The 287,736-nt window shown below is 46.6% G+C and overlaps 5 protein-coding genes, 4 long non-coding RNA genes, 1 other non-coding gene and 1 pseudogene across 19 annotated transcripts; 4 read left to right on the top strand and 7 right to left on the bottom strand.

Annotated features, from left to right (window-relative positions):
- Window positions 1–6,334: 6,334 nt before the first annotated feature.
- CCDC201 (coiled-coil domain containing 201) lies at window positions 6,335–13,957 on the bottom strand. Of its 2 annotated transcripts, XM_072970908.1 has the most exons (4): window positions 13,663–13,957; window positions 9,437–9,919; window positions 8,843–9,038; window positions 6,335–6,507 (listed from the first exon to the last, which is right to left on the bottom strand). In XM_072970908.1, the coding sequence occupies exons 1-4, from the start codon at window positions 13,678–13,680 to the stop codon at window positions 6,443–6,445; spliced, it is 762 nt and encodes a 253-aa protein (XP_072827009.1). In that variant the 5' UTR covers window positions 13,681–13,957; the 3' UTR covers window positions 6,335–6,442. The 2 variants fall into 2 exon arrangements, with proteins under 2 accessions (XP_072827009.1, XP_072827010.1); XM_072970909.1 differs by lacking the exon at window positions 8,843–9,038.
- TRNAI-AAU (transfer RNA isoleucine (anticodon AAU)) lies at window positions 8,415–8,486 on the top strand. Its single transcript has one exon. It is a non-coding gene; the product is annotated as a tRNA-Ile (tRNA).
- Window positions 13,958–21,980: 8,023 nt separating the features above from the next.
- LOC140686234 (rho GTPase-activating protein 20-like) lies at window positions 21,981–33,202 on the bottom strand (annotated as a pseudogene).
- A 380-nt stretch (window positions 33,203–33,582) lies between these two features.
- Window positions 33,583–51,120, top strand: LOC140699240 (uncharacterized). The gene is made up of 3 exons (XR_012077264.1): window positions 33,583–33,684; window positions 49,219–49,394; window positions 50,480–51,120. It is a non-coding gene; the product is annotated as an uncharacterized lncRNA (long non-coding RNA).
- Window positions 51,121–94,028: 42,908 nt separating this feature from the next.
- On the bottom strand, window positions 94,029–147,177 carry LOC140699229 (uncharacterized). Of its 3 annotated transcripts, none has more exons than XR_012077248.1 (6): window positions 146,902–147,177; window positions 145,448–145,627; window positions 143,416–143,543; window positions 125,073–125,238; window positions 112,279–112,354; window positions 94,029–100,038 (listed from the first exon to the last, which is right to left on the bottom strand). It is a non-coding gene; the product is annotated as an uncharacterized lncRNA (long non-coding RNA). The 3 variants fall into 3 exon arrangements; XR_012077247.1 differs by lacking the exon at window positions 145,448–145,627 and adding an exon at window positions 121,590–121,671; XR_012077246.1 differs by lacking the exon at window positions 145,448–145,627.
- Window positions 119,072–143,042, top strand: LOC116280209 (rho GTPase-activating protein 20-like). 3 transcript variants are annotated; one of them, XR_012077187.1, is made up of 10 exons: window positions 119,072–119,303; window positions 120,346–121,688; window positions 124,374–124,520; window positions 128,724–128,795; window positions 129,937–130,003; window positions 132,327–132,512; window positions 135,219–135,397; window positions 136,748–137,089; window positions 140,493–140,683; window positions 143,030–143,042. XR_012077187.1 is itself a non-coding variant. In XM_072970910.1 (8 exons), the coding sequence occupies exons 4-8, from the start codon at window positions 128,736–128,738 to the stop codon at window positions 136,994–136,996; spliced, it is 741 nt and encodes a 246-aa protein (XP_072827011.1). In that variant the 5' UTR covers window positions 119,072–119,303; window positions 120,346–121,688; window positions 124,374–124,520; window positions 128,724–128,735; the 3' UTR covers window positions 136,997–137,696. The 3 variants fall into 3 exon arrangements, 1 of the variants encoding a protein (XP_072827011.1); XM_072970910.1 differs by lacking the exons at window positions 140,493–140,683; window positions 143,030–143,042 and having other exon boundaries at window positions 136,748–137,696; XR_012077188.1 differs by lacking the exons at window positions 136,748–137,089; window positions 140,493–140,683; window positions 143,030–143,042 and having other exon boundaries at window positions 132,327–132,624; window positions 135,219–135,505.
- Window positions 147,178–147,451: 274 nt separating the features above from the next.
- On the top strand, window positions 147,452–149,748 carry LOC140688174 (uncharacterized). 2 transcript variants are annotated; one of them, XR_012065265.1, is made up of 3 exons: window positions 147,452–147,555; window positions 147,876–147,965; window positions 149,534–149,748. It is a non-coding gene; the product is annotated as an uncharacterized lncRNA (long non-coding RNA). The 2 variants fall into 2 exon arrangements; XR_012063924.1 differs by having other exon boundaries at window positions 147,452–147,594.
- Window positions 149,749–160,996: 11,248 nt separating this feature from the next.
- Window positions 160,997–212,201, bottom strand: LOC140699211 (GDP-fucose protein O-fucosyltransferase 2-like). 3 transcript variants are annotated; one of them, XR_012077238.1, is made up of 9 exons: window positions 212,056–212,195; window positions 210,547–210,710; window positions 178,882–178,977; window positions 174,173–174,264; window positions 173,443–173,689; window positions 173,036–173,162; window positions 172,357–172,474; window positions 170,239–170,353; window positions 160,997–163,422 (listed from the first exon to the last, which is right to left on the bottom strand). XR_012077238.1 is itself a non-coding variant. In XM_072970940.1 (3 exons), exons 1-3 carry the CDS (start codon window positions 212,159–212,161, stop codon window positions 208,220–208,222), a joined length of 381 nt encoding a protein of 126 aa, XP_072827041.1. In that variant the 5' UTR covers window positions 212,162–212,201; the 3' UTR covers window positions 205,410–208,219. The 3 variants fall into 3 exon arrangements, 2 of the variants coding, with proteins under 2 accessions (XP_072827041.1, XP_072827042.1); XM_072970940.1 differs by lacking the exons at window positions 160,997–163,422; window positions 170,239–170,353; window positions 172,357–172,474; ... (2 more) ...; window positions 174,173–174,264; window positions 178,882–178,977 and adding an exon at window positions 205,410–208,239 and having other exon boundaries at window positions 210,462–210,710; window positions 212,050–212,201; XM_072970941.1 differs by lacking the exons at window positions 160,997–163,422; window positions 170,239–170,353; window positions 172,357–172,474; ... (2 more) ...; window positions 174,173–174,264; window positions 178,882–178,977 and adding an exon at window positions 205,410–208,239 and having other exon boundaries at window positions 210,462–210,710.
- Window positions 212,202–242,040: 29,839 nt separating this feature from the next.
- LOC140699225 (uncharacterized) lies at window positions 242,041–245,234 on the bottom strand. The gene is made up of 2 exons (XR_012077243.1): window positions 244,495–245,234; window positions 242,041–244,180 (listed from the first exon to the last, which is right to left on the bottom strand). It is a non-coding gene; the product is annotated as an uncharacterized lncRNA (long non-coding RNA).
- Window positions 245,235–247,247: 2,013 nt separating this feature from the next.
- LOC140699196 (GDP-fucose protein O-fucosyltransferase 2-like) lies at window positions 247,248–249,449 on the bottom strand. 2 transcript variants are annotated; one of them, XM_072970932.1, is made up of 2 exons: window positions 249,298–249,449; window positions 247,248–247,958 (listed from the first exon to the last, which is right to left on the bottom strand). In XM_072970932.1, the coding sequence occupies exons 1-2, from the start codon at window positions 249,407–249,409 to the stop codon at window positions 247,507–247,509; spliced, it is 564 nt and encodes a 187-aa protein (XP_072827033.1). In that variant the 5' UTR covers window positions 249,410–249,449; the 3' UTR covers window positions 247,248–247,506. The 2 variants fall into 2 exon arrangements, with proteins under 2 accessions (XP_072827033.1, XP_072827040.1); XM_072970939.1 differs by having other exon boundaries at window positions 249,304–249,443.
- A 20,932-nt stretch (window positions 249,450–270,381) lies between these two features.
- Window positions 270,382–286,830, bottom strand: LOC116280206 (uncharacterized). Its single transcript, XM_072939883.1, has 8 exons — window positions 286,804–286,830; window positions 286,639–286,694; window positions 284,996–285,245; window positions 281,746–281,875; window positions 278,871–279,120; window positions 277,826–277,931; window positions 272,473–272,564; window positions 270,382–271,968 (listed from the first exon to the last, which is right to left on the bottom strand). Exons 1-5 carry the CDS (start codon window positions 286,828–286,830, stop codon window positions 278,891–278,893), a joined length of 693 nt encoding a protein of 230 aa, XP_072795984.1. The 3' UTR covers window positions 270,382–271,968; window positions 272,473–272,564; window positions 277,826–277,931; window positions 278,871–278,890.
- Window positions 286,831–287,736: the final 906 nt, after the last annotated feature.

Genomic DNA, 287,736 nt, shown 5'->3' with positions numbered 1-287,736 from the left:
GGACAGACTGGGCTGTTAATAGGTCAGTGCCAAGTCTGACGCTCTGGGGAGGTGTCCTGTCTCCTCCTGGGGCGTGGTCCTGGCTGCAGCATTCACGGACTGCAGGGAGACACCTGGACTCTGTGTCCAGTGTGTAAACCTCCCTGTACCCACCACGCACGTCAACAGTTAGAACATCCTAGCCCCTCAAAGCCCCTCACATGCGTCCCATGCATATCCCCACCCTCCTCAAGGGCCATCACCTATCTTAAAAATAGCACATAACTAAGTTAAAAAAAAAAGCTAATCAAGGAATTCAACACATTTATTTTGATTATGCTAAATTGAAACTTGAACTACCACTTTTAGATTATTATCTTTTTCTTTTATTTTCTTTTTATAAATTCAATTTATGCTGTTTTTATTGACTCACTTTATTGGAAATATTAAGACAGAGGGAAAAGAAATTTCATTACTCACAGTATTAATTACATGTGATCCCCCATTCATAACAAACATCACTTGCCCTGTCATCATTGCCCTGTCCCCACAACGTGCTACTCTTCCCCATCATCTTAGTCCTGCACTTTATAAAATCTCAGAAAAAGATGCTAGTGTGAGCACACCTTGGAGACATTGCAGGTTTGGTTCCAGGCCACCATAGTGAAACAAATACTGCAATAAAGCCTCGTGAATTTTTTGGTTTCCCAGTGCACATAAAAGTTATATTTACACTATAGTCTATTAAATGCACAGTAGCATTATGTCCAAAAAAATAATGTATATACCTTAATTAAAAATACTTTATTGCTAAAAAATGCTAACCATCATCTGAGCATTCAGTGAGTTGTAGCAGCAACAAAGATTACAGATTACAGATCACCACAACAAATACAATAATCACAAAGTTAGATATGTTGTGAGACTTAACAAAATGAAGTCAGCACATGCTGGGAAAATGGTGCTGATAAACTTGCCCAGTGCAGGATTGCCACAAATCTTCAATTTGTTAAAAATTCATTATCTGTGAAGCACAATAAAGTAACGTATAATAAAATGCAGTATGCCTGTTTTATTTCAGTAACTTCAACATTTTAATTTATCCTCCCCACCTTATTTTTCACCAGTCCTTCATGCTTCTTAGACTATCCTGCTGGAATATTTCTTGTTTCATCTTTTAGAATTTCCTTAACTCAGGCCTCAGCGATAAATACATTTTATGTTCATCTGTAAATCGCTTCATCTCCCTTCTTAAAAGATTTTAAAAAAAACTGTGTACATAACTATCAGTTGACAGTTATTTTCTCTAAAATATTCAAAACTAGTATCCCACCCAAGTTTAATTGATGGTGAGAGATGGTTTCAATCATTGTTGAGAAATATTCTGTCAATCAAATTGTTTTTCCTTTGTGTATTGTCTAAGGGTTCGCCTGAGAAATAGACCCAATGTGGGGGTGGGGGTGGTGAGAGAGAGAGAATGAGAGAGAGATTTTAAGAAATTGGCTCACATGAATGTGTCTGGCAAATCCAAATTCTGCAGGGTGGGTCAGCAGGCTGAAGAACCAGGGAAGAGTTAAGGCCGCATCTTGAATTTAAAGCCACCTGGAGGGAGAAGTTCTTATTCATGGGACTCCATGTCTTTTCTCTTAAGATCTTCAACTGATTGGATGAGGCCCACCCACATAGAGGGCCATCTGCATTACTCAAAATCTATTGATTTAAATGTAGTTTTCATCTATAAAAAACCTTCATAGTGACATCAAGATTGATATTGGACCAAATGGGCACTGTGGCCCATCAAATTTGACACATAAAATTAACTATCACATATGTGACATATAGTTCTCCTGATTGTCTTTAATTTGAAATGAAATCAGTTCCTAGAGAAGAGATTTTAAAAGCACACCATCCCAAGAGAAAACATTTACAGAATTCTCTGAGAAAGACAAACAACTGACTAGAAAACATAGGGATGTATGTTCAACAGAACTATCAATGAAAGAAATGCACATTTAAAACAATGATTTTTCATATCACCTTTCAATTTGGTAAATATTTTAAAAGATAATATAACACTAGCAAAGTCACAGTGAGATCCCACTTGGATACTCCTCTTGGGAATTTGTACCGAGCTTGCTAACACATACCATGGACCATAAAGTGCTAACATCCTTCCATCCAGTAAAATAACTTCTAGAGCTCTACCTAACAAAACTGGCAGACGTGGGCATGGAGCATTTTGTACCAAGCTTATGATCCCAGTGTCATTACAATGATGAAAAATTGGGAACACACTGGTGGACAGAATTCTAAAGCTGCTCCCTAAAGATTCCCTGTCCCCTAATCTCCAAACCTGCGAATGGGATGAGATATCACTCCCACCCCAAGTCGTGCAATTGGTTATGTTACCTGGGACACCAGACCAAACAAAACCCCTTAAAAGTGGGCAACTGTCTCTCTGGCTGGTGGCAGAAGAGGAAGACAGAGGGGTTTGAAGCATGAATAGGTCCTGTTGCACTGTTGAAGGCCGAAGACGGAGGAGGCCACATAAACACAGGTGGCCTTTGGGAGCTGAGAGCAGCCCTCAGCCAATAGCCAGTGACAAAATGGGGCCCCTACAACCATAAGGAACGGGGTTCTTCCATTCTTCCATTCTCCCCAGGTGCCCCAGATGAGACCTGCTTTGTTCTCACTCGGAGAGATCCCGGGCAGATGCCCAGCTGAGCCACCAGAGCTGAGATAATAAATGCATTGCTGTGAGCTGCTAAATTTGTGGTCATTTGTTATGCAGCAATAGAAAACTAAAACACAAGAGGAACTAAGATACACTAGAACACAAAACAAACATCCAGCAATGGGGAAATTTGAACATGTACGTCCACACATGTTCATGAAACCATCGCAGGCAGTCTCCTCAGATCAGGTTTCTAATCCACACTTCATGATGGGTGGGAATCCTTGGGCTCTGTGGATGTAAAATACACACACTGTGCATAAATACAATCTTTATGTTAGGCAAATGATGTCTTATTTAAATAAAGATTACAGATAACTTTTCACTTTAAGTTAAATTGAAGCTGCACCACTTAGGTGTAGATTGACACACTGTATGTGCTATTTAAAAAAAAAAAGACAAATGAACTTATTTACAAAACAGAAACAGTCACAGAAATAGAAAAAAACTTACGGTTCCTGGGGGAGGGAGGGGTGGGAAGGGGTCAACTGAGATTTTGAGATTTGCAGATACTAATTATTTTATATAAAAATAGATGACAAGTTTCTACTGTATAGCACAGGGAAATATAGGCAATATCGTAGAGTAACCTATAATGAAAAAATACGAAAATGAATATATGGGTGTGTATGTATGACTGCACTGCTATGCTATACACAGAAATTGACATAACATTGTAAACTGAGTATACTTCAATAAAAAAACAAATATATATAAAATTGCAATATGCTTGGTTGATTGGTTGAAAAAAATCTGTATAAAATGCTCTGGAAATAGTTGGAAAAATTTGGGGGGAGGGTATAGTTCAGTGGTAGAGTGTGTGCTTAACATGCACAAGGTCCCAGGTTTGATCCCCAGTACTTCCGTTCAATAAGTAAATAAACAAAAATAAACCTAATTGCCTCTCTCCCCCACCAAAAAAAAAGTTTCATACTTAAAAAAATAGTTGCAGAAATTTGAATGTGGAATATGAATATATATCATATGGATATACATATGATAAAATTATTATTTTTTAGGTCTAAAGCTAATAGTACAATTATACAAAGACTTCATTCTTGAGGGATGCCAAGTTGAAACTAAAAAAATTTAGAAGTGAACTGCCATGTTTGTATTTATTTTCCAATGATTTAGCCAAAAAAATTACATATTTTTATAGTGCTTTATATACACGCATACAAAGAGAGAAGAGGAAAAAACAAGTGTAGTAGAATATTAATGATTAATCTAGCTGAAAGGCATATGGAACACTTCTTTCAACTTCTCTGTAGATTTGGAAAACATAATAATAAAAGTTGGAGAAATGAAAAAAAAAAACAAACCTGCACCAGGAAAAAAATGTGTTTCCTTTCCTCAGATGTTTTAAAACTGTATTTTCTGCAAAACATACAGGTTTGCATACACAAGAGTCAAGGAAATACTTCTCACTCCAAATGGTGGTACAAGTCACCCTTGTGCTGGCCTCTAAATGAGACCATTGTAATTTCCCCAGGGTTTTGTTGCAGATTGATCATTTCCGCCAAAGACACCCATTCATTTGGAAATCTTGCAATTCATTTTCCAACCTGAGCTGGCAGCACCCGGTGTCCCTAGTGCCTCAGTCTGAGAAGGCCCCCTCTGGTTCATTCTCAGCTTCTCTGGGGCCAGCCCTTCTCTGAGGACACAGGCGGCTGCTGGCGGCCAGATGGACTCTGTTCCCTGTGTGTGTCCCCGCGTACGGGCAGCAGACTCATCAGCACAGGCTTGTTCCTTCCCAGTCTGCTTCCTGCCAGCAGCGTCCCGTGCGTGGAACACACAATCAGTGCTGTTTCATTTGTGAAATATTCTCAAGAATTACACTCCAAACTTCAATTAGACGGTGTATGGATACTTGCATATATTCCAGTTGTATGACTTTAAGAATCTCCTTCGTTAATACACAGGAGAGAAAACAACATAAATGTCTAGGAAATTATCTCTAGTATAAAACCTTCTCCTGAGCTCCTATAATTCCCAATCATTCAAGAACAAGCTTCCCCAATTCCACTACATCATTTTTCTTTCTCTCTGGACTCATTCTGAATCTGAATTTTTCCAAAGATGAAAACAAATAGAGATAAAAGTCACTGGATAACACCTCTGAGTCACTTTGCATCAGACACAGTCTGTGGAAACAGTTCTCATGAAAACAGTTTATTTTTAATAAAGATGAGAAAGAGTTACACTGAATTTGCGTCTCCATGTTATGCAATTATAGGCAGTTTTTCTGCTTCTTTACACTTTTATTTTTTATTTGAACAATTAAACTTATTTTACAATCTGATAATTGTTATAAAGGAAAGAGAACAAGTTGAATAGTCAGCTTATAAAGGAGGAACTAGCTCATAAAACTTAAATGTTTCAACACACTACACAGTAAGTTCTTTCCGCATACATAAGAACATCAGCAGATGAAATCGGAAGCAACTGTCCCAATAATGACAGCCCAGCCTGCACCTAACCCTTCTTGTGAGGAATCCCTTCATTCCTTCTTTATTCAGAACCTCCACACACATGCAGGCTCTTCCGGGGGCAGCCAGCTCTGACCTCGAATGCCTTCCACCCACCCCGCAGCTTCAGAGTAAGACCTTCCCCTCCCCTGGACTGTGCCTTGACCTTGCCTGCCTTGGGATCTGCCACGTCCTGTTGGTTCAGTCCAGCCTGAGACTCTGTTTAGGGGGCCCTGTCTGATTCTCCTCTAGCCATAGGCTTTATCTGCATCCCTGAGAAAAGCCAGGTCACCGGTGACGGGCCTGGAGGAGGGGCTGTGGAAGCACAGGATGGCACTGGGGACATAAGCATTCTTTGGTTTTTAGAAGAAAAAAATTAAACATCTTTTGATAAAGTGGGAGGTGAAAGCATTTACAAGAATAATATCTAGCTCCGTGTTTATAACCATAACATGTCCACAAACAGACGTGTCCCAGAGATGTCGGGACCCGGGAGGTTGATGCTGGGTTTTTTTCATTGCCTGAAGCACCCGGGCACCCGGTTCCTTTTCCCTTACAGTATAAGGGTCATAGCTACCTCCTCCTTTTTGGTGGGATACTTAAGCAGTGAGCTCAGCTCTGGAGACTGATGGGGCAGGAGAGAGTCCCATGACACCGCAGGGGGGTTCTCAACCTCCCCAACCCCCCACTAAACAAGCCAGCACCCACAAACTCTGAGAACAACGTCCAGTTGAGAGCCACTGTTTTGGCCTCTCCTGGAGTGGCATTCTAAGCCTGCCTGGTGTGAAGACCCAGTCCTCCCCAGCCAGGGGGCTGTCTAGCTCCCTGTGTTTACCTGCAGAACTCAGTCCTACTCCCTATGCTGTATCATCCTAGCATCTCGGGCTCCATTAGCCATGCTGGGGAAGAAGGCAAGGTGGGTGGAGTTACATCTCATCTCTGGGTACCCCCAGGGGTGACACTGGGGCATCCACCTCACCTGCCTACACCTGCTCCCTCCATCCCCTCCTCCCAGTTGGCCCCTCTGAGCCACATTTAGGATCTGAGTAACAAGATCATCAACCAGTTCTTTCCATCCAACCCAGGAGGCACAATGGAGGTCAAGGACAGACCCAGGGCAAGTCCTGAGGAAGAGGTAGGATGTACAGACAGATGGATGTATGGATGGACAAATGAGTAAGTCAGGCCATGGCAGAAGCTCCTGAGCACAGCGTTGTCCTGGTCCCGGGGCTGAGCATTCACTCAGTTGTCGATGGTGAGTTCATGCTGCGTGGCCTCCTCGATGTTCTGAAGCTGACGGATTTCCCACTCCCTCACTCGCTCCATCTGTTTAAAAGAAAGGCCTCTCTGAGGTCTGCTCTGCTGGAGCGCCTGCCTTTGCTAGAGACAAGCTGCATAGGAAGAGCAGACGCCCATCCAGGGCTGTAGACTCTCACACAGGTTGGCTCTTGGGCACCATCCAGGCCTCACAAGCGAGAGTCCGCCTGGTCAGTCTCCAAGGCTCTGCCTCCTCGTGCCCCACCATGATCCCATGATGGGCCTGGCAGCTGCTCAGAGGGCCGGATGCTGGTGTAAGGACAGGCAGCTTTGTGAGCGGATGTGGTTAGGACCCCAGGATCTGGGTCTGACAAGGGCACAGAGAGGTCACTGGGGTGGGGAGAGGAACAAGGAGGGGCCAGCCAGGTGGCGGCTGGGAATGTGAGGGGTGGGGTGGGCACCTGCGGATGGAGTGTCTGCCTGAGGCTGTCTAGAGAGGGATTTTCCCACCATGTCCTCCAGGAGCTCTTCCAGGGCTGCTCGTGGCAGCCGAGGGAGGGACGGATGCAGGACAGCGTGGGGAGGGTAGGGGTGGGATGACTCAAGCTGGTGAACAAGGCAGAGGCTCATAGCGACTGGTGGGGGGCAGGGTTCAGGTGGCTTAGCCAGATCGGGTCGGCTCGGGTGTGGAGGTGGAGGAAAGGCAGCTGGGGTCTGCCGGCCACTGATGGCAGGCCTGCTGTGGAGCAGGGTCCACCAAACACCCCAAAAGTGTAAAAACAGAAGCAAGCCCCGTCACCCATCCAGGGGCAAGATGAGGAGCAGGAGAGCCTGGCACCGTGGGGGAGTCACGTGTCTGTCCCAGTGACAGAGAAAAATGGTATGTGCCTGCACGGAAGGGCCCTGCTGCCTCAGGGAACCCAGGCTCAGCTGAGGGCATGTGGGGTTTGTTGCAATCTCGCCTCCCCCCTAAAAAGCCCTACAGTGAGACCTGCAGTCCCCTTCTCTTCTTCAGCTCCAGAATATTCCAGCCCGGCTCATGCCTCTCCTGGCAGCAGGTGGGAATGTTAGACCGTAGGGATACTGGCCAGAGAAAGGAAGCAACTTCCTGTAAGAGGAGGCAGCTGAGGCCTCGGGCAGCCCCTGGCGGACAGGTCCCACCCGGCAATGCACAGGGAACTTCTGATCTGCTGGCGAGTCCTTGCTCCTAACTCACCAGGCACAGCCTGCAGCCCAGTGAGATGTGGAGGGTGGCATCAGAAAACCCACCCCATGAGCAATGGCCCCAGAAAGGCAAGAGAAGCCAAGCGAAGGCGGTCTAAAGGCCAGCAAACTTATGGGAATGAGGGAGATCCCGGGCAGTCAGGTTGTCCGGCAGCAGGTAACCTTGCAGGTAGAACATGCTCTGAAGAAGTAGGGAGAAAAAGTAAGAGAGGAAAGAGAAAGCCACTAGGTGTTGGAGATGACACAAATAAATGGAAAGAAATTCTGTGCTCATGGATTGGAAGAATTAATGCTATTAAAATGTCCATGCTACCCAACGCCATCTACAGACTCAGTACAATTCCTATTGAAATTCCAATGGCAAAGTTTTTTAAAACAAAAACAGATCCTAAAATTACAAACAATCCTAAAATTCATATGGAACCCAAATAGCTGAAGCAATCTTGAGAAAGAACAAAGCTGGAGGCATGATGAGTCCTCATCTCAAAGAATATTACAAAGCTACAGTAATCAAAACAGTCTGATATTGACATAAAGAGACCCACAGAGCAAAGGAACAGAATAGAGAAGCCAGAAATAAACCCATGCGTATATGATCAATTAATTTATAACAAAGGGACCTAAAATATACAATGAGGAAAGGACAGTCTCTTCAATAAATGCTGTTGAGAAAACTGAATAGGCACATGCAAAATAATCAAACTGGACCACTTACACCAGACACAGAAATTCACTCAAAAATGGAGGGTGTCGGGGGTATAGCTCAGTGGTAGAGCATATGCTTAATGTGCATGAGGTCCTGGGTTCAATCCCCAGTCACTTCATAGGAAAAAAAAAGGATTAAAGACATAAGACCTAAAACCATAAAACTCCTAGAAGAAAATATGTGAGAAGAAAATATGTGAGTAAGCTCCTTGACAATGGTCTTTCTGATGATTTTTTTTTAATTTGACACCAAAGCAAAGGTAACAAAAGTAAAAATAAACTTAAAACTAAAAAGCTTCTGCTCAGCACAGGAACCCACCAACAAAATGAAAGGCAGCCTATGAAATGGGGGAGAGTATTTGCAAATCACATGTTGGATAAACAGTTAATATCCAAAATAGATAAGAATTCATATGACTCAATAGCCAAAAAGCACACAATACAATTTAGAAGTGGGCAGAGTGTCTAGACAGACCTGCATGAGAGGCAAGGCAGGAGTTTTCCCAGCAGTGCCTGTTCCTGAGAAGCTCCTGGAACATGAGGTCACCAGAAAGACCAGCGGAGGGGCCGGGAAGCAGAGCCCGCAGCAGGAAGGGGCCAGGATCCTCCACCCCCTGGGACTCCGGGCCAGCCAGAACAGGGGGGCAGGTGGAGGCCACAGGGGCTTGGACCTGAGAAGTGAGGACAAAGCAAGGGGCTTTCCAGGGACTCGCATCCGTGTCCTGCCCATCCCTAGAGCAGCGGGAAGGTTTACAGAGCATGCCAAGGGGTCTGGGGAGCTCATGGGAACTTGGGAGGCACATATTTTATGGCACAAGCAAAGGTCTCTCACATGGGGTCACAGGGACCCCTCAGAGATGGGGAAGGGCAGGGTAGAGACAGGGCCCCGAGCTGGACGATGTGCTCCAGTCCCAGTGACACCATGATGCCCAGGCCAATGGCCCACCTGTGAGGAAAGGGCTGCTCTTGGTCTCTCAGTTGTCACTAGGCTACTTCCTGACAGGGCCTTGGGCAGGGACCCAGAGCTCCAGAGGGGCAGGTCAGGGTCAGGGTCAGGGTCAGGTCCTACCGCAGCAGCCAGCTTCTTCAGGTCCCGTCGCCTCCTCCTGGCCGTGTTTGGGATCCCAGGCAATCCCAGGTTTGGTCCTTGTCTCCTTGTCCTGGGGGCCTTGCCCTGCTGCTGCTTCTGCTTTTGCCCTGCGGTCGAGGCTGGCATGGGCGGGTCTCCCTTAGGAGGCCAGGGGTCTGAGTGGGACCCTCGCTGTTCACTGGACACCTCAGAGTCCTGGATGGTGGAGAGCTGCCTCTTCCTTATGGGGCCCATGGGGCTGAGCCCTGCCAGGGAAGATGAGAGGTCCCAGGAGGAGTGTGCAGGCAGTGGGGACCCACCAGCAGGGCCCTCTTCCTGGTGGGAGGGGACATGGCCTGGTGTTTCCATGCGCCAGGGGAGGGTAGCCCCCTCTGGGGTGCTGTGCTTTGGGACATTTCTCAAGGATGGCCATCTGGTCACTGAAGAAATGCTCTCATCTTCAGAGGAGCTCAACCTAGGAACCTGTCAAAACAAAGCACAGAGGTTGGTGTCCTAGAAGGTCACAGCAAGCTGAGCCTCAAGATGGGCACCAAGCCCAACTGGGCACATTGTCCTGGAGGTACGATCACCACGAGGCAGACCCTCCAGTCTGCCTCCTCGAGGGGCGCCTGCAGCACCAGGATGAGACCCAGCACGGAACAAGACCACACTCATCTTGGGCCTGTCTTTTCCCTGGTTGTCTTCCCTTGGTCAAAATTTTAACTTTTTGTCATCAGTCAAAATGTTTAAGGATAGGACTGAAAAACAGATAACTTTCGGGTAACATTTTTTAAGAAAAAAAGTTTACAATGTTAATGAAATCATCTTAACATTGAAACTCAACATGAAATAGCAAAACCACGGATTAACACAAGTTTTTTGCACGGAAGTAAACTGTGTTGGGCAGGTGAGGGTTCTGAGGGTGGGGTGGGGTGTGATGTTTTTGAAAAGCTGGATAATGTCCCAGTCCCAAACTCGATGACAGATGGTAGCAATTCCATCATAGACAATTTTGTTTTCTTCTTTCAAAATAAATCCTTGATTAACCCATCAGAGGTGCTGAAAATACAGTCTAGGGAGGGTTCCCAGGGATACATTCATTCCATGGTGTGTGCTGGAATATTCAAAATCTGTTCACCTTAATTTCTCACAGCATTCTCATGAGGTGAGTGTGATCATCATCAATGATCTGAGGGGAAGTTGAAGCCCAGGCGGGGTGAGTGACAGGAAGCAGGTGAGCAGCAGGGACAAGCTACAGACCAGAGTGGGTGGAGCTGACATCTGTGTAGGTCTGGCTTCACACACCAGGACGCCTCATGCTCGGTCAGAAAGCCAGAAGGAAGTGTCGCCTCCTCCTGGGAGGAGAGCTGATCTTGACCGTCTACACAGCTTCTACTGTGTAGCCCTCTGGGTCTTTTTTGAACATTGTTTCCTTTGGCAAAAACCCTTTGAAATGAATTAATGTAACTATAAATAACCTGAAAAATAGGATTTACTTCAGAGAATGAGTTGGTATCAGAAACTGCCAAACCATTTTCCAAAGCGGCTGTGCCATTCCTCCATCCCACCAGCAGTGTAGGAGAGTTCCTCCACATTCTCATGCATTTAGTATTGTCAGATTTTAATTTTTTTAAATTTTAGTTTTCCAATAGGAGTGTAGTTGTATCACATTTGTATAATGGTTTTAATTTGAATTTTGGTAATGATTAATGCTATTCAATATCTTTTTGTTTATTTATCATCTATTTACCATTTATATATCCTGTTTGGTGAAGTAAAGCTCAAACAGCTGCCACGTCAAAGGTAAACAGAATAAACTCACCTATTAAAAGACTCTCAGATTGGATTAGAAGGAAATCCAGCCCTACACTGTATATAGTAGGATGCACTGAAGACTAAGTGCTCAGAAGTTTTCAAAGTAGATGATGGCAAAGACAACCAGGGAATTACAAGTGAAAAAATGTAGGGACTTTACTATTTATATGGGGAAAAGGTGAATTTATGGCTAAATACATTAAGACTAAAAAACAAAAGTGCAGTGTAATAAAAAAAAATAGAAGGCAAAATGCTTTTCTGTTGTAATTATCTTTGTACCAGATAGTACAACATCAACATTCAGAGAGCAAAATCCAAGGAGAAATAAGAAACAGAAACACATTAGTGAGGATAATTTACTTAAAAAAAAAAAATCCCCTAATAGATCAAGGAGAAAAATAAATGATCCAAATCCCATGGGAGATGATCAGCACTTGTTAAAGGAGACTAAGTTGTGCTACTTCAGATAGAGACCAAGATCTCAGACTAAAGAAGTAGGGGGAGGGGAAGACTGGGACTTTTACAGAGAAGAAACTTCAAGGTAAATATATTCTCTTAGGAACAGGAGCTATTTTAACTAATGTGTTTATGAAAGGGAAGAACAATTAATTCAGTGTTGGAAATTTGATTTGTTTTTAAATAAAATAAAATGATATTATAGCATATTGAAAGCTTACAGATAAAACAATTTAGTATTGTTTTGCAAATATGTATACAAAGCTTACAGATGAAAAGTGCAGTACTGTTTTACAGAGGTGAACACTAGACACAGACATGGGAATGTCCTGCGGGAAAAGATGGGGTTTCAAACGGGAAGGGAAGAGAGGTTTTTTCTTTCTTATTACGTGTTGTTCTGAGTGGTAGGTCATTTGGAAAAAACCAAAAACAATCCTAAAACCATCTCCCTACCTCATGCCTTATGTAAAATGAATTACAAGAGACTGAATTTTATATTCTTTAAAAACTTACAGGTTACTGCAACAAAACAGAGTAATTTTTTAAAATTTGAAACAAAGTTGGATTCTTATTCACACCATTCGCCAAGATAAATTTTGAATGGATATAAGATTTAAATGTAGGAAAACAAAGCTATAAATGTATTGGAAGGAAATAGTGATGAGTTCCTCTGTAAACTTGTCAGAAGGCAGGCTTTCTAATGCTAACTCACAACACAGAAGCCATAAAAGGAAAAAAATATGTTAAACTGAATGTAATTTTTTTGTAAAAAAAAATAAGGTGGTGTACTAAGTGAAAAAAGAGAAACCACAAGTTCTAGAAAAGATAAATAAGGGGCTAATCCTAACATCCAGGAAGAATCCGACTACCTTATGGATAAACGTGCATGGACCCTTAACAGTGTTTTATGTACAATTTTTAAAAATATACTGATAAGGGAGTATCTCTATATTTTAGGTAGAATTTTTTTGTGCAAACTGAGAAAAAAATAAGAATCTAAAGAACTTCTAGAAGTGAACAAACATGTTTATGTGGTGCGGGCTGGATAGAGGGCGGCGGGGGGCCCTGTGTACCTGCTCGTGCTTTTTTATATTTTCAGTATAAAATCTAATTTGTAGATTACCTGTCTACAAATGAAAAAGAGAAAAAGGAACCTGTACTTGTCTGGTGAAGAGACCCAGGCACACGGAGACTCAGAAATCACCCAGGACCCCCTGGTTGGGGGAAGTGTTTGGAGAGTCCTGAGCCAGCTCGTGCTACTGGAGACAAAACGCCAGATTATGAAGAGCAGGTTTTAAACTTCACCTGAGGCCTGTTACCTAATTAGTAGCCAGGATTTTCATTTCGCATCTGGAGCAGGGAGTCAGATGGCTTCTCCCTGCCTCCGGCTCTAGGCCACTGGTCCCCTGGCCTCCTGGCTTTCCCCAGAAGGGCTGAGACCCAGAACAGAGGCCTAAGATGATAAGGACGTGTGGAAGGCAGAGGACAGAGGGCAGGAATATCAGGTGTCCGGGCAGCAGAACAAGGGAACCCCCTGGTGTCCCTGGGGTGGCGCATTGGGTTTGATGCCAGGCCAGTGGAGCCTTTGAGCACAGGTTGCCGGAAGGGGAGAAAAGTGGGCACGGGGCTCCAGAGGAGGGGAGCTGTGTAGCAACCTGGGGCCAGGACCCAGATGCCAGAGCTGGGCCTGTCTGACAGGGAGCTCAGGAGGGACTCAGCTGCTGTTTTGGGCCCTGGCCGGAGGTGGGGGGTAGGGGGATACTCAGACCTGGGCTCCTGGAACACCCCTCCCCTCCTTTCCCTTCCTACTTGGGTCCCAGCGCCCCTTGTCCCATCCTGCCCTGGCCTTCCTGTGCCACACACACACCCCGATGCTTCCCTCTCCACTGCCCCACCTCGACCCTCCCTGCCTACCCAGAACCACCCCTGGGCACCCCCGTCCTGCCCTGGCCTACCTGCGCCTGGGGCTCCATCCTGCTTCCCTGCTGGGGACTGGACGCCTTGGATAGCTGCAGCTCTCAGCAAGCCCCGGAGCACTGAAGTACCTGTGGAGTCCGCACCGCAGGCCCAGGCAGGTGTGTAGGAGCTCACCTGTGTGTGGTCTTCATCTGATGACCTCGTGGTTGCGCAGGCGCAGGGTGGCTCAGTGTGGGGGTGGGGAGCTTGGCCTCCACCCTTGAGGGTCTCCACCTGGCCGGTTCCTCTGTGTGCATGTTCTAGAAGTCAGGGCCCCCCAAACAATGAACCAGTGGGGTGCTCTCACTGTGTGCCAGGTGGTTTACGGACATCACCACAACATCATAAAGGAGTGGAGATCATCACCCCAAATTAGTCCCTATGGCATCCGAGACCAGAGACATTTCATGTCTTGACTGGAGTGCAGAGTCAAAAGATAGGAGACCTAGGAGTGACCACAACAATCGGACTCTGGAGTCCCTTTTGATGTGAGAACTCCTTATCAGCCTTCATGCAGTGTTCCTTAAACTTGAGCTGATTGGAACCTCTGCGGGGCCTGTGGGGGCCCCGAGCTGGGCTCGGCCCAGATTCGGTCTGCATGGGGACCCATATTTGGTATTTCCAATGACTCCCAGGTGACACTGAGTTAAAATGGTGATACCACCACAGAGTACTGGTAACTTAACCCACTAATATTCCATCTTGCCTGAAGCATCTGCGGGGAGTGGGACCAAAAGGAGGAAGCAACAGCTGCCACCTGAGCCCCACTGTCTGAGAAGGTCTTTATGTGAAGGAAAAGCCTGGTTGGTCTAACTCGTAAATCTAAGTGTAACAAGTGTCGGATTACTGATCTGAGCTCTGCTGGGCTAACTCCTAAATCTAAGTTAATAAGCGTCGGTTTGCTGATTCCCTGCTCACATTTTCTTTGCTAGCCAGTTGGATTTTCAGAGACATATCTGACCTTAGAATGTCGGTTTGCTGCCTCCCTGCCTCTGCTTTTGTGATAATGATGCTGCTAAAGCTGTTCCATGCCTATTGACCGAATACCCCAGGCTTGTAATTAACCCTATAAAACCTGATGCGCACGTCTTGGAGGTGCTCAGAGCTTCAGAGCAGAAGCCCCTCTGAGCCCACTGGTGTAATAAATCTGAGTACTTCAACCCTCCGAGTGGTGCTTGTTTCTTGGCTGGCCTGTCGTTTCCATAACATTTTGACTTAAAGTGCTTAGTGGCTCACTTGGCTAGCATGGAAGGAAATTACAGAGAAATAGGAAAGACGTCACCTAATGTTTTCTGAAAAAAGATGGCTTTTTGTACAAATATATACAAATTCTTACATGTTGCTTTTATGGAATAAAAAATCGAATGTAAAGAGATAAATATATATATAGAGAGAATGGAACATATATATATTCCATTCAGTATATCACAGTAATTAATGACCGTGGAGAAAATTAGTATTCTTAAATAAAGATAGCCTATAAATAGCTTTCTTTCTGGAATAAAATGTTGAAAATGTTTAACCTTAATTACACCACTAATTGTGGACTGATTGATGATTACAGAAATCTTACCAGCAATGATATAGACCAATATCAAAAAGGCTAATTGCCTTGTATTCATTCTAGATCAGATAATTTGGTCCTTTCACAGTTTATCAGTTCCTAGGATCTTTCCTAAAAATTAGTAAATTAACTTTCTCAATGAGGTATTATGCTTGAGTGTCCTGAGGGTAAAACAAAACATTGATGAACTATTTTCCCATGGCAAGAATATGCTGTAGGAGTCACATTTGAAAAATTAGTTGAATTTCAGCCTTTCTTTATCTTTCTATCTCCTTTTCAGATTCAAAGGACTTTTGCAAATCCCAGTGGGATATTATAGGAAATAAAGATAGAGGAAGGGTCAAGTATGATTATAGACATTCGAATCTTCAGTGACTTTGAAAATTATAGGCAGGCATCTGGGGGGACCCATGCTAGATAGGACCTTGGCATCCTTCTGCAGTTGTGCCTTTTTGTAAATCACTACCAGTCTGACTGGCTTCCCACCAAGGTAGGTCAGGAGGCAGAGGGAGGGGGGAGATCATGAGCAAGAACCTTTACTGCCCATGGACAGCACAGCTGAGGCAGTGTCAGCAGGTTTAGGATGGGCTAGCTTGAACAATTTCAGCAGCATCGGGGGCACAGGGCTTCATTGCCTCGTACCCAGCCTTTGGGGTGATTGGGATAAGGGAATAAGGTGTGGAGTGTAAGAGCCCAAAAAAGGAGGTGATTGGAGGTATGGGCTCTGGATCACTTGGTTTACACTTGAAAGACACACATAAGGGGGAGTTCTTTATTATCTCTAAGAATTGGCTGACACTGGCAGGGGCAGTTCTTTCAAGCTAGCAAGTTCTCAGATGTCAGAGGGTCAGGATACAAAAAATAAGATGGTGAATACAATCATATGATGCTGCAGGTGTGCAGTAAGGAGCTGTGACTACCTAGTGTATAGCTCTGGTCTGCTAACTAAGGACAAGAAAATCTTAAGATGTTATAAATAAACATGAAAGGAGGCCCCAAACATCAAAAATCTGCCCAAGGAGGGAACTGTTTATAAGGCGGGGAGCAGACTTAGCCTTGAAGCCTTGGGACTGACTCTGAGATTCCCGATACCCACGCCGACCAAGTTCTGGGCGAGTGATATTGTTACGAAAATGACAGGCCAGCCAAGAAACAAGCACCACTCGGAGGGTTGGAGTACTCAGATTTATTACGCCGGCGGGCTCAGAGGGGCTTCTGCTCCGAAGCTCTGAGCACCTCCAAGACGTGTGCATGAGGTTTTGTAGGGTTAATTACAAGCTTGGGGTATTTGGCCAATAGGCATGAAACAGCTTTAGCAACATCATTATCACAAAAGTAGAGGCAGGGAGGCAGCAAACCAACATTTCAAGGCCAGATATGTCTCTTTGAAAATCCAGCTGGCTAGCAAAAAAACATGAACAGGGAATCAGCAAACCAACAATAATTAACTCAGATTTACAAGTTAGCCCAGCAGAACTCAGATCAGTAATCCGACACTTGTTACACTTAGATTTGTGAGTTAGCTTGTTAGCCCAGCTGGGCTTTTCCTTCACAATATAAACCTCTTTCTCTAAGTGAGTAGCTCCTGGGGACTAGATGGCGGAGGGGGAAAAGCATTAAATGAGAATGGCAAGGGCAGAGAAAGAACTTTGAAAAAATCTTTTCAAGATGAGCCATCAAACTAAAACAAAATATATGAGAGATATGAAGACAGTGAAAAAACGAGTTTTTTCATTTTTCAGTCGAGTGAAAAAATGACCAGTCAAGAGATGAGTTTGTTTCAGATAAAAATGAAAAAAAAAAAAAAAACAGCAGTCTTAAAATGACTTTGAGTCTGTTTAAAATCCTGTCTTTGTCAGCTTGAGCTGCCATAGTGAAATACCGTAGAGTGGGTGGCTTAACAACAGAAATTTGTTTTCTCGCAGTTCTGGAGGCTGGGGAGTCCAAGATCAAGGTGCTGGCAGTCTGCTTCTGGAGAGGGCTCTCTTCCTCCCTGGCAGAGGGCCACTTTCTCACTTAGTCCTCACTTGTCAGGGAGAGAGAGAGCTCTGATGTCTCTTCCTCTTTATAGGGACACCAGTTCTAACATATCAGATTACCACACTTCTGACTTCATTTAATCTTCATCATTTTCTTAAAGGATCTTTCTCCAATATAATCATGTAGTAGTAGATTAGGGACTCAACATTCAAACTTGGAGTGGGGGACACAATTCAGTCTAAAGCAATATGACTCTAGCTGCCCCAAATTCATGTCCTTATCATGTGCAAAATACACTCATTCTATCCCAAAAGCCCCCAAAGCCTTAACTCATTCTAGCCTCTACTCTAAGTCTACAGTTCAGAGTCTAAGTATCATCTAAATGAGATATGGCTGAGACTCAAGGTACAATTCATCCTGAAACAAAATTCCTCTCCAGCTGTGAGAACCTGTGGAATTAGAAAATTCATATGCTTCTGAAATTCAATGGTGGGACAGGCATAGACATTTCCATTCCAAAAGAAATAAATAGGAAGGAAAAGATGAGGTGACAGCTAAGAAGCAAGTCCAAAACCTAGTAAAGCAGATTATATTAGATTTTAAGGTTTGGGAATAATCCCCTTTGGCTCCATGCCCCACCTTCTGGACCCACGCAGGTGGCAGTCCTCTTGCTCTGCCAGGTTGAGGGTTTATCCCCAAGGCTTCAGCTGGAGGCTGTATTGAGACAGGATGGAAGGGGGCAGGGCACAGCCATTTAAGGAATGCCACAGCAATTAACATCAAAATGGTGGAAGATTCAACCCCCAGTAGAACTTGAGGCTCAAGATGATGAGAGATTTAACTTCTAGTAGACCTTGAGCTTCGTTATACGCTCATTGTAATATATTAACATGGTGAATAACATCCCCACAGGCACCGTGGCAGTCCCAAGGCTAGCCACGAAAGATCAAAGGGTAGGAAATAGCCAACTTCCTGGGAATCCCAGCCCCTTCCCTAGGCTACCTAGACTGGCCCTTCCACTTATTAGCATATGAAACCACCAAGCCCATAAAAACTGGCAACAAGGTGCCTCGAGGCCGCCGCTCTCTCTCCCTCTTCGGAAGCGGCCCACCTTCTGTCTATGGGATGTGTACCTACTTTTAATCTGAGCACCCAACCCCCACAGCTCCTGGCCTTTCTCTTGCCTTTCAATCTCTCTCTCTGAATAAATCTACCTTTACTCAACTGTGGCTCGCTCTTGAATTCTTTCCTATGTGAAGCCAAGGACCCACACTTGGCGGGGCACGGGCCCAGGGGCTCAACTGAACCGTGGGACACAGTTCTTTTCACACCCCACATCTATTTTCCTGCATCAGTATGGCCTGTTGAAACTGAGATCATGGTCCCACTCCCTTGAAGCTGAAGAGGCAGACCTGATGGTCTCTCAGTGGCCTTTGGAGTCATTCTTCCCTTTTCTTAAAATATGGTGTATATTAGAAGCCAAATAGCTCTGTGGTCTCATCCTGCAGAATGTAAGATATTTGACAGCTCTGATTTCATCCTGTCTCAGTCTCCTTAACTGGCAGTGTTTCTGACAGTATAATCCCATCTGTGTTCCTGGCTTTTGTGGAGGTGGCTGATTACATTTGTGGTTCTAATCCTTGCTAATGTTTTTTAATATTATTTTAAAATGTATTTATTAAAGCAGGGATAGAATGTCATATACACAAAGATTAAACCTAGCACTGTAGTGTACCTTAATTCACCACGATGAATACAGTTACATTAGATAGTATTAATGTTTATTTTCACATGCTCAGATTTATCATTTTATTTACTATGTAAAAAAATGAAATGATATGCTATGATTGGTTACTTGCTTAAGCCAGCTGGAAAAGTTTGAGGACCAGGCTCCAGATGAGAAACATAGGTAACTTAGCCTGTCATAGCACACTCAGGAGCCCACACTGTGAGTAGCTGAAACACACAGGTAAGAAATGACTTTGAAAACATGAACACTTTTGTGACCTCAGAATAACTCAGTAAAGAAGCAAGTTGTGAAACTGGATGCAAAATGTGATCCTGTATTTGTTAAAACAAAATCGTATGTCTACATATGCATTCAGTAACTTCTAGAATGATACATTCACACATTTGACAATGGAATTCTTTTTTTCTCTTTCCTTTTTTTAACTGAAGTATATTTGATTTACAATGCTAATTTCTGGTGTACAGTATAGTGATTCAGTTATACATATCTATTTCTTTTCATGTTCTTTTTCATTATAGGTAACTACAGGTATTGAACGGTTCCTTACGCTATGTAGTAGGACCTTGTTGTTTAGCTATTTTTTTAAAGCTATTTTATATGTAGAAGTTAGTGTGTACAAATCCCCAGCTCCAAATTTATCTCTCCCCACGCCCTTTCACCTGTGTGAGTCTGCCCCTGTTTTGTAAGAAAGAAATAGAGATATGCAGGTGTCGACTGAAATAAATGTGCAGCCTAAAAGTTGAGAGTTATGTTTCATTTGGCGGAAGGACTTGACCCGGGATGACAGCCTCTCAGATCGCTCTGAGGGGCTGCTCCGAAGAGGCAGGGGAGGAGCCAGGATATATAGGAGCTTTACAACAAAGACCAGGTAGTTGGAACAATAAAAGATTACTTGTTATCTAAAGAAAGCCAGGCACCTCAAGTTCAAGAATTTAGTGCTTTTCTATGTATGGGAGGGAGCAAACACTTGGGCTCACTGAATTCATTCCTTTGACAAGCACCTAGCTATCTAGGGCCAGTATCCTATCCCTTCTTATTCTGAGTCCCCTCAGAGGGTACCATTGTGAGTGGCTGCAGAGGCCAGGCTGCAGGCTTGTCTGCACTGTGAGGGGTGGCAGCAGCCGCTGATGACTTGATGGTTTCAACATTCTTCGTTTACTGATACGGTTTGCAGTATTTTTCGGGTTCACACAGGCATATATGGAGCAAAAAAGAGCTGGTGTCACAGTATCCCTCAAAATAGAATACGAAGCAGAAGCATCAACATGAATAAAGCATGTAAGCCACAGTCTATGAAAAGATAAAAACTATAAATCTATGTATACTTAACAATAGAAACTTAAACTGTAAAACATCAAAAAACAATTATCAAAATCTCAGAATTATAAAATAAAATCGAGAAACTCATAATCCTAATGGCAGAATTTAGCACCTCCCTTAGAAAGTACTTATTTGGAGAATATACAGAAAGGATTTGAGTAACACACATAACATGATTGTAAATATATATATTTCTGTACCCAAAAGAGAACCCAACATAGAATCCACATTCTTCTAAGGCATGCATGCTATATTTTAAATGTTTACATAACTTACTGTATACTTTCAGTCATAAAGAATCACCATAATTCAAAACATGCAATTAGAAATTAACTATTAAAAATGGTAATGAAAATCATACAGGTTGGAACACCTGAAAATACAAAAAGGCTAAGGAATGAATGGGTTAAAGTATAATTCACAAAGAATATTATAAAATATTAATCACTGAGTTATAATTTGAACTAAAATAATAAAAAAATAAAAATTTGTGAGATATAGCTAACGCAGTGCTTAGAAATAATGAATAGTCTTAAATATATTCATTACAAATTAGTGAGCTAGCATTTAATCCAAGAAACTAAACGAAGAAATCAAAAGAACAGTGGGAATGCTGAAGCAACAAAATCATAAAAACAACACACAAATTAATAATCTAGGAAAAATACTAATGGAGAAAATAAAACTCCTTTTAAAGCTAGTAACCTCGGCAAGCCTCTAGAAAGTTTGATCAAAATAGATATAGTGGAATATAATACAGAAATTAGAATCAGGCCTACATGTATCAATAGATGGAAATTTTAAAACATATGTTAAGGAAAAGAATAAAGTTGCTGAGTGATAACAAATTTATATAATTTTAATTCATTGAATAATGTCTTATATGCTTATATATAAAAACATGTATATCTGTGCATATGTATGAGTATATTGTGGGTATTTATGGAATAAAATTACCTATTAACGTTTTATCTTAAACAATTTGAAGCATTGTGGTAAAATGTTCGCATTTAAAAATCTAAGAAATAAAATAATACACAAACGCTTGAAATTTTTCACCTTTCCTTTATCCATCCCATTCCCTTCCAAAGAGGTAACCATTATCCCGAAATCAGTGTTTTATTTTATTTTCCCAACTTTTTTTTTTCCCCAGGCTCCGGCGAACGGGCCGGGGGCGGGTTCCCCTCCCCTCCCAGGTCTCGGAAAACCTCCAAACACCTCGGCGGCAACTCCACTAGCCGGGCGCGCAGGTGCCGCCGTGGCCATCCTCCCGCCTCAGGCGGCCCGGGAACCGGCCACCGCGCCCTCACCCGGCGCTCGGGACGGGCTGAGCGGGGCCAGCGCCCGCGGCGGGGACCCAGCCCACAGGCAGCGGCCGTTTTCCGCGCGTGCGCAGTCCCCACAGGAAGGCGGTTGCGCGCTTACCCGCCGCGGCCCCGGCGAGCGCTTCAGCTGGGAACGCTTTGGGAAGGCAGGCCCCTCCTGTCAGCGACGCAGTAGGCTCCGCGGCCAGCAGAAGGCGGTCCGGACCCGAGTCCGCTGCGGTGCTACTGGCATGTGGACAGTGCCAGCCGGGGGCAGCTTAGGAGCGCAGCTCCGGTGAAGGCCAGCCCCACCCCCGGCTCCTACCTCCCCTGCGACCACCCTGTAACCGCCCCCTCCCCCGACGTAGGGGATAATAGAATGGAGACGTCTGGGGGAAACTAGGCCGACAGCCGGCGGCGCCGGGTGGGCAGCTGAGGTGAGTGCAGGTGGCCACAGCGGAGGGGGCGGGGAAGGAGGGGGCATGCGGCCGCCGCCACCGCGCGGGGGCTGGAAGCGCCCATCTAAGGTGGAGGCGGGGAGAGAGCGAGGGAGCGCGTGCTGGGAGCGGGCGGGCGCGGGGCCCCGCGGGGGAGGGAGGCCGCGCGGACGCCGCGGCGAGGGCTGTGGGCGCGGTGAGCACTCTCCTCGCTCTCAGCCCCACCCGCAGCCTGGAAAGTTGTGCCGCCGCTGCTCCGGCGCTCCAGCGACGGCGCGGAAACCTGTGAGGCGCTCAGGCCGCCGCGAGCCCGCCCCGGTCCCCGCGCCCCCCACGCCGCCGCACGCCGCCCGGACGCTCGGACTCGCCCGCGCCCCGCAGGGCCCCGGAGCAGGCAGGTGCCAGTGCCCCCCCCCGCCCCTCAGCTGATCTTATTCCTTTGCAATGTGGAGAAATTCCCCAGTCTCACAAAGGAGTTTCTTTTTTCCATTTTAGGAAATTATAACGCTCCTCTGACAATTTTGTTTTCTAGTAGTTTCTTTCACGTGACAAAGGTATAATTTTATTCTTTGGAAGGACTAAGGCAACCAAATGAATACTGACTTTTAGGTCCAAGGCCAAAAAGAAATCTAGTGGCTTTATTCCTTCCCTGCCATTCTCAGATTGATGGAATCACTTCACTGATCTGTTCCAAGTTGAGGTGCAAGAAATTCTGTATGACTCTACAAGGCTCTGTCTTTCTTAGAGATGTCATGTAGCTGTTCTGTGAAGGTTTCCTGATTCCTCTTGTTTTTTTGTTTGTTTTGTTTTGTTTCCTTTTTTTTTAAATTGAGTTATAGTCAGTTTACAATGTTTTGTTGTTTTCTATTCAGGAAATGGTGCCCATGTCCCATACACCTGTTTCGGGCTTTTCCCCTGAGATTCCCACCTAAATCTTTACGCCATGAATTGTTTTTGTTTCCTAGGAAACTGAATTTTTAAAACTCATAAACAGCAAACAGCTCTCTTTTTCCTCATATTCTTCTGTAATTTCTGTTCCCTGAGGAAATGATCTGTCTCTTAGGACAGATTGAGACAGGGAGAAAGATTGAGGCAAGAAATACCTGTGGAAAACAATGATTATTTCAAAGATATTCCCCACCAGACTTCTTAATACCCTATGGAAAATGCTGGTCTAAAGAAACCCAAAAGAGAACCCAACATAGAATCCACATTCTTCTAAGGCATGCATGCTATATTTTAAATGAGGGATAGCAACTCAGGAATAAAAGTAGGTGTGTGGTAGGAATGCTGTCTCGTGTTTTGAGCATCACGTGTGCTCGGTGACAATCATAGCCATCAGTAAATCATGAAAACATTGTCTTTGTTGTCCTTTGTGCAGTCCTCTCCTACATGAACTCTTGAAAAGCCTCTTGCTGTTGGGAACTCTTCCTCCACCGTATGAAGAAGGCCGGGCTAGCTTGTTGAAGAGATGGGATCAACCTAGAGCCAGCACCGATCAGCAGACACGCAAGTCAGCCCCAGCTGAGCTGCCAGTTGACTGCAGGTGCAGAAGTGACCTTAGCTGAGACCCAGACTGCCCTGATGAGCCTCCACCAAGGTGTTAATATGGACCATAAGCAACTAAAGTGGTTATCTAGCCCATTTTTATTGAATCAATATAAAAATGCACAATACAATAGGAACGAATGTTTGACAATAGGAGAAAGCAGAAGAGAGGAAGGGTCACATGTGACTATGGCAATTTCTAATCTTCAGGGACTTTGAAAATTGTGGACAGGCATCTGTGTAGACCTGTGGTAGATGGGACCTCAGCCTCATTCTGTCCTTGTGCCTTTTTGAAAATTACTGTCACTATCATTGGCTTGGATTCCAGGGGTTGTTCTGTTGTCACTGATAAATTGAAAAGCATTTATTTTAGTAAAGCACATTCTTAGGTACTAGACTCATCTAAATTCCTGATTAAGTAGATTTTCCTAAAGATTTCCTCAAAGCAGTAAGATAAACGTCATAAAACCAAGAAATGTCAAAAATGCGAAGGGATGGGGGAGGGCGATAGCTCAGTGGGATGGCACGTGCTTAGTATTCATAAGGTCCTGGGTTCAATCCCCAGTACCGCCATTAAAAATAAATAAAATAAAAATAAATAAACCTAATTACTCTCCCTCCTAAATACAAAGAGTCTCATGATACATGTCCCCAGGTTCTTAATCTAAACTCTGCCTTATAAAATGGACTGCTGCAAGTTAGCTGTGATTCCTTATGCTCAAGAAATACTAGCTCTAGTCTCAGAAGAAATTCTAGTAGCCCTAATAATTACTTTTTTTTTTTACAAATTAGTTTACATGCATTATTAATCTTTACAATAATCCTAAAATTTAAATGTTGCTTTTATTCACATTTTAGAGAGGAAGAAACTGAAACTGAGCTAAAGTAATTGGCCAGAGTTAGCACAGATGCTGAATAGTGGCCCAGGAGTTTATAGTCTGGAAAGGTGATTTGATGTCAAGTTAAATCCTTTTTTCCTCAATGACACTGCTTCTTTTCAGCCTGTTTCAAAGGCACTGGAAATCTGTGGTGCCTCAGGGACCATAGAGCAGAAAAAAAAAGGGGGGGGTGGGGAGTAAACCAGGCAGTGCTCTGGGCCCCTCAGTCTAGTTTCAACCAGAGCACATCTGATATATATGAGTCCCATTTAAAGTTTTGTTTAAAAGAATTCCCAAACACTGTATTTTTTTAAAACATTTCCCAAACACTATATTATACCATAATATCTCCTAATGCTATACTAACTTCTTGAAGTCAGACCTGCCTTATCGTTTCTTTGGTCTCTCAGTACTGTGACCCCTCCCCTGACCTGGAGCATCATTATTCTTGGAATGTGATTTGGGCTCCAGAGCTGCACTGACTAAGGATCTCCCATGACCCCTGGCAGCCTTGCTGTCTTTGTCACCAAAGCCAATTAGATTATTCACATGGCCTGTAGCCTTCTCACTGTTATTAGTGACATCACCTTCATCAGAACTTACTGAGCTCTATCCCAGAAGGGAAGTGATATTTTCTCCCAATAGCTGGAGGCAGTTTTCCAGGAAAAATTGTACAAAAGCAATCTGCAACACAAAAGGGCAAAACAGGGTGCAGTTTTACAAATGGCATTGGTACAAATCACATTTCCTATCTAATTCTTTGATCTAAAAAATTGAAGAGAATTCTGAGAAAAATTCAGAGTTGATTTAGAAAATGTGTATACAAATCAGTTTTCTCTAAGAAATAAGTGATACTTTCAAGAGTACTTTGGGTACAGATTTTAAAATTCGTTTCATTAGTGAGCTATAGTTATACTTTGTGGCATAGTTCAGTAGCTAACATTTTTGTAATGTTGGTTACATCTTCAAAACTAGGATGCAAGTTACCCATGAAGGATACTTGGGGTGAAGATGTATATTCCTTTACTAAATTTCACTTATTTGTTTTTATTTTATTTTTTCCAGTTTTATTGAGATAAGTTGGCACATAACATCTTATGAAAATTAGTAAGGCATCCAATTGACAAAACTTGTGAAATTCACTTCTTAAATGAAGAAATGTGTGAACTTGAGAGGTAGAGATTTCTGTGTTTTTGTTGTTGTTGTTAAGGAAGGAAGCAGCTGGAGAGAGAATGTGTTTGTTTAAGTGCATGGCCTTGTCTCCCGTTTGCTGTCTGGGTGAGCTTGGGGCAGAGCTGTGAACTTATCAGGCCTGTTGTGGCTCTGTTAGGATGTTCTGGAACCTTTCACTAGCCCCCTCACCCTGCAGTGGGGGTGACACAGGAACTGAGTATCCTACTGAGAGACCACAGCTGGCAGAGGAAGGCCAGTGTGTGTGGAGCGTGGGTGCTCATACTGCCCAAGCCACTGAGATGAGCCAGCAGTGACCAGAGGAGCTGGGTGTTGTCATTGTGTGATGATGAAACCATGGGAACTTCACCCTAGTTCACACTCCCTCAGTGATTAGGCTAAGAGTTGAACCCTGGCTGTCAGACCCCAAAGCTCAGATTCTGTTTTATCACATCATCTTGCTCTTATCTCTCTGTGGTTCAGTCTCCTGGATGGGAAAGGAAAAATCACTCAACTGCTCTGTTTCCCACTTGATAACCCACCTTCCCACCCTCCAGATCAATGACTCTGCCACTCCAGGGGAGTGTATTTAAAATGTGCACTTTAAAAAACTGGTCCTTCACTGTTAATACAGACTTCAGGTTCAAAGTGGGGACTGGGCCCCACGAGGCATAAAAATGAGAGGTCTCACTACCTTTTTTGTGAAGTCCTTTTCTAATTCTGAGCTGTTGGCATTAGGTGGACAAAAAAGGCTTGGGGCTATACACAGTGGTAAATTGTAAGCTGTCATCTGGATGAGGAATGTTGCTCAGTGTTGTGTAGCACTCCAAAAAGGTACTTCAGGAGAACAATGTTGGCTCTTGGCAGCTGATCTAAGAGCCTACAGACAAAAAAATGCACTTCAAAATAAAGCAAGTCATTTCGCATAGGAAGAGGAAATACAGAGACAGAGAACAGAGTACTTTGTAAACCATGTACACAGTCTCCTCTCACAGAGTTCTAAGCATGAATGCATACAGAAATGTTTCATTGATTTTAATTCCTGAACCAGATAAGAACTCCTCTGGTTGATTAAGTGTTTGACAAAGTTAAGATCATATCACTGGCAGATTCATTCTCTGGCATCTCTTATTAGGCCAGTGGATTGCGTCTCCAGCAGTCCCATGTCTTCAGCAGGTGTGAAATGGTCATGGATTCCGTATTAATAAGATTAGGAGAAAAACAGAATTCAGTAACAGCAGTAATGCATGCTTCTCTTTTTCATCTGGCCTCTATGGGTAGCAAATGAAACCCTTTGACATTGGTCATTAGCGTAGTGGACAAAGCGGTAAACTATAAGCTGATCTTTTCCTAGGAGGATGTTGGTTGTATTTTTGAGGTGTGACCAGAGTAGAGGAATTAACTGCATCATTACCTCTGGGTTGTAGTTACTTTTTCCTCCTCATTCCCTTGATCAAGAACACCGAGCCATTTATCGTAGAGACTGGCTGGAAATATACTTCCTTGGATATTTCGAAGAAAATCCTTACATAGGTAAAAAAAGATACATATATATCTTTTTAAAAAGATAAAAAAAGATATACACACACATACATATATATAATTATGATAAATATATATTGGAAAAATAACAGAGAAAACATTTAGTTGAAAAATTGAGTTCAGGCCCCACTTCCTTCACAACTGCCAAACTGGTAGAGCCTGGCTCTGACTCTGCAGACTTGCACACGCAGAAGCAGGAGCTTGGGTTTTCTCTGTCTAAAATGAGAAGCATCAAAGTGGAGTCTGTACCGCAGTGAGAATGACGAGAAAGCCCCTACCAGCACCTGGACCTTACTCTTTGTGTCCATTTTAGCACACCAGTGCAGACTGACCAGGGCTGGTGACAACTCATCCTAAATCCTGTTAGTGTCTTGGAAAGCAATGCGCATACCCATGTTACTTGTTTACGTTAGACACAGTGCTTGCTCTTAATTCAAGTAAGAGAGGTTCTGAAGCAGAACACACACCCCTCCACTCTTGCACACATACTGAGAGAGAACTGGGCTTTCTGATTTGAGGTATGTGTGCTTCATGGGGAAAAAAACTACTCATAATAGCTTCAGTCTTCCTTTATAAAACTATAAAAATTCATTTTGCAGACTTTTAAGCTGCAGGTGTTAGAAACATATCAAAATCCCCAATGGGTACCTACCTGTTACCCCTTATAAATCCTTGAATGAATCATATCCTCTGAAATGGGAAACTTAAAATTTAGATGTATTGCAACTTCAGGCCTCTGAGTGTCAGGGCTAGAGGTACGCAAATGTAAGCTTCCTAAGTGGAGGCCTGGAAAATTCCTCACTTCAGAGGGCTGATGAACAAGTCGTTCTTTTGTTTTTTTTTAACTAAAGTATAGTCAGAGACAATATGTCAGTTTCTGAGGTACAAGTCTTTATATCACAGAATTGGAACTATTAAAATTTATGAAGTCGTAGTTTTCTTCCCTGGGGGAGAAGGTGGTAATTGGGTTTATTTATCTATTATTTATTGATGGAGGTTCTGGGGGATGAACCCAGGACCTCATGCATGCTAAACATGCCCTCTACCACTGAGCTATACCCTCCCCACCCCCAAAGTTGTCATGTTTTGTGCAAGACTGAGGGGAAATTTTTGCACCACGTTGCTAGTTTCAAAGGCACACCATGCTTCCACTGGTCTCACTCCATATTCCCAGGCTTCTCTTAATGGTAGCTTGTTCGGGAAATGCCTCTAGGCAACTGTCATGATTATAGTCCTGTAAGTGTTCACTTGTTCCAGTACTTACTGAGCTGCTGTGTGTGCCAGCCTCTCCTGAGCTCTGCAGATAGAGCAGTGACGGCAGTGGACAAGGTCTCCATCCTCTCGTACCTCTACTATGTTCTTGGTGTGCAGCACCCTCTCTTGTCATTGGGGTTTTTCACCGTGTTTCACATGGAGTGACCCCAGTGTATGTGGAGGGAGGAAGCGCTGCAGCTGTGGTGGTTCCGGCAGTCTGGGAGGGGACAGCAGGTCCTGTGCCTCATGTGTACAAACTCCACGCACTGGGAGCATGTGTCTCGTCTTTCCTGGACCCTGTGCTGTGGAGCCCATGGGTGAGGCTGAGTGTGGTTGAGCCAGAATGTGACTCAAGCAGAATATGCCAAGGGTATTGCTATTGGACCACTATCTACGGACACCTTAGTGGCAAACGCAGTGTGGTACTGATAAATATTCATTCCTGGTTTAGACCAACTCTGGTTATTTGACACATGGTTTTATCAAGGCCAAGTTTGCAAAGTCTGATTCCCATTAAGATCAGTCAACTTTCGGAAGCAAGAACTTTAGGAATGTCTCAGAAGTACACCCATGAGTAGCCAGCCTCTTGCTGTTCTGCGCTTCTAATGGGAAATAGGCAAGAGCCTCTTACTAGATGATCCAATTAATTCCATGTGCACTTACATAGGGCAGCGCTCACCTTGCTGTTTGCATGCCTTGTGTGTATTATTATGGTGTGAGTGTGGTAGGCGTCAGCTCTGAGTCATTTCTGAACTGTTGCTATTTATCCCACAATCGAATTATGATCAAACATTATTAGTGGACAAGGAAAGACCAAGTGTAATGGAGTTTCTAAGATAACTTTAAAACCTGTTTGTAGTCATTACCACATGAACAGATTTTTGTTCAGAGCTGCTAATAAGTACCAAGATGGATTGAGTAAATTTTTTTTCTGGTCTGTGATTCCCTTTGTAGAAATGTAACTGGATACCTGACTTAGCTGTATCATTTCAAAATCAATTGTTTCTTAAATAAATCCAATGAATTTTCAGAATTCCAAACTAATTTTGACTGCTGTGTCCACTTTAAAAGACAGATTTATAAGAAGAGGCCTGTGGTAGGAGCTGGTTACCATTGAACTCTAACCGTGGGTGGTGAGTTAAACATAACAGACATTAACAGGGGAAGCCAAGGTGGGAAAGGAGGTGAAAGGAAGCACACATGGTGCAGCCCTCCCTACGCTAGCTTTAAAGTAAAAGGCATTAAGAGACAGGGGAAGGGAGGATGATGAAATGATGACAGATTTCGATGGCCTTCCTGAGCAGGTTTTGATTCATTGTAAGGCAAATGTTTACTTACTTTGGTAAGCTTCCGTAACTATTTCCAAAAGCTTAATACGAATTTTCTTTTGGAAACTTTGCCTTCATTAGGAAGGCAGTAAGGAAGTCCTCAAAAGCAGAAAGCTTGTTTAGGTACGCTTTGTACAGGTGTGTGTGTGTTTTGAAATTTATTACTCATTTATTTATTTATTTGCATGGAATGTTCAGCAGTGAACTTGGGGAGAGGGTTGTGATGGAAAAGGAAACTGTACCTAACATATGGGGCTTTAACACCCGAAGGACTTCCTTAAAGTTGACCTTGTGAGGTATTTTCCAGTTTTTCAGCTCCTTCATCTATTACACCTGTTGTTCTTGGGCAGCCGTGACCAAGGAGCAGTCACAGAGCTGCAGAGTCACTCTGTGTGTGGATAAGGCTAGAACTTTCCCTACCTTTGAGACGGATGCCACCACAAGAACGCACTCATCCTCCTCCTCCAGGTTCACTTTGTCCCCAGAGTTCAGCTCCTCCTTTAGGGCTCTGCATGATTTTGTACCGGCTGATTTTCTGAAGATGCCTTCTGTCAGCGGCCCCTTTTTATGGATAAACTTAAGCATCTCCTCAAGGGAAGAAAAGAAAAGAGTATGGCATTTCACATCTCCCAGCCCGGAGCACAAGCTTGTCTTCTTTTTGAGAGACCTAGAGCTGGAGGGACTAAAGCCAATTTGGAATTTTTTTTTTTTAGTGTCTCTAAGTGTATTTTCTACCCAGCAATCCATTTTAAATTGATACACTGAAATATTTTAAACATTTTGTGTAATCCCACTTGAGGGAGAGAGGGACAAGTACTCTGACCTAGGGAACAAATCAGATGCAGAAAACAATCTCTCCCAGCAGAATCACTGCCTAGAAATACTGGAGATTTCACTTGAAACAAGTTTAACTTACAAGGACTGCTACATTATTTTAAAGAGTCCTCCAGGAGAAGATAAAGCAAAAAATGTTTGAAATAGTGTTGCTGCTGGCAGGTACTATGCTTGCACTTGACTCCTGGTTCCATGGAGGAGGCAGGGTCCCAGGTATGTAAACACACACACACACACACACACACACACACACACGGAGCTAAATCTGCTCAAAATTGTATTGCAGATAAGAAGAGAGAGTTAATAAAAATCTTTTAAGGTTTAAGATTGGAAACACTTTGTCAGTGTCCCTTAAATAGGCATACATATGTAGGCAAATAACCCCAGTTCTACATTAAAATAGAAGTTTTTCTTGTTTAGTGAGATTGATCACTTTAAGCAAAGGAACATTACAAAAATAAAATAAACTGAGCTCTGTAATTAATTAGTATCCCCACCTTTATCCTAAAACTACTCACTCTCTTTCAATATTTAATTTTGATTCAGGTCTTACATATATCATGTAGGTTAGAAATCACTGCAGAGGTGTGCTTTACTCAGTAATATAAATTCAATTTTATTTTAAGTGTATATTAAATTTGAATTGCTCAGTAGTCAAATGAATTTCTTATGCCATATTCTGGTTTCCCTGATTATTTAAGGGGCTTCATTATACCACTGAGTCAGACAAAACTTAAATACAAATATTGTAATTATGGCATGTCAAAATAGCAAGACGTTTTCCCATTTACAGAGAATTAATATAAGCAGCTGTGCTTTCTCCAGTTCTGTCATCTGAATGTCAGTCTCCCTCTCTTTTCCTTTGCACAACCTCATCTTCAAATATAGCCACCTGCTTCACCAAGAAATTTTCCAACTCACAGCAGCCCTGGCAAAACATAAAGGAGCAGACACTTGAAAGCAAAAAAATGTGAAAGTGATGTGTACACAGATGTCCCCAGATCCATGGTCTTATTCACAACTTTCCCCTGTACCAATTCACAGTAGGCATTAGCTATCTCATTCTCAGGACCTGCCTCAAGGGGATGTAGCTTCTAGCCAGCTGGTCTTTATGTCAAAATTTAGAGCAAAACACCTCATTTAGGATCTATCATACCAAGATTGAGTCCTCAGGTGACAGTCAGGATAAATGGGGATGGGATGGGAGTTATCAAGGAAGACGATACAGAAAGAACAGCCCAGTGGAGGAGGGAATATTTAGAATCTTATAAATATTTTGTCATCTCTTGTATAACGTCTACAGTAAAGAGGATGTTAATAGCACTCTAAAATTACAGCCTGAATTCATTATGCTATCACTTTCAACTCATACAGAAATTTATATGGGAATACAAGAATAACACTATTGTATAGGCTGATAACCTAGCTTGCTGCTTTCAGTTTCCAAATTCAGGGGACTAAATATGACTTACCTGTCTGTAATAGTCAGCTGTCTTATGATGGGAGGTACATCATACATATATGCACACATGCACACACACGAATCTCAAAAATTAAAGTTGACTTTTAACTAGAAAGAACTAGCAGGTAACTTACAGTTACTCCTAGCATTGAGAGTGACATGTTGATAACATCATTCACTGTGTCTGAATTTGTTACTGTGATAGTTACAGACTGTAAAAAAGAAATGAGAAAAATTGCTATAAATTAAATTAAAGAAGGTGAGTAAATACTGTCAAATTATTCATATTCTAAAGGCAAAGCTTGTGTTCAGGCAATGACAAAGTACAGCACATGTAGAGCACAGCCCCCTAATTACAATTTATTTTCATTTCTTTATATAACATGAAGCTAGTAAAAAGCACTTCGGTAAATCAGGTGTTTCTCCTAAAGGATTTGTGGTGCACAAAATATGACAGCTTAAGCTAGAGAGAAAGGCTGAGAATTCCCGGGCACGTGGCCTATTCCTGAGCACCTCAAGGCTGGTTCAGTTAATGACACAGTGGGGACATGAATGGTCAGTGTTAAATTTGCTGAAATTCATAGATGTCTGGTGGTTATATGAGAGAATATCCTTATTCTTCGGACATACCTAAGTATTTTAGGATAAAGGGCCATGGTGTATATGTGACCATCAAAAATAGACACACACAGAGTAATGGAGGGGACAGCAAGAAATAAGGCAAAATGTTAATAAACAGGTGAATGTAGGTAAAGGGTAAATGGGGTGATCTTTGTATTTTTTTTTTGACTTTTCTGCAAGTTTTCAGTTGTTCCAAATAAAACGTCACAGGAAGAAATGACTGTAAACAACCCAAACCACAATGTATGTAAGTAGTGGTGACAGAATAAACGTGTTTAATTCCAATAGGATGTGCCTGCTTGTGAAAATCACTTTATTACAAGCCAGTATAATTGCTATTAGAAGGATCCAGAGACATAGTACAGACACTTTACAGGCCCTTTCTTTCCATGCTTAAGTGCTGTCGCTGTGGTGGGTTCTTCTTGCTTCATCTTGCCTAGGATTCACTTTTTATAGATGCAGACACATTTTTCCAGGAAAATACATGCTCCCACGTAGTACTTTCTAAATACTCTCTCCTTCCCCTCCCTTCCTTTCTCCCTTCCACTCCCCCCATCTTCTCTCTCTATCAGTTTCATTTCGCTAAATCAGGATCCTGGAATTTAAGTTCACTCACACAGGCACAGCTTGTGCTGTCCTCAGTGCAGATTTTGAGGGGGATGCATTTTGGCTGGTCCTCCTCTTTGGCTAAGTTGATGTACTTAATCATATCCAATAATAACCCAAAGTGCAGTCAGTGAATTAGCTATTAGTGTATTTCAAATCAATGTATGTTGCTAATGTTTTAAATATACTTTGTTATCTTTAAAGCATATGAATAGACTCAGCAAAATCAAATCAGGGGCTGGGAGAAAATATGCAGAAATACTTCAGGAAAATAAGACATGACCCAGAAAATAACAGGTTGCTTTGCCACGTTTTTGCAGCAGGTCCAGTCCTCAAACCTTCTCCTGCCTAGATTGGAGGGCCCAGCACCTTCCTGGGTTCCCAGGGAGGAAGGAGCAGTTGCTCTGAGAATCACTCCATACAGTAAGTAGCCTGCACTTACGGATGTTTAATATGTATCTTGAGAGTAATGTTAGCTCTAAGCATTAGGATGGAGAGAAGGGGAAGAGGAGAGTGATATCCAGGAAAAGCAAAAGTAAGCAGAACATACATGTAAAAAAGAGCACATTTGCAGTAGCAGCCAGGGTAAATCTAAAGTTACTTGAGGGTAGTCTCTCAATTCCTACCAAGAAGAGGAGGAAAAGTTGGGGGGGGCACTGCTTTTGAAAGATTTGTACTCTTATATCATGGATTAAAGATTTAAAATATGTACACTGACAAAATAACTTTGAAGTAATGAGCACCATTTTCCCTTTAGTTCTGAAGAACTGCAATATTAAAAATGGAGAGAGAAAAATTAAACTATGTAACATACTTATACTAACATAGTAAACACTGTTCCAGATACAAATATCAGCACCCAGTTGTTACTGATGTGAATACCTGTGTAAGTTACACCCTCCTCATAACTGGGCTTGTGATGGACCCCACTCTTTCATAAGCAGTATTACAGCGATGGGAAGTAGGTCTTAAAGTGGAAGAGCAGTTAGTTTGCAATCTAAATCTTCTATTTGTTGTTTATATTTGTTATTATATATTATATATAATTTTTGTAACTATTACTATTAACTTATTATTCACTTATGTCTTGCTGCAAAAAAGTATTGGAAAAACTGAACAATGTTACATGATACATGATTTGTAAAAACAGTTAATGCAATTTTTTCTTAACAGAGAGAAAAAAAGATGCTTACATTTTTTTACCTTATTTTTTAAGAAGAGTTTCTAGTTTTAAAGCATAGGTTATTTTAAATTTCCTTTCTTAAGATTTTTTCCATACCATTTTCTCTTAGATTCTAACTAAAACTGAAAAATTGTTAGTGTACAGAGTAAACACAGTTTAAAAAACAATCAGTCGACCAACCCCAGGCTAGTGGCCAGGGTGTCTTACATGTAAGTGAAGGACATACTTTCCATTTACCTCTGAGGAGTCAGAGGGTGATTGTCACCAGTGGAATTGCTTTCTGACAGGCTCTGCCTGTTCTGACTTCTGACATGAAACCACCATATCTCGTGGTTAATTCACAGATCTAATGTCCTTGCAGGCCTAGGATTTAATCACAGCTACGCGCCCTGTGAAGGATGCCTAGGGAGCTTGGGCACAGCGCTCTGGAAAGCCCTGCTATTCAGAACCATGTGTAGAAACACTCAAGGTTAAATCAGATCAGAGAACCTGGTGCGGAAATCCCTCCACTGATTCATGGAACAGTTAAGCTACAGCTCTTCAGTGGGGTTTATGGAATGAAAACAATTTTTCAGGAAGCCCATCTGAAAGAAGGTCTAGATTCAAAGCTTAGGGCACCATGAGTATAAATATGATGGAAACTTGCTTCTGACACAAGATGGGCTTTTGTTGCATTCTGTGTCATCAGTTTTACCCTATGTCTGTGTATTTGAAGATTTTTATAAAACAATCAATTATCAGATAAAATTATTTTTCTAGATAGGAACTCTAAAGGCATTATCAAGCTAAAAATATATGGCTGGTGGGAATGACAGACACATATCTGCTACTTTTTACACTTTTTTTTTTTTTTTCCTGATGTAGGTGTCTATGTGTATAGACACTCAAGGTACCATGTAGAAACTTTCAGATAGACTGACCTGAAAAAAGTCACTTCAATAATTCTCTCTTAGTTCAATGAAGTGCCAAGATTATGCACTCCCTTGAAACTAAACCAAGAAATTATCCAAAATTCCAGAGCATGGTTTCCACTCTCCTATAACAATGAGCACTTACAATATGCCAAACACTGTTCTAAATATTTTATTAACAATATTTCATTTAATTGCCAAATAGCTACACCATGTATATATTAACCCATTTTATAGGTGAGGAAACTCACAGAGAGGCTAAGTAAATTGCCAAAAGCAACACAAAAAGTGGTTTGAACCCAGACAGCCCATCTCATGAGCCTGTGCTCACAACCACTTGGCGTCCATGGGTGTTGACCTTTAGTTCCCTGAAGTACCCACCTCCTGTTTCCCCAGAGACACCAGGCTTTCTGATCAAGGACTGTTCCTTGATTTAGGGAGTGAGAGGATAAATCTCATGGTATTACATCAACAAAGCCAGACATTATGTCAGAAATGTTTAAAATGTATCAAAATAAAGCTTTATCCTCCAGGGGATCCTCCTAGGGGTCACTGTATTTCTTTACACCCAGTCACCTACTCTGAGATTTTCTTAGTAGAAGTCAGTGAATGAATCTAATGTTAAGTGGCTCAAGGAGAAGGGAGAGGAGGACTGAAGTTTCCATTTCTATCATGTACCCTTAATAATGATCTATTAACAAGATGGATACCCATCCCTTTTCCTCCCCCTCAACATTTATACCAGAGGGAGAGCCCTGGTGAACTGTGGAATTTATAAGATCCTAGGAAGATTCCCCTCTTCTAAGACAGGGGTTTTCCCTCAGATGCTTGGGAGTTGGGGTTGTGATATATTTTAAAAGTATGTGTCATTTCACTGATAACAGTAATCTTCATCTTTCAACTTAAATAAAACCCATCTGTGTCTCTGTATTCTTTAATAATTAAATTTGAGGATAATGATGTCTAAAGATGGTGTGTGCTATGTGAGGTCCCCATTTGCAAATTCTTCTTGGGCCTCTGCTAGTATTAATATGTTAATATTTATAATGTAGATTGTGTTCTAAAAAATAAAATAATTTTGTTTGAAATATAACTTACTAAGCATTCCAATGGATATCAAAAGTGATATTGAAGGCTTTATCTGACTTTAATTCTTGAGAACAGAAGCTTCTAATGCATGTAGTATGAAAAAAGTGACAAAAATCTCAAAACAATTGTCACTGAATATTAGCATCTTACACAACTGGAGAATGTTTGTGAAGAAACAAACATTTAACATTTAATTATTACACACAAACTGAAATTTACTTATTCTGCCCAAATGCATAAGTAGCAGTTAGTCAACTATTTATTCCATTTGTGCTGGCTTCTGCAGTACAAATCTGAAGAGGAGTTTGCAGCTGAAGCCCAGGTGAGCTGAGGCAGAATGGAACCTCAGTCCCCCCACCCCCACCCTTCTTATGGCTAAGTGGAAAATCTTGGTACCAAACTCAAGATTGTTACTTTGAACAAGTTGAGCAGGACATAGCACAATACTGCATCTAAGTGAGGCATGGCAGGGAAGAAAGAAGTTTATGATCACAGGTGCTTGTTTCTGGAAAATAAATTTTTTTCATATTAACAATGATTATGAAAATGCTCAAATGTTAATATGGGAGTGATCTTGTAGCTGGTTTTCTAAATTTCATGGTGAGAACTTGTACAAGGTGGCAGCATTCGGTCCTGATAGTTATTACCACCTACAGAACTGCGTCTCCCTCATCCCCGCTAACACCCTGTTTTATGCATTGAAGCCCTCACTGACTGTATGGCTGTATTTGGGGACAGAACGTTTAGGATGTAATTAAGGTTAAATGAGGTCATCAGGGTAAGATTCTAATTCAGTAGGATTGGTGGGCTTCTAGAGGAGGGCGAGAGGTCTCCCCACATGCAGAAAATTTTGCTAGTGTGAACCAGATATGGTGACTGTGCTGGTAAAAAGCCCCTAAGCATAGTATTTCAGCCCCTTCCTATGGCCTGTGGAGACCCTGTGTGACTGGACCCCCTGAACACAGTATCATACCTAATATGCCCTATGCTGTAGGCCCCAGTCACATTGGCCTTCATTGATCTCCTCCCTCCCAGGGGCCAAGTTGCACCCACCTAGGCCTGCTGTTCCTTCAGCCTACAAGTTGCAGGCAGCTTGTCTAGGAGTGGTGGCTGCTGCTCGTCCCATAGGTGCAGTTTAAAGGGTGCCACTTTGAGCGGCCCTGCTAGACATCCCCTCTGTAATAGGGGCCTGTCATCTTCTTTACATGGCGTCCTGTCTACCTTGTATCACAAGCATTAATAATAATCTGTAGTTTCCCCCACCCCTTAGTTTTATCATCTGTCTGAAAGCCCCAGACAAGACAGACCCTGCCTGTCACATTTTCTTACAGTAAGAGTTAGTGGACATGCAACTTTATGATAATCGAGAGAGCGTAGGATATGCATACTTGACGTTAGATGTAAGCAATGTATCACTGTTTGGGACGAGTTGCCCCTTCTGCCTCCTCCAGCCTCTTACGAGCTCTATGGGGCCATGAATCAGCACGGTCTGATTGCGTCCTCAGATGTGGTGTCCACTGTGGGTGTCCACTGCAACAGAAGGGCTTTTCCTGCAAAACATCAAACACCACAGAACAGCCAGTCAGTGGTCAAGTATATGACGGAGTTTATGTTAAACGTCAAGGTTGACACTTAGCCTCAATCTCCCAAACAGGGCTTCACAGCTGAAATTCATGAGTTAGCAAGTTATAGAAAGCTATAGAAAAAAATGAGGCCACTTAGGGGGTTGATGTGGATAGACAATGGCTTCAGGGACAAAGCACCAGGGCATGCCACTCTTAGAGGTGGGGAAAAGGAGAAGACAGCAAAGTTGATCATGAACTATAAGAAAGAGGGGAACCAAGAGGCTTAAGGCAGAGTGTATTACAAGAAGGTAAAAACAAACAAACAAAAAACCCGTGTGATAATTTGTGGCCTAACAGATAAAATGATACGGAGATTTGCAGAGAAGTAATTACAATTTGGTTTCATGTTAACCTAAAAATGTAGATAACTGAGGATTCTGGTAAATTGACTTCAGTCTCATCTAAATCAATATTCAGATATTGGGGAAAAATTCTCAAAGATCAGCAAATAATACTGGAAACATTAAAAAGTTTCTAAGTATGAGGAAGTGCTTAGCTATTACTTAGCTGAGCTACAGCTAAGCTGTAACAGAACTCTCTCGTCATAATAGATAAAACAACTAAATTGAACTGAACATAAAAATTCTTGATAAATAGACCAGGTACTTTCATAGAGCTACAGAAAATTCTTTCCCCTGGAGTCAAGAAAGTGACCCACTGCCCCCCAGACAAGAGTGTAAAACTGCTCACCTGTGCTCAGCAGCACTGAATCTTACAAACATGAGTAGTGTTTCATGAAACCAGTGCTGAAGGTAAAAAGTTCACTTTTTTTTAGAGAAAACAAAACACGTCCTGTGACCACCAATCTGCTTTGATGATCAAAAATAGTGTATGTATGACTCAACTACTATGCTGTACACCAGAAATAAACACAGCATTGTAAACGGTCTATACTTCAATTTTAAAAGTTGCACATAATATGATGTAATTAAGAGATGACAGTGTTGACAGTGAAAAAATTAGTATATTAAGGGATTACCTTATGCAGTGAAGCTTTGAATAACCACCTAAAATCTCAAAATGCTTTGTGAGTGAGGCGAACATCCTTTTTTCTTTAATTCTTGGCTCTGAAAACTGAGTGTGTCTACAGCACTTGGCAGAGTGCTGTGAACTACTCCAGAAAGCCTGAGGCTTCTGCAGCAGTCAGGGTCACTGGCCGTTAGGATGTCAAGGTTCTGAGGCTCATGCCATAACTGACAAACTGACATACTTGTTTCCCGATTTTGCCTCCACCTTTTGACTTTTAAAAATTAATCTTTTTTATTTTGAGATAACTATAGATTGACATGCAGCTGTAAGAAATAACAGAGGGTCTATAACCTTTTACCCAGTTCCCCCCAAAGGTAATCTCGCTCTAAGTTATACTGCAATATCACAACTAGGGTATTAATATGGATACAATCAAAACACAGAGCATCCCCTCAAGGATCCTTTATGTTACCCTTTCACAGCCGCAGAGACTTCCCTCCCACTTTATCATCTCTTAATTCCTAGAAACCTATAATATGTTTTCCGTTTCTTTAATCTTGCCATTTCTAGAATGTTTTATCAGTGGGATCATACAGTATATACTGTTTGGGGTTTGCTGTTTTCCACTCAGAGTAACTAGAGATTCATCAGGATGGTGGCAGGTATACATAATTGGTTTCTTTGTAACTCTTAGCAGTGGTCCATGATAATGGTGTGCCACAGCTTGTTGAATCAACTGTTGTGGGACCTCTGCGTCTGTCTTCATTTTGGGGCTGTTACGAATAAAGCTGCAACAAACGTGTGTACAGGGTTTTGTGTTAACATATGTGTTCATTTCTCTGGGCAGATGCTGGGTGGTGTGGTAGCTGTGTCTCTTGTTTTTTTTTTTTTTTTTAAGAAACTGTCAAATTGTTTTTCAGAGTGGCTATGCCATTTCTCATTCTCACCAGCACTGGATGCCTGATTTGGTTTCCCCTCCTCCACACAAACATTTGGGGGTGTCTTTTTTTAATTTAGGCATCTGATTGCTGTGTAGTGTCATGTCATTGTGGATTTAATTTGCATTTCCCTCATGGTTAATGATGCTCAGTATCTTTTCATGTGCTTATTTGCCATCTGTGTATCTTCTTTAGTGTTGTGAAATCTATAGTAATCTGCTAAAAATGTATGTAAAGGCAGCATTCTCTCTCCACTAGAAAACTGGCCCATGTGCAGATGGGGAGGCTGCTCCACAGATGGTTTAGATACTGTCAAACCAGGCAGCTGTGATAGAACCAAAGGCTTCAAATCCAGCTGTCTCAGAAGGTCCCCTAACCTCTTCTCACAGGGACAGTCACTTTCCTTTGACAACTGTAGAGGGCTGAAATCCAATCACACTAACAAGAATGTGGTTTCCCTTATAGGCTTCTGTAATAGTTGCCTGAATGCATATCTTTTATTCCTCACTAATCTCTAAGAACCTGGAAGAGAGAGCCTATATCTGATTTATCATTTAATTCTCACAGGCGTTGGCACATGGGAGGAATTCAAGATATTTTATTGAATAAATGAATGAAATAGCTTTCTGCCATGGATGAAGAAAAAAGGGCTAACCTGAAATTGTCTGTCTGTCTTTAATTTCATTCATTCAGCAGAGAGTGTTTGAGCGTGTCTTAAAAGAAAGGCACTTGGTTAGGTCTGGACAGCAGGGAGCAAAAGGGACTCAGATCCAACTGTCTCACAAAACCTAGTTTTGAACAGCAGAGACAGAAGTTAGAGCCCCGCCAATAACTGTATTAACACCAGACTGGTAGGTACAGAGGAAGATTAAAGAGTGAGGTGAGCAATTAAGAGGACACCTGACTGTGCAGAGGACCGGCAAGGAAGGCTTCTTCGACGAGCTCATTTGAAATGAACTTTAAAACATAATTTGGAATTAATTGGAGAGGAGAGGGGGAAGACACGGGGAGAGGAAGAAGAAGAAGAAGGAGAAGAAGAGTGTATGTTGAGAAAGGATTTTCATACTAAGGAGATAAAATTTGAGCATATTAAATTTCAGAGAGATGAAAAAGTTTGTGAAATTAGAGATAATAAAAGAAGGTACAAGAGAGTTAAATACATCTGAAAAGATAGTTGGAGTCTGGAAACATAGGTCTTTTTAGTCCTTTGGACCTTGTTCAGGCCTCTCATTTTAAAACCCAACTAGCTTAAGTGGATCTAGATAGTGGCCTGCAGACATTCTCCCCAGTCTTAAAGGGACAGTGCTGGTCTGGGCATGCTTGACCGTCTTTACAGCCATGGGGGCTCACTGGGCAGCACTTTCTGGCCTCTCATCAAGCATCTGTTGGAATCTGTTTAAAAAGGCAAGAAATGTAGGCAGATGTATCTCTGCACCTTTCCCAATTCCCAGATCATCTCCCCTCTCTGCCTCTCCCTTTGGGAGAGGGAGGTTAGAGGCCAGGAGACGTCCCCCCATCTAGGATCCAGTCACTGGTCATCAAGTCTGCGATGTGCATCAGAATTGCTCTGCGGAGCCTTTCAGGCAGTCCTTCCCCAGAGGTTCTGGGTCAGCAGATCCAGAAAACCAGGACTGTGATTGTGTTCTAGGCATCCACTGAGAAAGAAGTGGGGTTCTTATGCCATCTTCCCCTTTAGTGTGAAGCAAAGGAGAGAAAACTTGTCCCAGAAAGACCAAAGGAGCTTTCCTGTAACTTTCATGTGATAGTTACTTTTACATGTAACCGCTAAAGCTTACTTCCTTCCAAAATACCATTGTTCCTTTCCTTTTATGAAAGTGCTGTGAGTGGAATAACAGTGACAGGGGCTGTTTTTAAGTATTTCACTGAACACTGAACTTTTGCCTTAAATTTCAAATAGAAGCGATTATCCTGTGTCACTAGTACCAACACTTAAGCATGTTTCAAAGTCAATTTTCTTAGTTCTACTTTCTCCCTTAAATGTTTAAATCTTTGATTAAATATCTGTATTGGAAAACAGATTGTGTAGTGTCAAGAGTATAAGTTCTGGAACCCAGTTACCTAGTTTTGAAACCCTCCTCATTATTTACTATCTACCTGAAAAGACTTGGAAAATCAGTTACACTTTTAAAGCCTCAGTGCCCTTATTTGTAAAACAGAGATTGTGATAAAAGTACCTTCCTCATTGGGTTGTTAGGAGAATTAAATGGGATAATACTTCAGAAAACTTACTGTGGTACCTAACACAGCAATCCCTCAGTTAATGTTAGTTACACTTTTAGGAGACAGTGAGACTTTATGTTAAAAAATAACACACGACATCACGGGTAGTGTTCCCTGACCAGAGAGGGAGACAGAACAGGGAATGTTGTTGACTGAGTAACTACAAGGTGCTAAGCTCTCTGCCAGGCAGTTTAAGTACCTTGTCTCATTTTTTGCAGCAGATTTGTGAGCAGATTATTTCTAGTTGTACTGATGGAGAGACTGAGGCTCAGTAAAGTTAAGTAACCGAGAGCCACATACCTAATAATTCCTAGAGTCACGTTTGTCTAATTTCAAAGTCATATAGTGTTTCCACAGCTAAGCAATGTTTCCCCTAGGAAGGGCAGAAGAAGTGTTTCCCTTCTGAAGGAGAGAAGAAAAATACGAAGCCACACTATGTTTAGGCTGCCTTGGAAGGTGTTGAGTTGGCAAGTATCTGAGTGTTCTCACTGACTGTCAGTGTTTGCCTTTGGTGCCCAGACCCCACTCTCTCCTTCTCAACATGGCTGGTTGTGGAACCCTGAGCCACTGCTGGTCGCATGGACCAACTCTCAGATTGGAAGTTTTATCAGCTCCCAAAGTGGACAGTAGACAGTTTTTTTCTTCTTCTTCTTCTATTTTTTTTATCCACTGGGTATGTTTACTCAGTTTAGTCTTTAATACCACTATGGCCATTATACCTAGTGTATTTGATGTGTATACGTGCTGGGGGGGCCACATCTCATCTAGGACACATTGAGTCAGTCAGGTTTCTATATTACATTGATTGGGTCTCCCTATTTCTTCCCAAGTGGCCCATCACTTAGGGCACAGCCACTGACAAAATCCTGCAGTGCTGGTCTCCCTTGTCGCCTCATGTCTTACCCTCTGCACTTTGCTCAGGCTGTGTGCCTAATCCCGTTTCAGTCAGGCAGTGGATCAGTTCAACCATCACCACCGCAAGTCTTCTCTCAAAGCAGTTGGGTCGCTGAATGAATTGTTCTTTTGACTGAGCTGGTCAGTCTTCAGTTGAAGTAGAAAATTCAGTTGCCCACTGTAAACCTATTGTATTAGCCAGGTAATACAAGCAGTGGTAGCCAGTAAATCCTCAATCACGGTGGTTTAAATACACTTGAAGTTTATTTTTTGCTAATGTAAAGCTCATTAGGTAGCCAGTCTGGGAATGGAGGGTTTTCTGCCCTACTCATGGGCCCAGGCTGATGGAATTAGCAGGTGGCGCACAGAATTGCCGCGGGCTCACCAGCTAGTTGGCAAAGGGGAAAAGTGAATGTGAAAGATTCATGGGGGGGTTTTATGGGCCAGGGCTAGAACTGGCTTAATCATTCCTCCCCACACTTTACTGGCTACAACTTGGGTACACGGCCATACCTAACTGTGCGGGAGCCGGGGAAATGTAGTCTCTGTGTTTGCCTTGGAGGAAAGGAAAACTTAAGGAGCCAGTGTCTGAGACACCGGTCACTTTAAGGAGCAAGACCTTGGGCTTCAGATAGGATGGGAGGAGCAGTCGGGATGTGACCATGCTCTCATGATGAGTCCCCTCCTGAGTCTAGTTGCTCACATCTCTACACAGATACCAGGCTGTGAACTGTGGCTAAACCTTTCCACTGTGGCCTCAGCCTAATTTTCATTCTGGGTCACTGTCCCTGTGAGTAATTTCTCTCCTGATTCTGGCACTCTGGACCTTCTACTACCTGCTAACTGATTTTTACCTCCACAAAGATGGACAAGAGAGGGATGCCCAGGCCTTCTCAGTGAGCTCGAGCTCCACTACCCTTTGCTGCCCTCTGCTGACCAGACCTGGAAATGATGAGTTGTATCTGAAACAGCTCCCTCTGAGAAGGACCTGAGAACTAGCTGAACAGCTACTCCACAACAAAGAATAAAAAAGCCACATTAACATAGGTGGGAGAGGAAAAGACACAGTTGCACCAAAAACCCTGCCCCTGGCATGGAGACTCACAACTGGGAGGGATCTCACAGTTACAGAAATTCTCCTGGGAGGGTGAGAGATGATTCTCCACCTGAGCCACCCAGCCCTTCACACCTGCACTGCAGAGACAAACCCTCAAAACATCTGGCTTTGAAAACCAATAGGGGTTATATCCTGAGGAACCACAGGGCTGTGGGGTATGGAGATTCAACTCCTAACGGGCCCGTGGGCAGATTCACTCACCCAGCACCTGGGACAAGAGCAGCAATTTAAAAACAGCATAAGCCATTTGTATGGATTTATCTGCCATTCTTAAAACATGTGCTAGAGGGACAGAAGCTTGTTGGGATTTTCCCTAGGGACGGAGGTGCCAGCTGGTGCCATTTTTGTACTCTCACGTTAACTTGCTAGCACTCACAGCCCATGCTGCTGCCACAGCCCACCAGAGGCCGTGGCACACATCCCACCCCACCTGCACTGTTGCCGCAACCCTGCCAGAGGCAAAGGGTCAGCACCCCTCCCGCATGCTGCTGCCACATCCTTAATGGGGGTGGTAGGCAGGGGTCCCACTCCTCCTTCCATGTTCCTGTTGCTTCACTGGAGGTGGCAAGTGAGTACCCTCCTTCCCCCACAAACCCCGAAGCCAGTGGGCAAATGCAGCCGACACAGGGGGTGTCCTTTGAGTGCCAGGCTCTGATGGATGGCGGGATTGCAGCTCTGATCCATGGGTCTGAAACAGAGAGTCACTTCAAGAAACAACCAGGAAGAAGGGCCAAGTTAAAAAATAAGGCTCAATGCCTACCTGGAGTCACCCCTTCAAGACTGGGAGAGATAGCTGTTTTACCTAACATCGAAACAGACACAAAGAGCCAAGAAAAAGGAAAAAATATAGAAGAAAATATTCCATATGAAAGAACCAGATAAGTCCAAGGTGGGAGGGGCGGGGGGAGACCTTAATGAAATGGGGAGATAAGTAATTTACCTGATAAAGAATTCAAAGTAATGATCATTAAATTGCTCACTGAACTTAGGTGGAGTTTGGATGTACTCAGAAATTCAACAGAGGTAGAAAATGTAAGTACCAAACAGAAGTCACAGAACCAAAGAATACAGTAACTGAACTGAAAAATATGCCTGAAGGGTTCAACAACGGGCTTAGATAAATCAGAAGAAAAAAGAAACTGTGATCTGGAAGACAGAGCAGTGGAACTTACCCAAACAGAGCAGCAAACAGGGAAAAAAAATTAAAAAAATAAAGACAGATTAAGGGACCTGTGAGCCAACATCGTGCTAAATAATATTCATATGGGGTTATAGAAGCAGAAGAGAGGGAGGGGGCAGAAAACTTATTTGAACAAGTAATGGCTGAAAACTTCCCTAACCTAGGTAAGGAAACAGATATCCAGATCTAAAAAGCCCAGAGAATTTCAAACAAGAGGAATCCAGAGAGACCCAAACCAAGAGAAATTAGAGTTAAAACACTAAAAGTTAAAGATAAAGAGAGAATCTCAAAAGCAGCAAGAGAAAAACAACTTGTTATGTATAAGGGAACCCCCAAAGAAAAGCAGCAGATTTATAGCTGAAACCTTGCAGGTCAGAAGGGAGTGGCAGGATATATGCAAAATGGTTAAAGGGAAAATCTTCCAACCAAGAGTACTTCACCCAGCAGGATTGCCATTCAGTTAATATTAAAGGAGAGAGCGTTTTCCAGACCAGCAAAAGCTAAGGGAGTTAATCACTGCTAAACTGGCCCTGCAAGAAATGTTGAAGGATCTTCTTTAAGCTGATAAGCAAGGACACTAACTAGTAACTAGAAAGCATATGAGAATAAAAGTCTCAGTGTTAAAGGTAAATTTATAGTACAGGAAGTTGATTAATCACTTATAAAGCCAGTATGAAGGTTAAAAGTCAAAAGTAGTGAAAACAACCACAACTATAATAATTAATTAATAAGTAAGTTAGATTACACCACATTTTTAAAAATGCAGACTTGTAGAATATGTTCAAATTTGCTATCAACTTAAAATAAATTGTTATGTATATATAATATATAGACTATTATTCGTGAGCTTCATGGTAACCATAAAGCCAAAACCTATGGCAGATACACAACAGATGATGAGAAAGGAGTGTAAGCATAACACTTACATAGAGAAAGTCATCAAACAACAGGGAAAGAAAGAGAAGAAGAAAGAAACAGAGAGGAACTACAAAACAACCAGAGAAGAGATAACAAAACAGCAATAAGTACATACCTATCAATAATTATTTTAAATATTTTAAATATAAATGGACTAAAGTCTCCAGTCAAAAGACATAGAGAGGCTGAATGGCTAAAAAACAAGACCCAATTATATGCTGCCTAATTTGGTAAGAAAAATAATGATCTGGGCAGATTATACAGAAGGTAACAAACAACTATGTCTTCTTAAGAGCAGACTGAACACTCCTACACCAATTTGTCATTTTAATAGAGAGAAAATGGCATTCTAGTGCTGTGTCAATGTAATATTTAACACTAAGAATTCATGAAGTTTTTCTTTTTGTCTTACAAATACAGTTATAAAAACTGAGTCTACTCTGCAAACATTTTAATGGCTTTCATTGCTTCTCTGCAGGTTCCTTATTTGCATTATTACAAATTAAGACAAAGTTAATTTTCTTCAAGCCTTCTAAACTGTCTCTGTCCATACAAGATGTTTTTCTGTCACTATCTTCTTTAACTTGTTGTGCAGAATCTTTGCTTTAAGAAGAAATTACTGTCATTTCCCACTGATAAATGAAAATACATTCCATTACTTTATCTACACATTTAGTCTTTTTCTGAAACCATTGTTCCTAGGATAGCTTCAATACTCATTTTAAACCAAGATATCTAATTTATTTTTCACATAAAATGTTCTCACTCATGTCCACAGCATGGGGCTCTTGAGGGTGAGGGACGGGCTGGCTTCCTCACCACTGCCTTCCCTGGACTGGCGCGTGGCCGGCACACTGAGCCCACTCTGCTGGTCCCTGTGTGACCTGCACAGCAGCCTCCGGGCATCGGGGCCCTCAGCCCGCCTGCTCTAACCCACTCCTTCCCTGCTACACCGCTAGCCCTGTGTGCGTCTGTTTTCCTCGCCTGTCTGTAAGTTTGGGGAGATAAGAACGTCTGTCTTCTTTATATATGTGCATTTCATGTGTTACCTGACGCTGACGGGTAAATGCCCAAGAAATAAAGAAGCGAAATGTCCTAGAGTTGATACATAAGCGTTGGTGGGGCAGCAGCTTTTGGCTTTATAATGACATACTGTGAAGTGGTCATTTAGGTTGATGAAGTTCCGCTGTGACCTTTTCTGCAAGAATGTAAAATAAATTTAAAAAATAATCCAAGTAACTGTGCTGTCTGGTCATCGGCTCTGCTGTGTGGCTCTGGACCTCTCTCTGGTCTTGTTGTCTGGGGGTTTACGCAGGTGTGTGCTTTGCAAGGGAGTCAGCCCCTAGGTGTCCGCTCTGGCCCTGGGGATGGAGGCTGGCGGCTGAGTCACCACCCCCGGGCTGTGCTGGGATCTCATGGTTAGAAGTCCTGACCTGGAGCACAGGAAAGCCAGGGTGAGGGAGCAGACCTGGGGAGAGGGCCAGGCCCCTGGGCCCAGGTGAGAGGTTGTGCACTTGAAGCTGCTCAGAACAGTGTCCCTCCCAAAGGCTGAGCGAGGCTGACTGATGTCAGCCCCTCTTCCAGCCCCTCCTCCGGCATAAATTTCATTCTCTCCCACCCCTGCTCGTCCATCAAGGCCACATTATAATTTGTCAACACGGGTTCCATGATGTGGCACTTAGAACCAGGCACATGTGGCCCGGATGTTCTGTGACGTCTTAGTGCGTGGCCACCTTCCTTCCCTCACCTGGACGTGTCTTCCCTCAGCTGCTCACATGCCCTGAGAGCTCTTAGCACTGTGAGCAGTGAAAACACCTTGGGCTTTGTCAAATGCATTTAGACCAAACTAAGTATCCTACGTATTTGAAAAGTGGATCCTTTGAACGGAATGGTTTTTAAAGTTCATCCTTATTAAGTGTTCTGTTATACACTGAACGAGGCGTCGTGTGGTGCTGATGGAGCTGTGGTTCCTTCCTCAGAGCCTCTCCTTCCCCCTCCTAGCCATTGTCACCTCTCACCGCGGCCTGGCCAAGGATCTGTAACTTATATCATCTCTCTGAAGACTCATTTTTCTGAGAACTTAATCTGCACTAGGGAATAAGAAAGCTCTGTGGTCCCAAAGATTCAGGACAATGTTAGATTAATTGCAGCCTGGATGGCTGACAGGTGCAGGGCTCTGAGATGCCCTAAAGGATGAGCCCGGCCCGGCAGGCGTGTTCTCTGAACTGAACTGATAACAGCATCTCTTGGATGAGAAGATTTTACGACATTTTTGTGCTGTCAGATTATTTTGGGACTTACTAGCTGGTTTATGTAGCAAGAAAGAATGGGCACACGTTCTGAAGCACCTGAGTAGCTCCTAGTGAGTGAGCACCACCTGCGCCTCCATGAGCCCGGAGCTTAGGAGGTGATCATCTCTCTGACGAGTAAGCACCCGCCGGGCCCGGGTCTAGAGTCCACTCTCACCACGCACAGAAGGGCGTCCCTGCTCTCCCAGCCCCACCCTGGTTTCCTCCCTAGGCCATCTCTGGGTTTTGTTTGTTTTTTTTTTCTTTTTCCTTTTACCTGGGTGATAGAATTTTATGCGTCCTCTTAGCAGTTTAGCCGGGACAAGAAACTTGCATAACAGTGCCAAGCTCTCCACCGGTATTTGGAGAACTTCCCAGGAGAGCCCGTGCCTTCGTGAATCAGCGAGGACGTTTATAAAGCAGTAAATCCCCCTTCAGAAGCATCAGCAGGTTTAGCTTCTGGTCAGCCGCTACGTATTCCTGGGTAGTTTCAGTTCTAACTTTTACAAAGAATACTGTTCACTACCTAGGGAAATAGACACTAACCCAACAGCAAATTTCTCTCTTTACAACTGAGGAAATCATTGTTTTCCTTTCCCTCCAGGGACAGACACTGCCTCACTACAGCTGTTCCAGTGCCATGGGGTAGGTTTCTCTTGTGAAATGCGGTTCTGTCATAGACAAAGGCTGCCAGCTGCAACATGAAAGGACTTCAGGTGGAGGTAAACCCAAACGAAGTGCCACTGGCAGAGCACTGGATTTAAACAGCAGGTTGAAATTGTGAGTAATGTTATACAGAGAAAACTTTCAGGCCCGGGAAACTCAACTCACGCACTTTGGAAACTCACCCCTGACCGGGGCCCGGGCAGAGCTGAATTCGTCCTGCGGCAGGCACTGTCAGATCTGGGGTTTTGTTTTTAGCTCACATTGTAGAAGACTGATTTTGAGGGTCACAGAAAGTTCCAATCATGCAGACTTGTGGTCAGGCAGATGTGAATGTAAGATTGCAAAGGCGAGAGGGGAAAAGCTCGTATACAAGAGAAGACCCAGAACAGGGGGCGCTGCTCTAAGGGATGAGGGATGGTACGGAACTTGAATAAGACAAGGTTGCAGCTTAGATGTTAGTCATTAATCCAACTTTAATTAGTCAGAACATGGGGGAAAACAAAGGAGTCAGCATCCAGGCACTGGGGCCTGAGGTGGGTGCTTCCCGGAGGTCCTGCAGGGGATTGAGGGGGAACAGATGGCAGAGCCCCACCTTCAGCCACTCAGACGAGGGGCAGAGAGACCACCTGCCTAACAAAAGCCAGGACTGAGAGCTGACTCCATGGAACCATAACCCCAGTTCTGTGTTGGGCAAAATTTGCCAAGGCTGTGTGTCCCATCACATAAAAAGCCACTTTTGTGGAGCTGCGAATTGACACAGATACTCAGTTAAGAAATGCTGAGTCTCTGGGCGCTCTCTGGTGAGCTGGGACTTAGTGGCCAGGCAGGAGGAGATGACCCCGGCTGTGCAGGGTTCTGGGCAGGGCGCAGCCAGGGCATGGCTCCCACAGAGCTCAGCTCCCAGTCTCCAGTAAACAAGTAAAGAAACCAGATTTTCCCAGGTAGCAATATGTGCTTTAAAAAAATAAAGCAAATTCAGCAAGGTAGTAGAGGCTGCCTGGGGTGGAGGGTGCTCCCTTGGTGACCCTTCTGCCTTAGATGATCAGGGAAGAGACTCAGGGAGAATTTCTGGGTTCAGAGGAGACCTCCGGGAATAATTCTACATTCAGGGAAAACTGCTCAGAGCTAAGCACCTCCTCCCCTACATCAGCCACTGAACTGGGCTGCAGTGTCCCCCTCAAATTTTCATGTCTCTCCAGAACCCCAGAATGTGACCTCATTCAGACATAGGATTTAGATCTACTTAGTTAAAGATCTCGAGATGAAATCTTCCTCGATGTAGGGGTGACTCGTGTCTTTCAAGAAGGTGACGTGGAGTCAGGCACGGAGAAGGAGGCCATGTGAGGATGGAGGTGGAGATGGGAGGGATGCGGCCGCAAGCCTGGGAGTGCCCAGACCACTGGAACTGGGGAGGGAGGCAGGAGTCTCCCCTAGAGCTTTCGCAGGGCGATGGCCCTTCTGACACCTTGACTTCAGACTTCTGACCTCCAGACTAACTCCTGTTGTGGGAACCAGCAGACTTGTGGCTATTTTTGGTGCAGCACCAGGAAACTAGTAAGACAGTCACACAGAGAAATACCAGCATCTTCAGGACACCGCAGAGTCTGGGGCACACGGGCTCCCCCAGGACCAGCATGTAGCAATGGCGTGTAACTGCTCAGTTCTCTGACCAGGCATATGGCGTGAGAGTGACAAGAACCAGGTGATGGGTGGGGGTCCCCACATCCTCACACTAAGGCAACCCAATAAAGAGACAATTGTGCAAAGGTAGCTGAACAACTAGATTTTCAGTGTTCGGTGGGACAGGCACTGATCTACTGTGAAAGACAATAAATTCAATTGATCCCAAATAAAGAAAAGTGTACGCTGTGTGCACACGTGTCCGTGCACGCGCGCGCGTGCACACACACACACACACACACACACACACACACACGGCAAACTCCTGGTTATCCCAGGATGGAGAACGTAACTGTTGATTTTCCAGCTGTCTTGATTTCCCGCTTGCAGCTTTTCTCTGGGTCTCTCACGAATGATCGCGTCGCCCCAGGAGATGAGGGCGGGAGCCGCAAGCTGAGGCAGCTGCTAGTCCTGCTCTGAGGTAATATCTGCCCTGCTCCCAGAGCTGGCCGCCTGCTCTGCACGCTCCTCTGACTCACCTTTGCGATCTGCACGCAGCAGGTGAGCAGGTGCTGGGGGCCGATGCCGTCCTTGGGCTCACGGATGTGGTCCAGGAGGCAGCCGAAGGGCATGGGCTGCGTGATGAGCTGCACCGGGGAGGCCAGGCGGATGCCCAGCAGGCGGCACACGTGAGGACTGCCCACACTGGCCATCACGTAGGCTTCCTGCTTGAGGAGAGGAGGCGGCGCATCAGAGAGGCTCCCCGGGGTGGCTGAAGGGATGGCAGACAAAGCCTTTCCAGGTATGAAAGACAAATGTGATTTTGAGTTTGGAAGATGTGCTTGTGGAGGACAAGGTAGCCCTTGAGACGCCTGGTGCAGGGGACAGGCACGCTGGGGCACTGCAGAGCCCTCAGGACGGCGCCTCAAGGCCAAAGAGGCTGGAGCTGAAAAAGTTGGCAGGCCAGCAGGGATCCGCACTTGGCCCCGCACCCTGACGACGACGTGCCCACCGGCTCTGGAACCCTCTCCGTGGGCACCACGGAGGGCAGCAGTGACAGCTCCTAGAGGGACTGCGGGGGCCTCTGCCACGCACACTGGAGAAGCCGTTTGGGTGACCCGGGTTCTAGCTCTGTAATGGACAGGATATTAAACCTACAGAGATGACAGACTCCCCGGGCTGCCAGCACCCATCTGCAGGGCTGGCCGGTGGGGCCCTGCCTCAGCCTTGGGATGGGAGCCCCGTGCAGCCCTGCAAGTCCGGGTGCTGTCGCGGCAGGAGCCTTTGTCCGACCCAGGCCCACGACTGCAGACTGCATTCCAACCAGCTAGTCTCGGGCGGAGGAGGCTGGTTTCATTTACAGCCATGCACACAACCAGGCCTCTCTTTTGTCTGACTGGGAATTAGGGAGTCCTCTATTTCACCCCATAAATTCCATTTCTTTCCCCTTAGAATTCAAAAGGTAGTGACCTTTTATCCAGATGTCAAAGGGACCACCGTGTCTCCAGGAGAAAGTTCGGAGGCGCCTTGGCACGTGTCGCTGCTGCTGTGGCCGGGGTGTGGGCTCTCTGTGCAGAGGTAGGTGCAGCCTGGGCCTGGGAAAGGCACCACAGGGCCCGGAGGTGACAGTGAGACAGACAGGTGGGGGGCCAGGGGCAAGGGACGCATGGACATACCTCTAAATACAAATGTGATGACACCATTTCTGGCCTTAACCCTTCCCCTGGCCTGGCTATTCCTGGGGGGCCCCCTAGGCCATGCAACGCCTCTCCTCCCGCAGGCCCCTCTGGTCCTCCTGCTCTCTGTGCCCCCATCCCTTGCTCAGGCCCTCGCCTGCCCACGAGAGGGCCTTTGTCTGGGACGGCCTTCCACCTCCTCTTTCCCTGACTGACTTCTCCTCAGAGGGCCCTCCCTGACCCCAAGTCTGGCATCTTGCAGTCCCTCGGGGGAGCAGGCTCAGCACTGCCTGTGAACTTGTCAGCTGACTTCCTGGGCCCCTCCGGGCGTGCTCTGTGAGACGCAGGGAGGTGGGGCCTACTTACTGCCTCAACTTCCCCACACCCGCTCCCGCTGCCTCAGCCAGTGCGGTGAGCACTCTGGTCGAAGGGCCTGGACCTTCCCCTCTTTAGTCATTCCGGGGGTGCGTAACACATCTTCCGGCACATAAATGCCTCAGAAATGTCACAGTTGAAATACACCAAAATCACACAAAGGCAGCAATTCAAAGCAGTTGGAGACCATGCCTCATCCTCTAACAGAAGAAACCCCACAGCTTTGATGTCTGTCATCTGTTTGGATGCTTCCCTGAGCGCGGGCAGGTGGTCGGCCTTTCTCCTCCTCTGCGTTGTAAATGCAGTCCCACAACGTTGAAGAGCGGGGTAGGTATTTGACAGCTCTCAGTCTTCTAGAAGGGCTGTTTATAAAAAGTTAGGACTGGAAAAGGCTTGCAGGTGATTTCCTCTGAAGCCATTATTCGTCTGAAGAGGAAACTGAGGCCCAGTGAACACCGACTGGATGGAGACCACACTTCTTACATCAGGCGGGGCCCACCCCAGGGCCGCCTCCCCTCTGCACCATCACCCTCCCAGCCCCCCTGCTCACCCTACTCACCCGTGAGGCCTTGCTGAGTGCTCTGCTTGATGGGCCACCAGGAAGCTCTAGACCTTATGACACACACAGAGAACATATATCACCTGTTCTGCACTTTCTCTTGTCTACCCTAAATTTAAACTGGAAAGTCTATGGGAAAAGAAACGGGCCGTGTGATTGCCAGAAAAGCACAGATCACGTCTCTGCCTGGAGTCTGGGAAACTGTACAACCACAACACCGGAGACATCCTCTGGCTTTTCCTGTTTTCTCAAGATCTGGTTGAGATTTGGGAACACCTTGTACTCATTTTAGAGGGGAGGAAGATCTACAGAGCAGAGCAGTCTGACCCCCCCATCTGTGGGGCCATGAGGGGCTGCCCTGGACCTGGGAATCAGGGAGCAGCACTCAGGGTGTGGCCACACAGGGCCCGCCGGAGCCCTGCCAGGTCCCCGATCCTATTAAAATCTCATGGAGCAACAGAACTAGGTCATCTCTTCTGCACCCCCAAACCCAGGCACAGTGGGTGCTGTTCAAATGCAGTTGGCACAACTTTCAGAAGAACTTACTCTCTCGTGGCCAAACGCTCTTCCGCTGGTGCCTCCCCACCTTAGGCCTATGCCTTCGGGTAAACATCACTTTCTCCTTTTGAAATAATAACACGACGGCCTATCTGATTACATGAGGGAATATGTCAACCCACCTTACCCCAAGGAAGTGTATTACCTTATTGTCAGGAACTTAAGGCACTTAAGGGAAAAAACAAGACTTTTTCTTCTAAACTCAGGAATAAGACAGTGATGCCCACTCTCACTGCACATCAACCTGCGGGACTCTGGGCACGATCACACCTGGGCCGAGAGGTGTGACCCACTGCGGCCATTTAGGTGCTGGGAGGGACGAGGCCAGTGACAGTGACACAGGCCTGGCGGGCCAGTATTGGATGTTCAAGGGTCTCCGAGGCACTGCACGGGTAACAGCTGCCACCAAAGCCTGGAGCCCTCGCTGGCCCCTGGCCGGCAGCGCTGTCTACCAAGAGTACCAACTTCCCCGAAAAGTCGCCGAAGTTTGGTCAGGACACAAGGGACTCTGGACGCGGACGCCTCGCACTATCTCCAGCCGGCCTGGAGGCGCGCCCAGATGGCGCGAATCGCCAAAGCCCAGGAATGAATGGCTGGCGCGGGACAGTCGGGACGCATGGCCCCAGCCCGACCCCGTCGCCCTTCCGACCGACCCCCGAGGGCCACCAGCGCGCGTGGGTGGAGCCAGGGCCGCCTCCCGGGGGCGAAGCCGAGACAGGCTGGGCTGAGGCTGCGGCGCCCGGCGCCCGGGACTGGCCGGAGACCAGCACAAAGTGCGGCGGGAGGCGGGAGGCGGGAGGCGGGAGGCGGGAGGCGGGAGGCGGGAGGCGGGAGGCGGGAGGCGGGAGGCGGGAGGCGGGAGGCGGGCGGGCCCGGGGCAAGCACTGTCGGGCCCCGTCGGCCTTACCTCGCTCCGCGGACGCTGCGTTGACTCCGAGAAGCAGGACCAGGGTGGCGAGCAAGTCCACGAGGCGCTGTCGCCGTGGCTGCAGCCAGCGCCACCTGCGGGAGCAAGCCTCAGGTTAGGGCGCCGCTCGCGCCCCCGTCCCCGCCCGCCTGCAGCCCGCACGGCCCGCACCTCGGCGCCACGCTTGGCGGGCCGGGGCTGCGGGGCGCCCGCTCGGCCAGTCGCGCTCTGGCTGCCGCGGGGACCGGGCTGCGGGCGGGGCTGGTCAGGGGGCGCGGCGGTGGGCCGGGGGCGAGAGGAGCGGGGCGGGAAGGGCGCGGGTCAGAGGGCAGGGTGGGACTCGAGACCCGCGGCCGGGGTTGAGCGGGGCGCGCGGTGCAGCTGCTTGTGGCGCCGAGGGAACGCCGAGCAGAGCGGGGTGCGAACCAGGTCGTAGCACCCCTGTGCTGCAGCTAGTGTTTCTCCCCCCACCCCCGGTCCCCAGGCAGCATGACCTGCCCCTACCTCGGGAGGAGCTGCCCCCTGCCACTGCAAGTGCTGTCCAGGGCTGCAAACCCGGGCAAGGTCCGGGAATACGCAGTGTGTCCAGCTCGCCCTTTATTCGGGAAAGTGACCCCTACGAGGAGATTCGTCCTCAGGTCCTGAGTTCCGTGGGGTCAGTGGGAAGGTGGACAATTTGAACAAAGACGTTGCTCAACAGAGGACAGCGGATGAAGGAGGAGAAGGAAGCTGGGCTCCTCCTGCTCAGCCTCGTGGGCGCCGCAGTGGCGTCGTGGCTGCTCATCCGGCCTCGCTGCCTCCACGGGCTGGGGCACCATGCTCGACTCCCCACGGAGCATCCTTGCCTGAAACGCTCCTGGCAGATGGGCCTGAACCCCACGAAGGTTCTGGTGGCAGCACCGGCGTTCTCCTGCCCCCAAAACCTGGTCCAGGAGGCCCCACTCCCTGCTGGAGGCCCATCTGCCCTCCCCAGGACTTTCCAGGCACCCTGAGCTCCAAGCTGTGTCTGGCCTTTTCCATTTCCTCAGGCCAGTGCTCCACGACCCCTGCCTGACCAAAGGTCTCCAGCTCCTTCCCCCAGGCAGCTGCCCAATGGGTCCTGTCCTCAGACCACCGAGCAGGCCTCTGCAGGCCAGCAGAGCCCCTCACATCCAACCTCTCAAAGGAAACTCACATTTCCCTGGACCTGGTGCCCTAGAGCTGACAGAAAATGAGCCTGGGTGCCATGGCCCGTGGCTAGGAACTCTGCTAAACCCTCTGGATTCGCTCTTCTCCTTCCCCATCGCCCCTTCATAATCCAGGTCCATCTCCTGCCTGGACCCCCTGCCAAGCAGCATCTGCAGTGTAGACTCCTGCCTACCCAGACTCTAGGCCTCTCCACACCTCCCTCCTGCCCACCCCGGAGGCGTCCTGCTGGGTCCTCCCTGCAGCTTCCCTGACTTCATGCCCAAGCCCTCCACACACATTGCATACCCACCTGTTCTCTACCACCGCCTCCCTGGGCCTCGGTGTGTCCTGGGTCCTGATGGCATCTCTTCCTGTGGCTCACAGCCCGTCTGTCCATCTATCCATCTCTCCAGGGGCTGCAGCCCTGCTCCAGGGGAGGAAGGTGAAGGGCAAGGTCTCTGACTTCTTCCATGTCACCTGCCCTCCAGGCCCATCCGACTGCAGGTCCGGGAAGGAGAGGCTGGAGTAGGGCAGGCAGTGCTGGGTCCCTGCCCACCCTGGGGCCCGGGGTTTACCACCTCTCCTCCCTCTCAGGTTGGAAGCTCCCCAAGCAGGGGTGAACCCACCTTTGTGGGCTTTGTGGGGAGGCCCAGCTTCAAGGGGCATCCTGTGTAATGAAAGCTGCTACACCACCACCAAATACAAAAATAAGACTTTTTACTGTGAAACACTTGTGATGGCTGAACTAGTAGCTGTGAAAATATGTATTTTGTGTTCATTTTTCTCCACCGATCTCTGTGTCTCCACAGTTCCTGTGGCTTTCACATCTTTTTCTTTAATAAGATTTTTATTTATTCCTTTATATACACAAGTAATATGCGATCACGCTAGAAAAATACAAACTGTAGACATGCATAAAGGAAAATAAGACCCCAGACATCACCAAGCAACACTGGGCAGTGTGTCTTCCTGCCCTGTCCTCCTCCACAGAGACCCCAGGTTGGGGAGGACTGTGTGGGGTTGAGGGTGCTGAGGCCCTTACAGGCTCCTCAGAGGGGGTGGGAGGGAGACAAGGTGGGGGCGCCCAGGAGTAAAGGGCCTGGTGGGGGGGCTGGAGTTGGGAAGCAGGCCTGGGGAGAGGGCCCACCTGAGCTCGAGGTGGTCTGGCACACTTGTGAGCGGAGCTTAGAGGGACGGTGTGGAGCCAGCCTGAGCTCCATCTGGCCTCTTTCTCCTCTGTTCCTTGTGCTCCTTGTCATCTCTCTCCACTGCTGAGGGTCTCACAGCTCCTTCCACAGGAAGAAATGACAAATGACAGAGAAGTGCTGTGCTCATCCCAGCTTGTCCTGATGAAATGCAGGGCTGGGGTCTCCTGGACACCCATCCAGCAGGGACCCGTGAGCCCAGGATGCTTGACAGACATCCACCCACAGCAGGAAACAGGCTCCACCCACACTGCATTATGTTTGTTTTGTTTTGTTTTAAACGAACACAAAGTTTTCCAAAACTACAGTGGACCTGCTGAAGCCTGGGGCCTGCCTGCTCCGTGGGTGTGTCCTGGGGAGGGCGGGTCTATGGGTTTGTGCAGGAAGTGGAGTGAGTGCACAAGGGGCCAGGCACACAGGGCAAGGCCAGGGGTGAGGAAAGGGCAGGATGTCTGACCTCTGTCCAGGCTGTCACTTCTCCCTGTGTCCAAAGAGACACCACCTGGCTTGCTGTGCTACAAAAGGGACTTTTCATCCGGGAAGGAGGAAGAGTTACGTGGTAGGCAGAGCAGGCTGTGAAAAGCCCAAAGTGTGTCCCAAAAGCGTATCTAGTTCCACACCAGGTCCCCACTTCAGTCCTCAGGCCCTAATTACAGGGCCCGCTGTGTCTGAGACACAATTGCGTGACCACCAAGGGATGGGCACATCCCTGGCCCCACGTGCTGGCCTCTGGTGGCCTCTGCTCCCCCCCACTTCCTCCATCACCCCAGTTTATTCTCTCTGCGCACTTGTCACGACACGAATGACAGGTCTTCATGCTCACTGCCCTCACAGCCACCCTCACCTGGTGCTCAGGCGGGACACTGGGGAGTGTTTTATCTTTTTTGTGTTTGCGGCTGCAGCTCGATGATCAGGAATTACCTGCCAGATGAAAGGCGAGACTTGCCACTGCCTTTTGCAGCCGGTGGAGCTCAGCCCTTTCCGCCAGCCTCACCTGGACCTCAGCCTCTGACCAGCCGGGCGCTGGGCACGGGGGCAGGGCCACTGATGAAGCCAGGTGTCATTAGGAGGGGATCTGTCTGTCAGCAGAACTAGGGAGCAGCAAGTGGGTCAGACCTACATGCAATGATCTTATGTCCCCGTGAAGAATCAACTCAGATGAAGAAATGTTTTTGTGGAAAAGACATGCCCCCATGCCACTCGGGCCATGTGGCGTGTGATAGGAAACTCAAACGCAAGGAGATGACAAGCCCGCTGTTAGAGGTGATTGTCTAAGGGTCACAAGTGGACATTTACATTGGTCTGGGGGGCTGCCATTTCCTCATCTCACTGCTGCACAGAAGTGCCTCCACTCGTGCTGAGTCGCGGCGTGGGGGGCCTGAATTCTCAGGTGCATCATCTAATGACTTGGACCCTTCCATTTCTTGAGGACCACCCTGTCCCCATGGAGGCTCATTGATAAAGGAAACGCGTGTTGCCAACACACACGGATGGGAGGAAGGGGTCAAGGCGATTCTCCCAATCCCGTTTCCTGCCTGCCTGGCAAACTTCCAGCACCAACAGCACACCCTCAGCCCCTTCCCTTCGGTGTGGCCACGGCGAAGCTGCCTTGTGTCACCCCGACTCCACTCCTGCATGCCCCCCACCCCCCAGGTGAACTGGGGCAATGGCTCCATGCAAACCAGCCCCCAACTGTGTATACGCCACCAACGCCACACAGGCACACACACGGCCTGGGTCTGTCCACATTCAGGATCGGCACTAGAACATTTCCAGCCCGAGTCAGGTCCTGACCCCACTCAGCAAGGCGTGTGGCCCTTGTCCCCGACTCCCCACCCCACCCGTCAGGGTCTGCAGACCTCAGTGTGACTGCCAGGTCCTCAGAGCCAGCCCCACTGCCCACCAGCCCTCGCCCCCACCTCAGGCTCCTTTACTTTTCTGCAGAGCACTTATCACTAAGATTCTTGTTCCTTTCTTTGCTCACTTGTTCATTTATTTGCCTGTGGCCTTCCCACTTCCCTCCAGTAGAATTCATGTCCCCGAGGGATAGCGTCTTTGCTTTGTGCATCACTGGACAGAATGAAGGAAGGAAGGAAAGAAAGAGGAAAGGTGGGTATATTTCAGCTGAGGCAGGCATTTCAAAGTGCTCCTTCTCACCAGTGACACCAGGGCCCCAGGATGGAAGCTGCAGGGTGAGACCAGCTTGTACTGGACACAACTTTCAACCTCCTTCCTGGCCACCTCTTGTCTGAGCATCCTTCCTCCTCCCACCGTCACCCCCAATCAGAGCCACAGCGGGCTGAAGACATACATGTAACGTGATTACAGCTCATTGTAAAAAAAACCAAATGTTACTAATAAGGCTAACATCCCCCAACCTGCCTCTGAATCTCCATCTCCTGCCAAGTTATTCCCTATCGCTATCCTTCCACTGTTATAAAAATGCATTTTATAGATATCTGTTACCCTAGCAATGTAGAAAGTTGTTTTGCAAAATTTCAAAACATACACGAGACCATGCTTGTGGTTCTAAAACTTGCTTTATTAATACAGTATGTGTTGTAGCTCCTTCCATGTCACGGAATATGTGCCTTTATGTGAATGATTACACACATATTCCATGAAAATAGCATCCTTAGTGATCCCACCATTAATGAGATTTAGGTTGTTTTTAATTGTTTGCTTAAAGTAATGTACTGTCTTGAAAGAGATGGAAACAGCAAGACAGAACAAAACGGGTGATGCGGAGAAGGGCAAGCACACTAAACAGCTGGAGAGTGGTTTTGACAGGCGTGTCAGTAAACTCAACTCAGCCAAGGAAGGAGTCAGTGAATCTGAATGTAGTGCTACAGAAATGATCTAAATTGTAACACAAAGAGAAAAAAGAATGAAAAGAGTAGGGCTGTTCATACAAGAGTTGTGGGACAATATCGAACAATCCGATGTCCATATAATTGAAGTCACAGAAAGTAAAGAGACAGAAAAGAAAAAGAAAGAAAGAAAGAAAATGACAGAGAGAGGATTAGAGGAAATACCTGAAGAAAAATGGCTGAATATTTCCCAAGATTGATGACAGTCATCAAACCACAGATCGAAGAAGGACAGAGCACATGCACCAGAGCCTTCCTAAAGTTAAACAAACAAAACAAAACACCTCTACACATGACACAGTCAAGCTGCTGAGAAAAAAGACATAGAAAAAAATCTCTAAGGCAACTAGAGAAGAAAATAGATACATCACCTGCAGAGAAATAAAGACGGGTTACAGCAGAATCTCTTCAGAAACCATGCAAGCCAGAAGGCAGGGAAGCGATATCTTTATAAGCCTCAAAGAAAAGAAATGTTAGTTCAGATTTCTGCACCAGTGAAAATATCTTTTAAAAATTAAGGATAAAAAAAGACCATCTCAGACAAACAAGAACTACAGAAATTTATTGCTGGCGTACCTACTCTACAAGAAATGATACATGATGTTCATCAATCAGAAAGAGTATGACGTCAGTCTGCCAACTGGATCTTCACCAAAAAATGAGGAGTTCCAAAAATGCACGAAATGAAGATAAGATAAACTTTCCCCCCCTTGTTTTTAATTGCTGTGAACTATAGCTGCTATCTGGAGGGAAAGCAGTAGCATTGTATCGTGTTGACAGTAAACATAAAAGTAGGATGTATGGTGATAACATCAGGAAGGACGGAGGGAGAAGTTGGAAAGGCATCATTGTAAGGCCCTTAAGCTGCATATAAAGTGGCCTAATGCTCTTTGAAGGTAAATTCTGGTTATTGTAAGATTTATTTTGTAAATCCTAAGGCAACCACTAACTTTTTTTTTAAAGCGGTAAAAGTAATAAATCAAGAACACATAAAACTGAATGATAAAAAGTAGTAAATTCACCAAAAGGAGGCAGAAAAAGTGTAAAAGAGTAAAAACAAAGAAACAAACAAAATCAGATGAAACAAATAGAAGGCATCTAGCAAAATTTTAATTTTAATACAATCATGAATGATCACGTTAAACATGAATGGTCTAAACACACCAGTTAAAAGGTAGAGATGGTTAGATTGGATTTTTTAAAAAAACATATGTCTACAAGAAATCCATGTTGAATATAGGTAGGTTTACAGTATAAGGGGAAAAAAATACACCATTCAATCACCAGCCCAAAGAAAGTCAGAGCAGCTATCTTGATATCAGCAGACTTTAGAAGAAGGAATATCTTCACAGATAAAGTGGGACATTAAGTAATGGTGAAGGAATCCGTTCTCTAAGAGGACAGCACAGTCACAGCAGGTGAGCATGTACCTAAACATCAGGCTTCCAAATACATGAAGCAAAACTGATAGGGCTGGTAGGAGGAATAGACAGGTTCCCAGCTTAAAGCTGTCAACTCTCTACTGCCAGTAACTGTTAGAACAAGCAGACAGGAGAATCCTTCAGGGCACAGAAGCCATGCACAAAGCTGTAAACTACCTATACTTCATTGATAGTTATAGAACACTCCAGCCAGCAATAATTCTCCAGAAGAAGAAGATATTCTTCTCATATGCACATGGACATTCATAAAGATAGGGCATATTCTGCCCATAAAATATACCTTCACAAATTCAAAAGAATATTAAGCATATACAGTATGCCGTCAGGGCATAACAGAACAGGAAGTCAAAAATGGCTATCTGTGAAGTTCCAAACTATTTGAAAATTTTAAAGAACTTATTTCTGAATAAACCACAAGTCAAAGAGGAATCTCACAGAAATAAAAAATTATTCTTAATTAACTGAAAATGAAAACACAGCATATCAAATTTTGTGGAAGAAGCTTAGCAGTGCTTAGTGGGAAATACGCTTATATTTCTAAATGTTCATATTAGAAAAGAAGAAAGATCTCAGAAAGATGACCTCAGATTTCATCTCACAAAACTAGGAGGGAAAAAGAGACAATTAATCATGAAGTAGAAGAAAGGAAATGCTACAGATCAGGACAGAAACAATGAGTAGGAAACGGACAAAGGACAGAGACAATGTCTGAAACAAAATAGCCAGTTTTTGTTTTTTAGAAATTCCAGCCAAACTGATCAAGAAAAAAGAGTGCTGACAGAATTGCCAATATCAAGAATAAAAGGATGAACATTACTACAGATCTTGCAGGATTTCAAAAGACAATAAAGGAATATTACGAAAAATTTCACTTTAGGTAATATATTCTATAGCTTAGACAGAGTGTGCAAATTCCTTGAAAGACACAGATTATTCACACTGATACAAAAGAAATTTTAGAGATCAAAACAGCTCTATATCTATAGAAGAAATTGAATTCATAACTAAAAATCTTAGAAAGAGAACCCCTAGCCCAGATAGCTTCACTAGTAAATGTTACATTTATTGAAGAAATAATTGCAAGTCTACACAAGCTTTTTCATAAAACAGAGGAGGGAACACTTCTCAGTTCATTTCATGAGGCCTGTATGACCCTGGTATCAGACAAAGACATTACAAGAAAAGAAAACTTGCAGGTCAATATCCTTCTTGAATGCGTATGCAAAAATCCTTAACAAGTTAGCAAATAAAACCCAGTAAGATATAAAAGGGATTGTACATCATGGCTGTATAGGATTTATTCCAGTAATGTGAGGTTGGCCTAACATTTAAAAACCAATGGGATTCACTGTAGAAATAGAATAATGGGAAAAAAGCATAGGATCTTTTCCCTAAATTCAGAAAATGAATGTGACAAAATTAAACACCAGTTCATTCTAAAAATTTCAGCAAACAGGGAATAGAAGGGAACTTCCTCATTCTGACAAGGGGCATTCACCAAAAGTTTAGGGATAACATGATACTTCATATTAAAAAACTGAATGCTTTGTCCCTAAGGCAAGGGACCAGAAGCTGCTACTCCCATCATTTCTGCTCAGTGTTGTCCTGGAGATCTGAGACAAGAGCCTTAGTCAAGAGAAAGAAAGAAAGGGTGTACAGATTGGAAAGGAAGAAATAAAAGTGCCTATTCAAACATGAGATAGATCTTATATAGAAAATCTTGGGAATCTACATATAAGCTATCAGGGGTAATAGGTGAGTTTAGCAAGGCTGCAGGATGTAAGGACAATACAAAATTTGATTGCATTTCTATATTCTAGCAGTGAAGTATTGCAAATTAAATTTGAGAACAATACAGGTACAATAGCATAAAATCATGAACTACCTAGGGATAAAGTTAATAAAGTACACACAAGATTTGTATGCTAAAGCTATAAAACATCATGGCGAGGTAGTAAAGGAGATCCAAATAAAAAGATAATTATATCACGTGTTTGGATCAGAAGACTTAATATTGTTAAGATATCAGTTCTCTCTAAGTGGACCTGTAGGTGGAACACAATCCCAGGCTAAATTCCAGCTGGTTTTGTGGGTAATAACAGCAAGGTGCTTGTAGAATTTATATTAAAACGCAAAGGATCAAGAATAGTCAACACAATGTCAAAAAGGTTGGAAAACATACTCTGCCTGATTTCAATAATTTGTTATAAAGCTCAGTAATCAAAACAGTGCAGGGTTGGCAAAAGGATAGACATTCAGATCAATAGAATAAAACAGAGAATCAAGAAATAGATTCATGTGTGTACGGTTAGTTGATTTTCAGCAAAGTTGCCTAATCTTCTAAGTCTCCCTCTCCCACCAAGTCCCAGCTCAGGTGAGAGGGAGCAAGACCCACGCGGTTGGGTGAAGCCACCTGTCTTAAAAGCCCCACATCCCAAATATAATTCAAGAGGATTGGCACAACTTCCGTCAAGAACATGCAGTGATGTGTCAGGCATCATGAGGAGCTGGAATCAGTGGCAAAGACAATGCACGTGTGCATGCACACACACGCTGAGGATTCATCTCCCTCATCAAAACAGAACCCTACCAAGTGGGGTCATCTGTGCACTCACTGAACACTAGCCTGCTTCAGGACTATAAGATGGGTCCACATCAGCACACCTATTACTATAGGTCTCCACTTCAACAGGCCAAAAGGCAAAAGCTGTGTGACTATGTGAATCAAACTCCAGATGTTTAATAACATTCCATAGCTGATGATAAAGCCTCTCGTGATGCGGGGCAGAACAGGCCTCCTTATTACACGCTACCTCTCAGACACCCCAAATTCATTGTAAAACCTTGCACATCCCTTTAAAAATCATTTTCAAATGGTAATCACTTGATAAGAAGAAACCCTTGATTATTCTTGAGATCCTAGACAATGTGATATTTACACACCGGAAAGAAATTAAGAATAAACATGGGAACTGAGTATTTGCAGATGACAGCATTGTTCATTTAGTAATTCCAAGAGAAATCAGTCTCAACAGAGACAGATGTTAGAATAAATAAAAATTGAGAATGGGAGGAGGGAGGGTATAGCTCAAGCAGTAGAGCGTATGCTTAGCATCCACAAGGTCCTGGGTTCAATCCCCAGTACCACCTCTAAAAAATAAATAAATAAGTAAACCTAATTACCTCTCCCACAAAATATAAAAAATAATTTAAGAAACTTTTTTAAAATTGAGAATGCGGATTTGAGATGAGGTCAACTTAAAAACACACCAATAGTTTTCTTATAAGTCAACAATAATTGATTTTAATACGATGGATAAAATGCCTTCACAATGGTGACAAAATCATAAACTGCCTAGCGGTGAGTGAATTTCCTAAGACATGCCTACAACTGGATCCAAATGATACAGATCTATGGAGGGACTGAAAGGGGGTCCCAGTGAATGTGAGGCCCCTCCCTGTCCTTGGAATAGTAAGGCCTGATGGTCAGGAGCGGACTCCGACTTAGAAAGAGGGTTGAGTGCCCAGCAGCCACATGAGCTGCTCAGCTTACATCCTGTCATCGCCCTCCATCCTTCCCTGCTCCCCTCCCGACCCTGGATCACAGTTCCCATGAAGTACCTGGACTCGGCCCTCATCTCAGGTTCTGTTTTTCACAGGAATCAGCTAGGACATCCAACAAATTCAGGGCTAAGGGATTCACACCGAGGGCCAGTAGAGTAGAGAGGGGGCAGCTCGCCACTAAACGCAGTCAGTATCAAAATATTGTGCTGCGTGAAAGAAGCCAGACAGGAGTTACGCGCTATGACCCCATGAATGCAAAATCCTAGGAGGTGCAGGGTAACCTGTGCAACAGTTTAGTGGGCCAGTCGTCGCCTGGGCTGGGGTGGGGGTGGGGTTCCAGGAAGGACGATGACAAAGGGGCCCAGGACCCTTCTGCGAGTCACGTGGTGATTTATTTGTTCACCATGTGGATGGTGGTGATGGATTCCCAGGTGCACACACATGTCACCCACATCAAGCTGTACACTTTATCCGCAGCTTACTGTATGTCAATTACATGTCAGTAAAGCTGGTAAATACTTCGCTAGAGACAGTTCAGGTGTCTGCTGTCCTAGTCTGCACGCCGGCTGGGAGCGCATGGCACTGCAGTTAGCTGGGAGCTAATCACACACGCCCTGTGTCACTGGGGCTGGGGGTGGGGTAGGAAGGCGACCACCACAGCATGGAGAGCTGGGCTGGGGGTGACACCTGGGACATTTGGTCCTGGCACACAGCTTCTGAAAGCCGTGGAATTCCCTGCTTGGTGGGGTGAGAGGAGCACCTTTTGTTCTTCACGACCAGCCCTTTCATCCACACCTGGGCTTATGCTAATGACTCAGGGAGGGAGGACAGGGCTGGTCACCAGAAGGAACAACCACAGGATTAGAGGTCAGACCTTCCTTTCAGCCCCAACCCTCACCTCAGGGAGGGGAGAGGGGCTGGAGGTTGTTTACGAATCAGCAGTGGCCAGTAATTTAATTAATTGTGCCTGTACCCCGGTGGGGTTTCTTCCTGGGCTCCAGGCACCACAGGCTGGGGCAGCACCCTGGTTCTGGGGTGTCGTGGCTGTTGGAGCTGAGGGTGTGCGGGTGGGTCCAGCAGCCCCTGAGCTGAGCACACTGGTGGCGTCTCCAGGTCACACCTGCAGGCCTCTTGCAGCCAGTGCAGTGGGAGCCGCCAGCCGGTACCGTCAGATGCCCCTCCATGGGGTGACTGTCCTCATGTGGCTGCTCCTGGGAACATCTCTGTGGTTTCCCCATAGGAATGTCTCACTGGGTCCAGGGTCCTGGAGGTGGCCTATGTGTCCAGTGACAACTGTCAAGTGGCCAAGACAGGACCTGGTGTCACACAAGAAAGCCAAGTGCTGGTCACTGACATGGGCACCGTCAGAGGGCTGGGGGCAGCTCCCACTCCAGGGCCCTCCCTGCGGCCCCTGGAGAAGCCGGAACCCTGGCCACAGCCTTTCTCCAAGACACCAACGACAGGGCCATGACAGGGGAGGGGAGGTGGCCTCGCAGGCTGCCCCAGGAGAGCCCAGGGTCCTGCCCCTCTGCTTCTTCCCCTGCTTTGTCTGGAGCAAATGCCCATGGTCCCTCCCACAACACGACCACTGAAGACCCAGGCCTGTCTCAGGCTCACCTGACCCCCGCCCTGGCCGTGAAGAGCAGGCAGCTCAGGTGAGGCACGTCCATCCAGGTGTGTCATCTGTGACTTCTGTGATATAATACTGCAGGCTGGGCAGCTTAAACCACAGAAATGTAGTGTCTCTCAGTGCTGGAGGCCAGATGTCCGAGGCCAGGGTGTCGGCAGGGCTGGCTCCTTCTGAGGCCATGAGGGGGAGTCCGTCCAGGTCTCCCTCTGGGCTCCTGACGGCTGCCGGTGATCCTTGGTGCCCGCTGGCTTGTAGGGGCATCACTCCCATCTCTGCCTCTGTCTTACGCGGTGTATCCTCCCTGCGTGTCTCTTTCTCTCTTCTTATAAGGGCCCCAGTCATGGATTTAGGTGCCCCTCCACCAGTGTGACGACCTCACCTTAACTACTGATACCTGCAAAGACCCTGTTTCCAAGTAAGGTCGCATCCTCAGGTTCTGGAAGGACATGGATTTTCTGGGGACATCATTCAGCTCAGCACGCCGAGCACTGGACTGGCACAGTGGCAGTGGGGCAAATAAGAATACTTTTCCCTGGAAGCTCACTTCAAAAATATGAGAAATGAAATCTTTGATTTGTGTCCACAAGTGAAAAAATTAAAAGCACACTGCAGAAAATAAGTGGACTTGGAACAAGCGGATTTTTTCTTGCGCTTGTGGGAGTGCCTTTTTAACATCCTACTCCTCGCATGTAGCCCTGTGCCCCCGAGACAGTGAACAGAGACCAGTAAAAGCCAATGCCAGCATCTGCATCTGTCGGCCAGGGGATTCCTCTGGACTTGCTGAGGAATTAATACACCCTCACACCCACTCCACAAGCAGCTTTTCAAGCTTTTGAATCCATTTATTTATTCAAGCTGTTAAATAAATACATCAGATCCTTTTCCCCTGGAAATTCATCAAAGAAGACATTCATAAATGGAGAGAAGTACCATGTTCAGAAATAGGAAGACCAAATCCTCATAAAGATGTCCAGTGTATCTAAACTGATGTCCAGACTCAATGCAATTCAAAACAAAGTCTTTTCGAACTTCACAAGTTGAATCAAGATTTGTATGATGAAACAATGTCCAAGAATTGTTAAGACATTCTAGAAGAGCCAGGTGGGGAATCTGCTTTGCTAGGTATCAAGACGTATTAAAAGACACAATAACTAAGACAACGTAGTATCAGCAGAGGTTTAGACAAAGAGATTAGCCAAACAGAGTAGAAAGCTCCCAAGTGCACCCTCACAGATAAGGAAGTAAAGACATTTGCACAATTACAGCGCAGCGGGAGAGGATGGGCCTCACAAATGGTGCAGGAATGTTACTTAAGAAGGAATTGAATCCTCTCAGATCATGATACAAAAATAATAATAAGTTAGAAATACATTAAAGGAATGTAAAATATAAAAGGAAAAATATTTTAAACTGACTATATAGAAGAATATTTTATGATCACAAGAGGAGGAAGGATTTCTTTAACCAAATGCAAAACATTCATCCATAAATGACAAGACTGAAACATGCAACTACACTCAAGTAAAGAATTGTTCATAAAAAGACACAAAAATGAAGGTGAAAGGACAAGCTTAAAACAGAAAAGACATTTGCCACAAAGGATTCATATACTCAATACATAAAGAATATCTACAAATTGAGAAAAGAAAAAAATCAAATGACACAAAAGAAAGATGGGCTTAACAAATGGCACAGGAAAAATGTAGGAACAGCTCATAAAGAAATGAAAAACTGCTCTTCCCTGTTAGTAAACAATGCTAATTAAAACCTACAATGAGATTCCACTGTGTACCCACCACCTGTTGGTAAGTATGGGGAGCTGTCTTCTGCGTTGCTGATGGTTACCTGGGGTGGTACTGCTTTGGAGAGCTATTTGACATTTCCCAGTCGAATTAAAGATACACAGGCCACATCATTGGTACAATGCCATTCTTAGATAAAAGCACCCTGGAGCAGAGGTTTTCAAACTGCCTACCCCATTAGTGAGAGATGAAATTGATTTTATGGGATGCAAGCAGTGATGGTGATGATGATGGTGGTGATGATGATGGTGATGATGATGATGATGATGATGGTGATGATAGTGGTGATGATGGTGGTGATGATGGTGATGATGTGATGATGTGATGATGATGGTGATGATGATGGTGATGATGGTGGTGGTGATGATGGTGATGGTGGTGATGGTGGTGATGATGATGGTGATGATGGTGATGATGGTGGTGATGATGGTGATGATGTGATGATGATGGTGATGATGATGTGATGCTGGTGGTGATGATGATGTGATGGTGATGGTGATGATGATGATGTGACGATGGTGATGATGGTGGTGATGATGGTGATGATGTGATGATGATGGTGATGATGATGTGATGCTGGTGATGATGATGTGATGGTGATGGTGATGATGATGATGTGATGATGGTGATGATGATGATGATGTGATGATGGTGATGATGATGATGATGGTGGTGGTGATGATGGTGATGGTGGTGATGGTGGTGATGATGATGGTGATGATGGTAATGATGGTGGTGATGATGGTGATGATGTGATGATGATGGTGATGATGATGTGATGCTGGTGGTGATGATGATGTGATGGTGATGGTGATGATGATGATGTGACGATGGTGATGATGATGATGATGGTGATGATGGTGATGATGATGGTGATGATGATGGTGATGATGTGATGCTGGTGGTGATGATGATGTGATGATGTGATGTTGATGTGATGATGGTGATGATGATGATAGTAAGAACAACAACAGTAACGGAAAAAAGAGTAGAAAACAGCAGCAAGCATCACACACCCTGAGGGCCGGTATTGCTTCATAAGCATTGGTTTCAGCTGTGTGTGCGCCTTGGGTCACCATGAAAACACTGTGGTCAGAAAGTTTGGGAAACCCTCTGGAGGGACACTTGCACCTGGTGCATGTGTGAATCAGTTGGCATACACAAGAAGACTTAGAGGAGAGAAAACTGGAACCCACCCAGCGTCCCTCAGGCAGGGGTACTATACAGACGTGCAAGTGAACTCAGACAATGACTGCTCATGCTCAGGCCTATCCCCCACCCTCCCCTCCACTCTGTGCCCTGAAACCGCATTTCCCAGCTCTCTTGTCCACTGGCGGTCCTCGAGTTTGGGCCAGTGGGAGGTGCTGGCTGAGGCTGGAGGATGGGAGGAGGGAGAAGCCAGGGTTTCTCCCATGTTTTGCTCAGGGGGCCTGTCAGTCAGTGGTAACAGCCACCACCTCCCCACCCCTCTGTGGTCCCGAGCCCCACCCAGCATGGCTCCCTCCTCCCTTGCTGATCTCCCACGGCCCCACTCCACCCACTTGATGTTTCAGCCCCCTCCAGCTCCCCGTTAAACTACCTCAATAACTGTGTGAGGACAGTTAGTAGGAGACATGCAGGACAAGTCTTTATAAAGCTCAAAAAGTGAAATCATGACTTCCATGCACATGGGGTGAGACTACAGACAATGTTGAGGAGAGGCTCGAGGTGGGTGAGACTGTCTCTCTTCTCAAGGTGGGCAGGCAGCAGACATCTTTGGGGCCCCTATCAAATTCTGGGTGCTGTCAATTCAGGGCACCTCACCCAGCTGAGGGCTTTCTCAAATGCTTCCAGCATCAGAGCGCCGGCTCCCTCCCCATTGTGGGGCTGGAGTCCCTGAGTCCTGTGGGCCACAGGCAGTCCCACAGCCCAGGGTGGCCACTGGCCCGGTCATCTGCCCTTTGATGGCAGATTGCCTCTCAGCGCATGTGTCTCCAGGGGTTGCCTTTGAATTCCACATCGGCATCATAAACACACTTCTGGGTATATGATGTCTTTTGCAGTGAGAGAAGTAAATTTGAAAAATGTAAGACCAGAGTTATAAACGGGGATAAATTTCATAATCAAATGTGAACTTCCTAGGGATGGTCTTAGTTGAAGAGGGACATCCAGATGAGTTTCCCCTCCTGTGGCCTTTGGAGCCATGATGGGGACACGTGAGCCTCTTGATCCTGGAATCATGGAGGGAGAATGGGGGCGGTGGGGAGCTGGCCAGGCCGCAGGGCAAGAAACCAGGGGCTGTGAGAGCCAGGACTGAGCCCAGGAGGGCAGTTGGCCCAGATGCCCCCTGAGGCCCTGCCTTCTTCCCCCTCCCAGGCCCCTTGTCCCCGTTCCTCTGAGCTCACGCCTGCTGCCCCACCTGCTTCCCCTTTTCCTGTTTTCCATCAGGCCCTCCTCTCCTCTCCTCACCTCTCTGCCTCCCTTGTGGGTGTCTGGGCTGAGGGAGGAGGAAAGGGTTGTGCAGGGCCAGGCAGGTGGAAGGGGCACCGATGGCTAATGTACCCCTCTTCTCAAGGATGCTGGGTGCGGCCCTTCCTTCGGGCCAACTTTGCTTTGGACTCCCTGGGGCTCTGCCTGCATCACGAAGGAGGTTCTGGGGAAGGCCTGTGCTGCCCCAGAGGCAGGGCCCTTGTCTGCACCGCTGACAAGTCAGTGCAGAGACCTCTTAGGGACACCTTCAGATCGTCTTGATTTTATTAATGGCAAAAGGAAAAGAAAATCAGCCTGGGAAGTCAGCCAGCCCTGAGTCACAGGCTGTGAGCTACAGAAATGCAGTGACAGGGAGCTGCCTGGGGCCCCATGTTTGGAAAGTGTGAGCTGGTCTGAGTCTTCCTTCCTCACTCTGGTGGCAGAGGTGGCACCCGAGGACAGCTGGCGTGGGAAGCACCAGGGAAAGTGAAGGTCCCCAGAGTGCCCAGTGGGGACAGCCTGGGGAAGATACCCTCTGACTACCCGGGTGGCCCTGGAGGCGGAGGGTAAGCTCCCCGGGGCACGGGCGGGTGCCCCGGGGTCCCCAAATACATGGTGGACCCCTTCCGCACAGGGTCCACTGGCCTCAACCCTCCCACTGCCCCAGCCCCTCCAGGGGCACCAACTACCAGTCCCCACCCCCAGCTCAGTGGACATCTGTGGCCACCCCCCCTGCAAGGGGCCCCGTGGGCACAGGGGACATGGCTGTGGTGCTGGCCTGAGCTCTGTGGAGGGTGGAGGGACCACGCCTGGCAGCGGAATTGGCATGCGTGTGCACACATGTGCACTTGTGTGGCTGTGTGTTTTCTGGTTTTCTCACATTATCTCTAAGTTCTAAGCACACTTTTCTCATATTATCTCTAAGTCCTTCTTCCCATACCCAGAAACCCAGCAGCCTTTTCTGGGGGTGGGTAATCTGGTTTCTCTTTCCTTCCTTCCTTCCTTCCTTGAGAGCACCTTGTCAATATACACTGACTCATACAAATGTGCAGATTCCCTGACCCCGTAATGCCATCCCTGGGGTGAATCATGCAGGAGTCATTCAGGTGACTCCTGAGACACATACAAAATAGGTTCAGAGAGAGATTAGAATGAAATTTAGGACTGGCCCCAGGGATGGTGCCCTCAGACTGGGAATTGGCTGGGGGTCCCTCCATGTGGTTTGGTTGAAGTTTTTCCAGCTCAGGTGACATGTTTATTAATGAAGATCGTTGTTTCCTCCTCCAGGTCTTAAGGGAGGAACAAGAGGGGCTGGGGCTGCTGGAGCCTCTTCCTTCTGTCCGAGGCGCGGGGCTGTGCTCACGGGGGCAGGGAGCAGGTGGGGGCGCCCTTTTACAGTCTTCTTGGTGGGTAAAGGCCTTTGTGTGTTTCCTGGGATGTGGCTTTTCTTTTGTAACAAAGAAAATGTTTTAATGTTTCTTTTCCTTTAACAAATAAACACTGGCGCCAGGAGATGTCAGAGAGAACACAGTAAGAAACCCAAGTGTTTGTGATTAATGGAAGGAGGAAAATGACCCCTCCCCCACCCCCACAATCGGTCCAGAGGCAGGACTTTCTGGGGAAGTCACACGTCCAGGACCTTCCGTGTCTCCACCATGAGCCCTTCAGAACCTGGGCGAGTTTCCATACTTCTGAGTGGGAGCTCTCTCTCTGGCCTGGGGGGCCCTGTCCTGAAGCCCCTGATCTGCTGTTCCCCACCCGGAGCCCCCTAAGCTCCAAGGAGGGGCCCCGCCCTCACGGTGGCCCCATGTGTGTTCTCTGGGCCTCATCTTGGGATGGAGGCCGGGGTCCTGTCCTGAGGAAGTGCCGCTCTCCTGGCCTCCTCACATCTCCCCAGATTTCCCACCCAGTTCCGCCCGCTTTCCCAGGGAAGGCTGATTGGACTTGGTGGCCAAGGAGCTGGGTACCTCCTGAGGGGGCAGGAGCCTGGAGCCATCAGGGATGGTGGACAGGGTGACCAGGCTGACAGATGACTTGTCCCGCGGAAGGCCAGCCTGGGCTCTGGAGCAGTGACCGTGTCCAGGGCTGGTTGAAACTAAAAAATGATCACAGATACAATACTATTAAATATTTTATTTTTTTTTATTGATTTACAGTCAGTTTACAATGTTGTGTCAAATTCCAGTGTAGAGCACAATTTTTCAGTTATACATGAACATACATATATTCATCGTCACATTTTTTCTCTGTGAGCTACCACCAGATCTTGTATATATTTCCCTGTGCTATACAGTATAATCTTGTTTGTCTGTTCTACATTTTGAACTCCCAATCTGTCCTTTCCCACCCCCCGCCCCCTTGGCAACCACAAGTTTGTATTCTATGACTATGAGTCTGTTTCTGTTTTGACAACACTATTAAATAAACAACAGACTCTACTAGGATTTCACCAGCTTTTCACTAACGTCCTCTTTCTGTTCTGGGATTTTATACCACACTTGTTATCAGACCTCCTTTGCCTCCTGCAACCTGGGACAGTTTCTCAGCCTTTCCTGCTTTCCACGGCCTTGGCGCTCTTGGAAAGTACGGTTAGGTGTCTCATAGCCTGACTCTCACTGAGGGTTTGTCTGATGTTTGCCCACAATCACAGTGGGGTTACAGGTTTTGGAAAGACCGCCACTCAGCACACGACACCAGAGGACCAGGGTAGCAGGGGGCCTTATTACTGGTGATGTCAAACTCAGACCTTGGGTGGGGGCGTCTGCCGGAGTCTGCAACACACAGTCTCTCGTTCTCCCTTTCGTGCTCTCTCGGAAGCGAGCCATCAAGTCCAGCTCACGCTAGGAGGAAGGTACCTGAGCTCTGTCTCCTGGAGAGACCCACACCGAACCTCCACGGTGCTTCATATTTTGAATTATGCAAATATCCTGCTTTCCTTTAAAGGTTTGACCACTGATTTTAGCTTCTTTTTTTAAATTTTATTTTATTGAGTTATAGTCAGTTTACAATATTGCATCAATTTCCAGCGTAGAGCACAATTTTTCAGTTATACAGAAACATACATATATTCATTGTCGCATTCTTTTTCACTGTGAGCCACCGCAAGATCTTGTATACATTTCCCAAGATTACAGTGTAATCTTGTTTATCTATTCTACCTATGCCTGTCAGTACCTACCCTTCCCATCCCCCTCCCCCCTGGCAGCCACAAGTTTGTATTCTATGTCTATGAGTCTGTTTCTGTTTTGTATTTATGTTCATTTGTCTTTTTCTTTTCTTTTCTTTTAGATTCCACACATGAGTGATCTCATATGGTATTTTTCTTTCTCTTTCTGGCTTACTTCACTTAGAATGACATTCTCTAGGGACAACCATGTTGTTGCAAATGGTGTTATGTTCTCATTTTTTATGGCTGAATAGTATTCCATTGTAGAAATATACCACAACTTTTTTATCCAGTCATCTGTCAGTGGACATTTAGGTTGTTTCCATGTCTTGGCTATTGAAAATAGTGCTGCTCTGAACACTGGGGTACAGCTTTTTTTTTTTAATATAGACTGCTCACTCAAATAATCCAAGTCTCACTGCTGATTTTGTTTCCCTCCACAAATCACTTGGCTTTCACTGAAGGCCACACCTTAATTAATTGGATTCTATTCAACCTCTCTTGCTTTTAATATAGTGAATTTCTTCCCTTTCATTTTTTTTCTTTCTTTTTCTTTCTGATTTTAGTTTGTATCATAAGTGCACCTTGGCCACAGCAATCATTGCTGGAGGGTCAAAATGCTGACTTTCTCTTTCCCTAATTTCCTCTACATTTATTAACTGGAATTTCACTGTGAGGAAGAGTTGACCCTCCTCCCTCATTTATTTATATATTTGATCTTTATTTAAATCTATATGGACTCATGGACATTTATTTATTCTTCGGGGTCTAAGTCAACAATATTCTTATTTTTGTTATTGTACAATAACCAAGTGTCTTATAGCCAGCAAAAATATCTGCAAAAATGTAAGCAAAATAAAGATATTTTCAAACACAGAAAAATAGGAGAGAATTTGTCTCCAGCGGACCTGAGCTGAGAGAGGTCCGGCGGGTGATTCTGTTGAGGACATGCAGAGTCACGTGTAGAAGCTCACGAAGGCAGGAGGGGGGTGAGCACTGCTTGGAGACACTGCCAGGAGCGTCGCGGGTCTAAGATACCTGTGTAATTCAGCATCACGGCTGGAGCTGCAGGACAGTCTCTGTTACTTCCTGCACAATAAGTAACAGATTGGGTCTGTGGCAAATACGACCCAGAGGCTTCAGGACTTCAGGACTTCAGGACTGTTTGTGATTTCCAGAGTCCAGAGAGGAAGACCGAGCAGGCCTCCTGCATTGCTGCTTCAGTCACAAGGGGGCCATGGGCCCCTCCTCATCACACCATCACAAGGACAGGAGTTTTGCCTCATAGAAGTAGAGCCAGACCATAGTGGCTGCAGCCCGAATGCTAATCTCCTAGTAGGGAGATGCACCAGGATCCAGCTGGAATCCTTCACCTTCTTGGGTGGTGCAGGGAGAGGGGGGCTGTGTTGATAACTGTCCCTACACCCACCATTTTCAGGAAGGCTTCGGGCAGGATCTGCACAGGACACTGAGACACAGCCCCTCTGAGGCAGGGGCATCTCAAGATACTGTTGTAGGGGGACAGGGAACCGCCAGAGAAACACCCAAGTAAAGTGAAGGGACAAAATATTGCTCGTCAATCATGGCTGGTTCTGGGGCACTCACAGATCTCGCCCTTCATACATAAATGGTAGGGAAACAGATGGTGGTGAGGTTTCTCCTTCGGAGCTCTGATTTGCTCGACACCTGCTGCTGAGCAGCGCCCGCCAACATTTCAAGACGTGGTACGGCGACGTGGGTGGTGCGGTGTGTGGGACCCCTTTGGCTTCCCTCTTCACGGGCTCATGGTCTGAGAGATGGTGAATGCACAGGGGATGTATTCAGAGCCTGTCTGCTCCCCTCACACCACGGGGCACATCTCCTGATGGGCAGAGGATCCACTTGGGTCCACAAAGTCTCTCTCCTACTTGGCTTCAATTTCTCTTGCTCAGGAAAATGTGGAATGAGGGCGAACAGAGGATTTCTAACACTTGTTGAGTGTCCATAATGTGCCTGGTACAAGCCTGGTATAAGCAACAAGGAGTATAATCCCCATTTTATAGTTGAGATCATGAGTCACTGAGACGCCTGGAGACACGGAGCTAACGAACAGCAGACCCAGGACTAGGGCCAGAGCTCAGGGTCTCTCCGTGGTGTCACAAGGGACAGTGATGTTTGCAGGGACTGCCCTCACATCTGCTTTGTGCTCTCCTCTTTGGCACTCAAAGGATATTAGAAGTTAAGAACTCAAACTATTAAGGATTATTTTAGCTGGGAGAAGCTGGGGCGATTGGGTCAAAAGGCTGGTGTAGTGCAAGTCAGGAGAAAGCCGGGCTCAGCCTCTGCTTCTGGTGTCGGAGAAAACTTGGAAGGGAGGGACGGCTGGTGCTGGGGGCTGGCTCGTGATGTCTCCCAGACCTTGAGTTTCCACCTGGCACAGGGTCTCCCTACAACCTTGGATCGAACTCCAGGGGCCATGGGGAAGCCATGGCAGCTCAGACTATGAATTTTCTTTTCATGTGTGTTATTTATTTAACATTTTTTGATTGAGTTATAGTCAGTTTACAATGTTGTGTCAAATTCCAGTGTAGAGCACAATTTTTGAGTTCTACAGGAACATACATATATTCACTGTCGCATTCTTTTTCACTGTGAGCTACCACAAGATCTTGTATACATTTCCCTGTGCTATCGGTATAAACTTGTTTATCTATTCTACATATGCCTGTCAGTACCTACAAATTTCAACCTCCCAGACACACTATGAATGTTTTAACTGACTGGTACACTAAAAAATGCCTGGCCCAGCTTTTAAATTAAATACTGATGCCAACAGCCCACCTCCCAGCACCTCACCACGCGGAGCACCCCTTTGTGAGAAAGTAGGCTCGGGGTCACGGACTCCCACCGCCCACCGCCCCACTGATATGGGGGCAGGACAGAGCCCGGACCCCACCCTGGCCCCACCATCATCCAGAACAGCTGTCAGCCCACCACCTTGGCACCTGCCCACGGCCACTCCTGCTCGCTCACCTGCTGGGCCCTGGGGTCTCCCCACCAGCTCCCACCTCCCCAGCCCCTTCTCCACACATTTTCAGCTGCCTCAGTCAATGCTACCTGCCATATTCTAGTTCAGAAATGACTCACACTTTCTGTTCTTGCCCTTTTTTTTGCCTTGAGAGCTATTACGGACTTCTTGGAGTTCAGTGAAATTTGGGTGGGGCAGATAAAATAAGCACCCACTTTGCCATCTCAGGTCCTGATCTCTGATTTGGTAAGTTACCTGCCCCCGTTTCACTGGGGGAGGCCGAGGACCAGGGGCCGTGTCCAGGGGAGGCGTGTGAATTGGCTTTGAGTTGCCCACCAGGGGCCACCTGACCTCCTCTGGCTTATTTCCTGTCCCATTTTAAGACAGTAAATGATAAAACGCTTCTTTATAAACATCTCAATTAGTGATTCATCTAAAACAGCCTAATTGGAGCAGCTATGGATCCTTGAGAGAAATCGTTTCTGACCAAATAGAGCTGGATTTTAAAATCAAGGCCCATCTACCTCTGGAAAGCACGTCCAGGCCCCAGCCCACTAATGTCAGTCTTAGCTGCGAGTTCACGGGATTCATGCCTCTGCTTCCTACTCACTCTGGGTAATTTTTTCCTTAGCTAGATTTGAAAGATGTGTTGATGAACCAAAAGTGCCTTCTATTCTTTGAAAGCATCTGATTTCCAGTTCTCCTTAGATTGGGTGCATCACGCACCGTGCTCCACCCCCACCCGGCTGAACTCAGGGTCCCGCTTCCTTATTTGAAACTTCCTCTCTACCCTCTTCCCATTTCCCAACAAAACAGTCAAAGCACGTGCTCAAATTTGTTTTTATTTTGCAAACACAGGAAACAGGACGCTATCAAAAGAATGAAAAAGAGAAATCAGCCACATTGCAGAGGAAAAACACTCATAGACCTGCTCCCCGTTTGCTCCCGGCCACCGACTGGACAGGACTTCATGCGCCAGAGCAGGACTGGCTCCCAGCGGTGGGCACAGCCCGCCCACAGCACGGAGGGGACAGGGGCAGGACGCGTCACCACGAGTGGGCTCTACACACTGGGTCGGTGCCCCCTGTTCTCTCTTATCAGGACAGCAAAGGGAGAAAGTGAAGTTGAAAATGCAAAACAAATGACCTGGAAGAAGAGGAACCTGGGGACCCATGTAGGTGTCCTTGGGTGTAAACAGCAAATGTGCTTTGTGGTCTCACTCCATCAAGGACTGGAGTGTGGGGCAGGAGGTCGGAGGTCACATGCAGATGGTCAGACCCTGGCGGCAGCATCCATGTCCACAGGCTCTCCGGGACCTGAATCTGGCTGCCGGGATTTCCCGTGGGAATCCTTGGGAGCTCCCGGCTTCTCCATCCTTAGGAAAGTCACGGTGGCCCATCCTGATTCCTCACTCGTACCCCACAGAGCAAGGACAGCAAGCCTGGGGCTGTGGGAATGAAAACAGTATCCACTCCAGCAAGATGTGCTGATGCTTAAGTTCAATGGCTGACAACTCCCCCTCCTTAAACTCGCCGTCTCCATCTGTGATGTGCCACAGCTCCTGCCTCACTGGTCCCTGCTTCCTCTAAGCGTTCTCCTCCACCTCCATGTTTTGCGTGTCTCCTGCCTTGAATGTGGATCTCGGCTGCACCCCTCCCCCAAGCCGTCCCCTGTCCCCACACACTCTTCTGGGGTGCCGGTTGCTGCCCCTTCCATTCTGAGGGCTCCCAGACCTGCCCAGGCTCTCGCAGGTCCTGCCCTTCCCCCCACCCCCTCTCTTGTTTGGTGGACCCCTTAGTAAGACCAGAAGCCCTGTCTTTCCCCTGTGGGCCTCTTCTGGCCCCTCACCCTCCACACTGAGCTGGCCCCCGTCCTTCAGTGACATCTGCAGAATCCCTCCCCCATTCTCCTCCCCATTTCTTCTCTCATATTCAAAGGCTTCTTACAGCCTCTCCCTGGGACAAGAGTGTCCTCCTGCAGCATCCAGGGCAGGCAGAGAGTCCATAGGCGCACCAGTCCACCCCGCTGGCATTAGGCCCCGGAGGTTGTCTACCTGTCTGGGAACTGGGCTCACCTGGATGACAGGTAATCCGCCCTGAGTAACTGCTAACCCATCGGGTGGTAGTGGAGATCATACTTCAGCAAACTGTGCTCAGAAAGCTTGTGGGGGGACCGGTGATGATTTTTGCTAAGTCGGGACCAAGGGTCCTCTTTCAGTTCTCTGAATGGACTTACCTTCCTGTGCTCCAGTTTTCTCGGCTCTAAGGTACACGCAGCCCTCTCTGTTGGCGGTTTTGTTGGTACGCCTCCCCAGGTCTTGGCAAAGCGGCTGCGGTGTATCACATGGCTGCTGGCTGGCCCCCACCACACCCGATCCGGCTGAAGGCCTTCCGTCGCCAGGCACCCTCGTGGGCTGTGGTGCTCTCTAGCCATCTGCTCCTGGTGGAGAAGCTCCACGTGGCTGGGAGCCCTGTGTCACCTTTGCTCATTACCTGAGCCCAGGTGCCTGCTGTGTCTGGGTGTGTTGGCCCTGCCACACGTCAGCTGAGTGCACGACGGGGGCGGTGGTCCCCACGGCTGCCAGCCTGGCCGTGCTCTGGCTGTGATGGGAGGGCATTCAACACACAGCCCCGTCCTCCAGGAAAGCCCTTCCCTGGCTCTACACCACCTTCTCCCCCAGCCTCTCATCCAGCTCATCCCCATTTATCTTTCCAGTCTCAGATCAGAATCACCAAATCCAGGAAATCCAGCTCATTGACTACCACCACCTCCTGGTCAAATGAGGTGCCCTGTCCTCTTGGCACCCAGGACAAAATACACATATTGGAGTCCCACCATGCAAGACGTCTTACTCTTCAAGCTTCCTGCACACGAGGATGGGATCTCAGTGAGCCTGGTACCCTCGGAGCCCAGAGCAGCCCCGGGCACTGTGGCAGAAGCTCCATCAATACGTGACATGCGGGATGAAGGTGGATTCTGGTCTAGACTTTGCTTCTCCCACACTATGCCGGACACACGTGACAGCCCCTTGAGACATGCTTGTTTCTGATGTGACAGAAGGCACGGGCTGCACCAGCCCAGCAAGCCTGCACCAACCTCACCCTCACCGCTGAGGACAGAGGCATTCGAAGGGATGACCCCAACTCCCTATCACAAGTGGTGGTGGGGTGGGGCTGTGGTCTGGGTACCAGAGACGTGCCGCAGGCGTGTCTGGAACATCTGTGCAGCATGGTCACTCCCACTGGAGAATAACAAAACCAATGCCAAGTGCGTCTGATTTAATTGGCATTTTTATGTTAACATCACAACTCGTGGATGTGCTGGGAAGTGGAAGGATGGGATTAAAATATCTGAACATGGAAATGGAGAGGTATTTGGAAAATTAAAGAAACAGAATAGACAGGAGGTGGATCAGTTATGTACTTGTCAGAAACGTAGACCCTTAGGTGAACAAACACAGGACTGGAGCGTGCTGGACAGACTGTGGCTGAGGGGATGGGCAGTAGGGACGGAGGCTGTACCCTTGTGCTGAGTGGAAAGGCTCCTGGCCTGGGGGCCCCAGCTGCACCGAGGTGAGCATGTCACACGCGTTCAATGGACTTGCCCATCTGGCTAAACTGGAATCCTGGACAAGACACTGACCGGGCTGACCATCCAGGCTCCCACGGAGAAGAGAAACTGTGTTTCTGTTCTGACTCATTTAGGGAGGTGGAGGGACAAAGACTTCATCGCACGTGTGAAAACCACAGAGAGAGAAGGCCAGGCAGGAACAGCCATGTGCCACAGCCTGGAGAGAGATCATTCCAAAAATGTCCCCCCACATGTACAGAGGGTTCTATGGCACATGACTCTGGAGTCCAAGGTATTTTAACTTCGTAATTTCAACTCCAGGCCATAATCAAAAACAAGCCTGCTGATAACAAAAACTCCAAAGGTTCCAAACCGAGCCAGGGTGGCGGATCCTTAACCCAGCTGAATGTGGGGATGTCCTCAGAAACACGCAGAGTGGAATCAAGTAAAATAAAGCCCAGTGGACCTGAAGCCTGGTGCAGACTCCGCACGATAACAAAAAGAACCGTATACGTGTATGCACGGTGGAGGGGGAGGGCACAGCTCAAGTGGCAGAGCACATGCCTAGCGTGCACGAGGTCCTGGGATCAATTCCCAGTGCCTCCTCTAAGGATAAATAAATCAATTAACCTAATTACCCCCCCAAAAGCCTAAGTAAATAAGTGACACTGTTCAAAACATAAAAAAGTTTTTAAAAAATGTACACGTGGGGAGTAAAGAAGATTCAGAAATATAATAAATGGCCAAGAGAAAGACCTCATTTCTTATCCTCTGCCAAAGAGAATGATTTACAAACTGAAATGGAGATTAAAAAATGAGTGACGGAAGACATCCAGATGGCCCACATGCACAGGAAAAGATGCTCAACATCGCTAATTACTAGAAAAAATGCAAATCGAAGCAACAATGAGGTATCACCTCACACTGTTCAGAATGATCATCAAAAGTCTACAAATAATAAATGCTGGAGAGGGTGTGGAGAAAAGGGAGCCTCCTACACTGTCAGTAGAAATGTAAATTAGTGCAGCCACTATGGAAACAGCACGGAGGTTCCTTAAGAAACCAGAAATATACTTACCATATGATCCAGCAATCCCACTCCTGGGCATATATTTGGAGAAAACTCTAATTTGAAAAGATACATGCACTTCAATGTTCATAGCAGCACAATTTACAACAGCTAAGATGTGGATGGAAACAACCTGACTGGCTTTCAACAGAGGACTGGATAAAGAAGTTGTGGTGTATTTATACAATGGAATACTACTCAGCCATAAAAAGAATAAAATGATGCCATTTGCAGCAACATGGATGGTCCTGGAGATTATCATTCTAAGTGAAGTAAGCCAGAAAGAGGAAGAAAAATACCATATGTGGAATCTAAAATATGATACAAATGAATTTATTTACAAAACAGAAACAGAGTCACAGACATAGAAAACAAACATGGCTACCAAAATGAAAAGGGGGTGATGAGGGACAAATAAGGAGTTTGGGATTAGCAGATACAAACTACTATATGTAAAATAAATAAACAAGGACCTACTGTATAGCACAGGGAAATATATTCAATATCCTGCAATAAACCATAATGAAAAAGAATATATATATACACATACATATACATATATATATATAAAAAACTGAATCACTTAGCTGGACACCAAAACTAACACAACATTGTAAATCTACTATACACCAATACAATTTTAAAAAAAAACGAATGAGAGAAAATGAAACTCCAAGGTAAGAACTGACTTGGTTTTGGGGAGAGCATTCAGATGGCCTAACTCTGAAGCAGGGCCACAGTGTACCACGTAAGGGAGAAAACCAGCAGTTAAGACCTACACTAACAGTATGAGACGTATATTATTTATTCTCAATTTTCAGTTTCAAAAGCTAAAGGCCAAAAATGTTATGTAATTTTCAAGGGGACTCTTCTTCCTCTGGACGCTGTTGGATCTGTAAGCCCTGGGGGGTCTGTCCTGCAGCCGAGGACACATGGAGGTGGCAGTGTGGACAGGTGGAGGGGATCTGAGCTCCTCCATGCTGCTCAGCAAAGAGGTAAAACCAGGCGCCTCCATCCTGTGACTTTTTGTCGCAAGAAATAACTCTTTAAAATAATTTCAGGCTGGCTCAATCGGGCTGTGTGTTACCTGCAGCCAAAACACCTGAACTAATTCTTGCAGAGAAGAACATTTTTGTGATCAATAGATGAGCTTCTCCCCTTCATCACTTGCCACCTTCTTTCCTCTAAGCCTTCTGGTCTGATTTTATGTTGTATCTACTCATTTTACTCAATTGTCTCAGTAACTAAAGCTATTTTTCAGTTCATCTTCCAGGATCTTTTGCAGAGATATAACAATATGTTTTTTACAAATAGAGATAGTTTTTTTTCTTTCCTAATGATTAAATATTTCCCTGTTAATACTTTAGCCAGAATTTCTAGGATGGTGTTAAACATTGATACTAAATATATTAATTTTAACTGCAGTACTTTTGCCATTGCACTAAATATGTTGTTGGCAGCAGGTCTAGGGTACAAAGTTAGTTCATTTGACAATTTCTGAGTATTTCTATTCAAAAGGCATAGCTGATAACGTTGGACGCAGCATATACGTTGAGTACTTGGTCCAAGGACCACAAACACATGCTCTAAGTTTTTACTGTATCAAGAAAAGCTTTACATTGCTAGATATAGTACAGTTTACAGCACATTACTTCTTTTGCATTTTGATAAGAGATGTATGTTGAATTTTATCAACAGCCTTTTCAGCATCTACTGATATACTGTGCTTTTTTTAAAAAATTAAAACAAACCCAGAGAATGTTTATTGGTTATAAACAAATGACTTAAACCTGAGATTAGCTGATGGACATTTTAGGTTCAAGCAACACAGCACTCTCACAGCTTGATACACACCCCAGAGTGCTCGCCCCAGGCCTAGCTTCCATCCATCACCACGTAGCTGACACCCTCACCTGTTTTGCCCACACCGTTTCCCCTCTGGTAACCATTAATCTGCTCTCTGCATCTATGAGTTTGTTTTTGTTTTATTCGTTTATTCGTTTTGTTAGATTTTACATGAGTGTGATCGTACAGTATTTGTCTTTCTCTGTCTGACTTATTTAAATTAGCAATAATACCTTCGAGGTCTTCCTATGTTGTCGCAAATGGCAGGGCTGCGTTCTTTTTTACAGCTGAGTAGTATCCCACCGTGTATATACACCACGTCTTTATCCATTCATCCACTGATGGGCACTTAGGTTGTTCCCATGCTATGGCTTTGGAAATAGTGTTGCAGTGAACATAAGGGTGCAGATACCTTTTGGATTTAGGGCTTTCATGTTCTTTAGATTAAAAACTGAGAAGTGGAGCAGCTCAGACATATGATAGTTCTATTATCAATTTTTGAGAAATCTCCACACTGTTTTCCATAGTGGCTGCAGCAATTTACATTCCCATCAACAGTGCAGGAGGGTTCCCTTTTCCGCACATCCTCACCAATATTTGTTATTTCTTGTATTTTCAATAATAGCCAGTGTTAATAACAGGTGTAAGGTGATATCTCACGTGGTTTTGATTTGCATTTCCCTAATAATTAGTGATGGTTAACATCTTTTCATGTGCCTGCTGGCCATCTGTATATCTTCTTTGGAAAAATGTCTACTGAGATCCTCTGCCTACTTTATTTTTTTTAAATTAATAGTCCAGGAAATCTTTTTTTTAAATTGAATTATAGTCAATTTACAATGTTGTGTTAGTTTCTGGTGTACATCAGAGCGATTCAGTTATACATATGTATATATCCCTTTTCATATTTTTTCAATATAGGCTATTACAAGATATTGAATATAGTTCCCTGTGCTCTACAGGAGGATCTTGTTGTGTATCTATTTTATATACAGTAGTTTGTGTCTGCAAAAACTGAACTCTCAGTTTATCCCTTCCCAGCCCCCTTTCCTTTCAGTAACCATAAGTTTGTTTTCTACATCTGTGAGTCTGTTTCTGTTTTGTAAATAAATTCCTTTGTGTCTTTTTTTTAGATTCCATGAGTGATCTCACATGGTATTTTTCTTCCTTTCCGACTAAATTCACTTACTATGATAATCTCTAGGTCCATTCATGTTGCTGAAAATGCCATTATTTCATTTTTTATGGCTGAGTAGTATTCCATCACATATATTTACCACAACTTCTTTATCCAGTCACCTGCCAATGGATATTCAGGTTGTTTCCATGTCTTAGCTATTGTAGAGTGCTGCTATGAACACTGGGGTGCATGTGTCTGTTCCGAATTAGAGTTTTCTACAAATATATGTGCAGGAGTGGGATTGCTAGATCATATGGTAGGTCTATTTTTGGTTAAGGAACCTCCATACTGTCCTCCACAGTGGCTGCACCAAACTACATTCCCACCAACACTGTAGGAGGGTTCCCTTTTCTTCACAATCTCTCTGGTATTTATTGTTTATGGAACTTCCACCCATTTTTTGATTGGGTTGTTTGCTCTGCCCACTTTTAATCAGGTTGCTTTTTGTTACTGAGTTATGAGTTTTTTGTGTATTTTAAATATTAACCCCTTATTGGATACAGAATTTACAAATACCTTTTGTTCAGTAGGCTGCCTCCTTGTTTTGATGATAGTTTCTTTCACTGTGCAGAAGCTTTTTAGTTTGATGTTGTCCCATTTGTTGATTTTTGCTTTTGTTTCTCTTGCATTTGAAGTCAGAGCCACAAAAACATTAGACAGATGTCAGTGAGGTTACCACACATTATTTCTTCCAGTTTTCAGGTTTCAGGCCTTACATTCAAGTCAATTTTGAGTTAAAATAGTGTGTATGGTGTATAACAGTGGTCTTTTGCATGTGGCTGGCCAGTTTCCCTAACTCCATTTATTCAAGAGAACATCCTCTCAACTGTACGTTCTCTGCCATAAATTAATTGTCCATATTTGTGTGGGTTTATTTCTGGGCTCTCTACTCTGCTCCATTGATCTATATGTCTGTTTCTGTGCCAGTGCTGTAATGTTTTGATTACTATAGGTATGTAGTATGGTTTGTAATCAGAGACCATGACACCTCCAGCGTGGTTCCTCTTTCTGAAGATTGTTTTGGCTATTTGGGATCTTTTAGAATTATTTGTTCTAGTTGTGTGAAAAATGCCATTGGAATTTTGATAGGGATTGCATTGAATTTGTAGATTGCTTTGGATAGTGTTTTAACAACATTAATTCTTCCCATACGTGAACATGGAATATCTTTCCCTTTATTTCTGTCTTTTTAGATTTCTTTCATCAGTGTCTTACAGTTTGTCATATATATGTCTTTCACTTCCTTAGTTAAATTTATTCCTAGGTTTATTCTTTTTGAGACAATCATAAATGAGGTTTTTTGTTTTTTTTTAAACTACTCTTTCTAATAGTTCACTATTGATATATCATCACTAAGGTATATCATTGAGGACTTGGTCCTTGCCTTCAAAGACATTCAAAGAACATACACTCTAAGTCTTATTATATTAAGAAAATGACCTACATTGCTAGTTACATTACTAGTTCACACTACCTGACTAGTTTTGAAAGAGTTGTGGTAAGGAATGTATATTAAATTTTATCAACAGCCTCTTCAGCATTTACTGATACTTGTTGCCTTTTTTTCTTTACATTTTTGTTATTGTAAAATACATATAACATAAAATTTAAAAATAAACATTTTAACCATTTTTAAGTATACAATTTAGTGGAATTAAGTGAATTTACCTTGTTGTGCAACTATCACCATGATACATCCCTGTAACTTTCTTCATCTTGTAAAACTGAAAATCTGTATCCACTAAAAAGTAACCCCTGCAGTCTCCTCCCCTAGACCCAGGAAATCACCACTGTATTTTCTGTCTTCATGATTCTGACTACTCTAAGTACCACGTATAAATGGAATCATACAGTATTCATGTCTTTGACTGGCTTACTTCAATTAGCACAATGTCTTTAAAGTTTATTCATGCTGTAGGATATCAGAATTCCTTTCTTTTTAAGGCTGAATAATATTCCTTTGTATATACCACATTTGCTTATTCATTCACCCACTGATGGATACCTGTTTACAGCCATGTTTTAGCAATTGGGAGTAATGCTGCTATGAACACGAGTGTACAAATACCTCTTTAAGACTCTGGTTTTGATTCTCCTGGGTAGGTACCCAGAAGCAGAATTGCTGGATTGTATGGTAATTCTATTTTTAATTTTTTGGGACACTTCCATAATGTTTCCACAGTGGCTCTACTGTTTTACATTCCTACCAACAGTGCAAAAAGATTCCAATTTCTCCATCCTTACCAATACTTGCTTTCCGCTTTTTGATAGTAGCTATCTTAATGTGTGTGAAGTGGGTATCTCATAGTTTTGATTTGCATTTCCCTAATGATTAGTGGTGTGAAGCATCTTTTCATGTACTTGGTAGCCATTTATATCTTCTTTGGAGAAATAAGCATTCAATTCTTTGCCCACTTTTGAATAGCGTTGCTTGATTTTCCATTGTTGAGTTTTAAGAGTTCTCTAGTCTGGATATTACTCTAGTCTGGATATGAATTGCTTAACAAATACATGATTTGCAAATATTTCCTCCTACTGTGGCAGTACCCTCTTCACTCTATTCATAGTGTCCTCTGATGCACAAAATTTTTAATTTTCATGAAGCCCAATTTGCCTATTTTAAAAATTTTGTTACTCATGCCTTTGGTATTCTGTCTAAGAAATCACTGCCAAATCTAATATTGTGACACTTTGTCCTTGATTTTTCCTAAGAGTTTTATTGTTTTAGGTCCTTGATCCATTTTAAGTAAACTTTTGTATATGGTGTTGGGTGAGGGTCCAACTTCATCCTTTTGCATGTGGACATTGTTTCCCCAGCATGCTTTATTGAAAAGGCTGTCCTTTCCCCATGGAGTGGTCTTGGTACCCCTGTTGAAATAACATTTAATCATATATGCAAGAGTTTATTATTGCATTCTCTGGTCTATTCTGTTGGTCTGTATATTTGCCTTTGTGCCCTCACCAGGCTGTTTTGACTAATGTAGCTATATAATAAGTTTTGAAATCATGAAGTTTGAGTCCTCCACTTTTTAAAGATGGTTTTGACTAGTAATTAAAAAAACTAATAATTATTTTAAATGTATTTGGGGTGCTTTGAGATTCCATATGAATTTTAGGATGGGTTTTTCTGTATGGAAGAAAGTCATTGGGATTTTTAATTGGATTTGCATTAAATGTGTAGATCACATTGGATGGTTCTGACATTTTGATGATACTGACTTTCAGTTCCTGAATACAGAATCTGTTTCCATTTATTTATGTCTTTTAAGATTTCTTGCAGCCATGTTTTGTGGTTTTCACTGTACAAGTCTTTCACCTCCTTGGTTAATTCATTCCTAATTATTTTATTCTTTTTGATGCTTTTATTAATAGTTTTGTAATTTCCTTCCCAGATTGTTCATTGTTCGTATAGAAACATAACTGATTCTTGTGTTAATTTTGTGTCCTGCTACTTTGCTGAATTCATTTATTTTTTTTGTTTGTTTTATAGAATCCTTATGCTTTTCTACATATAAGATCATATTATCTGCAAATGAGATAATTTGACTTCTTCCTTTCTAATTTTGATGTCTTTATTTTGCTTGTTTAATTTCTTTGGCTAGAATTTCCAGACTATGTTGAAGAGATGGTGAAAGGAGTTATCCTTGCCTTGTTCTTGATTTTTGAGAAAAAACACTCAGTCTTTCACTGTCAGATATGATGTAAGCTGTGAGTTTTTCATGTACACTTTTTATTATGATGAGGTCGTTTCTTTCTACTCCTAGCTTGTTGTGTGCTTTTGTCATGAAAGAGTGTTGCATTTTGTCAAATGATTTTTCTGCATCATTTGAGATAATCATGTGTTTTTTTCCCCCCTTTATTTTGTTGACAGGATGTATTGCTTTCACCAATTTTTATGTTGGATCATCCTTGCATTCCAAGAATAAAACCCACTTGGTCATTGTGTATAATCCTTTAAAATGCTGAGCCCTGTTTGCTAGTATTTTGTTGAGGATTTTTGCATCAGTGTTGATTAAGGACTATGGCCTACAATTTCTTTTTTCTTGTAGAACCTGTGGATACAGAGGGCTGACTGTAATTTGAATTTATACCAGCTTAACATCAATAACATACAAAAACAACTCCTTTACAGTTCTGCCCCCACTCCTTTCAGTGGTTGATGTCACTAAGTTACATCTTTATATGTTGTGTGCCCTAAAACATAAACTAGTAATTCTTCTAAATGTGTTAGTCTTTTAAATCATGTGGAAAACAAATAATAAAGTACAATACTATACTTTAATAAAATATATTGCTACAGTAATACTGGCTTTGTAAGGGCCCAGGAGTTTACCTTTATTGAGATCTCCATTTCTCTTCAAGTTACTAATGTCCTTTCATTTCACCTGCAGGACTCCCTTGAGCATTTCTTACAGGGAAGGTCTACTAGTCACAAACTCCCTTACTCTGGTTTATCTGGGAAGTTCTTCACTCCTCCTTCAGTTTTGAAGGACAGGTTTGCCAAATATAGGATTCTTGGTTGACAGTTTTTTTCTTTTACTTGAATATACTGTCTCACTAACTTCTGGCCTCCAGAATTTCTGATGAGAAATCTGCTCATAATCGTGTTGAGGATCCCTTGTACATGATGACCTGCTTCTCCTTGCTACTTTCAAGATTTTCTCTCTGTGCTTGGCTTTTGAGTATTTGGTTATAATGTGTCCTGGTGTGGGTCTCCAAGTTCCTTTTACTTGGAGTGGATATTTATATTTATGTCTTCCGTCAAAGTTTCAAAGTTTTCAGCAATTATTTCCTAAAATATTCTCTGCTCCTTGTTTTCTTTCCTCCTTCTTAGGCTGCCATGATGCCTACCTCTCTTGGTCTGCTTCATGAAGTCCCACAGGTATGAGGCTCTGTTTACTTTTCTTCAATCTTCTTTTGTTCTATTCCTGAGACTATGTAAGTTCCATTGTCTTATCTTCAGCCTTGCTGATCCTTTCTGCTGTCTGCTCAAATCTGCCTTCGAATCCGTGTAGTGAATTCTTCAGTTATTGTGCTTTTCACCTCCAGAATTTGTTCATAAATTTTTAAAGTTTCTCTTTATTGATATTTCTATTTTGTTCATAGATTGGGTTTTTTGTTTGTTTGTTTGTACTCTCTCCACATCTTTAGCTCTTTGAGCATCTTTAAGACAGTTGTTTTAAGGATCTGTCTAGCAGATGTGCTGTAGATCTTTTACAGGGACAGTGCTGATTTAATCTTTTCCTTTGGATGAGCCATCTTTTCCTGTTTCTTTCTATGTTTTATGATCTTTTTTTGATCACAGGACATTTGAATTGAATAATGTGATTAACTCTCTAAATCAGATTCTTCCCCTCCCCCAGTGTTTGCTGGGTTTTTTTTTTGTTTATTGTTTTGGGTGTTTGTGGCTGTTGTAGTCTATTTCTGTGCAGAGGATAAGCCTGAGGTATAACCTAAAGGTCTTCTCAGGTCTTTTCTGAGCCTTTCCCTTGGGGATGTGCAGTCACTTACTAATTTTTCCTGCATATGCAGTTGTTTTTGAATGTTCTAGTCTTTAATGTCTGGCTCCCAAAAGGGGAAAAAGTGAAAAATAAAGGGGTGTGGGGAATGGCACTGGGCATTTAAATCCCCTGGAGGTCACTTCAGCTGGATGGGGAGAGGCTTGCAACGATGTGGGGAGGCACAACAATGGTGGCTGTGCCTCTCTAATCAGAAGTGGCAAACAGTGATCAGAGCACATATCCCCAGTGTCTGGAGGACAGAGTTTTGGGGTTTTTTTTGTTTTTTTGCCACTTTTTGTCCCCCAGGCTGCTGCAAGGTGCTCTGCATCACGTGCACAGCCGCCTGCCACGTGGCCTGGGGTGAGGCATGAGTAGCTGTTACCGTGCCAAGAGCTGACACTGACCAAAGTTTACTGCAGTCTACCCTCCAGACCTTACCCTGGAACTTGCAAGTCTTCAACAGACTTCAAGTTCTGAAACAGTTACATCAGACAGACTCTGCCAGTGCCATTTCTGTCGAGGTGAGGGGAGAGAATCTTTGTGCTTCCTACACCACCTTCTTCCCAGACTTCTCTGCCGATCGCTGCTTGCTGAGACAACGCGCAACGTTCACAGCTTGCTCTGGCAGGAAGATCAACGCCTGGTCATGTGTTTACTTCTTTGACATAGTTTAATTCAGTTTCCCAGGATTTTTGTATTTATGCTCATTAAACGTGATTCAATGTACTTTTATTTTAGTGTTTCCAAGTTACAGTAGCTTTACAAAAAGTTAGGTAGACTTCCGTAACTTTCTATAGCTTGTAGTAATTCATGCAGCATTGAAATGATCTGTTTCTTAAAAGTTTCAAAGATACCATATGAATTTGGAGCCATTCTGAAAGCTAATTCTTCGAAAACTTCTTCAAACTCTTGCTTGCTTTTTGGACCATTGAAAATTTTAATACTCTAATTCATCTTTGATAATGTATACTTTCCTATCTTACCAAGATTTTCCATTTCAGGAATATGCAGTGTAATTCTTAAATCTTTACTAGATATGTAATGTTTTAACTTATGATTTTATTTTATCTTTATTCTGCTTTATTAACTAAATTTATCGGGGTGAAATAGCAATATTATGTACTTTTATTGCTTTTTACCAAGCACTAACTTTTAGCTTTGCAAATCAATTTTTCTGTTTTATGTAATTAGTTTATACTTTTACTATTTCTCATCACTTTCAGTGAGTTTATTTTATTGATTTTTTAACCTATTTTAAGAAGTCAGTTCATTTTCTTATTTTAAGTTTTTAACAAAGGAATTTGCCTAAATATCAGCTTACTTACATTGTATGGTTTTCTATTAATTTTTCACTGAGACTTCATTTACTTGTGTATTAAACAAACACTGAATTCTAACAATTTCCCAGCACTGTTATGGCATTCAGTACACAACAATGACAAAAATAGAAAATCTCAAGTCCTATGGTACTTGCAGCTAAGAGAGACAATCAGAAAGGTAAAACCAGAGTATGTAGTATATTGCTGAGAATAAATGACGGGGGCAGCCATGTGTACACGGGGGAGGGTGATGGAGGAGCAGCCATGTGTACACGGAGGGGGCAGGTGATGGAGGAGTAACCAGGTGTACACAGGGGAGCAGGTGATGGAGGAGCAGCCATGTGTACATGAGGAGGTGGGTACAGATGGAGAGTGGGCCTTTCAGGCGGAAGAAATCACAGTGCTGAAGGCACCAACTTGGCAGCCTGGAGGTTGTTTTTTTCTTTTTTAAACATTTTTTAATTGATTAATAGTCATTTTACAATGTTGTGTCAAATTCCAGTGTAGAGTACAATTTTTCAGTTATACATGAACATATATACATTCATTGTCACATTTTTTTTTTTGCTGTGAGCTACCACAAGATCTTGTATATATTTCCCTGTGCCATACAGTATAATCTTGTTTGTCTATTCTACATTTTGAAATCCCAGCCTGTCAGCCGGGAGGTTTTGAAGAAATCAAAAGGTCGGTATGCATCAGGCATGGGATGAGGGGGAAGAGGACAGTGGGGGCGGTGGGTGGGAACAGCAGAGCAGGAGAGAGAAATGCCAGAGCTGTAACAGGACTTTTGGTCCCTGTAAGGACTCCTGACAGTGAACTGTGTCTGACTTCTGTGTTTCCTCTGGTTACTTTTATGGAAATAGACTAAAGCAGGGGATGTGGGAAGCAAGTTAGGAGGCTTTGTGAATAAAATCTGAATAAAATGTGGCAGCAGTGGAGATGGAGGTGGGAGAAAATGGGAAGATGCCTGTGAGACTCTGGCCCCTGCCGGGGAGACCAGCACTGTTGTTCATCTAGGTGGGAAGATGGGTGAGCAGGTCTAGAGTGAGGGTGGGGAGCAGACGGGGACCACAGGGTCCTCCCTCACTCCTAGCCTTCATTTACTCAATGAATAATGTAGGGGAGAATCCTTTATTTCCAAGTGGGTGCAGATGATTCATTTTTTTGTTTACAGATTTCTTAAAATGACAAGTTTCATTAGTATTAGTAGCAGCAATTACTGCCACTCACTCAGGCTGTCTCAGGCCCTGTGCTGAGCACAGTATTGGATTATCCCATATGCAATCACCCTAATAAAGTGTCTCACAGTTCAGGTACTTAAGGCTTAGAGAAACAGAGTCATTTTCCCAAGATGTGCTAGAGAGATGTGAGGTTAGAAATGGAGCCCAGAGCACTGCAGTCCAGACCCCACAGTGTGTGACTTCTGCTCTTGCAAATTTTCAGATTCTCTTCAGTGTAAAATTTGATAAACTTTTCTAAATATTCCATGTTATGTTTTGATCAGATTAATAATAATGCATTGACACTCCTAGTCTCCACATACTTTCCCCTTATTTCTAAGTTTGTTTTGTATACTTTGAAGTTATTCAATATTTTTTCAAGTTATAGCCTCATTGTACAAAGTTATTTTTATCAGTATTAAAAAGATTCCCTTTCTATAGCCTCATTGTACAAAGTTATTTTTATCAGTATTAAAAAGACTCCCTTTCTTACACATATGTTAGAAAAATCATGGATCATTTCTTGAAAGATACACAGAAGACCGGTCACACTGGTCAGTCCCAGGAAGGGAGCCAGGAGTCCCGACCCCACATGTCTCTTGCAAGGATTGTCCATAAAGAAGGCGGCCCTTATTTTATGGCTTCTTTGGGAGGAGGGGGAGGATGGAGGTGAAAGCCATATCTGTGTTAGGTACCTGGCCTTTCAGGCTGACCTGTCATGGTTTGTACAGATTACACAGCTGAAATTCTGCCAAGACATACGTGAACTCTGGGGCCCTCCCATCCCACAAGAACAGGCAGACAGAAGCTTGTTCTCACAACTGAAGCAGCCCCGTTTGTGTTTCAGCTCTGATTTGGAAGGTAATTAAACTGTCAAAACACACTCCCTACGATTTTCATTTTCCTGCAGTTGGGATCACTTATTCAGGCCACTACCGTTACTGCAGGTTGACAGATTTAGTATAGGATTGGGACACCAGAACAGTCGGAAAATCATCAACAAACTCCCCATAAATGCGCCGACGGAAAGGAGTAACAATGTATCTCCCAATGAGACTACTACTTGTTTTATTTTTTTAATGAGCATTAGTCACATTAAAGTTAACCACTTTTAAAGACAATTTAAATCACATAAACATCACACATGTCATTCCCAACTACACCTGTGGGATCATACAGCTGGCATCACGACCACCCACCACCCTCTTCCCTAAATACAGCTTCACACTTGTCCTGCTATGGTTACGCGGCCTTGATCTTGACTGACAGACTAAAATGTCATCATTTCCTTCGTGTCCTGAAAGCCCCCTGACACCAGCCTCCAGGACACAAGGTCGGTGAGGCCCTGCTCAGATCTCCCTGAAACCCAGCTCCACAGCTGTGCTGTAGCCGAGGTTTTATATTCTTCCCACTCTTCTAAAAGTTATTTTTTATTTCCAGGTTTATTGAGCTATAATTGACATAGAACACTGGATAAATTTAAGGTGTATGGCATAATGATTTAATATACGTCTATACTGTGAAATAGTCACCACAATGAGTTATCATTAATCACCTCACAGTTACACATTCTTTCCTTGTGATGAGAACTTTTAAGATCTACTCTCTTAGCAGCTTTCATATATAAATAAAGTTACCGACAGTCACCATGCTCACATGACAGCCCCAGGACCTACACATCTTATAAGTGGAAGTCCGACCCCTTAGCACTCTTGTCACCTTCACTCAGCAACCCCTTCTGCAAGTTCTTAAAGGGCAGTGAGCACGTGTTCCTCAGACCCTCCTCATGTGAACACAGTGCCGCTGACTGCCTGGTGTTTTCTCAAAAAAGGGAGGAATGAACAGGGTTGGTCTTTCCTCTTTCCCCAGGAAGGTGTGTCCACAGGCCCTTCAGCTCACAGCAGGGCGGCCTGAGGATCTGCAGCACTCAGGGAGCTTGGCCCTTCTCTAGTTACACTGTGGACACCTCTGTATAGACTCACTACACTGAGAATCACTCTTCTTTACACAACTTCATTTTGCAGGTAAGGTGCAGAGGCTCTGGAGAGACAGTGGCTGCCCCAACCCCACAGACCTCAGGCCTCCTAGGTGCCTCTTCTTGGTCCCCAGACCATGCTCCTCCCCACTCCTCCCTCTCAGCCTTGCCTGTGAAGGCCCAGCGGAGCTGGGTCTCGGCCCTGACCTCTTGATCAGCAGCTTTAGCCTGTGTTTCCTTTGGTTCCTGGGTGGCCTCGGAGCCCCACCTCTGAACCTCTGCCTCCATCCCGCGTTTGCCAGTCTCTTCCCCCTAGTCCTGCTCTCAGCCACGCCAGTGCCCTAGAACCATGAAGCTGCCACACGTTCCCCTCCCGCCCACCCCAGTTATGAGCATCTTCGTATCTGCCCTTCTGCACTCAGCCTTGTTGGATGGCGGTGCTGGTCCCGGCTGGAACACCAGTGCGTGTCCCTCCGCGCACCATGTGAGCTGCTGCCCTCCCCTAGCCCTCCAGTGCATGAGTATTGGTTCTTTAAAACCTGCCTTTTCATCTTCATGAATAAGTAAAGCTCACCAGAATCCAGAATCCCTCCCCCAGAAGGGCAGAAGGAAGCAGAGCCGCCCAGCAGATAGGTGAGCATGGCCTGTGCGTGGCACAGATGCCACATTCCTCACACCGACCAGGCCTCTCCTGGGCCTGCAGACCTACTGTGCACAGTCAGCGTGCTCTGTTTCTCTTACCAGACCACCCCACCCCATGGCCTCCCTCCCATGCTGCGCACTTCCCCGGGGAACAGTGTCCCCATCCCACGATGGGAAGAGGCGCTATCAAGACCAGAATCATTGAGAAACACCCTATTTTTTTCACTATTACTAATTCTACAACATCAAATAAAAGTAATTAAATTCCTCCCAAGCATAGTCCTGTTAACTAACGACACAGCCGTTGATTTTGCAATGAAATTACGGGAACTCTGTGCTCCCCTGGAACAAAGCAAGCCTTCCTATGCTGCTCTTGTATAGCTGAGATTGCCCACTGTATCCTGTGAGCAGCCTGAAAGATGCATACAAATGGAAGGATGACGGTAAATTCAGCAGCGCTGTGACGCACCTTGGAGAGGTGAGGGCACCAAATCAACATCCCCAACAAAAGGTCAATATGCTTTCTCACCCGCCCAGTGGTAACAGCATCATGAGGGCTGGGAAGGAAATAAACGGCCCCATTTTTCTGAATGCCCCCAACTGCAGGGTAGAATTGGGTCAAACCACACTACCTTGAGGCATGGGAAAGGCTCTGCTGGGCACTTGGCCACGTACCTCCAGTCCTCATTGCTCACAGGGACAATACATTTATCCATCCTTCAAAACCAGCCTGCAGCTGGTGCTGTGGCTGCTGGGGCTACAGCAGCAGTTTGGACTCTGCAGCTAGGAGTCTCGGTGGCAGGTGTGTGAAATGATGGTGGCAATGGAAGATCAGTATAGCCTCGCTGGCTGCTTCTCCATCTCATGCTGGATCCACCCTCACTCCCACTTAACCATTCTTACATATTCTTCAGTCCCTTCCATCCATACACTAGATTGAGCTTCCTACTTGCAAGGCTTCTCAGCATACTGAACTTTTCCCCATAGCGCTGAACACAGTCGGTGACTGTAGAGTTACTTGTGCAGATTACACAGTGCTCCCACATATGGTTGTGTAAACCATGCAGTGCACAAGGGGATGAGTGAGTGCTGGGACCCAGGCTGCACTCCAGTGCCCCACACACCTGCAGCACCTTAGAAGGTGTGCAATAAATATGCATCAAGTGAGGCCCCAGTGTGGCCATGGCAAATCCCTACCCTAAGTTGAGTTCACCCAGCTCGTAGACATAAGTCTGCTTGGTGCCTGAGCTGTAAGTCCTGCTGATGCACTCAGCACAGTCGGTAGCCCAAAGTATACACAACGGGTTAAAACTCACAATGATACAGAGAAAACCCTAAGGATTCCACCAAAAAAACTACTAGAAATAATAAACAAATGCAGTAAAGTGGCAGAGTATAAAGTCAATATGCAAAAATCTGTTGTGTTTCTATACAGTAACAATGAGCTAGCAAAAAGAGAAACCAGGAAAACAATCCTTGCTGCCCCGACACTGCACACTCCTCGTAGAACCAGATGCAATTTTTTTTCAGTTGATTTTTTAGCGGAAACTCTACAGGCCAGAAGAGAGTGGCATGATATATTTAAAGTGATGAAAGAGAAAAACTTAGAACCAAGAATACTCCATCCAGCAAGGCTCTCATTCAGATTTGATGGAGAAATCAAAAGCTTCACACATAAACAATAGCTAAAAGAACTCAGCACCACCAAACCAGCTTTACAACAAATGTTAAAAGCAATTCTCTAGTCATCAAACCATAAGAACAAAAACAAGAAAGAGAAAAAGAAGACCTACAAAATACTGCTTTGGCAATTTGGAGTCTTTCATGGCTCCATATAGATTTTGGAATTGTTTGTTCTAGTTCTGTTTGAAAAAAAAGTTGTGGGTGTTTTGACGAAGGTTGCATTGGATCTGTGGGTTGCTTTGGATAGTATGGTCATTTTGATAGCGTTGATTCTTCCAATCCAAGAGCACAAGATATCTTTCCATCTCTTTGTATCATCTTCAATTTCCTTCATCATTTTATAGTTTTCAGAGTATAGGCAACCTCCTTGGTTAAGTTTATTTCTAGGTATTTTGTTGTTTTGGATACAATGGAAATGCTTATGCCAGTTAACAAATTCTGGGTTTTGAAGTTAAAAAAAAAGTGAATGAAGGGCAGCAAATGGCAAAATATCCTATTTTGTGGGTGAGTTGTGTTCCATTGCATACATATGCTACATCTTTGTTCATTCATCTGTTGATGTGCACTTGGGATGCTTCCATGTCTTGGCTATTGTAAATAGTGTTGCTGTTAATAGTGGGGTGTATGTGTCTTTTTGAATTAATGTTTTTGTTTTTCTTGGATATATGCCCAGGAATGGAATTGCTGGGCCATGTGGTGGTTCTATTTTTGGGTTTTTGAGAAACCTCCATGCTGTTTTCCATAGTGGCTCCACCAATTTACATTCCCACCAACAGCGTACAAGGGTTCCCTTTTCTCCACATTCTTGTCAAGATTTGTTACTTGTTTTTTTGTTTGTTTGCTTTTTTTGATGACGGCCATTCTAACAGGTGTGAGATGATGTCCTGTGGGCCATCTGTATTTCCTCTTTTGGAAAAATGTCTGTTCAGTTCTTCTCCTCATATTTTAAATGAGTTGTTGTTCATTTGCTTTTTAATTGAAATATAGTTGATTTAAAATGTCTTAGTTTCCGGCATACAGCATGGTTGGACTTAAGAGAGCATTATGCTAAGTGAAATAAGTCAGACAGGGAAAGACGATATTGTAAGATATTACTTACATATGGAATCTAAAAAAATACAACAAACTAGTGAATATAATAGAAAAGAATCAGACTCACAGATGTAGCAAAGAAACCACTGGTTACCAGTGGGGAGAAGGAAGGGGGAGGGGCAAGATAGAGGTGGAGGATTAAGAGGTACAAACTATCAGGTATAAAACAAGCTACATGGGGAATATAGCCAATATTTTATAATAACTATATATGAATTATGACCTTAAAAATTTGTGAATCACTATATTGTATGCCTGTAATATATAATATTGTACAACTATACTGCAATTCAAAAAACATGATATTGCAAAATAAATACATAATTTTTTTAAATGGTTAAAGTAAAAAAAAAAATAAGGGAACCTTCTGAATAGGAGAAAATAGTGGTGAGGTGGGAAGCCCCATGAAAAAGACCAGCAGGACACCCAGGCAGGGCCATTACTCTCCTGCCAGCACCATCCAGTTCCCTAGCCTAGCAGCATTATCTCGCTTTTTGCCTCTGAAACGGATTACTTCTAAGAAAGTGGAACTTACCCCTAAAATTCTATTGGTTCCCTGAGGTAACTTCTGATTGGTCCATTTGTAGCACTTCATTTGCACGGAACTTGCCCCTGATTGGTCCATTTCTACCACTCTTGATTGGTGCATTTCTCTCACTCCTGATTGGCCCATTTCTACAAAGCTTATTCCTATTTAGTCACCTGTGTTATACCTTATTTCCATATGATGTTGCAAAATGTTGCAACGTCTAGACTGGCAGCCTACAAAAGGCTGTGTAAACCTACAGACAGGGTCCAGAGCTTGGAGTGTTAACTCCTCTGGGCCAGCCAGCATAATAAATCTGAGTTCTCCAACTCTCCAAGTGCTGCTTGGTCTCTCACCTGGATCCAGGTTGCTGTCACAACCAAGCTGTAACACACTTTGCTGCAACATTTCTGGAGGCCCCAGCGAGATTCCAACCATGCCAGCCCCTTGAGCTGCCGGGGCGGCGGAGCAACCACCTGGAGATAAGGAATTCTGGAAGTGAATGAGGTGCACCACCCGATGGTATTCTGGGTCCTCCTTCGTGGAAGTGATTCAGTCGTCTGGGCAGCTGTGCCCCAACTGGACTAAATGGAGGGACGGAGTCAACTCACCAAGCAACATGACCAAACAAGGTTAAGAGCCCTGGGAAGTGTCCATATTTAGGTTAGGGTATTCAGGTTCTGTCCACTTGGACAGAAGAGGAGACTGATTGCCTCCTGCAGGCTCCCTGTCTGACAGTATTTCAGATGATGAGATCAGGTTAGGCTTCCCATCCGACGGTATTCCGGACGGGGAGATCAGGTTAGATTAGGTCAGGGATGCCCCGGTGATAGGGAAATGAACAAGTAATCTCTGTGTGTTTGTGTGAGTGTGTGTGCGGCTTGAAAACCAAACGATCAGGTTCAAGTCTGTAGCTCCATGGCATTCTGGTACGGAGTTCGAGTGAGTCCCAACCTGTGGTTCCATGGTGACCTCATACAGCTCACAGCGGTATCCGCCCCTTGGGGTATTGATTGGAGTCAGCGGTTTATACTGACCCGCCAAAGCCAAGAGTCACCTTTGTCCCCGCGCCAGGGGAGCGGCCAGGCGAACGCTGCGAAAATCCTTTGTCTCGTTTGCGACACCAGCACAGGGTGGCTACACAGGGAGGGAAAGGGGACATAGAACAGTCTATGAGTACATGACTCCTGTGCCCTTGGGAACTAAGACGAGACTACTTTGAAAAAGTTTCAGATGCGATCTTGTCACCAGTCCCCCAGAATATCCTGTCACAATTAATAAACCATCCTCCTGTATAAAATTAAGACCACAAGACCTGAGCCAGAGGGAGCCACCCCAGGACTGGCTGGAACCCTCTTCTGCGGTCCCCTTTTGGTCCATCTATTCTGCCACCAGCCAGCCATCCTGGCCTCATGTTTTATCAATTCAGGCTATAAAAAGACTCTATGCAAGGAACCCTAGAGCTTGTCTAGGCCTGGAAGAGCATCAGGCACAGCTGGCTAACGTAAAACTGTAACTCGCTGGCAGCACTTGCAGCCAAACAGATAGATATTAGGCCTAGTGAGGTGGCAGGCTTTTTGAGAACTCCAGTTTTTGAGGAGTAGAAAAACAGATATTGGGGTCATAGTCTGCAATGCCAGGAGCAGACTCAAGCCTATAAGCCATAAAATCTGTTAACTAGTAATAATGGGAGCCTCAAAATCAAAGCCGACAGTCTGAACTGCATGATTAAAAATTTCAAAAAGGATTTCTCAGGAGACTATAGGATTACATTGTCACCAGGAAAATTGTGCACGTTGTGCGAGTTAGAATGGCCCACTTTGGAGTGGGATGGCCCTCACAAGGCACACTCCACCTGCCAACTATCTGGGCCATGTACCGAGTAATTATCGGGACCCTGGGGCACCCCAACCAATTCTCATATATTGACTCTTGGATAACAATTGCCCAAACCTTGCCCCCATGGGTCCAGTTCTGCACAAATGATCAGGGACAGTGTAGGATCCTTGTGGCCCAGATAGTAAAAATAAAAAAGGAAGGTGCAACAAAGCCAGTCCTTCAAGGGAACCCTGAAGAACTGCCAATGCTACCCCTGCCATATGCTCCTCCTGCTTCTGTGGCTCCACCACAGCTGCCTCTACCAGATGGTCCACCGCTGCCTGTACTGCCACAGTGGCCCTGGGCTCCGGGTCAGGAGCCCACGGGGAGGAAACTCCATTCACCCCTGCAGGCCACCCAGCCAGTGGCCACCCTCTAGATGCCTCTCTGGGAGACCCAAGGGCCCCAACATGTTAACGATGATGGCTCCGTACAGCCCAGCCACTCCATCCTGTACTACCAGCCTTTCAGTACAACAGGCCTCCTGAACTGGTGACACCACACTCCGCCATATTCAGAAAAACCCCAGGCCATGACGGACCTCCTAGAGTCCATCTTTCAGACCCACCAGCTGACTTGGGATGACATTCAACAGCTGCTCCTGACACTCTTCAATACTGAAAAAAGAAAGCAGATCATAACAGAAACTAGAAAATGGCTACAAGAGCAGGCCCCAGAGGGAACCATGGATGTAGAGGAATGGGCCCAGGATGCAGCCCCAGACACAAGACCAGAATGGAACTCTAACTCCCAAGCTGAACAGGAGGTTCTGCAGACATATTAGAGAGCCCTCCTACATGAATTGCAAGCCGGGGCAAAGAAACCAACCAATATGTCTAAGACCGCCGTGATCCAAAAGCCAGATGAATCCCCCACGGACTTCTAAGAGACGCAATTTGGAAGCCCACAGAGATATCAATCATCCACTGTTAAAGAACACCAAAAAAGGAAATGACTCCATAAACAGAAGAAACCAACTAGCAGATCAGGCTATGCAAAAAGCGGCAAGTCAATCAGGCCATGCCAGAAAGCTTGGGGCCATCCCGAAGGTTTGACTAGCGCCCAAACTGCCAGCATCTACAGCATATAGCCAAGAGGAAAACTCATGGGCCAAAACTAAAGGAGGAACCAACGGAAAAGAAGGATGGTGGGTGATGCCTGACAAACGGATAAACATACCTGAACGATTAGCCCATCAGGTGGTCCTTCAACAACATGAGCTCACCCACCTGGGAAAGAATACCTTAGAGGCCCTGCTGGAACGGTACTGTCTGATCCCCTGACTTCCATCCCTGTGCCTCAGTCTCACAGTGCTGCCTTACATGTGCTCAGAACAATGCACAACAGGGGTCAAATGGACCAAGAGAAATCCAGGCCCCTTCTGAAGATATGGAAACGGGTTTCGCAAAAATGGGGCCCCGCAAAGGATACAACTACTTGCTGGTTTTTATCTGTACCTTTTCAGGATGGGTAGAAGCATACCCAACGTGGACTGAGGAAACAAGAGAAGTAACAAAGGCCTTACTCAGAGACACCATTCCCAGGTCTGGGATGCCATTAACCATAGGGTCAGACAATGGACCCGCATTCATGGCAGAAATAGCACAAAAAGTGGCAAAAACACTAAACATCTGCTGAAATCTACATGCGGCCTACAGGCCCCAGAGTTCAGCGAGGTAGAGGGCCGGACCCTAAAACGGGATATGATAAAGCTTGGTCGAGAAACTCAACTACCTTGGACTGACACTCTGCCCCTGGCTCTCCAGTGGGTACTCCATGCCCCCTGGTCCAAGATGGGATTCTCCCCTTTTGAAATCCTATATGGGAAACCCCCTCCCCTAATTATACTAGAAAAAAAATTAGAGAAGTAGGAAGCTTACAACTTCATAAGCAAATGCAGGGCCTTGAAAATACTATGCAGAAAGTCCATAGGTGCGTAACTGACAGGATCCCAGTCTCACTGGGAACAATTCACATCCATATGAGCCTGGAGATCAAGTCTGGGTAAAAGATTGGGAAAAGCAGTCCCTCGAACCCAGCTGGAGGTGCCCCCTACCCAGTTATATTAACCATCCCAACAGCTCTTAAAGTTGCAGGTACCACCCTGTGGATTCAACACACCAGAGTAAAGAGAGAAGTGCCACTGTGAGACAAGGATGTCTCAACCAAGACCTCGAGGAGCCATTTGAAATCAGGACCAGAGACACCCACCTTACCTGCCAGAGAGCAAGAAGCCTTGCTCTAGCCACACCCAGAAGCTGGCTAGTCAACTCATGACGGAAGCCTGAGGAACCACCGATCAGGACATAAAATAAACTCTCACTGCCACCCCTACTTTATTTTATTAATTAGTATTGTTGCTATATTGCTAGTTGTAGGACTGACGGCTGCTGCACCCCAGGATTGGAACATAGGCTAGAAACGAATACTAGCTGTACTCTCTCTCTCTACAATGGGAAGCCTAATGGTCAGTGTCTGCTGCGGTAACCATACCTCCCTGTTAAAAAAAAAAAAAAAAGAAGAAGAAACCCCAAGCCATTCTGATACTTGTAAAAATAGTTGCTAACATATCTCTTTCAATGACAGGGGTGTTCCAGTGGGACCCATTAACCAAACTGCATTTGGCAGGGACCTTCTCCCCAGAAAAAGTCACTGGCCCACAGGCTCAGGGCCCTTCTATAGACCTGGTAAGGGTTGGGAAAAGAAAATAGCCCTAGGCCCACGCCTTATAACCGGGACCACCAATTAAGTTCCTTATTAAGCAAGGTCCGTCACCTTCTTAATACTACTAATGCACAACTAGCAAGTGATTGCTGGCTCTGCCTGCGGCCCGGCCCCCTCCAAAATGTAGCCAGCCTGATAGGTCTCTCAGATCTAACCAAGTTTAATGGCCACCCTGGGTGGTCCCCAGACTCTGAAGATGTAAGCCCCAAGTCAGTTAAGGTACAGTTGGCCTATACAGCTCCTGACTGCATCTACAACCCAGGGACAAGACATTCTGTAGGAAATCTGGTCACTGTCCAGTGTGCCCAAACCCATAACTGCACAACTACTTATGGTTGTAAGCCTGCCAAACCCTGGTGCACACTGAGCCCAGGAACCTCTTTTGTATGCGGGACACACGCCTACCAGTGCCTGCCAGCCAGTTGGACAGGTATTTACACACTGGCCTTCCTTAACCCTCAGATGGATTTAATACCTAATAACCAGAGCCTTCCCGTACCCCTGATGGCCCATACTCACTCAAAAAGGGCCATCCAGCTAATACCACTACTCATTGGGCTGGGACTAGCAACTGGAGTGGGCACAGGAATAGGAGGAATAGCCTCATCATCCCACTATTACCAGCAGTTATCTGCTGAGGTTACTGAAGACTTAAAACAAGTGGCTGCGTCCTTAATGACTCTACAAAACCAGTTGGACTCCCTAGCAGCAGTCCTACAGAACAGGAGGGGTTTAGACTTGCTCACTGCCGAAAAGAGGGGACTCTGTCTCTTCCTAAAAGAGGAATGCTGTTTCGATGTAAATCAATCAAGAATTGACAGAAATATGGTCCAACAACTATAAGATCGAGCTGAATGCAGGAACCAGGAATTAGCAAATTCCTGAGCACAATGAAATAACCTCTGGAGTTGGGCCTCCTGGCTTCTTTCCCTAGCAGGCCCCCTCCTTATGATCCTTCTAGCACTGCTGTTTGGTCGCTGCATCCTTAATCCCATTACCCATTTTATCAACTCACGAATAGAGTCACTAGGGCTACAGCTACAAGTTACAGTACAGGTCCTGGGACCAGGAAGGGCCCAGTGGCGAGTAAGGGGCACCACTCTAAAACTTGATGCTCACTTCAGATGTTAAAGAGAGCATCAAAAGGGGGTAATGAAGTGGGAAACCCCATGAAAAAGACCAGCAGGAGCCCCAGGCAGGGCCATTACTTTCCTACCAGCACCATCCAGTTCCCTAGCCCAGCGGCATCATCTCACTTTTTGCCTCTGAAAAGGCTTCTAAGAAAAGTGGAATTTACCCCTAAGACACTATTGGTTCCCTGAGCTAACTCCTGATTGGTCCATTTGTAGCACTTCATTTGCATGGAGCTCACTCCTGATCGGTCCATTTCCACCACTCCTGATTGGTGCATTTCTCTCACTCCTGATTGGTCCATTTCTACAAAGCTTATTCCTAATTAGTCACCTTTGTTATACCTTATTTCCATATGATGTTGCAAAATGCTGCAAAGTCTAGACTGGCAGCGTATAAAAGGCTGTGTAAACCTACAGACGGGGTCCAGAGCTTGGAATGTTAACTCCTCTGGGCCCACTGACATAATAAATCTGAGTTCTCCAACTCTCTGAATGCTGCTTGGTCTCTCACCTGGATTCAGGCTGCTGTCACAACTGAGCTGTAATACTGAGTTGTAACACACTTTGCTGCAACACCGGTGAGGATGTGGAGAAAAACAGAACCCTTGTACACTGTAAGTAGAAATGTTAAGTGGTGCAGCCTCTGTGGAAAACAGTATGGAAGCTCCTCAAAAAATTTAGATACAACTACCATATGATCCAGTAATACCACTTCTGGGTATTTTTCCAAAGAATATGAAAACACTAATTCAAAAAGATACATGCACCCCAATGTTCGCAGCAGCATTATTCACAACCAAGATATGGAAGCAACCTAAGTGTCCATCAATGGAAAAATGGATAAAGAAGATGTGTGTGTGTGTGTGTGTGTGTGTGTGTGTGTGTGTGTGTGTGTGTGTGTGTTGGAATATTACTCAGCTATTAAAAAGAATGAAATCGTAGCATTTATGTTAACATGGAAGAGATTTAGAGGATATTATGCTAAGTGAAGTAAGTTAGAGAAAAACAAATTTGGCTACATGACTTCACTCATATTTGGAATATAAAAACAAATGTACAGATGTAAAGAATAGAGCAGTGGTTATGGGGATGGGGGTTGGGGTGAAGGGACAGGCAAAATGTGTAAAGGTGATCAGCTGTATAGTGATGGATGGAAAGTAAACTTCTGGTGGTAAAGACACTCTAGGGTATACAATAGCAGAAATATAAAGTTGTAAATGTCAAACTAATATAATGTTGCAAACTGACGTTAACAGCAATAAAAAAAAAGTCACCATAAAAAGTGCACTTAAAGTAACTGGCTGAGCACCCAGGAGAGTAGGAGGAAGGGAAATGGCTTGGGACAAAGGGAGGGTGGGGGCTGAGGCCCCAGTGAGTTGTGGGGCTTGGTGGGCAGGCTGCTCACCCAAGGCACTGGGAGGGTGAGGATGGGGGATGAGGTGGTGGAGACCTAGTTCCTTGGCTGAGAAGTCTGGACTTGCCGGGAGCAAAGTGAGCTGGTGGAGACCCTTAAGCAGGAGAACATGACCTCTGCCCTCTTTTTTCCCCACCAAGAACTTCCTGGTGGCAACATTGAAGACAGAGATGAGCTGGCAGAGGCTAGTGACTGGGAAAGCTTTCAGCAGGCATTACTCAGAGGTGAGATAACAGTCTGAAGTAAGACTAGGCAGGATCTGATGACCTATTTATTATAAGGGGGGCTGAGGATTCCAGTTAGACAAGACAGTGCACTGTGATGCAGAAAAGAGATGGGGACAAGGAGAGGGGGGTGACGGGGGTGCCTGGCATCCTTGCCTAGAAATACTGAGATGCTGAGGACATTCAACCAGAATGGTGAGGCCACAGCCCAGGAAAAGAACCACAGACATGCTACCATGGACCAAGGACACACGGCATCTTGCATCTGTGGCCACATGGGGCGCTAAAAATCCATGTAATGAAGACAGAAAGGAACAGGAAATTCATTAGTCTTTTATCCATTTCTCTGATCTGCCTGTTTCTTGAAAAAAAAAAATCAAAGGAGACTGAAAACTCAGACTAATCCAAATAAAATCTAGTTTTTAGCTCCCATTTTAAGTAAAAATTTTCACATTACCCTATTCTGGGGTACAATTTGAAGCCATTCAGGTATTTCCAAATACGTAAGAACAAAAATCCACTTATGCATGAAAAATGATACTAACCTTAAGTCAAACTTTAGGGTACAGCAACCTCTGAACTGTTGTGGAAAATACACATTCAAATTTTTGAGGAACATTGTAAAAAATAATAAAGATGATCTTTTTAAAAAGAAAACCCTAGGGAGAATTTGATGGAAGAAAACTGTAAGACACAGATCAGCAAACACCCATCTTGCACCTCTGGGTCTAAAGAGCAGAAGAGAGCGAGCTCTTCCCACACTCATTCCCGTTTCTTTCTTCTTTGAAAATAACTTTTCTGAGGTGTGATCAACATAAAAAAGGTGAACATATTTAATGTCTAAAACTTAATGAGTTTAGAGATAAATATACTCCATGAAGCCATCATCATAGATACCAAAAACATACCCATCCCCTCCAAACATTTCCTCTCACCCTCTTCATTGATGATAACATTGAGCATGAGAGCTGCACTCTTAACAAACTGTGAAGTATACCACCCAGTGTTATTAACGACAGTCCCTATACTGTGCAGCACATCTCTGGCACTTACTCAACTTGCAAACTGAAAGTCTGTAAAAACCAAGGCAGGAACTGCTCCTAGAATTCCAACTGTCTCCCTGCAGTGTGTGAATGGAGGGGGAAGTGGGAACTATTTCAGGGCAGAGGATCTGCAGTGGGGCACACCCCACCCAGCCCACCACACAAGGGCAGAGAGACAGGAGCTGGAAGGAGCAGGCACCCCCACCCAGCCCGCCAGAGCCCCTGACACCCCTCTGTCTCAAAGGGAAAAAACCTCTCACATATAATGTCAAGATAGGGAACTGGCCTGTGTCCCGAGGGAGACTCGAATTTACCTACCACAGTACCTTTGAGTTTTAGGTAGTTAAAGCAGTGTTTTATATGAATTAAGAAACCACAAATTCTTTTTGACCCTGGGGCACCACTTTAGGTAATGTTCCCTAAATAGGCCAGATGTAACTTGTACAAAAATGTCTATAGCAGCACTACTTATAGGTACTCAGAATACTAGTAAAAGCACAATAAACACGCAGTGAATGAATAAAAAGCAAAAGAAAACAAATGATCAGCCATGACAGAATATCTAAGCAAATTACCATTTAGTAGCATAATTAATATTTAGTCCAGAAGCATTAAGAATGCCAAGGACATTACCATTTCTACATAATATATATGTGAAATAATTTTTAAAGAAAATGCAAATAATGTGCATATCTGAGCTGCATAAACATGCATAAAAGATGCACCAATAATATCGGGTAAGAATATGAGGTGACAGACATACAACAGGTGTGGCATTTTTTTATCAGCACAAATGCACAGAGGGTTGATCACCAGAACTTTAGTGAATAAACATGGCCTGATTTTTTTCCTTTGAGCACATTCAGCGGCAATGCCCTTTCCAAATGCTTGCAGAGGACACATAAACTGCAAGGAGGAGAGACAAGGACAGGGAGCTTGACTGACCTGGAGGGTCCTCCCTAGCCCCTCTCCCCAGGGACATTTCTGGTGGAGGTCTCACATGGCCTGGCGCGCTCTGGGGTGCCCCTGGACAGAGGCCACCCCCACCAAGAAGCTCTCTAAGTGCGCTTTCGGTCTCAAGTATATCCAAATGGCTTCAAAGGGTTGGTGCAATTACTTTCCTGTCTGTGGCTCTGACCTCAATTCCATGTTAGTCAAAACAGGAGGTGCCTTCTCAATCCTGTTTGAACACTACTGCTGGTCCTCGCTATCTATTTCTCCCCATTTTCTTCACTGTCAAAGCAAGGAGAGTAAGCACATGATCCTTGCTAGCAGTTTTCTCCCCATTATCATATGGCCATCCAGAAAGACAATTTAAAAAGTGCCCTTCCCAGAGCACATCTTCATTATAGAAGAACTACAGGAATAGAAAAAACACATGATCAATGAAAAAGCTGATTTAAAGTCTCTAGGTTCTAAATAGAGCTGAATCTTCTCCTACCATGATCCTAAGGTCTAACAGACACAGGCCTGACTGCTTTAAGGACCGGACCTTTGCCCAGCTTGTGTAAGGATTCTCAGTGACTGTTGCATCACTGGCACTCAATGAATGAATGAATGAATGAATGACTTCTTCTGGAGAAGAAAAGGCCACAGGGACCAGCAAGGCCTCCCAAGCAGAGACACTGCTTATCGCTTTTGTGCTTCTGTAAAACAGCTTGCTTCTAGGAAATCAAAACTTGCCCCTCCCCACCCCACCAGCGCATGAAATCTTTCCACTGGTGCAAAAACCTAACACCACGTGACTTCTTATAAACCGAAACCTAAAACCCTATAAAAGTCTGTACACGAACCTGCAATCGGGACTGTTAACTCCTCTGGGCCTGCCAGTGCAATAAATCTGAGTTCTCTAGCCCTCCGAGTGTCGCTTGGGATTAAGAGAGGATGTCGGTGCCTTTTCTACCATCCGAAGTAATCTGGAGTCCTCAATTCATCTTTACAGTCCCTCCCTGCCTCCCCCCAGCACTTGGTAAGCAGCTCTCAACTCAACGCAGGTCCCAGCAGCAGCAGAGCCACTGCGGATCAGGGCCACCCCAACCCCGCTGGAGCTCCAGCAGCAGGGCAGCACTCACCTGCCAGTCTGCACTCTGTTGCAGTGCGCTTTCCAACTCTCCAACTTTTCTAATCCCGGGGGTGTCATTCAGACCATCCTGCTTCAAGATTCCTTAAGATTTTAGAGCTAGCACAGGCCTTCCTTACAAAAGCACTCTCCAAAACCTTTGTGTTCTCGTAAGGAGACCAGAGTCCTCCAATGGCAGGTGGAGCCAGGCTGGAGAGCAGCCCTCCTCCAGTCACTCCACACCCAGCTCTATGCTCCCAACTGTAATAGAAGAGAATGGGTCTGGCTCTGGCTCTATGTTGGAGCTGTTCCTTTAGTTTTAATCCTGTGCCCTGTTTTCTAGGCTTAGTCTTGCCAGCTCTGCACCTTTTGTGAAACAATGTTGCCTTTAGCCTGAAACACACAGGAGAGCCTATTCTGGGGGCTGACCTTTAAGGATGTTAGCACTTCGGCACTTATGTAGAGATGACAAGTTGCAAAGTAAGAGAATAACCTTTGTTTTGTTGGAGGTTTGCAGGGACACCATGACCTGGCCTACATGCACGGCTGCAAGAACAAAGAAGGCCTGCAGCAAGAAGTTTGCAACAACCAACTACACCCCCTCCCTTTCTTTTTCTTTCTTTCTTTTTTTTTTTATGAAAGGAGTCTGTATTCTGACTAGAGCAGGATGGTTCTCCAAGACATTAGTCTGCCATCCTCTCAGTCTGCTGTCTTTCTAAATAAAGTCGCTAATCCTTGCCCCAACACCTCACCTCCCGATTTACTGGCCTGTCATGAGGCAAGCAGAACAAGTTTGAACTCATCAACACAACCTCCATACCTCTCCCCCAGCACCAGCCCCTAACCAGTTCCCCATCACCCCTTCACCAGGTCCCCCTCACGAGGTCCATCCTCCTTCTGTCCCTGCAATGTCCTTTGGTAAATGTCCCTTGGTAAGGAATGTCCTCTCTGAGGCCCAGTCAGAAGCTGTGCAGCTTCCCCCAACTTTTCTGGCAACAGAGGTTCCATGCTTTGCTTCTGGAGCACTGGTTTCAAAGTCTCTGGGTGTAATTATCTGTTATCTGTCTCTTTCAGGAGCCTGACTGCCCTAAGGCCATGGGACCCTGACATGTACCAAGAATCTTCTGACCTCAGCTGGGTCACCACAGACTCAGAAATCAAGGTGTTCTCTGGCTGTATCCCAGGTTTAGACACTGATATAAGAATCTCAACTCAAAGGACTCGACCAAACCTCTGGCACCTCACACTCCAACCTCGTGAGACCTGCCCTCCTTGGACGGTTCTCACAAGATGCTCAGTGTGGGGATTCCCCCCGACTTGCCGGTGTGCCCTGACCTGACAAGTGATGCCGGCCAACAGTTCAGGAGCACCTGGCTGCAGGCTCAGGCAGCACTTCCTGGGAGGGCCGACGGAAGCTGCAGGAGCGGCCAGGCCCTCAGACTTCTCCCAGACTCTCAACTTATCCTTTTTCTAATCACATAATACCTAACTTGTGACAGGTTTCTTTGCTTTTTTCACTTTTACGAGCATTTCCACAACCTCATCACTGTTCAGATGGTGCTTCAGACCAACCTGGCTGAACCCTTCCACGACTCATGCCCCAGACAGTCCTGCCTCCTTCAACCACAAGGTCCAAGGAGCAAACTCTGAGAGACAGCATGTGTGAAACCAAGCAAAGCTCTGAAATGCCACCTCCCCCTGTCCTCCTCTCCCCTGCTTTGGTACCAGTCTCTTTCACCTCAACATGCACACTGATATTGGGCTAAGAAATTTCCCTTGTATTATAGAGCTTGATGCCCTGAGCACTAGGAGGTGAGAAGCCAGCACCAGTCTGTCACTGTTCAGGGCCCCATGTGGCAGGTGAGTCCAGCCCCCAAATGGCCCATGTCCATCAGGGAGGTGGTGATGATGAGCATGAACAGGTTCTCCTGTTAAAGACAACATGGCACATGGAGTCCCCACCTCCTGCTGGTTCCCCTAATCAAACACTAGAAACAGTTGTCAGAGGGGAAAAGCAAAACCTCACAAAAAGACTCAAGTGCCTGCTGCTACATGCTCAGGAAAGGACTGGAAGTCGTCTGAATTCAGGTGCGGCTGAATCTGAACGTCCCAAAGAAGCTTACACCTTGAAGCTGGGTCCTAACCCTTCATGGGGTCTGCCTCAATGACCAGGCCCCTGCAGTGAAGCAGCGAGAAGGTGGTGGGCACAGGAAAGGCTGTTTTGGCTTTAGGCAAACCCCTTCCCACACATGCCCTGCCATCTACCATCTGAAGCCTCTTAACTGCAGAGTCAGAAATCCCCAAACCTCCAAACAGGCATCCTCAGAGGATGGCAAGCCACAGGAGGTCCCCCCTCATTAATAAAAATCTTTCCCCTATCCTTCTAGGACTGTGTCAGCTTTGCTCCCTCGTTCCCTCCCAAAGTACAATTTTATAGACTCCAAACAGCTCTTCCAACCTCCCTCAGCAGAATCGGAGGATGGACAAGCAGGCAGGCTGTCTTGAAAGCTGGGACTCAGCTGACACAATGTGAATAAGGAAGATTTCCAGGCAGCAGAAATGTTATGACATTTGCTGATTCTGATTCTTTAGACAGTTGGCCTCAGCTCCATTTCCAGAATTGGTGTCAGAGCCACTGAAGGACAAGGCTGTTGTCCAGTTCATTTTCCAAAAGAATACTTCTTCCCAAGCACAGGCTGTGGGAGTGGGCACGAGCTTTCTGCAAACTCTGTGAGCAGAAGAGCTGTCATGAAGCCAGCCCAAATGTACCTGTGTTCTTGACTGAGGCTGCCCAGAGACCACGACCTCGGGTAAAGGTGATGTCACCGTGGCTGTGACAAACTGACTGGGCAGGGCCCCTGGGGGTCAGAAGCATCCAGGACCAGGAATAGTTGTAACCTACCAAAATTAAGAGCCTCTGTATGGAGGGGGCCCGCATGCAGCACCGGGAACCACAGCAGTCCTCGTGAAGGTGGCATCTGTGGGAGAGAGGGCACAGGCTGGTTAGCGTCCCACAGAAGCAAGGGCCAGACTAGTCAAGAGGTCCAGGCAGACTTCAGAGCAAAGGACAGAGCTGTCACTGCTGCATTCTGTTACACAAGCAGAGCTGTGGTGGCCCAAATGGAAGGCACTGAGAGGCACAGGGTCAGTGTCATGCCAACCACCATGACTGCTACACATCCCCTGGGCCAAATAATAATGGTTTCCCTCTGTGGATGCTCTGCTATCGGATGACCAAAGACCTGCATGAAACATGTGAGCCTCACATCCAGAGGGAGGTTCAGCCATAGACACAGCGCTGCAGAGCCTGCTTGGTCCTGGCCACGGTCAGCAGATAGGAATCCATGGCCACAGGACCAGAGGTCAGGGCAGAGCTTATGAAGTCTGACACATGAGGTGGTTTAGTCCTGGTCTTACTATTTACCAGCTGCAGGACTTCTGGCAAGTTAACCTCTGGGATCCTCAATTTCCCCATCAGCAGAAGGGGTGGGTGGGCAGGATCCCTTCAGAGTCTTACGGAGAGAGCTGACAAGTGCCACGGCTGCTCACACCTCCCTGACCCCACAATACTGGTTAGTGCTCAAGGTGTTCAGCATCCTTCCTCCCCCAGAAGTGCCCAAGAAAGGCCCTCATATGCACCCTGCACACAAGGACAGGCCCAGAGCTGGGACAAGGCTCCAAGGGGTTAGCTCTGCCTCTTTCTATATTCCAGCCCTTCCCCAGCCTTTGTTCTTTTTTGAAAAGCTGTGAAAGCTCAGTCTCTGTGAAAGGCTCTGTACTTTGGTTTTTATAAAGATACTGTCACTAAAACAATTTCAGTCCAACTGGCAGTGGAGTGGTGGGGGGCAGGCAGGGGTAGGCTGTTTCTTAGTAATGTTAAATTATCACAGAATTGTGATCTAGATTCCCACCAATTTTCTTCTTTTGAAAAAAAGTAGTTGGGAGAAATACACAATTTGATTGAAGATCTTGGGCATTGAATTTGTAGATAATTTCAGTACAAACTGACTAGTCTTAAGTAGAGGAATGGGTAGAAAACAGCTCCTTAGAAATTCTTAGTTAAGCTGGAGAGTTATGAATTACAATGGAACTCAGCAGACCTGAGCTCCAGCACTGCCTCTCCTTGGTTGGCCAATCAGGGCCTGTTTCTAGCTCTTTAAATCGCCAGTGCCCAGTCACTACTAAGCTCTCTATCATTCCAAGGACAAGCTGAGCTGAGAGGCTCCCCCAGTGAACCACCATCATCACACACACACACACATGCACACACACACCCCATTCTCCACATGATCAGATGTCTCAGCCCACTCTTCCCATAGTCCATGAACTAGGTAGAAATTGCTGATTCTGATAAGATGCTCCTATAAACTGGTGACATAAGCTAATCTGTTTAACTTGCTTTAACCCAACAACAGCTGACAGAACACTGAAATGTGTGCTTAAAAAATGCTATGAGGGAGGTGTGGAGAACCTTCCTACACTGCTGGCGGGAATGTCGTTTGGTGCAACCACTGTGGAAAACAGCATGGAGATTCCTCAAAAGATTAGGAATAGATTTACCATATGACCCATCAATTCCACTCCTGGGCATATATCTAGAAGGAACCCTAATTCAAAAAGACACCTGCACCTCAATGTTCATAGCAGCACTATTTACAATAGCCAAGACATGGAAGCAACCTAAATGTCTATCAACAGATGACTGGAAAAAGTTGTGGTATATTTATACAATGGAATATTATTTGGCCATAAAAATGACAACATAATGCCATTTGCAGCAACATGGATGCCCTGGAGACTGTCATTCTAATGAAGTAAGCCAGAAAGAGAAATAAAAATACCATATGATGTCACTCATACGTAGAATCTAAAAAAAAAAAAAGACAAATGAACTTAAATATAAAACAGAAACAGACAGAAGACAAACTTGTGGTTGCCAGAGAGGAGGGGGGTGGGAAGGGATAGACTTGGAGTTTGAGATTTACAGATACTGACAGGTATATATAGAATAAATAAATTTATACTGTATAGCACAGGGAAATATATTCAAGATCTTATAGTACTTCATAGTGAAAAAATATGAAAATGAATATGTGTATTAATGTATGACTAAAAAATTTTGCTGTACACCAGAAACTGACACAACATTGTAAACTGACTTTGCTTCAATAATAAAAAAAATAGTAAATTAAAACACAGTTCTTAGATCACTGTACTCAATCATAATAGTCAATACAGCTCTGTAAAAACCAGCTCACAGCTTCCAGGTCCAAGAAAGGAAATTCATAGGTAATGATCACCTACTGTGTGCCTGCCACGTACCAGTGAGGTGCTGTACACTTGTTCAGCCTGGTTCCTTCTAGGTAAACAGAGCTTGGGTTGGTGGGAAAGTAGAAGATTTGGACTACAGCCTGAGTTCTTGGAACTGGTGATGGGACATGGGGAGAGCCATGAAGCAAAGAAAATGATGAATTCTGAGTCCCAAGTGATGAGTCCTCTGGAGTAAGGAGTAGCTCCAAAACCTCAGTTCAGGGCCATGAAGGGAGAAGAGGGTGGAAAGAGAAGGACTGGATCCAGAATGAAGGTTTTATAGCTGCTGATGCCTAGTGAGTCCCAGAGGATAACCATGAACACTGGGTAGGGAAAAAGAACCCTCCAAAGGGTATCTTTAACTCATTTGTGAGTGTGTGCAGGGGGCACAGGGGGAAGGATCAGACATCAAATTAGTACAATACATTCATTACCTCAATCCTCACAACCCTATGAGTTGCCATCCCCATTCTCTACACGTGAAAACAGATTCAGGAAAGTTAAGTAACTTGCCCAACTTCAACTCCAACTCCAATTCTACTACATCTCATTGTGTCCCAAAGACTAAGCAACAGGGAAGGGTTCCCCTGCTCCAGAGTGTAGACTCAGCCAAGGAGACTATATATAATATCACATGAATCAAGCCCCAAGTTGGGGAAGTGAGAACTTGTAGACACAATATTTGAATATCAAGTTAAATCAACTTAAAAAAAAAGAAACTTTTTCATAATAAGCTATCACAAAATGTTCATAAACAAGAGTATTTTGCTGTGTTACAGAAGCATTTATTTTCTTCTCTCATTCTCTCACTTGTTTTTATAACTAAGTGTTGTGCTGGAATTTGTGTTAGAATAAAGTAGAAACTATGGATTTTAACCAGCTTGAAAACAAAACAGAAGACAGAAGGATATTGAAATGTATATACTCTTATCCAAAATAAAGGATTCCCTAGTAAAGCTGGGTAGGAGAACGAAGCTTAGACTCACAGCAGAAAGAGAAAGAGGTTCATACTACTCCACAAATGAACAGTCAGACAACTTCAATCTTCCTCACTCAAACCCAACTCCAACGTGGGACTAACAGGCCCTGCACCCTGAACACCAAGGACAGAATTACAAAACACTCTACCTGAGCTCCTGTAAATCTCAGAAAGGATTCTTCTTTGTTGCATAAGATGCAGTAAGAAAGGTGGAGAGAGGGGCCCAAAGTATTTCTCCAGTCCCACTTTCCATCATCAGGATTGGAACAGAAACCTGAGGACTGGGGTAACATGCATCTGTCCCAATATATGCCAGGTTTTTAGTCTTTTAGTATATTATGATGTGTTTCACTGCCATCATGCTAGTTGATTTTAGGTTGCTTGGTGACAGGCTTTGAACATTTTTTTTAGTAATTATGTTTTAATCTGTATTCAGAAAAAATATATAACACATTTTAGCAAATCATGAGATAAAGATTTTTAAAGTATACACAACAGTTTAAGAAAAAATGTATCAGTATTAGTATGGGTGATGGTGCACATAAAGAATCATACAAAGGGAGGTTGGGAAATGATGTCACACCCACGTAAATAAGAGACAGAAGCAAGCCGGGGTGGGCCGTCCCGAGGTGGGGCGGGCTGCCTGTGCGGTGCTGGTGTGTCCTCACCACCCTACACTCTGCGTCTTTCTACACGAAGTTTCCCTCTGGGATGCCTGATGGGCATTTCACTTTTTGCTTACAAAAGACTAGCAACATGAGTCAGGCAGGGTTCCATGCAGCACCCTAAGGTCAAAGTTCACTCCCTATTCTATTTCCTATCACTACTTACGGCCAGTCATGTTCTCCAAAATAGATCACCAGACTTATGACATGAATCAGAAACACTGGATCAACAACATAAAAATGTCAAGACAAGGATGCCCACTATCACCGCTCCTACTCAACATAGTCTTGGAAGTCCTAGCCACAGCAATCAGGCAAGAGAGAGAAATAAAAGGGATCCAAATTGGAAAAGAAGAGGTAAAAGTGTCACTATATGCTGATGACATGTATACTATATATAGAAAACCCTAAAAGGTCCACACAAAAACTACTAGAGCTGATTGAAGAATTCAGCAAGGTAGCAGGTTACAAGATTAACGTTCAAAAATCAGTTGCATTTCTTTACACTAATGATGAATCAACAGAAAAAGAAAGTAAAGAAACAAGCCCCTTTAAAATAGCACCCAAAGTAATAAAATACCTAGGAATAAATCTAACCAAGGAGGTGAAAGAATTATACACAGAAAACTATAAACCATTGATGAAGGAAATTAAAGAAGACTTTAAAAAATGGAAAGATACCCCATGCTCTTGGATTGGAAGAATCAATATTGTTAAAATGGTCACACTGCCCAAGGCAATCTACAGATTTAATGCAATCTCTATCAAATTACCCAGGACATATTTCACAGAACTAGAACACATCATAATAAAATTTATATAGAACCATCAAAGACCTAGAATTGCCAAAGCATTACTGAAGGGAAAGAAAGAGGCTGAAGGAATAACTCTCGCAGACTTCAGACAATACTATAGAGCTACAGTCATCAAAACAGCATGGTACTAGTACAAAAACAGACATATAGACCAATGGAACAGAATAGAGAGCCCACAAATGAACACACAAACTTTTGGTCAACTAATCTTTGACAAAGGAGGCAAGAATAGACAATGGAATCAAGACAGTCTCGTCAGCAAATGGTGTTGGGAAACCTTACAGCAGCATGTAAAGCAATGAAGCTAGAACACTCCCTCACACCATACACAAAAATTAACTCAAAATGGATCAAAGACTTAAACATAAGACAAGATACAATAAACCTCCTAGAAGAAAATATAGGCAAAACATTATCTGATATACATCTCAAAAATGTTCTTCTAGAACAGTCTACACAAGCAATAGGAATAAAAGCAAGAATAAACAAATGGGACCTAATGAAACTTACAAACTTCTGTACAGCAAAGGAAACCATAAGTAAAACAAAGACAACCTACAGTATGGGAGAAAATTTTTGCAAATGAAACCGACAAAGGCTTGATCTCCAGAATATATAAGTAGCTCATACGACTTAGTAAGAAACAACCAAACAACTCAATCCAAAAATAGTCAAAAGACCTAAACAAGCAATTCTCCAAGGAAGAAATACAAATGATCAATAGGCACATGAAAAAATGCTCAGTATCACTAATTATCAGAGAAATGCAAATCAAAACTACAATGAGGTATCACCTCACACCAGCCAGAATGGACATCATTCAAAAGTACACAAATGATAAATGCTGGAGAGGCTGTAGAGAAAGGGGAACTCTCCTACACTGCTGGTGGGAATGCAGTTTGGTGCAGCCACTGTGGAAAACAGTATGGAGATTCCTCAAAAGACTAGGAAGAGACTTACCATATGACCCAGGTATCCCGCTCCTGGGCATATATCCAGAAGGAACCCTACTTCAGGATGACACCTGCACCCCAATGTTCATAGCAGAACTATTTACAATAGCCAAGACATGGAAACAGCCTAAATGTCCATCAACAGATGACTGAGTAAAGAAGATGTGGTATATTTATATGATGGAATATTATTTAGCCATAAAAACTGACAACATAATGCTGTCTGCAGCAACATAGATGTTCCTGGAGAATGTCATTCTAAGTGAAGTAAGCCAGAAAGAGAAAGAGAAATACCATATGAGATCGCTCATATGAGGAATCTAAAACAAAAACAAAAACAAAAACAAAATATAAATACAAAACAGAAACAGACTCATAGACATTGAATACAAACTTGTGGTTGCCAAGGGGGTGGGGGGTGGGAAGGGATACATGGGATTTCAAAATTGTACAATAGATAAACAAGATTATACTGCATAGCACAGGGAAATATATACAAGATCTTGTGGTAGCTCATAGCAGAAAAAAAAATGTAACAATGAATATATATATGTGTGTATAACTGGAAAACTGTGCTCTACACTAGAATTTGACACAGTATTGTAAAATAACTATCACTCAATAAAAAATGTAAAAAATAAAAAAAATTTTTTCAAAAAGTAAAAAAAAATTCTAGAAATGGCAAAATTAAAGAAATGGGGAACATATTATAGGTTTCCAGGGAATGAGAGATGGTAAAGTGGGAGGGAAGTCTGTGTGGCTGTGAAAGAGTAACATAAAGGATCCTTGAGGTGATGGAGATGCTCTGTATCTTAACTGTATCAATGTTAACATCCTAGTTGTGATATTTGCAGTATAAATTAGAGAGATTACCTTTGGGGGGAACTTTATCATTTCTTACAGCTGCATGTCAATCTACAGTTATATCAAAATAAAAAAGATTACTTTTAAAAAGTCAAAAGATGGAGGCAAAATCAGGGAAACAAGTATGTCAGTTTGTCAGTTACAGCATGAGCCTCAGAACCTTGACATCCTAACGGTCAGTGACCCTGACTGCTGCAGAAGCCTCAGGCTTCCGGGAGTAGTTCACAGCACTCTGCCAAGTGCTGTAGACACACTCGGTTTTCAGAGCCAAGAATTAAAGAAAAAAGGATGTTCACCTCAATCAGTGAGTGTTTAGGTCATTCAAGGTTTCACCACTTAAGGTAATCTTTTAATACACCTTTTTTCATTGTTAATATTATCATGCATCTTAATTACATCATATCATGTGAAACTTTTTTCATTGAAGTAAAGACAGTTTACAATGCTGTGTTAATTTCTGGTGTACAGCGAAATAGTTAAGTCATACATATACTATTTTTGATCAACAAAGCAGACTGGTGGTCACAGGAGGTTTGTTTCCTCTAAAACCTATGAACGATTTTTTACCTTCAGAACTGGTTTCATGAAATGTTACTCATGTTTTTAAGATTCAGTGCTGCTGAGCACAAGAGAGCAGATTTTATATTCTTCATTGGGGGGGTCACTTCTTAACTCCAAAGGAAAAAACTTTCTGTAGATCTATGAAAATATCTGGCCTATTTATCAGAGTTTTTATGTTCTGTTCAATTTAGCTGTTTTACCTATGATGAAGACAAGTTCTGTTAGAGCTTAGCTGTAGCTCAGCAAAGTAATAGAGCTAAGAATTTCCTCATATCTAGAAACTTTTAAATGTTTCCAATGTTATTTGCTGATCTTTCAGAATTTTCCCCCAGAATCTGAATATTGATTAAATGAGATTGGAGTCAGTTTACAAAAATCCTGTCATTTGAATTTTTATGTTAAAATGAAACAAAATTATAATTACTTCTTTGCAAGACTCCATATCATCTTATCTATGTTAGGCCGCAAATCATCCTAATTGGGGTTTCCTTTTTGTTTTTTACCTTCTTGTAATACACTATGTCTTAAGCCTCTTGGTTCTCCCCTTCCCTAAAGTTCATGATCAACTTTGCTGTCTTCTCCTTTTCCCCACCTCTAAGAGTGGCATGCCCTAGCACCTTGTCCTTGAAACTGTATTCCATCCACTTCAAACCCTAAGGAACCTCATTTCTTTTAATAGCTTTCTGTAACTTACTAACTCCAGATTTTGAGCTGTGAAGCCTTTTTTGGGAGATTGAGGCTATCAACCTTGACATTTAACATAAACTCCATCACATATTTGACCAATGACTAGCTGTTCTGTGGTTGTTTGATGTTTTGCAGGAAAAGCCCTTCTGTTGCAGTGGAGGCCCACAGTGAAAATACATCATCTCAGGACGCCAATAATACCGTGCTGATTCATGGCCCCATAGAGCTCGTAAGAGGCTGGAGGAGGCAGAAGGGGCAACTCGTCCCAAACAGTGATACATTGCTTACATCTAATGTCAAGTATGCATATCCTACGCTCTCTCGATTATCATAAAGTTGCATGTCCACTAACTCTTACTGTAAGAAAATATGACAGGCTGGGTTTCTCTTGTCTGGGGTTTTCAGATGATAAAAGTAAGAGAGGGGGGAAACTACAGATTATCAGTGCTTCTAATACAAGGTAGACAGGACACCATGTAAAGAAGATGACAGGCCCCTATTACAGAGGGGATGTCTAGCAGGGCCGCTCAAAGTGGCACCCTTTAAACTGCACCTATGGGACGAGCAGCAGCCACCACTCCTAGACAAGCTGCCTGCAACTTGTAGGCTGAAGGAACAGCAGGCCTAGGTGGGTGCAACTTGGCCCCTGGGAGGGAGGAGATCAATGAAGGCCAATGTGACTGGGGCCTACAGCATAGGGCATATTAGGTATGATACTGTGTTCAGGGGGTCCAGTCACACAGAGTCTCCATAGGCCATAGGAAGGGGCTGAAATACTATGCTGAGCCAGTATCACCAGCACAGTCACCATATCTGGTTTACATTAGCAAAATTTTCTGCATGTGGGGAGACCTCTCTCCCTTCTCTAGAAGCCCACCAATCCTATTGGATTAGAATCTTACCCTGATGACCTCATTTAACCTTAAGTACATCCTAAACCCTCTGTCCCCAAATACAGCCATACTGTCAGTGAGGGCTTCAATGCATAAAACAGGGTGTTAGCGGGGATGAGGGAGACGTAGTTCTGTAGGTGGTAATAACTACCAGGACCGGATGCTGCCACCCTGTACAAGTTCTCACCACGTTTTTTAGAAAACCAGCTACAAGATCATTCCCTTATTAATATTTGAGTGTATTCATGATCATTGTTAATATGAAATAATTTACATTTTCCAGTAAGAAACAATAGCTAAACAAAATCCTCTTGAGTCGATAAACTTATTTCTCCCCTGCCATATCGCACTCTTAGATGGAGTTTTGTATTATGTCCTGAATCAATCTGTTCAAATTAACAATCTGAGTTTGGCACCAAGTTTTTCCACTTAGCCATAAGAACGGTGGGGGTGAGGGGACTGAGGTTCCATTCTGCCTCAGCTCACCTGGACTTCAGCTGGAAACTCACTCCTCTTCAGATTTATACTGCAGAAGCCAGCACAAATGGAACAGTTGACTAACTGCTACCTATGTATTTGGACAGAGTAAGGGAATTTCAGTTTGCGTATAGTAATAAAGACTTAAACGTTTATTTTTTCAGAAATATTTCTCCAGTTGTGTAAGATGCTAATATTCAGTGACAATTGTTTTGAGATTTTTGTCACTTTTCATATTACATACATTAGAAACTTCTCAAGAATTAAAGTCAGATAAAGTCTTCAATATCACTTTGATATTCACTGAAATGCTTAATAATTTTTCCTAACAAAATTGTTTATTTTTTAGAACAGGATCTACATTATAAACATTAACATATTAGTACTAGCAGAGTCCTATGAAGAACCTGTAAATGGGGACCTCATATAGCACACACCATCTTTAGACATCACTCCTCAAATTTACTTATTAAAGAATACAGAGACAATGAAGGAGACAAATTTTATTTAGGTCTAAAGATGAAGATTACTGATAACTTATTGAAATGAAAGGTACTAATAGAATCTTTCATGATCCCAACTCCCAAGCATCTAAGGGAACACCCCTGTCTGAGAATAGGGGAATTTCTGCAGAATCTTAGAAATTCCACAGCTCACTGGGGCTCGCCCTCTGCTATAAAGGTTGAGGGGGAGGAAAGGGGAGGGGTATCCATCTTGTTAACAGATTGTAATAAGGACACATGATAGAAACTGAAAGTTCAATCCTCCTCTCCCTTTTCCTTGATCCACTTAACATCAGATTGATTCTCTAATTCCTACTGAGAAAATCTCGGAGTAAGTGACTGGGTATGAAGAAACACAGTGAGACTCTAGGAGAATCCCCTAGAAGATGAAGTTTTATTGTGATATTTTAAATATTTCTACACTAACTTCTGCCTTTTTGATACAATGTCATGAGATTTATCATCTCACTCCCCAAGTGAAAGAACAGTCCCATCAGAAAGCCTGGTGGCTCTAGGGAAATAGCAGGAAAGGGGAGGTGGGTACTTCAGGGAACTATAGGTCAACACCCATGAACGCTAAGTGGTTGTGAGCACAGGCTCATGAGTTACACAGTCTGGTTTCAAATCCGGTTTTTGTTGCTCCTGGCAATTTATTTAGCCTCTCTGTGAGTTTCCTCACCCATAAAATGAGGCTAATAATGACTATATGATGTAGTCATTTGGCAATGAAATAAAATAATGTTTATAAAATATTTAGAACAATGCTTGGCATATGGTAAGTGCTCAGTGTTACAGGAGAGTGGAAACCCTGCTCTAGGTTTTTAGATAATTTCTTGGTTTAGTTTCAAGGGAGTGCATAATCTTGGCACTTCATTGAACTAAGGAGAGAATTATTGAAATGAACTTTTCTAGGTCTGTCTGAAAGTCTCTACACAGTACCTCGAGTGTCTATACACAGACACCTACATCAGAAAAAAGAAGTGTAAAATCTAGCAGATATATGTGTCTATCATTCCCACCAGCCACATAATTTTAGCTTGATAATGCCTTTACAGTCACTGTCTAGAAAAATAATTTTATCTGATTGTGATTCATAAAAACTTTCAAATACACAGACATAGGGTAAAACTGATGAAATGGAATGCAGCAAAAGCCCACCCTGTATAAGACAAGTTTCCATCATATTTATACTCATGGTGCCCTAAGCTTTGAATCTAGACCTTTCAGGTGGGCTTTCTGAGAAATTATTTTCATTCCATAAACCCCACTGAAGAGGTGCTTCTTAACTGTTCCATGAATCAGTGGAGTCATTGGAACTTCTGCACATGCACTGTCTCTGATCTCATTTAACCTTGAGTGTTTCTACACATGGTTCTGAATAGCAGGGCTTTCCAGAATGCTGTGCCCAAGCTCCCTAGGCATCCTTCACAGGGCGTGTACCTGTGATTAAATCCTAGGCCTACATGAGCACTACATGTGTGAGTTAACCAAGAGATACGGTGTTTCATGTTAGAAGTCAAAAGAGAATAGGCCGAAACAGTCAGAAAGCAATTTCACTGGTGATACTCACCTTCTGACTCCTCAGAGGTAAACGCAAAATACGTCCTTCACTTACATAGAAGACATCCTGGCCACTGGTCTGGGATTGATTGATTCATTGATTTTTAAGTTGGGTTTAGTCTGTATGCTAAGTTTTTCTGCTTTAGCTAGACTTTAAGAGAAAATGTTATGGACAAAATCTAAGGGAAGGAAATTGAAAATAACCTATGCTTTAAAAGCTAGAAAATCTTAAAAATTAACGTAAAAAATGTATTCTAAATCTTTTTCTCTGTTAAAAAAATTGCATAACTATTTTTACAAATCATGTATCATGTAACTTTGTTCAGTCCCTCCAATGTTTTTTGAAGCAAGACATGAATGAATAATAAATTACAATAATGACAAAAATTACATATGTAATATATAATAACAAATGTAAGAATAAATGATTTAATGGTTCTATGGTAAATCTCTAAAATACAAACCATGGTCCATTCTCATTTCTCATCATTCAGAAAACGCCTATTTGCTACCATCGAGGAAGTGTTTTCAGGGCCTTCCTGGACTACCCTCTGCTTAACACACATTTGGAAAAGGCCTATCTAACCACTCCCTGTGCACAGAGGGTAATAGAGTTGAAGAAGCCATGCTTTGCCTGGAGCAGTGAGAACTAGCATTTTACCATGAACACAGTGGCCTCATTACATTTAAGAAACAAACTAACAGAAGTCTTGTCTGGTTATCTTTGCAGGTATAAAAAGAACTTCAATATAAAATATAAAATCCCACTGAACACCGTGTGGACTGCCAACTGTACAGACAAAAGAAGGGGAAGCCATCAATGCACGCAAGTCCTTTGCTTGGGCTGGCCCATGGTGAACTTCGTGGCCACCTTTAAGTAAGACCTACAGCTTGGTCCTGATATTACATGAGTTATAAAGGAAAACATTTAAATTGGATTATATACTAATTGGATTATATACTAAGTCAGTGACTCACTTTCTGACCTCCCATAATGACACTTGTATGCCTTGTACTCTCCCCCCAAAAAGGTTTCTATGTGCAATTGATGATAAATAGGGGGAACTACTGGAAGACTGTCCTTTAGTTTTGATCAGTGGTTTTTCAAATGGGCTATAGGAGCCACCTGGGGAGTTGGACCTTCATGAGTTCATGGTGTTCGTGTAAGTGGAAGGAGGATCATGAGATCAGGTCTCCAGGGCTCCTCTCTAACAGCCTGCCCCCGATGCCTGGGGAGTATCTGTGTTTCTCAATCCCTGGAATATCTTTCTTGTGCAAGTACTATTAAGTAGTCCTGTTACATTTGAAAAGTTGAAAAGTTTACACTGCCAAGTTAATTCCTTTGAAGACAGGATTTACTTACAGAAATAAAGTGAATCATGCCATCAAATATTAGACTTTCTGAATTGCTGTGTACAGATTATCTTACCTGGTGTCTGTAGACAGGTGATCATCTTAAAACAAAGGTATGAGTCCATGGAGTACAGGTCAGTTTTCCATGAAACATTCTTGGTTGGAGTGAGGATGGGGAACATGGCCATCCTGAGTCGACACTCCTGGGTTCACAGGGGTCATGCAACTTTCACATCTGCCACCTAGAACAACCACAGCCCAAGTCACATTCTTCTTACGCACATCTAGTGTGCATAGCACGCACTCAACTCTTTTCTTGTCCTTCTCACACTATGCTACCAAAATCTCCTGTATCATCATAAAGACAATTAAAATGTTGCTGAGTCATTAATTTATAAAACTAGAGTGCAGCTGTTGACTTAAGGAAAATTTTCAAAGCTTTTTGGGAAGAACCATGTATTTGTCTCATTCTCTATATATTTTCTTTCAATGAATTATTTCTCTAAAGATTAACAGTTGCTATTGTTTAGTATCTTTTCCAAGTTGCAGGTAAAAGGAAGCACTTTCATTTGGGAATATACAAAGGTTTTGATAAGGGAGTGTCCAAGAGGCATTTTCCCTAGTGACGGGGGAAATGTAGAAGCCACGTTTACATGTTATACTGGTTCAAAGGCTGCATATATACATATAAGGCAGTAACAACGCCTGGCACCAAGGGCCTTGGCTATTTGCTGTTTTACTCTTCTGCAGATTGGCCTGAGCTGTGTCCATGGACATATGCAGGGTGGGGAGCTAAGTGGGCATTGTTTCCTGATGAATCGGGTACTGATATGGTGACAGGGAAGGCAAGTGCAGTGTTGCTGGTAGGAAGATAAAATATGGCAGCCCGTGCAGAACAGTCAAGAGAAATAAAAACATACATCCACACAAAAATTTATACACAATGTTCATAGCAGTATTATCCATAGTAGCCAAAAAAAAAAAAAGTAGAAATAACCTAAGTATCAACTGAGGAATGGATAAACAAAAGGTGGTGTAGAGGCTGAGGATGGGGGTGGAATGGGGAGTGACTGTTTAATGGACACAGAGTTTCTGCTTTTGGGTGATGAAAACATTCCAGAACAAGATAATGGTGATGGTCGCACAACATTGTTAATGTACTGAAGGTCACTAATGGTCAATGTGATGCTATGTGTAATTTATCACAATAAATAAAACCCTAGTAAGTGGTAAATCCATTTATGAATGAATGTTAAAGCATTTTCAGCTTTGGGTATTAAATGCTGCAGAAAGTTTAGCAGACACAATACTAACCTTTAATAATTTAGCAGTAGCTGGATTGATCTTAATCAAAGGATTATAGTAATGAACTAATTTAATTTATTATAATTTGCTATATGCTAATACACATAAAGGAATACAACATTGTAGGGTTTTTTCATAAAAAGATACTCTTGGTTTAGGGACAAGAGAATTCCATTCAAATGCCAATTCCTAAATATGACTTAACTCAAATATTAATGTTATCTGCAAATAGCACCTCCAGCTCCATGAACACTCTTGAGGTATGATTAATCCTTTTTCAGTTTTGAAACTTGAAGCTCAGAGTGGTTAAGTGACTTGCCCACGATTACACAGCTTGCATCATATAGAGCTGCAGTTAGGTGTTTAAATTCCAAGCCAACTGCTCTTTCACTTCAAGCCCTACTTCCCATCGCTGTAATACTGCTTATGAAAGAGCGGGGTCCATCACAAGCCCAGTTATGAGGAGGGTATAACTTACACACGTATTCACATCAGTAACAACTGGGTGCTGATACTTGTATCTGGAACAGTGTTTAATATATTAGTTTAAGTATATTATGTAGTTTAATTTTTTCTCCTAATTTTTAGTATTGCAGTTCTTCAAAATGAAAGGAAAAATGGCACTCGTTACTTCAAAGGTATTTTGTCAGTGTACATATTTCAAAATTTTAATCCATGATACAAGAGTACAAATCTCTTCAAGGCAGTGCCCCCCACACTTTTCTTTCTCTCCTTGGTAGGAACTGACAAGACTATCCTCAAACAACTTAAGATTTACCCTGGCTGCTGCTACAACTATGGTCTCTCGTTTACATGTAGTTCTGCTTATTTTTGCTTTTCCTGGATATCACTCTCCTCTTCCCCTTCTCTCCACCATAATGCTTAAAGCTAACATGATTCTCAAAATATATATTAAACGTCCGTTAAGTACAGGTTACCTACTGTATGGAGTGATTCTCAGAGCAACTGCTCCTTCCTCCCTGGGAACCCAGGAAGGTGCTGGGCCCTCCAATCTAGGCAGGAGAAGCTTTGAGGACTGGACCCGCTGCCCAAATCTTACATGACAAGGCAACCTGTTATTTTCTGGGTCATGTCTTATTTTCCTGAAGCATTTCTGCATATTTTCTCCCAGCCCCTGATTTGATTTTGCTGAGTCTATTCATATGTATTTAAAAATATAAAAGTATATTTAAAGTATATTTAAAACATTAGCAACATACATTGATTTGAAATAAACTAATAGCTAATTCATTGACTTCACTTTGGGTTATTATTGGATTTGATTAAGTACATCAATCTAGCCAAAGAGAAGGACCAGCCAAAATGCATCCCCCTCAAAATCTGCACTGAGGATATCAAGAACTGTGCCTGTGTAAATTAGCTTAAATTCCAGGATCCTGATTTAGCGAAATGAAACTGATAGAAAGATGGGGGAGTGGAAGGGAGAAAGGAAGGGGGAGGGGAAGGAGAGAGTATTTAGAAAGTACTATGTGGGAGGATGTATTTTTCTGGAAAAATGTGTCTTTGCATCTATAAAAAGTGAATCCTAGGCAAGATGAAGCAAGAAGAACCCACCACAGTGACAGCACTTAAGCATGGAAAGAACAGTGCCTGTAAAGTGTCTGTACTATGTCTCTGGATCCTTCTAATAACAGTTATACTGGCTTGTAATAAAGAGATTTTCACAGGCAGGCATTTCTTATTGGAATTAAAGCTTTTTTTCTAACTGTACCACTACTTATGTACATTGTGATTTGTGTTGTTTCGTTTTTTTTTTCCTGTGACGTTTTATTTGGAATAACTGCAAACTTGCAGAAAAGTCAAAAAAATAAAAATAATACAAAGATCACCCATTTATCCTTTACCTAGGGTCACCTATTTAGTAACATTTTGCCTTATTTCTTGTTGTCCCCTCCATTACTCTATATGTATGTGTCTAACATTTTTGAGAGTCACATATACACCATGGCCCTTTATCCTAAAACACTTACATGTGTCTTAAGAATAAGGATATTCTCTCATATAACCACCAGACATCTATGAATTTCAGCAAATTTAACACTGACCATTCATGTCCCCACTGTGTCATTAACTGAACCAGCGTTGAGGTGCTCAAAAACAGCCCATGTGCCCTCTGGGAATTCTCAGCCTTTCTTTCTAGCTTAAGCTGTCATATTTTGTACACCACAAATCCTTTAAAAGAAACACCTGTTTTACTGAAATGCTTTTTACTAGCTTCATGTTATATAAAGAAATGAAAATAAATTGTAACTAGGGGGCTGTCCTCTACATGTGCTGTACTTTGTCCCTGCCTGAATACAAGCTTTGCCTTTAGAATATGGATAATTGACATTAATTATTTACTCACCTGTTTTAATTTTTTTAATTTAGAGCAATGTTTCTCTCTCTCTTCTTTTTACAGTCTGTAACAATAATGAACTCACATACAGTGAATGATGTAATCAACATGTCACTCCCAATGCTAGAAGTAACTGTAAGTTACCTCCAAGTTTTTTTTAGTTAAAAACCAACTTTTATTTTTGAGATTCGTGAGTGTGTGTGTGTGCATGATGTACCTCCCATCGTGAGATAGCTGACTATTACAGATAGGTCACATTTTGTTTTGCTTTCAAGTGTCTGCTCCTTTATGTTTTGCAAGAGCTGCTGTGAGCTGTTGGAAAATTTTTTGGCAAAAGAGGTGGCTATATCTGAGGATGAGGTTGTGCAATAGGAAGAAAAAGAAGGGAACTGACATTCAGATGGACAGAATTGAAGGAAACATAGCTGCTTATATAACATTCTCTGTAAATGGGAAAACATCCTGCTATTGTGACATGACAAAGACAGTACCTGCAACCAACACTATTTCAAACATTTTTTGCTTTACCTTCCCCTGGAGGACTCTTTAAAATAATACAGCAGTCCTTGTAAGTTAAACTTGTTTCAAATGAAATTTCCAGTATTTCTAGGCAGGGTTTCTGCTAGGAGAGTATTTTCTGCATCTCACTTGTTCTCTAGGTCAGAGTCCTTGTGTCTTGTCTCCCTGGCACAGGGCTGGTCAGCACCAAAGCCACAGGGCTGACTTTACCCTGCCATCTCAAGGCCTCTTGTGTATTTCTCTCCTTTTGCTCACAGATGCTGAGCTAATGCTGCCTTTCAAGTTTTTCTTGCTCAAGAACAGTCTTGGCAAAGTATGTGGCTCTGGCAACATGCTTATTTGGGCAGGGACATTTAAAGGAAAAGCCAACATTCTCCAAGGAGTCTGGAGACAGCAGAAGGGAGGACTCCTGAGATTAGACATTTCCTCCATAGAAAAGAGGCATTACCATGATTTTTTTATGCCATGGACCACCCACAAAGTAAGGGGCTGTTTGCACTGTGGTTCCATAGATCCTCAGCCTTTATCAAAAGGGACAAGAATCTCAGACGGTCTGTTGGAGGCTGCAAGAAGGACCAGGAGTTATTACTGATATCAGCACTGTTAACTCAAAATCTGTACCACTCCCCTGGATCAAAGAGCAGTCATATGGGTCCAAATTCTTTCTTTTTGGAAATACAGAAATGCTAAGGAAATGTGTTCTTCAAGTACCTACTGGGAAAGATGTGCAGTGACACATACTCTTTTTGTCTCCAAGGGCTCTGAGAAAGATGTCCAACTGCGGGTCACTTCTGGCAAGAATGAGACCTCATACCCACTCATTGGTTAAGTGTCAGGAAAAACCCAAGGTGGGCTGATTGCATAACAAATTGTAACCCTGAAGTCTCAAAGTAACAGTTAGTCAGTCTTAGGCTTAAATATCCATAAAAGTGAAAATCTTGTGCAACAGTCATTCATACATTTATTCAATAATCCTAGGCACTAACTCTATCCCAGGCATGGATAACATCTCTTCACTCTGCAGCTTATGGTCTAGATGGGGAGAGAAATGTGAACTTTTCTTCTCTACTTTTATACTTGACAAACAGCTATCTTGAAAACGTTATTTATTTATTTACTCAATTAAATAACTGTGAAAACAACACAAATTGGAATATCTTTTCCTCACATTATTTTTCATATTCGTTTTAAAGTCCTCTGTTCCACTTCCTAACCACTAAGTAGACTCTACTTTACAAGATATTCTAAAATCCAGCCATACCTCTGAATCCAATATTTATTTAACACCTGTTTTGTGCACAACACTTTCCTCAGCATCAGAAAGAAAATGAGACAATGACATCCAGACCCTTCAAGTCTTCACGGCCTAAACCACCTGTACTTTGCTGTTTCTCCAGCTGAGTTCATCAACACTGCTCTCAGGTTTTTCTATACAGAGATCACACTTCTAAAATAGTTATTACAGTAAATTAGCTAAAATACTGATACTTATTCTTGGATCAGCAAATCAGTGTGGGAAGCTCAATGAAAACAGAGAGATTAAAACAAGGGAAAGGACAGGATCGGCAGCCGACCCTGCAATACAGTAATGGGAACACTGACTTCTGCTGGAAACCTCAGAGCATTCCCTCTTACATGCAGTATCTTTCTTTCTTTCTTTCTTTTTTAAAATCAATCCAACAATCCTGTAGGGCTATTACTCTTTTTCAAGTGATCTGAAGAACGTTTTCAAGTGATCTGGAAAATCCAAACCACCAAGTTTTTTCTATGAAATGTATATTCCTTGTCTTAGAATACATGGGATCACCAAGTACATAGCTGAGGATAAAAGTTCCTCAACTACATGATTTTTTTTAATGTTGACATCTTTGTAAATGTTAGCAATAAACTTGAAGAAAAAACACTGACCACTTAAGCATATTTATTTTAATAAAATGCATTAATTTAGTTATAATATTGTAGATGACAACTTCTAGCCTTAGAACGGCTTCACACACCACGGCTGCTCTAAGAAACCCTAACAAACAGCCCGTCATTCATGATGACACCTTAGCGGTCGCTCTGCAGGCATTTTTACATGCTCTGAATTCTCAATTGTGGACAAGCTCCTGGTTATCCTGGTCAGCTGATTGTCTTTTACTGCTGTCATGGAAACTTCCTTTGTATTAAAAGTTGTAAGTCACCATGATTTTTGTTCTGACCTGAGCACTGAAATTGCATTTGCACCACATGAAAAGCAAAGGCAAGAGCTCCCCAAGTTATATTCAATAATCTGAACAAAAGACAAGGAACATTCATTCTCTTCTTAAAAAATGAAACCCACATCAATGAATAGGGTCCTTAAGAATTCAACGGAGAGGAAGAAATGTAAAGCATGAATGAGCAAAAGAAATCACTTGGCAAGTCCCAGTGATTTCCAGTGAAGTTTTCTATTCTGTAAACACTGCACATTGCTTCTGCGTTTCCAACAATGTGAAGCCTTGTCTCTGCTCCTTCCCCGGCAGGGCCCCCTTGACGGGAAGGCAGCAGGGGGAGGGAAAACACGGAGACAAACTGCCTGCTGCTCTTGCATCGTGCTATTGAACTGACAAAATGAGAAATCTGTTTGTTGAACTGATATGTGTCAGACAATAGAGAACACAGCAATTCCTAACACACACAGTCCAATTTTGTAAAAAACGTATTAAGCACCAATGTTTATTAATATATTTACTTTGGCCCTTATGAGTCTATGTGGGGTAAGCATTTAAAAGGAGGGATGTAAGGCCAGTAACTTGCCTAAGATGTACAGATCTAGTGAGTCTGCCAAGGCAGAAACTAGGAGACCTCCGACACCCTCAGAGGGACACACAGGGGAAGTCAATGCTGTGCGACGCACTGACAGAGCTGCACATTCCAAGCCAAGCACCATGTCTGAGAACAGTTTTCTCTTTACTTTTCAAACTCTTCTGCTTGGTCACCTTGCTTTTGCAGGGTGTCCCTCATGACAGTGCATTTCACGCTCCTTCAGGAGGCACAGACCTCTTTATTCAGAAGCCCTAGAAGAACGGCAGCCACATCAGTTTGGCGCCCACGCTCATGGTAAGGTGGGTTTGATTACACCCATCAGCAGCAGCCTGAATCTATATTTAGTTTATCTCCACACAGGGCATGAACATCCATATGGAATTAAAATGAGCCATCTTCAAACTACTGCGCTCCTGCCACAGGAGCTGGAGGACTCCACCTCTCCTCCCCTCCAGGAGGACTTCCTCTTGGAGAAGAGGTGCCCAGAGGTTCCAGGCCAGTTCAACCTGAAGCCCAGACACCCAGCCAGGAGCCAGCAGGGGAGAGGTGAGCCCCTTCCCTTCCTGCAAGTGTCTTCTCCTCGCTCACATCTCTACTCCTGAAACCAAAAACATGACACAGAGCTGCTTCTCCATGTGGGAGTGGAGGGACAGTACAGGTGGGTACCCAATACCCACCCAAGTTCAAGCTCAGAGAAATCCCAAAGGTCTGAAATCAAGACCCATCTCATGTATAGGAGTGTTTAGCTTTTGTGTTTGTTTTCATTCCTCTAAGCAGACAGCTCCCTTCTCTATGTCCTCAGAGCACTTCCTACATAAAATTATGTGTCCACTATTGTGTGTCTTAATAAAACATGAGCTTCTTACAGCCTGGGAACACATCATACCCACCCCAGTGTTTTGTCCAGCATCTCAGACCCTCACAGGAGGTGGTCAGATGACTGACTTAGACACACCTGGAATGGAAGAACTCCAGTGGTGCAGAGTTATGAAGTTGAACTGGATTCTATTCTGGCCTTGGGCTGAAGTGGCCTTGAGGGTTCTAGTTAGAACCAGACTCTGAATTCTACTTCCACAGCAAGCTCTTTCCACAGCCACTTAAGACTCAGGTTGCAAATGGAACCAGATTGAATGTTTATGGTTGTTGGTTTTTTTCTTATTATAATCTTCCCTCTTGCAATTTTCCCTGCTACCATTCCAATGTTGTCCCATTGATATTTTTCTTTGAAGAAAATATGTTATTAATCTGGGAAATCTGTGGTGAGAGTAGAATTTGCCTTTCTGCTAAAAAAGAATTTTCATTTTTATGATTGTTATTCTATAAGCACAAGGTTTCAAAATTCTTATTTTGTACTATTCAATCCCTAATTTTAGCATGAGGAAAACACTAACCTAAATCTTGCCAGGAAAGGCAAAGTTTAAGAAAGGCAAGGTTACAATAGTCTCCATATTTTTAATGCGTATACCATGTATTTTTACTGGTCAGAGGAAATATGAACTCTAATATCAAACAACATACAGTATGAAAGGTCCTACTGAGTCTGAAAATATGTTTGCGAAAGTACAGGACTCACTTTCTACTCTGCTTTCTATGTTCAGAGTAGTTGAATGTATAGCTTTGTCGCAAGGGGTAGAGCACTCTTCTTATGAGCATCCTGTTATGAAAGCTGAGCAATGCAATACATTTGGAGAGTTTTAGAAATAATAAAGTGAGGTTAAGAGTAGGGAAACCAGATTGCATATAGCAATTCAACCTACATAAACATGTGTCTTAAATAAACCTTTCTACATGTTAATGTAGAGGACACTCCTCCTGGTTTTAAGAATGCATTTGCTTTCTTCCTTCCATCCTTTTAAAATGATGGTGGTATGACTATCAGGGCAGGAAGAGCTTTAGTTAGGGAGAGTGCTGGCATTCCTTCAGGAATGCATACCTTCTCAAAGCTGCAAAACCAAGTGGAGAATGGAGGTGGGGGCTGCTTTGGGGGAGGATACTGATATCTAGGCTGCCTCAGGCCCTCTGAGTAGGGAAATTACTTTGATAAAGGCTGCTATGAGCCATGTCTTGTGCTGAGCTGGACATTATGCTATTTAGGTCAGTAAGGTGTAGGCAGCATCACATATGTTAAATCTGAACAAACCAAAGCTCACAAAGTTTTAAGTAACTTACTGAACTCAGTGGCAGAACAAGGAGCCTTCTGGTCCCCTCACCCAGCACCAGTTTATCACCCATGTGAGTGGACAGAGTGATGCACTTGCTATGTCTCAGAAAAGCCAAGTGGGTGGATGTTTAAGGATATTTAGTAAAATGTTACACGTCTGTTTATTTTTCTACAATTTGGCTCCTCTATTGACTTTTTTGGTTGGTTATTTAAGCAGAGTATTTAAGCAAATGTCAAGTAGTCTATTAAGCAAATATCAGGGAAATATTCATAGCTGAACAGTAGAATTTGAATTCAGCTTTTCACTGATGAACACTTCTTCTCTGAAAAGCTCTTCGTCAGTGTTCCTTTGACATGTGCTGTTGGGTACAAATCATCTCTGGGTAGCTTGGTAGGGTGTTTCAGGAACATGGGGACTGGTATCTTATGAGAAAACCAGCATTTAATGACTACTTCCCAAAGGCCCTGACTACAGTCATCTATGGAGCTGTGCGAGGGTGGTGGCCTCCCAAAGGAGAGAGTCCAAAGGCTGGCTGGGAAGTAGGGTCAGGCAGGTTGTGTCATGAAAGGCACATCCTTTTGATGGGAGAAGGCTGACCATGGCTGGATACTCAGAAAGCCAAACAGAAAATCTAAGACTGGGAAGAAACTTACTTTGAAAGTAGGTGATGACCAAACTCTGCTTGATTTTCAATACCAAATCTTTTTAGCTTTTACAATGAGATTTGACACTAGAATCCACTGACGGTATTTGTCAGGAACCTTGTATAACTGCAGGTTAAGTGCTTCATATGACGTAGTGCAGAGGCTGCAGATAGCGCTGTCTGGGAAGTGCTGTCACTGGGAGAATCACCCCTGAGCCCAGTCAAGCCTTTAGGTTTAACTACTAGTTTGCAGGGTATGGAGAAGAAGGATACATTAACTACACAAGGATGCGATTAGCCAATTTCAGCATGTGGGAAATTCTATACAACAAGGGACTCAGTTTCTCTCTTCTAGCCATGACAATAAACATGCTGTAATATGGAAATCTTGGAAATAAAATTAAATGAATTAAACTACTACTAGTAATAATATCTATTCTTCAATAGACCCACCAGGTCAGAAGACAGCTAAGAAAAGTTCTGTCAGAAACTGGGCCTTTTGGTGGCGCTCCAGCACCCACCAGGACAACCAGTGCCCAACTCCACCATCGGCAAAGCCAAGACAGCTCTTTGGAGTTCCTCTGATGGATGTGTGTGAGGATGACAAGCTGCCCACCCCAATTCCGGTCGGTCTCATTTTGATCTTCTGTAGCCCTCCTGAAGAGGGCAGCTTTGAGATGTCATGTGTTCTCACCCAAACCCATTCCCAAGTGGAGAAAGAAGCCTTTAGACAGTGCCTGGCTTGGCTGAAATGTTTTGTTAGTATCACTTGAAAGTACAAAATCTGACTTAAATACTGCAGAGCCATAAAGCATGTACAACAGGGAAAACTACTCTTGTCCATTCCACTGGTTTCAGCAAAGACCCACATACACTTGCTCAGATCCATTACAATGGGCTCCGTGTATGAGCCTCTGGGAGTCCGCCTCATCCTCAGCATCCCTCTTTGTCTCCTTCCTTGAAGAGCACACTAGTCTTAAGTCTTCTCCGCCCGAATCTACTCAATCTTACAACTCAAATCTCACATAGATTTGATTTGTAATCTGAGGGTTTAAGTATAAAAAGACTCATCCTCTGGTAAATATGGATTGTTTAATCCTGAAAGAATGTGTCAAATGAAAGTCACAAATTTGGCCTGTGTTGTCTCAAATTAGTATACTGAATTGGCAGTGTTAAGATTCATTCACCATCCACTAATTCTCCAAGCACTATACTAGATGTAAGAAATTTTATGCTAGATGTGAAGAAATGTATCACACTACATTACACATTACACATCAGCTACTACCCTGGTCCTTGCATCTTTCACAGCAAAGTGATTATCATCATTCCCAAAAAATGAATAAAAAGTCCTCAGTAAAGTATGTGCTGTGCCCAAGGTCAGATAAGCAGTGTAACAGATTCCAGATTCCTTGGATTCCCTGACTCCAGCACCTGTTATCTGTCTACACTGTAAGCCATATGACAAAGGAAAGACTGATGAGCAGGGGATGCAATCTGAGGAGGAGGAGAGGGGTTCTGAGCCTGATTTTAAAAGAGGGGAGGAATACAGGAAGTAGAATTAGGGTACACAGTCACTGAAAGGGGGATAAACAAACAGAAAATGAGTGTGGCAAAGATGTCCATACTTGGGGAAGAACATTTGTGTCAGGGAATAATGAGACAGGACTGGCGAAGGAGGAGAGGGTGATTCTACAAAGGCCTCAAAGCAGAGAAGTTTGACTGCACAGTATAAATTCACTGAAAAGGGAAATCTGATTCAACAAGTGTTTAAAATGCGTCAGTGTATGAATGTTCAATGGACTGTTGGGTAGAAAATACATTTACAGACACTGAAAAAAATTCCAAATTGGCTTTAGTCCCTCTAGCTCTAGCATTGGGCCATCATACACCCTCGGTCTCTTAAAGAGAAGACAAGCTTGTGCTCTGGGCTGGGAGATGTGAAATGCCATACACTTTTCTTTTCTTCCCTTTAGGAGATGCTTAAGTTCATCAACCAAAAAGGGCCACTGATAGAAGGCATCTTCAGAAAATCAGCTAGTATAAAATTATGCAGAGCCCTAAAGGAGGAGCTGAACTCTGGGGACAAAGTGAACCTGGAGGATGAGTCTGTTCCTGTGGTGGCATCCGTCATAAAGGCAGAGAAAGTTCTAGCATTATCCACATACAGAGTGACTCTGAAACTCTGTGATAGGTCCTTCATCATCACTGCACAAGAACAATAGGTGTAATAGATGAAGGATCTGAAAAACTGGAAAATACTTCAAAAAGTCAAAACTTAAGGAAGCTCCTTTGGGTGTTAAAGTCCAATATGTTAGGTATACTGTCCTTTTTTTTATTACAACCCTCTCTCCATCTCCTGAACATTCCACGCAAAAAATAAATAAATGATAATAAATTTCAAAACACACACACACACACACACACACCCCTGTACAGAATGTACCAAAACAAGCTTTCTGCCTTTGAAGACTTTCTTACTGCCTTCCTAATGAAGGCAAAGTTTCCAAAAAAAAAAAAATCGTATCAAGCTTTTGGAAATACTTATACAAGTTTATCAAAGTAAGTAAACATCTGTCTTACAATGATCAAAACACGCTCAGTAAGGCCACTGAAATCTCTGATCATTTCATTGTCCTCCCTTTCCCTGTCTCTTAACGCCTTTTACTTTAAAAGGGAGGGCTGCACCGTGTGTGCCTTCTTTTACCTCCGTTCGCATGCTTTGTGAATGTTTGTTATGTTTAACCCACCACCCATGTCTAGAGTTACATGGTGACCAACTCCTACCACAGACCTCTTCTTATAAATCTGTCTTTTTAAAGTGGGTGCAGCAGTCAAAATTAGTTTGGAATTCTGAAAATTCAATGGATTTATATAATAAATTAATTTAGAAATGATACAGCTAAATCAGGTATCCAGTTACATTTCTACAATGGAAATCATAGAACAAAAAAGAATTTATTCAATTCAACTTGGTACTTGTTAGCAGCTCTGAACAAAAATCTGTTCATGTAGTAATGAGTACAAATAGGTTATTGAAATTAGAAACTCAGTTACATTTGGTCTTTCCTAGTCCCCTACTGTTTGGTCATAATTCAATGTATGATAAATAGCAAGTTCAGAAAGGACTTAGAGCTGACCCTATCACACTACTACTGTAATACACACTAGGTATGCAAATAGCAAGATGAATGTTGCCCTCTGTGTGTACACACATGGATTTTAAGAGTTAGGCTCTTGCCTATTTCCTATAATAAGCACAGAGTAGCAAGAGGCTGGTTACTCATGAGTATGCTTCTTAGGCATTCCTAAAGTTCTTGCTTCCTAAAGCTGACTGATCTTAATGGGAATCAGACTTTGCAAACTTGGCCTTGATAATACCATGTGTCAAATTAGAGAGTTGGTCTAAAGCAGAAATGAATATATTTATCAGTACCACACTGCGTTTGCCATTAAGGTATCTGTAGACAGCGGTCCAAAAGCAACACCCTCGGAATATTCTGCTTGAGTCATGTTCTGGCTTAACAGCACTCAGCCTCACCCATGGGCTCCACAGCACAGGGTCCAGGAAAGACGAGACACATGCTCCCAGTGCATGGAGTTTGTACACATGGGGCACAGGACCTGCTGTCCCCTCCCAGACTCCCGGAACCAGCCACAGCTGCAGCGCTTCCTCCCTCCACATACACTGGGGTCACTCCATGTGAAACACGGTGAAAAACCCCAATGACAAGAGAGGGTGCTGCACACCAAGAACATAGTAGAGGTACGAGAGGATGGAGGCCTTGTCCACTGCCGTCACTGCTCTATCTGCAGAGCTCAGGAGAGGCTGGCACACACAGCAGCTCAGTAAGTACTGGAACAAGTGAACACTTACAGGACTATAATCATGACAGTTGCCTAGAGGCATTTCCTGAACAAGCTACCATTAAGAGAAGCCTGGGAATATGGAGTGAGACCAGTGGAAGCATGGTGTGCCTTTGAAACTAGCAACGTGGTGCAAAAATTTCCCCTCAGTCTTGCACAAAACATGACAACTTTGGGGGTGGGGAGGGTATAGCTCAGTGGTAGAGGGCATGTTTAGCATGCATGAGGTCCTGGGTTCATCCCCCAGAACCTCCATCAATAAATAATAGATAAATAAACCCAATTACCACCTTCTCCCCCAGGGAAGAAAACTACGACTTCATAAATTTTAATAGTTCCAATTCTGTGATATAAAGACTTGTACCCCAGAAACTGACATATTGTCTCTGACTATACTTTAGTTAAAAAAAAACAAAAGAACGACTTGTTCATCAGCCCTCTGAAGTGAGGAATTTTCCAGGCCTCCACTTAGGAAGCTTACATTTGCGTACCTCTAGCCCTGACACTCAGAGGCCTGAAGTTGCAATACATCTAAATTTTAAGTTTCCCATTTCAGAGGATATGATTCATTCAAGGATTTATAAGGGGTAACAGGTAGGTACCCATTGGGGATTTTGATATGTTTCTAACACCTGCAGCTTAAAAGTCTGCAAAATGAACTTTTATAGTTTTATAAAGGAAGACTGAAGCTATTATGAGTGGTTTTTTTCCCCATGAAGCACACATACCTCAAGTCAGAAAGCCCAGTTCTCTCTTAGTATGTGTGCAAGAGTGGAGGGGTGTGTGTTCTGCTTCAGAACCTCTCTTACTTGAATTAAGAGCAAGCACTGTGTCTAACATAAACAAGTAACATGGGTGTGCGCATTGCTTTCCAAGACACTAACAGGATTTAGGATGAGTTGTCACCAGACCTGGTCAGTCTGCACTGGTGTGCTAAAATGGACACAAAGAGTAAGGTCCAGGTGCTGGTAGGGGCTTTCTTGTCATTCTCACTGAGGTCCAGACTCCACTTTGATGCTTCTCATTTTAGACAGAGAAAACCCAAGCTCCTGCTTCTGCGTGTGCAAGTCTGCAGAGTCAGAGCCAGGCTCTACCAGTTTGGCAGTTGGAAAGGAAGTGCGGCCTGAATTGAATTATTAAACTATGTGTTTTCTTTGTTACTTCTCCAATATATATTTATTATAATAACATATGTATCTTAAAAAACTATTTAAGGATTTTCTTCGAAATATCCAAGAAAGTATATTTTCTGCCAGTCTCTACGATAAATGGCTCGGTGTTCTTGATCAAGGGAATGAGGAGGAAAAAATAACTGCATCCCAGAGGTAATGATGCAGTTAATTCCTCTACTCTGGTCACACCTCAAAAATACAACCAACATCCTCCTAGGAAAATATTAGCCTAAGTTTACCGCTTTGTCCACTACACTAATGACCAATGTCAAACGGTTTCATTTACTACCCATAGAGGCCAGTTGAAAAATAGATGCATGCATTACTGGTGTTACTGAATTCTGTTATTCTCCTATCTTATTAATATAGAATCCATGACCATTTCACACCTGCTGAAGACATGGGACTGCTGGAGATGCAATCCACTGGTCTAAAAAGAAATGCTAGAGAATCAATCTGCCAGTGATATGATCTTAACTTTGTCAAACACTTAATCAACCAGAATTCTTATCTGGTTCAGGAATTAAAATCAATGAAACATTTCTGTATGCATTCATGCTTAGAACTCTGTGAGAGGAGACTGTGTACATGGTTTACAAAGTACTCTGTTCTCTGTCTCTGTATTTCCTCTTCCTATGCGAAATGACTTGCTTTATTTTGAAGTGCATTTTTTTGTCTGTAGGCTCTTAGATCAGCTGCCAAGAGTCAACACTGTTCTCCTGCAATACCTTTTTGGAGTGCTACACAACACTGAGCAACATTCCTCATCCAATCAGATGACAGCTTACAATTTATCACTGTGTATAGCCCCAAGCCTTTTTTGTCCACCTAATGCCAACAGCTCAGAATTAGAAAAGGACCTCAAAAATAACGGTAATGAGACCTCTCATTTTTATGCCTCGTGGGGCCCAGTCCCCACTTTGAACCTGAAGTCTGTATTAACAGTGAAGGACCAGTTTTTTAAAGTGCACATTTTAAATACACTCCCCTGGAGTGGCAGAGTCATTGATCTGGTGGGTGGGAAGATGGGTTGTCAAGTGGGAAACAGAGCAGTTGAGTCATTTCTCCTTTCCCATCCAGGAGACTGAACCACAGAGAGATAAGAGCAGGATGATGGGACAGAACAGAACCTGAGCTTTGGTGTCTGAAAGCCGAGGTTCAATTCTCAGCCGAATCACTGAGGGAGTGTGAACTAAGGTGAAGTTCCCATGGTTTCATCATCACATAATGACAACACCACCCAGCTCCTCTGGTCACTGCTGGCTCATCTCAGTGGCTTGGGCAACATGAGCACCCATGGCTCCACACACATTGGCCTTCCTCTGCCAGCTGTGGTCCCTCAGAAGGATATTCGGCTCCTATGTCACCCTCACTGCAGGGTGAGGGGGCTAGTGAAGGGTTCCAGAACATCCTAACAGAGCCACAACTTGTCTGATAAGATCACAGCTCTGCCCCAAGCTCACCCAGACAGCAAATGGGAGACAAGGCCATGCACTTAAACAAACACATTTTCTCTCCAGCTGCTTCCTTCCTTCACATAAACACACAAAAAATCACAGAAGTCTCTACCTCCCAAGTTCAGATATTTCTTCACTTAAGAAGTGAATTTCACAAGTTTTGTCAATTGGATGCCTTACTAATTTTCATAAGATGTTACGTGCCAATTTATCTCAATAAGACTGGAAAAATGAAATAAAAACAAATAAACGAAATTTAGTAAGGGAATATACATTTTCACCCCAAGTATCCTTCGTGGGTGACTTGCATCCTAGTTTTGAAGATGTAACCAACATTACAAAAATGTTAGCTACTGAACTACGCCACAAATTGTAACTATAGCTCACTGATGAAACGAATTTTAAAATCTGTACCCAAAGTACTCTTGAAAGTATCACTTATTTCTTAGAGAAAACTGATTTGTATACACATTTTCTAAATCAACTCTGAATTTTTCTCAGAATTCTCTTCAATTTAGATCAAAGAATTAGATAGGAAATGTGATTTGTAACCATGCTATATGTAAAATAACACCCTGTTTTGCCCTTTTTTTGTTACCAATTGCCTTTGTACAATTTTTCCTGGAAAACTGCCTGCAGCTATGGGGAGAAGTTAGCTGTGATTATCTAGTGTCCCTTTTGGGAGAGAGCTCAATAATTTCTGATGAAGGTGATGTCACTAAAAACAGTGAAAAGTCTACAGGCCATGTGAATAATTTAACTGCCTTTGGTGTCAAAGACAGCAAGGCTGCCAGGGGTCATGAGAGATTCTTAGTGCAGTTCTGGAGCCCAAATCACATCCCAAGAGCAATGATGCTCCAGGTCAGGGAGGGTTCACAGTACTGTGAGACCAAAGAAAGGCTAAGACAGGTCTGACTTCAAGAAGTTGACAGTACAACATTAGGAGACATCATGGAACAATACAGTGTTCGGGAATTTTTTCAAATAAAACTTTATATCGGACTCATATGTATCAGATGTGCTGTGGCTGAAATTAGACTGAGGGGCCCAGAGCACTGCCTGGTTTATTCCCCACCCCATTTTTTTCTGCTCACTGGTCCCTGAAGCACCACAGGTTTCCAGTGCCTTTGAAAAAAGTTGGGAAGAACTAGCATCGCCGAGAAAAAAAAGGCTTGATTTGATGTCAAAAAACCTTTCCAGACTAAACTCCTGGGCCACTATTCAGCATCTGTGCTAACTTTGTCCAATTATTTTAGCTCAGTTTCAGTTTCTTCATCTCTAAAGTGTCAATACAAACAACATCTAAATTTTAGGATTACTGTCAAGATTAATATGGATGTAAACTGAATTTGTAAAAAAGCAATATCCAGGGCTAGCAGAAGTTCCGCTGAGAACTCTGAGCTAGTATTTTTTGAGCCTAGGTAATCACAGCTAACTTGCAGCAGTCCATTCTACAAAGCAGGTATGTATCATGAGACTCTTCGTACTTGATGGAGAGGTAATAAGGTTTATTTATTTTTATATATTTATTTTAATGGAGGTACTAGAGATTGAACCCAGGACCTCATGAGTAGTAAGCATGTGCTGAACCACTGAGCTATAACCGTCTCCCAATCTCTTTGCATTTTTGACACTTTGGTTTTATGACATTTATCTCACTGCTTTGAGGAAATCTTTAGGAAAATCTACTTAATCAGGAATTTAGATGAGTCTAGTATCCGAAAATGTGCTTTACTAAGATAACTGTTTTTCAATTCATCAGACCTCAAAACAACCCCTGGAATCCAAGCCAGTGACAGTGATAATTTTGAAAAAGGCACAAGGACAGAATGAGGCTGAGGCCCCATCTACCATGTGTCTACACAGATGCCTGTCCACAATTTTTGAAGTCCCTGAAGATTACAAATCGCCATAATTACATTTGACCCTTCCTCTCTTCTATCTTCCATTCCTCCTATAGTTAAAACATTCGTTCCTATTGTATTCTGCATTTTTATATTGATTCAATAAAAATGGGCTAGATAACCACTTTAGTTGCTTATGGTCCATATTAACACCTTGGTGGAGGCTCATCAGGGCAGTCTGGGTCTCAGCTAAGGTCACTTCTGCACCTGCAGTCAACTGGCAGCTCAGCTGGGGCTGACTTACATGTCTGCTGGTTTGTGCTGGCTCCAGGTTGATCCCATCTCTTCAACAAGCTAGCCCGGCCTTCTTCATACAGTGGAGGAAGAGTTCCCAACAGCAAGAGGCTTTTCAAGAGTCCATGCAGGGGAGGACTACACAAAGGACAACAAAGACAATGAGTTATTCATCACTTACTGAGGGCTATGACTGTCATCAACCACATGTGATGTGCAAAACTCGAGACAGCATTCCTACCACACACCTACTTTTATTCCTGAGTTGTTATCCCTCCATTCTTTTAGACCAGCATCAGCATTTTCCATAGGGTATTAAGAAGTCTGGTGGGGAAAATCTTTGAAATAATCATTGATTGTTTCCCCAGGTATTACTTGCCTCTACCTTTCTCCCTGTCTTAAGCTATCCTAAGAGACAGATCGTGTCCTCAGGGAACAGAAGTTACAGAAGAATATGAGGAAAAAGAGAGATGTTTGCTGTTTATGAGTTTTAAAAATTCAGTTTCCGAGGAAACAAAGACAATTCATGGCATAAAGATTTAGGTGGGAATCTCATGGGGAAAGCCTAGAACAATGAGGTGTATGGGACATGCGCACCATTTCCTGAATAGAAAACAAGAAGGAATCAGGAAGCCCTCACAGAACAGCTAAATCGTATCCCTAAGAAAGACAGAGCCTTGTAGAGTCACACAGAATTTCTTGCACCGCAACATGGAACAGATCAGTGAAATGATTCCCATCAATCTGAGAACGGCAGGGAAGGAATAAAGCCACTGGGTTTGAGTGAGACAGGTCTCAGCAACAGCTGTGCAGGCCAGCTCCCCAGGGCCAGACAGCAACTAGGACAGCTCAGCAGGTGCCCAGGATACACAGATGACATAGAGGGCCAGGTAAGTGTCATTCCACATTCCATCACCTCCTAACTCCTTGGTAGCAGAAGACTCCAAAACATAGACAAATTCATCGAGAAAATGCAAAGATCTTGCATATGTACCAATTTGGAAACAAAAGGTTCAGCTATAAAATAAGTTACTTAAAATTACAGACCAGTACCCATCTTATATATATCAGTTCATAGACAGACTGGCACAAGTATATGGAATATGTGATCCCCACATTGTTTTCCTAGAAAGTGTTCCATGGTCAAATAGATTTGGGAAATGCTGTATTTTCCATTTGGAAATCAAAATGCCCATTAACAATTTAATGTCTTAGAGAAGACCCACAGTAAAGAAACCCAGTATTTTCCCCATTTATTTGACCTGGGAGATCCTTTTGGAGAAGCTGTGTTAATTAATGATCCTGGGAACCCATATTAGTAAGCATTGCTCTAATTTATTTTCTTAAGTCATAGATTTTATTCTTTCACTCACCTACTCAAAAACCTTCAATGAGTTTCAATGGATCTTTAGATTTTTTTTTTGTTTTCAGGAAAATTTCTTTTTTAAGAGCCTCCACAATGCAACCTGCTCTAGTATTCAGTTTTCACTGTTTCCCTGTGTAGCTCCTTTCCTTTAGCTAGGTCAAATGCTTCACTTTACTGAACAAGGTACACTCATGTTTCTAAGTATAATTCTCAACTCCCCTTGGTCTCTACAGACCCACACACTAGGAGACCATTTGGGTGCTACTCTCCCAGAAACAACACAAAGCTGCCCTGACCACTCCAGCTCAAATTAGTTGTTCTTTTACAATGTATAAGCATTTCATCCTGTTAGAAGTTAGCTCCTAAGGTGCTTTGCACCATCAGGAGTTATGCTGGTATGTTCATACATCATTCAACAAATCCAAATTCCTGTGGTAAATGATTGTATTTTGTGTTAGTTTTACATTACTTTCAGTGGCTGGCTAAATGTCTACCCCTAAAAATGAATTTATGCACTTCTCTGAGTGTACAAACGTTATAGACATTAATAATGACTGCACAGTTTAAACCTAAAGACATAGAACACAGCAGAAATGGAATTTCAGCGGGTGGTCATAAGATATCCATTTGACTAAATAAGTTTGTTAGCTAGGACATTACAGTATTTAGTACTCACAAGTCCTGGGGTATTTCTATTCATCATGGAAAAAATGAGGTATTGCTGTGATATATTTGGGAAGAATTGCATGTTTGTATTAAATTTCTTCTAAATAGCAACAATTCCATAATTAAAGGGACAAAAAACATGGCTGGACAATGCACCTCTGCGTTGTTGAGTCAAGAAAGTCCCTCAGATCTGAAAAGGAGATAGAACAGCAGATAAAGAAAAGCTGAAATTCCACTCATTTGTCCGATGCAACTCCTACAGGACATTCTTGCTATGGGAAAATAGTTAATAAATGTTCATTTCACCCTCAGGATACTTAAGCACAATACATCATTGAAAAAGTCAATTTACTAATTTTTAGAAAAGACTCTAGGAACTGATAAACTGTAGAAGGACCTCTAATCTAGAATGAATAAAAGGCAATTAGACTTTCTGATATTGGTCTGTATTATTCCTGGTAAGATCTGTGTAATCATCCGTCAACCTGCACTTAGTGGTGTAACTAAGGTTAAATATTTTGAAAATTTTATTCCAGAAGGAAAGCTATTCATAGGCTATTTTTGAGAAATCTAATTTTCTCCATGGTTATTGATTACTGTAATATACTGAATGAAATATATATGCGTATATGTTCCCTTCTATATACATTTGTTACAAAATGTTATACATGTATTATATATATGTAACTTTACATTCAATTTTTTATTCCATAAAAGCAACATTTAAGAATTTGGGGGATAGAGTATATAGTTGTACAAAAAGCCATCTTTTTTCAGAAAACATTAGACGATGTCTTTCCTATTTCTCTGTAATTCCTTCTATGCTGGCCAAGTGAGCCACTAAATAAAGATAAATAATAAATGGTGCCTCTGTTTTTCACTTTTATGTTTTTCATGTCCACAGCATAACTGGTGCTAGAAAGAAACTGATTTCTTTTCCATCTTAGACCTAAATGTCAGTATTCATTTGTTTAGCTTGGTCTTTCCAAGGAATAAAATCATCCCTTTGTCAAATAAGAGAAACTACTAGACAACAAAATTGTCAAAGGAGAGTTATAATTTCCTAGAATAGAAAAAGAAACTGCTTTGTGAGAATGGGTGTTTTCCCAAAATGTAAAGGAATAAGACCAGTTGGGGGGCGGGGCAGGAGGCACTGGCACAGCCCTCTCCCTCCTGGCCCCCTGGGGCGCGGCCGAGTCCGGGAGTCCCGGCGGGGGGAGCGGGGGGGGGCGGGGAGCGACGAAGGCTCCGGGGTGCTCACCGCGCCCACATCCGACGCCCGCCCCGCCCCACAAAGACCCGCGCGGCCTCCCTCCCCCGCGGGGACCCGCGCCCGCCCGCCCGCCAGCTCCCCGCTCTCTGCCAGCCTCCCTCTAGGATCTGCGCTTCAGCCCCCGCGCCGCTGCCGCCGCATTCCCCCTCCTTCCCGCCCCCCGCCGCCGCCATCTGGCCGCCCGCACTCACCTCAGGTGTCCTTGCGGGAGACCCCACAAACGACTCCGGTGCTGTTCCTGTTGGCGGTGGGGGGTTGTTACCAGTAGTAGCCGGGGATTCGGGAGAAGGCCAGCCTTCAACTGAACGGCAATTCAAACCCGCCATCTGCTGGCATTTTCCACAGGCCGGTAGCACCGCTGCAGGTGCTTCGGACCGTCCTCTGCTGGCTGCCGTGCTTACTGTCCCGCTGAACAAAGGAGCGTGCGGAGAAACGATCTCGAGCTGAGGCGCCAGCCGGGGACCACAACGGGAATGTGCGCAAACGCGGTCCCGTGGGCATTGTGCGCATGCGCACCAGCGGGGCGGGAACCTGGCCGCGGCGCGGGGGCGGGGCTCGCCGAGGGGCGCTGGTCCGGCTCAGCCAATCGCAAGCGCCGGACACCTCCCGAGCGGGCGCTGTTGGGGGTTCGCGGGCCTCCTGAGGCGGTGGGTGGGTGGGTGGCAGCTGTGGCGCCTGCGCGTCCTGCTAGTCGAGTTGCCGCCTACTGTTTTTGCAGCTTCTTGTAGACCCGGGAGAGAAACTTGCCCGTAGTCCCTTCACCGAGCTCCTGCTTAGGCCGCCGGACTGGGGAAAAAGAAAAAAGTTGGGAAAGTAAAATAAAGCAACACTGATTTCAGGATAAGGTTACTTCTTTGGATGGAAGGGAATGGGATAAAGGAAAGGTGAAAAAAAACCTCAAGCATTTGTATATTATTTTGTTTCTTGAAAGTAAGATTTTTAAATGCTAACATTTTACCACAATGCTTCAAACTTTACAAGAAATAAAATATTAATAGGTAATTTTATTACATAAATAACCACAATCTATTCATGCATATGCACATATATATATTTTATACATAAACATATAAAATACTATTCAATGAATAAAATTATAGAAATTTTCTTTACCATTCAGCAACTTTATTCTTTTCCTTAACTTATGCTTACTTTAATACTTCAGGTACTTCAGAGCTGCAGAGCTTCCCAGGAGCTGCAGCTATCCAAGGCGTCCAGTCCCCAGCCGGGAAGCAGGATGCAGCCCCAGGTGCAGGTAGGCCAGGGCAGGAGGCGGGGACTGGGGGTGGTCACAGGCAGGCAGGGAGGATTGAGGTGGAGCAATGGGGAGGGAAGCATCGGGGTGTATGTGGGGCCCAGGTAGGCCAGGGCAGGATGGAGAGACGGGCGCTCGGTGGGACCCAAGTAAGAAGGGAAGGATGGGGCGGGATGTTCCAGGGGCCAAGGTGGGGGTATCCCCTCCCCCAACCTCCTGCCAGGGCCCAAAACAGCAGCTGAGTCCCTCCTGAGCTCCCTGTCAGACAGGCCTAGCTCTGGCATCTGAGTCCTGGCCCCAAGTTGCTACACAGCTCTCCTCATCTGGAGCCCCCTGCCCACATTTCTTCCCTGCCGGCGACCTGTGCTCAGAGACCCCGCTGGCTGGGCACCAGACCCAATGTGCCACCCCAGGGACACCAGGGGGTTCCCATGTTCTGCTGCCCGGACACCTGACACTCTGCCCCTTCTCTGGCCCTTTCCACACCCACTTATCAGCTGAGGCCCCTGTCCTGGGTCTCAGCCCTGGGGAAAGCCAGGAGGCCAGGGACCAGGGCCCAGAGCCAGAGACAGGGGGAAACCATCTGATTCCCCGCTCCAGATGCGAAATGAAAATCCGGGCTACTAATTAGGTAACAGGCCCCACATGAAGTTCAAAACCTGATTTTCATAACCCCATGTTTGGGTCCAGTGGCACCAGCTGGCTCAGGACTCCTCACCACTTTCCCCAACCAGAGGGTCCTGGGCAGTTTCTGAGTCTCCGTGTGCCTGGGTCTCTTCACCAGACAAGTAGAGGTTCCTTTTTCCCTTTTTACATTTGTAGACACGTAATATATTCCCGTGGTTTCAAAATAAAAAAGCACAAGCAGGTACACAGGGCCCCCCACTGCCCTCTGTCCAGCCCCCACCACGAGTAAACAGGTTTAGTCACTTCTAGAACTTCTTTAGATTCTTTTTTCTCAGTTTGCACAAAAAGACACTACCTAAAATACAGAGATCTTTCCTCATCAGTATACTAAACAAACACTGTGAAGGGTCCACCATGCATGTTGAAGGAACGTGAGGAAGATTAGCCCCGTATTTACCTTTTCTAGAACTTGTGGTTTGTCCTTTTTCACTTAATGTATCATGTTTTTTAGAAAAAAAATTATATTTAGTTTAACATATTTTTTCTTTTATGGCTTCTGTGTTGTGAGTTAGCATTAGAAAGCCTTCCTTCTGACAAAGTTAACAGAGGAATTCATCATTGTTTCCTTCCAATACTTCTATAGTTTTGTTTTTCTACATTTAAGTCTTACATCCATTCAGAATTCATCTTGGTGAATGGTGTGAATAAGATTCCAATTTTGTTTCAGATTTAAAAAAAAAATTTTGTCCTAGTAATCTATGAATTTTCAAAGAATATGAAATTCAACCCCTTGCAATTTATTTTACATAAGGCATGAGGTAGGGAGATAGGTTTATTATTGTTTGTTTTTTTTCTAAATGACCAACCATTCAAAAAAACATGTAATGAGAAAGAAAAAATCTCTCTTCCCTTCCTGTTTGAAACCCCATCTTTTCCCGCAGGATATTCCCATGTGTATTGCTGGCCTGGGAAGGAGCAGGGCCGGGATACCAGCTCCCTGGATCCTGGCACGTGCCAGGCTGCATCTGGACCCCTTTGAGCCTGGCTCTTCTCAGTAAGGAGGTCGAAGACCCCATACTTCCCAGTCTAATGTGTCACCTTCTCCAGAGCCTGGGGGGCTTCCAGGAGCATCCCCGGAATTTAAAGCTAAATTCCATGTGTAGTGCATTCTTCTGAGGAAGGGTCCCCATCTTTCTTCAGCATCTCAAAGGGGTCCATGACCCACAGAAGCGTGAGAACCACTGCCCCGGCCCTGGGCCTCTCCTCCTGGTCCACGTGCACTGTTACAAGACTAGTTGCATTTTCTCTGTTTCCCTGAGGCAGGAAGAAGCTATTGCCAGGCCAGGCTCCAGTAAGCTCCAGGCTCACCCCTGCCCCTGCCCCTGCCCTAGGCCTCGCCCTGTCTGTGTCTGAACTCTCCTTGAGCCTGGACAAGACCTTGCTGAGCACAGAGCTAGGAGACACCGTGTCATGACTTCAGGGTGCTTTAGGAGGTGGCCAATGTGATAGGGGAAGGGGTTTCAGAAGACAAATGCCTGGCAAGGTAAGGGGGATACAGAGAAGGCTCCCCACTTGATGCTCAGCTGTATTTCCCCAGCCCCTTCCCACCTGTCAGGCTGCAGCACCTGCTCTTCTTTCTGCTCCTTACCAGGACCTGACCAGCACACCCTCCATTTGTGGAGGAGGTGCTGGCAAGCCCAGGAGGGCCCTGGCTGTGAGGCTCGTAATGGCAGGTGGCACGGATGGATCAGGGGAGGAATTCCTTCAGCCCCACAAATGGGCTGTGTGTGGGTGTTTACAGCTCTGAGAATGATCTGTGAGCCCATGCCACCTTATCTCCTGCACTCGTAGCATCCTCAGCGCCCAGCTCCAGAAAGGTTTTCCTTTCATGCCACTGCTGAGGATAGAGGCTTATTTACGTAAGTGTGATTCTCATCTTACATAAGGCGTGTGGAGACGGGGGTGGGTGGGTAGAGGTAGAGAGCAAATGCAGCTCAGGAGACTGGGGATAAGACCAGCCCTGCGCCGGGCAGAGCTCCTCTTGATCGCCCAGCCACGCCCACCTCGCAGTGCTCCCCAAGACTCCCTCGGGGGGCTCTGCTCCACTCTACCCTTTAAACCCCTTCCTCCTAGGCAAGTTCTGGATTTATGGGAAGGTTCCTTCTTGACACTAAGCCCGTGGGCAGGAGGTGAGCTCCAGCCCAAGTGGAACAATGGAACCCACGTCCACACTTGTCTCATGTAGTCACACCAACCCCCTTACAGACAGAAATGCCACGACGCCCCCGTATGTGTGCACATGTACTCAGAGAAAAGCAGCCACGGGCTCACATGTGCACACCCGGCACACTTGTAACTCACAGGTAGACACCAGATTCACACAGGCTCTGTGTGTGACCCTCCCGTGCCCCGCACTCCTGGAGACTAAAATCAGCTGCTGGACAGTATTTCTGAATCACTGCCCCACCCTCTACCCACTTCTGGGAGAGAGAGACGAGAGCCCCCGGCACACCTTGCGTCTTACCTTCCCACAAGCAACCATGGAGAGGGCCACCTGGTACCAAAGGTGAAATTCTCCAAAGGCAAACTCCATGGCTCGCTCCAGGCACTGGGAGAGGGAGATGGGCAGCACCTCCTCTCTAGGGTCCTCCCAGCCCCACACATCCGGGGTAATCACTGCCCAAGTTTCCTCCCACAGGAGGCTGCCAGAGGCTTGTACTTGGTTCCTGCCAGAAAATACCAGTAATAACCTGGCACTGGCATGCTGTGTGACCTGGCGCAAGCCTCTCACCCTCTCTGGCCCTCAGTTCCCACCTCCCTAACTGTGAATGCCTCACGGGATGATGATTACAAGTGAGTGAAATGAGATTTATGCAAATGCTTTCAAAATGTGAGCATCCGATAAAAATAGTAACAGCTGACATTTCTTCTCACCATTGTGCTGGGCACCATTCTCTGTTCTCACGAAAATCAGGTATCTCCACATCGGGCTAACTAACCGGCTAGATGTCCCCTCCCAGGAGCAAACACCGACCCCAAGCACGCACCCTACAGAGTTTTCAGGACCACGCTGGCCAGTCTGCCCTCAGGATCCTAACATCCACGCCTCTTGGCGCGCACTCTCAAACCCGAATGGACTCTGCCGCACTGAGGAAGGACAGACTCCCGCCCCCTAGTCCAGTGTCATTGCTTCTGTCTACTTGCTGGGGGACCTGCTCAGCCAGAGGCAACCCACTGATCAAAAGTTCTCTAAACAAACCCTGGCATCACACAGTCCCAGGTGTCCAAAGGAACATTTGTTTCTGGCTGTTTGGGGGGCCCAGTTTCTTCAACTCCACTTTCACTGCTCTCAGATGCATCATTTAAAAAAACTTGGTTCTCAAACCAGGGGTCCCCAGCTCATAGGCCCCAAAGGGTCCCTCAGTTCAGAGGACCCCTGGCTCCTGCTGTTCCTGCCACCCCTCCTCCAGCTCCCTTGGACCACCCATCCCCATCACACCACCCCTGGGCCACACAACCACCCCTCTCTCCCTCGCTGAGCCTCCAAGGCACGCGCGTGCATGTGTGTTTGCCCGGGGCAGGAGAAGGTGGTCTAATGAAATAATCTAAAGAGCATTTCACGCGTGCTCTGTCCAGCACACCTCTCCCCATCAGCCTCACCGTCCACAGCACTCAGACACCGAGACCCTGAAGAGCTGAGCAGTGAATTGGGCTACTGCCCACCTCCCTCATTAAGATGTAAGCTCCATGAGGGCGGGGAGTTTTCCCCATTTTTGTTTGCTGCTGCATCTTTGGCGTCTAGAACAGGGCCACTCCGTACTCAGAGCTGCGTGAACGAGTGTCTTGTACAGGCACGCGTACCTCTGTGAGCGCCTGCTGCCCCACAGGGGATGGGCGGAGGCTCACCGCGAGCGGGAGGCCCGCCGCGGGCTCTGGGCTCCTGAGCGGCGGAGCTGGGCTCCGCAGCCACGCCCCTGCCTTGAAAGCACACGTTCCCCTCCCCCTTCCGGCGCCACAGACCCAGCACAGAGCTGTTCACGCAACATTCGGTTGACTTGCTGAGATCTTTTGTAATTACAGAAGCGGCGGGTAGGGACTGGTTAGCTCAGTCCATGTGCATTTGAGGGCAGAACCCAGGCCCCCCGATGCAGCCGTATACGCCCACACCTAAATCTCAGGAGCAAGCCGCACCCCCGCTTTGGGGAGCATGGGCTTCGGGCCCCGCCTGTTAGCCTGTGCCCGAGCCCCGCAGCCCCACCTCACAGGGCAGAGGCAGGAGGCCCAGAGCTTACCGTGGACTCGCTGAAGAGCAGCAGCAGGTGGGCTTCCTCGATGTTGTCCTTGAGGCAGTAGAAGCTGGAAGACAAAAGGCAGCCCGGGTCCAGCGCGCTGGCCGCCACACTGGCCCTGCTGCCCCGGGGTCAGCACCTGGCCTGGTAAGGCGACCCTCTCCTGCATAATCCACAGGCACCGGATCCCACTGGCAGCTCTTTATCGTGCCCCAGAGTTACGGATCTAAAAGGCTGCAGTAGGCCTAAGGCTGGAAATTCTGCGATGCTCTTGTTGCGGGGAAATGCCCCTTCCAGCCCCCAGCACTGCATGAAGCGGCCGGGGCGAGGAGCAGAGAAGCGCAAGGAAGCCGCTTTGCTGGGCCGGTCGCAGAGCCTGCCTTCCATTATTGGCACAAACAAGACAGAAGGTGCATTAAGACTACTGGGAAGGCAGGTACCCTCAAATAATTTATTTGGCCTTTATGCCTTATAGGACCCCCCCCCCCGACCCCCGCATCCTCCATCCCCAAGACCTGCCTTCTCCAGTCTGTCTGGCTCCTGCTGATACTGAAGAGCCTGCCTGGCAGTGAGCTGGGTGGTGGCTAGAAGAAAGCGGGAGGCAGAGAGAGGGGCCACCAGTGGGGCTGAAACCCCAGGTATGATGGCAGGAGCCTGGCATGGTCCCCAGAGCAGGTGGGGCTTACTTGACTCCTTCATAGCGGTGAGGTTTCCACAGGGCCTATGTGATGAGGGAGTTCCCATCCTTGCTCATGAACTCGGGCAGTGGGTGGGACAGGGGGCCCCAGGAGCACTCCTTGCTCAGGGAATGCAGCAGGACCCCCGCCAGGTGCTTGACCGCCATCTGGCAGAGAGGGAGAAACTCAGATGCAGGCACCTGTCGGCTCTCCCCTGCCATGGCCTAGCAGGCCCTCCACCCACCACCCAGCCAAATCCGCCTGCTTGCAATGCGCTGCCCCTCTGGGAGGCCCATCACTCCACTCCCAAGGAGCCCCTTTGCTTCTCTGTGTCCCCATCACTGAGCTGCCCACCCCTTCTGTTGGCCTTCGATGGCTCCTCCTTTATCTTTTCTCCTCACTTCTCTCTGAGATCACCTTCTGTAAAACAGTACTACACTTTTTATCTGTAAGCTTTCAAAATGCTACAATATCATTTTATTTTAAAACATACCAAGTTTCCAACATTGAATTAATGGTTCTTACCTCACTTTCATGATAGATTAGTTAAAATAGCTCCTGTTCATAAGAAGATCTATTTACCTTGAAGTTTCTTTTCTGTAAAAGTCCCAGTCTTTCCCCTCACCCACTTCTTTACTCTGAGAACTTGGTCCCTATTTGAAGTAGAACGACTTAGTTTCCTTTAACAAGTGCTGATCATCTCCCATGGGATTTGGATCATTTCTTACTCTCCTTGATCTAGTGGGGGCTAAAAAATAATGTGAATTATTCTTACTAATTTATTACTGTTTCTTCTTATTTCTCCTTGAATTTTGCTCTGTGAATGTTGATGTTATACTATCTGGTGCAAAGATAATTATAACAAAAACATTCTGGCTTTTTTTTTTTAATTACACTGTACTTTTGTTTTTTAGTCTTAATGTATTTTGCTATAAATTCACCTTTTCCCCATATAAAGAGTAAAGTCCCTACATTTTTTCACTTGTAACTTCCTGGTTGTCTTTGCCATCATCTACTTTGAAACCTTCTGAGCACTTAGTCTTCAGCGCATCCTACTGTGTACAGTGTGGGGCTGGATTTCCTTCTAATCCAATCTGAGTCTTTTAATAGGTGAGTTTATTCTGTTTGCTTTTGATGTAGCGCTGTTTGGCCTTTACTTCACCAAACAGGATATATAAATGGTAAATAGATGATAAATAAAAGAGACGTTCAATATCATTAGAAATTCAAATTAAAAACCAGTATACAAATGAGATACCACTACACTCCTATCGGAAAACTAAAATTTTTAAAAATTAAGAACTGACGATATCAAATGCTGATAAGAATGTGGAGGAACTGGAACTCTCCTACTGCTGGTGCGATAAAGTAACGGTGCAGCTGCTTTAGAAAACAACTTGGCAGTTTCTGATACCAACTCATTCTCTGAAGTAAATCCTATTTTTCTGGCTATTTACATTAATTCATTTCAAAGAGTTTTTGCTAAAGGAAACAATGTTTAAAAGGGACCTCAAGGGCTATACAGTAGAAGCTGTGCAGATGGTCAAGATCAGCTCTCCTCCCAGGAGGAGGGGACACTTCCTCCTGGCTTTCTGACTGAGCATGAGGCATCCTGGTGTGTGAAACCAGACCTGCACAGATGTCAGCTCCACTCACTCTGGTCCATAGCTTGTCCCTGCTGCTCACCTGCTTCCTGTCACTCACCCCACCTGGGTTTCAACGTCCCCTCAGATCTTAGATGATGATCACTCTGACCTCATAAGAGCGCCATGAGAAATTAAGATGAACAGGTTTTGAATGTTCAGCACACTCCATGGGATAATTGTTTCTATGGGGGAACCCTCCCTAGACTGTATTTTCAGCACCTCAGATGGTTTAATCAAGGATTTACTTTGGAAGAAGAAAACAAAATTGTCTATGATGGAATTGCTTCAGTCCAGGTTTGGGACTGGGACGTTATCAAGCTTTTCAAAACTATCACGCCCCACTCAGCACCCTCACCTGCCCAACATGTTTTAACTTATATGCAAAAACCTGCAGCGTTCATCCATGGTCTTGCTATTTCTTGTTGAATTTTGATGTTAAGATGATTTAGTTAACATTTTAAACTTATTTGTCTTAAAAAAATTACCTGAAAGTCATCTGTTTTTCAATCCTATCCTTAAAAACATTTTGATTGATGTCAAAAAGTTAAAATTTTGACCAAAGGAAGACAAAACTAGGGAAAACACAGGCCCAGCATGAGTGTGGTCTTGTTCCATCCTTGTTCTCATCCTGGGGCTGCAGGCGCCCCTCGAGGGGGCAGAATTAGAGGGTCTGCCTCCTAGTGATTGTACCTCAAGGACAATGTGCCCAGTTGGGCTTGGAGCCTGTCTTGAGGCTCAGCTTGCTGTGACCTTCTTGGACACCAACCTCTGTGTTTTGTTTTGACAGGTCCCTGTGTTGAGCTTCCTGGAGGATGAGAGCCTTTCTTCAGTGACCAGATGGCCATCCTTGAGAAGCATTCTAAAGCACAGCACCCAGGAGGGAGCCACCCTCAGCTGGCGCATGGAGCTACTGGGAGATGTCTTCTCCTGCTAGGAAGGGGGCCCTGCTAAGGGATCCCCACTGCCTGCACACTCCTCCTGGGACCTCTCATTGACCCACACAGGGCTCAGCCCCACAGGCTCCATCAGAGAGAGGCAGCTCTCCACCATCCAGGACTCCGAGGTGTCCAGTGAACAGCGAGGGTCCTACTCAGACCCCTGGGCTTCTAGGGAAGACCCGCCCATGCCAGCCTCAACTGCCGGGAAGCAGTAGAAGCAGCAGCAGGGCAAGGCCCCCAGGACAAGGAGACAAGGACCAAACCTGGGATTGCCTGGGATCCCAAACACGGCCAGGAGGAGGCGATGGGACCTGAAGAAGCTGGCTGCTGAGGTAGGACCTTACCCTGACCCTGACTCCCTGGAGCTCTGGGTCCCTGCCCAAGGTCCTGTCAGGAAGTAGCCTAGTGACAACTGAGAGACCAAGAGCAGCCCTTTCCTCACTGGTGGGCCCTTGGCCTGGGCATCATGGTGTCGCTGGGACTGGAGCACATCGTCCAGCTCGGGGCCCTGTCTCTACCCCGCCCTTCCCCATCTCTGAGGGGTCCCTGTGACCCCATGTGAGAGACCTTTGCTTGTGCCATAAAATATGTGCCTGCCAAGTTCCCATGAGCTCCCCAGACCCCTTGGCATGCTCTGTAAACCTTCCCGCTGCTCTAGGGATGGGCAGGACACGGATGCGAGTCCCTGGAAAGCCCCTTGCTTTGTCCTCACTTCTCAGGTCCAAGCCCCTGTGGCCTCCACCTGCCCCCCTGTTCTGGCTGGCCCGGAGTCCCAGGGGGTGGAGGATCCTGGCCCCTTCCTGCTGCGGGCTCTGCTTCCCGGCCCCTCCGCTGGTCTTTCTGGTGACCTCATGTTCCAGGAGCTTCTCAGGAACAGGCACTGCTGGGAAAACTCCTGCCTTGCCTCTCATGCAGGTCTGTCTAGACACTCTGCCCACTTCTAAATTGTACTGTGTGCTTTTTAACTATCGAGTTATAGAAATTCTTTACCTATTTTGGATATTAATTGCTTATGTGACATATGATTTGCAAATATTCTCCCCCATTTCATAGGCTTCCTTTTCATTTTGTTGATGGTTTTCTGTGCTGAGCAGAAGCTTTTTAATTTTATGTTTATTTTTACTTTTGTTGCCTTTGCTTTGGTGTCAAATTTTTAAAAATATCACCAGAAAGACCATTGTCAAGGAGCTTACCCCTATATCTTCTTCTAGGAGTTTCATGGTTTTAGGTCTTACGTCTTTAATCCATTTTTTTAAATGGAGGGACTGGGGATTGAACGCAGGACCTCATGCATGTTAAGCATGTGCTCTACAACTGAGCTATATCCCCGACACCCTCCATTTTTCAGTGAATTTTTGTGTCTGCTGTAAGTGGTCCAGTTTGATTATTTTGCAGGTACCTATTCAGTTTTATCAACAGCATTTATTGAAGAGACTGTCCTTTCCTTATTGTATATTTTAGGTCCCTTTGTTATAAATTAATTGATCATATAAGCATGGGTTTATTTCTGGCTTCTCTATTCTATTCCTTTGCTCTGTGGGTCTCTTTTTGCCAATACCACACTGTTTTGATTACTGTAGCTTTGTAATATAGTTTGAAACCAGGATGCATCATGCCTCCAGCTTTGTTCTTTCTCAAGATTGCTTTGGCTATTTGGGTTCCATATGAATTTTAGGATTGTTTGTAATTTTAGGATCCATTTTTGTTTTTAAAAATTTTGCCATTGGAATTTCAATAGGGATTGCACTGAGTCTGTAGATGGCTTTGGGTAGCATGGACATTTTAATAGCATTAATTCTTCCAATCCATGAGTACAGAATATCTTTCCATTGATTTGTGTCATCTCCAACACCTAGTGGTTTTCTCTTTCCTCTCTTACTTTTTCTCCCTGCTTCTTCAGAGCATGTTCTACCTGCAAGGTTACCCGCTGCCGGACAACCTGACTCCCCGGGATCTCCCTCATTCCCATAAGTTTGCTGGCCTTTAGACCACCTTCACTTGGCTTCTCTTGCCTTTCTGGGGCCATTGCTCATGGGGTGGGTTTTCTGATCCCACCCTCCACATCTCACTGGGCTGCAGGCTGTGCCTGGTGAGTTAGGAGCATTGCCGGGTGGGACCTGTCTGCCAGGGGCTGCCCAAGGCCTCAGCTGCCTCCTCTTACAGGAAGTTGCTTCCTTTCTCTGGTCAGTTTCCCTATGGTCTAACATTCCCACCTGCTGCCAGGAGAGGCATGAGCCGGGCTGGGATATTCTGGAGCTGAAGAAGAGAAGGGGACTGCAGGTCTCACTGTAGGGCTTTTTAGGGGGGAGGGGAGATTGCAACAAACCCCACATGCCCTCAGTTGAGCCTGGGTTCCCTGAGGCAGCAGGGCCCTTCCGTGCAGGCACATACCATTTTTCTCTGTCACTGGGACAGACACGTGACTCCTCCACGGTGCCAGGCTCTCCTACTCCTCATCTTGCCCCTGGATGGGTGATGGGGCTTGCTTCTGTTTTTACACTTTTGGGGTGTTTGGTGGACCCTGCTCCACAGCAGGCCTGCCATCAGTGGCCGGCAGACCCCAGCCGCCTTTCCTCCACCTCCACACCCGAGCCGACCCGATCTGGCTAAGCCACCTGAACCCTGCCCCCCACCAGTCGCTATGAGCCTCTGCCTTGTTCACCAGCTTGAGTCATCCCACCCCTACCCTCCCCACGCTGTCCTGCATCCGTCCCTCCCTCGGCTGCCACGAGCAGCCCTGGAAGAGCTCCTGGAGGACATGGTGGGAAAATCCCTCTCTAGACAGCCTCAGGCAGACACTCCATCCGCAGGTGCCCACCCCACCCCTCACATTCCCAGCCGCCACCTGGCTGGCCCCTCCTTGCTCCTCTCCCCACCCCAGTGACCTCTCTGTGCCCTTGTTAGACCCAGATCCTGGGGTCCTAACCACATCCGCTCACAAAGCTGCCTGTCCTTACACCAGCATCCGGCCCTCTGAGCAGCTGCCAGGCCCATCATGGGATCATGGTGGGGCACGAGGAGGCAGAGCCTTGGAGACTGACCAGGCGGACTCTCGCTTGTGAGGCCTGGATGGTGCCCAAGAGCCAACCTGTGTGAGAGTCTACAGCCCTGGATGGGCGTCTGCTCTTCCTATGCAGCTTGTCTCTAGCAAAGGCAGGCGCTCCAGCAGAGCAGACCTCAGAGAGGCCTTTCTTTTAAACAGATGGAGCGAGTGAGGGAGTGGGAAATCCGTCAGCTTCAGAACATCGAGGAGGCCACGCAGCATGAACTCACCATCGACAACTGAGTGAATGCTCAGCCCCGGGACCAGGACAACGCTGTGCTCAGGAGCTTCTGCCATGGCCTGACTTACTCATTTGTCCATCCATACATCCATCTGTCTGTCAGGAGCTTCTGCCATGGCCTGACTTACTCATTTGTCCATCCATACATCCATCTGTCTGTACATCCTACCTCTTCCTCAGGACTTGCCCTGGGTCTGTCCTTGACCTCCATTGTGCCTCCTGGGTTGGATGGAAAGAACTGGTTGATGATCATGTTACTCAGATCCTAAATGTGGCTCAGAGGGGCCAACTGGGAGGAGGGGATGGAGGGAGCAGGTGTAGGCAGGTGAGGTGGATGCCCCAGTGTCACCCCTGGGGGTACCCAGAGATGAGACGTAACTCCAGCCACCTTGCCTTCTTCCCCAGCATGGCTAATGGAGCCCGAGATGCTAGGATGATACAGCATAGGGAGCAGGACTGAGTTCTGCAGGTAAACACAGGGAGCTAGACAGCGCCCCCCGCTGGGAGGACTGGGCCTTCACACCAGGCAGGCTTAGAATGCCACTCCAGGAGAGGCCAAAACAGTGGCTCTCAACTGGACGTTGTTCTCAGAGTTTGTGGGTGCTGGCTTGTTTAGTGGGGGGTTGGGGAGGTTGAGAACCCCCCTGCGGTGTCATGGGACTCTCTCCTGCCCCATCAGTCTCCAGAGCTGAGCTCACTGCTTAAGTATCCCACCAAAAAGGAGGAGGTAGCTATGACCCTTATACTGTAAGGGAAAAGGAACCGGGTGCCCGGGTGCTTCAGTCAACCGAAAACCCAGCATCAACCTCCCGGGTCCCGACATCTCTGGGACACGTCTGTTTGTGGACATGTTATGGTTATAAACACGGAGCTAGATATTATTCTTGTAAATGCTTTCACCTCCCACTTTATCAAAAGATGTTTAATTTTTTTCTTCTAAAAACCAAAGAATGCTTATGTCCCCAGTGCCATCCTGTGCTTCCACAGCCCCTCCTCCAGGCCCGTCACCGGTGACCTGGCTTTTCTCAGGGATGCAGATAAAGCCTATGGCTAGAGGAGAATCAGACAGGGCCCCCTAAACAGAGTCTCAGGCTGGACTGAACCAACAGGACGTGGCAGATCCCAAGGGCAGGCAAGGTCAAGGCACAGTCCAGGGGAGGGGAAGGTCTTACTCTGAAGCTGCGGGGTGGGTGGAAGGCATTCGAGGTCAGAGCTGGCTGCCCCCGGAAGAGCCTGCATGTGTGTGGAGGTTCTGAATAAAGAAGGAATGAAGGGATTCCTCACAAGAAGGGTTAGGTGCAGGCTGGGCTGTCATTATTGGGACAGTTGCTTCCGATTTCATCTGCTGATGTTCTTATGTATGCGGAAAGAACTTCCTGTGTAGTGTGTTGAAACATTTAAGTTTTATGAGCTAGTTCCTCCTTTATAAGCTGACTATTCAACTTGTTCTCTTTCCTTTATAACAATTATCAAATTGTAAAATAAGTTTAATTGTTCAAATAAAAAATAAAAGTGTAAAGAAGCAGAAAAACTGCCTATAATTGCATAACATGGAGACGCAAATTCAGTGTAACTCTTTCTCATCTTTATTAAAAATAAATAAACCTTTTTCATGGGAACTGTTTCCACAGACTGTGTCTGATGCAAAGTGACTCAGAGGTGTTATCCAGTGACTTTTATCTCTATTTGTTTTCACCCTTTCAAAAATTCAGATTCAGAATGAGTCCAGAGAGAAAGAAAAATGATGTAGTGGAATTGGGGAAGCTTGTTCTTGAATGATTGGGAATTATAGGAGCTCAGGAGAAGGTTTTACACATGAAATAATTTTTTAGATATTTATGTCGAGTTTTCTCTCCTGTGTATTAATAAAGCAGATTTTTTAATATTTATAGAATTGGGAGTATATGCAAGTGTCCGTACACCATCTAGTTAAAGTGTTTAAAGTGTAATTCTAGTGATTATTTCATAAGTAAAACAACAGAGATTGTGAGTGTGTTCCATGCACAGGACGATGCTGGCGAGAAGTAGACTGAGGCAGGGACGAGCCTGTGCTGGTGAGGCTGCTGCCTGAGCGCGGGGACACGCACGTGGGAGAGTCCATCTGGCCGCCAGCAGCCGCCTGTGTCCTCAGAGAAGGGCTGGCTCTGGAGTAGCTGAGAATGAACTTGACAGGGCCCTCTCAGACTGAGGCACTCAGGACACCGGATGCTGCCAGCTCAGGTTGGAAAATGAACTGCAAGATTTCCAAATGAATGGCTGTCTTTGGGGGAAATGATCAATCTGTCACAATAGCCCTGGGGGTTACAATAGTCTCATTTTGAGGCCACATGAGAGTCGAAGCCCAAGAGGTGGACAGATCTCTTGGGAATTGGTCTGGGAATTCCTCTCTGTCTAAACATCAATTCTCAGTCAATGAGCTGAGGGTCTCTACACTGACTTGCCTGTCCAGGGCCTTCCATCTGGTTTCAAGCTGTCGTCCTTCCTGCAGTTGAGAGCTGAGGTCCCCATGTCCAGCTCTTTCTGGCCAGTTCCTTCCCACTGGCCCTCCCAGACCCTCCCCTCCCCGCACCAACAGCACATCCCAGCACGACCTCATTCTTCATCTCCATCATGAGTGCAGAGAAGCGCAGATCGGAGATTCCCAGACTCGCACAGAATTACTTGCAGTCACTTGCAGTCACTTTCCCTGCACATTAGAGCAGGGACCTCTGTATTTACAGCCGTAAGTGAACTCCAAAATACGTCCAGGGACTGGTTCTGCCAGAGAAATGCCTTCCATCCAGGAAGATTTCCCAAGCTCATGAGGGTCACCTGTTTTCAAAATCAACAAAGTCCTGCACTGTTGTTTGGTGGACAGGAACCCAAGACACCACGGCAAAGAGGTAAGAAGTGACACCGACCGCCTTCTCTCCTTTGAGCAAACACAGTGACGTGGGCAGAAAAGGGAATGTCCGGATTTGACGGGAGCCGTTACGCTTAGGTGGGGCAGGAGGAGAACGCACAGGCGGAGCAGGAAGTACGCTGGTCACGGTACAGAGGTGTGGCTGCAGGGCCCCCAAGAATTCCAGGAGACCCAATTCTGGCTTTTAGTAAAAAAATAATCCTGAAGAAAGCTGGAGGCCACCACATTCTGTGCTGCGGGACAGGGCTTCTCGATTCTCCCCAAACCGTCCGTCTAGGCCTGTCCAGCTCTGGCCCTGCCGAGAGAGTCCTGACCCCCACTCTGGGCTCTGCAGGGCACTGCCCAGGGCTGGAACTGCCCCCAGCAACACAGCTGGGCTGATGCTGACCTGTCTTGGGGCACACTCAAGGTGGGTCCCCCTGTCAACCTGCCAGTCAGACCTCCTGGGCTCTCCCCACAGCCTGCAGCCCTGGGGGATGTTCTGAAGGTCCTGATGCCCAGTACTGATCTGGCCAACCTCCCTCTGGCACCAAGGAGAGGACGAACAGGCACAGGCGCCGTGAAGCCTTGGCGTCCGTGCGGCCATGGTTCTCCCCTCACTGGAGTTGCTGCCCAGTGGCTTGGGGCTGTGCATGGACAGTGCCCCTGCCCCAGCCTGGCCCTGCTCTGCTGCCTGGGCTGGTCCCTGCAGGAGCCCGAGGCCCCTGAAGCCCCGAGCATTCACCCCTGTGCCCGCAGCAGCCCGTGTGGGCCAGGCTAAGCCTCCTTCCCAGCTGCTCCAGGGGGCAAGTGCTGACCTGGGGGATGGGGGTGAACCCGAGCCCTGCAGAGCCCCCACCCCAGCTCTGACTGAGAGGCTGGCCGCAGGGGGCACCGAGGGGTGGCCTGTGACCAGCCTGGTCTGCAGGCCGGCTCTCCCATGTGTCCTTACATTTTTCACTCTGAGTTCATGGACCTGGTTCGGGAGCCGTTTCTGTCGGTCCTGCCTTCCAGAAGTATGTCAGCAGCTCACCCTTGCCTTTGACGCTGACTTTGCCTCAGCACATGAAGTGGTACACAACCTGCCGCAGCAGCCAGTGAACTTCCTTGGTCACCTGCAGCAGAGACATGCGGGCATCACTCTTGGTCAATGAAGAGCCCATGGAGGGGTCCCTCCTCCACCTGCACGGACCATCCTGATCACCCAGCCCCTGGCCTCCTTAGCCAGGCCTGGAAGCCGGGTCCACTGCTCCTCCTGTGGTGACTCTGGTCACTCTGTGAGAAGCACGTGATCACACAAAGAGAGCAGGGGACTCGGAAGGACCTAACCGGCCCCAGACAAACAGGTGACAACAGTGTTCCCCATGGATAATGGGTGGGCTGGACAGGGCCTACAAAGATCTGGTCCCAGCGGACAGAGTGTGAGCTACGTGGTCACCCCAAGCTCTAAGCAAATGTGCAGACATCGAGCTCCAGCTGTGGACAGACAGGAGCAGGCCCAGCTCCCTGCAGGGCTCTCGGCACCAGCAGTAACCTCGGACACTTCGAGGGTCGGGGACTGGCAGGAAGGGGCCGGCACCAGGCCCCCACCCCTGTGGCCGGCACAGAGCCCTCAGGGCCCAGGTGCGGTGCACAGGCTCACGGGGCTTCCATGGGCCCGAAAATGGGGCCACCAGCACAGACAGGGCAGTAGGCACATTCCCCTAGTGACAACGGGGACATGACTTAACTCCCCCAATTCTTAGGCTCCCAGACAACAGTTTAGTTAGAATTCCTGCCTCACAAAGTTAAAAAACATAAAATAGGAGAAAGCTCTTTCTAATAAGGTTATTTGAGCAGAAGAGGACACAGTTACTTAGTTCCCCCTCATCTTACGCTGAAGGAAACCACCTCCCTCTCTACCCCCTCCCCTGGGTGCTGCTCTGAAAACCCCCCATGCCCTCCCCCTTCACGTCATCTCCCATCTCTGGGATCTTTAGTTAAACCAACTCAGCCCATCCAGGGACCAGGGTCTCAGGTCCCCAGGGTGTCAGTCCCCGGCAGAGCTGGACAGAGGACTGCTCTCTCCCCTGCCCCGATGGGCTGGAACCTGGCCTTCTTCCCACATGGCTCTCGCACTCACTAACCACTGGCTTCTTCTGGCATGCACATCGTCTAATTCCCTCTCTGACAGTAAGTGCCCCACACAAGGGGTCTGGTCTGTCTCACCACGTCTCACCAGGATTCCTGGTACTCATGAGTGCTCGTTGAATGAAAGAAGTAAGGAAGGAAGGAAGGATGGATGGAAGGCAGGCAGGCAGGCAGGCAACCAAGGCCTTTGGGAAACCTATCCAGGGAAACACAGAAATCAAACATAACCACAGAACATCAGAACCTGCCCAGCTCCCAGGACAGTGAAATCCGTCAATGGCTCTAAAAGTGCTGGGTAGGGGCCCCTCAGGAGAAACAAAACTGGCTGATCCAGTGTAGACAAGAGGGAGTGGCAGCGCGTCTACTCGACCTATAGGAGGAGGCCCAGGACGAACAACCTCTCCCAGTTTCTGTAGCTGCTCCTCAGCGAGGCACTGGCTGGTGCTGGTGCAGAGGGGCTGGGGGCTGCCTGGCGTCTGGAGGAAGTCCCCTGGGGAGAAACCAGATGCTCCCATCCACCCACCTGGACAGAGAAGGGTAGGTGGATGCCTGGGGCCTGGACCATTGCTGGATCGGCTCCACCTCTCGGCCTTGGGAGCTGGTCAGGAGGTCCCTCCCAGACCCTGTAAATGAGAAGGACGCTATCTGCTGACAAGATAACTTGGTCAGCCTGGCGGTGGCTATCACAGTCACAGAGTCAGATGGCCAAGAAAAACTGGGGAGTGCTTAAACTCCCCAGGGTACTGGCTGGTGGGTGGCCCCAAAGCTGCCAGAGGCCCCTGTCTAAAGCCACACAAGGGTGACAGCCTCCCTCAGCTCCCCAGCACGGCTCACTCAGCGCACCCTAAGCCCTCTGTGGAAATGAGCCAGAGACTGGCTGGTTACCCGGGGAGAAATCGAGGTCATAAAGGTCACTACCCAGACGTGGCCTTTGAGATGCAAGGTGGCAAAATGGATCATGATCAAAGGCTCCATTTTGCTCTTTCCTCTCACAGCTGAACCCACAACTCATCTGTTCAAAGAGATCTGTGCTCCCCAGACCCCGACGTCCTGCTCGAGCCCCAGATGCACACTGACAAAACCTCTGAGTCTGATCCTGACTGTGAGCTTTTCCTTTTACTGTTTTCACTTGTTTTATGAAGAATAAGCGGTAATAAAGCCTCCAAAACATTGTGCAAAGAAATGCTGGAGGTGAGGATGACCCACCACCACACACAGTAAAGCCGAGGTCTGACAGCAGGTCGGGACGAGCCAGGGGGTCCTTCCGGGCCGCCTGGGAGGTCGGGCTGCAAGCTGCCCCTGTGCACCCCTCAGCCTTGAGATTCCAGCCAGGAAGTCCCAGGCCATGAATCAGGGCTGTGCGTGATGTTACTGGGGTGGGTCCTGGCAAGTGTCCAGGTCAGGAGCTCAGAGACACGAGGTCCCCAAGAGGCCATGAGCATGTCCCCTAGAATGTCCAATTCTTAGCCATCTGCATGAGGGTCCCTGTGTCTCAGCAGCATTGAGCTGGAACCCTCCCTAGAGTTCCCTGTGTGGACCTCACCCTGCCTGAGAACATGCACGTGTTCTGGAGGCATTTCCAGGGAAGCACCTGCTCGGTCCCCAGGAGGACGGCTGAGGTGGAATCTGGGCATTGTCGTGGTCAACCTTCCCTTGGCTGCCTTACTGCTTGGAAAACGGGGCCCCGAGATGTCCCTGGGACTTAAGTCTGCATAGAACCCTTGTCTGCCTCTCCTGGGATGGCAGGCACTGGGGTGTCCCTGTTTGGACTTATGACCTAGAAGAAAGAAGGCTCCCGCCAGAGGGCTGAGGAATGAGAACTTGGGCAGGCGACAGCTAATTAGACATTATTTTCAGGGAAAAAGATACCTCTTTACAAAACTTTAACATTAAAATCGGAGTCTTTTGTTCACTTCCTCAAGGGAAGAACCAAAGGCTTAATGTGGGCCAGCAAAGGGAAGCGGCCCTCTCCTGGGCCGTGACCATGAACCCCTCAACGAACCACACAACAGTGGAGCGTAAGTGTTTCTCCCTTAAAACAGGGAAGAGGAGCGTGATGGGCTGGAAGCACCTTCAGCAAAGGGGGCGGTAACGTGGCCAGGCCAGGGGGAGGGACTGCTGGTCTTACCCAGGCTGACAAATGTCAGCAGAGCCCCGCTCTTGTCCTGCCCTGTCCCAAGTGCATGGATGCTGACACCCAAGTCAAATGGAGGAAGGTGAGGGGCCTGGTCTGCAAAGACCCTGCTTGATGCAGGTGCTCCTGGGAGGTCCATGCAGAGGGACCTCGGAGCCAAGACTCAGCACTGCCCTGTGAAAGCCCAGACACAGACATCACCAGGCAGCAGCTGGGAGAGGCTGGATGGTGGTGGGGAGGCCAAATCACGGTAAATGGCCCTCACAAGAGGCTGAGGGCACAGGGATGGTTCTGAGCAGAGAAGTGGCCAACTCAAATCTGACTCTAGAAACTTAGAAATGTCATGTTGGCTCTGGACGTGGCCAGGCTGGAGAGTGGGTGGGGTTCCCGCCAGGTCTCCCCTGGGACATGACCAGCTCTTAGGGAAGGCTGCGAGGAATAGGGGTGAAAGTTCCTGTTAGGAAAGGAACACAGTGTCCTGGGATCGACAGCATTAGGACAACATGCATGCTCTTGACACCGAGCTGGGCACTTAAAAATGGCTAAGATGGTCAATTTTACGTTATGTGTGTTTCACCACCTTAAGAGAAGCTTAAGAAAAAGAACGCAGAGGTAGAGATGCTGCACAGAGATCTCACCTATGTTCTGAGCAGCAGGAGAGCGCCGTAAGGGTTTTTGTCTGCTTGTCTTTCAAATTGATGAATCCAAGGGACCCACCAAGGTACCTGACTGAGAGTTAGTGCCCAGCGAATGCCAGGTAGGGCCACCAGAACCAAACAGGCACGAGGTGGGAGAGCCCCAGGCTCGTAACTTCCTCATTGGAACCACATCCTGCAGGGGGCTGCACCCCAGTGTCTTTCTCAAAACCTGGGATGAACGCACATCTCACAGGGCCTGCAGAGGACCAAGTGTGACTCTGTGATACAGCAAAACACCAGTGATAACTGATGACAGGCACTGGGCACACAGCCCTCTGATGCTGCCCCAAGGCCAGGCCACGCAGGAAGGCAGCAGCCCTGCTTGCCAAGTGCTGCACTCTCTGCCCTTTCCCCCGGGGTCCCCAGGGGACAGCCACAGCCACACACAGGGGACAGGCTCCTTCCCTCTGAGGCTCCCAGAGGCCTGCAGTGTCCAGGCTTCAGCTGACTCACGCTTGCTTGTTTGTTCTAAAGAAAATTCAGAGAGTGGATCCACACTCCCACCTACCCATGAAGAGCAGGGGCCACTGTCCTCGAAACCTTCAGATGGCTCCCTGCTGGGGTCACAGCACCAGGGTCCCATCCCAGGTCAGGTGGCCCCACAACACTCTGCCCTTCAAACAGTGAGGAAGCCCCTTCCCTTCTAAGGAGCAATCACTCACTGCCCCCAACTGTCCCAGTCACTTACCACCCCAACTCTCACCGTGGCCACATAGGGGCCAACCCCCAAGGCCACAAACACAGAGCCCCCATCATGCAGCTTTATGTCCCCACCCAAAAGAGGCAGATGAGGAAGGGAGGATGCAGGCTGCGGGGCTGGCCCCCGGCTGACCTTTGCCTTTCCTGCCTCAGTCTCCCACCTGCACTTTGGGTACTCTGAACACACTGACCCCGGATCCTGCCCTGGACCCCAGTGATGTCCATCCAACTGGCCACATGGACTGTTTCCCCAAATGTACTGCGGCCTGTGAGCCCCAGTCACTCCGGCCACCACAGGGCCAACGTTGATGCATGGAAAACAGCCCCAGTGTGGTGTTAATGGGGAGGGAAGGACCTGGCCCTTGTGAGGTCATGGATTTCTGGGGCCACCAAGTGCAACCCACCTCCCTAAAGCAGGCTCCCCACAGCATCACTGAGCGGCTGCTCCAAGCCTATGCTTGCGCCCCCCCCCCCCAAGGAAGCAGTCCTGATCCCGAGAAAGTCCCATTTCCTGGAACAGCTGAGTACTGCTGCTAAGAAGGCTGACCTTTCAGTCTGTAGAGCCTCAGTGTGTGTCCCCCCCACCCCAGCTCCCTCTTCCTGAAAGGACAGTAGCTCCTGTTTCCCTGGGTGGGATCCCTCAGCTCCTTCGGGAGTGGGGCCCAGAATGAAGTATTTCAGGATGCTCTGAAGGCGAGCAGAGGCCCCCTTCTCTTTATGTGATTCAGGGCCCACCCGGCCTGGGGAATGACACAGGCCCGGGTGCCCCAGCTGTGTCTGGGCCGACACCAGGTCGTATCTTCTGATTCTGTCCTGGGGCATCGATTTTTCTGAGCTCGGCCAAGCATGTTAATGACATTGCAGACACTGGCCTAGTCGATCCCCCAAAGCCTGGGAGGGGAGTGCTGGCATCTGTGGGAAAAGGTGGGGGAAGCGGGCAGAACTGGACGGTGTGAGCTGGGAGCGCTTGGTCTTGGGCCAGATGCATGTGGGACCTCAGGGAAGAGCCCCAAAGGCCCACTTCCCAGACGGCTGGTGGGACGCAGAGAGCCCCCCCTCTACCAGATGCCCCAGTCCACGTGAACGAGTCAGAGCCAGGATCCAGCCCCGTGTGGGCAGCCATCTAGGCACAGAGAGGCTCAACAAGCTGGTGGGTTCTCAGTAGGAGTAAGAACCTTGGATCTGTTCCCTGTCACGTCAGTGTATCTACTAATCTGAGCCCACAGCCCTGGAGAACTGACCACTGTGGGCGAGGCACAGAGGGTGCCCTGCCCCCACCTCCAGCACATCCTTCAGGCCAGGCACCAAATCTAAGTTAGCGCTTCTGTTTAAGTGCATCAGAACTTCACCCACTCTGATGGACACCTGCTGCCCGCCTCACACTCAAACCCAGCTCTCAATCCTGCTCTTAAGGCCACTAGACGTTTGAATTGTAAAACAGTGAGAAATGTCCAGTTTAACTAACTATATCGTGGACTAGTAGGAAAGAGAGAGAGAAAGAAAGAAACCATGAATCTGTAGGGAGGAGGGTATATAGCTCAGTGGTAGAGCGTGTGCTTAGCATGCAAGAGGTCCTGGGTTCAATCCTCAGTGCTCCCATTAGAAAAATAAATAAATAAACTTAATTACCTCCACCCTAAAAAAAACCCTAAAATAGTTGGACAAAAAAAATTTAAAGAAAAGGAATCATAAATCTCTAGTTTAATTATATCCTTGACTATTAAGAATTTTTGTGGGAAACTATCTTTTTCCCAGAAAAAAAAGGGGGTTAATTTAAGAGTTAAAATAAACCCTTTAGTTTTATAAAAGCTAGAAAGGAACTCAGACCTCCGATGGTCCCCCTCCTCACGCACAGGTGAGGGGAGAGACCCCAGGAGGACAAAGGACCCTGCTTGGGTCTGCACAGCCGGGCTCTGCGCAGCCGCGGCCCCAGTGTTCCGGGCCTGCTAACAGGGAAATGGGCACCCTCCTCCAGCTACGTGTGGACTCAGAGGTGTATCTGAAAGTCTGTAAGACAATCAAGGTTTCTCACGTGTTTTCTGAGCTGGATAATAACTCTTTAAGGTCCTAAGTCACTGATACCCAGCTCTGAGGCATGCCCAGCTGTCCCTGTGTCCCACGAACTCATCTGGGTGGCTCCACACTCCTTCCTGAGACAAGGGAGCCTGGACCAATGACCTCCTAGGGGGAGGGCTGCGGCCACCAGCTCCTGGGGCGGATGCGGGAAGGGTGTGCTGGTCCGAGTGATGGGATGGCCTGCAGCCACGTACCAACACACAGCGCGAAGTCATTTTAGGACTGGTAGTTGATCTCATCCAGGACATCGAACATCTCCATGGTGAAGTCTGCCAACGTGCTGAGGTGGGAGGAGACGCACTTCCTTGCCTGGACATGAGCAGACACGGGTTGTTAAATTTGAGGGGCGCAAGGGCAGAGGCAGCAGGGACACTCAGCCAGTGACCTGAGGGGGGGCCAATCTGTACCCCTGATGAGCTCAGGGATTTGATCTCCACATCAGCAAAGCAGCAGCCGGGCCAAGTGAGTTAAATCTACAGGTCAAGTTGGGAATAAATGACGTCTTAATGATGTCTTTCTACAGAAACACGGACTGTATTTCCTCTTATTTAGATCCTCTTTGATTTCCTTCATCAGAGTTTTCTAGTTTTCCTCATAGAGATACTACATATATCTTTAAAACTTGAACCCGGTATTTAAATGTGGGGGTGTGTGTGCTAATATAAGGGCGTTATATTTTTAAATGTCACTTATTCACTGCTGGTATATAAAAAAAATTGTATTTTCTATATAAATAATCATACTATCTGGGAACAAAGACAGTTTTATTTCATCCTTCTCTGTCTATATACCTTTATTTCCTTTTCTTGTCTTATTGCTCTAGCTAGGACTTTCAGTATGAATGTCAAATAGGAATGGTGAGGGGGGGATTTCTTGCTGTGCTCCTATCTCAGGGGGAAGGCATATGTTTCTCCTCATCAACACTACAGGGCATTTTGGTAGATGTTCTTTATCAAGTTGAGGAAGTTTCCTTCTATTCTTAGTTTGCTGAGAGATTTTTCTTTAAATCAGGAATGGGTGTTATATGCTGTCAAATAAATTTTTTGCATCAATTGATATGATTGTATGATTTCTCTTTTTTATCCTGTTGATATGGTGAATTTTATTAATTAATTTTGAAATACTGAACCAGCCTTGCATATCTGGAATAAATTCAACACTCATTTGTGGTGTATAGTCTTTTCATACCTTGCTGGATTCAATTCGCTAATTAATATTTGGTGAGAACTTATGCATCTATATTCAAAAGAAATACTGGCCTGTTATTTTCCTTTCTTGTAATTTCTTAATCTGGTTTGATATTGTGGTAATGCTGGACTCAAAGACTGAGGTAGAAAGTATTTCTTCTACTTCTGTATTCTGGAGGAGATTATAGGCAACTGGTATGATTTCTTCATGAAATGTTTGATAGAATTCACCCGTGAACCTATCTACGCCCAGCACTGTTTTAGAAGGTTATTAATTATTGATTCAATTTACTTAACAGACACACAAGGACGGGGCTTGGAGCATCTAGGATGACATGAGGTCGTTCAGCTCACAAGAGAGAGCAGAGACTCCTGTGGGGGGATAAGGCACCAGGGAGGGATGCACTGTTCTGGGAAGACAAACCTCTGTGGACACCCCCAGGCCCAGCGGGTTGAAAGAGGAGCCTGGGAGCTATTTCAGGCCAGAGCTGAGCAAGCTGAGCCTTGGTGTTTGTGCCTTTAGGACCTAAAAACCCAACCTGAGCCTCTTTATTTTTGAGTCAGCTTTTCCAGGCCCTGTGCTGTGCTGCTGGGGTGGATTTAGAGCTTCATCTCTAGGTTGTGGCCTCAGACTGCACTGAACATGAAGAGAATGAACCACCAGCCCTGCAGCCAGGCGGGCAGAGCCAGACCATCCACACAAACTCAGCCAGGAGGGGGCGCCACCCAGAACATGCAGGCCTTGAAACAGCGCTTTCCCCCTTGAGTGTGATTTCCTGAAGCCCGATCTCCCTCCTTGTGGGGAAGGTGAATGTTACGCTCTCTTCCAGGATCAAAGAGGAGGACACAGTAGTTCTGGGCACCTGTCAATCCCACATCCCAGGAGCCTCTGATGGCCCAGCCTCTGCCCTGCCCTTGGGGGTGGGCAGAGGGGGCCTCCCATCCTTGGCGCAGCTGAGGGCTTAGAAATGGCCACCCTTTGCGATTTTAGGCAGAATGGAGGGTCCCTTTGGGTCAGACCTCCAGCTGCAGCCCTGCAGCCCCCACCAGACCAGCTCGGCTGGGAGGAGCACCCTGCTGGGTCTCAGAGCCCAGGAAGCAGCTGCCACGCAGGCCCACGCTCACCATGTTCTGGGGGCTGGACATGAGGAAGTGCTGGGTGACATGGGCCGGCAGGAGGTTGAAGAGGACAGCTCTTATTGTCCAGCTTCACCCTCTCCACGTTGTCCCGCTCCTCCTCTGCCTGGGGATGACAGGATTCTCCGTTAGTCACTCGCCCACTCTTCCAGCTTCCTTCACTCGCTCAACAACCTGCCACCTGACAAGATTCTCTCCTGGACCAGACTGTGAACTCTCTTCCCAACTGGGCCCTGACTTTGCGGTGTCCCACTTCATTTCCGCATTGTCCAGTGTTAGCAAGAACCCTGCTGAGCCAGTTCACCCAGATACCCCATCCCTGACATCCGATCACCCCAGACATCTGATCGGGTTCCTCATCTCCCACCCTCCGCAGGTGATGTCTGATTACCTAGGCCTGTCTTCAGCATGAATCCTGTTAAGTCAGCTTAATCAGAAACCCCTCACCCCTGATCTCTCCTCTCAATAACTTTACATACACTGCCCCCACCCTGCCCCTTGGCTATACAAGCCCACTTGCCCTTGCTGTATTTGGGGTTGAGCCTCGTCTCTATCCCTCACTGCAAGGCCCCACTGCAGTGGTCTTTACACCTACCACCACCCACACGACACCCCTCCCAAGGGACTCCCTTGCCAACCCCCATGGAAGCAGAAGGGCTCCTCTTACCTGCACGGCCCAGAGGTAGTTCAGCCGCAGCTTGATGTCCACTTGCCAGGCATGCAGGGCCAGTGCACATGAGAACAGCAGGATGGCCATGATTGGCTCGAAGCTGTGCTTGGAGAAGCTCCTGCTCCTTGGGGAAGAGAAGGAGGAAAACCCACATCAGTGCCAAGAACACAAGATCCATCCACAGAGGGCCCCGCAGATGCAACACCTCCAGAGGCGCCTGGGACTGACCCGGGCTGAGAGCCACATCTCACAGAGAAACCCCAGGACTTGCTGGAACTGGCACCCAAGTGAAGAAAGGGAGAAGCCCTGGCACGAACGAGCTTCTAATCAGCAGACTGGAACACAGGGTATCACGGATGGATATCTGCGATGCCTGCCCGTGGGCTCTAGCAGGAGGAGTGTACCTGTCCCACGGTCTTCATGTACTTGCTGAGGTCCAGGACGTGGTGAGCACGGCGAGCAGGATCATTTTGGGCAAAGAGGAGACTCGCAGGAATATGGCCAGCGGGAGGGCGCCTGTGAGGCCTCAGAGCAGGGTATGGGGCACAGCTTGCAGGGCAGGGCAGGCAGCACTGGGGCCTGGCCCCCAGATGACAGGACCACCAGGGACCCGTTGGGGCTGGAGCTTCAGGCCCAGAGCAGGCAGCCCACCTGGAGCGGAACAGAGGGGCCCCACTAAGGGCACACAGCACCCCCTCCTCCCCGGCATTCCCTGGCCTCCTGCTCCACCCACTCACCCAGTGCCACTAGCCAGGCCTTGGATATTCCCGCCCAATCCTGGCCCTTCGAGGATCCTCACTACCAGAAGCGGAGCCCCAGGACCTGGGCTGGGGGACATGAGACCCCTACCATCCTCCTAAACCCCTCAGCTCCATCTTGTCCCCCTCCAACCCTCTCCTTCCTATTTCACTGCCCCAGCTTCTGTCCTTGGCGCATCATAAAGGGCTGATCACATTTCCTCAACTGGGTGATGTCCCCCTCGCCCTGGCTTCCTGGGGCACCCTAGGCCCACCTCTGACCCCCCGTTTCCCTCCTCATCCTAGGGACGGGCCCTCTAGTGCGGCTCCATGCAGGTGCCCCTCATCCTTGCACCTCACGGCTCTAGCCACACCCAGCCCCTGCAGACATGCTCACCACACACATCCTGGGGCCATGGAGTAGATTAAGACCACTGTGAAGATACACAAGACGGTGCAGATCTGGATCTTCAAGCACTCTGGAAAACACTGAGCAATAAAATACTACTGAAAACACAGCCTCTTTTACAAAGTCATTTGTGGCCACAGTAGATAATTCACAGTATAGAACGGCCAGAACCATCTGAATGCGGCTAGATTCTCACCCACTACTCATCTGCCACACACATTTCCTGGCTCTTTTCATATCATTAATCTCCCAGGTGAAAAAACTTCGAAAATTAAATTCTGAAAAGTGACATTTTTAAATTGAAAAGAGCAACACTTCCCCCCCGTCTGCCCTGCCTGTGACACTGACTGGCACCGAAATTCCCTGAATAGATTAACTTGACATTTTCATAATATTGCGCCCTTCTATCTCAGAAATGGTAAAAAATTTCCTTTACTTATTTATTCTTTTTTACTCTTTATGTTTCATCACTTTCTTCATGCAGGCTTTATACAGTTTTTGTAAAGTTATTAGAAATTTCATTTTAAGCTTATTTAAATACACTTTTACAATACTCAACAAATGGTTTCATGGATGAAGTCAGAAGGTTTTAGACTCACACTTCTGAAATTCAAAATGAAAACAAAAATTGAGACCACAGGACCTTACAGAAAGTACCCATGAACGAGGGTGCCCTGGGCCACGTACTCGGTTATCCCTCTAACCCTCCCACCCTGTGAAGTCGGGATCATTACGGTCCTGGCTCTACAGGTGAAGAACCGGGGCCCAGACACGATCAGCCAACCGCATTCACTCTGCAGACCAGGACACAGAGCGGGTTGTTCAGCTCACACAGTGCGCTGAGACAGGTACACACACAGACCAAACAGCAGCACGAAAACCAATTTGTCATAACACCAAACAAAGACAGTTGGTCGGACGCGAACAATGGAAAACGCATCTAGAACAAGACCCACAGTTAGTCAAAGGCGGCCCTCTGGGGTGTCAGCTGTTGGAACGTCCTCAAAGCTCGCTGTCACTGTCTCAGAAAACTCTGCAGCCAAGGCCAGGCTGGGCATCCCGGACCCCACGGCCAGAGGCCAGTTCACAGCCGGAGCTGAATTTCACAAAGGACCCCAACAGTGGGACGAGGCCACAAGGCAGGGGGACACAGGGCAAATCTGGAGCGAGACCCTGTGCTCTGCAGGGAGAGAAGCCGTGGAGTGGCCGTGACTGGGACACGACAAAGGAAAACCGCAGCTGCATCAAATGGTCAGTGGGAGGCAGGGTGGCCACTGAGTGACGACCCCGCTGTGCCTGAGCCCTGTGGCTGTGGAGTTTAAACAGAGGCAAACGCGACAATAGCACAACCACGTCCTTTTCCACTCAGCAGGCCGTGCTCCTGGCCTGTGCTCACAGCTCCTGCCCTGTGTGTTAGGGGCCAGGAGGAGGCGCAGCCCGGCTCCCTGGACCATGTGTGCTGGTGTTCCCGTGGGAGGGGGCGGGGCGGGGCATTCAAAGGCTTCCAACCAGGCGACATACTAAGAACTATGTTGTAAATCACAGTCGCACACGCACAACTGAAACAGACTTCCAGGGAACTCTGATGATGGTCGAGAGAGTGTGACATTTTCATTCATTCCATTCCTTTTGTTCACAGCACACACACACACACACACACACACACACACACACACAAAACAACCCAGATTACACAGACCCCAGTGAGTTGCAATTTGACGTTTAAAAAATACTGTCATAATCTATGCTAAATAAATGAACTCAGTCCCACGCAGGTACACTGCAGGAGCCACTGGACTGAGGTAGAACATGAAGTAACACGAGGACCTGGACTGGGCACTTGCAGGGGCTGCCAGGAGCTCTTGGGTTTGTCTCCAGGGTCACTGCCCTCTGCTGAGGTGCTTGCTTTCTTCAAAGAGGAAAAATCTAGAGGTTTTCTAACTTTCCAGTCACTGTCCAGTCATCAGCCACGTCTAGTTTATCTCACCAGTGCTGCAAACTTCCTCCCTGCCTCCCCACCCACCGGAGGCCACTCTGAGGGTCTAGGGTGGGCGAGGCAGTGGGGTGCTCTTCCTCCCTGAGGCCAGCCCTGCCAGGGCAGCAGGTGTAATAAAAAAGAACAAATCTGACTCCATATTAGTTCTGTTCCTCTGGCTTTAACCCTGTGCCCTGTTTTCTAGGCTGTCTTGCTAGCTCTACACCTTTTATAAAACAATGTTGCCTTTGGCCTGAAATAAACAGGAGAGCCTATTCTCAAGGCTCTGACCTTTAAGGATATTAACACTTTTGCGCTTACATAAAGATAACAAGTTGCAGAATAGGAAAAGTTTGTTTTGCTGTAGGTTTTACAGGGACACCATGACCTAACCCAGGTGGACAGCTGCAAGAACAAAGGATTCCAAGAACAAAGAATTCCTACATCAAAAAGTTTGCAACAACCAAGCACACCCTCTCCCCAAGTCAGAATTCAGGCTCCTTTTATACTAACAGGGGAGTTTTTTCTGAATAAAGTTATTATTCCTTGCCCAAACACCTCATCTCCCGATACAGTGGCCTGTCGTGCAGCAAGCAGAATGAGTTTGAACTTGGTAACAGGTATATAAGATTTGTTATTTGCATCTCTTTAAAAGAGAACTGTGTAAACAAACATAATAATAACATAGAATGGAGTTCATAATAAGAAAAAGTAAAATGCACAGCAACAAGTTCACAAACGCCAAGAAGGGAGAAACAAAGACGTGTCACGTGATGCATATCTTCAGATATGCTGGGTGATTCGTGCACTGTAATAGACCTTGTGAAGAAGATGGTTGTAAGTTAAAGATACCCCTCCCAGACCCAAGGTAACCAGCAAAATTACAAAACAAAGCTATAACCAATAAGCCAACAAAGGAAGTAAAAGTGGAGTCACAGAACACAGTCAACATACAAAAAATCGGAAACAAAACAAAGAGTGGACAGGGCAAACCAAAAGCAAAAAACAAGATGAGAGACTTAAACCTGACCACATCAGTAATACAGATACTGTAAACATTCCCAATTACAAGCAGAGGTTGCCAGATTAGATTAAAAAAGGGAAAACCTGGCACTTTAAATAAATACTTTAAATTAAAAGGCACAGATGAATTAAAAATAAGAGGTTAGAAAATTACACGCCTTCTGACAGTATTTCAAAGGAAAGTTGGAACGGCTTCACTAACACTAGCCAAAAGTAGCTGACCAGGATAAAGAGGGTCATTTCTTAGCGGTAAGAGTTAACTCATCAAGAGGACTTTACACTTCTACACGTTTACAAGTGGAATGACAGCTTGAGAGTACGTGAAGCAAAAACTGATATAACTGGAAGGAGAAATAGGAAAATTGGTAACTATGTCGAGAGGTCACTGCATCCCACTCAGTAACTGGGAGGACACGTAGCCAGGAAGTCAGCAAAGACATAAAAGACACTAAGAGCGCTGTCAACCAACTGGCCTAACTACATTCACGGAGCATCCAGAACCACAAGAATTCTACAAAAGCAGGATACACATTATGTTTAAGTGTCTTCAGATCATTTACCAAAAGACCATACCCTGGGACATAAATTGAAGGAGGTTCAATATTTAAATGTTCTCCAACCACAATAAAATTAAATTTGAAGTCAAAAACAGAAACATCTTTGCAGAATCCCCTAAAGAATTAAAAAAAAAAAAACTCTTAATAACCTATGGGTCTAAAAAAATTGTAAGAAAAATTATAAAATATTTTGAATTGAGTAAAAATAGAAGCACAACCTATTAGAAATTTGGGATACTGCTGAAGCAGTACTTCAGAAGTTCACAGCACTAAGCACTTATACCAGCGGAGATAAAAAGATCTAAAATCATTGACCCCAGCTTCTACCTTAAAAAAAACTACAGGAAGAGCAAATCAAGACCAAAATGAGCAGAAGACACTAAACATGAGAAAGGATATTAATAAAATAGAAATAGAGAAATAGATTTATTTGCTCAAAAGCAAATTCTTTTAAAACAATTAAATTGATAAACCTCTAGCCAAAATGATTAAGAAAGAAAAGACACAAATGACCAAAATCAGGAATGGGAGAAGTGTCATCACCACAGTTCTACAAATATTACAAGGATAACAAAGGAATAATGTGAACAACTTTATTCTAATAATTTTTACAACTTAGATTAAACAGACAGATTCCTTAAAGATTAAAAAACACCAAGTTCATTCAAATAAAAAAATAGCCTGGTTAGTTCTATTTAAAGGAATTGAATTTGTTGTAAAAACTTTCACAAAGAAAACTCCATGCACCAGTAAATTCTATCACACATTTAAGAAAGAAATAATACCAGTTCTATACAAACTCTTCCAAAAATTATACAGGAGGAAATATTCCCAAACTCTTCTATAAGATCAGCATTACCCTGATACCACAAGAAGACAACATAGGGTAAGAAAACCACAGACTAATATCCTTCACAAACCTAAATGGAAAAAATCCGTACAAAACTTTAGCGCACACAGTACACACTCACACATGTACACCTACACATTCACATACATATTAGCATGTGTAGTACATGCACACTTGTGTGTATACGATGGACTCACATGTACACATACACACACGTACATATATACACACAGGCAGGCTCATACACATGTGCACATACACACACCCAACACATCTACTCCAGTCGACCTACCATGAGGCGCCAACGTGTGCAGCAGCTGTTCTCTGGAGGTGTGCACTTCTCTTGATGAAAGCATTTAATCCAGTGTCCCAAACACTAGAATGTGTCCTGGTGAAAGAGCAAGGTAGTGAATAAAAAGGAAAACCTCTTATGCACCAACAAACTGGACAATCTAGAAGAAATGGGTAAATTCCTAGAAACATACAACCTACCAAGGTTGAATCAGGAAAACATACAAAATCTGAACAGACCTCAACATAATATAGGCCATGTATGACAATCCTACAGCCAACATCATAATCACCAGTGAAAAGCTAAAAGCTTTTCCTCTAAGATCAGGAAATAAGACAAGGATGCCCACTCTTGCCAATTTTATTTAACATAGTGTTGAAGTCCTAACCAGAACAGATAGCAAGAAAAAGAAAAAGACATCCAAATAGGAAAAAAAAAAGAAGTAAAACTATCTCAGTTTGCAAATGACATGATATTATATACAGAAAACCCTAAAGACTCCATTGTTAGAGTTAAACTGTTAGAACTAATAAATGAATTCAGTGAAGTTGCAGGATAGAAAATCAATGTATCTGTGTCATTTCTATATACTAATAACGAGCCATCAGAAAACAAAATTAAGAAAACAATTCCAAACCTATGGAATGGAAGAAAATATTTGCAAATGATGTATGTGACTGACAAATGCTTAATTTCCAGAACAGCTCATACAACTCAGTAACAAAAACCCAAAGAACCCAATCCAAAAATGGGCAGAAGACCTCAATAAATATTTCTCAAATGAAGACATACAAATGGCCAACAGGCACAGAAAAAATGCTCAATATCACTAATTATCAGAGAAATGCAAATCAAAACTACAATGAGGTATCACTTCACACCAGTCAGAGACCCCACTAGGGCCAGGGTGAGGGCACCAGCCTTGAGCTCAAGGTGACAAACAGCAGCTGCTTTAAAATGGAAGAAACCTGCATAATTTAAAAGTTCACAAACAATAAATGCTGGAGAGGCTGTGGAGAAAAGGGAACCCTCCAACACGGTTGGTAGGAATATAGTTTGGTGCAGCCACTATGGAAAACAGTATGGAGATTCCTCAAAAGACTGAAAACAGACTTACCATATGATCCAACAATCCCACTCCTGGGCATACATCCAGAGGGAATTCTAATTCAAAAAGACACATGCACCCCAATGTTCACAGCAGCACTATTTACAATAGCCAAGACATGGAAGCAACCTAAACGTCTATCAACAGATGACTGGAAAAAGAAGTTCTTGTATACATATACAGTGGAATATTACTCAGCCATAAAAATATAAAACAATGCCATTTGCAGCAACATGGGTGGACCTGGCGACTGTTATACTAAGTGAAGTAAGCCAGAAAGAGAAATAAAAATACCATATGATATCACCTACAAGTGGAATCAAAAACAAAATTATTTATAAAACAGAAAGAGACTCACAGACATAGAAAACAAACATACGGTTACCAGTGGGAGAATGGGGTGGGGTGGAGGGATAAACTGGCAGTTCAGGATTTGCAGATACTAACACTATACATAAAATAGATAAACAATGAGGTTCTACTGTACAGTACAGGGAACTTTATTCAGTATCTTATAATAGCCTGTAATGAAGAAGAATATGAAAAGGAATATATATATTATACATAACAATCACTATGCTGTACATCAAAATTAACATAACATTGTAAACCAACTATAATTCAAGAAAATGAAAAAAATCCCATTTTCAATTGCATCAAAAAGAATAAAATTCTTATGAATAAATTTAACAACAACAAAAGGCAAATCTTAAAGATTTCAGGAGACACATGGGACATTGAGACATTTAGAGGGAACATGTGATGTCCCCACATGTGGACCCCCTGCCATGTGCACACTGGGGCTATGCAGATGGAAAGAAGCAGTGGATGTCACAGGTGGGACATGGGCTGGAGTGGCCCCACCAGGGCCAGGGTGAGGGCGTGGGCCTCGAGCTCAAGGTGACACACAGCAGCTGCTTTAAAATGGAAGAAACTGGCAAAGTGACAGATGGAGTTGTACTCTAAGGTGGTAAAGAAGGAAGAGGACAGGACAGGGAGCCTCCAGGTCACACATTTCATCCTGAGAACAAAGACCAGAGTCTCCCCGGGGGACAGCGTCTTGGCCTGTGCCCTCCCACCCAGGGGAGGCCCATCTCTCCAGCCCCTGGATGGGGCGGGCCCCGCGTCTGCTCTGACAGGAGGCAGCACGAGTGGGCCGGCTGGCGGAATTCCTGCCTCTAGGAGCCCTGCATCCATAAAAGAAGAAAGTGATCAGTGGACTGCACAAAAATTAAATTCTCTGCCCTTCACACAGCACTGTTATGAAAATGAACAAAAAGGCCAGATTGGGGAGAAAATATCTGCAAATCGGCATCTACAAAGAACGAGTGGAAAATCTATAAAGACTCCCTGTGACTTCCTCGGGGGCAGAGAAGTGCCACCGTGAGACCTGGAGCAGGGGGGTGTCCCAGGGACAGCGGAGGGGCAGGGCTGGTGGCACAGCTTACCAGGGAGTCAGTGACTTGGTCCTGACACTTGGTCCTGATCCCTTGGGGGCCACGATGCTGAGCTCAACTGCTGGGAGGACAAGCGGACAATGGGGCAAAGAGCACAGGCTTCAGCGAGCAGTGGGTCACAGGGAGGAGACAGTACTGCTGCCACCACGCCCGTCCAGCCTTGCTCCCCACATGGCTGCCTGGCACAGCCCTGGGGGGGGGGCCCCAAGGTGGGCTCTGAAAGCACCTGTCTCTGGACAGACAGGGCCCCCTTGTTCACAGAGATAAGGAGCTTTGGACACAATGTGGCATTTCCTACCTCCATCCTGTCTTCTGGTTTCTCCCTGATCTGTGCGAGTCCAGTGTTCTCCTCCTGCCAGAGGACAGCCTACGTGCCTGGGCTTACCCAGATGAGCTGTGCCGCTCTGGGGACTCTGTCACCCTTTCTGGACCTGTTTCCTCCTCTGGCCTCTCCCTCTCCTCCTCTTGGTGGGTCCGACCCTGACCTCGACCCCACCGGCCCGTGACTGGCTGGCCACACCGTGTCTGAGAAATCGTGCTCTAGAAACTCAGAGTGAAGGCCCACTCCTCCCCCAGTCCCACTCACAGTCCCTTCAGCTCTGCTTTGGAAAGAAGACCAAAAAACAGGGTTTAAAACCTGCTTGGAATCAGGGAGGAAATCCTGCTGAGGAGGATGAACATGGGGCAGGGAGGGGGCAGAAGCAGCCCATCCCTCACCCGCTCCCTCCAGCAGCCCGCGGGCTGGGCCCACAGCCCCCTGCCGAAGCCTGTCCCGGCCAATGGAGGAGCCTCAGAAGGGGACCACATGGGCGCCTGGCATCTCACACCTGGAGTAGGTGGGCCCTCGGGCCTGGAGACCCTCCTAGACACAGGTCCACCCTGCAGCACGGGACCACATCCCTGACCAGGAGCAGCTCCCCGTGTGACATCCTCTGGAGGGCGATCAGCGCAGCAGCAGCGACAACAGGTACAGAGCTCAAAGACGTCCAGCTGCCTTCCGGGAAACGGTCACGGGGCCTAGGGCGTGGGCGTGAGGGCTTCACCGGCTGCACTCCAAACACATTTTAAGATGGGAGAATGTACCCGATGCACCTGAAGAGCCCCCCCAGGCAACACATAAACTACTCAAGAGGGAGGCCAGGCCCAGCCCAGCCAGGTGCCAGGGGGCGCCCAGTGTGTGCACCCAGGCAAGCCGGCCTGTGGCCGCAGCCGTGAGCCCTGAGCGAGGCCCGGGTCTATGCTGGGGGCCCACTCACTGTGGCCCCCACACAGCTCCAGGCTGGACAGAACCCCACACTCAGGACAGACATCGCAAGAGCACAGCTTTCTGTGATACTCTATGTCAGGCCAGCTGGGAAGAGGACCCTCTGAGACAGAAAAGTGCTGGTCTGTGCATGAGTGCGGGGACCACCTCAGGGACAGAAAGTCCCACTGCGCAGGGCGTGGGAGCCAGTGTACAACTTGAGCCTGGACAGGACGTTGGCCCCTTCCTCAGCCGAGAGGCCTGTGGGGACAAGCCCGGGCGTGGCCCGGGGGGAGCTGGCTGCAGGAGGCAGGCTGGGGGGGGGGCAGAGGGAACTCAGCAGGGGCCTCACTTGGGCCACCATCAAAGGACCACCTGGAAGATGTCACCGCCCTGATGTGCACAGTGGGAAGTCAGAAGCAGCTGGATGACAGGGCGGCCGTCTTCCCGGGAAAGGCCCCGAGAACACCCCGCACCGCTGTGCTCTCTCCTGCAGCCCCAGCGCCGCAGGCGTCCACGAGCCTAGGCGCCGCGAGTGAACTGCCAGGCCTAGGGGCTCAGGGAGGTGGCACCTGTGCCTCAGAGCCCCGCACAGAGGGTCTGGGAGAGAAGAGAGGTTCAGTGCCTACAGGACAGCTGCCTGGCCTCACATCCTGGCTCCGTCTCAGTTCCATCACATCTAACGGCCATAATCACCACTTTCCTCAGCAAGGTGTTCTGAGCAGGGGACAAATGCCTCAGGCCCTCGCTGAACCACAGGGTCCCCACTCAGTATCACCCTCTCAGCATCTCTGATTACAGCTCTTCAAGATTCTGCTCTCTTGTCTCCTACATCTTTTAAACCTGTTACTTGCACCTAGAAACACACTAAGGTGCCCCTCAAGGCACATCAAACAAGTGGAACTCCTTCCTCCAGTGCCAGCCTCGCCCCTTCCTTCGCCATCAATATTCTTCAAGTCCTCCTCTCTCACAGCTCCAGAACTGCTCTCCCAGCACGAGCTGCCATCTTCATCCAGGGACCCCTGCTGAGGGAAGCCCTCTGGTCTCTCCATCACCTTGACTGCCCGCATGATCTGGAGTTAGAACAGGGAGACTGAGTCAGCGCCCAGGAGGGAAGGAAGAACTGAAAAGGCAGAGGGACACTGGCAAGCCCCGGACCCCAACAGGTGACAGGAGAGCACCAGGGGCCAGGAGGTGCCAATTCCTGAGGATGGGGGAGAAAGCTGCTGGTGGCTCAGGTGTGTACACCCAAGCACAGTGGGTGTCAGGACAGATGGCCTCAGCAGAGTCAGCCACTGTCCCCAGATCCCTTTTCCACCTCTAGCACCACAATCTAGCCCCTTACTCACATTGGGGGACTCGACAACACGGAATGACAATTTCACTGTGCAGCCTGCTGTGCAGTTAGATGTGGCCAAAGACATAGGAGTTGAAGAGTTACGTGGAAGCTTCTGGGATATTTCTTATAGGCCGCTTATTCTTCTTCTCTCCTCCCTGCTATTGCTGGAATACAGTTGTGATGGCTGGATTTGTACCCACCATCTTACTTCAGGAGGATGAAGGCCACACTAGTGACAGCAGACCATTTAACTACATGGAGACAAGGTTGTGAGGGCTGCATAAATCAGATCTGCCACATCAACCATAAAGTGCCTGCCCTGGAATATGTATGTAAGAGAGAGAGTAATCTCACTTGGATAAGCCACTGTCATACGAAGTTCCTAACAGCAGGTTGTATTTCTGACCAAGAGCTCAGTGTTAACTCCATCCACAAGATGAGTGACAGTGCCAAAGCTAACCCCACATCAATAGCCAAGAGCAAAGTACACAACCTTTCCCACAGGAAACAAAACAGCCATCTGGGAAGATCAAACACCCAACCCTGATTAAAAACAAAAGGAGCAAACAACCTGAGACAAAGGATCACTGACATCATAAAGATACTGCCTGAAATCCACATCCAATTACAAACCCAGCCCTCAAGCCTCAGACCATGATAAACATTACCTTAGGAGCAGACAGCTACATTGATCAGTTTTAGCCAGTGAGATAAGATACAAAGCCAGAAACCAAAGGGACAAATTTATGAATACGGATCATACAAAATACCCCAGTGTCCTATGAAAGCTGTGTATAAACCTTAATAGGTTTATCTTGATTATCAAAATGTGACTTAAATGTAGTATCCCTAATAACACTAGATAATTAAACAACTGTGAGGACTCTGCTTTTTGGAAGATGGACAAGTACTTTCCCCTATTCCGCCTCTAAGTACCCTGAAAGTCCTGGACACCACACATGAAACAGTCATCTGAAGGCTCTGAAAGGCAGACGGAAGGAGGCAGAAACCTCAGGACCAGGAATGCCATGGAGGTAACACCTGGGTCTGTCTCTTTTCCTCACATGTCCCACAGTGAGCACTGGAGATGCAGGTGGCCCAGAAATACCAACAGGCACAACTGTGAACTCCAACAAAAGTCAACTCTCTCTGGCCAAAGACTCAGGATAGGGCAGCCTCTAGAGAAGAAAACGACTATACAGTAACTGTCCTACTCCAGGCAAACCATCAAAAAAAAAAAAAAAAAAAGAAAAAAGAAAATTTCCACCCTTCTCAGGCTGTGATGAAGGACCAGCCTCAGGCTGGGGTGTCAGACGGGCCATGCAGAAAGCTCTACCTTTGATTTCAGCCAGCTGTTAAGTCATGGCGCCACCCCACCTTGCTCCACACAGTCAGTAAAAACTAACAGCTTTTTTATTCTTCTCTCCCAGTAAGAAGCCAGAATGCTCTCCTGCACAGCAGGAAGGCGGTACTCCCACCTGCATGAGTCCCAACACAGGCCCAGTGTGGAGCTTGAAGTTGTAGCCCAACCTGGCAGCATCAAGGTGGTGGTACTCACCTTCCTCTGCCAAGTAAAGCCAGGGGAATCCAGCCAAAAGAAAAAATTCCACATAAAAGAGTCTCATACGTAATATCCAGCTTCTAATCAGAAATCACTCATCATACAAAGAACCAGAACGGTCTCAGTGGATGAACACACGTAATCAACAGACACCAATACCAAATGACAACAAGATTTTAAAGAAGTCTTCATAAGAATGACTCAATAAACTGCAAACATGCTTGACAAGATGAAAAAACAGAAACTCTCAGCAAAGAAATAAAAGATATAAAAAAAGAATCAAACAGAAATTTTAGAACTGAAAAAAAAAAAGAAACCTGAAATGAAAAGCTCGACAGATGGGAAGAACATCAAAATGGAGAGGACAGAGGAAAGCTTAGTGAACATGAAGAAAGAACAGTAAAAACTGCCCAAAATGAAACTGGAAAAATACTAACCTCAGGAACCTGTGGGACCTGTGTAACAAAAGATCTAATATTCCTCTCAATGGAGTCACAGAAAAAGGGGAGAAAGGAGGTGGCTGAAAAAATATTCAAAGAAATAATGGATGAAAGTTACCAAATCTGACAAAATACATAAACCTGTACATTCAAGAAACAAAATTCCAAAGAGAACAAACAAATCTCCTCCAAGACACAATATACTCAAACTTCAAAAACTAAAGCAACAAACGTGAAGCAGTGAGGGTAACACCTAACCTACAGAGGTTAAGACAAGACAGATGACAGTGGTTTCCCATCACTCTCATACTAAAACCAGACAGTGATCACAAAAAAGAAAAGTATAGGCCAAAATCACCAATGAACACAAGTGCAAATCCTCAACAAAATACTACCAAACCAACTCCAACAACACATTAAAAGGATCAGACACCAGGATCAAGTGGGATTTATCCCAGGGATGTAAGGATTTCTCAGTATCCACAAATCAATAAAAATGATAAACATTAACAAATTGAAATACAAAATCCATATGATCACCTCAATAGATGCAGAAAGGCGTATGACAAAATTCAACATTTATTTGTGATAAAAACTCTTCAGAAAGTGGGCATAGACAGGACATACCTCAACATAATAAAAGCCATATACGACAAACCAAAGCTAACATCATACTCAACAGTGAAAACCTGAAAGCATTTCCTCTAAGATGAGGAACAAGACAAGGATGCCCTCTATCACCACTTTTATTCAACACAGTTTTGGAGTTCCTGGCCACAGCAGTTGGAGAACAGAAAGAAATGAAAGGAATCCAAATTGGAAATGAAGTAATAAAACTGTGACTGTTTGCAGATGATACGATACTTATATAGAAAATATGAAAGACACAAACAGAAAATTACAAGAGCTCATCCATGAATTCAGTAAAGTTGTAGGATACAAAATTAATACAAAGAAATCTGTTGCACTTCTGTAACTAACAACAAAATACCAGAAAGCAAAAATTAGAAGAGGTGCCAAGATGGTAGAGAGACTCAAAGCTTGCCCTCTCCCACAAATACACCCAGAATTACATCCACAAAACCAATGAATCGCAAAGAACACCTACTGAACATGGGCAGTGTATCTCGCTTCAAAATATAGGAGGATCCTCACAAAATCTGGAGCGGGGGAAGAAAAAAGGAAAAGAAAATTTCGGTGCAGGACCAGCGCTGCAAGGATGGAGTGGCACAGGAAGACAGGTGCGTCCCGTTAGGACCCTGAGGCGGGTCCCAGCCGCCACTGTGGTTCATGGTAACTCCACTATTAGTAGTTCCTGAACCCCGCGTTTTTGCCGCCGCTTATACGCGGGTTTAGGAGAGCAGGTACAGCCCCGGGAGGTGGGAGGGAGCCGGACGGCTCCGGAGCATCTCCGACTGACCCTCAGACCATGGCCTGCTCCTGGCAGGCGGGTGCGGTGCGGGCGCGGGGCCTCGGATGGAATGGGGGCTGCCCCATGAGAGCCCCTGGATTTGCTCTCATCTTCCCCGCGTCCTGAACTTGGGGGCGGCCTCTAAAGTCCCAGGTTCATGGGACTCAGCCCAGGTGGGTGCAGGGATCTTGTTCATTCACCCCAGGCCAGAGGGAAGAGGGACGGGAGCTTTTAAAGTGTCAAAGTTAAGAAGCCAAGGCTGGAGAGCAAAGTAGGAAGGTGCACTGGCCAGGCCACCATGGATCCCGCCGCGATGCTGGTCCATTGCATCAGGGGAGGCTGGCAGTTGACTGGGCAATGAGACATCCCCTGCTGTGGTATAGTTTACAGGCAATTGAAGGGATTTTGACAGGTAATTTTAATCCCATAATTGTCACTTTCTCTGCGGGAGATCAGGTCCAAAGTCATGGTGAATCTGGCAGGGATCCACCCTGAACTCCAGCCTGGGACAGTGGAGGACCCACCCAGGAATCATCCTCTTAGCTCTCACCAAAGGGCACTGTAATAGAGAAGAACAAATCTGACTCCATATTGGATCTGTTCCTTTTCTTTTAAACCTCTGCCCTGTTTTCTAGGCTTAGTCTTGCTAGCTCTGCACCTTTTGTAAAACAATGTTGCCTTTAGCCTGAAATAAACAGGAGAGACTATTGTCAAAACTCTGACTTTTAAGGATATTAACAGTTTTGCACTCCTGTAAAGATAACAAGTTGCAGAATAGAAAAATTTTGATTTGTTGCAGGTTTTACAGGAACACCATGATCTGACCCACCTGGACAGCTGCATAGAATTCCAAGAACAAGGAAATCTTACACCAAGAAGTTTGCAACAACAAACCACAGCCCCTCCCCTTTTTAGTAGAAAAGGAGCCTGAAGTCTGACTTGGGGAAGATGGTTCTCCAAGATATTAGTCTGCCATTATCTTGGTCTGCAGCTGTCTACGTAGACCAGGTCATAGTGCCTCTGTAAAACCTCTAACAAAAGTTATTTTCTATTCTGCAACTTTTTGTCTTTATATAAGTGCAGAAGTGTTAATATCCTTAAAGATCAGAGCCTTGAAAATAGGCTCTCCTGTATATTTCAGGCTAAAGGCAACATTGTTTTACAAAAGGTGCAGAGCTAGTAAGACTGAGCCTAGAAAACAGGGCACAGGGTTAAAGCCAAAAGAACAGATATTCTATGGAGTCACATTTTTTAACTTTTCTATTATAGCGTATTCTATTTTTGTTTTAAGTTTATAGAATAAAATTTAGGCTTTTCCCATTTTAAATTGTGCAATTTTAAGGAGCATTAAGTGCATTCACCGTGCTGTGAGACCAACACCACTGGTTTCAGACTATTTCCTTCCTCAAAGTAAAAGCTTGTATACAAAGCTAACCCCACATCCTACCTCCCCCAGCCCATGACAAGCCCTAATCGCCTTTCTCTCTCTTTACCTATCCTGGAGGGTCCCTATCAATGAAATCATATAAAAGTTGGATTTTTTTTTTTGTCTGCCCACATATCTTAAGTAGGGACGGGTGAACTTTTTGTTTGTTTTCACGTGAATTGGCATTTTTGTATTTTGAGAGGAAAATCCAGATGGATTAAAGTTGAGACGTACCAAATGCAACCCTTTTAGTAACTCTGTATGATCTCGGGGTAGGCATTGTGGTTCTAAGTGTGAAACCAGAGCCAGAAGGGAGATGCTTAGCTCTTCTTGTGGCAAAATAAAACCAAACAAAAGCAGAAAACAAAGGCCAAGGAAGACAGCTGGAAAGACAAACCACAGCCTGGAAAAAGCATTCCTCATGACCAAAGGTCGGAGAAAATCTTCACATCCCTGTGGTCCAAAAACCTCTTGAAGCCCAGTGTTCTGAAAAGAAACAAAACACACATGCAGTTCCAAAGAGAGGCAATGCAGGTGGCCGGTGTGTGCTAGAGATGCTCGACCTCTCAGGTGAGGACACAGGCAGACGGACAGACTGCAGAGACAGCATTGGCCACCATCATACTGGCAGGTCTTTAGCCCGGTGACAACCAGCCCTGGTGACAACGTGAGCAGGCAGAGGCCCCAGGAGGTCCCCTGGAGGGAAGAGCAAATGGACGCTCCTCTGCGGCAGAACAAGGTGCAGGATACATCAATGTGCCACAGGAGCATCCCTTCCCTAGCAGTGCTGATCCTTAGAGAAGATCCCACCAAAGTTCTTGCACAATTTTCAAAGATAATTTTTCTTCAGTAACATGAATTCAAAATAATCAATATGTCATCAAGGGGTTTTCAGAAATGACCTGCCCTGGGCCCGAACAATACACACACATAAATACACACATATACACATAAATATATGCACACATACATACAGGAAAAGAGACAGACAGGCTGAAACACAGAGAAGCAGGGGAGACAGAGAAACAGAGAGAGAGGCAAGACAGAGAGAGAGGCACTGAGGGACAGAGACAGAGAAGGAACACTGGAGCTGGGAAGGAGTGGAACTCACGCACATTTTCACAAGTCTGTCTACATGTCAGAAGCTGTTCCCAAAGCCCATCCACCCTCCAGTGGAGGGTGTGGTGATCACACAATGGCGTGGGAACAGAAGGCAAAAAATAGGAAGCCATTGTGGGGCAGCCCACCACAGAGGCCGAGATGGGACACTGGGCCTGTATGTCAACATGACAGAATGACCTAGGAGGTTGTATGCCAGAGCGGACGATGTCAGAGTTGTATTTAATTTCAGTCTCACGACTGGGAGCTGGGAAGCAAGTAGCAAGGAAAGTGACTTTCTCCAGACCCCAGGGCAGATCCCGGCCTGTGTGGCATGTGCCCTGCTCTCCGCCAGCCCTCTGTGGGGTCGTTCCTTTGCTGAGTCTGTGCACGAGCTCCCTGTGATGCCAGCCCGTGGGGGTGACAGATGCAGTAGGTGTTTCTAGGTCTAGAGACAGGATGGCTTCTCTAGGAAGCAGGGGCCAGAATGATCCCCACTGTGCCGATGGGGGATTGGGGAGACCCTGAGGGGCATGTGGCTTGTCCAGGGTGACAGCAATGCTGAGTGGGGGGAGCCAGGTCTGAACCCAGCTGTGTCTTCAGAGCTGTGGCACTGGCTGCATCCAGGCCTCCCCAGGGCTATTCGGGGTGCTGAGTTGGTGTCACTGTGTGTGGACATGGCATGGAGTGAGAAATGACAGATCATCAGCCCAGAAAGGCCCTTGGGGAGCTTTGTGTCAGGAGGAAGTTTGGATAAGGGGACCCCAGGAAGTGACCTTACTTCCCTGGCAATAGAGCCCAACAGAACTTGGAACCGAAGTCACCAGGCACCCATTCTGTAGAGAAGTCCCTACTCAGCTCACCTGGTGGGAGACAGAGGCATGTTCTGCTGCATCCCAGTATCCCGAGGCCACAGCCCCCGGAAAGCCCGCAGCGAGGGGCTGTACCAACGCTGCCGGCTCTGGGTCAGGTCTCACCCAAGGTACCTCTGTCCTTTTGGCCAGAGAGACCCAAAGGTAACACAAGGAGGCCCAGGGCAGGCCTGCCCTGGCCAGGCCACCACTCAGATCACACCCTGGTAGCCCCACGGCCCCGTCCTAGCTGGTGGAGTTGGAGCAGTCATGTTGGGGATGGGTTTCTGCCTCAAGCAAGAGCAGGTCCGAGGCCTGGGGGGCTGGCCATATCCACAGCGCAGATCAAAGCTGGCTGGCTGGGATGTGGAGAGCCGGGGAATGGTCTTGCTGCTCGAGATGGAGCCCATGCTCTCTGGGTATGTTTCTTCCCTCCCGGGTGTCTGAGCTGAACAAAGTCCCTGCCTGATCTGGCAGCAGAGGGTCGAGTGGACAGAATCAGGAGTGTTCCTGGACGGGTAGGGCTCTGAGACTTCCAGGCCGGGTCAGCTGCTTGTCACTGACATTGCAGAGCCAGATACCACGTACTGAACAGAAGCTGATGAATAATAACACCAACGCCCCCTCCCCAAGTGAAGGGCTGATGTGCAACTCTTCTGAGGGCCATTGCAGGCTCCAGGTGGATCTGGATAGTGAGTGGTCCCCAGCACCATGGCCCAGAAATCAGTTGGGCACGCCTCCGACCCAGACCTCACCCAGGGCTCTCCCAGGGACCTACCCGGGGCTGACGGGTAGCTCAGCACACCCGGCTCTGACCTGGAGCACCATTCCCACCTCGCTGCAAGTCAGGTGGAGGACCAGGAGCCACCGAAGCAGAGCCCGAAGGTCAGAAATGTAGGGCTGGTGCATGTGTGTGGGTGAGGGAGGGCCGAGGGCTTGGACACACAGGGAGGTGTCCCCACAGGCTACTGTTGGGACCAGAGCAAAGAATGGCCTCAGACAACCTGTCTGGAAAAATTCAGTCACAGAACACATCCTGTGGGCACTTTCTGGGTGGGAGTTGTCTGGAAAGCTCTGGGAAGGTTTCTGTCCTTGAAGAGGCACATGGAAAGGGAGGCAGGTGGGTAAATTTATCCTCTCTCACAGCATGAGCTCTTCCACAAGACTTAAAATTCTCTCCACATCCAATACTTACAGAGGGGGCAGGGGCAGGGGAAGATGTCAGAGACAAAAAAAAGGAGGATCTGGATCCAGCAGGAGACCCCGAGCTCCCTCCTGCCGCTCCTGCAGCTCCTCCTGAACCTGCATCTGCAGCTGGACTGCTGGGCAACAGAGAACCAGTTCAGGCACCACCACCACCTGGGGCAAAGCCCCCTCTACACCCACCCACACCTTCATCTCCAAAATGTTCTCCAAAATCCCACCATCAGTCCCCTCCCCTCCCAAACTTGATGTCCCTTCCGCTGGAGATGTTTTTGTTTGATTTTCTTTAGTTTCCTTTGTTTGTTTCACATGATTTATGGCATCCTTTATTTTTCTTTTTAGAGTTTCATGTAATAAAATATAGATTTTCCCCCATTAATTTGTGCAATTCAGGAGCATTAGGGGCATTCACAATGTTGTGCAACCATCACTACCATCTAATTTCTCACTATTTCTTTCCTCAAAGTGAACCCATGGATTCAGAGCGCACACTCCCCTCCCTCCTCACCCAGCCCCTGACAACCCGAAGTCCTCTATCTCTCTGCGTGTCTTTACCTCTCCTGGGTGTTCCCTGTCAATGAAACTTTTAAAAAGGCGTTTTTTCGTCCCTGCCCTCATGTTTTAAGCTGGGGCTGGTGATTTTGTTTGTTTGTTTGTTTTCACTTGAAACAGCACTATTTTAAGGGGATATCCAGAGGGATTAAAAATGTGATGTACAAAATGAAGCCCTTTTAGTAACTCTGTGCATAATCTCAGGGTAGACACTGCTGTTCCCCCTGTGACACCACAGCCAGAAGACAGAAGGGAGAAGCTTAGCTTTTCCTGTGGTGAAAACAAAACCAAACAAATCAAAAAAATTAGCAAAAGCCCGGAAATACTGCTTGGAAGACAAACCACAACCTGGAAAATGCATACCTCATAACCCAAGGTTGGAGAAATGTTTCCCATCCCTGTAGTCCAAAATCCTTTAGAAACCCAATGTTCTAAACAGAAACAGAACAGACATGGGCAGTTCCAATGAGAGGCAATGCAGGTGGCCAGTGTGTGTTAGAGATGCTTGACCTCTCAGGTGAGAACAGAGGCAGACGGAAACACTGCAGAGAGAGCACCGGTCACCATCACACTGGCGGGTCTTTAGTCAGGTGACAACAAGCCCTGGTGACAATGTAAGTGGGCAGAGGCTCCAGCAGATCCCCTGGAGGGAAGAGTGAAGGGACGCTCCTCTTCAGGAGAACAGGGTGCAGGACGCAGGATGCATCTCTCCCCCAGAAGTTCTGATCCTTACAGTTCATCCCACTAAAGTCCTTACACACCTATTCAAAGATGTCTTTTCAAGGGTGATCATCACAGCACTGGTTGAAACAGTTGGATTAAAGCAACGCTAATGTTGATGGAGAGGGGATGGGGTCCATTCGTTCTGGTTCATGTGGATGAATGAACGCTGTGCAGTTGGAAAAGTGGGTGCCTGGTCTCAACCCAATGTCAAGGGACACCTCAGGGTGGAAGTATGCAGAACCACTGTCTGCATCCAGGGCCCCATCTGCATGACCACATATGTGTGAAATCAATATAGATGTAAATTGATCTGATTGTGAGTGTGTGAGAGACAGAGATGGAGAGAGACAAACTGAGAGACACAGAGACTGAGACATAAGCACCAAATCATTCATGACAGTCACCTCTGTGGGTGGGAATTACAAATCTCTTCTCTTTTAGGCAATATTTCAATTTTTTGTACTGTGTCTGTATTACTCTACTAATTCTAAAAGGATTAAAATCCTATCTTAATGTGACCCATTCATTACTCATCTATGGAGTAATTAAAGTACATTAATCCTATTTTTAAAAAAATTTAAAGCCTTCTCAGGACTCTATTCCATGTCAGCTCCGTGGCAGCAGAGGTTCTCCAGGAGGTCGTGTCTCTTTTTAATCAGCATCCAATAGACGTGAGGAAGAAGTACCAGATTTGGACACTGAAGACTACAATAGATGAGAGATTCTGTCAAGAGAAATTAAGACCTACATTCACAGAGAAAAATCCCATATTCATGGAGCAGAAGGCTTCATTTTACTAAGATGACAATAGTCCAAGAATAGATCTAAGCATTCAGAGAATGCCTACCCAAATCCCAGGTGGCGTTTTGCAGGCATAGACAATCAATCTAAAATTCACGTGGAGAATCCAGGGGCTCAGAGTACATGAGTGAATCTTGACAGATAAGGACAAAGTTCGAGGAATGGAAACTCAGATGGAACCCACGGTTAACACAAAAGCACTTTAAGCTGAAGATACCTGAGATTAAATAGATGAGAAGAAAACCTGTCATGGAAGCCAATTCTCTCCTCTCCCTTTGCCCTATTAAGTTATGTTGATAACAAAGCCTTTAACGTTAACATGGTAGTTACTTTTCTGGTTGGCTCCTGCGTGTGTATAAATAAACCATTTCTCTCGTTCATCTCCTCTTTACTTCTGTGGGCTCATTAGGAGGGACTCTGGATGATGGGGACCTGCTCTTTTCTCACCTTCTTTAGTGATATCTTTTGTCCATGGTGAAGTACTTAAAAAAAAGAAAAGGCTCGTTGGTTTTGGGTCAGATTTGGAATATGTATACCTTTGGAGACCCCCTGGAGGAACAAGGGGGTTCAATGCTGCTGGGAGAATTTACTTGCCCAAATGCCTAACAAGACGTTATTTGCAAAGTTGATTTTTTTTTTTTAAAGATTCTTACACTAAAACAGATACCCTATCTAAACCTCTTGGATGATTAACTAGAAAGAAAAAAGGAGAACCATGTCTGGCCTAAAAACTCTTCCTTAACAAAACAGAAGGACAGAATCAGATTCAGAGCAAAAAATAAAATCCATTTATACCAACAACCTTCCAAATCTTTTGTACACTGTCCTCATGTAACCTGCCACATGGAACCCTGGAGAAGGCCCTTTGTCCAGAACTCGTGCTCATTTTCAGAGCTCGGCCAAGCGGGAGGTTGGTCCCCAGGGCCTGAGAGGGGCTATTTGTGAAATCTTCTCTGCTGAGACCCACCGGACTGAAGGGAACTGTGTGCTCTGAGGGAGAGAGAGCACACCGAGCCTCTCTGGAGGCATCTCTGAGATCCTCCCAAAGGCACACAGCTCTAACTCTGGACATGGAAATTTCTGATTGGCATCTTAGTTGGAATTCTCCTCCTGGATAGAAAGAAGCAGATTCAAGATGTTGCAATTGGATGGGCAGGTCAGCCTCTCGATGTTGTCGATGAGGAAGACACGCAATTCTCTGCAGAAGTAGGGACACCCATCCCTGCTCTGCTGACTTCATCTACAGAGAAACAGAGACGCGGCTCTAGGGGGAATTCAAAACCCACCAACCCTTCTCACCGACGTCAATGTCCACACTTTATTCTCCTGTCAGGTCTCTGCACAAAAACTGTAGCTAAGCCCCAAATATCACATACTTATCACCCTGAACCACTCTGTGACTGTGTCCAACTCAAGCATTAAGGCCTGTGACCTTTATTGTCAAATCGTGTCCCCCTTTCAGCCCGTCTCCCGCCATCATCCCAGCCCAACCTCGGTGTCTCTCTCCAGGCCAGCAGCACTCTTTCCACTGGCTTCCCATCAGCTTATGTTGCCCTGCTTCCATTGCTTATTCCCCATATGTTACCCACAACGGTCTTATTATAGTATGAATCGGATCAAGTTGTTCCGCTTTGCAAAATACTCTCGTGATTTTCCATTGTATTCAGAGGGATATCCAGAGTCCCTACCAAGGCCCTGTGTGATCCGGACCCGCACCCGTCTCTGCAGCCTCAGTTCTCACCGTTCTGCTCCAGCCCATCTTCACCGTCCAGATGGTCCCCACCAGGACAGCTGTGTTTGTAACTCCAAGTCTCGTACTTACACTTCTCCCGGCCTGGGAAGCTTTTCTTGTCTGTTACCTACGTGGCTTATTCTTTGCTTCATTCAGGACCTTGTTTAAATTATTTTACCCTCAGAGAGGACTTATCTGCCCACATTATTTAAAATAGCATGCACATATGTCCTATTCAATCATTTTCTCTCCTAATATGCTTTATGTTTCTTTGTGGCAATTATTAGTACTTTGTAGTACATAATATATTTATTTGCTTACTGGTTTATTGTCTATCTTTCTTAATAGACCTATATTCACGGAATCACAAATAAATATTTTAAGCAGTAACTTTCAAACAGCCTTTAAATTAATTCTTTTATCAGATGAGAATTTCAGAGGCTTCCACGGGTTGCTTAGGGGAAAAAAGAGAAAAGATTCAGGTTGAACTAGGTTATTAAGGACCTGGGAGTTGGTTATTTATTTCCTACATAGTAGTGTGTACCTGTTAATCCCAAACTCCTAATCTAGCAAAAGACCGAGCTGACTACTATTTTTAAAAGACATTTTTTTTTCTTTTTAAACTTGGGTTGATTGAAATCTCTTTTCTTCGTTCCTTTCCTCATTTTTTTTAAAGAATTTTTCTTATTTTTTTTTTACATTGAGTTACTGCGAATTGAACCCAGCACGTACTCTACCCCTTGAACTATACCATCCCCTCCAAAGACAATTATTTTTATACTTTGACAATACCATATTGAATTATGATTTTTTGTTCCATTTTCCCTTCATAGAGTTTATAACTGAGGGAGAGAGTCAGAGGAAGCCCTGGGCCATCCCTTCCTTCTCAGCGGGTCACTACACAGCAGAGGAGCTTGGCTGTCGCCAGGCCCAGCTCACCTTTCTGCTCTGGGGGCCGACTCAGGCCACTTCAATAAACAGCGGTCTGTTAGAAGCAGCAGAAAGCCAACTAGCGAACAACAATGACAAAAATGACCCACCTGCAGTTGGACATCATCTGCTCTGAAACGAACCTCTTAAATCTCTTCTTCCTATTAGTGGATGGTTTTCAAAAATATTCCCAAGGAGATGATTCTCACTCCATTTTTCTGGATTTCTTGGGGCTTCTATGACTTTAACTGCAGGCTTGATTTTCTGCAGAATATCTGGAAGCCAGGCAGAACACGTGAACAGACCCTGCAGGCCACGGCTGAGGCCTCCCGTCAAAACATTCCTGTTGTGCAGAGCCTACGTTCATGGGAACATTTTCATGACTGCTGTAATTAGTTCTCATCCAAGTGTCCCACCAAAAATGTTTCTAGATAGAAGGTGACCTGACGCAGACGAGCAGTGGGGATTTGGGATGCAGATGGCAGAGAGACTGGAAGGAGAGACGGGAAATGTTTCTTCAGACTTCAGTTTGGAAGATTTCTGCTTTTTATATGGACATTAAACTTGGTCAGGCTGAAGCGCCCTTTGCTCTAAGACGGGGTGATGTACACGTATCCCTACAACTTCTACAAAATTTGTTGAAGCTGGATGTGACAGCCTAGGGGACAGACAGCTTAGAGTGACACCTATGTTCCAGGATGCATATCATCTCGGGCTCACAAAAAGGAAAAGAATACACATATTTTGCCTGTGTAGTTCTATGTGAAATTATTTGGACCCTTGCCAGATTGTGTAAGATCAGAGATCATGTAGCCTTTCTTACGTCGCAAAGACGACAATTCTTCTTGATGAGTCAGCAGACTGTTTCCGATGGCCCGGGGTCTGTGCCAGACATTAGCTGTCTAGACAAATACCACACAGCCCCCCATCCTTCAAGGAAATAACAGTGTGTCGTGGAGGAGAGAAATTTAAATAGATTTTTAAAACAATGTGGTAAGAGTCACTTGGCATCATGTATACTGTATGTTCAGAGGGGCTCTTGCACTGCCTGGGGCAGGGTTCTAGAAGGTAGCGAAGGTGTCAGAGAGGAAATGCTTTCTGCACTGACATCTGACGGATTCCAGCAAATCTCTAGACCAGGAGAGTGCGTGGTGGGGACGGGATTCTCCGCAGCTTGCGTGTCTCGTGCAGAGGTCTGGTCGTGTCTAAGAGCACTTTGCACTTAGGGAAGGAAGGTCAGTGAGGCTAGAGGCTGTGGGGAACTAACGGAAGCTGAGGCTGAAAAAAAGCAGCAACTAGGTGATGAGAAGGTGTGACGTTAAATCAGGGAGCGTGGACTTCCTCACATACACCGCGCGGAATTCTATGGGGTTTTAAGGAGGATAGTGACACAGATTAGTCATTAAAAGTGAGCAAAGTGGATTGTTCACTCTAAGGAACAGCACTAGGGGGACTAGCAAGGGGTCGGAATTAATGCAGTGGGGAGCGAAGGGCGGGGACTTAGTTTGGTGACATTAAGGAATAGATTTGTAGTACTGAAGGGGGTGAGGGAGTGGAAAAGTAAAGGAAAACTCCCAGATGTATGGCACGGAATACAGATGGGATAGTGATGCCATTGTTTGAAGAAGTAAACCTAGTTCTGAGCGAGTGTAAATCCAAACATACCGAGCTTGAGATTTTTATGGGCTAATCAAATGGGAATGTCTACTTGTCAATTAGAAGTATATTTCTGGGACTGAACTGAGATGTCCATGCTGGAAAAGATTTGACAGTTAATCAGTGGACAGAGAGCAGTTGAAGCCACGGGAATAAATGCCACCCACTGACAGTTTACCAAAGAAAAGGGAAGGAGGGCACTTCTGGTTCAGAAAATATGGCAGACCAGAATCTTGAAGACCCACTCACTGAAGACACATAAAAACGTAGGACACAATGCCACCAATCTTTTCTTTTTCTTTTACAGGCACCTTTATTGTGGTATGATTCCTGTACAGTAAATTACACATATTTCACATGTACTATTTCATGAATTTGACAAATGTCTACACCCAGAAAACCATCACCATGATCAAGATAGCTAACGTTTCCATCACTCCCCAAGACGGGCACTTCTCCAATTCCCATACTTATCCCTTCCCATCCCCTTCTCACCCTGGTAACTGTAAGTTTGTTTCTGTATGTCTGTGGGTCAGTTTCCCTTTTGTAGTTAAGTTCATTTGTGTCTTTTTTTAGATTCCACATATAAGTGATGTCATATGGCATTTTTCTCTTTTCCTGGCTTACTTCACTTAGAATGACTATCTGTACGTCCATCCATGTTGCTGCAAATGGCATTATTTTGTTTTTTTCATGGCTGAGTAGTATTCAATTGTATAAATATACTACTTCTTCTTTATCCAGTCAGCTGTCAATGGACATTTGGGTTGTTGCCATGCCCTGGCTATTATAAATAGTGCTGCTCTGAGCATTGAGGTGCATGTGACTTTTTGAATTAGAGTTTTATTCTGACATATGCCCGGGAGTGGGAAGGCTGGATCATGAGTTAAGTCCATTTCCAGATTTTAAAGGATATTCCACACTGTCTTCTCTAGCGACAGTGCAGCCCGTTTTGTGAAAGTAGAGCCATGCTCAGAAAGTAACGGGTATTTCTAGGGGACAGACATGAAGCACAGTGAGTGTGGCCTGTTCAAGAATCAGAGGGCAGTCTGGCAGGGCTGGAGGAGAGTGAACGGGAGAGTGTGGTACAGGCAGCATTCAGACCACGTAGGGACCTGACAGGCTGGGATAAGGAGCCTGGACTTCCAGTCATCCCTTGGTAACCATGGGGCACTCGTTCCAGGACTCCCTCCAGACGTCAACATCCATGGATGCTGACACCTCTTATATAAAATGGTGTAGGACTTGTATGGGACTTATGTGCATCCTCCCATGTACTTTATATATATATAAATATATATAATATATATAATATATATATATATACACAAACTTTTTTTATTGAGTTATAGTCATTTTACAGTGTTGCATCAAATTCCAGCTTAGAGCACAATTTTTCAGTTATACATGAATATACACATACATTCGTTGTCACATTCTCTTTCGCTGTGTCCTCCTGTGTACTTTAAATCATCTCTAAGTTACTCACGGTATCTACTACAACATGAATGCTATGTAAGTAGTTGCCAGTGTATGGCAAATACAACTGTTGCTTTTTGAAACATTCTGTTTTTTCCCGAATATTTTCAATCCACAGTTAGATGAATCTACTGGACAGGGAGCCCCTAGATACGGAGAACCCCCAAGCTCCTCCTTCCCACCTCCTAAATTTCTACTGCAAGCACTGAAGGGGTCCAAACATAAAACAGCGCCATCTACCTGCTGGAAACGCTGAGGAATTCCTTCAGCTTATGTAGCGCAGGACAGAAGCTATAGGGACAACTAGTGGCAAAAGAGGGCCTGCCTGGTGAGGAAGGAGGAAGGACCGCAGTGGAAGCCAGCTCGTACGTACCCTTACTGGAGCTAGCTGATAACAGCGATGGACGCCGAGGAACTCGGGACACGTCTGTGGGGGTGATCCTGGCCGCCAGGTGCAGGGTTCATATAGCTGGGACCCAGTTTGCAAGACCAAAATAACAAGGGGGGAGAGGGGCTGCCTCAGTCCCGGGATGCTGACAACGGCCACTGCGCCGTGACCCCAGCTAATGCGGCTCCCCTAATAAGCCAGAAAAAGGAAACTCTGAGCCAACATATTGCAGATTCCACCGCAGCCACACGGATAACTAGATCTCTAAGCTGACAAAATGGAACCACCAGAAACAGGAATCTTTCATTTTCTCTTCCTTTGGACCTTTGGACTGGGAGCCACACATCTCTGATGGGAACCATCTTTATTCCGATAGAGAGCTCATTTTTTCAGGAAAAAGCATGGAGAAAAACAGTGGGGAGATGGTTTAAAACAGAAGTCAAAGTGGAAGCCCATCTGAGAAATGGTAAAAACATGCATCTCAATGAATCCGAGTTATGGCGAAAAGAAGGAGGAAGGTTAAGGAAATCTCTATCCAGCAGACAAGACTAACCAGTCATAAAAAGGCAGCACTTTAAATCAAGAAAACTTTTCTTTTTTTTTGGTGATGAAAAACAATGCCATATTTTAAAACAAGGCTTGGGCCATCAACAACATGGTGAGAGTTGTTGAGGAGAAGAACATAAAGCTGCATATAGACATGTAAGTGCCAAGTCCACCGCTCGAAAAAACGTAGCCAATCATGTGTCCAGTTGATTTGAAAATTTCGATGAGTAAATAACTCAAAAGTGGGAAAGACAAGGGATTAAATAGTGGTAGTGAGCAATGAAATCCAAGATGTTTATACCTATATTTTCTTTGTTAATGCAATAAACTTAAAGCAACTGTCTAAAAAGTAGTAACTGGAGCACACAAACACACAAACACTCAATTTGGAACACCAGAGAGGCAAAATATGCTAAATTTATCATTATTGAGGAACAGGATCTAATAGATTATTTCATTTTTAAGGCTCTTATAGGAATACTGGTCCAAATGCATGTAAAGTTATGAATTTAGAGATGATTTATAAAAATTTAGAAAGAATTTTCATTAAAAGGCAATATAGCTTCCAAATCACTGAAGAGAAAATTAACAATAAAAAAATCAATCCAGGTAATATGGAGTAACAGAGACCATATTAACCATTCTAAAATAAACCACAAAATGGATAAAATATAAGAAGCAATGATTTTTAAGACACGTGAAAACGATCATCCACTAGGACCTTGTCCTGCCACCTCTATACCAAGGCTGCTAGACCTCCTACTGCCATCACCATGGATGTCCACCAGGAGGCGACATTTCCTTCCTATGCTCCTACTGCGGAGCCAGTCCTGAGCAGTCCTTTTTCAGGTTTTGGCAGGCAGGTCCAAGAAGTGCTCTTGTGGGCCTTGGTCCCTTTTAGCCACCAGCAAAGGGATCAAGGATGAGCACTGAGCCTCTTTCCTCATCCAAGACCTAGGAACCTATCTGACTTCTGAGCAGCCCTTCACTCTTGTCTGCTGTCTGGTACTCTCCGCCCGGTTTCCCGTGTCCCCGGCTTGGGCAGCCTGCACGTTGGCCACAGCCCATCAGAATCTGTTCCCCCGTCAAGAGGCCACGCGTGATCGTGAGCAAGGCTCCAGGCCTCTGGAGCAGCGCGGCTTGGACTGCATCCTGGTCCTGGGCTCTTGAGCTTCATGCCCTTGGTTGAGTCAGTTAACATCTCTATGCTACAGTTTCCTCATCAGTAAAATGAAGACATAATCAATATGGAAATATATCAGTATCTGGGGGACTAAATTTCTGGTGATTGAAGATTATTTTAATTTTGAATTATACAGCAAAGGACTTCATACAATTTTTACTACTTCACAATTCTAAAGGACACCTTCTACTATTAAAACTAACGCATGCATGTACACACAAACACACGTGCAGACACACTGGCTCTGCTCCACATACATCCCCACGTGCATACACACATGGAGTCATTTGCCACACACACACATACCATATACACAACCACACACGTCCTCAGGTGCACACAAACACATAACATACAGAACCACAAACATCCCCAGGCGCGCGTGCACGCACACACACACAGAGTCATGTACCACACACATCCCAAGATGCGCGTGCTCGCACACACACGTCATACACACTTTGGCGTTATTCTAAATCAATTTACAATTGAGGGTCTCAGTGTCCATTGTTTTATCCGCTCAGAAGGTCCTGACTTCGGAGTGTGAAGGAGCCCCTCCTCTCTGGAGACGGTCTTTGCCACTTACAGTGTCAGTAGAGCCAAAATAACTGCTCTGCACCTTTGGAAGTGCAGGGCCAGAGCATACCTGGGAGCTCACATCCTGTGTATCTAAACATTTAAAGTGCAGTAGGCTCTAAACCCCTGCCCTTACAAATATACATTCATTATAAGGGGGAAGGTCAGGTTCAAATTTAGAATTCCCAGACACAGGGGAGTCCGGCAAAGAAAGTGAGCGTGTGGGGAGAGCTGATTCCCAGACTCTGATCACTAGCCTGACACTTTTCTTCCCAATGCTGGGTCCATCCCTTGCCACAAGGGGCCTTGGATGTGCACAGGGGGACACTCAGACCTCATGTCCGGGCTCTGCTCATACCCTCCATGCAAACAGCTGCCCTTTGGCCTCTCTGTGAGTCCTGGGAATCTGAACTCCGGGGAGAGCTGGTGCAGGCACTAGAAATGGGTCAGGGGCTGCTGAGGCACGGCATTCGGGGTCCTGGGTTTCTAGAGCACTGGATGGAGTCAATGGCCGTGTCCCTTTGGCCCTGCTGACTCCACCCCATGGAGGGCACGGCCAGAGGAAGTGTCAGGGCCAGAGGGACCCTCTGTAGTGAAGGACCCAGGGCAGCGGGCCCCCTTCAGGGGTCTAAGGGCAGAAGCCCTAAGAAAAGGTCTGAGGAGGCTGTAAGGTATCTTCATCCCCATTAATTAAAAAAATAAAAGCTTACTACAGGCGTGGGTGGAAAGGGTTTTGTTAGAACAAGGGAAGGCACTTGCCAAGGTCTGGCCATAGAGGGCAGGTGGGTTTGCCAGTTTGATGAGGAACCGAGAGGCCGTTAGTCTCCACTGGGTCTAAACACCTCCTGAATTCCTCTGAGTGACACTGAAATGCAGTGAGACACGGAACCCTCTTAAGTTGTAAAACTCTTGATGGTGAGACATTCAACTCTCTCCCCATTCTTGGCTACGAAAGCACGATAAACACAGGCCAGAAACTCATCAGCCTGTTGGTTGGTTCACTATCCGTCTGGTGCCCCCACTTGTAGGAGCCTTTATCACATCACCCAGGGCTGACCCGGCTCAGGATTATAGCCGATTTTCCACAGGTGGCATCACTTGCTGGTGACACGAAGCAGGCACGTTAGCCACCACCCAAACACTGACTTTCCTCCTGGGAGGAGCCTGCAGACTCCAAGTCCAGCCTCTGCACCACGATGTTCCTCAGTGTCACTCCCAGCTTGCTGCCCTGGCCTCTAGCTCTGGCCAGAACCTCGCTGGATTGTCGATAAATGTCACCCATACACCACGTCTAAGCTTGGGGTCCAGATGTGACCATGGTTCTTATTTTCTTCCCATCGATGGATTGTTTGGTCTTTGTGTAATCCTGTTGGCAGGAAGGCCAGTACCGCCCTCTTGAGGCCTCCCCGGGCCACCTCTGTCTATAACTGTCCTAGCGCCCCGGGGATCGGGTCTGAAGCCTGGCACTCAGACACGATGGCAGCTGGAGAGACAGGAATCCACTCCTGCTGTGGCTTCTGCTGAGGCTCGATGTGAGCATAAAAACGGATCCCACAGGCCCTGACGTCACTTGACTCGCTGCAGGGATGCTCCCAAACTGCCGCTCCCCCCCAGAGACCCAGGGCTTTCTGCTTGCTCCCGAAGGCCCCACCCCCGAGAGGGCACTGGGTCCAGTGGAGCGTCCAGCCTGGTTCCGCGCCAGCCCTTAGGGCCTTGGTGGGGCCTGGAACATCAACTACCCTCCCCTTAGGGGCCCGTTTGTCCTTTCCAGCCAACAGACCTAGGTCATAAGCACTTTAACTCACCTGAGGGTGTTTTCCTCACTTCAGGGGCAGTGAGGACTGGGCTTCTTCACACTCCAAGTGCCTCAGGTCTGGATGCAGACAGCCTGGCTCTCCCCCAAGTCCTGCAGGTCCCGGCCACACCTGCTGCTGGTCACTGAGTCTGTGCTGTGTCCTCTTCCAGGACAAGAGGTGCACTCTGCCCCCCGTCCCGCCCCCACCAGCGGTGGCAGGGGTGGCGGACAGGCAGGTGAGCTGGGGCCAGAGACCGTGCCTGGAAATCAGTTCCCCAGAGGCCGCTGGTGACTAGAGGGTCCACGGGGCAGAAGGAAGCATGGGAAGGGAAGAGGAGGAAGGTTCAGGATAAGGAGACGAAATGGGGAATGGATAGCACTTTGAGGACCTCGACCATGAAAGGGAAGAGAAAAGACAGTGACAGCTGGAGCGGTGTCGGCGTTAAAAGCTGCGGGCTTTTTCATTTAATTTTATTAATTACCATTACATATAGTGACATATTTTTATTTGATTAAAGATTAGGTGCCATGTCATATAACAGGATATAGTATATTATTACTTATTAAATAATACATAATAGTAGATACACTAGCATATTATGCTCTGTTTATTTATTATCAGATAGTATATAATACATATGTAGGTATTTATATACATAATATATACTTCATGCATCTACATAATATATAACACATAACAATTTAGGATTATGCTTAATATATTTTATGACAAGATTACATAACATTAATGATGTAATATTACCCATTGTATGTCTTGGTTCATGACACATTCTCACCTTAGGTGCCTGTCAGAGGTATTTATGTATTAAAATTAATATTATAAGAAACAGTTGTGAACATATCACCCAGCATCAGAACAGGACTATTGACAGTGACATACTGTGTCCTCTTTCCCTGTCCTGCCCTTGGCCTCTTCTCACAGGAAGTAACCAGCATCCTGAATCCTGGCTCACCCTTCTCTTGTGTTATTTTCACACACATAACATTTAAGATCAGTTAAAACAAATGAACTGCAGGTACATGCAACGAAGTGGATGAATCATACACTCTATGTTAAATTGAAAAAGTAAGCCCTAGAAGGCAGCCTATAGTGTGCTATGCTTTTAAATGTGTATATATATGTCAACTAAACTCACTAAATTAAAAACAACTACAGCTAGAGTCCAGGTGGGAGAGAGACAGATAAAAGGTGAGGTGAGCAGATTTGCTGCAGGTGAGCGAGTTCCTTTCCAGTAACATGTCATTCTCTCTGAAGCAGGAGGAAAGGCCATCTGCTGGGAGTCGGGGAAGAAACAGAGGGAAGGTTAGAGGTGTGCGGAGAGCAGAGAATGTTGACACCACTGAGTGATAAGTGGGGAAATGTGCTCACTAGAGAAATCCTGGAGGATTGCCTGGCAGTGGCAACATGGTGGGCATTGACTTGTAATCTAAGAAATCTGTGCTGGGAGAGCCTGCTGCCTACAGGCTCAGAAAAAATAGAGCTGGGTGAACCGAGATGGAAGTCGTCCTGGTGAGGAACTGAAAAGATCAAGGGTCAAGGGAGTTTTGTTTGTCATAAAGAGAGGGCTGACTGTGGATGCAGAGCTGGAAGGTGGGGGAATGGAAGAGGAACGTGGACATGCAGGAAAGCAGAGGAGTCAGCGCATGATGCCCCAGGGAGGGTGAAGTAGGGCCAGGGAGGCCAGTGGAGAAGCAGCTGGACGGCTAGACTTGAGCACTTAAAGGAGAAAGGCTGAACGTGGGGTGGAGACACGCCTGGGTATGAGCCCAGGGGTAGGGTGAATGGGGGATGGCTGGCTCAAGCTGACGGAGAAGAAGACCCTAAAAAGACCATACTGGGTGGTGGAGGGAGAATCAATTTTGACGTCTTGATGGTAGGAGGTGAGGCAATACAGAGCTGGAGATCCAGGTGCTCCTGACTGAGGCAGATGAGCAGGAAGGCCAGGGTGGCAGGCACTGCTAGGAAAGGATCTGGGTTTTCCAGGTGCTCCCAAGAGCGGAGGAGCAATGATCTGAAGGTGGAAAGTGAGCAAAAGGAGGCCAAGGCTCCTGATCAAATGGGGGGAAGTGAGGGGGCAAAGCGTCAACTCCAGAGATAGTTGCCCAGGAAACAGGGACCATGGGTGAAGTGAGGGGACACTCAGAGAAGAGAGGGAGAAGAGTCTTCTGGCTGTAGGGGGAGAGAGGCCCCAGGACAAAGGAGCACAGAGGCACAGTGATAAGGCTGGACTGGCTCTATGGTGACACTGCAGGGGTGGCTGGATCTTTGTCCTGAAGGCTTAGTTTGGGGGGGCTACTGGCCTCATGAGGACCCCCCTCTCAGCAGCCTGGACAGACGCTCCCGCTCCTGAGAGCTGTGTGGCCACCACTGTTCCCGGAGAGGCTCTGCCTCCATCTTCTATCAGACTTTCCTGCTCAGCCCCCGACCGCCAGTGAGGGAGCCTGGGCCTCGCAGATGCTTCCCATGGAGGGACACAGGCTCCTTGGAGAAGCAGGCTGATCTTACTTTTCTCCGTAACCCAGGGCCTAGCAAAGCGACAGCCCATGCGTGGGCCACGCAGGGGATCGGATACTTACTAAACTACCTCAAAGCAGTAGAATAGCAGAGCTGGAGGAAGTGACCACTGAGCTCAAAGAGTTCACTGCCCACACCCCCAGTCTACAGATGAGGAATCAGAGACCAAGCAGTGAAGCAGCCTTGGCCAATGTCACACTGCTCCTTAATGCTGGCCTGTGTCAGGCATGCCAAGTGATGAGCTGTAGTGAAGGGCCTGAGAGGGGGCTCTGGGGCCAGACAGCTTGTGTTCAAGTCCCAGCTCTGCCATTTACTAGCTGTGTGATTAATGACTGTCCTTCCTGTTAAGTGCCACCTCATTGGGTTTTCGTGAACACAGAGCTCCTGGATCAGCAGGACAGAGTTCTGTAAGGGTTTGCTGTTGCTTTGGTTACTATTATTATCACCAAGTGAACCATGAAATGAAGAACAAAGGCAGCAAGAATTTTTATTTTAAACGGTTTTAAAATCCTCTGATGAATGATTCATTTCATCTATTCAAGATTGCATCTGACCCTTATTAACAACTACACAATGGATGACTTTTGAGAAAATGTTGCTTCATGTCTTTAATTCTCACTAATGACACAGGCTATTGAACAGCAAGAAGTTTCTTTTCCAGGAAGAGGGACAAAAAGTACACAATATCTCGGTAACTCTCAGTTCCCAGTGAGTTGGTTGAGACCTGTCAACCCCACTTTGGGGAAGTGACCACTCCTCCTGGGCTCGCTGCACTGCCCCGCGACCTCCAGGGGGTGCTGTTCCCCACACGAATATAGTCTCTTGGTTCCTATCTTTGGTTCAGATCCCTCAAGGACTGCCCATACCCCAGGGCCCCATTTGCCCAGCCAGCCTCGCCTGCTGGACTCCAGGACACCATCCTGGGTCTCAACCATCCTCTGTTCCTACGCCCACCCCACTACTCTTCACTTTGTCCTTCAAGTGTGGGCTCCTGTGGCTCGCCACCCAGCAGGGGTCTCCCCGTCCTCTACCTCGGGGGACTGCATCATCCTGCATGGTGCCTAGCGAACCCCTGTGGAGGCAGGAAGAATACAGTATAACAGGTGCTCAGAGGGGCTGCCTTTCCCACTGCAGGGGCCCTGGAGAGCTTTCTCCCAGCTGGGTATTCACAGGCGCTGAAGCTGTGGAATCTCGATCTCACCAATTTAAAGGGCATCATCACTAATTACAAAAGCAATCATTTCTTCAGTAGCAAAAGGAGAAAAGACTTTGTGTCCCGCACCTCCAACTTTCTTCCTCCGCCTTCAGAGGTGATTCTCACTCTCTGGGAAAGGGCAGAAAGCAATACACAGAATATTATTTTTCAATTTTTTTTCCCACTCTGAAGATTGCTTTCCCAGAACCGATGAAGGCTAGGATGGTTTGGCTTCCCTGGACTGAGGATTCAGAGGCACAGTGGGGAGGGGGTTGGGGAGATAATTCAGCATTACTGAACCAAACAGAGACATTAAACAAGTTCTACTCTAAACAGAAAGGAAGCAGGATGCTATAGAAATGGGAAAACCATAGTTGGAAATGCAATAACGAGTTACAAGAGAATAAACATGAAGATGTAAAAAAGAAAAAGTACATCAAAATACAAAAAGGTGGGAATGGGAGAAGGTAGCAAGAAAAAATAGATTTTTTTCTCATTCTTTTTTTTTTTTCTCATTATTCTTAGGATGTGTTGGAGCCTACATGATTATCACTCTAAAGGAAATAGATATAGTAGTGGGTTGACATACTTGAAAATTAAGGTAACCACAAATCGAAAGCATACAATAGAGTCACAAAAAAAAAACCCAAAAAGAAACAAACTCAAAATGGCTTAAAGACTTAAACATAAAACAAGACGCTATAAACCTCTTAGAAGAAAACATAGGCAAAACATTATTTGACATACACCTCAGCAATGTTCTCCTAGGGCAATCTACCCAAGCAACAGAAATTAAAAGGCAAAATAAACAAATGGGACCTAATTAAACTTACCAGCTTTTGCACAGCAATAGAAACCATAGGCAAAACAAAAAGACAACCTATGGAATGGGAGAAAGTATTTGCAAAAGATGAGACTGATAATGGCTTAATTTCTAGACTATATAAATAGTTCATACAACTTAGTAAAAAAATAAACAACCCAATCCAAAAATGGGCAGAACAACTAAACAAGCAATTCTCCAGTGAAGACACACAAATGGCCAATAGGCACATAAAAAAATGCTCAGTATCGCTAATTATCAGAAAAATGCAAATCAAAACTACAATAAGTTATCATCTCACACCAGTCAGAAGGACCATCATTCAAAAGTCCACAACCATATATACTGGAGAGGCTGTGGAGAAAAGGGGACCCTCCTACATTGTTGGTGGAATGTAGTTTGGTGCAGCCACTGTGGAAAACAGTATGGAGATTCCTCAAAAGACAAAAAAAAAAAAAAAAAGACTTATCAGTTGATCCAGCAATCCCACTCCTGGGCATATATCCAGAAGGAACCTTAATTCCAAAAGATACCTGCACCCCAATGTTCCCAGCAGCACTGTTTACAATGGCCAAGACATAGAAGCAACCTAAACGTCCACTGACAGATGACTGGATAAAGATGTGGTATTTAGATATAACAGAATATTACTCAGTCGTAACAAAGAAGGAAATAATGCCATCTACAGCAACATGGATGGACCTGGAGATTATCACTCTAAGTGAAATAAGTCAGACAAAGACAAGTATCATATGATATCACTTATATGTGGAATTTTAAAAAATGATACAATGAATTTACTTACAAAACAAAAACAGACTCACAGAGTTAGAAATCAAACTTAGGAGTTTGGGATTAACAGATACAAACTACTATATGTACAACAGACAAACAAGGATTCACTGTAGAACACAGGGAATAACATTCAGTGTCTTGCAACCTATAATGGAAAAGAACCTGAAAAAGAATAGACTACATATATGTACAACTGAATCACTATGCTGTATACCTGAAACTAACACAACATTGTAAATCAACCAAATTTCAATTTAAAAAAACCCCAATGATAAGCTCTAAATACCTTTATTCTAAGAAAATCTTCAACTCTTCCCTCTGACAAAAATTAAAATGGGAAGCTTGAGCAGGACCAAATTATACTAGATGGGCAGTTACATATCTTCCCCAGCACGTGGCCCATGCTACACACACGTTTTCCTTCAGGTACTAACGGCCCTGGCCGCACAGGGAGCGAGTCCTGCTGGGACAAGGCCTCTGTGGCAGTGGCCTCCTTGTCACCGCTCCATCTCACCAGGAGGCCAGGATTTTCAGAGGCGAGGGGACATAGAGCTCATACACTTCAGATCTATTTCCCGAGAAAAACTGTGGAAAAGACCAAGACCACCTGCAGTGCGGGAAACATGAGCAGGGCCCCTAAGCAGAGCAACAGGCCCGAAGCAAGACGGCCTGACATTTACACCAGAACCAGAACAACAATCACCTGGCCTTAGTTTAATGACCACCACCTCACCTGCAATGAACTGCTCGTACTCAATGTCAGGGATGTTTCTGTTGAGACTTGGGAGGTCAAAGGAGTCGGACCAGGGAATCCAGACCTGGTGGATGTCGGGGCTCTGCCAGTGGTAGAGGCGGCCCCAAGGGGGTAGCACCAGTACCGACTCCTCCATCTTCAGCAGGGTTTTCAGGAGGGAGGCGATGTGGATGCAGACGTCTCTGTGGAGGCTGAAGCCCTCTAGGGGGTTGACTGCACAGACGGTACCTGGCAGGGAGCAAAGGAGAGCGGGTCTTCAGGGCCAGGCCTCTGCACAGGAAACCCGGCTCCACACCCATAGCCCATGGCCCGGACTCCAGGCACATTCAGCAGCTTCTGGTTTGTAAGTGGAGGCACTGCCCACCCATCTCCATGTGGCCAATTACTTCGAGTCCAGGAGCAGATGCAGAAGACATCTTGGCATCCGTTTAATACCAGCTAAGACTAGCACCTGAGCACCCGTTCTCCAGGGGCTCTCAACCTTCTTGGTCTACAGACCCCTGTACACTCTTAACAATTACTGAGGACTCCAAAAGGCTGCTGTTTATCTGGGTTAAATCTATCAATAGTTCCTGTGTTAGAAGAACTTTAAAAAATGTTAATGAATTCACTTAAAAATAGTAACAACCAACTACATGTTATCATTAATACTCTTAAAAAGTAAGTTTCTTTTTCAAAACAAAAATCATTAGTGAGAAGAATAGCAGTGATTTTAATTTCTGCAAATCTCTTTTTGGACTGGTGAGAGCTGGATTCTCCTATCTGCCTCTGCATCCCCGTTTTGTGATATCATAGGCCAGGTTTTCCCTGGAAAACCCCACCCGGGAGAGCAAGAGTGTGCAAAAGGCAGGTGACACCCTGGCGTTTCTGCAAAAATGGTCTTGCACCTCAGGGGCCCTTGGACACACTTTGATAACTGCTGCCCTATGCTAGGCAAGACTTCCCTACACAAGAGCCAGGCAAGGGTCCTGGTTTCTGTAATGAGTTACCACCGCCACACCCCTCCCTTCTCTGTGTTAGTGTTTCCCACAACCTTCCCTACTGTAGATGAAGATGTAATCCTCAGCTGGGGCCTCTAATCCCAGAAGACTGCCAACCCCGAGAGGAAGGGGCCCATCTCCCATCCCTAAACCCCGCACAGTCTATTTTGAGTCAAGCCCTAGATAACTGCTGATAGGCACTGACCCTTGTGTTCTATTCCTGAGGTTTCTCAAATGAACCAACATCTGGATGGAACTGAAATTTCCCTACAGATAAACAAGGCTGATAAACTACCCCATTCCAACATCTGATTCTGGGGCTCTTCGAAATCCGGGCAAGGCCCCGCTTCATTTAAGAGGGGCCCTCCGCCTGCCCTTCCCGGGGGGCTCTGGGAGGCTGCGGCAGCTCAGAGCGACCCGGACTCGCACCCCGGGGCCCCACCGCCCGAGGGGCAGGAGAGCCCAAGGCGCTGCCTCAGCCCTGCCCCACCGCCGCCACCCCGACCCGGGTCCCACTCCGGCCGCCACCCCCACCCCGGTCGCACCCGGGTCCCTGCACACCGGCCCCGCCGACTGCGCGGACGCACGTTTACCGTCTGTGGGACACCGCCCCGACAGGATGTCGGCCGCCGACTGAACTCGTCGCCCGAGACCAAGGCCGGCTGCCAGGCCGCCACCCCCAGCAGCAAACGCCGCCATGGCAGCTGACAGCTACCCACTTCTGGAGACTGCGCGTCACCCCAGAAGCGCAAGCCGGCCCTCGGGAGGGCGGCGCCTGTAGCCACGGCAATGCCGCGGGGCCCTCCCCAAGCGCTTGCATAGTGCATCCTCCTGAGGCTGGATGTCCCGGGGGCAGAACGTGCGGAGCCAATGGGGGCCGGGGTGCGGCCAGGACAGGGGCGAGGCTTCTGGGGGAGCTGGGCGGGGCCGGGGCCGGGGCGGGCGGGGCCGCGCGGTCGCCCTCACCTGCAGGTTGTGCCGGCTGGAGGCTGGGGCGGGGCTGCCACCGGTGGGCGGGACAGCGGGGCGGGGTCGCCCTCACCTGTCCGCCGCTTGGGGCTTGGCCTGGGCTCCGCGGCCTCCGCTTGCACCAGACGTGGACCCGGGCTGCGGGTGGGCAAGCTAGAGGACTGACCCCAGGCCCGCACGGCTGGCCAGGTAGGGCACCTGGAGTGCAGATCCGCCAGGCCCGCTGCGGGCCTTGAATTCGCGCTGCTGAGCAGTTTTCAAGAAGACACGGTCTGTCCCAAAAGGGGAGGTGGAGCAGGAGGCGGTCAGGGCGGGGGAGTTAGATCCCGGGCTGGGTGCGGCCTCACGGGAGAGCCATGGTGAGAGGGCGCAGAGTGTCCCCTGTGTTGGCGGGGCTAGGAATTTGGGGTATGGGGTGGGGATGACGTGTGTCATGCTCTGTGATCTCCCCAAAAACCCTCACCCCAGAGCAAGGGGCCCTGCTCCCCCCACCCTTCACTGCACCCCCTTCCTTCACCAGCACCACCGCCCCTGCCCATGGAGTGCCCCATGACCTCTCCCCACACCGGGCATGTCTCTGTTACAGGTACTGAGCTCCCAGTGGCTCCAGCCCGAGGGTGAGGGGCTGGATCTGACCAGTTAGGATGCCTGGTGCCTTTGTAGTTCCTGGTATGAAACCTCAGTACATAATGCAGGGGTGAACAGAGGCCCTTCAAAGAGGAGTCCCTGCACGGCTTTCCCTGCCACACTCCCACAGCACCGCTGCCACACCCGGCCAAGCCTGGCTGAGGACCACTGGTCCCTCTCCTCCAGTCCCTGTCCAGGAGTGCAATGCCCACACCGCTGGGCATTTAGGGGGCCTTAGAAGAGCAGCTGGTATTTTCATGGGCAAATATTTGCTCTTTTGGGAAGGTTTGAGTGCAAAGAGATGTAGGGTATGCTTTTTGTGTTGCCCTGGAACCGGTGACTGGGATGCAAACTGAAGCCAAAGCAGTTTTTAGAGGGAGCCACAAAACATGCCACAACCAAAGATCACTGCTTCCGAACAAAGGCAACACCACCTGGGGGGGGCCTCGCCCCTCCTGCTGGAGGTTGGAGGTTGCACCCTCCAGCTGGGACAGAGCCGGAAATAACTCCAAACACTCTGGGAGTCGCTTCTCAGAAGACCTGTGGTCTCCACTGCAGGTCCGGCTCCAGAGCTCAGGGCCAGCATGGTGACTCTGCTCCCGCTGTCCATTCTGGGAGGTCTAGGTGTCCTCCATGGCCTTTCCACCATTATTTCCTTTGGAAACACCCCCCAGATGAAATGGGTCTGAGAACAGGAGAGCCCTGCTGGATGCCAGCAGCCATTGCCCAGTGTGTGACCCCCAGGAGGGGCATCTCCTCTCCGTGGGCTCTGATCTCCCCTCCTCTCTGCCCCCCATCCCCAGCCTGCTCCTCCTGCATTTCCTGATTGATCCCTGGATAATGGTCCTTACCAGGAATGACCTGGGAGAGGTTTTATGAGTCTTTAAGGAAAACAAAAAAAGAAATCTTTAGACAAATAACTGAAAGTAACTTCCATCTTTCCCGGGCAGGTCCTCTTTCCAATGTTTAAGGCTAGTTGACAGGGTGTCAGGTTGCCTAACCACTCACATCTGAGCAAGGGCTAACTCTCCCTCCAGCTCCCCGCAACATCCACCTGTGGCACTTTGGCCATGAGAGGGCAAGAAAACTCTTTCCCCTCGCCAACTCCAGCGTGGCTTTGGAGGCAGTGGAGGCTGAGAGAAAGGGCCCCGCCCTGAGGTATTTGGGGCCTCCAGCCACAGCCAGAGGAGCGGGGGTTTTCAGAGTGGCCCGGCAGGGAAACCAGGCAAGGCTGCCTGGCCCAAGTCTTCCCTGCCCAGAGAGCCCCATGAACTGCTCTGGGCCCCACTCCCCATTTGGGCCCCCTGCAAAAAGTTACCACGGGATCCACACCTTAGAAGGCAGAAGGATGGGCCTTTGGCCTGGGGTCCCAGCAGGTGTGTCCTGTGAGACCTGTGGCCACACATCTTCCTTGTCTCCCCAGGTCTCTGAAGGGTCCGTGCTGGGCACCCTGGTGGTCAGGGACATGGGAACAACTCTAAACTCTGAAGAAGGACAGAGAGACCCTTCTGGAAGCAAGGATTCCAGGGAGATGCCTTGCCCAGAACTGGGGGACTGTGTCCTGAGCAGACCCCTGGGAGGCAATGTGGGGCTGTGGGGTCCTCTTCAGAGAAGGGAGCAGGTGTGCTTCCCGGGGTGGGGGGTTGGCCCGCTTTGTCCAGTCATGTCCTTGTGTGGGACTCATTTACAAACACCTCCCAGTCCATCTAGGAGTGGCCCCAGGGGTGGGGGTAGAGGAGGAGAGTGAAGAGTGCAGACTTAGGGACACCTGACCCACACAGAGAGCCAAGGGTCAGTGGCAACATATTGGGAGTCAGGTGCAGGGGAGGAGGATGGGCACTGCCAAGTCATGCAATAAAGTGACCCATGACCACGAGACACAGGTGGCCGTCCACCCAAGGAAGGAGATAGAAATTTAGACCGAGGCTCTGAGAACCCTGAGAGGGGCTGGAGGGTCCCAGGAGCCCTCAGGAACAGCTCTCCTAGGGGCACAGACATCCAATACACACATTTCTCATGGATGCTTTTTGGGGTGCAGAGTGAGTTACCAGGACCCTGAACTTAGTATGGAATCCCACCCCCTTGTTCATCACAGTTCCTGGCAATAAATTACTGTCATTTCCCCCTGGACATGTACAGAGGAGCTGACCACTGTGGGGTGCACTGCAGGACAGGAGCCTTCTTGTGTGGGCTCTGTGACCACAGAAACCCAGAGGGATTTCTTAACAGGAGCACCTGGAGACCATGCCTGCCAGGACCACCCTCATGGGATGGCCAAGGAGTCCGTGGGACCCAGGCCACCAAGTGACCTAGTTGTGAGGCTGCCTGGGGTTTCCTGGAGGCATGTAGATTCCTGTGGTCAGTACGTGGGCCCAGCACTGTGGACGGTCTGCCCAAAGAGGGGCCTGCCCTCCTGTTGATGGCTCCTAACACCTGTAGGGAAACTGCTTCCAGGGCTCCTGGAGGTCCATAGTGAGAGTGTCCTGCCAGCCATGTGGGGTCACCTCCTCCTGATGCAGAGGCAGACCTCTCCCCCTTGGGGCCCAGTGGGCACCTGGCTCTGGTCCCGCCTGTATGCCCTGGACACGCAGAGCCCCAGAGCACGGCACAGCCTGGGGTGTGGTCGTGTCGGGGCAGGGAAGGCCCAGGAAGGGGTCTCATTCAGGGGCAGGGACCACTCTGCAGGAATGCTGGACCTGGCAGCGATGCACTGCTTCAGAACTCCCCTGGGCTGGGTTTCCAACCCGTGGGATGGAAGGGTCTCTCCTTCCTGCGGTGCAGTGGGGGAAATTAGATTCAGCTTGGAAGTCAGCCCTGAAAATGGAGGCTGTGCTACATGCATTCCTGGAAAGAAAAATCAAGCCCTTCCAGCTAAGGTGACTCAGAAAGTCATTCAGCAATGTCCGGGGTCCCCAGTTTAGGCTTTGAATTAGAGCTGAGTGGCTCAGGAGGCCAGCTCCCTGTCCGTGGCTCCAGGAGCAGACTTTCTGCTGGGGGACATGATCCTCACAAACACCTGTGTCTTGGGAGGCAGGGTGCAGTTGTGGGAAGTCGTGTTTCCATGAGCAGAGGGCCACCAAGTGGTGGGGGCACAGGAGACTGTGAGAATGAGTCCCGCAGCCTTTCTGGAATCAAAAAACTGGCAAATGTGGAAAAGTGCATAATTTGTTTTATTGAGCAGCCTGCTTATGTACGTTTGGAGGGCCAGGTTCAAGGACTCTGCATCCCTCCAGGACAAGAGCCTCAAGAGAAGAACAGACAGAGCAGGAGGAGAGCTGGGGTTTCTCCCAGGAATGAGGCGGGGGATTTCTGCAGATTTGCAAGGAGTCCCCGACCACTGAGCACGGGGTTACAACCCCTCGTGACCCCTGTCGTGTTTGGCTTGGGCTCTGGGTCAGGCCTGCTCATGTATTCTTCCAGCTGAGTTCCAGAAACTCAGAGGATGGACTTAGAGGGGCTGCGTTTGGAACCTAGTGAGGAGGTGGAGGGTCCTTTATCCTGAGTCCCCTCAGCCTAATCACTGTAGCTGAGGCCCAACACCCCCCAGGTCCCCAGGGTGACCGTGGAGGGAGAGCAAGCCTGGCAGGTGACCCAGGGGTCCCACTGCTGTGCCCCTCCCTTGTCTTTGTTCCCTTTCACCCCGGAAGGTGTGATTGTCTCATGTTATGGTGACAAGCAATCTCTCTTCTCCATCAGGTGGGGTTCCCAACCCCGCTCAGCCTTCTCTCTGCATGGATGCTGAAGGACCAGGCTCAGTTGAAGTTCTGAGCTTGAGCAGTAAGGTGGAAACAAATAAACCAATGGAAACAAAGAAACAAGTCATTGTGGCAAAGCTCCCAACCACAAAGAAGCTGCCCTGAGTGGAAGGGAGAGCGTGGGCACCAGCGCTGTACGTTGCTGGGGTTTAATAGTTTCTTTTTCAGATTCAAGACAATTGTCATATTGTCATTTTCTGAAAAAGACATCCTTCCTTCACTGACAAGAAATGCCACCTTCATCATAAACAAAATTCCCACAAACACATGTTCTTTCTGTCCTGACTTGCATGTCAATTTCTGCACAATGACATAGTGTGTAAATTACAATGTTTTTACAGCAAGTTTCTTCTGTCCTTTTAAAATGTCTCAGTGAATCCTGCACATTTTCTCTTCCACAAGAAGTTTAGAATCAGCTGTTTCAAACCAGCCCTGTTGGCAGTTTTATCGGAATTGCACTGAGTGTATTAGTGCAATTTGGAAAACTGCCATCCCTGTGATGGGGTGTCCTGGTCAGGACCAGTTCTGTCCCTCGACTGATTTAGAACTTCAGTAACATTTTCCAGCTTTCTTTTATTTCAAAATCGCTCATTTCTTGGTTTATTCCTGGGTTTTATTGCTACACGAATGGGACACATTTCCTCATGAAAGGTTTATAATTATATACTACCATTGTAATAAATGCTGTTGTTTTTGCATGTTGAACTTAAAATTGGCCGCTTACAGTTCTAATGATTTGCCAGCTGATTGTTTTGGATTTTCTAGGCAAATAGTCCTATAATTATGCAAATAATTATATTTTTATCTCTGCTTTTCTAGTATTTGTACTTCATATATATGTATTCTTGCATTATTACATTCATTAGGACTGCAATATAAAATCAGGTGTCTTTCTCTTGTTTCTGACCATATTGTGAAGTGCTGTAATGTGAGGGTGTGCAAACTACAGCCATAAAACCAAATCCAGCCCACAGTGGTCACTCTTTGTAAATAAAGTTTTATTAGTAAACACTGTTCACGCTCACTTGCATATCATCTCCTGCTTCTGTGCTACAACAGCAATGTCAAGTAGTTGGGACAGACCCTATGGCCCAAAAAAGGTAATACGTTTGCTATCTGACCCTTTATACAAGTTTTCTGTTCTAACATATTAAGTACAAGGTTGCTTAGAGGTTAAGGAATTTTCCTACCATTCCTGGCTTCCTGAAAGTCTTGCAGTTGTGTGTGCTTGAAATTTGGTAATAAACATTAATTTGTACCAAATGGCTTATCTTTGGAGATGATCAAGGAATTTCCTCTTTTTAATCTCAACGTGGGGAATTATACTAACATTTTAGAATGTTCACGCATCCTTGCGTTTCTGAGATGACTTCCCCTGCTCCCGGTGTATCAGATTCTGTCTGTCAATGTTTTTATTTCAAGTAATCGTGTGCCTGCTACAAATCATATGACCCGGTCTGTGTGTGTGTGTGTGGTCCCCACCATTGGTTTTTCAGGCTTTTGACTACCTGTATAGAATGAATTATGATTTTATCTTTTTCTGTGCTTAGTTAAGAATAGTGGTAACTCTTCATAGCAATTCGTCTATATCAAGTTCTTACTATGACACAGGTGCATCTCTATACATTTAACCTTCAACGAACCCTGTGAATAAGGCACTGTTTTCATGTTCAGGACACAGAGCATTTCAGTGGCTAGCCCAGGGTCACCCTGCTGGTAGGAGGTGGGATGGAACTGAAACTCAGCAGTCAGTCTCCAGTGCTTGTGCTCCCAAATGCAGGACATTCTGTCCCTCCGTTGCAGAGAAGTTACCCGTAAAATTTGTAGAAACACACATAAAACTGCCTGTGCCTGGTGCCCTTTTAAGGACAAAACTGTGGCTACTTTTTTTTTTTCCCATTCCCCTCACTGACCATTGGAATTACCGGATCTATTTCTACTGAATCATCTTTGTACTTTGTATTTTCTAGAAAATCATCCATTTAATCTAGCTTCTAAAATTTATCACTACAAACTGGAACATGATAGTTTCATAACTTTTAAATCTCCCATCCTCTTTTTTTCTTTCTCCCTTTGTTCTGGAGACAGTATGTGTATATCAAATGTGGTCCTCTGACACCCCCACAAGTCTCCTGGGTGAGGCTGGGTAGCAGGGACAGTGGTTGATTCTGAGCTACAGATGATGGGCTGTATGATGAATGCTCACTCCTACCTGCAAGACTCAAAAGGAAATTTCCTACAATTACTGAGTCACTTTGTTTTTTAACACTTACCCAAGTGACTTTTATTCCAGAGATTAGCTCATGAGTTGGTTTTCCCACATCCAATAGAGAATGTGTCTGATGGCACAGGAAAACACGTCATCATGAAGTTACCGAACATTTAAAAAGATGATGCAGAAGCATTTTTAAGAATAACCCATTTAAAACTCATTGAAAAGTTCCCTTCTCTGAATTTTGTTAGTTGATGGAAATGTGCTGAGAAAAGTATTTATCATAAGAATCATATAATAAGTTACATCTACCAAGACCGATTAACAATCTGGGAAGCATCTCGTTCAGTGAGTGATATTAACATGCTGTAAAAGTGTGATAAACACAAGGTCTCAGAGGACGAAAGAGATGGCATTGTGAGCATGTAGTTGGCTGCGGTCAGTGCCTGGGGTGATGCAGGTCCACAGACCGTGTGGTCTGGGCTGTTTACTTTAGGAAATATAACTTGCTTCTGGAGAGTCTGCTGGAGCAGAGTGGGAGCTGGAGAAAGCAGGTGGGGCTCACATCACCATCCTTGTCCATGGGAACCTTTTGACCAGAAAGTCACATCTAGGCAAATAACTCCAAAGGGGCTTAGACCCAGAGCCCAAAACTGCACCTAGGGACGGGGTGCTGGGGTGATTTCACAATCAAATGGAATTTGTGCCAAATATCGAATATTAAAATACAACAATTAAAGCCAACATATGCTGAAGGCTTGTCAAATGCCCGGAGGGGCTGGTTCTCAGGGGCGGTGGCTCTTTGAGCCTCTCAGGAGCCCTCGGAGGAGGACATCCTGCCTTCACATGCTGGGAAAAGCTCTTGGCTGCAGAGAGAGAACTGAACTCCCAGGGGCTTGAGCTAAGAGATGAATGTCCCGCCTAATGAAACTTAGACGCTTTTGCACAGCAAAGAAAACTATCAACAAGATGAAAAGACAACCTATGACTGGGAGAAAACATGCACTTGACAAGAGCTTACTCTCCAAATATACAAACAGCTCATACTGCTTAATACCAAAAATAAAACAAAACAAACAACCCAATCAAAAAATAGGCAGAAGACCTAAGTAGATATTTCTCCAAAGAAGACATACAGGTGGCTAATAGACACATGAAAAGATGGTCATATTGCTAATTATCAGAGAAATGCAAATCAAAACTACAATGAGGTATCACCTCACACCAGTCAGAATGCATCATCAAAATGTCCACAACCATAAGTGCTAGAGAAGGTGTGGAGAAAGGGGAACTCTCTTACATTGTGGTGGCAATGCAGTTTGGTGCAGCCTTTATGGAAAACAGTATGGACATTCCTCAAAAAACTAAAAATAGACTTGCCATCCAATCCAGCAATCCCGCTCCTGGGCATACGTCCTGAAAAGATGAAAACTCTAGTTCAAAAAGTCAGCTGCACCCCAATGTTCATAGCAGCACTATTTACAATAGCCTCGACATGGAAACAGCCTAAATGTCCATCAACAGATGACTGGATAAAGAAGTTGTAGTATACTTATACAATGGAATCTTGCTCAGCCATAAAAAAGAATAAAATAGTCCCATTTGCAGCAACAGGGATGCACCTAGAGATGATCATACTGAGTGAAGTAAGTCAGAGAAAGACAAATGTCACATGATATCACTTACATGTGGAATCTAAAAAATTATACAAAAGAACTTATTTACAAAACAGAAACAGACTCACAGACATAGAAAACAAATTTAAGATTACCAAAGGAGGGAGAGGGAGTTGGGGGGGTAAATTAGGAATTTGGGGTTAACAGATGCACACCACTATATATAAAATAAACACGGATTTACCGTGTAATGCAGGGAACAATATTCAATACCTTGCAATAACCTATAATGGAAAATACTCTGAGAAAAAAATATATATAACTGAATGACTTTGCTGTACACCTGAAACTAACATAACATTGTAAATTAACTATAGTTCAATTTAAAAAGAAGGAGGGAAAAATGTCCTGGATTCTTGAGCAACAGCCAGCTGGGAGAGAAGAAAGAAATCTGGGGTCCCTCTGATGCTCCTGAGTCCTCAATATCTCTGTCTCCATTTCCCTCCTCTCCCCCTACCCTCTCTCCTCTCCTTCCCCTGTCTTCTCCCCTCACCCCATCTCTCTCTCCCTCCCTATCTTCTCTCCCTATGGGGGCACCCACTGCTCAGGGGGTGGCCACCTAAGAAGTCAGCAGAACACAATTCTAGAAAGACGTGGCCTGGTGGGGCAGGTTCCTGGGGGCTGCTGTTGATCACAGGAGTCAGGGATTCTAAAATTTAGTGGCCTTTAGAAGCTGCCTGGTTTTACAGACCCAGAAAGTCATCAAGTCAGTGGGCACTGCTGTGCTGACCCCAGTCTGGGGCCCATGGCCCAGGTTCCCGGAGGTGAGAAGTTCCTGGAGACAGCAATCTGGGCCCAGACTCCTCAGAGGTGTGGCTCCAGCGTTTATACTCACACCATCACCACCCCAGCAAGTTTCCTGGGGCCCCACAGCCCCCCAGAATGAAGGCAGTTGGGTCTAGAAGAGGTTCCCCAGAGCTTGCTGGTCCACGCAATCCCTGGGGACATGTGGGAAGTGTCCCTTTGGACACTGCAGGGATGGGATTTCCATCGCCTAACTGGACAACTCACAGCAAACCACAACTTTCTGTCTTAATCTCACGAAACTGGGAAAGCCTAGATGGTGAGAACATTAGAATTCCTGTGAAAGCCAGTGAGAGCTGTGCAGGCGGCCACAGGTGGTCAGTGCCCTGGGAACCTTCTCTGCAACAGAACTTACTCCCCAGGCATCGAGCCTGCCCTGTTCCCACAGAACAGACCCCCTGAGGCCCCATCCATCACCCCTGCTCCAGGCCCTCCCTCTCTGTCCCACCCTGATCCATCCTCCTCTTTACCACCCTGCTTCCCCCCAGGGGCCCAGCCTGAATGTCCATCTCCCCATCCCACAGCTAAGGCATCTGGGGAATCTGGGAAGAGCTGATGAGGACCCTGAGCGGGAGCAGTCCCAGGGCCACTTGCACCCCCTTGTGTCCCAAAAGCTCCGACACACCCACCACCACCTCCTCCCTCATCCATTCATCCTTCCTACTAGTCCATCCATCAGCACAGAGCACCTTTCAGTGCCTCGCATCCTAGCTCAAGGCAACCCAACCGGAACCGCCCCAGGGCTCTCTCTCACCTCCCCCAAAACCCCTCATTCTCAATCTGGGCGGTCCCATCTCTCAGATTACTTTCCCTCTGCATTTCACTTGGTTTTGGGGGTTGAGGGGTATTCACCGTCCCCTCAGGTCCATCTCCTTCCCTGTGGCCCCCTCCCCTGTCTCATACTAGGACCTTGGTAGGTTTTGCTGCACAGACAAGGGAGGGAACAGCCCCGACCCAAACGTCCAGAGGGTCCGGGGGTCCTGCCTCTCAGGGACCCTCTAGCTCTGCTCCAGGGGAGGGGGATGGGCAAGGATCACCCTGTGCTGCCCGGAGCATGCGTCCTTCAGTCCTCACAAAGACCTTTGGGAGGTGGCATCACTCCTGAGGTCCCTGGGACCTGCACGAGGTAAGAGACCCTGCCTCTGTCTCTCTGCAGGTCCACCCCACCTGCCTCCCTGTGAACACACTGCCTGCTTACCCCGGGCCCCAGGCCCAGCCTCCCAGATGAGCAGCCTCCAGGCAATGAGATAGCAGATTCTGGCTGACAAGTCAAAACCACTTCCTTCCATCCTGGGAGGCTTGGCTCCGGCCATGAGCCAGGCCCAGTCAGGGGACCCAGTTTGGTCCTGATTCTGCCTCTTGTGGGCAGCTTGTTTGCTTTTTCCAGGCCTCCGTTTCCCTTAAGTGACAACTGGAGGTTAGACCAAGCCAGCAGGTCCTCCTGTGTGGTTGGGGATGGGGCCGGAGTCCTGGGATGGGTAGGAGGGCTCCCAGATCCCCATCTGCCTGTGGGCCTCTGGGGACAAAGCTGGGGTCAGGCTCTGTCTACCCTCCTAGGGGCCCCACTGACCCGAGTGGCCCTCAGCACAGCCAGGACCGGACGTGGGTGCCACCCGGAGCTGCTGCTGATGTTTGAGTCAGTGTCTGCCGAGCACGCAGGGGCTCATGTTTAAGGGATGGCCAGCTGTTGTTTGTGGGGTCCTTGGTGCCTGGCTCCAGGCCAGCTCCACCAGCTCCCACCAGCAGGCTGTGTGGAGAGGTCGGGCCCAGGTGGGGCCCTGAGATGGCAGATCGCTGGGGCCCGAGGCCGCGGCCAGACAGCAGGCTGGTCCCCGCTTCTCGACCACGGGGACCCACTTCTGCCCATGGCCAGCATGTTGCCAGCTCCCCCCTCCCTGCCCCCTGACCTCTCATCCCCAGAGCAGGAGGGGTGGTGGTGCCTCCCTCCTGCTGTGACTGGGGAGCTGCATGAAGCCACAGGTGCGTTCAGGGAAGCTGGCATCTAGGCGCCCGCAGAGGCCCTGACTTGGTGTCCAGCCTGGGAAGGCCATCGAGAGCCCTCCTCGCTCATGGATTCTGCCTCCCTGAGCTCTGGGGAGTCCCTGGGGCCCAGCTCCAGGGAGGTGAGGAGCGGGGCTGCCTGGCCACTGGCTGCAGCAGACCTGGCAACACGCGGAGACAAAGGGTCCGGCGAGCGCAGCTGCTGGCGGGGCTGAGGGGCCGGCCTGCCCTGCGAGTCCCCGCCCAGTTGTCAGCCCTGTTTGAGAACAGAGCTGCAGCCATGACATTCACTGCTGTTACGAATTCAGACGTGTTCTGTCCAAGTACTCCATCTAGAATGGGTCACAGGCTGAGTGTTGTCCCCCAAAATCTGTATGTTGAAGCCCTGACCCCCAGCACCTCAGACTGTGATCTTATTTGGAGGTGGGTCTTTAGAGAAGTGATTAAGGTTAAATGAGGTCCCTGAGGTGGGTCGTGATCCAATCTCACACGTGTCCTTACAAGAAAGGAGATCAGGACACAGACACACACAGGGACGACCGCGTGGGGACACAGGAGAAGATGGCCATCCACTCACCCAGGAGAGAGGCCTCAGGAGGGTCCAGCCCTGCCACACCTGGACCTTGGGCTCCCAACCTCCAGCCTGTGAGAAAATGCATTTCTGTCATTTGAGCCTCTGATCCACATAGTTTACAGAAGCCCAAGCTAAGGCAGATGGTGGTGTTGGGTTAACCCTCGGCCACTCCACTTTCAGCCAACAGTGTGTGCGGGGCCACCTCCTGGGCTTCAAAGCCTGGGCCTCTAAGTGGAGGGGGTCCTGGGCATTCAAGGGAGGGTTCCTGCCTGTGTCTCCCTCTGACGCTGTGATGAAAAGAGCACAGCCTCCTGCCGGTGCCGCCCTGATGGAGGGACACGTGGCGGCTCACTTAACACTCCGACTTCACCCCACCACGCAGCCAGGGACACTGAGGCAGGCAGGGCCAGTAGGTCACCTATCCTAGTCACACAGCGATGCCCTCTACTGTCTGAGCCCCCAACCAAGAGATACTCAGTAGCCACTTGCTGCAATAGGACTGAATAAAGTTGAACAAGATGACCCCCTGGTGATGGAGACCCAGGGCCTTTGATGTGGTTTGAAACATCCCTAGTGGCCTCCCCTGTAATCTTAGTGATGGGCGTCTTCAGTGGCTGTGCTAACGTTTTGCATGCTGCTTCAGTTTGGTCCTAGAATCCTTCCTTTTGGTCCTGGAGTCGGAGAGGGCTTCCGGTCACATCCGACCTCCAAACAGAAGCCTTGCCCACCACCTCGGGGCTGCTGGGGCCAGGCGGCCATCCACAGCTCGGCAGTGGTGTGGAGGTGCAGCCCCTCGTTAGCCACAGCGCAGGGTTCCTCCCAGCAGCTCGCAGACCTGTGTGCGCCGGGCCGGGCCTCCTGAGGTCCACCCCACACATGCAACCCCCGCATGGACTCTTCACTGTGGGGACTCTTCACCGGCCTCCATCGACAAAAGCAGAAGCATGCACAGAGTCAAGCCCAAACCCGGCCCTGCAGCCTTCCTAGCCCCGTGCCCCCTGGTGCCCACGGACTCCTGGGCCAGCCAGACCACGGGCCCTCCCTCTGCTATCAGCAGTCCTGCCCCGCAGCCCCCATTAGGGAGAGAAGCGGACGGCTGTCAAACAGCGTGGATGTGATCCGATTTATACGTATAAAATGTGAATGTGTGAGCATTCACATTTGATATATAACTAAACTCCATGCCTTCACCTCCCTGATCACCAGCTCAAATCACAGTTCCCGTGGAGCCGACGGCTTCTCAGCCCCACCACGCGGGGCCTTGGCTTTTCTCACCAGAACAGGTGCAGCAGGTCACCGCCGCCCACCTTCTCCTTGGCCTTGGGGGCTGCAGTTCCCATGCACCCCCAGTGTCTTTCATCCCGGGTGGCCCCATCTGGCCGGTCCTACATGCTGGGACCTGAACTTGGGGGTGAAGTGGAACATGGCTGAGCTCAAATAAGCGTGTGTTTAGCCATTTAGAGCCTGCCTGCTTTGCATGCCCCACACAACCTCACCCAGTGGCAGTTACATCTTACTAAGATAGGGCCTTCCAGCTGTAAGGCCCCAAGTCACTGCTGCCCTTTGGAGCTCTGACCCTGAGATTCCCACTGTGCTGCCAAGTGGCATCACCCAGACCTCGGAGTTCCTCATTCTCCACACTCCAGCTGCACGGAACATCTCCTCTGCATTCTCCTGTTTACGTCACGAGCATTAACACTGCTGTTCTTTGCACGTGACTCTTCTTCTGCCTAGAATGCCATTGCAGTGTCCTATTCAGACACATCCCAATGCTTCAGGTCTTCACTTAAAGCACATATTTTTAAATATTTCATGGGAGGTCCATGAAGGGAGGGTCCTGGTGACCACTGTGTGCTCAATACCTGGACCAATGCTTGTCACATAGTAGATGTTCAACAAATACATGTTCCATGAATGGACAGATGAGCAAATGCGACACATCTAACACAGGTGCGTTGCATCGTGTTGTAATTACGTGCTTATCTTTGTGTGTCCTAATTTAGAGCAAGTATGTGGAGATTTTCTGGATGGGGATTATTTGTTTTAAATTTGCCTTCAATGCCTGGACACATGGTCAGGGCTCAAAACATATCTGTTAAATAAATAATAAAAATATAATGTCACAGCATAAAAGATAAATGTTACTTAACTAACACAATGCTCTATACAGTAGTTGCTGCTTGCTACGAGACTAGAAACATTTATATATTGGTTTAGAATTAGTTGATATTTATTTCTACTGCCGGCAATTGTGTTTAGACAATTCTTTCACAGTGAGTATTCTTTTTACATGTCACCTTACTTTGAAATGATAATTTTGGCTTCTTAGCAGTCCTTTCATAATGTAGTGCAGATGTTCTAAGCACTGGTACCAGATGATCTATTGTTTCATCTCCCAGGTTATTCCTTTGAATTAATAGGGACTTTCTGGAAAACAGTCTTTGCTAACAGTCCCTTTATTGGACAGAACCTTACGCTTCAGCATTAATTTTGACATTGCAGTAATTTATCAGGTATATAGCGTTACTTGTAGACCTCCCTCCCACCTCGGAATGTGTTTTCTGAGTAAATAAATTTATAACAGAGAAATTGGGAAAACTCCTAAAAAAGGAATTTTGTGAAAACTCTCCATCATTTAACATATCTATAGACTAGTTGTAAGTTCCACATGTGTCCTTTATAGCAATTTTCCTGAGATCATCCACAGAGAGAATGTGTATGTTTGCCTCCTATCTGTATAGTTACTTGAAAGGAAAAAGATTGGATTTTTTTTTTAAAGAACTCTGTAATTAATATTTGTCCTCAATTCAGACTATTCAAATCGGATGAAATTACTAACATTTAGTGTATTTATAGGACTTGTGTAGTTTAGTCACACTCCAATACAGACTGCTTTTTTATGTGGCAAACTATTCTTTAAATGAGCAGTTTCATAGACTTTAAAATTTTTTTTAAAAAAATTTTAGTGTTATAGTCAGTTTACAATGTTGTATCAACTTCTAATGTAGAGCACAATTTTTCAGTCATACATGAATGTACTTATATTCTTTTTCACATTCTTTTCATAGACTTTTTAAAAAGTTCTTTTAAAGAGAGACACGACCATAATATGAGCTTAAATTTGGGATTAAGTTTGCTCACACTGAGGTGAAGAGAAAACAAATAAACAGGGGAAATTTTATGGGGCAGACATGAGTGTCTGTGTTCCTTTATCTCAGATGAATGCGATTTCCCACCGTGATGATAAAAGTCATCAGTAAATGTCCCCAAGTCCATACCATCAATAAGCACTTACCACTTTCTCACATAAAGCCTAAGAATTAGACACTTACTAAAAAGTGAGAGAAAGCAGGGAGGGTATAGCTCAGTGGTAGAGTGCTTGCCTAGCATACACCAGGTCCTGGGTTCAATCCCCAGTACCTCCATTAAATCAATGAATAAACCTAATTATCCCCAAAAAACAAACAGACAAAATAAGAATTAAAAAAACAAGAGGAAAAAGGAACTCTGAAAGTAATTCATGTTTTAAGAACAAACAAAATGGAATGTAACATACCATCCAGCAAAACCCTTTGAGAATACTGACACTTGGTGTTGATTTTTATCCACCTATGTATTTTCCCGTAGTTTTATTAATTTTTTGAAAAACATTTATTGTCCTATGTGTGTGCCTTAGAGACTTGGACCCCCATGTCTATTACAATAGGACAAACCCGTTTCCCCATTTCTAGTCATAGAACTGGATTCAGCATGATGGCACACACTGAGAAGACACAGACATGGGAGCAACAGAAAGTACTGCCACCAAGACATCTGCTTGCTTTTTCAAAATGCATAATGTCATAGAAATTATCGACTCTTTCAAACGTTGCTAACGGCAAACAGTGCTTCCGCTACTGTTTCCTTTACGCAAATGGGAAGCACCAGGCCTCTCGTCTTCTGAAGGGATGAAATGCCATTCCCACCCTTCCTTCGTGCCTCCGCATGGCCTCTATTTTGCAGCCCTGAGAGACTGCTGCCCCTCAAGCAATGTGTCATTTGAGCTGAGAATTCAATTGAACTGAATTTATTTACATTGGCTTTTGTCACCTTAGCATATGGGAAAAGCAAAAACTACCAGTAGCTATCCAGACCAGAAGTCTCTGTGAATGATCAAAGAGCAACTTATACCAACAGATCAAAAATGCCTCAAAGAAGAATATTCTTTCCTTTTGCTTTCTGTCCCTATTTATCTGTACACGGCAGCCACATCCCCTCCATGCGCCTGGGCTGAGTTAGTGCCTGCCTTGTTCCTACTTGCCCTGACTCGGCTTCTCCTGATTCTTGCTCAGCTTCCTACCAGTTAAGACTCATACTGGTGGGGGGAGGGTATAGCTCAGTGGTAGAGTGCCTGCTTAGCATGCATGAGGTCCTGGGTTCAGTTCCTACTAGTGCCATTTAATTAATTAAAAACCAAATTACCTCCCCCTAATGCCCCCCCAAAAGCTGTTTAAAAAAAAAAAAGAAAGGTGAGGTTATAGCTCAGTGGTAGAGCACACACTTAGAGCTGTTTAAAAAAAATAAGGTGAGGGTATAGCTCAGTGGTAGAGCACATGCTTAACATGCACAAGGTCCTGGGTTCAATCTCCAGCACCTCCACAGGAAAAAAAAAAAAAGAGTCAAGCGACTGTGAACACAAGGATAATGCAACAACACAACACTGCTGCATTGATGAACTGCACTGATCTCAACAAAGAGGCTGGAAGCAAGAGAGTAGGCAACATTCAGATTAATCCAATACAACAGCAGCAGGGGTGAACCTGCATTTGGGACTGGGTTGCACATTCAGAACACAAAGTGCCACAGGTGCATCCCTTCCCCAGCAGTGCTGATCCTTAGAGCTGACCCCACCAAAGTGCTTGCACAGCTTTCACAGAGGTTTTTCCTTCAGTAACATGAATTTAAAACAATCAGTATGTCATCAAGGCATTTTCAGAAGTGACCTTCCCTGGGCCCTAACAATACACACAGATAAATACACACATATACACATAAATATATACACACATACATCAAGGAAAGAAACAGGCAGACTGAAACACAGAGAGGCAGAGGGAGAGAGAGAGAAACAGAGAGAGAGAGACAGACAGAGAGAGAGGCACTGAGAGACAGAGAAAGAAGGAATACTGGAACTGGAATGAATGGAAGCCACGTGCATTTTCACAAGTCAGTCTACATGTCAGAACCCAGGCCCAATGTCCATTCACCCTGCAGGGGAGGGTGTGGGATCACACAAGGATGTGTGACCAGAAGGCAAAAAAGCAGGGAGCCATTGTGGGGCAGCCCACTCCAGAGGCCGAGATGAGACACTGGGCCTGAATCTGAACAGGACAGAATGACCTAGGAGGTGGTATGCCCCAGCGGACGAAGTCAGAGTTGTATTTAATTTCAACCCCCCAACAGGGAGCCAGGAAGCAGAAGCAAGGAGGGTGACTTTCCCCAGAGCCCAGGGCAGACCCCGGCCTGTGTGGGGTGCGCTCTGCACTCCACCAGCCCTCTGTGGGGTTCTTCCCCTGCTTGGTCTGTGCACGAGCTCCCTGTGATGCCAGCCCACGGGGTGACAGGTGCAGGAGGTGTTTATGGGCCTAGAAACATGATGGCTTCCCTAGGAAGCAGGGGACAGAATGATCCCCACTGTGCCGACGGGGGACTGGGGAGACCCTGAGAGGCACGTGGCTTGTCCAGGGTGACAGCACTGCTGAGGAGGGGGCCAGGTCTGAACCCAGCTGTGTCCTCAGAGCTGGGGCCCTGGTGGCATCCAGGCCTCCCCAGGGTTATTGGGGGGAGGGGCTGAGTTGGTGTCACTGTGTGTGGACATGGCATGGGGTAGGAAATGAGCCATTGGCAGCCCAGAGAGGCCCTTGGTGAGCTTTGTGTCAGGAGGAAGCTTGGGCAAGGGGACCCCAGGAAGTGACCTCACTTCCTTGGCAATAGAACCCAACAGAACTTGGAACCTAGGTCACCAGGCACCCACTCTGTAGAGAAGCCCCTACTCAGCTCACTTGGTTGGTGAACTCAGCTCAACTCAGACATGTTCTGCTGCGTTCCAACACCCCAAGGCCGCGGCCCCCTGAAGGCCCGCAGCGAGGGGCTGGGCCAGCGGTGCCAGTGCTGGGTCAGCTCTCACCCCAGGCGCCTCTGGCCTTTTGGCCAGAGAGACCCAAAGGTAACGCAGGGAAGCCCAGGGCAGGCCCGCCCAGGCCGGGCCACTACTCAGATCCCACCCGGGTAGCCCCACGGCCCCTTTCTGGCTGGTGCAGATGGGGCCGTCATGTTGAGGGGGGGTCCTGCCTCAAGCAACAGCAGGCTGAGGAAGGGTCAGAGGCCTGGGGGGCTGGTCACATCCACAAGCCGGGTCCAAGCTGGCTGGCTGGGATGTGAAGAGCCAGGGCAGGGCCCTGCTGCCTGAGGTGGAGCCCATGCCCTCTGGGTGTGTCTCTTGCCTCCCGGGTGACTGTCTGAGCTGACCAAGGTCCCAGTCTGATCTGGCAGCAGAGGGTCAAGTGGGCAGAAGCAGGGGTGGTCCTGGCCGGGCAGGGCTCTGTGACCTCCGGGCCGGGCCGGCTGCCACTCACTGTCATTGCAGAGCTGGACACTGCAGGAGATGGTGGACGAGGACACCCACGCCACCTCCCCGACTGAGGGGCTGGTGCGCCACACCGCTGAGGGCTGGCGCAGGCTCCAGGTGAATTTGAACATGGAGGGGTCCTCGCCACCATGGCCTCCTGTCCAGACACCGCCCAGGCCTCCACCCGGGGTCCTGCCCGGGGCTGATGGGCAGTTCAGCACCCCTAGCTCCGACCTGGAGCACCGTGCCCACCTCCCTGGTAGTCATGGGAAGGACCAGTAGCCCACCGAGTCCGAGCCCAAAGGTGAGAAGGGCGGGGTTGGTGCATGTGTGTAGGTGAGGGAGGGCCGAGGGCTGGGCCACACAGGGAGGTGTCCCTAGAGGCTACTGTTGGGACCAGAGAAAAGACTGGCCTCGGACCACCTGTCTGGAAGAATTCAGTCACAGAACACATCCTGTGGGCACTTTCTAGGTGGGAGCTGTCTGGAAAGCTCTGGGAAGGTTTCTGTCCTTGAAGAGGCACATGGAAAGGGAGGCACATGGGTAAATTTTTCCTCTCTCACAGCACGAGCACTTCCACAAGACTGAAAGCTCTCTCCACTTCCAACAGTTACAGAGCAGGTGGGGGCAGGGGGAGATGCCAGAGACTAAAAACAGGAACATCAGGATCCAGCAGGAGACCCCGAGCTCCCTCCTGCCGCTCCTGCAGCTCCTCCTGAACCTGCACCTGCACCGCTGGGCAACAGGGAACCACTTCAGGCATCACCACCCCCTGGGGCAGAGCCCCCTCTGCACCCAGCCACACTTCTTCTCCAAATTCCCACCATCAATCCCCTCCCCCACCCGAACTTGACTTCCCTTCCCCTGAAGATGTTTGTGTTTGGTTTTTCTTTAGTTTCCTTTTTCGTTTCACATCGTTTATGGCATCTTTTATTTTTCTGTTTTAAGTTTTCTTTAATAAGATATAGGCTTTTTCCCTTTTAAATTGTGCAATTCAGGAGCATTAAGTGCATTCACAATGCTGTGCGACCATCACTACCATCTAGTTTCACACTATTTCTTTCCTCAAAGTAAAACCCTGGATCCAGAGCGCACACTCCCCTCCCTCCCCCAGCCCCTGACAACCACAAGTCCTCTTTCTCTCTGGGTGTCTTTACCTCTCCTGGGTGTTCCCTGTCCATGAAATCATACGAAAGGTGGCTTTTTGTGCCTGCCCACATGTTTTAAGCTGGGGCTGGTGATTTTTTTTGTCTTCACTTGAAATGGCATTTTTATTATTTGAAAGGGAAATCCAGGGGGACCAAAGATGTGATGTACAAAATGAAGCCCTTTTAGTAACTCTGTGCATAATCTTGGGGTAGACACTGCTGTTCCCCCTGTGACACAACAGCCAGAAGACAGAAGGGAGAAGCTTAGCTCTTCCTGTGGCAAAAACAAAACCAAACAAATTAAAAAACAAGCAAAAGCCCAGAAAAACAGCTGGAAAGACAAACCACAACCTGGAAAATCATTCCTCATAACCCAAGTTTGGGGAAAGGTTTCACATCCCTGTGATCCAAAATCCTCTCAAAACCCAGTGTTCTCAACAGAAACAGAACAGACACAGGCAGTTCCAATGAGAGGCAGTGCAGGTGGCAAGTGTGTGCTAGAGATGCTCGACCTCTCGGGTGAGGACACAGGCAGACGGACACACTGTGGGACAGCACTGGTCACCATCACACTGGCAGGTCTTTAGTCAGGTGACACCCAGCCCTGGTGACAATGTGAGCAGGCAGAGGCTCCAGCAGATCCCCTGGAAGGAAGAGTGAACAGACACTCCTCTCCGGGAGAACAGGGTGCAGGACACATCAAAGGGCCACAGGTGCATCCGTGCCCCAGCAGTGCTGATCCTTAGAGTTCATCCCACTAAAGTCCTTGCACAAGTATTCAAAGCTGTCTTTTAAAGGGTGTTCAGCATAGCTCTGGTTGAAACAGTGGGATTAAAGCAACACTAATGTTCATGGAGAGGGGTAGGGTCCATCAGTTCTGGTTCACATGGATGAATGAATGCTGTGCAGCTGGAAAACTGGATGTCGGGTCTCTGCCTGATGTCAAGGGAGGCCTCATGGTGGAAGTATGCAGACCCACTGCCTGCATCCAGGGTCCCATCTGCAAGGCGACATATGTGTGAAATCAACATAGATGTAAATGAATCTGATTGTGAGTGTGTGAGAGACAGAGATGGAGAGAGACGGACTGAGAGACACAGAGACTGAGAGATGAGTACCAAATCATTCATGACAGTCACCTTCGTGGGTGGGGTTTACAAATCTCTTCTCTTTATTTTTAGGCAATGTTTCAATGTTTTGTACTGTGTCTGTATTGCTCTACCAATTCTAAAAGGATTAAAATCCTATGTTAATGTGACTCATTCATTACTCATGTATGGAGTAATTAAAGTATATAATCCTATTTTTAAAAGATTTATTATGAGGACAATAAGCAGTTATGAGAGTAAAATATGAATTCTACAGGAGTTAAGAATCCATAAAGAACAAAGCTTTCTCAGGACGCAGTTCCATGTCAGCTCTGTGGCAATAGAGGTTCTCCAGGAGGTCGTGTCCGTTCTGGATCAGCGTCCAATAGAGGTGACGAAGAAGTACCAGACCTGGACACTGAAGACTGCAATAGATGAGAGACTTTGTTGAGAGAAATTAAGACCTACATTCACAGAAAATAACCTCATATTCATGGAGCAGAAGGCTTCATTCTATTAAGATGGCAACAGTCCATGTATAGATCTAAGGATTCAAAGAATGCCTGCCCAAATCCCAGGTGGTGTTTTGCAGGAATTGACAATCAATCTAAAATTCACGTGGAAAATCCAGGGGCTCAGAATAGATGAGTGAATCTTGAAAAAGAACAAAGTTCGAGGAATGGAAAGTCAGATGGAACCCATGGTTAATACAAAAGCACTTTAAGCTGAAGATACCTGAGATTCGATAGGTGCAGAAGGAAACCTGTCATGGAAGCCAATTCTCTCCTCCCCGTTTGTCCTATTTAGTTAGGTTGATAAAAAGCCTTTGACTTTCACCATTTAACATGGTAGTTACTTTTCTGGTTGGCTCCTGCGTGCGTATAAATAAACCGTTTCTCTTGTTCATCTCCTCTTTGCTTCTGTGGGCTCTTTGGGAGGGACTCTGGATGATGGGGACCTGCTCTTTTCTCACCTTCTTTAGTGATATCTTTTGCCCATGGTGAAGTGATCAAAAAAAAGAAAAGCCTCATTGGTTTTGGGTCAGAATTGGAACATGTGTACCTTTGGAGACCCCCTGGAGGAACAAGGGGGTTCAATACTGCTGGCAGAATTTACTGGTTGTCTTGGCCAAATGCTCAATAAGACGCTATTTACAAGGATTTCTTTTTAAAGGTTCTTACCCTAAAACAAATATCCTATCTAAACCTCTTGGATGACCAAATAGAAAGAAAGACAAAGGTGAACCATGGCTAGCCTAAAAACACTTCCTTAACAAAACGGAAGGACAGAATCAGATTCAGAGTAAAAATTAAAATCCATTTACACCATCAACCCTCCCACCCTTTTGTAGACTGTCCTCATGTAATCTTCCAGATGGCTCCCTGGAGAAAGCCCTCCCCAAGATCGCACATGTCCAGCTCCTTTGCCTGGACCTCATGCTCGTTTTCAGAGCTTGCCCCAGCGGGAGGTTGGTCCCCAGGGCCTGAAAGGGGCTATCTGTGAAGCCTTCTCTGCCAAGACCCACCAGGCTGGAGGGGAACTGTGTGCTCTGAGGGAGAGAGAGCACACCGAGCCTCTGTGGAGGCAGCTCTGAGATCATCCCAAAAGCACACAGCTCTAACTCTGGACATGGGAATCTTTTGCTTGGCATCTTAGTTGGAAATCTCCTAGATAGAAAGAAGCAGATTCAAGTTGTTGCAGTTGGATGGGCAGGTCGGCCTCTCGAAGATACCGATGATGTCGATATGCAATTCTCTGCAGAAGTAGGAACATTCATCCCTGCTCTGCTGACTTCATCTACAGAGAAAAAGAGACGCGGCTCTAGCGGGAATTCAATGCCCACCACCCTTCTTACCGATATCAACATCCCCACTTTCTTCTCCTATCAGGGCCCTGCACAAAAACTGTGACTCAGCCCCAAATATCACATACCCGTCAACCTGAACCACTCTGTGTCTCTCTATGTCCAACGCAAGCACTAAGGCCTGTGACGGTTATTGCCAAATCGTGTCCCCCTTTCAGCCCGTCTCCCGCCATCATCCCAGCTCAACCTCGTTGTCTCTCTCCAGGTCAGCAGCACTCTTCCCACTGGCTTCCCATCAGCTTACCTTGCCCTGCTTCCATTGTTTATTCCCCATACATCACCCACAGTGGTCTTATTAAAGTAACAATCAGATCAAGTTGTTCCGCTTTGCAAAATACTCTCGTGATTTTCCATCCTATTCAGAAGGATATCCAGAGTCCCTACCAAGGCCCTGTGTGATCCGGACCCTCACCCGTCTCTGCAGCCTCAGTTCTCACCGTTCTGCTCCAGCCCATCTGCACCGCCCAGACGGTTCCCACCAGGAGAGCTGTGGTCGTAACTCCAAGTCGTGTACTTACAGCAGGGAATTCTTTGGGGTTTTAAGGAGGAGAGTGACACAGATTAGTCATTAAAAGTGAGGAAAGTGGATTGTTTACTCTAAAGAACAGCACTGGGGAGACTAGCAAAGGGTGGGAATTAATGCAGTGGGGAGCGAGGGGTGGGGACTTAGTTGGGGGACATTAAGGAAGAGAATTGTAGTACTGACGGGGGTGAGTGAGTGCATAAGTGAAGGAAAGCTCCCAGATGTATGTCACAGAAAACATATGGGACAGTGATGCCATTGTTTGATAAAGTAAACCTAGTTCTGAGCGAGTGTAAATTCAAACATACAGAGCTTGAGATTTTTATGAGCTGATCAAGTGGGAATGTCTACTTGTCAATTATAAGTATATTTCTGGGACTGAAATGAGATGTCCATGCTGGAAAAGATTTGACAGTTAATCAGTGGACAGAGAGCAGTTGAAGCCATGGGGATAAATGCCACCCACTGACAGTTTATCAAAGGAAAATGAAGGAGGGCCATTCTGGTTCAGAAAATATGGCCGACCAGAAACTTGAAGACACAGTCACTGAAGACACATAAAAACGTAGGACACAATGCCGCCAATCTTCTTTTTACAGACACCCTTATTGTGGTATGATTCCTGCACAGTAAATTACACATATTTCACATGTACTATTTGATGAATTTTGATAGATTCAGGTTGAACTAGGTTATTAAGGACTTGGGAGTTGATGGTTATGTATTTTATACATAATAGTGTGTATCTGTTAATCTCAAACACCTAATCTAGCAAAAGACCGAGCTGATTACTTGTTTTAAAACCTTTTTTCTTTTTAAAGTTGGGTTGTTTGATATCTCTTTTCTTTGTTCTTTTTCTTTTTTTAAAAGAAATTTTCTTATATATGTTTTTTTACATTGAGGTACTGGGAATTGTGTCTTTTTTTAGATTCCACATGTAAGTGATATCATATGTCATTTTTCTCTTTTTCTGGCTTACTTCACTTAGAATGACTATCTCCACATCCATCCATGTTGCTGCAAATGGCATTATTTTGTTCTTTTTAATGGCCAAGTAGTACTCCATTTATAAATATACCACTACTTCTTTATCCAGTCACCTGTCGATGGACATCTGGGTTGTTGCCATGTCCTGACTATTATAAATAGTGCTGCTGTGAGCATTGAGGTGCATGTGACTTTTTGAATTAGAATTTTCTCCTGACATATGCTCAGGAGTGGGAAGGCTGGATCATGAGTTAAGTCTATGTTCAGCTTTTTAAGGAACCTCCACACTGTCTTCTCTAGTGACAATGCAGCCCATTTTATTAAAGCAGAGCCATGCTCGGAAAGTAACAGGTATTTCTAGGGGCTAGATATGAAGTGCAGTGAATGTGGCCTGTTCAAGAATCAGAGGGCAGTCTGGCAGGGCTGGAGGAGAGTGACCTGGAGAGTGTGATACAGGCAGCATTCAGACCATGTGGGGACATGACAGGCTGGGATAAGGAGCCTGGACTTCCAGTCATCCCTTGGTAACCATGGGGCACTTGTTCCAGGACTCCCCCGAGACGTCAACATTCATGGATGCTGACGCCTCTTCTATAAAATGGCAGAGGACTTACATGGAATTACATGCATCCTCCTGTGTACTTTTTTTATATATGTATACAAACTTTTTTTTATTGATTTATAGTCATTTTACAATGTTGCATCAAATTCCAGCGTAGAGCACATTTTTTCAGTTATACGTGAATATACACATACATTCGTTGTCACATTCTCTTTTGCTGTGTCCTCCCGTGTACTTTAAATCATCTCTAGATTACTCATGGTATCTAATTCAACATGAATGCTATGTAAGTAGTTGCCAGTGTATGGCAAATTCAAGTGTTGCTTTTTGAAACTTTGTTTTTTTCCCAAATATTTTCAATCCACAGTTAGTTGAATCTGCTGGGTAGGGAGCCCCTAGATACAGAGAATCCCCAAGCTCTTCCTTCCCACCTCCTAAATTTCTACTGCAAGCACTGAAGGGGTCCAAACATAGAAGAGCGCCATCTACCTGCTGGAAACGCTGAGGAATTCCTTCAGCTTATGTAGCGCAGGAGAGAAGGTATAGGGACAACTAGTGGGGAAGGAGGGCCTGCCTGGACAGGAAGGAGGAAGAACTGCAGTGGAAGCCAGCTCGCACCCTTCCTGGAGCTAGCTGATAGCAGTGAAGGACACGGAGGAATTGGGGACACGCCACGTTGGGGGCAATCCTGGCCGCCAGGTGCAGGGTTCACATAGCTGGGACCCAGTTTGCAAGATCAAAATGACAAGGGTGGAGAGGGGCTGCCTCAGCCCCGGGATCCTGACAACGGCCACAGCGCCGTGACCCCAGCTAATGCGGCTCCCCTAGTAAGCCAGAAAAAGGAAACTCTGAGCAAAGGTATTGCAGATTCCACCGCAGCCACACGGATAACTAGATCTCTAAGCTGACAAAATGTAACCACCAGAAACAGGAATCTTTCCTTTTCTCTTCCTTTGGACCCTTGGACAGGGAGCCATACATCTCTGACGGGAACCATCTTTAATCCAATAGACAGCTCACTTTTTCAGGAATAAGCATGGAGAAAAAGGGTGGGGAGATGGTTTAAAGCGGAAGTCAAAGCGGAAGCCCGTCTGAGAAACGGTAAAAACATTCTTCTCAATGAAGCCGAGTTATGGCAAAAAGCAGGAGGAAGGTTAAGGAAATCTCTATTAATATCCGTTTACCAGACAAGACTAGCCAGTCGTAAAAAGGCAGCACTTTAAATCAAGAAAACTTTTTTTTTTTTTTGGTGATGAAAAACAATGCCATATTTTAAAACAAGGCTTGGGCCAATAACAACAGGCTGAGTGTTGTTGAGGAGGAGAACATAAAGCTGTGTATAGACAGATAAGTGTTCCAAGTCCACCGCTCGAAAAAACTTAGCCAATCATGTGTCCAGTTGATTGGGAAATCCCTATAAGTAAATAAATCAAAAGTGGGAAAGACATAGGATTAAATAATGGTAGTGAGCAATGAAATCCAAGAAGTTTATACCTATATTTTCATTGTTAATGTAACAAACTTAAAGCAACTGTCTAAAAAGTAGTAACTGTAGCCTGCACACACACGCGCGCACACACAATCTGGAACAGCAGAGAGGCAAAATATGCTAAATGTATCATTATTGAGGAACAGGATCTAATAGATTTTCATTTTTGAGACTGTTATAGGAATACTGGTCCAATTACATATAAAGCTAAGAACTTAGAGATGATTTATAAAAATTTAGAGAGAATTTTCATTAAAAGGCAATATAGCTTCCAAATCATTGAAGAGAAAATTAACAATAAAACAACTAATCCAGCTAAGATGGAGTAACAGAGACCATATTTACCATCCTAGAATAAACCCCAAAATGGATAAAATATATGAAGCAATGATTTTTAAGACACGTGAAAGCGATCATCCACTAGGACCCTGTCCTGCCACCCCCATACCAAGGCTGCTAGGCCTCCTACTGTCATCACCAAGGATGTCCACCAGGAGGTGACATTTCCTTCCTCTGCTTCTACTGCGGAGCCAGTACTAAGCAGTCCTTTTCCAGGTTTTGGCAGGCAGTTCCCAGAAGCGCTCTCGTGGGCCTTGGTCCCTTTTAGCCATCAGCAATGGGATCAAGGATGAGCAGTGAGCCTCCTTACTCATCCAAGACCTAGGAACCTATCTGATTTCTGAGCAGCCCTTCACTCTCATATGCTGTCTGGTACTATCTGCCCGGCTTCCCGAGTCCCCGGCTTGGACAGCCTGCACCCTGGCCACAGCCCATCAGAATCTGTTCCCCCGCCAAGAGGCCATGCGTGATCGTGAGCAGGGCTCCAGGCCTCTGGAGAAGCGTGGCTTGGACTGTGTTCTGGCCCTGGGCTCGCGAGCTCCATGCCCTTGGTTGAGTCAGTTAACATCTCTAAGCTACAGTTTCCTCATCAGTACAATGAAGACATAATCAATAAGGAAAAAAAATTGGAATCTGAGGGGGACTAAATTTCTGGTGTTTGAAGATTATTTAATTTTGAATTATACAGTGAAGGACATCATACAATTTTTACTATTTCAGAATTCGAAAGGACAGCTTCTACTATTAAAACTAATGCATGCACGTACACACAAACACATGTGCAGACACACTGACTCTGCTCCACATACATCCCCACACACACACACACGGACTCATGTACCACACACACACATAACCATATACAACCACACACGTCCTCGGTGCACACACACACATAAGATACACATCACCACATACATCCCCAGGCGCGTGCGTGCACACACACACACACAGTCATGTACCACACACGTCCCCAGTTGCGCGTGCGTGTACACACACGTCATACACACTTTGGCGTTATTCTAAATCAATTTACAATTGAGGGTCTCAGTGTCCATTGTTTTATCTGCTCAGAAGATCCTGACTTTGGAGCATGAAGCAGAAGCCCCTCCTCTCTGGAGACGGTCTTTGCCACTTAGTCTCAGTAGAGCCAACATAAATGTTCTGGACCTTTGGAAGTGCAGTTCCAGAGCATACCTGGGAGCTCACATCCTATACATGTAAACATGTTAAGTGCAGTAGGTTCTAAACTCCTGCCTTTACAAATATACATTCATTATAAGGGGGAAGGCCAGGTTCAAATTTAGAATTCCCAGACACAGGGGAGTCCGGCAAAGAAAGTGAGCGTGTGGGGAGAGCTGATTCCCAGACTCTGATCACTAGCCTGACCCTTTTTTTCCCAATGCTGGGTCTATCCCTTGCCACAAGGGGCCTTGGATGTGCACAGGGGGACACTCACACTTCACGTCCGGGCTCTGCTCATACCCTCCATACAAACATCTGCCCTCGGGCCTCTCTGTGAGTCCTGGGAATCTGAACTCCGGGGAGAGCTGGTGCAGGCACTAGAAATGGGTCAGGGGCTGCTGAGGCAGGGCATTCGGGGTCCTGGATTTCCAGAGCACGGGATGGAGCCAATGACCGTGTCCCCTTAGCCCTGCTGACTCCACCCCATGGAGGGCGTGGCCAGAGGAAGTGTCAGGGCCAGAGGGACCCTCTGTAGTGCAGGACCCAGGGCAGTGGGCCCCATTGCCAGGGTCTAAGGGCAGAAGCCCTAAGGAAAGGTCTGAGGAGGCTGTAAGGTATCTTCATCCCCATTAATTAAAAAAATAAAAGCTTACTACAGGCGTGGGTGGAAAGGGTTTTGTTAGAACAAGGGAAGGCACTTGCCAAGGTCTGGCCATAGAGGGCAGGTGGGTTTGCCAGTTTGATGAGGAACCAAGAGGCCGTTAGTCTCCACTGGATCTAAACACCTCCTGAATTCCTCCGGGTGACACTGAAATGCAGTGAGACACGGAACCCTCCTAAGTTGTTAAAATCTTCAAGGTGAGCCATTCACCTCTCTCCTCATTCTTGGCTACGAAAGCACAATAAACACAGGCCAGAAACTCATCAGCCTGTTGGTTGGTTCACTATCCGTCTGGCTCCCCATCTTGTAAGAGCCTTTATCACATCACCCAGGGCTGACCCGGCTCAGGATTATAGCTGATTTTCCACAGGTGGCATCACTTGCTGGTGACACGAAGCAGGCATGTTAGCCACCTCCCAAACACTGAGGCTCCTCCTGGGAGGAGCCTGCAGACCCCCAGTCCAGCCTCTGCACCACGATGCTCCTTAGTGCCACTCCCGACTTGCTTCCCTGGCCCCTAGCTCTGGCCAGAACCTCGCTGGAATGTCGGTAAATGTCACCCATACACCACGTCTAAGCTTGGGGTCCAGATGTGACCATGGTTCTTTCTTCCCATTGATGGATTGTTCGATCTTCGTGTAATCGTGTCGGCAGGAAGGCCAGTACCGCCCTCTTGAGGCCTCCCCGGGCCGCCTCTGTCTATAACTGTCCTAGCGCCCCAGGGGATCGGGTCTGAAGCCTGGCACTCAGACACGAGGATGACAGCTGGAGAGACAGGAATCCACTCCTGCTGTGGCTTCTGCTGAGGCTCGATGTGGCCATACAAATGGATCCCACAGGCCGACTTCACTTCACTCGCTGCAGGGATGCTCCCTCACTGCCGCGTTCCCCCCAGAGACCGAGGGCTTCCTGCTTGTTCCCAAAGGCCCCACCCCCGAGGGGGCATTGGGTCCAGTGGAGCGTCCAGCCTGGTTCCCCGCCAGCACTTAGGGCCTTGGTGGGGCCTGGAACATCAACTACCCTCCCCTTAGGGGCCCATTTGTCCTTTCCAGCCAACAGACCTAGGTCATAAGCACTTTAATTCACCTGAGGGTGTTTTCCTCACTTCAGGGGCAGTGAGGACTGGGCTTCTTCACACTCCAAGTGCCCCCGGTCTGGATGCAGACAGCCTGGCTCTCCCCCCAGGCCTGCAAGTCCCGGCCACACCTGCTGCTGGTCACTGAGTCTGTGCTGTGTCCTCTTCCAGGACAAGAGGTGCACTCTGTCCCCCGTCCCGCCCCCACCAGCGGTGGCAGAGGCGGCGGACACCCAGGTGAGCTGGGGCCTGAGACCGTGCCTGGAAATCAGTGCCCCAGAGGCCGCTGGTGACTAGAGGGGCCACGGGGCAGAAGCCAGCATGCGAAGGGAGGAGGAGGAAGGTTCAGGATAAGGAGACGAAAGGGGGAACGGATAGCACCGTGAGGACCACGACCATGAAAGGGAAGAGAAAAGACAGTGACAGCTGGAGCAGTGTCGGCGTTAAAAGCTGCGGGCGTTTTTATTTAATTTTATTAGTTACCATTATATATAGTGGCATATTTCTTATTTTATTAAAGATTATGTGCCAGGTCATATAACAGGATATAGTATGTTATTATTTATTAAATAATACATAATAGTAGATATACTAGCATATTATGTTCTGTTTATTTATTAGCAGATAGCATATAATACATATGTAGGTGTTTATATATATAATATATATTTCATGCATCTACATAATATATAACACATAACAAATTAGGATTATGCTTAATATATTTTGTAACAAGATTACATAACAATAATGATGTAATTTTACCCATTGTATGTGTTGGTTCATGACACATTCTCATCGTAGGTGCCTGTCAGGGGTATTTATGTATTAAAATTAATATTATAAGACAGAGTTATGAACATATCACCCAGAATCATAGCAGGAATATCGACAGTGACATACTGTGTCCTCTTTCCCTATCCTGCCCTTGGCCTCTTCTCATAGGAAAACACCAGCATCCTGAATCCTGGCTTACCCTTGTCTTGTGTTACTTTCACACACACAACATTTAAGATCAGTTAAAACAAATGAACGGCAGGTACATGCAACGAAGTGGATGAATCATACACTCTATGTTAAATTGAAAAAGTAAGTCCTAGAAGGCAGCCGATAGTGTGCTATGCTTTTAACTGTGTACATACATGTCAACTAAACTCACTGAATTAAGAACAACTACAGCTAGAGTCCAGGTGGGAGAGGGACAGATAAAAGGTGAGGTGAGCAGATTTGCTGCAGGTGAGCGAGTTCCTTTCCAGTGACATGTCATTCTCTCTGAAGTAGGAGGCAAGGCCATCTGCAGGGAGTCAGGGAAGAGACAGAGGGAAGCTTAGAGGCGTGCAGAGAGCAGAGAATGTTGACACCAGTGAGTGATAATTGGGGAAATGTGCTCACTAGAGAAATCCTGGAGGATTGCCTGGCAGTGGCAACAAGGTGGGCATTGATTTGTAGTCTTAGAAATCTGTGCTGGGAGAGCCTGCTGCCTGTAGCCTCAGAACAAATAGAGCTGGGTGAACCGAGATGGAAGTCTTCCTGGTGAGGAACTGAAAAGGTCAAGGGTCAAGGGAGTTTTGTTTGTCATAAAGAGAGTGCTGACTGTGGATGCAGAGCTGGAAGGTGGGGAAGTGGAAGTAAGAGGAACATGGACAGGGAGGAAAGCAGAGGAGTCAGCGCTTGATGCCCCAGGGAGGGTGAAGGAGGGCCAGGGATGATGGTGGAGAAGCAGCTGGACAGCTAGAGGTGGGCACTTAAAGGAGAGAGGCTGGAACTGGGGTGGAGACACGCCCGGGTATGAGCCCGGGGGTAGGGGGAATGGGGGGTGGCTGGCTCAGGGTGACGGAGAAGAAGACCCTAAAAAGACCATACTGGGTGGTGGAGGGAGAATGAACTTTGAGGTCTTGATGGTAGGAGGTGAGGCAATACAGAGCTGGTGGTCCAGGTCCTCCTGACTGAGGCAGATGAGCAGGGAGGCCAGGGTGGCAGGCACTGCTAGGAAAGGATCTGGGTTTTCCAGGTGCTCCCAAGAGAGGAGGAGGAATGATCTGAACGGGGAAAGTGAGCACAAGGAGGCCAACCCAGGCTCCTGATCAAACGGGGGGTGCGAGGGGCAAAGCGTCAACTCCAGAGATGGTTGCCCAGGAAGCAGGGACTACGGGTGAAGTGAGGGGACACTGAGGGAAGAGAGGGAGAAGAGTCTTCTGGGTGTAGGGGGAAGAGAGGCCCCAGGACAAAGGAGCACAGAGGCACAGTGATGAGGATGGACTGGCTCTATGGTGACACTGCAGGGATGGCTGGATCTTTGTCCTGAGGTCTTAGTTTGGGGGGGGCTACTGGCCTCATGTGGACCCCCCTCTCAGCAGCCTGGACAGACACTCCTGCTCCTGAGAGCTGTGTGGCCACCTCTGTTCCCGGAGGGGCTCTGCCTCCATCTTCTCTTATCAGACTTTCCTGCCCAGCCCCCGACTGCCAGCGAGGGAGCCTGGGCCTCGCAGCTGCTTCCCGTGGAGGGACACAGGTTCCTCGGAGAAGCAGGCTGATCTTTTCTCCGTAACCCAGAGCCTAGCAAAGCGCCAGCCTATGGATGGGCCATGCAGGGGATTGGATACTTACTAAATAAACTCAAAGCAGTAGAACAGCAGAGCTGGAGGAAGTGACCACTGAGCTCACAGAGTTCACTGCCCACACCCCCATTCTACAGATGAGGAAATAGAGACCAAGCGGTGAAGCAGCCTTGTCCAAGGTCACGCTACTCCTTAATGCTAGCCTGTGTCGGGAATGCCAAGTGATGAGCTGCAGTGAAGGGCTGAGAGGGGGCTCTGGGGCCAGACAGCTTGGGTTCAAGTCCCAGCTGTGCCATTTACTAGCCATGTGACTAATGAACATCCTTACCTGTAAAGTGGAACTCATAGTGGTGCCAACTCATTGGGTTGTTGTGAACACAGAGCTCCTGGATCAGCAGGACAGAGTTCTGTAAGGGTTTGCTGTTGCTTTGGTTACTATTATTATCACCAAGTGAACCCTGAAATGAAGAATAAAGGCAGCAAGAATTTTTATTTTAAAGGAGTTTAAAATCCTATGATGAATGTTTGATTTCATCTACTCAAGTTTGCATTTGACCCTTATTAACAACCACACAATGGATGACTTTTGAGGCAATCTTGCTTCATGTCTTTAATTCTCACTAACGACACAGGCTATTCAAAAGGCAGCAGTTTCTTTTCCAGGAAGAGGAACAAAAAGTTAAAAATAACTCAGTGCCTCTCGGTCCCCACTGAGTTGGTTGTGACCTGTCGACCCAGCTTTGGGGAAGTGCCTGCTCCTCCTGGGCTCGCTGAGCTGCCCCGCGGCATCCAGGGGGCGCCGTACCCCCACACGAATCCAGTCTCTTGGTTCCTATCTTTGCTTCAGATCCCTCAAGGACTGCCCATGCCCCAGGGCCCCATCTGCCCCGCCAGCCTGGCCTGCTGGACTCCAGGACACCATCCTGGGTCTCAACCATCCTCGGTTCCTACGCCCGCCCCACTACTCTTCACTTTGTCCTTCAAGTATGGGCTCCTGTGGCTCGCCACCCAGCAGGGGTCTCCCGGTCCTCCACCTCGGGGAACCGCATCGTCCTGCACGGTGCCTAGCAAACCCCTGTGGAGGCAGTAAGAATACAGAACAACAGGTGCTCAGAGGGGCTGCCTTTCCCACTGCAGGGGCCCTGGAGAGCTTTCTCCCGGCTGGTTATTCACAGGCGCTGAAGCTGTGGAATCTCAATCTCACCAATTTAAAGGGCATCATCACTAATTACAAAAGCAATCATTTCTTCAGTAGCAAAAGGAGAAAAGACTTTGTGTTCCCCACCTCCAAGTTTTTTCCTCTACCTTCAGGTGTTTCTCATCTCTGGGCAAGGGTAGAAAGCATCACACAGAATATTATTTTTCAATTTTTTTTCCCACTCTGAAGATTGCTTTCCCAGAACCGATGAAGGCTAGAATGGTTTGGCTTTCCTGGACTGAGGATTCAGAGGCGTGGGGGGCAGGGTGGAGGGGAGATAACTCAGCAGTATTGAACCTAACAGAGACATTAAAAGGTTCTATTCTAAACAGAAAGGAAGCAGGATGTTACAGAAACGGGAAAACCATAGTTGGAAATGCAATAACGAGTTACAAGAGAATAAACATGAAGATGTAAAAAAGAAAAAGGACATCAAAATGAAAAAAGGTGGGAATGGGAGAGGGGAGCAAGAAAATACAGATTTTCTTTCTTTCTTTTTTTTCTTCATTATTGTTGGGATGTGTCGGAGCCTATGTGATTATCAGTCTAAAAGAAACAGATATAGTAATGGGTTGATATACTTGAAAAATAAGGTAACCACAATTCGAAAGCATACAATAGAGTCGCAAAAAAAAAAAAAAAAAAGAAACAATTTCAAAATGGCTTAAAGACAAGACACTATAAACTTCTCACAAGAAAACATAGGCAAAACATTATTTGACATACATCTCAGGAACATTTTCCTAGGGCAATCTACCCAAGCAACAGAAATAAAAGCCAAAATAAACAAATGAGACCTAATTAAACTTATAAGCTTTTGCACAGCTATGGAAACCATAGGCAGAACAAAAAGACAACCTATGGAATGGGAGGAAATATTTGCAAAAGATGAGACTGACCATGGCTTAATTTCTAGACTATACAAATAGTTCATACAACTTAATAAGAAAAAAATAAACGACCAAATCCAAAAATAGGCAGAACAACTAAACAAGCAATTCTCCAGCGAAGACATACAAATAGCCAACAGGCATATTAAAAAAAAAATGCTCATTATCGCTCAATTATCAGAGGAATGCAAATGAAAACTACAATAAGTTATCATCTCACACCAGACAGAAGGACCATCATTCAAAAGTCCACAAACCATATATACTGGAGAGGCTGTGGAGAAAAGGGGACCCTCCTACATTGTTGGTGGAATGTAGTTTGGTGCAGCCACTGTGGAAAACAGTATGGAGATTCCTCAAAAGACAAAAAAAAAAAAAAAAAGAAAAAGACTTATCACTTGATCCAGCAATCCCACTCCTGGGCATATATCCAAAGGGAACCTCAATCCCAAAAGATACCTGCACCCCAGTGTTCCCAGCAGCACTGTTTACAATGGCCAAGACATAGAAGCAACCTAAACGTCCACTGATAGATGACTGGATAAAGATGTGGTATTTAGATATAACAGAATATTACTCAGTCGTAACAAAGAATGAAATAATGCCATTTACAGGAACACGGATGGACCTGGAGATTATCACTCTAAGTGAAATAAGTCAGACAAAGACAAGTATCATATGATATCACTTATATGTGGAATTTTAAAAAATGATACAAATGAACTTATTTATAAAACAAAAACAGACTCACAGAGTTAGAAAACAAACTTAGGAGTTTGGGATTAACAGATACAAACTACTATATGTACAACAGACAAACAAGGATTCACTGTAGAACACAGGGAATAACATTCAGTGTCTTGCAACCTATAATGGAAAAGAACCTGAAAAAGAATAGACTACATATATGTACAACTGAATCACTATGCTGTATACCTGAAACTAACACAACATTGTAAATCAACCAAATTTCAATTTAAAAAAACCCCAATGATAAGCTCTAAATACCTTTATTCTAAGAAAATCTTCAACTCTTCCCTCTGACAAAAATTAAAATGGGAAGCTTGAGCAGGACCAAATTATACTAGATGGGCAGTTACATATCTTCCCCAGCACGTGGCCCATGCTACACACACGTTTTCCTTCAGGTACTAACGGCCCTGGCCGCACAGGGAGCGAGTCCTGCTGGGACAAGGCCTCTGTGGCAGTGGCCTCCTTGTCACCGCTCCATCTCACCAGGAGGCCAGGATTTTCAGAGGCGAGGGGACATAGAGCTCATACACTTCAGATCTATTTCCCGAGAAAAACTGTGGAAAAGACCAAGACCACCTGCAGTGCGGGAAACATGAGCAGGGCCCCTAAGCAGAGCAACAGGCCCGAAGCAAGACGGCCTGACATTTACACCAGAACCAGAACAACAATCACCTGGCCTTAGTTTAATGACCACCACCTCACCTGCAATGAACTGCTCGTACTCAATGTCAGGGATGTTTCTGTTGAGACTTGGGAGGTCAAAGGAGTCGGACCAGGGAATCCAGACCTGGTGGATGTCGGGGCTCTGCCAGTGGTAGAGGCGGCCCCAAGGGGGTAGCACCAGTACCGACTCCTCCATCTTCAGCAGGGTTTTCAGGAGGGAGGCGATGTGGATGCAGACGTCTCTGTGGAGGCTGAAGCCCTCTAGGGGGTTGACTGCACAGACGGTACCTGGCAGGGAGCAAAGGAGAGCGGGTCTTCAGGGCCAGGCCTCTGCACAGGAAACCCGGCTCCACACCCATAGCCCATGGCCCGGACTCCAGGCACATTCAGCAGCTTCTGGTTTGTAAGTGGAGGCACTGCCCACCCATCTCCATGTGGCCAATTACTTCGAGTCCAGGAGCAGATGCAGAAGACATCTTGGCATCCGTTTAATACCAGCTAAGACTAGCACCTGAGCACCCGTTCTCCAGGGGCTCTCAACCTTCTTGGTCTACAGACCCCTGTACACTCTTAACAATTACTGAGGACTCCAAAAGGCTGCTGTTTATCTGGGTTAAATCTATCAATAGTTCCTGTGTTAGAAGAACTTTAAAAAATGTTAATGAATTCACTTAAAAATAGTAACAACCAACTACATGTTATCATTAATACTCTTAAAAAGTAAGTTTCTTTTTCAAAACAAAAATCATTAGTGAGAAGAATAGCAGTGATTTTAATTTCTGCAAATCTCTTTTTGGACTGGTGAGAGCTGGATTCTCCTATCTGCCTCTGCATCCCCGTTTTGTGATATCATAGGCCAGGTTTTCCCTGGAAAACCCCACCCGGGAGAGCAAGAGTGTGCAAAAGGCAGGTGACACCCTGGCGTTTCTGCAAAAATGGTCTTGCACCTCAGGGGCCCTTGGACACACTTTGATAACTGCTGCCCTATGCTAGGCAAGACTTCCCTACACAAGAGCCAGGCAAGGGTCCTGGTTTCTGTAATGAGTTACCACCGCCACACCCCTCCCTTCTCTGTGTTAGTGTTTCCCACAACCTTCCCTACTGTAGATGAAGATGTAATCCTCAGCTGGGGCCTCTAATCCCAGAAGACTGCCAACCCCGAGAGGAAGGGGCCCATCTCCCATCCCTAAACCCCGCACAGTCTATTTTGAGTCAAGCCCTAGATAACTGCTGATAGGCACTGACCCTTGTGTTCTATTCCTGAGGTTTCTCAAATGAACCAACATCTGGATGGAACTGAAATTTCCCTACAGATAAACAAGGCTGATAAACTACCCCATTCCAACATCTGATTCTGGGGCTCTTCGAAATCCGGGCAAGGCCCCGCTTCATTTAAGAGGGGCCCTCCGCCTGCCCTTCCCGGGGGGCTCTGGGAGGCTGCGGCAGCTCAGAGCGACCCGGACTCGCACCCCGGGGCCCCACCGCCCGAGGGGCAGGAGAGCCCAAGGCGCTGCCTCAGCCCTGCCCCACCGCCGCCACCCCGACCCGGGTCCCACTCCGGCCGCCACCCCCACCCCGGTCGCACCCGGGTCCCTGCACACCGGCCCCGCCGACTGCGCGGACGCACGTTTACCGTCTGTGGGACACCGCCCCGACAGGATGTCGGCCGCCGACTGAACTCGTCGCCCGAGACCAAGGCCGGCTGCCAGGCCGCCACCCCCAGCAGCAAACGCCGCCATGGCAGCTGACAGCTACCCACTTCTGGAGACTGCGCGTCACCCCAGAAGCGCAAGCCGGCCCTCGGGAGGGCGGCGCCTGTAGCCACGGCAATGCCGCGGGGCCCTCCCCAAGCGCTTGCATAGTGCATCCTCCTGAGGCTGGATGTCCCGGGGGCAGAACGTGCGGAGCCAATGGGGGCCGGGGTGCGGCCAGGACAGGGGCGAGGCTTCTGGGGGAGCTGGGCGGGGCCGGGGCCGGGGCGGGCGGGGCCGCGCGGTCGCCCTCACCTGCAGGTTGTGCCGGCTGGAGGCTGGGGCGGGGCTGCCACCGGTGGGCGGGACAGCGGGGCGGGGTCGCCCTCACCTGTCCGCCGCTTGGGGCTTGGCCTGGGCTCCGCGGCCTCCGCTTGCACCAGACGTGGACCCGGGCTGCGGGTGGGCAAGCTAGAGGACTGACCCCAGGCCCGCACGGCTGGCCAGGTAGGGCACCTAGAGTGCAGATCCGCCAGGCCCGCTGCGGGCCTTGAATTCGCGCTGCTGAGCAGTTTTCAAGAAGACACGGTCTGTCCCAAAAGGGGAGGTGGAGCAGGAGGCGGTCAGGGCGGGGGAGTTAGATCCCGGGCTGGGTGCGGCCTCACGGGAGAGCCATGGTGAGAGGGCGCAGAGTGTCCCCTGTGTTGGCGGGGCTAGGAATTTGGGGTATGGGGTGGGGATGACGTGTGTCATGCTCTGTGATCTCCCCAAAAACCCTCACCCCAGAGCAAGGGGCCCTGCTCCCCCCACCCTTCACTGCACCCCCTTCCTTCACCAGCACCACCGCCCCTGCCCATGGAGTGCCCCATGACCTCTCCCCACACCGGGCATGTCTCTGTTACAGGTACTGAGCTCCCAGTGGCTCCAGCCCGAGGGTGAGGGGCTGGATCTGACCAGTTAGGATGCCTGGTGCCTTTGTAGTTCCTGGTATGAAACCTCAGTACATAATGCAGGGGTGAACAGAGGCCCTTCAAAGAGGAGTCCCTGCACGGCCTTCCCTGCCACACTCCCACAGCACCGCTGCCACACCCGGCCAAGCCTGGCTGAGGACCACTGGTCCCTCTCCTCCAGTCCCTGTCCAGGAGTGCAATGCCCACACCGCTGGGCATTTAGGGGGCCTTAGAAGAGCAGCTGGTATTTTCATGGGCAAATATTTGCTCTTTTGGGAAGGTTTGAGTGCAAAGAGATGTAGGGTATGCTTTTTGTGTTGCCCTGGAACCGGTGACTGGGATGCAAACTGAAGCCAAAGCAGTTTTTAGAGGGAGCCACAAAACATGCCACAACCAAAGATCACTGCTTCCGAACAAAGGCAACACCACCTGGGGGGGGCCTCGCCCCTCCTGCTGGAGGTTGGAGGTTGCACCCTCCAGCTGGGACAGAGCCGGAAATAACTCCAAACACTCTGGGAGTCGCTTCTCAGAAGACCTGTGGTCTCCACTGCAGGTCCGGCTCCAGAGCTCAGGGCCAGCATGGTGACTCTGCTCCCGCTGTCCATTCTGGGAGGTCTAGGTGTCCTCCATGGCCTTTCCACCATTATTTCCTTTGGAAACACCCCCCAGATGAAATGGGTCTGAGAACAGGAGAGCCCTGCTGGATGCCAGCAGCCATTGCCCAGTGTGTGACCCCCAGGAGGGGCATCTCCTCTCCGTGGGCTCTGATCTCCCCTCCTCTCTGCCCCCCATCCCCAGCCTGCTCCTCCTGCATTTCCTGATTGATCCCTGGATAATGGTCCTTACCAGGAATGACCTGGGAGAGGTTTTATGAGTCTTTAAGGAAAACAAAAAAAGAAATCTTTAGACAAATAACTGAAAGTAACTTCCATCTTTCCCGGGCAGGTCCTCTTTCCAATGTTTAAGGCTAGTTGACAGGGTGTCAGGTTGCCTAACCACTCACATCTGAGCAAGGGCTAACTCTCCCTCCAGCTCCCCGCAACATCCACCTGTGGCACTTTGGCCATGAGAGGGCAAGAAAACTCTTTCCCCTCGCCAACTCCAGCGTGGCTTTGGAGGCAGTGGAGGCTGAGAGAAAGGGCCCCGCCCTGAGGTATTTGGGGCCTCCAGCCACAGCCAGAGGAGCGGGGGTTTTCAGAGTGGCCCGGCAGGGAAACCAGGCAAGGCTGCCTGGCCCAAGTCTTCCCTGCCCAGAGAGCCCCATGAACTGCTCTGGGCCCCACTCCCCATTTGGGCCCCCTGCAAAAAGTTACCACGGGATCCACACCTTAGAAGGCAGAAGGATGGGCCTTTGGCCTGGGGTCCCAGCAGGTGTGTCCTGTGAGACCTGTGGCCACACATCTTCCTTGTCTCTCCAGGTCTCTGAAGGGTCCGTGCTGGGCACCCTGGTGGTCAGGGACATGGGAACAACTCTAAACTCTGAAGAAGGACAGAGAGACCCTTCTGGAAGCAAGGATTCCAGGGAGATGCCTTGCCCAGAACTGGGGGACTGTGTCCTGAGCAGACCCCTGGGAGGCAATGTGGGGCTGTGGGGTCCTCTTCAGAGAAGGGAGCAGGTGTGCTTCCCGGGGTGGGGGGTTGGCCCGCTTTGTCCAGTCATGTCCTTGTGTGGGACTCATTTACAAACACCTCCCAGTCCATCTAGGAGTGGCCCCAGGGGTGGGGGTAGAGGAGGAGAGTGAAGAGTGCAGACTTAGGGACACCTGACCCACACAGAGAGCCAAGGGTCAGTGGCAACATATTGGGAGTCAGGTGCAGGGGAGGAGGATGGGCACTGCCAAGTCATGCAATAAAGTGACCCATGACCACGAGACACAGGTGGCCGTCCACCCAAGGAAGGAGATAGAAATTTAGACCGAGGCTCTGAGAACCCTGAGAGGGGCTGGAGGGTCCCAGGAGCCCTCAGGAACAGCTCTCCTAGGGGCACAGACATCCAATACACACATTTCTCATGGATGCTTTTTGGGGTGCAGAGTGAGTTACCAGGACCCTGAACTTAGTATGGAATCCCACCCCCTTGTTCATCACAGTTCCTGGCAATAAATTACTGTCATTTCCCCCTGGACATGTACAGAGGAGCTGACCACTGTGGGGTGCACTGCAGGACAGGAGCCTTCTTGTGTGGGCTCTGTGACCACAGAAACCCAGAGGGATTTCTTAACAGGAGCACCTGGAGACCATGCCTGCCAGGACCACCCTCATGGGATGGCCAAGGAGTCCGTGGGACCCAGGCCACCAAGTGACCTAGTTGTGAGGCTGCCTGGGGTTTCCTGGAGGCATGTAGATTCCTGTGGTCAGTACGTGGGCCCAGCACTGTGGACGGTCTGCCCAAAGAGGGGCCTGCCCTCCTGTTGATGGCTCCTAACACCTGTAGGGAAACTGCTTCCAGGGCTCCTGGAGGTCCATAGTGAGAGTGTCCTGCCAGCCATGTGGGGTCACCTCCTCCTGATGCAGAGGCAGACCTCTCCCCCTTGGGGCCCAGTGGGCACCTGGCTCTGGTCCCGCCTGTATGCCCTGGACACGCAGAGCCCCAGAGCACGGCACAGCCTGGGGTGTGGTCGTGTCGGGGCAGGGAAGGCCCAGGAAGGGGTCTCATTCAGGGGCAGGGACCACTCTGCAGGAATGCTGGACCTGGCAGCGATGCACTGCTTCAGAACTCCCCTGGGCTGGGTTTCCAACCCGTGGGATGGAAGGGTCTCTCCTTCCTGCGGTGCAGTGGGGGAAATTAGATTCAGCTTGGAAGTCAGCCCTGAAAATGGAGGCTGTGCTACATGCATTCCTGGAAAGAAAAATCAAGCCCTTCCAGCTAAGGTGACTCAGAAAGTCATTCAGCAATGTCCGGGGTCCCCAGTTTAGGCTTTGAATTAGAGCTGAGTGGCTCAGGAGGCCAGCTCCCTGTCCGTGGCTCCAGGAGCAGACTTTCTGCTGGGGGACATGATCCTCACAAACACCTGTGTCTTGGGAGGCAGGGTGCAGTTGTGGGAAGTCGTGTTTCCATGAGCAGAGGGCCACCAAGTGGTGGGGGCACAGGAGACTGTGAGAATGAGTCCCGCAGCCTTTCTGGAATCAAAAAACTGGCAAATGTGGAAAAGTGCATAATTTGTTTTATTGAGCAGCCTGCTTATGTACGTTTGGAGGGCCAGGTTCAAGGACTCTGCATCCCTCCAGGACAAGAGCCTCAAGAGAAGAACAGACAGAGCAGGAGGAGAGCTGGGGTTTCTCCCAGGAATGAGGCGGGGGATTTCTGCAGATTTGCAAGGAGTCCCCGACCACTGAGCACGGGGTTACAACCCCTCGTGACCCCTGTCGTGTTTGGCTTGGGCTCTGGGTCAGGCCTGCTCATGTATTCTTCCAGCTGAGTTCCAGAAACTCAGAGGATGGACTTAGAGGGGCTGCGTTTGGAACCTAGTGAGGAGGTGGAGGGTCCTTTATCCTGAGTCCCCTCAGCCTAATCACTGTAGCTGAGGCCCAACACCCCCCAGGTCCCCAGGGTGACCGTGGAGGGAGAGCAAGCCTGGCAGGTGACCCAGGGGTCCCACTGCTGTGCCCCTCCCTTGTCTTTGTTCCCTTTCACCCCGGAAGGTGTGATTGCCTCATGTCATGGTGACAAGCCATCTCTCTTCTCTGTCAGGTGGGGCCCCCACCCCCGCTCAGCCTTCTCTCTGCATGGATGCTGAAGGACCAGGCTCAGTTGAAGTTCTGAGCTTGAGCAGTAAGGTGGAAACAAAGAAACCAATGGAAACAAAGAAGCAAGTGATTGTGGCAAAGCTCCCAACCACAAAGAAGCTGCCCTGAGTGGAAGGGAGAGCGTGGGCACCAGCGCTGTACGTTGCTGGGGTTTAATAGTTTCTTTTTCAGATTCAAGACAATTGTCATATTGTCATTTTCTGAAAAAGACATCCTTCCTTCACTGACAAGAAATGCCACCTTCATCATAAACAAAATTCCCACAAACACATGTTCTTTCTGTCCTGACTTGCATGTCAATTTCTGCACAATGACATAGTGTGTAAATTACAATGTTTTTACAGCAAGTTTCTTCTGTCCTTTTAAAATGTCTCAGTGAATCCTGCACATTTTCTCTTCCACAAGAAGTTTAGAATCAGCTGTTTCAAACCAGCCCTGTTGGCAGTTTTATCGGAATTGCACTGAGTGTATTAGTGCAATTTGGAAAACTGCCATCCCTGTGATGGGGTGTCCTGGTCAGGACCAGTTCTGTCCCTCGACTGATTTAGAACTTCAGTAACATTTTCCAGCTTTCTTTTATTTCAGAATCGCTCATTTCTTGGTTTATTCCTGGGTTTTATTGCTACACGAATGGGACACATTTCCTCATGAAAGGTTTATAGTTATATACTACCATTGTAATAAATGCTGTTGTTTTTGCATGTTGAACTTAAAATTGGCCGCTTACAGTTCTAATGATTTGCCAGCTGATTGTTTTGGATTTTCTAGGCAAATAGTCCTATAATTATGCAAATAATTATATTTTTATCTCTGCTTTTCTAGTATTTGTACTTCATATATATGTATTCTTGCATTATTACATTCATTAGGACTGCAATATAAAATCAGGTGTCTTTCTCTTGTTTCTGACCATATTGTGAAGTGCTGTAATGCGAGGGTGTGCAAACTACAGCCATAAAACCAAATCCAGCCCACAGTGGTCACTCTTTGTAAATAAAGTTTTATTAGTAAACACTGTTCACGCTCACTTGCATATCATCTCCTGCTTCTGTGCTACAACAGCAATGTCAAGTAGTTGGGACAGACCCTATGGCCCAAAAAAGGTAATACGTTTGCTATCTGACCCTTTATACAAGTTTTCTGTTCTAACATATTAAGTACAAGGTTGCTTAGAGGTTAAGGAATTTTCCTACCATTCCTGGCTTCCTGAAAGTCTTGCAGTTGTGTGTGCTTGAAATTTGGTAATAAACATTAATTTGTACCAAATGGCTTATCTTTGGAGATGATCAAGGAATTTCCTCTTTTTAATCTCAACGTGGGGAATTATACTAACATTTTAGAATGTTCACGCATCCTTGCGTTTCTGAGATGACTTCCCCTGCTCCCGGTGTATCAGATTCTGTCTGTCAATGTTTTTATTTCAAGTAATCGTGTGCCTGCTACAAATCATATGACCCGGTCTGTGTGTGTGTGTGTGGTCCCCACCATTGGTTTTTCAGGCTTTTGACTACCTGTATAGAATGAATTATGATTTTATCTTTTTCTGTGCTTAGTTAAGAATAGTGGTAACTCTTCATAGCAATTCGTCTATATCAAGTTCTTACTATGACACAGGTGCATCTCTATACATTTAACCTTCAACGAACCCTGTGAATAAGGCACTGTTTTCATGTTCAGGACACAGAGCATTTCAGTGGCTAGCCCAGGGTCACCCTGCTGGTAGGAGGTGGGATGGAACTGAAACTCAGCAGTCAGTCTCCAGTGCTTGTGCTCCCAAATGCAGGACATTCTGTCCCTCCGTTGCAGAGAAGTTACCCGTAAAATTTGTAGAAACACACATAAAACTGCCTGTGCCTGGTGCCCTTTTAAGGACAAAACTGTGGCTACTTTTTTTTTTCCCATTCCCCTCACTGACCATTGGAATTACCGGATCTATTTCTACTGAATCATCTTTGTACTTTGTATTTTCTAGAAAATCATCCATTTAATCTAGCTTCTAAAATTTATCACTACAAACTGGAACATGATAGTTTCATAACTTTTAAATCTCCCATCCTCTTTTTTTCTTTCTCCCTTTGTTCTGGAGACAGTATGTGTATATCAAATGTGGTCCTCTGACACCCCCACAAGTCTCCTGGGTGAGGCTGGGTAGCAGGGACAGTGGTTGATTCTGAGCTACAGATGATGGGCTGTATGATGAATGCTCACTCCTACCTGCAAGACTCAAAAGGAAATTTCCTACAATTACTGAGTCACTTTGTTTTTTAACACTTACCCAAGTGACTTTTATTCCAGAGATTAGCTCATGAGTTGGTTTTCCCACATCCAATAGAGAATGTGTCTGATGGCACAGGAAAACACGTCATCATGAAGTTACCGAACATTTAAAAAGATGATGCAGAAGCATTTTTAAGAATAACCCATTTAAAACTCATTGAAAAGTTCCCTTCTCTGAATTTTGTTAGTTGATGGAAATGTGCTGAGAAAAGTATTTATCATAAGAATCATATAATAAGTTACATCTACCAAGACCGATTAACAATCTGGGAAGCATCTCGTTCAGTGAGTGATATTAACATGCTGTAAAAGTGTGATAAACACAAGGTCTCAGAGGACGAAAGAGATGGCATTGTGAGCATGTAGTTGGCTGCGGTCAGTGCCTGGGGTGATGCAGGTCCACAGACCGTGTGGTCTGGGCTGTTTACTTTAGGAAATATAACTTGCTTCTGGAGAGTCTGCTGGAGCAGAGTGGGAGCTGGAGAAAGCAGGTGGGGCTCACATCACCATCCTTGTCCATGGGAACCTTTTGACCAGAAAGTCACATCTAGGCAAATAACTCCAAAGGGGCTTAGACCCAGAGCCCAAAACTGCACCTAGGGACGGGGTGCTGGGGTGATTTCACAATCAAATGGAATTTGTGCCAAATATCGAATATTAAAATACAACAATTAAAGCCAACATATGCTGAAGGCTTGTCAAATGCCCGGAGGGGCTGGTTCTCAGGGGCGGTGGCTCTTTGAGCCTCTCAGGAGCCCTCGGAGGAGGACATCCTGCCTTCACATGCTGGGAAAAGCTCTTGGCTGCAGAGAGAGAACTGAACTCCCAGGGGCTTGAGCTAAGAGATGAATGTCCCGCCTAATGAAACTTAGACGCTTTTGCACAGCAAAGAAAACTATCAACAAGATGAAAAGACAACCTATGACTGGGAGAAAACATGCACTTGACAAGAGCTTACTCTCCAAATATACAAACAGCTCATACTGCTTAATACCAAAAATAAAACAAAACAAACAACCCAATCAAAAAATAGGCAGAAGACCTAAGTAGATATTTCTCCAAAGAAGACATACAGGTGGCTAATAGACACATGAAAAGATGGTCATATTGCTAATTATCAGAGAAATGCAAATCAAAACTACAATGAGGTATCACCTCACACCAGTCAGAATGCATCATCAAAATGTCCACAACCATAAGTGCTAGAGAAGGTGTGGAGAAAGGGGAACTCTCTTACATTGTGGTGGCAATGCAGTTTGGTGCAGCCTTTATGGAAAACAGTATGGACATTCCTCAAAAAACTAAAAATAGACTTGCCATCCAATCCAGCAATCCCGCTCCTGGGCATACGTCCTGAAAAGATGAAAACTCTAGTTCAAAAAGTCAGCTGCACCCCAATGTTCATAGCAGCACTATTTACAATAGCCTCGACATGGAAACAGCCTAAATGTCCATCAACAGATGACTGGATAAAGAAGTTGTAGTATACTTATACAATGGAATCTTGCTCAGCCATAAAAAAGAATAAAATAGTCCCATTTGCAGCAACAGGGATGCACCTAGAGATGATCATACTGAGTGAAGTAAGTCAGAGAAAGACAAATGTCACATGATATCACTTACATGTGGAATCTAAAAAATTATACAAAAGAACTTATTTACAAAACAGAAACAGACTCACAGACATAGAAAACAAATTTAAGATTACCAAAGGAGGGAGAGGGAGTTGGGGGGGTAAATTAGGAATTTGGGGTTAACAGATGCACACCACTATATATAAAATAAACACGGATTTACCGTGTAATGCAGGGAACAATATTCAATACCTTGCAATAACCTATAATGGAAAATACTCTGAGAAAAAAATATATATAACTGAATGACTTTGCTGTACACCTGAAACTAACATAACATTGTAAATTAACTATAGTTCAATTTAAAAAGAAGGAGGGAAAAATGTCCTGGATTCTTGAGCAACAGCCAGCTGGGAGAGAAGAAAGAAATCTGGGGTCCCTCTGATGCTCCTGAGTCCTCAATATCTCTGTCTCCATTTCCCTCCTCTCCCCCTACCCTCTCTCCTCTCCTTCCCCTGTCTTCTCCCCTCACCCCATCTCTCTCTCCCTCCCTATCTTCTCTCCCTATGGGGGCACCCACTGCTCAGGGGGTGGCCACCTAAGAAGTCAGCAGAACACAATTCTAGAAAGACGTGGCCTGGTGGGGCAGGTTCCTGGGGGCTGCTGTTGATCACAGGAGTCAGGGATTCTAAAATTTAGTGGCCTTTAGAAGCTGCCTGGTTTTACAGACCCAGAAAGTCATCAAGTCAGTGGGCACTGCTGTGCTGACCCCAGTCTGGGGCCCATGGCCCAGGTTCCCGGAGGTGAGAAGTTCCTGGAGACAGCAATCTGGGCCCAGACTCCTCAGAGGTGTGGCTCCAGCGTTTATACTCACACCATCACCACCCCAGCAAGTTTCCTGGGGCCCCACAGCCCCCCAGAATGAAGGCAGTTGGGTCTAGAAGAGGTTCCCCAGAGCTTGCTGGTCCACGCAATCCCTGGGGACATGTGGGAAGTGTCCCTTTGGACACTGCAGGGATGGGATTTCCATCGCCTAACTGGACAACTCACAGCAAACCACAACTTTCTGTCTTAATCTCACGAAACTGGGAAAGCCTAGATGGTGAGAACATTAGAATTCCTGTGAAAGCCAGTGAGAGCTGTGCAGGCGGCCACAGGTGGTCAGTGCCCTGGGAACCTTCTCTGCAACAGAACTTACTCCCCAGGCATCGAGCCTGCCCTGTTCCCACAGAACAGACCCCCTGAGGCCCCATCCATCACCCCTGCTCCAGGCCCTCCCTCTCTGTCCCACCCTGATCCATCCTCCTCTTTACCACCCTGCTTCCCCCCAGGGGCCCAGCCTGAATGTCCATCTCCCCATCCCACAGCTAAGGCATCTGGGGAATCTGGGAAGAGCTGATGAGGACCCTGAGCGGGAGCAGTCCCAGGGCCACTTGCACCCCCTTGTGTCCCAAAAGCTCCGACACACCCACCACCACCTCCTCCCTCATCCATTCATCCTTCCTACTAGTCCATCCATCAGCACAGAGCACCTTTCAGTGCCTCGCATCCTAGCTCAAGGCAACCCAACCGGAACCGCCCCAGGGCTCTCTCTCACCTCCCCCAAAACCCCTCATTCTCAATCTGGGCGGTCCCATCTCTCAGATTACTTTCCCTCTGCATTTCACTTGGTTTTGGGGGTTGAGGGGTATTCACCGTCCCCTCAGGTCCATCTCCTTCCCTGTGGCCCCCTCCCCTGTCTCATACTAGGACCTTGGTAGGTTTTGCTGCACAGACAAGGGAGGGAACAGCCCCGACCCAAACGTCCAGAGGGTCCGGGGGTCCTGCCTCTCAGGGACCCTCTAGCTCTGCTCCAGGGGAGGGGGATGGGCAAGGATCACCCTGTGCTGCCCGGAGCATGCGTCCTTCAGTCCTCACAAAGACCTTTGGGAGGTGGCATCACTCCTGAGGTCCCTGGGACCTGCACGAGGTAAGAGACCCTGCCTCTGTCTCTCTGCAGGTCCACCCCACCTGCCTCCCTGTGAACACACTGCCTGCTTACCCCGGGCCCCAGGCCCAGCCTCCCAGATGAGCAGCCTCCAGGCAATGAGATAGCAGATTCTGGCTGACAAGTCAAAACCACTTCCTTCCATCCTGGGAGGCTTGGCTCCGGCCATGAGCCAGGCCCAGTCAGGGGACCCAGTTTGGTCCTGATTCTGCCTCTTGTGGGCAGCTTGTTTGCTTTTTCCAGGCCTCCGTTTCCCTTAAGTGACAACTGGAGGTTAGACCAAGCCAGCAGGTCCTCCTGTGTGGTTGGGGATGGGGCCGGAGTCCTGGGATGGGTAGGAGGGCTCCCAGATCCCCATCTGCCTGTGGGCCTCTGGGGACAAAGCTGGGGTCAGGCTCTGTCTACCCTCCTAGGGGCCCCACTGACCCGAGTGGCCCTCAGCACAGCCAGGACCGGACGTGGGTGCCACCCGGAGCTGCTGCTGATGTTTGAGTCAGTGTCTGCCGAGCACGCAGGGGCTCATGTTTAAGGGATGGCCAGCTGTTGTTTGTGGGGTCCTTGGTGCCTGGCTCCAGGCCAGCTCCACCAGCTCCCACCAGCAGGCTGTGTGGAGAGGTCGGGCCCAGGTGGGGCCCTGAGATGGCAGATCGCTGGGGCCCGAGGCCGCGGCCAGACAGCAGGCTGGTCCCCGCTTCTCGACCACGGGGACCCACTTCTGCCCATGGCCAGCATGTTGCCAGCTCCCCCCTCCCTGCCCCCTGACCTCTCATCCCCAGAGCAGGAGGGGTGGTGGTGCCTCCCTCCTGCTGTGACTGGGGAGCTGCATGAAGCCACAGGTGCGTTCAGGGAAGCTGGCATCTAGGCGCCCGCAGAGGCCCTGACTTGGTGTCCAGCCTGGGAAGGCCATCGAGAGCCCTCCTCGCTCATGGATTCTGCCTCCCTGAGCTCTGGGGAGTCCCTGGGGCCCAGCTCCAGGGAGGTGAGGAGCGGGGCTGCCTGGCCACTGGCTGCAGCAGACCTGGCAACACGCGGAGACAAAGGGTCCGGCGAGCGCAGCTGCTGGCGGGGCTGAGGGGCCGGCCTGCCCTGCGAGTCCCCGCCCAGTTGTCAGCCCTGTTTGAGAACAGAGCTGCAGCCATGACATTCACTGCTGTTACGAATTCAGACGTGTTCTGTCCAAGTACTCCATCTAGAATGGGTCACAGGCTGAGTGTTGTCCCCCAAAATCTGTATGTTGAAGCCCTGACCCCCAGCACCTCAGACTGTGATCTTATTTGGAGGTGGGTCTTTAGAGAAGTGATTAAGGTTAAATGAGGTCCCTGAGGTGGGTCGTGATCCAATCTCACACGTGTCCTTACAAGAAAGGAGATCAGGACACAGACACACACAGGGACGACCGCGTGGGGACACAGGAGAAGATGGCCATCCACTCACCCAGGAGAGAGGCCTCAGGAGGGTCCAGCCCTGCCACACCTGGACCTTGGGCTCCCAACCTCCAGCCTGTGAGAAAATGCATTTCTGTCATTTGAGCCTCTGATCCACATAGTTTACAGAAGCCCAAGCTAAGGCAGATGGTGGTGTTGGGTTAACCCTCGGCCACTCCACTTTCAGCCAACAGTGTGTGCGGGGCCACCTCCTGGGCTTCAAAGCCTGGGCCTCTAAGTGGAGGGGGTCCTGGGCATTCAAGGGAGGGTTCCTGCCTGTGTCTCCCTCTGACGCTGTGATGAAAAGAGCACAGCCTCCTGCCGGTGCCGCCCTGATGGAGGGACACGTGGCGGCTCACTTAACACTCCGACTTCACCCCACCACGCAGCCAGGGACACTGAGGCAGGCAGGGCCAGTAGGTCACCTATCCTAGTCACACAGCGATGCCCTCTACTGTCTGAGCCCCCAACCAAGAGATACTCAGTAGCCACTTGCTGCAATAGGACTGAATAAAGTTGAACAAGATGACCCCCTGGTGATGGAGACCCAGGGCCTTTGATGTGGTTTGAAACATCCCTAGTGGCCTCCCCTGTAATCTTAGTGATGGGCGTCTTCAGTGGCTGTGCTAACGTTTTGCATGCTGCTTCAGTTTGGTCCTAGAATCCTTCCTTTTGGTCCTGGAGTCGGAGAGGGCTTCCGGTCACATCCGACCTCCAAACAGAAGCCTTGCCCACCACCTCGGGGCTGCTGGGGCCAGGCGGCCATCCACAGCTCGGCAGTGGTGTGGAGGTGCAGCCCCTCGTTAGCCACAGCGCAGGGTTCCTCCCAGCAGCTCGCAGACCTGTGTGCGCCGGGCCGGGCCTCCTGAGGTCCACCCCACACATGCAACCCCCGCATGGACTCTTCACTGTGGGGACTCTTCACCGGCCTCCATCGACAAAAGCAGAAGCATGCACAGAGTCAAGCCCAAACCCGGCCCTGCAGCCTTCCTAGCCCCGTGCCCCCTGGTGCCCACGGACTCCTGGGCCAGCCAGACCACGGGCCCTCCCTCTGCTATCAGCAGTCCTGCCCCGCAGCCCCCATTAGGGAGAGAAGCGGACGGCTGTCAAACAGCGTGGATGTGATCCGATTTATACGTATAAAATGTGAATGTGTGAGCATTCACATTTGATATATAACTAAACTCCATGCCTTCACCTCCCTGATCACCAGCTCAAATCACAGTTCCCGTGGAGCCGACGGCTTCTCAGCCCCACCACGCGGGGCCTTGGCTTTTCTCACCAGAACAGGTGCAGCAGGTCACCGCCGCCCACCTTCTCCTTGGCCTTGGGGGCTGCAGTTCCCATGCACCCCCAGTGTCTTTCATCCCGGGTGGCCCCATCTGGCCGGTCCTACATGCTGGGACCTGAACTTGGGGGTGAAGTGGAACATGGCTGAGCTCAAATAAGCGTGTGTTTAGCCATTTAGAGCCTGCCTGCTTTGCATGCCCCACACAACCTCACCCAGTGGCAGTTACATCTTACTAAGATAGGGCCTTCCAGCTGTAAGGCCCCAAGTCACTGCTGCCCTTTGGAGCTCTGACCCTGAGATTCCCACTGTGCTGCCAAGTGGCATCACCCAGACCTCGGAGTTCCTCATTCTCCACACTCCAGCTGCACGGAACATCTCCTCTGCATTCTCCTGTTTACGTCACGAGCATTAACACTGCTGTTCTTTGCACGTGACTCTTCTTCTGCCTAGAATGCCATTGCAGTGTCCTATTCAGACACATCCCAATGCTTCAGGTCTTCACTTAAAGCACATATTTTTAAATATTTCATGGGAGGTCCATGAAGGGAGGGTCCTGGTGACCACTGTGTGCTCAATACCTGGACCAATGCTTGTCACATAGTAGATGTTCAACAAATACATGTTCCATGAATGGACAGATGAGCAAATGCGACACATCTAACACAGGTGCGTTGCATCGTGTTGTAATTACGTGCTTATCTTTGTGTGTCCTAATTTAGAGCAAGTATGTGGAGATTTTCTGGATGGGGATTATTTGTTTTAAATTTGCCTTCAATGCCTGGACACATGGTCAGGGCTCAAAACATATCTGTTAAATAAATAATAAAAATATAATGTCACAGCATAAAAGATAAATGTTACTTAACTAACACAATGCTCTATACAGTAGTTGCTGCTTGCTACGAGACTAGAAACATTTATATATTGGTTTAGAATTAGTTGATATTTATTTCTACTGCCGGCAATTGTGTTTAGACAATTCTTTCACAGTGAGTATTCTTTTTACATGTCACCTTACTTTGAAATGATAATTTTGGCTTCTTAGCAGTCCTTTCATAATGTAGTGCAGATGTTCTAAGCACTGGTACCAGATGATCTATTGTTTCATCTCCCAGGTTATTCCTTTGAATTAATAGGGACTTTCTGGAAAACAGTCTTTGCTAACAGTCCCTTTATTGGACAGAACCTTACGCTTCAGCATTAATTTTGACATTGCAGTAATTTATCAGGTATATAGCGTTACTTGTAGACCTCCCTCCCACCTCGGAATGTGTTTTCTGAGTAAATAAATTTATAACAGAGAAATTGGGAAAACTCCTAAAAAAGGAATTTTGTGAAAACTCTCCATCATTTAACATATCTATAGACTAGTTGTAAGTTCCACATGTGTCCTTTATAGCAATTTTCCTGAGATCATCCACAGAGAGAATGTGTATGTTTGCCTCCTATCTGTATAGTTACTTGAAAGGAAAAAGATTGGATTTTTTTTTTAAAGAACTCTGTAATTAATATTTGTCCTCAATTCAGACTATTCAAATCGGATGAAATTACTAACATTTAGTGTATTTATAGGACTTGTGTAGTTTAGTCACACTCCAATACAGACTGCTTTTTTATGTGGCAAACTATTCTTTAAATGAGCAGTTTCATAGACTTTAAAATTTTTTTTTAAAAAATTTTAGTGTTATAGTCAGTTTACAATGTTGTATCAACTTCTAATGTAGAGCACAATTTTTCAGTCATACATGAATGTACTTATATTCTTTTTCACATTCTTTTCATAGACTTTTTAAAAAGTTCTTTTAAAGAGAGACACGACCATAATATGAGCTTAAATTTGGGATTAAGTTTGCTCACACTGAGGTGAAGAGAAAACAAATAAACAGGGGAAATTTTATGGGGCAGACATGAGTGTCTGTGTTCCTTTATCTCAGATGAATGCGATTTCCCACCGTGATGATAAAAGTCATCAGTAAATGTCCCCAAGTCCATACCATCAATAAGCACTTACCACTTTCTCACATAAAGCCTAAGAATTAGACACTTACTAAAAAGTGAGAGAAAGCAGGGAGGGTATAGCTCAGTGGTAGAGTGCTTGCCTAGCATACACCAGGTCCTGGGTTCAATCCCCAGTACCTCCATTAAATCAATGAATAAACCTAATTATCCCCAAAAAACAAACAGACAAAATAAGAATTAAAAAAACAAGAGGAAAAAGGAACTCTGAAAGTAATTCATGTTTTAAGAACAAACAAAATGGAATGTAACATACCATCCAGCAAAACCCTTTGAGAATACTGACACTTGGTGTTGATTTTTATCCACCTATGTATTTTCCCGTAGTTTTATTAATTTTTTGAAAAACATTTATTGTCCTATGTGTGTGCCTTAGAGACTTGGACCCCCATGTCTATTACAATAGGACAAACCCGTTTCCCCATTTCTAGTCATAGAACTGGATTCAGCATGATGGCACACACTGAGAAGACACAGACATGGGAGCAACAGAAAGTACTGCCACCAAGACATCTGCTTGCTTTTTCAAAATGCATAATGTCATAGAAATTATCGACTCTTTCAAACGTTGCTAACGGCAAACAGTGCTTCCGCTACTGTTTCCTTTACGCAAATGGGAAGCACCAGGCCTCTCGTCTTCTGAAGGGATGAAATGCCATTCCCACCCTTCCTTCGTGCCTCCGCATGGCCTCTATTTTGCAGCCCTGAGAGACTGCTGCCCCTCAAGCAATGTGTCATTTGAGCTGAGAATTCAATTGAACTGAATTTATTTACATTGGCTTTTGTCACCTTAGCATATGGGAAAAGCAAAAACTACCAGTAGCTATCCAGACCAGAAGTCTCTGTGAATGATCAAAGAGCAACTTATACCAACAGATCAAAAATGCCTCAAAGAAGAATATTCTTTCCTTTTGCTTTCTGTCCCTATTTATCTGTACACGGCAGCCACATCCCCTCCATGCGCCTGGGCTGAGTTAGTGCCTGCCTTGTTCCTACTTGCCCTGACTCGGCTTCTCCTGATTCTTGCTCAGCTTCCTACCAGTTAAGACTCATACTGGTGGGGGGAGGGTATAGCTCAGTGGTAGAGTGCCTGCTTAGCATGCATGAGGTCCTGGGTTCAGTTCCTACTAGTGCCATTTAATTAATTAAAAACCAAATTACCTCCCCCTAATGCCCCCCCAAAAGCTGTTTAAAAAAAAAAAAGAAAGGTGAGGTTATAGCTCAGTGGTAGAGCACACACTTAGAGCTGTTTAAAAAAAATAAGGTGAGGGTATAGCTCAGTGGTAGAGCACATGCTTAACATGCACAAGGTCCTGGGTTCAATCTCCAGCACCTCCACAGGAAAAAAAAAAAAAAGAGTCAAGCGACTGTGAACACAAGGATAATGCAACAACACAACACTGCTGCATTGATGAACTGCACTGATCTCAACAAAGAGGCTGGAAGCAAGAGAGTAGGCAACATTCAGATTAATCCAATACAACAGCAGCAGGGGTGAACCTGCATTTGGGACTGGGTTGCACATTCAGAACACAAAGTGCCACAGGTGCATCCCTTCCCCAGCAGTGCTGATCCTTAGAGCTGACCCCACCAAAGTGCTTGCACAGCTTTCACAGAGGTTTTTCCTTCAGTAACATGAATTTAAAACAATCAGTATGTCATCAAGGCATTTTCAGAAGTGACCTTCCCTGGGCCCTAACAATACACACAGATAAATACACACATATACACATAAATATATACACACATACATCAAGGAAAGAAACAGGCAGACTGAAACACAGAGAGGCAGAGGGAGAGAGAGAGAAACAGAGAGAGAGAGACAGACAGAGAGAGAGGCACTGAGAGACAGAGAAAGAAGGAATACTGGAACTGGAATGAATGGAAGCCACGTGCATTTTCACAAGTCAGTCTACATGTCAGAACCCAGGCCCAATGTCCATTCACCCTGCAGGGGAGGGTGTGGGATCACACAAGGATGTGTGACCAGAAGGCAAAAAAGCAGGGAGCCATTGTGGGGCAGCCCACTCCAGAGGCCGAGATGAGACACTGGGCCTGAATCTGAACAGGACAGAATGACCTAGGAGGTGGTATGCCCCAGCGGACGAAGTCAGAGTTGTATTTAATTTCAACCCCCCAACAGGGAGCCAGGAAGCAGAAGCAAGGAGGGTGACTTTCCCCAGAGCCCAGGGCAGACCCCGGCCTGTGTGGGGTGCGCTCTGCACTCCACCAGCCCTCTGTGGGGTTCTTCCCCTGCTTGGTCTGTGCACGAGCTCCCTGTGATGCCAGCCCACGGGGTGACAGGTGCAGGAGGTGTTTATGGGCCTAGAAACATGATGGCTTCCCTAGGAAGCAGGGGACAGAATGATCCCCACTGTGCCGACGGGGGACTGGGGAGACCCTGAGAGGCACGTGGCTTGTCCAGGGTGACAGCACTGCTGAGGAGGGGGCCAGGTCTGAACCCAGCTGTGTCCTCAGAGCTGGGGCCCTGGTGGCATCCAGGCCTCCCCAGGGTTATTGGGGGGAGGGGCTGAGTTGGTGTCACTGTGTGTGGACATGGCATGGGGTAGGAAATGAGCCATTGGCAGCCCAGAGAGGCCCTTGGTGAGCTTTGTGTCAGGAGGAAGCTTGGGCAAGGGGACCCCAGGAAGTGACCTCACTTCCTTGGCAATAGAACCCAACAGAACTTGGAACCTAGGTCACCAGGCACCCACTCTGTAGAGAAGCCCCTACTCAGCTCACTTGGTTGGTGAACTCAGCTCAACTCAGACATGTTCTGCTGCGTTCCAACACCCCAAGGCCGCGGCCCCCTGAAGGCCCGCAGCGAGGGGCTGGGCCAGCGGTGCCAGTGCTGGGTCAGCTCTCACCCCAGGCGCCTCTGGCCTTTTGGCCAGAGAGACCCAAAGGTAACGCAGGGAAGCCCAGGGCAGGCCCGCCCAGGCCGGGCCACTACTCAGATCCCACCCGGGTAGCCCCACGGCCCCTTTCTGGCTGGTGCAGATGGGGCCGTCATGTTGAGGGGGGGTCCTGCCTCAAGCAACAGCAGGCTGAGGAAGGGTCAGAGGCCTGGGGGGCTGGTCACATCCACAAGCCGGGTCCAAGCTGGCTGGCTGGGATGTGAAGAGCCAGGGCAGGGCCCTGCTGCCTGAGGTGGAGCCCATGCCCTCTGGGTGTGTCTCTTGCCTCCCGGGTGACTGTCTGAGCTGACCAAGGTCCCAGTCTGATCTGGCAGCAGAGGGTCAAGTGGGCAGAAGCAGGGGTGGTCCTGGCCGGGCAGGGCTCTGTGACCTCCGGGCCGGGCCGGCTGCCACTCACTGTCATTGCAGAGCTGGACACTGCAGGAGATGGTGGACGAGGACACCCACGCCACCTCCCCGACTGAGGGGCTGGTGCGCCACACCGCTGAGGGCTGGCGCAGGCTCCAGGTGAATTTGAACATGGAGGGGTCCTCGCCACCATGGCCTCCTGTCCAGACACCGCCCAGGCCTCCACCCGGGGTCCTGCCCGGGGCTGATGGGCAGTTCAGCACCCCTAGCTCCGACCTGGAGCACCGTGCCCACCTCCCTGGTAGTCATGGGAAGGACCAGTAGCCCACCGAGTCCGAGCCCAAAGGTGAGAAGGGCGGGGTTGGTGCATGTGTGTAGGTGAGGGAGGGCCGAGGGCTGGGCCACACAGGGAGGTGTCCCTAGAGGCTACTGTTGGGACCAGAGAAAAGACTGGCCTCGGACCACCTGTCTGGAAGAATTCAGTCACAGAACACATCCTGTGGGCACTTTCTAGGTGGGAGCTGTCTGGAAAGCTCTGGGAAGGTTTCTGTCCTTGAAGAGGCACATGGAAAGGGAGGCACATGGGTAAATTTTTCCTCTCTCACAGCACGAGCACTTCCACAAGACTGAAAGCTCTCTCCACTTCCAACAGTTACAGAGCAGGTGGGGGCAGGGGGAGATGCCAGAGACTAAAAACAGGAACATCAGGATCCAGCAGGAGACCCCGAGCTCCCTCCTGCCGCTCCTGCAGCTCCTCCTGAACCTGCACCTGCACCGCTGGGCAACAGGGAACCACTTCAGGCATCACCACCCCCTGGGGCAGAGCCCCCTCTGCACCCAGCCACACTTCTTCTCCAAATTCCCACCATCAATCCCCTCCCCCACCCGAACTTGACTTCCCTTCCCCTGAAGATGTTTGTGTTTGGTTTTTCTTTAGTTTCCTTTTTCGTTTCACATCGTTTATGGCATCTTTTATTTTTCTGTTTTAAGTTTTCTTTAATAAGATATAGGCTTTTTCCCTTTTAAATTGTGCAATTCAGGAGCATTAAGTGCATTCACAATGCTGTGCGACCATCACTACCATCTAGTTTCACACTATTTCTTTCCTCAAAGTAAAACCCTGGATCCAGAGCGCACACTCCCCTCCCTCCCCCAGCCCCTGACAACCACAAGTCCTCTTTCTCTCTGGGTGTCTTTACCTCTCCTGGGTGTTCCCTGTCCATGAAATCATACGAAAGGTGGCTTTTTGTGCCTGCCCACATGTTTTAAGCTGGGGCTGGTGATTTTTTTTGTCTTCACTTGAAATGGCATTTTTATTATTTGAAAGGGAAATCCAGGGGGACCAAAGATGTGATGTACAAAATGAAGCCCTTTTAGTAACTCTGTGCATAATCTTGGGGTAGACACTGCTGTTCCCCCTGTGACACAACAGCCAGAAGACAGAAGGGAGAAGCTTAGCTCTTCCTGTGGCAAAAACAAAACCAAACAAATTAAAAAACAAGCAAAAGCCCAGAAAAACAGCTGGAAAGACAAACCACAACCTGGAAAATCATTCCTCATAACCCAAGTTTGGGGAAAGGTTTCACATCCCTGTGATCCAAAATCCTCTCAAAACCCAGTGTTCTCAACAGAAACAGAACAGACACAGGCAGTTCCAATGAGAGGCAGTGCAGGTGGCAAGTGTGTGCTAGAGATGCTCGACCTCTCGGGTGAGGACACAGGCAGACGGACACACTGTGGGACAGCACTGGTCACCATCACACTGGCAGGTCTTTAGTCAGGTGACACCCAGCCCTGGTGACAATGTGAGCAGGCAGAGGCTCCAGCAGATCCCCTGGAAGGAAGAGTGAACAGACACTCCTCTCCGGGAGAACAGGGTGCAGGACACATCAAAGGGCCACAGGTGCATCCGTGCCCCAGCAGTGCTGATCCTTAGAGTTCATCCCACTAAAGTCCTTGCACAAGTATTCAAAGCTGTCTTTTAAAGGGTGTTCAGCATAGCTCTGGTTGAAACAGTGGGATTAAAGCAACACTAATGTTCATGGAGAGGGGTAGGGTCCATCAGTTCTGGTTCACATGGATGAATGAATGCTGTGCAGCTGGAAAACTGGATGTCGGGTCTCTGCCTGATGTCAAGGGAGGCCTCATGGTGGAAGTATGCAGACCCACTGCCTGCATCCAGGGTCCCATCTGCAAGGCGACATATGTGTGAAATCAACATAGATGTAAATGAATCTGATTGTGAGTGTGTGAGAGACAGAGATGGAGAGAGACGGACTGAGAGACACAGAGACTGAGAGATGAGTACCAAATCATTCATGACAGTCACCTTCGTGGGTGGGGTTTACAAATCTCTTCTCTTTATTTTTAGGCAATGTTTCAATGTTTTGTACTGTGTCTGTATTGCTCTACCAATTCTAAAAGGATTAAAATCCTATGTTAATGTGACTCATTCATTACTCATGTATGGAGTAATTAAAGTATATAATCCTATTTTTAAAAGATTTATTATGAGGACAATAAGCAGTTATGAGAGTAAAATATGAATTCTACAGGAGTTAAGAATCCATAAAGAACAAAGCTTTCTCAGGACGCAGTTCCATGTCAGCTCTGTGGCAATAGAGGTTCTCCAGGAGGTCGTGTCCGTTCTGGATCAGCGTCCAATAGAGGTGACGAAGAAGTACCAGACCTGGACACTGAAGACTGCAATAGATGAGAGACTTTGTTGAGAGAAATTAAGACCTACATTCACAGAAAATAACCTCATATTCATGGAGCAGAAGGCTTCATTCTATTAAGATGGCAACAGTCCATGTATAGATCTAAGGATTCAAAGAATGCCTGCCCAAATCCCAGGTGGTGTTTTGCAGGAATTGACAATCAATCTAAAATTCACGTGGAAAATCCAGGGGCTCAGAATAGATGAGTGAATCTTGAAAAAGAACAAAGTTCGAGGAATGGAAAGTCAGATGGAACCCATGGTTAATACAAAAGCACTTTAAGCTGAAGATACCTGAGATTCGATAGGTGCAGAAGGAAACCTGTCATGGAAGCCAATTCTCTCCTCCCCGTTTGTCCTATTTAGTTAGGTTGATAAAAAGCCTTTGACTTTCACCATTTAACATGGTAGTTACTTTTCTGGTTGGCTCCTGCGTGCGTATAAATAAACCGTTTCTCTTGTTCATCTCCTCTTTGCTTCTGTGGGCTCTTTGGGAGGGACTCTGGATGATGGGGACCTGCTCTTTTCTCACCTTCTTTAGTGATATCTTTTGCCCATGGTGAAGTGATCAAAAAAAAGAAAAGCCTCATTGGTTTTGGGTCAGAATTGGAACATGTGTACCTTTGGAGACCCCCTGGAGGAACAAGGGGGTTCAATACTGCTGGCAGAATTTACTGGTTGTCTTGGCCAAATGCTCAATAAGACGCTATTTACAAGGATTTCTTTTTAAAGGTTCTTACCCTAAAACAAATATCCTATCTAAACCTCTTGGATGACCAAATAGAAAGAAAGACAAAGGTGAACCATGGCTAGCCTAAAAACACTTCCTTAACAAAACGGAAGGACAGAATCAGATTCAGAGTAAAAATTAAAATCCATTTACACCATCAACCCTCCCACCCTTTTGTAGACTGTCCTCATGTAATCTTCCAGATGGCTCCCTGGAGAAAGCCCTCCCCAAGATCGCACATGTCCAGCTCCTTTGCCTGGACCTCATGCTCGTTTTCAGAGCTTGCCCCAGCGGGAGGTTGGTCCCCAGGGCCTGAAAGGGGCTATCTGTGAAGCCTTCTCTGCCAAGACCCACCAGGCTGGAGGGGAACTGTGTGCTCTGAGGGAGAGAGAGCACACCGAGCCTCTGTGGAGGCAGCTCTGAGATCATCCCAAAAGCACACAGCTCTAACTCTGGACATGGGAATCTTTTGCTTGGCATCTTAGTTGGAAATCTCCTAGATAGAAAGAAGCAGATTCAAGTTGTTGCAGTTGGATGGGCAGGTCGGCCTCTCGAAGATACCGATGATGTCGATATGCAATTCTCTGCAGAAGTAGGAACATTCATCCCTGCTCTGCTGACTTCATCTACAGAGAAAAAGAGACGCGGCTCTAGCGGGAATTCAATGCCCACCACCCTTCTTACCGATATCAACATCCCCACTTTCTTCTCCTATCAGGGCCCTGCACAAAAACTGTGACTCAGCCCCAAATATCACATACCCGTCAACCTGAACCACTCTGTGTCTCTCTATGTCCAACGCAAGCACTAAGGCCTGTGACGGTTATTGCCAAATCGTGTCCCCCTTTCAGCCCGTCTCCCGCCATCATCCCAGCTCAACCTCGTTGTCTCTCTCCAGGTCAGCAGCACTCTTCCCACTGGCTTCCCATCAGCTTACCTTGCCCTGCTTCCATTGTTTATTCCCCATACATCACCCACAGTGGTCTTATTAAAGTAACAATCAGATCAAGTTGTTCCGCTTTGCAAAATACTCTCGTGATTTTCCATCCTATTCAGAAGGATATCCAGAGTCCCTACCAAGGCCCTGTGTGATCCGGACCCTCACCCGTCTCTGCAGCCTCAGTTCTCACCGTTCTGCTCCAGCCCATCTGCACCGCCCAGACGGTTCCCACCAGGAGAGCTGTGGTCGTAACTCCAAGTCGTGTACTTACAGCAGGGAATTCTTTGGGGTTTTAAGGAGGAGAGTGACACAGATTAGTCATTAAAAGTGAGGAAAGTGGATTGTTTACTCTAAAGAACAGCACTGGGGAGACTAGCAAAGGGTGGGAATTAATGCAGTGGGGAGCGAGGGGTGGGGACTTAGTTGGGGGACATTAAGGAAGAGAATTGTAGTACTGACGGGGGTGAGTGAGTGCATAAGTGAAGGAAAGCTCCCAGATGTATGTCACAGAAAACATATGGGACAGTGATGCCATTGTTTGATAAAGTAAACCTAGTTCTGAGCGAGTGTAAATTCAAACATACAGAGCTTGAGATTTTTATGAGCTGATCAAGTGGGAATGTCTACTTGTCAATTATAAGTATATTTCTGGGACTGAAATGAGATGTCCATGCTGGAAAAGATTTGACAGTTAATCAGTGGACAGAGAGCAGTTGAAGCCATGGGGATAAATGCCACCCACTGACAGTTTATCAAAGGAAAATGAAGGAGGGCCATTCTGGTTCAGAAAATATGGCCGACCAGAAACTTGAAGACACAGTCACTGAAGACACATAAAAACGTAGGACACAATGCCGCCAATCTTCTTTTTACAGACACCCTTATTGTGGTATGATTCCTGCACAGTAAATTACACATATTTCACATGTACTATTTGATGAATTTTGATAGATTCAGGTTGAACTAGGTTATTAAGGACTTGGGAGTTGATGGTTATGTATTTTATACATAATAGTGTGTATCTGTTAATCTCAAACACCTAATCTAGCAAAAGACCGAGCTGATTACTTGTTTTAAAACCTTTTTTCTTTTTAAAGTTGGGTTGTTTGATATCTCTTTTCTTTGTTCTTTTTCTTTTTTTAAAAGAAATTTTCTTATATATGTTTTTTTACATTGAGGTACTGGGAATTGTGTCTTTTTTTAGATTCCACATGTAAGTGATATCATATGTCATTTTTCTCTTTTTCTGGCTTACTTCACTTAGAATGACTATCTCCACATCCATCCATGTTGCTGCAAATGGCATTATTTTGTTCTTTTTAATGGCCAAGTAGTACTCCATTTATAAATATACCACTACTTCTTTATCCAGTCACCTGTCGATGGACATCTGGGTTGTTGCCATGTCCTGACTATTATAAATAGTGCTGCTGTGAGCATTGAGGTGCATGTGACTTTTTGAATTAGAATTTTCTCCTGACATATGCTCAGGAGTGGGAAGGCTGGATCATGAGTTAAGTCTATGTTCAGCTTTTTAAGGAACCTCCACACTGTCTTCTCTAGTGACAATGCAGCCCATTTTATTAAAGCAGAGCCATGCTCGGAAAGTAACAGGTATTTCTAGGGGCTAGATATGAAGTGCAGTGAATGTGGCCTGTTCAAGAATCAGAGGGCAGTCTGGCAGGGCTGGAGGAGAGTGACCTGGAGAGTGTGATACAGGCAGCATTCAGACCATGTGGGGACATGACAGGCTGGGATAAGGAGCCTGGACTTCCAGTCATCCCTTGGTAACCATGGGGCACTTGTTCCAGGACTCCCCCGAGACGTCAACATTCATGGATGCTGACGCCTCTTCTATAAAATGGCAGAGGACTTACATGGAATTACATGCATCCTCCTGTGTACTTTTTTTATATATGTATACAAACTTTTTTTTATTGATTTATAGTCATTTTACAATGTTGCATCAAATTCCAGCGTAGAGCACATTTTTTCAGTTATACGTGAATATACACATACATTCGTTGTCACATTCTCTTTTGCTGTGTCCTCCCGTGTACTTTAAATCATCTCTAGATTACTCATGGTATCTAATTCAACATGAATGCTATGTAAGTAGTTGCCAGTGTATGGCAAATTCAAGTGTTGCTTTTTGAAACTTTGTTTTTTTCCCAAATATTTTCAATCCACAGTTAGTTGAATCTGCTGGGTAGGGAGCCCCTAGATACAGAGAATCCCCAAGCTCTTCCTTCCCACCTCCTAAATTTCTACTGCAAGCACTGAAGGGGTCCAAACATAGAAGAGCGCCATCTACCTGCTGGAAACGCTGAGGAAATCCTTCAGCTTATGTAGCGCAGGAGAGAAGGTATAGGGACAACTAGTGGGGAAGGAGGGCCTGCCTGGACAGGAAGGAGGAAGAACTGCAGTGGAAGCCAGCTCGCACCCTTCCTGGAGCTAGCTGATAGCAGTGAAGGACACGGAGGAATTGGGGACACGCCACGTTGGGGGCAATCCTGGCCGCCAGGTGCAGGGTTCACATAGCTGGGACCCAGTTTGCAAGATCAAAATGACAAGGGTGGAGAGGGGCTGCCTCAGCCCCGGGATCCTGACAACGGCCACAGCGCCGTGACCCCAGCTAATGCGGCTCCCCTAGTAAGCCAGAAAAAGGAAACTCTGAGCAAAGGTATTGCAGATTCCACCGCAGCCACACGGATAACTAGATCTCTAAGCTGACAAAATGTAACCACCAGAAACAGGAATCTTTCCTTTTCTCTTCCTTTGGACCCTTGGACAGGGAGCCATACATCTCTGACGGGAACCATCTTTAATCCAATAGACAGCTCACTTTTTCAGGAATAAGCATGGAGAAAAAGGGTGGGGAGATGGTTTAAAGCGGAAGTCAAAGCGGAAGCCCGTCTGAGAAACGGTAAAAACATTCTTCTCAATGAAGCCGAGTTATGGCAAAAAGCAGGAGGAAGGTTAAGGAAATCTCTATTAATATCCGTTTACCAGACAAGACTAGCCAGTCGTAAAAAGGCAGCACTTTAAATCAAGAAAACTTTTTTTTTTTTTTGGTGATGAAAAACAATGCCATATTTTAAAACAAGGCTTGGGCCAATAACAACAGGCTGAGTGTTGTTGAGGAGGAGAACATAAAGCTGTGTATAGACAGATAAGTGTTCCAAGTCCACCGCTCGAAAAAACTTAGCCAATCATGTGTCCAGTTGATTGGGAAATCCCTATAAGTAAATAAATCAAAAGTGGGAAAGACATAGGATTAAATAATGGTAGTGAGCAATGAAATCCAAGAAGTTTATACCTATATTTTCATTGTTAATGTAACAAACTTAAAGCAACTGTCTAAAAAGTAGTAACTGTAGCCTGCACACACACGCGCGCACACACAATCTGGAACAGCAGAGAGGCAAAATATGCTAAATGTATCATTATTGAGGAACAGGATCTAATAGATTTTCATTTTTGAGACTGTTATAGGAATACTGGTCCAATTACATATAAAGCTAAGAACTTAGAGATGATTTATAAAAATTTAGAGAGAATTTTCATTAAAAGGCAATATAGCTTCCAAATCATTGAAGAGAAAATTAACAATAAAACAACTAATCCAGCTAAGATGGAGTAACAGAGACCATATTTACCATCCTAGAATAAACCCCAAAATGGATAAAATATATGAAGCAATGATTTTTAAGACACGTGAAAGCGATCATCCACTAGGACCCTGTCCTGCCACCCCCATACCAAGGCTGCTAGGCCTCCTACTGTCATCACCAAGGATGTCCACCAGGAGGTGACATTTCCTTCCTCTGCTTCTACTGCGGAGCCAGTACTAAGCAGTCCTTTTCCAGGTTTTGGCAGGCAGTTCCCAGAAGCGCTCTCGTGGGCCTTGGTCCCTTTTAGCCATCAGCAATGGGATCAAGGATGAGCAGTGAGCCTCCTTACTCATCCAAGACCTAGGAACCTATCTGATTTCTGAGCAGCCCTTCACTCTCATATGCTGTCTGGTACTATCTGCCCGGCTTCCCGAGTCCCCGGCTTGGACAGCCTGCACCCTGGCCACAGCCCATCAGAATCTGTTCCCCCGCCAAGAGGCCATGCGTGATCGTGAGCAGGGCTCCAGGCCTCTGGAGAAGCGTGGCTTGGACTGTGTTCTGGCCCTGGGCTCGCGAGCTCCATGCCCTTGGTTGAGTCAGTTAACATCTCTAAGCTACAGTTTCCTCATCAGTACAATGAAGACATAATCAATAAGGAAAAAAAATTGGAATCTGAGGGGGACTAAATTTCTGGTGTTTGAAGATTATTTAATTTTGAATTATACAGTGAAGGACATCATACAATTTTTACTATTTCAGAATTCGAAAGGACAGCTTCTACTATTAAAACTAATGCATGCACGTACACACAAACACATGTGCAGACACACTGACTCTGCTCCACATACATCCCCACACACACACACACGGACTCATGTACCACACACACACATAACCATATACAACCACACACGTCCTCGGTGCACACACACACATAAGATACACATCACCACATACATCCCCAGGCGCGTGCGTGCACACACACACACACAGTCATGTACCACACACGTCCCCAGTTGCGCGTGCGTGTACACACACGTCATACACACTTTGGCGTTATTCTAAATCAATTTACAATTGAGGGTCTCAGTGTCCATTGTTTTATCTGCTCAGAAGATCCTGACTTTGGAGCATGAAGCAGAAGCCCCTCCTCTCTGGAGACGGTCTTTGCCACTTAGTCTCAGTAGAGCCAACATAAATGTTCTGGACCTTTGGAAGTGCAGTTCCAGAGCATACCTGGGAGCTCACATCCTATACATGTAAACATGTTAAGTGCAGTAGGTTCTAAACTCCTGCCTTTACAAATATACATTCATTATAAGGGGGAAGGCCAGGTTCAAATTTAGAATTCCCAGACACAGGGGAGTCCGGCAAAGAAAGTGAGCGTGTGGGGAGAGCTGATTCCCAGACTCTGATCACTAGCCTGACCCTTTTTTTCCCAATGCTGGGTCTATCCCTTGCCACAAGGGGCCTTGGATGTGCACAGGGGGACACTCACACTTCACGTCCGGGCTCTGCTCATACCCTCCATACAAACATCTGCCCTCGGGCCTCTCTGTGAGTCCTGGGAATCTGAACTCCGGGGAGAGCTGGTGCAGGCACTAGAAATGGGTCAGGGGCTGCTGAGGCAGGGCATTCGGGGTCCTGGATTTCCAGAGCACGGGATGGAGCCAATGACCGTGTCCCCTTAGCCCTGCTGACTCCACCCCATGGAGGGCGTGGCCAGAGGAAGTGTCAGGGCCAGAGGGACCCTCTGTAGTGCAGGACCCAGGGCAGTGGGCCCCGTTGCCAGGGTCTAAGGGCAGAAGCCCTAAGGAAAGGTCTGAGGAGGCTGTAAGGTATCTTCATTCCCATTAATTAAAAAGAAAATAAAAGCTTACCACAAGCGTGGGTGGAAAGGGTTTTGTTAGAACAAGGGAAGGCACTTGCCAAGGTCTGGCCATAGAGGGCTGGTGGGTTTGCCAGGTTGATGAGGAACCAAGAGGCCGTTAGTCTCCACTGGATCTAAACACCTCCTGAATTCCTCCGGGTGACACTGAAATGCAGTGAGACACGGAACCCTCCTAAGTTGTTAAAATCTTCAAGGTGAGCCATTCACCTCTCTCCTCATTCTTGGCTATGAAAGCACAATAAACACAGGCCAGAAACACATCAGCCTGTTGGTTGGTTCACTATCCGTCTGGCTCCCCATCTTGTAAGAGCCTTTATCACATCACCCAGGGCTGACCCGGCTCAGGATTATAGCTGATTTTCCACAGGTGGCATCACTTGCTGGTGACACGAAGCAGGCATGTTAGCCACCTCCCAAACACTGAGGCTCCTCCTGGGAGGAGCCTGCAGACCCCCAGTCCAGCCTCTGCACCACGATGCTCCTTAGTGCCACTCCCGACTTGCTTCCCTGGCCCCTAGCTCTGGCCAGAACCTCGCTGGAATGTCGGTAAATGTCACCCATACACCACGTCTAAGCTTGGGGTCCAGATGTGACCATGGTTCTTTCTTCCCATTGATGGATTGTTCGATCTTCGTGTAATCGTGTCGGCAGGAAGGCCAGTACCGCCCTCTTGAGGCCTCCCCGGGCCGCCTCTGTCTATAACTGTCCTAGCGCCCCAGGGGATCGGGTCTGAAGCCTGGCACTCAGACACGAGGATGACAGCTGGAGAGACAGGAATCCACTCCTGCTGTGGCTTCTGCTGAGGCTCGATGTGGCCATACAAATGGATCCCACAGGCCGACTTCACTTCACTCGCTGCAGGGATGCACCCTCACTGCCGCGTTCCCCCCAGAGACCGAGGGCTTCCTGCTTGTTCCCAAAGGCCCCACCCCCGAGGGGGCATTGGGTCCAGTGGAGCGTCCAGCCTGCTTCCCCGCCAGCCCTTAGGGCCTTTGTGGGGCCTGGAACATCAACTAACCTCCCCTTAGGGGCCCATTTGTCCTTTCCAGCCAACAGACCTAGGTCATAAGCACTTTAACTCACCTGAGGGTGTTTTCCTCACTTCAGGGGCAGTGAGGACTGGGCTTCTTCACACTCCAAGTGCCCCCGGTCTGGATGCAGACAGCCTGGCTCTCCCCCCAGGCCTGCAAGTCCCGGCCACACCTGCTGCTGGTCACTGAGTCTGTGCTGTGTCCTCTTCCAGGACAAGAGGTGCACTCTGTCCCCCGTCCCGCCCCCACCAGCGGTGGCAGAGGCGGCGGACACCCAGGTGAGCTGGGGCCTGAGACCGTGCCTGGAAATCAGTGCCCCAGAGGCCGCTGGTGACTAGAGGGACCACGGGGCAGAAGCCAGCATGCGAAGGGAAGAGGAGGAAGGTTCAGGATAAGGAGACGAAAGGGGGAACGGATAGCACCGTGAGGACCACGACCATGAAAGGGAAGAGAAAAGACAGTGACAGCTGGAGCAGTGTCGGCGTTAAAAGCTGCGGGCGTTTTTATTTAATTTTATTAGTTACCATTATATATAGTGGCATATTTCTTATTTTATTAAAGATTATGTGCCAGGTCATATAACAGGATATAGTATGTTATTATTTATTAAATAATACATAATAGTAGATATACTAGCATATTATGTTCTGTTTATTTATTAGCAGATAGCATATAATACATATGTAGGTGTTTATATATATAATATATATTTCATGCATCTACATAATATATAACACATAACAAATTAGGATTATGCTTAATATATTTTGTAACAAGATTACATAACAATAATGATGTAATTTTACCCATTGTATGTGTTGGTTCATGACACATTCTCATCGTAGGTGCCTGTCAGGGGTATTTATGTATTAAAATTAATATTATAAGACAGAGTTATGAACATATCACCCAGAATCATAGCAGGAATATCGACAGTGACATACTGTGTCCTCTTTCCCTATCCTGCCCTTGGCCTCTTCTCATAGGAAAACACCAGCATCCTGAATCCTGGCTTACCCTTGTCTTGTGTTACTTTCACACACACAACATTTAAGATCAGTTAAAACAAATGAACGGCAGGTACATGCAACGAAGTGGATGAATCATACACTCTATGTTAAATTGAAAAAGTAAGTCCTAGAAGGCAGCCGATAGTGTGCTATGCTTTTAACTGTGTACATACATGTCAACTAAACTCACTGAATTAAGAACAACTACAGCTAGAGTCCAGGTGGGAGAGGGACAGATAAAAGGTGAGGTGAGCAGATTTGCTGCAGGTGAGCGAGTTCCTTTCCAGTGACATGTCATTCTCTCTGAAGTAGGAGGCAAGGCCATCTGCAGGGAGTCAGGGAAGAGACAGAGGGAAGCTTAGAGGCGTGCAGAGAGCAGAGAATGTTGACACCAGTGAGTGATAATTGGGGAAATGTGCTCACTAGAGAAATCCTGGAGGATTGCCTGGCAGTGGCAACAAGGTGGGCATTGATTTGTAGTCTTAGAAATCTGTGCTGGGAGAGCCTGCTGCCTGTAGCCTCAGAACAAATAGAGCTGGGTGAACCGAGATGGAAGTCTTCCTGGTGAGGAACTGAAAAGGTCAAGGGTCAAGGGAGTTTTGTTTGTCATAAAGAGAGTGCTGACTGTGGATGCAGAGCTGGAAGGTGGGGAAGTGGAAGTAAGAGGAACATGGACAGGGAGGAAAGCAGAGGAGTCAGCGCTTGATGCCCCAGGGAGGGTGAAGGAGGGCCAGGGATGATGGTGGAGAAGCAGCTGGACGGCTAGAGGTGGGCACTTAAAGGAGAGAGGCTGGAACTGGGGTGGAGACACGCCCGGGTATGAGCCTGGGGGTAGGGGGAATGGGGGGTGGCTGGCTCAGGCTGACGGAGAAGAAGACCCTAAAAAGACCATACTGGGTGGTGGAGGGAGAATGAACTTTGAGGTCTTGATGGTAGGAGGTGAGGCAATACAGAGCTGGTGGTCCAGGTCCTCCTGACTGAGGCAGATGAGCAGGGAGGCCAGGGTGGCAGGCACTGCTAGGAAAGGATCTGGGTTTTCCAGGTGCTCCCAAGAGAGGAGGAGGAATGATCTGAACGGGGAAAGTGAGCACAAGGAGGCCAACCCAGGCTCCTGATCAAACGGGGGGTGCGAGGGGCAAAGCGTCAACTCCAGAGATGGTTGCCCAGGAAGCAGGGACTACGGGTGAAGTGAGGGGACACTGAGGGAAGAGAGGGAGAAGAGTCTTCTGGGTGTAGGGGGAAGAGAGGCCCCAGGACAAAGGAGCACAGAGGCACAGTGATGAGGATGGACTGGCTCTATGGTGACACTGCAGGGATGGCTGGATCTTTGTCCTGAGGTCTTAGTTTGGGGGGGGCTACTGGCCTCATGTGGACCCCCCTCTCAGCAGCCTGGACAGACACTCCTGCTCCTGAGAGCTGTGTGGCCACCTCTGTTCCCGGAGGGGCTCTGCCTCCATCTTCTCTTATCAGACTTTCCTGCCCAGCCCCCGACTGCCAGCGAGGGAGCCTGGGCCTCGCAGCTGCTTCCCGTGGAGGGACACAGGTTCCTCGGAGAAGCAGGCTGATCTTTTCTCCGTAACCCAGAGCCTAGCAAAGCGCCAGCCTATGGATGGGCCATGCAGGGGATTGGATACTTACTAAATAAACTCAAAGCAGTAGAACAGCAGAGCTGGAGGAAGTGACCACTGAGCTCACAGAGTTCACTGCCCACACCCCCATTCTACAGATGAGGAAATAGAGACCAAGCGGTGAAGCAGCCTTGTCCAAGGTCACGCTACTCCTTAATGCTAGCCTGTGTCGGGAATGCCAAGTGATGAGCTGCAGTGAAGGGCTGAGAGGGGGCTCTGGGGCCAGACAGCTTGGGTTCAAGTCCCAGCTGTGCCATTTACTAGCCATGTGACTAATGAACATCCTTACCTGTAAAGTGGAACTCATAGTGGTGCCAACTCATTGGGTTGTTGTGAACACAGAGCTCCTGGATCAGCAGGACAGAGTTCTGTAAGGGTTTGCTGTTGCTTTGGTTACTATTATTATCACCAAGTGAACCCTGAAATGAAGAATAAAGGCAGCAAGAATTTTTATTTTAAAGGAGTTTAAAATCCTATGATGAATGTTTGATTTCATCTACTCAAGTTTGCATTTGACCCTTATTAACAACCACACAATGGATGACTTTTGAGGCAATCTTGCTTCATGTCTTTAATTCTCACTAACGACACAGGCTATTCAAAAGGCAGCAGTTTCTTTTCCAGGAAGAGGAACAAAAAGTTAAAAATAACTCAGTGCCTCTCGGTCCCCACTGAGTTGGTTGTGACCTGTCGACCCAGCTTTGGGGAAGTGCCTGCTCCTCCTGGGCTCGCTGAGCTGCCCCGCGGCATCCAGGGGGCGCCGTACCCCCACACGAATCCAGTCTCTTGGTTCCTATCTTTGCTTCAGATCCCTCAAGGACTGCCCATGCCCCAGGGCCCCATCTGCCCCGCCAGCCTGGCCTGCTGGACTCCAGGACACCATCCTGGGTCTCAACCATCCTCGGTTCCTACGCCCGCCCCACTACTCTTCACTTTGTCCTTCAAGTATGGGCTCCTGTGGCTCGCCACCCAGCAGGGGTCTCCCGGTCCTCCACCTCGGGGAACCGCATCGTCCTGCACGGTGCCTAGCAAACCCCTGTGGAGGCAGTAAGAATACAGAACAACAGGTGCTCAGAGGGGCTGCCTTTCCCACTGCAGGGGCCCTGGAGAGCTTTCTCCCGGCTGGTTATTCACAGGCGCTGAAGCTGTGGAATCTCAATCTCACCAATTTAAAGGGCATCATCACTAATTACAAAAGCAATCATTTCTTCAGTAGCAAAAGGAGAAAAGACTTTGTGTTCCCCACCTCCAAGTTTTTTCCTCTACCTTCAGGTGTTTCTCATCTCTGGGCAAGGGTAGAAAGCATCACACAGAATATTATTTTTCAATTTTTTTTCCCACTCTGAAGATTGCTTTCCCAGAACCGATGAAGGCTAGAATGGTTTGGCTTTCCTGGACTGAGGATTCAGAGGCGTGGGGGGCAGGGTGGAGGGGAGATAACTCAGCAGTATTGAACCTAACAGAGACATTAAAAGGTTCTATTCTAAACAGAAAGGAAGCAGGATGTTACAGAAACGGGAAAACCATAGTTGGAAATGCAATAACGAGTTACAAGAGAATAAACATGAAGATGTAAAAAAGAAAAAGGACATCAAAATGAAAAAAGGTGGGAATGGGAGAGGGGAGCAAGAAAATACAGATTTTCTTTCTTTCTTTTTTTTCCTTCATTATTGTTGGGATGTGTCGGAGCCTATGTGATTATCAGTCTAAAAGAAACAGATATAGTAATGGGTTGATATACTTGAAAAATAAGGTAACCACAATTCGAAAGCATACAATAGAGTCGCAAAAAAAAAAAAAAAAAGAAACAATTTCAAAATGGCTTAAAGACAAGACACTATAAACTTCTCACAAGAAAACATAGGCAAAACATTATTTGACATACATCTCAGGAACATTTTCCTAGGGCAATCTACCCAAGCAACAGAAATAAAAGCCAAAATAAACAAATGAGACCTAATTAAACTTATAAGCTTTTGCACAGCTATGGAAACCATAGGCAGAACAAAAAGACAACCTATGGAATGGGAGGAAATATTTGCAAAAGATGAGACTGACCATGGCTTAATTTCTAGACTATACAAATAGTTCATACAACTTAATAAGAAAAAAATAAACGACCAAATCCAAAAATAGGCAGAACAACTAAACAAGCAATTCTCCAGCGAAGACATACAAATAGCCAACAGGCATATTAAAAAAAAAATGCTCATTATCGCTCAATTATCAGAGGAATGCAAATGAAAACTACAGTAAGTTATCATCTCACACCAGACAGAAGGACCATCATTCAAAAGTCCACAAACCATATATACTGGAGAGGCTGTGGAGAAAAGGGGACCCTCCTACATTGTTGGTGGAATGTAGTTTGGTGCAGCCACTGTGGAAAACAGTATGGAGATTCCTCAAAAGACAAAAAAAAAAGAAAAAAAGAAAAAGACTTATCACTTGATCCAGCAATCCCACTCCTGGGCATATATCCAAAGGGAACCTCAATCCCAAAAGATACCTGCACCCCAGTGTTCCCAGCAGCACTGTTTACAATGGCCAAGACATAGAAGCAACCTAAACGTCCACTGATAGATGACTGGATAAAGATGTGGTATTTAGATATAACAGAATATTACTCAGTCGTAACAAAGAATGAAATAATGCCATTTACAGGAACACGGATGGACCTGGAGATTATCACTCTAAGTGAAATAAGTCAGACAAAGACAAGTATCATATGATATCACTTATATGTGGAATTTTAAAAAATGATACAAATGAACTTATTTATAAAACAAAAACAGACTCACAGAGTTAGAAAACAAACTTAGGAGTTTGGGATTAACAGATACAAATTACTATATGTAAAACAGACAAACAACAAGGATTCACTGTAGAATACAGGGAACAATATTCAGTATCTTGCAACCTATAATGGAAAAGAACCTGAAAAAGAATAGGCTATGTATATGTACAACTGAATCACTATGCTGTATACCTGAAACTAACAAAACAGCTGTAGATCTGAAACTAACAAAACATTGTAAATCAACCACATTTCAATCAAAAAAAGAATACAACGATAAGCTCTAAATACCTTTTTTCAAAGAAAATCTTCAACTCTTCCCTCTTACAAAACTTAAAATGGGAAGCTTGAGCAGGACCAAATTATACTGGATGGGCAGTTACATGTCTTCCCCAGCACGTGGCCCATGCTACACACACATCGTGTTTTCCTTCAGGTAAGAATGGCCCTTACTGCCCAGGGAGCGAGTCCTGCTGGGACAAGGCCTCTATGGCAGTGGCCTTCTTGTCACCACTCCATCTCACCAGGAGGCCAGGGTTTTCAGAGGGGAGGGGACACAGAGCTCATACACTTCAAATCTATTTCCCAAGAAAAACTATGGAAAGACCAAATTCACCTGCAGTGCGGGAAACATGAGCAGGGCCCCTAAGCAGACCGGCAAGCCCAAAGCAAGACGGCCCGACGTTCACATCGGAACCTGAATAATGACCACCTGGCCCCAGTTAAATGACCACCGCCTCACCTGCAATGAACTACTCGTACTAAATGTCAGGGATGTTTCTGTTGAGACTTGGAGATCAAAAAAGTTGGACCAGGGAATCCGGACCTGGTTGATGTCAGGGCTCTGCCAGTGGTAGAGGTGGCCCCAAGGGGGTAGAACCAGTACCAGCTCCTCCACCTTCAGCAGGGTCTTCAGGAGGAAGGCAATGTGGATGCAGACGTCCCTGCGGAGGCTGAAGCCCTCTGGAGGGTTGAAGTCACACAGAAGGTACCTGGCAGGGAGCAAAGGAGAGCAGGTCTTCAGGGCCAGGCCTCTGCACAGGAATCCCAGTTTGATAGAACAGATACAACGGGAATCCCTGCACAGCCCATGGCCTAGACTCCAGACACATTCAGCAGCTTCTGGTTTGTAAAGTGGAGGGACTGCCCACCCATCTCCATGTGGCCAATTACTTCGAGTCCGGGAACAGTTGCGGAAGACATCTTGGCATTTGTCTAACACCACTAAGCACCTGACTAGCACCTGAGCACCTGTTCTCCAGGGGCTCTGAAACTTCTTGGTCTACAGAACCCTATACACTCTTAACAATTCCTGAGAACTCCAAAAGGCTGCTATTTATGTGAGTTAAATCTATCAGTAGGTCCTGTGTTAGAAGTTAAGTAAGAACTTAAAAAAAGTGTATGAATTCACTTAAAAATATTAACAACCTACTACATGTTACCATTAATACTCTTAAACAAAAAATAAGTATATTTTTCAAAACAAAAATCATTAGAAGAACAGCAGTGATTTTAATTTCTGCAAATCTCTTTTGGACTGGTGAGAGCTGAATTCTCCTATCTGCCTCTGAGTTCCCTGTTTTGTGATATCGCAGGCCAGGTTTTTCCTGGAAAACCCCACAGGAACTCGGGAGACCAAGAGTGTACAAAATGTAGGGGACATCCCGGCGTTTGTATGAAAATGGTCTCGCAACTCAGGGGCCTTGGACACACTTTGATAACTGCTGCCCTATCCTAGGCGAGACTCTCCTACACAAAAGCCAGCATGGGTCCTGGATTCTGTAATGAGTTACCGCCACCACACCCCTCCCTTCTCTGTGTTAATGTTTCCCACAACCTCCATTACTGCAGATGAGAATGTAATCCTCAACTGGGGCCTCTAGTCCCAGAAGACTGCTAACTTCGAGAGGAAGGGTCCCATCTACCATCCCTATAGCCCGCACAGTCTATTTTGAGTCAAGCCCTAGATAACTGCTTATCGGCACTGACCCTTGTGTCTTATTCCTGAGGCTGACTGAAGTAACCAACGTCTGGATGGAACTGAAATTTCCCAGCAGATAAACAAGGCTGATAAACCACCCCATTCCCACATCTGATTCTGGGGCTCTTCAAATCCCGGGTAAGGCTCCGCTTCATCTAAGAGGGGTCCTCCGCCTGCCCTTCCCGGGGGGTTCTGGCAGGCCGCGGCCACCCAGGGTGATCCAGACTCGAGGCCCCAGTCCCAGGGCCTGAGGGGGAGGAAAGCCCGATGCTGTGCCACAGCCCTGTCCCCCCCGCCCCAACCCGCTCCCCGGCACCACAGCCCCTCCCCGGCCGCCACTCCAACCCCGATCCCACCCCGGTTCATGTCCACCAGCCCCGCCGACGGCGCGGACGTACGTTTACCGTGTGTGGGACGCCGCCACAGACAGGATGTCGGTCGCCGACTGACCAGGCCAGAACTAGTCGCCCGGCCGAGCAAGCCGCCATCCCCAGCAGCAAGCACCGCCATGGTCCCGGGCAGCTACACGCTTCCGGAGCCCGTTGCCCGCCCCAGAAGCGCACGCCGACCCGTGAGGAGCGGGCGCCTGTAGCCATGGCAACGCCGCGGGGCCCTCCCCTAGCGTTCGCGCCGTACGTTATCCCGAGGCTGGATGTCCGGGGGCAGAACGTGCGGAGCCAATGGGAGCCAGGGCGCGGCCAGGGCGGGGGTGGGGGGAGGCTTATGGGGCAGCTGGGCGGGGCCGGGGCGGGCGGGGCCGCGCGGACTTCCTCACCTACAGGTGGCGCCGGCTGGAGGCTGGGGTGGGGCTGCCACTGGTGGGCGGGACAGCGGGGCGGGGGCACCCTCTCCTGTCCGTGTGCGGGGCTCAGTCTTGGCTCCGCAGCCTCCGCTTTCACCGGACTTTGACCCGGTCTGAGGGTGGGCAAGATAGAGGACTGAGCCCAGGCCAGCACAGATGGCTAGGTAGGGCACCTGAAGTGCAAATTCTCCAGGTCCTCTTCGGGCCTTGAATTCGCGCTGCCGGACAGATTCCAAGAAGACAGGGTCTGTCCCAAGAGGGGAGGTGGGGCAGGAGGCCGTCAGGGCGGGGTTGCCAGATGCCTGGCTGGGTGCGGTCTCACGGGAGAACCACGGTGAGAGGGCGCAGTGTCCTATGTGTTGGCACGGCTAAGAATTTGGGGTGTGTGGTGGGGATGGTGTGTGACATGCTCTGTAGTCTCCTCAAGAACCCTCACCCCAGAGCAAGGGGCCCTGCTGCCCCCACACTTAACTGCATCCCCTGCCTTCACCAGCACCACCGCCCCTGCCCCTGGAGTGCCCCATGACCTCTCCCCACACCGGGCATTGTCTCTGTTAGAGGTACTGAGTTCCCGGTGGCTCCAGCCCGAGGGTGAGGGGCTGTATCTGACCAGTTAGGATGCCTGGTGCCTTTGTAGTTTCTGGTATGAAACCTCAGTCCATAATGCAGGGATGAACAGAGGCCCTTCAAACAGAATTCC

Source organism: Vicugna pacos, chromosome 1, assembly GCF_048564905.1.
Source record: "Vicugna pacos chromosome 1, VicPac4, whole genome shotgun sequence".
Lineage (NCBI taxonomy): Eukaryota > Metazoa > Chordata > Mammalia > Artiodactyla > Camelidae > Vicugna > Vicugna pacos.
Note: the sequence above shows the minus strand (reverse complement) of the source record. Positions and strands in the feature narration are given on the sequence as shown.

Excerpts from the sequence above, each read along its gene's own strand:
- CCDC201 (XM_072970908.1), bottom strand. Across the intron at positions 9,039-9,436 it reads TGAAGAAGCTGGCTGCTGCG|GTCCAAGCCCCTGTGGCCTC; the intron begins GTAGGACCTGAC and ends CTCACTTCTCAG. Across the intron at positions 6,508-8,842 it reads CTGCCTTGCCTCTCATGCAG|ATGGAGCGAGTGAGGGAGTG; the intron begins GTCTGTCTAGAC and ends TCTTTTAAACAG.
- LOC116280209 (XM_072970910.1), top strand. The coding sequence starts at position 128,736 with ATGAACTCACATACAGTGAATGATGTAATCAACATGTCACTCCCAATG. Across the intron at positions 128,796-129,936 it reads TCCCAATGCTAGAAGTAACT|GGCTCTGAGAAAGATGTCCA; the intron begins GTAAGTTACCTC and ends TTTGTCTCCAAG. Across the intron at positions 135,398-136,747 it reads AGCTGCCCACCCCAATTCCG|GAGATGCTTAAGTTCATCAA; the intron begins GTCGGTCTCATT and ends TCTTCCCTTTAG.
- LOC140699211 (XM_072970940.1), bottom strand. The coding sequence starts at position 212,161 with ATGGCGGCGTTTGCTGCTGGGGGTGGCGGCCTGGCAGCCGGCCTTGGT. Across the intron at positions 210,711-212,049 it reads GTGTCCCACAGACGGTAAAC|GTACCGTCTGTGCAGTCAAC; the intron begins GTGCGTCCGCGC and ends GCTCCCTGCCAG. Across the intron at positions 208,240-210,461 it reads GTACGAGCAGTTCATTGCAG|AGAGTGAGAATCACCTCTGA; the intron begins GTGAGGTGGTGG and ends GCCCTTTCCCAG.
- LOC140699196 (XM_072970932.1), bottom strand. The coding sequence starts at position 249,409 with ATGGCGGCGTTTGCTGCTGGGGGTGGCGGCCTGGCAGCCGGCCTTGGT. Across the intron at positions 247,959-249,297 it reads GTGTCCCACAGACGGTAAAC|GTACCGTCTGTGCAGTCAAC; the intron begins GTGCGTCCGCGC and ends GCTCCCTGCCAG.
- LOC116280206 (XM_072939883.1), bottom strand. The coding sequence starts at position 286,830 with ATGGCTACAGGCGCCCGCTCCTCACGG. Across the intron at positions 281,876-284,995 it reads GTACGAGTAGTTCATTGCAG|GGTTCACTTGGTGATAATAA; the intron begins GTGAGGCGGTGG and ends TCTTCATTTCAG. Across the intron at positions 279,121-281,745 it reads CTATGAGTTCCACTTTACAG|GCACGGTCTCAGGCCCCAGC; the intron begins GTAAGGATGTTC and ends ACTGATTTCCAG.